Source organism: Bufo gargarizans, chromosome 2, assembly GCF_014858855.1.
Source record: "Bufo gargarizans isolate SCDJY-AF-19 chromosome 2, ASM1485885v1, whole genome shotgun sequence".
NCBI classification, from domain to species: domain Eukaryota; kingdom Metazoa; phylum Chordata; class Amphibia; order Anura; family Bufonidae; genus Bufo; species Bufo gargarizans.
The window spans coordinates 566,347,548-566,635,905 of record NC_058081.1 but is presented as its reverse complement, the minus strand read 5'-3'; the positions used below and the strand labels follow the sequence as shown (position 1 = coordinate 566,635,905).

Here is a 288,358-nt window from a genome sequence, read left to right as displayed (position 1 = left end):
TTGGGTCTCTGAAAAGTTTTTTTGTATAAAAATCTTCCTATTACACTCCCTACACTGTCTGTCCCTTCCTATGCTCAGCTCTCCCTAACACTGAGCAATTTAGCTCAGGTTGCGCTACAAACCTATATTGCTGCTGTCACACACAATAGTCCTTACAAGGACTTTAGGTCTCTGCAACATTTTTGTATAAAAAAAAAATATTCAATTACACTCCATACACTGTCTGTCCCTTCCTATGCTCAGCTCTTCCTGACTACGAATGAGCCGAACATGCGTCATCTGGTATTATATAGCACCCGATGACGCGTTCCGGCCAGCAAATCACTGTAATGCGAGTAGCCAACATGGCTACTAGCATTACAGTGATGGCAGTACTTACTTGCACGTTTATTGGTTGCTTAGCAGGCACGAAGCATGCGGGGAGGAGACTCGAGCATTGCGCTCGAGCACATGCGGTACTCGGCCGAGTACAACCATGTGCCGAGCATAGCGATTCTCAAGCCGAACTGGTATTCGGCCGAGTACAACCATGTGCCGAGCATAGCGATTCTCAAGCCGAACTGGTATTCGGCCGAGCATGCTCGCTCAACACTAGTTTTAACACAGTGATTTTTGACAAATTAATTTGTAACAAATCGAATTTCTTGACAAAAGTCAAATTTTTCTAAACTTCGCTCATCTCTAATTATAAACTAGTGTATAAGGACTTTGCTATTATTGTAGAACTGTAGAGGACCAGGTGCAATTTTGAGAAGTATCAGTGCTGAATTTGTCATTGGGCAGTCATGACTACATCATAATGTGATTATTTCAAGCTAACTACATTATCTCATTCCAAAGGTATACTACAATAGTCCTATGCCAATCCAGAGGGCTAAACTAACCTCAACTACATCTTTCTTGCATTCTCCATAGAAAGCTATATATGTATGTGGTTCTTCTCGGTAGCTACATGTGGATGTGGCCATCTCGGCAGAAGGAAGCAGTGGCTCCAGAAAGACGTGAAGCTCTGCCAGCCGTCACCCCATATTCTTCTGTCTGATTTTATACTGTTATCCTGCCAACCAGGGATGTAGATAAAGGCTTATGGGCCATGTTACAAGAGTTCAGCTTGGGCCCCTCTTCCCTCGGTGCTTTGTGGTCAGGGAAGCACATAGTCTGTGAGCAAAAATTGACCTAACCCCTTTCCTCCAGCGAGAAGTGTACCTTGACCAGCATGCACTTTCTGTAATATAGTGTCTTCTTATGTAGTACAAGGATATTTGGGCCCTGTCAGGCTCCAGGGCCCGGTAGTCACTGCTACCTCTGCACCCCCTATTGGTAAGCCCCGGTTGCCAGCTTGTTCTGCCAACCTACAGGAGATGTAATAAACCATAATGTCCGAGCTGCTGCCCAATTTCTTTCCCTCCCCAGCCGTTCATGAATATTACTACTCTATGTATTACCCTTGGCCCTGCTAGGAGTTCAGTTTGGAAATGAAGCTCTTTCCATCCCCTTTCGCAGCAGGAAGTCCCAGCACAATCGTAAATGCCAATCAGAAGCTAAATTATATCCTCACAATCAAATGAATGCTCATAACTGTTATCTTCCATTCCAATATTGAATTTTGCTCTTTGCAAGCCATATATGAATTTATGTAGCAGAGTTGACTTTGACAATTTTTTGCCACACGATAAACACATGCAGATGAAACGCCATTTACATTCCTAATGTCACACAGTAACACAAGGAACTACAGACGCACGACCTGCTTACATTAATATCTAGTTAATATGCTGAATGCAAATATAAACATCAGATGTGAAATCATTAAGGCTAACAGGACGCGCTGCTTGACTTGATTGTTTAGCTGCAGGTTCTCTATGGCATGATAATAGGAGAATGAAGCAACCACCACATAATCTAATGAACCACATAAAGCTGAATTCAGGTCTGCATGAAATTAATCAACACATAATGTACATAACGACACTGCTGTAGGGCGGGGAGGGGGGGACCTGCAATTATTTATCAATGCAAAATGGGTTGCAATTAAATTTTCAGAATTATCTAATGAATCTAAGGGTCCGGAATGAGGTGGATATTGTGTAATGTCTGTGTGGTGCCTGGCGTCAGAGGGAAAAGTCAGTGGCTGAACTACAGACAGAAGGGAGATATTACAATGAAATGTTATCTAATAAATATACAAGACTATACAAACGTTCATGTAAAAACTGGTTAATAAGACAGTCAAGTACGTGTTTTGGATAAGGAGGCCGATTGGTACAAACGAGGCGTGAAGGAGGCCATCTACGTAAAAATGGAGAAGCCAAGCTTGAATAGAGGTGGGGGGGGGTTAGACATCTATTGTCTGCCACATACAATGCTGTCTTGACACCTTTTTCCGTGAAGTCTTCATCACCTACTGACTCCAATTAGGATAATGGAATCAACACCTTTGACCCAATGCTGGGTATAAATACCAGATGTTGATTCAGTTACATTTTTGTACAGTCACTCAGAATTGAGAAAGCTCGTTGGAAGAACGAGTGAAATGTTTTCAAGAAATCTACAGTACGTCCAGTTGCCTTGATTTATTCTTTACAGATATACCATGACCTGGATGAATGTGAACCTTCACAGACAATAAAATAATTTGTTTTGCTACTCACCTGTACAAAAAACTAACTTACATAATGCTACCTCCTAGGTTCTAGAACATAGACAAAAATAACACTGCTATAATACTGCTCCTATGTGCAAGAATATAACTACTATAATACTGCTCCTATGTACAAGAATATAACTACTATAATACTGCTCCTATGTACAAGAATATAACTACTATAATACTGCTTCTATGTACAAGAATATAACTACTATAATACTGCCTCCTATATACAAGAATATAACTACTATAATACTGCTCCTATGTACAAGAATATAACTGCTATAATACTGCTCCTATGTGCAAGAATATAACTACTATAATACTGCTCCTAAGTACAAGAATATAACTACTATAATACTGCTCCTATGTGCAAGAATATAACTACTATAATACTGCTCCTATGTACAAGAATATAACTACTATAATACTGCTCCTATGTACAAGAATATAACTACTATAATACTGCTTCTATGTACAAGAATATAACTACTATAATACTGCCTCCTATATACAAGAATATAACTACTATAATACTGCTCCTATGTACAAGAATATAACTGCTATAATACTGCTCCTATGTGCAAGAATATAACTACTATAATACTGCTCCTAAGTACAAGAATATAACTACTATAATACTGCTTCTATATACAAGAATATAACTACTATAATACTGCCTCCTATATACAAGAATATAACTACTATAATACTGCTCCTATGTACAAGAATATAACTGCTATAATACTGCTCCTATGTGCAAGAATATAACTACTATAATACTGCTCCTATGTACAAGAATATAACTACTATAATACTGCCTCCTATGTACAAGAATATAACTACTATAATACTGCTCCTATGTATAAGAATATAACTACTATAATACTGCTCCTATGTACAAGAATATACCTACTATAACACTGCTCCTATGTACAAGAATATAACTACTATAATACTGCCTCCTATGTACAAGAATATAACTACTATAATACTGCTCCTATGTACAAGAATATAACTACTATAATACTTCTCCTATGTACAAGAATATAACTATTATAATGCTGCCTCCTATGTACAAGAATATAACTACTATAATACTGCTCCTATGTACAAGAATATAACTACTATAATACTGCTCCTATGTACAAGAATATACCTACTATAATACTGCTCCTATGTACAAGAATATAACTACTATAATACTGCCTCCTATGTACAAGAATATAACTACTATAATACTGCTCCTATGTACAAGAATATAACTACTATAATACTTCTCCTATGTACAAGAATATAACTATTATAATGCTGCCTCCTATGTACAAGAATATAACTACTATAATACTTCTCCTATGTACAAGAATATAACTACTATAATACTGCTCCTATGTACAAGAATATACCTACTATAATACTGCTCCTATGTACAAGAATATAGCTAGTATAATACTGCTCCTATGTACAAGAATATAACTACTATAATACTGCTCCTATGTACAAGAATATACCTACTATAACACTGCTCCTATGTACAAGAATATAACTACTATAATACTGCCTCCTATGTACAAGAATATAACTACTATAATACTGCTCCTATGTACAAGAATATAACTACTATAATACTTCTCCTATGTACAAGAATATAACTATTATAATGCTGCCTCCTATGTACAAGAATATAACTACTATAATACTGCTCCTATGAACAAGAATATAACTACTATAATACTGCTCCTATGTACAAGAATATAACTACTATAGGGGGGCGGAGCTTGACCTTGGAGCTGAATGGCTGCTTGTTCCTGAGCTCCTCTCCCTGGCAGCTATTATAGCCCCTTTTATTAGCTTTTTACTCGGTGCCAATGGGGAAACCAGGCAAGGACCGTCACCCTGAGACACCAGAGCCGACAGGGGCCCGTTCCAGGCAACCTGAGATGGATAAATTCCTTAAGAAACAGTCCAGGACTGCTGAAACATACAAGAAGGCGCGGCAGCTCTCTGAAGCAGATGAAGGCTCTGAGGCAGGAAGCACTTCTGATGTTTCTGATTGCAGACCACTGCGAAAGAGCTCCTCACTCTCCAAAGCAGCCCTCAGGGACATTCTGGAATCTGCTCTTGCACCTCTTAAAAAGGACTTGGAGGAGATAAAAGGAGAACTGCGGCAGATTGGGAATCGTGTGGAGTCCCTGGAGCTAGTACAGGAAGCCATCCTAGTGCATGAGGGTAAGACCAGCGCAGCCCTGCAAACCCACAGAGACTTGCTAAACGATGCGCTGATGCGCATAGAGGATCAGGAGAACCGGAGCCGGCGGCGAAATATTCGCATCCGCGGCCTGCCCGAAAATATTGCGATTGACGCGCTTCATTCAGTCGCATGCGAAATTTTCTCCTCCCTGCTGGGAGCTGAGAGAGCAGCTCCGATTGTGATCGAGCGCATCCACAGGGCCTTAAGGCCCAAGCCAAAACCTGGTGAGCCGTCACGGGATGTAGTATGCGGCATCCTAAGCTATGTGGACATTGCTGCACTGCTCAAGGCGGGAAGGGAGGTCGACCGCATCATGTACGCTGAGACCCCAGTCCTTTTCTTCCAGGACCTGGCCCCCTCCACCTTAGCCAAGAGGCGCGTCCTAGAGGCCCTTAAAGCCACAGCTACGCCATTCCGATGGCTCTATCCCTTCGGTCTGGCCATCTTGAAAAACGGGAGGCAGTATACGGTGCGGACCCCGGGTGACCTGAAAGCTATTTGGGGCCCTCTTGGGATTGAACCCATCACAGTTCCCTCATGGATGCCGGCTGATCAAGGGGACCCCCTGCCTACCCCTCCGGGTATAGATTCGTGGCAGCAAGTTTCACCTTTCAGAGCTGGGAAACAAGGAAAAGGCCGGTTGCAAGCACCTGTTACCTGACTTTGTTCCGGGAAGCGCTGAAGGCGCTTTTGTTCACTCTTCACTGAGTTCAATGTTCTGTGACTTTGCTGGGACCCAAGACGTAGGAACTCTGTCTGGCTCTGTCTGAGCTGAATTTTTATCGTTTGTCCATTGGTTTTGGACTTATTTTAGGTCTTGGCCCACTGCCCCGTTCTCATGGGTTTTGGGCCTGACCCTATACTTTACTACCTTGCCTGCATGAGATGCAGGTTACGAGCTGTGTATTAGAGCACTGATTGCACTGTTAGTTGTGCGGGGGTTATATGTCTGCACTGTTGTCAGTTATGTTACTGATTATGTCCTCTCCCTCACCCCCTTCCTTTCCACCCCCGGTGGCCCCACAGGAGCCCCCCTCTGATAGATCCCGGCTGTTTGCTCTATGAAAAAGGATCTCCATTGTGTCAGATGCTGGGTGGGGTCACGTGCTCCCTGTCCATGGGGAGACATTCTTTGTTATTTGGGTTGTGTTATTGTCTCATTTGTTATGTCTTTTCTTTTTCTTTTGACTTTCCTTTTCTCCTCTTTCCTCCCCTCCTTCTCCTTACTCCGTCCGTTGCTTTCCAGACTGGATGTCCTCTTGCTGTGGGCCGACAGGCCTCCTCTGTCTTTACTATGGCCTCTGTTGTAGTTGCCTCACTGAATGCCAAGGGTCTGAACGAGCCATGTAAGCGGTCTCAGGTGCTCTCTTTGTTACTGAAAGATGAGGCCTCCGTTGTATTCCTCCAAGAAACTCATTTTAAATCAGGGAAGATCCCGAAATTGTCCCAAAACGCATTCCCACAATGGTTTCATAGCTCTTTTGCCTCGGCTAGCAGGGGTGTCAGCGTGGCCATCCACAAGCGCCTACCCTTCAAACACTCCGCTGTCCTTGCGGACACTGATGGTCGCTTCTTATTTGTTAAGGGGCACATCGCTGACGCGCCTGTTACCCTGGCTAATTTATATGCCCCTAATAGGGGTCAGATCCCCTGGCTCGTCCGGACTCTTGAGCAATTACAGGCTTTTAGTGAGGGCATGCTTATATTAGGAGGTGACTTTAATGTTACTATGGAGCCGGGCCTTGACTTGTCCTCTCAGAGGTCTGAGTTGTCCCACAAACTCTTGCGACGTCTGAAGACTGCGCTGAAGAAGTTGCGGGTTATTGATGTGTGGCGCACTATGCATCCCTCTGGTAGGGATTATACATTTTATTCAAACGCTAAAAAATCCTTCCATAGGTTGGACTACTTGTTTTTATCCTCCCCCCATATTTCTCAGGTGGTAGACACGAGGATTGGGAACATCACGCTCTCTGATCACGCCCCAGTATTTCTCCGAGTCTCTATGACAGCTCTTCCTAAACGTGAGAGAATATGGCGTCTTAATGACACATTGATTTCCGACCCTACCAATGCAGCTAGAATCTCCCGGATTATGTCTGAATTCTTCTCTCTTAATGCAGTAGGCGACCCTCCTCCCTCCCCCTCCATCTTGTGGGAGTCTCATAAGGCGGTGGTTAGAGGAGAATTAATTTCCCTGGGCTAGAAGCTCCTCTACGCCTCTGGCTTTGCTGAGCACGGACGCGGAGAAGGCCTTCGACAGGGTCGGTTGGCATTATATGTCACGGGCCCTGTCGAGGTTTGGTTTCCCAGATTCGTTTATATCTGCGATCTTCACTCTGTACTCAGCCCCGTCTGCCAGACTCAAAATAAATGGTATGCTTTCTCCCTCCTTTTCCATATCCAATGGGACAAGACAGGGGTGCCCCCTCTCCCCATCTCTGTTTGTCATAGTGATGGAGACTCTGCTGTGTAAGATCCGGCAGAATCCTTCGGTTAGGGGCTTGACCATTGATTCTCGGACCCACTTGACAGCCGCATTTGCAGATGACCTACTTATCATGACCTCCAATCCCGAAACATCCTTCCCTAGGCTTTTGTCTCTTTTTGAGGAGTTTGGCTATGTGTCAAACTTTAAAATTAACTATGACAAATCAATGGCCCTTAACGTTACTTGTCCAGAGTCGGTTAAAGAGGCCTTTCAGAATAATACCCCCTTCCACTGGGCTACAACAGACATAGTATTTTTGGAAGTGCACGTCCCGGCTCAGGCTAAGGACTTATTTGCTCTGAATTATGCCCCCTTGTTATCCTCAGTTAGGAAGCAGCTGCACTCTATTAAACTGCCGTTTATTTCTTGGTGTGGCAAGCGGAACTATCTTAAGACCTTTATAGCTCCTAAATTTTTGTACCTTCTGCAGGTGTTGTCTATCTGGCTGCCGCACTCATTTTTTGTAGACATCCGCAGAGTTTTCTCCCTCTTTTTGTGGGGAAGCAAACCCTCCAGAATTGCTTATTCAGTGCTGACCAGAGAGAGGAGGTTTGGTGGCTTTGGTTTGCCCGACATGCCTTCCTACTATATGGACTTTCAACTATTTAGAGGTCTATCCCTCCTCAATAGAACTTATAGTGCTCCATATGTGTGTCTTGAGCGCTCTCTGCTTTCCACCAGAATGAAGCGGATTCTCTGGGGGCTGTCCCCTTGTTCTCCGGGTAGTTCCTCTTTGCCACTCCTATGGAAGGGTATGTTGGTTGAGTGGGCCAAGCAGTTTAAGGATAGAACACTTGAGTTCCCCATACCGGGTACTCCGCTTTCCTCTTTACAGTTTTATGTCCATCCGGAAGCAGAGAAGCCCTCAGGTATCTGGCTTCTTTTGGCCGAGACCCCTTTAAGTGAGATTAGGTCCCCGGATTGGTCTCTGGATTGGTCCACGGTCTTGAATGACCCTAAGTCAAAAAAGCTTCCTTCCTACAGAGTTTCGCCCTGCAGAGGGAGATTAAGATGATTAAGCTACCGCCCCCCACCACCTCTGGAACCCCCTCTTGGCTGTCTAGGAGACTATCAACGCCCGTAGGATCCCTAAACCACTGTCTACCATATATAAGGAGTTACTTTTGGCTTCCCCCCCCTGAGCTACATTTCCTTTCTTCATGGGAAAGGGAATTGTCCATCCACCTTACAGACCCGGAAAGGGCTTTTGTCCTTACACACTCTCACGGCTTTAGTCGCTGTATTAAGGTACAAGAAAACTCGTATAAGCTGCTTACGAGATGGTACAAGTCCCCGGAGTTTTTGCATAGGCTTAACGCAGATTTCCCAAGTGAGTGCTGGAGGTGTAGAAAAGACGTAGGCTCTCTGTTACACATTTGGTGGTACTGTGAAAAGATTAAAGCTTTCTGGTCCAGTATAGAAGCTCTGATAAATGAGGTGTGTGCTAAGCAGGTTAAGCTGGATCCTAAACTGATTCTGCTTTGGTGCCCTAATGACTCGCTGTCCCCCTGTAGATCTGATCTTCCTACTATGCTCATCACAGCGGCGAGACTGCTTATCCCGCTGCTTTGGAAGGATACTGAACCTCCCACTGTTTCGATGTGGAGGGATAAGGTGGATCAGATCTACAGGTTTGAAGAGCTGGCCCACTTGGAATCTTGCACGCGTTCCCGCTTTCTGAAAATCTGGTCACCCTGGAAGACATATAGGAAGTTCCCCTGATGGAGTTGGGGAAAACTCCCCTACCCCCCCCCCCCCTTTCTTTTCCATTCCTTTCCCTCTCTTTTCCTCTTATTTGTGTTATATTAGATTTTTATTGTCTGTCACATTTGATGTATCATTTTGTACAACATGTGTTGCACTGACATGCATTTGTGGCCACTTCCATGACCGATTTGTGACTATGCCTTACCAGTGATGCTACGATGGTTTGTGATCGATTGATATGCCTTATGTAACGGATCACCTGGCACCCCGACTGAGTACCTCCGTTGACGGATGCTCCTAGCGTTTTCCTGAGGTTTCCAAGCACTCTGGCAGACACCACAATCACCGAACCGAAGCAGCATATAAATCTTCTTCAAGCATATGAATGCTGTAGACAGTTGAATAGGAAACCATACGAATAGGTTTACACTCCTAGCAGTCAAACTGGGACAGCATGCAATAAATCCTCCCCCAAGAATGAGACGACACTTCACCTTGAGGGTAAAAACAGGAACACTTTATTGAGGGCTACCCGCCCGTATTTATGCAGGTCCCCATCTGGTGGACACGCCCCCAGGGGACCAGAATGGAGACTGCGACACACAGAACAAATACAACACATCCCCACAATGCATCATGGTTTCCTCCTCTCTGCCCCAGAGACAACCGAGGAATAATCCAATTATCTCTCAGGACACAGGGAAATCGCCAATACACATGTGGGGACAACAGGACAGAAATCACCATTTAAACACACAATGTCACACCCTCCCAGCAAACACAGACATTTAACATATTCCCAGATAGCTCAAGTCTGAGTGCATATCGTTAGGCGAATGACACTCAGACCACACGAATACAATTAAACTAGCCATCTGGGTACCCTCACATAACAAAATACAATTCCAAAGACAGATTTAAGCTGTGCGGCCGGCCTGTCTTCTTTAAAGTCAGTATGGGCCATAATCCTGAGGCAGGAGGCTGGCAACCAGCCCCCTCCAAAACACCGTGGCGAGGTTGGTTTCGTCACACATCTCCCCCTCCCAGGGAAGACTAACCAGATACCTGACCTCACGGTCAGTACCTGAGTTAGTCTGGCAGTCCAACCACAACCCCATACTGGACCTGTTGAATTTTGGGGCCTGGCTCTGTTCTGTATGTCCCCAGCTGTTGAGTGGGCATCTGCGACTCCTTGCTGCCTTGTGGTTCTCCAGCTTGGAGCTGTAGGTACTTGGTGGGCAGAGGCCGACTGCGCTCTGCCCAGATGCCAGCTCTTCCGCTGGGGTCGCTTGTGGGGAGTCCGGCTCTGAAGAAGAGGATAGGGGAGGGCAGAGGCCGACTGCGGTCTGCCCAGATGCCAGCTCATCCGCTGGGGTAGCCTGTGGGAAGTCCGGCTCTGGAGAAGAGGATAGGGGAGGGCAGAGGCCAGCGGCGCTCTGCCCTGATGCCAGCACTTCAGCTGGGGTGCATGGTGCCAACTCCTGTTGGGTAGTAAATAAACGGTTAGGGCAGAGGCCAGCGGCGCTTTGCTCTGATGCCAGCTCTTCTGCTGGAGAGGGGTCAGTGGGGTTTAAAGCCGTACCCACTACCCTCAGTATTGGGCTGGGAGAGAGCTGTGGAGGGGGGCTATCACTTACCCCCTCCTCTGGATACCCCATCTGCCTCTGGGGAGAGAAACCAACTATCTCCTCTCCCGGTAGAGTATACTGCCGCAGGGTAGTGAGACCGGCTGTCTCCACTACCAGTGATTCTGGTTGTTGCAGAGATGAGGGACCAACAATCTCCTCTCCCTGTACTCCCAGTGGCAGTTGGGGATCTGGGCCGCCTGCCCAGCCACCATGTTGGGACGGTGGAGTGACTACGGTCCCATCTCCACCTGCCGACTGGGGTTCCTCCCAGTACCAGTCTATGAAGTCCCCTACCTCCCCAGTTGGTGAGGAAGTAGGGGATACCTCAGCTGTGACTTGCCAGGGGTAGGGCTGCAGGTCTGGGCCTGGTATCCAACTGTCTTGTATCTTGTGCTGGGCTTGAATGGAGCGAAACAACTGTTGATAATCTTGCTCCAGCTCCCATTACCTTTGGACCAGAAAGTTCAGATCTGCCCCCACCCCACTAGTTGTAGGCCAATTGTGCAAGTCCCACCTGTATTCAGTAATGTCCCAAAATCTAGATTCTTCTGTGCTCCCAAAGTCAATGTCTTCAAAAGACTCCCACAATAACCCAGGGCAATTATATTCCTCACCTTCGGGCTTGGCGTACTCCTCTATCCATGGAGACTGTCGTACTGTGTCCCACCATAGTGCTTGGTAAGCGTCATCCAGCCAGGTTTCCTGCCATACCAGTGTCTCAAGCTCTGACACCCACTCCATCAATGGTTGCTCTCCCAGTAGAGGTAGTCGTAGCGCCAATCGCATTCGTAATCTCTGCTCCTCACTGGGAAGACTCTCACCCCTCCGACGCTGCACGTCCTCCAGGGCCTGGTGCCATACGCCTTTCCGCACGGCATCCCTGTAATCCGGGTGATCTTCCTCATTGAATGCTGTGCAGGAACCAACGGGATCCATATTGCTGTAGCCAGGGGCGCCGTACGGATACTAGCGTTGCCCTCAATATACTCCACGAACGGTGTCTCCGAGCTGCTTTTCCTCACACTAGGACTCCATCCCACTGCTGCCACCAATGTAACGGATCGCCTGGCACCCCGACTGAGTACCTCCGTTGCTAGATGCTCCTAGTGCTTTCCGAGGACTCCAAGCACTCCACTTGACACCGTACGCACTGCAGACCCCACGAACCGCCGTAGCTTGGTTGAGGTCTCACCGTCTACTACCCACCCTGGACCTACGACAAGGCTCCAGGCTCCAGTGGGTGAACCTCTCCTACCGCCAGAGAGCAGGAACAGCTCTCAAGAGCTAGTAGTTATGCCAGGGGAGTATTGCAAATCTTCAGAGTATAGCAATCCCCCAGTTTGATCAGTTATCCAAACACCAGTCTCAACATGATGAAGGATAAAACAGGAACACTTTATTGAGGGCTACCCGCCCGTATTTATGCAGGTCCCCATCTGGTGGACACGCCCCCAGGGGACCAGAATGGAGACTGCGACACACAGAACAAATACAACACATCCCCACAATGCATCATGGTTTCCTCCTCTCTGCCCCAGAGACAACCGAGGAATAATCCAATTATCTCTCAGGACACAGGGAAATCGCCAATACACATGTGGGGACAACAGGACAGAAATCACCATTTAAACACACAATGTCACACCCTCCCAGCAAACACAGACATTTAACATATTCCCAGATAGCTCAAGTCTGAGTGCATATCGTTAGGCGAATGACACTCAGACCACACGAATACAATTAAACTAGCCATCTGGGTACCCTCACATATCAAAATACAATTCCAAAGACAGATTTAAGCTGTGCGGCCGGCCTGTCTTCTTTAAAGTCAGTATGGGCCATAATCCTGAGGCAGGAGGCTGGCAACCAGCCCCCTCCAAAACACCGTGGCGAGGTTGGTTTCGTCACACCTTACTCTTTAAATAAAAATAAATTTGGTTAAGAATATAACTACTATAATACTACTCCTTTGTACAAAAATATAACTACTATAATACTGCTCTTATGTACAAGATTATAACTACTATTATACCGTATTGCCCCCCTATTTACAAGAATACAAATAAATAAATAGAGATGAGCGAATTTCTAAAAAATTTGATTTGGCCGGTTCGCCAAATAAAAAATAAAAATTTGGTTTGATCCGAATATATTTGTGGCTAATCGTATTAAAAAATGTCTATTTCCTGGCTGCAGAGAGCCTTTATAGTGGTGTAGAACACTGTGCCTTGCAGTAACTCACATAGGGAGTCTGCTGGGTTAGTGAAACAATACGGTGAGTCAGGTTAACACACAGATGACAGGCGTCACTCTTAGAATCACTGCACACTTCACTTATTTGGGCAGTCACGGGGCCAAAACTCACCAAATAACTCAAGTGTGAACTCAGCCTTACAGGTAAATGTTAGCATCAAGAAAAAGTGCACTCCTTTTACACTATGGGAAGCTGATTCCACATAGATATCTACAGAACCTGCTCTATTAAACGCTTATATAAGTAGAGCCCCCCTCCCGAAAGAGTGGAGAGGGTGTCAGCAGTAAGTTTGTGTTGACATTAGAGTTGAGCGAACACCTGGATGTTCGGGTTCGAGAAGTTCGGCCGAACATCCCGGAAATGTTCGGGTTCGGGATCCGAACCCGATCCGAACTTCGTCCCGAACCCGAACCCCATTGAAGTCAATGGGGACCCGAACTTTTCGGCACTAAAAAGGCTGTAAAACAGCCCAGGAAAGAGCTAGAGGGCTGCAAAAGGCAGCAACATGTAGGTAAATCCCCTGCAAACAAATGTGGATAGGGAAATGAATTAAAATAAAAATTAAATAAATAAAAATTAACCAAAATCAATTGGAGAGAGGTTCCATAGCAGAGAATCTGGCTTCCCGTCACCCACCACTGGAACAGTCCATTCTCAGATATTTAGGCCCCGGCACCCAGGCAGAGGAGAGAGGTCCCGTAACAGAGAATCTGTCTTCATGTCAGCAGAGAATCAGTCTGCATGTCATAGCAGAGAATGAGGCTTCACGTCAGCCACCACTGCAACAGTCCATTGGCATATATTTAGGCCCAGCACCCAGGCAGAGGAGGGAGGTCCCGTAACAGAGAATCTGTCTTCATGTCAGCAGAGAATTAGTCTGCATGTCATAGCAGAGAATGAGGCTTCACGTCAGCCACCACTGCAACAGTCCATTGGCATATATTTAGGCCCAGCACCCAGGCAGAGGAGGGAGGTCCCGTAACAGAGAATCTGTCTTCATGTCAGCAGAGAATTAGTCTGCATGTCATAGCAGAGAATGAGGCTTCACGTCAGCCACCACTGCAACAGTCCATTGGCATATATTTAGGCCCAGCACCCAGGCAGAGGAGGGAGGTCCCGTAACAGACAATCTGGCTTCATGTCAGCAGAGAATTAGTCTGCATGTCATAGCAGAGAATGAGGCTTCACGTCAGCCACCACTGCAACAGTCCATTGGCATATATTTAGGCCCAGCACCCAGGCAGAGGAGGGAGGTCCCGTAACAGAGAATCTGGCTTCATGTCAGCAGAGAATCAGTCTGCATGTCATAGCAGAGAATGAGGCTTCACGTCAGCCACCACTGCAACAGTCCATTGGCATATATTTAGGCCCAGCACACACACAGGCAGAGGAGAGAGGTCCCGTAACAGAGAATCTGTCTTCATGTCAGCAGAGAATTAGTCTGCATGTCATAGCAGAGAATGAGGCTTCACGTCAGCCACCACTGCAACAGTCCATTGGCATATATTTAGGCCCAGCACCCAGGCAGAGGAGGGAGGTCCCGTAACAGACAATCTGGCTTCATGTCAGCAGAGAATTAGTCTGCATGTCATAGCAGAGAATGAGGCTTCACGTCAGCCACCACTGCAACAGTCCATTGGCATATATTTAGGCCCAGCACCCAGGCAGAGGAGGGAGGTCCCGTAACAGAGAATCTGGCTTCATGTCAGCAGAGAATCAGTCTTCATATCATAGCAGAGAATCAGGCTTCACGTCACCCACCACTGTAAGAGTCAATTTTCATAAATTTAGGCCCAGAACCCAGGCAGAGGAGAAAGGTCCCGTAACAGACAATCTGGCTTCATGTCAGCAGAGAATCAGTCTTCATATCATAGCAGAGAATCAGGCTTCACGTCACCCACCACTGTAAGAGTCAATTTTCATAAATTTAGGCCCAGAACCCAGGCAGAGGAGAAAGGTCCCGTAACAGACAATCTGGCTTCATGTCAGCAGAGAATCAGTCTTCATATCATAGCAGAGAATCAGGCTTCACGTCACCCACCACTGTAAGAGTCAATTTTCATAAATTTAGGCCCAGAACCCAGGCAGAGGAGAAAGGTCCCGTAACAGACAATCTGGCTTCATGTCAGCAGAGAATCAGTCTTCATATCATAGCAGAGAATCAGGCTTCACGTCACCCACCACTGTAAGAGTCAATTTTCATAAATTTAGGCCCAGAACCCAGGCAGAGGAGAAAGGTCCCGTAACAGACAATCTGGCTTCATGTCAGCAGAGAATCAGTCTTCATATCATAGCAGAGAATCAGGCTTCACGTCACCCACCACTGCAACAGTCCATTGGCATATATTTAGGCCTAGCACACAGGCAGAGCAGAGAGGTCCCGTAACAGACAATCTGGCTTCATGACAGCAGAGAATCAGTCTGCATGTCATAGCAGAGAATCAGGCTTCACGTCAGCCACCACTGCAACAGTCCATTGTCATAAATTTAGGCCCAGCACCCAGGCAGAGGAGAGAGGTCCCGTAACAGAGGATCTGGCTTCATGTCAGCAGAGAATCAGTCTGCATGTCATAGCAGAGAATCAGGCTTCACGTCAGCCACCACTGCAACAGTCCATTGTCATAAATTTAGGCCCAGCACCCAGGCAGAGGAGAGAGGTCCCGTAACAGACAATCTGGCTTCATGTCAGCAGAGAATTAGTCTGCATGTCATAGCAGAGAATCAGGCTTCATGTCAGCCACCACTGCAACAGTCCATTGGCATATATTTAGGCCTAGCACACAGGCAGAGGAGAGGTTCATTCAACTTTGGGTAGCATCGCAATATAATGGTAAAATGAAAATAAAAATAGGATTGAATGAGGAAGTGCCCTGGAGTCCAATAATATATGGTTATGGGGAGGTAGTTAATGTCTAATCTGGACAAGGGACGGACAGGTCCTGTGGGATCCATGCCTGGTTCATTTTTATGAACGTCAGCTTGTCCACATTGGCTGTAGACAGGCGGCTGCGTTTGTCTGTAATGACGCCCCCTGCCGTGCTGAATACACGTTCAGACAAAACGCTGGCTGCCGGGCAGGCCAGCACCTCCAAGGCATAAAAGGCTAGCTCTGGCCACGTGGACAATTTAGAGACCCAGAAGTTGAATGGGGCCGAACCATCAGTCAGTACGTGGAGGGGTGTGCACACGTACTGTTCCACCATGTTAGTGAAATGTTGCCTCCTGCTAACACGTTGCGTATCAGGTGGTGGTGCAGTTAGCTGTGGCGTGTTGACAAAAGTTTTCCACATCTCTGCCATGCTAACCCTGCCCTCAGAGGAGCTGGCCGTGACACAGCTGCCTTGGCGACCTCTTGCTCCTCCTCTGCCTTGGCCTTGGGCTTCCACTTGTTCCCCTGTGACATTTGGGAATGCTCTCAGTAGCGCGTCTACCAACGTGCGCTTGTACTCGCGCATCTTCCTATCACGCTCCAGTGCAGGAAGTAAGGTGGGCACATTGTCTTTGTAGCGTGGATCCAGCAGGGTGGCAACCCAGTAGTCCGCACAGGTTAAAATGTGGGCAACTCTGCTGTCGTTGCGCAGGCACTGCAGCATGTAGTCGCTCATGTGTGCCAGGCTGCCCAGGGGTAAGGACAAGCTGTCCTCTGTGGGAGGCGTATCGTCATCGTCCTGCCTTTCCCCCCAGCCACGCACCAGTGATGGACCCGAGCTGCGTTGGGTGCCACCCCGCTGTGACCATGCTTCATCCTCATCCTCCTCCACCTCCTCCTCATCCTCGTCCTCCTCGTCCTCCAGTAGTGGGCCCTGGCTGGCCACATTTGTACCTGGCCTCTGCTGTTGCAAAAAACCTCCCTCTGAGTCACTTCGAAGAGACTGGCCTGAAAGTGCTAAAAATGACCCCTCTTCCTCATCCTCCTCCTCCTCCTCCTGGGCCACCTCCTGTTCCATCATCGCCCTAAGTGTTTTCTCAAGGAGACATAGAAGTGGTATTGTAACGCTGATAACGGTGTCATCGCCACTGGCCATGTTGGTGGAGTACTCGAAACAGCGCAACAGGGCACACAGGTCTCGCATGGAGGCCCAGTCATTGGTGGTGAAGTGGTGCTGTTCTGTAGTGCGACTGACCCGTGCGTGCTGCAGCTGAAACTCCACTATGGCCTGCTGCTGCTCGCACAGTCTGTCCAGCATGTGCAAGGTGGAGTTCCACCTGGTGGGCACGTCGCATATGAGGCGGTGAGCGGGAAGGCCGAAGTTACGCTGTAGCGCAGACAGGCGAGCAGCGGCAGGATGTGAACGCCGGAAGCGCGAACAGACGGCCCGCACTTTATGCAGCAGCTCTGACATGTCGGGGTAGTTGTGAATGAACTTCTGCACCACCAAATTCAGCACATGCGCCAAGCAAGGGATGTGCGTCAAATTGGCTAGTCCCAGAGCTGCAACGAGATTTCGCCCATTATCACACACCACCAGGCCGGGCTTGAGGCTCACCGGCAGCAACCACTCGTCGGTCTGTTGTTCAATACCCCGCCACAACTCCTGTGCGGTGTGGGGCCTGTCCCCCAAACATATGAGTTTCAGAATGGCCTGCTGACGTTTACCCCGGGCTGTGCTGAAGTTGGTGGTGAAGGTGTGTGGCTGACTGGATGAGCAGGTGGAAGAAGAGGAGGAGGAAGCCGAGAAGGAGGAGGTGGCAACAGGAGGCAAAGAATGTTGCCCTGCGATCCTTGGCGGCGGCAGGACGTGCGCCAAACAGCTCTCCGCCTGGGGCCCAGCTGCCACTACATTTACCCAGTGTGCAGTTAGGGAGATATAGCGTCCCTGGCCGTGCTTACTGGTCCACGTATCTGTGGTTAGGTGGACCTTGCTACAGATGGCGTTGCGCAGTGCACACTTGATTTTATCGGATACTTGGTTGTGCAGGGAAGGCACGGCTCTCTTGGAGAAGTAGTGCCGGCTGGGAACAACATACTGTGGGACAGCAAGCGACATGAGCTGTTTGAAGCTGTCTGTGTCCACCAGCCTAAATGACAGCATTTCATAGGCCAGTAGTTTAGAAATGCTGGCATTCAGGGCCAGGGATCGAGGGTGGCTAGGTGGGAATTTACGCTTTCTATCAAATGTTTGTGAGATGGAGAGCTGAACGCTGGCGTGTGACATGGTTGAGACGCTTGGTGACGGAGGTGGTGGTGGTGGTGTTGGTGGTACATCCCCTGTTTGCTGGGCGGCAGGTGCCAACGTTCCTCCAGAGGCGGAGGAAGAGGCCGAGGCGGCAGCAGCAGAAGAGGTAGCAGGGGGAGCCTGAGTGACTTCCTTGGTTTTAAGGTGTTTACTCCACTGCAGTTCATGCTTTGCATGCAGGTGCCTGGTCATGCAGGTTGTGCTCAGGTTCAGAACGTTAATGCCTCGCTTCAGGCTCTGATGGCACAGCGTGCAAACCACTCGGGTCTTGTCGTCAGCACATTGTTTGAAGAAGTGCCATGCCAGGGAACTCCTTGAAGCTGCCTTTGGGGTGCTCGGTCCCAGATGGCGGCGGTCAGTAGCAGGCGGAGTCTCTTGGCGGCGGGTGTTCTGCTTTTGCCCACTGCTCCCTCTTTTGCTACGCTGTTGGCTCGGTCTCACCACTGCCTCTTCCTCCGAACTGTGAAAGTCAGTGGCACGACCTTCATTCCATGTGGGGTCTAGGACCTCATCGTCCCCTGCATCGTCTTCCACCCAGTCTTGATCCCTGACCTCCTGTTCAGTCTGCACACTGCAGAAAGACGCAGCAGTTGGCACCTGTGTTTCGTCATCATCAGAGACATGCTGAGGTGGTATTCCCATGTCCTCATCATCAGGAAACATAAGTGGTTGTGCGTCAGTGCATTCTATGTCTTTCACCGCTGGGGAAGGGCTAGGTGGATGCCCTTGGGAAACCCTGCCAGCGGAGTCTTCAAACAGCATAAGAGACTGCTGCATAACTTGAGGCTGAGACAGTTTCCCTGGTATGCATGGGGGTGATGTGACAGACTGATGGGGTTGGTTTTCAGGCGCCATCTGTGCGCTTTCTGCAGAAGACTGGGTGGGAGATAATGTGAACGTGCTGGATCCACTGTCGGCCACCCAATTGACTAATGCCTGTACCTGCTCAGGCCTTACCATCCTTAGAACGGCATTGGGCCCCACCAAATATCGCTGTAAATTCTGGCGGCTACTGGGACCTGAGGTAGTTGGTACACTAGGACGTGTGGATGTGGCAGAACGGCCACGTCCTCTCCCAGCACCAGAGGGTCCACTAACACCACCACGACCATGTCCACGTCCGCGTCCCTTACTAGATGTTTTTCTCATTGTTATGGTTCACCACAACAACAAATATATTATTTGGCCCAATGTATTGTATTCAAATTCAGCGGGATATAAATTTGAGGCCTAGTATTTAGGCGCTGGGTGACCGGTATGGATTTAGTGACAGAATTAGACTTGGAAATGCACAGAAGCGTGTGTGTGAAGTTATTCTGAATGACCCAATGTGCACCTTGAATATTATATACCCTTTTTGGGATAGATTTCAAATAGCTCTGATATAGCAGGAACCACTAAATTATGAAATTGCTAAATTGGGAATTGTACTTCAACCCAGAACAAAAAATGTGCTTTGACGGGCACTAAATAACTTTCCCAGCTACAACAGGACAACGGTAACGAGAGATTTAGAGGGATTTAAATTTGAGGCCTAGTATTTAGGCGCTGGGTGACAGGTATGGGTTTAGTGACAGAATTAGACTTGGAAATACACAGTAGCGGGTGTGTGTGAAGTTATTCTGAATGACCCTATGTGCACCTTCAATATTATATACCCTTTTATGGATAGATTTCAAATAGCTCTGATATAGCAGAAACCACTAAATTATGAAATTGCTAAATTGGGAATTGTACTTCAACCCAGAACAAAAAATGTGCTTTGACGGACACTAAATATCTTGCCCAGCAACAACAGTACAGCGGTGGGTAACGAGAGATTTAGAGGGATTTAAATTTGAGGCCTAGTATTTAGGCGCTGGGTCACCGGTATGGATTTAGTGACAGAATTAGACTTGGAAATGCACAGAAGCGTGTGTGTGAAGTTATTCTGAATGACCCTATGTGCACCTTCAATATTATATACCCTTTTAGGGATAGATTTCAAATAGCTCTGATATAGCAGAAACCACTAAATTATGAAATTGCTAAATTGGGAATTGTACTTCAACCCAGAACAAAAAATGTGCTTTGACGGACACTAAATATCTTGCCCAGCAACAACAGTACAGCGGTGGGTAACGAGAGATTTAGAGGGATTTAAATTTGAGGCCTAGTATTTAGGCGCTGGGTCACCGGTATGGATTTAGTGACAGAATTAGACTTGGAAATGCACAGAAGCGGGTGTGTGTAAAGTTATTCTGAATGACCCTATGTGCACCTTCAATATTATATACCCTTTTAGGGATAGATTTCAAATAGCTCTGATATAGCAGAAACCACTAAATTATGAAATTGCTAAATTGGGAATTGTACTTCAACCCAGAACAAAAAATGTGCTTTGACGGACACTAAATATCTTGCCCAGCAACAACAGTACAGCGGTGGGTAACGAGAGATTTAGAGGGAATTAAATTTGAGGCCTAGTATTTAGGCGCTGGGTCACCGGTATGGATTTAGTGACAGAATTAGACTTGGAAATACACAGTAGCGGGTGTGTGTGAAGTTATTCTGAATGACCCTATGTGCACCTTCAATATTATATACCCTTTTAGGGATAGATTTCAAATAGCTCTGATATAGCAGAAACCACTAAATTATGAAATTGCTAAATTGGGAATTGTACTTCAACCCAGAACAAAAAATGTGCTTTGACGGACACTAAATATCTTGCCCAGCAACAACAGTACAGCGGTGGGTAACGAGAGATTTAGAGGGAATTAAATTTGAGGCCTAGTATTTAGGCGCTGGGTCACCGGTATGGATTTAGTGACAGAATTAGACTTGGAAATACACAGTAGCGGGTGTGTGTGAAGTTATTCTGAATGACCCTATGTGCACCTTCAATATTATATACCCTTTTAGGGATAGATTTCAAATAGCTCTGATATAGCAGAAACCACTAAATTATGAAATTGCTAAATTGGGAATTGTACTTCAACCCAGAACAAAAAATGTGCTTTGACGGACACTAAATATCTTGCCCAGCAACAACAGTACAGCGGTGGGTAACGAGAGATTTAGAGGGAATTAAATTTGAGGCCTAGTATTTAGGCGCTGGGTCACCGGTATGGATTTAGTGACAGAATTAGACTTGGAAATACACAGTAGCGGGTGTGTGTGAAGTTATTCTGAATGACCCTATGTGCACCTTCAATATTATATACCCTTTTAGGGATAGATTTCAAATAGCTCTGATATAGCAGAAACCACTAAATTATGAAATTGCTAAATTGGGAATTGTACTTCAACCCAGAACAAAAAATGTGCTTTGACGGACACTAAATATCTTGCCCAGCAACAACAGTACAGCGGTGGGTAACGAGAGATTTAGAGGGATTTAAATTTGAGGCCTAGTATTTAGGCGCTGGGTCACCGGTATGGATTTAGTGACAGAATTAGACTTGGAAATACACAGTAGCGGGTGTGTGTGAAGTTATTCTGAATGACCCTATGTGCACCTTCAATATTATATACCCTTTTAGGGATAGATTTCAAATAGCTCTGATATAGCAGAAACCACTAAATTATGAAATTGCTAAATTGGGAATTGTACTTCAACCCAGAACAAAAAATGTGCTTTGACGGACACTAAATATCTTGCCCAGCAACAACAGTACAGCGGTGGGTAACGAGAGATTTAGAGGGATTTAAATTTGAGGCCTAGTATTTAGGCGCTGGGTGACAGGTATGGGTTTAGTGACAGAATTAGACTTGGAAATACACAGTAGCGGGTGTGTGTGAAGTTATTCTGAATGACCCAATGTGCACCTTCAATATTATATACCCTTTTTGGGATAGATTTCAAATAGCTCTGATATAGCAGGAACCACTAAATTATGAAATTGCTAAATTGGGAATTGTATTTCAACCCAGAACAAGAAATGTGCTTGAACGGACACTAAATAACTCGCCCAGCTACAGCACTAGGGACAGATTTAGCTGGATATAAATTTGAGGCCTAGTATTTAGGCGCTGGGTGACCGGTATGGATTTAGTGACAGAATTAGACTGGGATATGGCCAAAAAATAAACAGACTATTGCTGGTTAAATGCACTTGGTGTGACAGCTTCACCCTGATGTAGGCTTTAGCCAAAAAACAACCACACCATTGAGGGTTAAATGCACTTGGTGACAGGCGCAGCTTGCCCCTGATTTTGTATATGGCCAAAAAATGAACAGACTATTGCTGGTTAAATGCACTTGGTGTGACAGCTTCACCCTGATGTAGGCTTTAGCCAAAAAACAACCACACCATTGAGGGTTAAATGCACTTGGTGACAGGCGCAGCTTGCCCCTGATTTTGTATATGGCCAAAAAATGAACAGACTATTGCTGGTTAAATGCACTTGGTGTGACAGCTTCACCCTGATGTAGGCTTTAGCCAAAAAACAACCACACCATTGAGGGTTAAATGCACTTGGTGACAGGCGCAGCTTGCCCCTGATTTTGTATATGGCCAAAAAATGAACAGACTATTGCTGGTTAAATGCACTTGGTGTGACAGCTTCACCCTGATGTAGGCTTTAGCCAAAAAACAACCACACCATTGAGGGTTAAATGCACTTGGTCGCAGCTTGTGCTGGCGCACCACAAGACACAAAATGGCCGCCGATCACCCCAGAAAAATGAGACTGACAAACGGTCTGTGCAGCCTAAAAACAGTGAGCAATTGAGGATCAGCAGCTCAATGATCCACAGCTGCAGATCGATCAGTTAATCAAGTCCTTTGGAGGAGTTAATCTGCCTAATCTCGCCCTACTGTTGCAGCCGCAACCTCTCCCTACGCTAATCAGAGCAGAGTGACGGGCGGCGCTATGTGACTCCAGCTTAAATAGAGGCTGGGTCACATGGTGCTCTGGCCAATCACAGCCATGCCAATAGTAGGCATGGCTGTGATGGCCTCTTGGGGCAAGTAGTATGACGCTTGTTGATTGGCTGCTTTGCAGCCTTTCAAAAAGCGCCAAGAAAGCGTCACAAAAGCGCGAAGAAAGCGACGAACACCGAACCCGAACCCGGACTTTTACGAAAATGTCCGGGTTCGGGTCCGTGTCACGGACACCCCAAAATTCGGTACGAACCCGAACTATACAGTTCGAGTTCGCTCATCCCTAGTTGACATCACTGATTATTTTTCTCTGATCCGTAAGAACAATAAACCCCAAAAAACGGATTCTGTCTGTGGAGCATCTGCCTTCACTGAGTCAGAATTTGGTCAGTAATCCATCAGTATTGCTAAAGCCCCAAAAAGCAGGAGTGGATCCGAAACAGAGATGACACGTGAGTGGAATATTTCCATGTCTTCTGTGTTTTGTACCCACTCCTGCTTTAGGCTACAAAATCATAAGCCAATTCTGATGGAACCATACAGGCCTTACAGCTGCTACATAGACAGGATCCGTTGTGCATCTCATTTTTCCTTCCTTCTAAAAGATCATAAGAAGGGTGAAATAAATCATGATGTCAGCCAGGCCGAAAGGCAAAATAGTGACCCAATCACGAAGTGGGGAGGCTGGGAACAGTATGAGAAGTCCGCAGAGTGGCCCTATGACATAATGGTGAGGTGGAAGCAGCATGAGGAGACCACAGAGTGGCACAATGACAGTGTGGGGGGGGGGCAGCAGCATTATAAAACCACAGAGTGGCAAGATGACATAGTGTGGAGGTGGCAGTAGCATCAGGAGGCCACAGAGTGGCAAACTGACATAGTGTTGAGGTGGCAGCAGCATGAGGAGACCACAGAGTGGCATGGTGACATAGTTTGGAGGTGGCAGCAGCATGAAGAGACCACAGAGTGGCAAGGTGACATAGTGTGAAGGTGGCAGCAGAATGAGGAGACCACAGAGTGGCAAGGTGACATAGTGTGGAGGTAGCAGCAGCATGAGGAGACCACAGAGTGGCAAGGTGACATAGTGTGGAGGTGGCAGCAGCATCAGGAGACCAAAGATGGACCCGGTGACAGAGTGAAGAGTGAGGGGGTGAGTGGCAATACCTGTACCAGCTGAAGATGGTGGGTGAAAGAAGGAGCACTTGACATTAGATGTGTGGCATCAGGCGGGTGGCAACATCAGAATAGTAGCTGTGGCAGGTATCCAGAAGAAACCGGTCTCTTTTGTCAAAGTGTTGGTGTGGCACCATGGATGATCTAGTCTGATGCATCAGGCATTGGTGGGTGGAAACCCTGGCTGATCTACGCCTGATTCATCTTGACAAAGGTCAGTCTCACCACATTTTGGTTGGACAGGCGAGTTCTTCTTGGGGCAACTATGGCCCCCGCCACACTAAACATCCGCTCTGATGCCACACTATTGGCCTGGCAGGAGAGCTTTTCCAGGGAAAACTCTGCCAGCTGCAGCCACAAATCCAGTTTGGCTGCCCAGTAGTTTAGCGGATCTTTAATGACTGCTGGCAGAGTGTACTCCAAGTATTCCACCACCTGCTGGTTAAGGTTCTGCTCTTTGTCTAGCTGCTGGTGAGTAGTTTGTTCACTTTGTGGGTTAAGAAAGCTGCTCATTAGTGATAAGCGGCAGGAACAATATTTGAATTTGTGATATTTTGCGAATATTTTGTAGAATATTTGTCATATATTCGTGAATTTGTGATCACCTGATGTGTACTGTGTTAAAATATATATATATATATATCTATATATATATATATATATATATATATATATATATATAGCACTATATTCTAAAGATTTGCGAATTCTCAAAGTGCCGATATTCACGATAAAAATTAGCTTTTCGAATATTCGCTACTGCTCATCAGTGACTCTAGACTCAGGCTGCTGCTGATTGAGCTGGTACTGCTCCTGCCACCCCACCCCTCCCCTCCCCAGCAGCCATGGCAGTGGAACATGAGGGCAGAGGCCCCCCCCCCACCCTCGGTCAGACCTGCGAGAGGATGGACGAAGGGGCAGATAGGCAGTGGCCAATTGACTACATAGGATGTCTCTATAAAAGTTCAGTTTTTCCTCCCTCTCAGCGGGTGTAGAAAAGGCCCCCATTTTGGACCAGTAGCGAAGGTCCAACATGGTGGAGACACCAGAAGTCATTCCTCTGCTGAATGGTGACAATTCGGCTGTCACTACGCAAGCAAGTGAGCCTGCATCGGGCTATTTATGCAAGTGACTCGGAGGGACTTCATGCCTCCATCTCCACTGCATACTGCCATGGTGTGTTTGGGTCCTCTGCCTCGTCTTTCTCATCGCCCTGTAGCTCTCTGGCTGCTCCTGCTCCTCCTCTCCTGTCACCTACAGTATGTGTAAAACCCACCCATTTCGCTACACATTGCTTGTGTTCCAATGTCTTCTTCCTCCTCCAGTTTAGCCATCACAGGGCACATGTGGCCATGAGATATAGGCACCACGTCTCCAGTCCCCTGACCAGCCAGATTGACATGCATCTGTTCCAGGACATGAAGCAGTGGAATGACGTTGTTCATCCTATAGTCCTGGCGACTGACAAATAACGTGGCCTCCTCAAAAGGCCTAAGCAAACGGCAGGTGTCAAGCATCGAAGTTACACAGGGGAGTACTCCTGTCCACTTAGATTATCAAAAATCGTTTATGGCCTTTCTCTGTTCGTATAGTCAGTCCAACATTTGGAGGATGGAATTCCAACGGGTGGAAACGTCGCATATCAGCCTATGTTGGGGGATGCCGTTCTTCCGATGCAGCTCAAGGAGGGTGTGCTTTGTGGTGTACGAGTGGCTGAAGTGCATGCAAAGTTTCCTGGCCATTTTTAGGATGTCTTGCAGATGGGTGGAAGACTTCAGGAACCACTTGACAACCAGATTGAACACGTGTGCCATCCAGGGCACAAGGCTCAGCCCTCCTTGATGCAGTGCTGACACAATGTTCTTCCCTTGTCGGTCACCATGGTTCCGATTTTGAGTTGTCGTGGAGTAGTTCCTCCCCTGTGTGACTCCGTTCGCCCAGTCAAACAAGGTGCAGAACAGCGTGACACCGCCGTGCCCTGCACATGTGGTATACTGGAGGGGAACTGTGAATTGTCCCTGCAGTGGAGGCTGAGAACACAGTGATGAGGAGGCAGAGGCAGACATAGTTGCAGGACCAACGGCGTGAGAATGTGTAAGTGGAAGTGGCATCACCTAGCCAAGTTTCTGGTGTGGCTGTGCAGGAACCACATTCACCCAGTGGGCCATAAAGGACATGTATTGTCCCTGACCGTAGTTACAGCTCCACACGTCGGTGCTGCCGTGCACTTTGGCAGACACCGAAAGGCTCAAGGACTGGCCCTCCTTCTGTTCTACATGCGTGTGCAGGGCTGGTATTACTTTTTTGGCAAAGAAATGACTGCTTGGGACTCTCCACCTCGGCTCAGCACAAGCCATCAGTTCTCAGAAAGGTGCACTTGGAAAGGGAGGGACTGCAGCCCCAGCAACTTGGCAAGGAGCACATTCAGCTTCTGCACCATTGGATGAGTGCACGCATGCTGTTGTATCTTGGCAATCGTTTCGGTGATCGATTGCTGACGGAATGAGTAAGGAGGAGGAGGAGCAGGTGCATCAGTACCAGCAGATAATGGGAAGGACAAGCTGCTCCCTTCAGCTGAGGTGGTGGAGCCTTGACTAAATGAAATCAGCTGAGTGCCACTGGGTGATGCATCGCTTTCTGCGGTAGGCTGGACCACCACATCGGATCCACAGTTCTCCCAGGCCACTTTTTTGGTGACGCTGCATATGTTGACGCAGGGCCGTGGTGCCAACATTGACACCCTGGCCACACTTCACTTTCTGCCCACAGATTCTACATATGGCGGCTTAACAAAACCTGCCACACCGCCGAGTAGGTGATTTTACCTCCAACACTACGCACTGACTGACTGCTACCTCCGCTGCTTCCGTAAACTTGTGCACCGCTTCTTCCCAAGGGTCCTGCGAATCGGGTAGTCTAAACCCGGTCATGTTTGGCTCCCAACCTCCCACTGCGGCCACCCTGATGACTCCTGGCCACGCTAGCGACTTGATGGCTCTGCTTTACCTGCATCTGTTCCAGGACATGAAGCAGTGGAATGACGTTGTTCATCCCGTAGTCCTGGCGACTGACAAATATTGTGCAATCCTTAAAGGGCCTTAGCAAACGGCAAGTGTCACGCATGAGCTGCTACTGGCTGACATTGAAGTTACACAGGGGAGTACTCAGTGTTCTATCAGCCTATATTGGGGGATGCCGTTTTGCCACTGCTTCTTAAGGAGGGTGTGCTTTGCGGTGTACGAGTTGCTGAAGTGCATGCAAAGTTTCCTGGCCATTTTTAGGATGTCTTGCAGATGGGTGTAAGACTTCTGGAACCACTTGACAACCAGATTGAACACGTGTGCCATCCAGGGTTCATGGCTTAGCCCTCCTTGACGCAGCGCCGACACCATGTTCTTCCCGTTGTCGGTCACCATGGTTCTGATATTCAGTTGTCGTGGAGAAAGCCAAGATTCGATTTCTTGATGAAGGACACGGAGCAGTTCCTTCCCTGTGTGACTCTGTTTGCCCAGGAAAACAAGGTGCAGAACAGCTTGACACCGCCATGCCCTGGACATGTGGTATGCTGGAGGTGCACTGTGAATTTTCCCTGCAGTGGAGGCTGAGGACACGGTGGATGATGAGGAGGCAGAGGCGGACATTGTCGCAGGACCAACGTCGTGAGAATGTGGAGGTGGAAGCTGCATTAGCTTGCCAAGTTGCTGGTGTGGCTGTGCAGGAACCACATTCACCCAGTTGGCCATAAAGGACATGTATTGTCCCTGACTGTAGTTACAACTTCGCACGTCGGCGCTGCCTAGTAGGTGATTTTACCCCCAACACTATGCACTGACTGCTACTGCCGCAGCCTCCATGGACCCCTGCACCGCTACTTCCCATTCAGGTAGGCTTCTGCTAAGCGGGTGGTCTACCCGGGCACGTTTGGCTCCTGACCTCCCACTGCTGCCACCCTGCTGACTCCTGGCCATGCTAGCAACTTGCTGGCTCCGCTGCTGCCTCATGGGCAAGCTGCCACCCTCTTCTCCCGATGATGATAAAGCCCCTTCGTCACCCAGCTCCCAAGTGTGATCAGCTACATCATCATCATCGAGTAAGTAATGTCTGCACGTCACTGATCAACCGTCTCTGTGTCAGGAGCCTGACCGCTCGCAACACCAGCTCCCACACCACTTTCCTTCCTCATCACTGCTTGCCCGCCTAGTGGAGGAAGCGGCGGATGTCTCCTCCAGATCTTGGCTTGCCAGTAGCTGCTTACTGTCTTCTAGTAGCTCATCCTCATTGTAAACTGGATCTAAGCCCACAGCATAGAATACTACTCTGGCTCAGGGAACAGAAAAGGACAGGTGCAGGTTGAGGACAGGTGAGGGCTCAGGGCCTGCTCCTGGGCCATGCCAACTAAGGGTTGTGTCTGACGAACCCACTGACTCTTGGCTGGGGGTGTCTGATGTCACTTGCGACGAAGTTGAAGATCGAGTCAACCATTCAATAACCGTTGGGTTGCTGGTCAAGACACGACCGCTAGCTGACACCAGGAGCTTAGGCCTCTCGAAGTGACCCCTGCTGCCACGGCCCCTTACTCTGCTGCGACCTCTGCTTGCGCCAGAAACATTTAGGCCTCTGCCACTCCCCTGTGCAGGGCCTGGCACTTCTCTGTCTGACCTACTGTTAGATCGAATAAATAAATAAGGAAATTAAAACACCCCAAAAAAGTCTGTAATTTTCTCACTTCACCACACAACGGATAATAAGCCCTTTTTTCCACTAATACACACAAAAAAAGGACTTTAGAACATATAACTGCACCGCTGAATGGCAAATATATTTTTCTTTTGCCACTAATATATGACAAAAGTGCTGTAATTTTAGCACTTCACCACACTATGGCTCATAAGTAGTGTTGGGCGAGCATGCTCCGCCGAACACGAGTTCTGCTCGAGCATCGCGATGCTCGGCCGAATACCGCGTATGCTCGATTTTATTTTTTTGTTAGGTGGGTTGGTGTTAGAGACCCAAAAGTCCTTTTAAGGACTATTTTTGTGTCTGGCAGCAATATAAATTTTTAGCGCAACCTGTGCTAAATAGCTTGCAATTGTTTGGCTACTGCAGACAGCGACATTATGTGCGCTACATCTCCTGTTTAACGTGTGCGCATACTAAAAATATCTGTGACATCCAGTGTACTTTTTACGTAAGATGGTGTCCGCTGCGGACAGTGACATTACCTGCGATACATCTCCTGTATAATGTTTCCACATCCCAAATATCAGAGACATTGTAATTTTTTCTTAGCCGCTGGTGACAGCAGCACTATTACCTGGGGTACCTCTCATGTATAACGTTTCCGCATCCCAAATATCTGTGACATTGATTGTTATTTTTTCTTAGCCGCTGGTGACAGCTGCGTCATCACCTCTGAATTATCTTCTTGCACTTGCAGCACCAGTCAGCCATCAGTCAGTAGCTGGAAGCAGTGCAGCACCAGGGCCGGCGCCACCCATAAGCAGAGTAGGCCACCGCGTAGAGCGCACTCTGCCTGGGGGCGCCGGCGCTCTGGAGTCCGAATCCCGAGTTCTATTAGCCGCCGCCGCCGCCATGCCACGCCCCCTACTTGTGAGATCCATCTAATTTCCTACTAGCCGCCGCCCGCGCCACGCCCCCTACCTGTGATCCATGTCTGACATCATCTGACTGCTGCGCCTGCTCTGCAATAATGACCTGCGCCGCCCGGCTTCTTGACTCCTCCTCCTGTTCGGCTGTTCCTTTGCCGCCGCCGGCATACATCGAGCGACACAAGTATGTACGGGGGTGGGGGTGTTTTTTTTTTTTGGCGGCAATTTCAAATTACATAATGGAGTCTGACTCTGTGCACTGTCTGTGGGGGCAGTTCAGTATTGGGGGCAATGTGGGGGCAATATTACTGTATGTGGGGGCACTGGGGGACAGTATTACTGTATGTGGGGGCAGTATTACTGTATGTGGGGGCAGTATTACTGTATGTGGGGACAGTATTACTGTGTGTGGGGGACAGTATTACTGTGTGTGGGGGACAGTATTACTGTGTGTGGGGGACAGTATTACTGTGTGTGGGGGACAGTATTACTGTATGTGGGGGACAGTATTACTGTATGTGGGGGACAGTATTACTGTATGTGGGGGCAGTATTACTGTATGTGGGGGCAGTTGCAGTATTACTGTATGTGGGGGCAATATTACTGTATGTGGGGACAGTATTACTGTATGTGGGGGCAGTTGCAGTATTACTGTATGTGGGGGCAATATTACTGTATGTGGGGGCACTGGGGGGGCAAATTACATAATGGAGGGCACTGTATGTGGGGGCAATATTACTGTATGTGGGGGCAAATTACATAATGGAGGGCACTGTATGTGGGGGCAGTATTACTTAGTGGGGGCAAATTACATAATGGCACTGTATGTGGTGGCGATAGGTGGCCGAAAAAGAGGGCGGGGTCAATGGGCAGAGTCAAGGGGCGGCAAAATTACCTCTTGCCTAGGGTGGCAAAAATCCTTGCACCAGCCCTGTGCAGCACTGCAGTGAGGAAGCAGCAACAGGCCGTGCTGAAACTAATTTGCTTAGGTGACAAACAGCACAATGCCGCAGAGCTGTGGCAGGTGTGGGGATTCGCTTTGGTAGGCAGGGTAAGCGGACGCAGTACAGAGGCAAAAAACAAGGTTTAAATCAAAGTCCAGTGTTTATTCACACATAGCCAGAAAACAAGCCAAAAGAAAGTGTTCAGTCTTGGTGCCTGTTCACACCACACAAAGTTCACAGTGCAAAAAGACGTCACCTGGTCAGCAGATGATTTTCACCCAGAGTCCGCAGCAGTCTTTAGTGGCCTGTTTCCCCAGCCTATGGCTCACACAAACAGATCCCTCAGTGTCTCAAACCACAGACTCCTCAGCTCCTCTGTCATGGAGGATAATCCACCACCTGAACATGCTGGCTGGGTTTTTTATATTCCAGCCAAAACCCGGCCTGGAACCGTGGGGAACAGCCACCCACCCTGCTCTTTGGCTGCTCCCAATAAGAACCGGCCCGGATTGGCTTTACAGCCATTCTAACAGTTGAAGTGTCAGATTGCACTACAGACCTGACACTTCAGGAAAAAACCCGGTTCTTACCTCACCGAGGCCAGGAACCTCGGTGACACGTATCTTCCGTCAAAGACGGCTCCTTGTTCCTTCTTACACAGGGTATAAGGAACCAGACTAAGCTGTGGCTCTCACCACTCAACCTATAACCAGGCATTGTGTCTGATAATGGCCGTAACCTGGTAGCGGATTTGGAGCTTGGCAAGCTCACACACATACCATGTCTAGCTCATGTGTTCAACTTAGTGGTTTAGCGGTTTCTCAAAACCTACATCAATTTGCCTGAGCTATTGGTGAAGGTGCGCCGCATGTGTGCCTATTTCCGAAAGTCATCCACAGCTGCCGCTGGTCTCGCAGCGCTGCAGCAGCACTTGCAATTGCCAGCTCACCAACTGTTGTGCGACATAAGCACGCGCTGGAACTCCACCTTCCACATGTTGGCCAGGCTTTGTGAGCAGCAGAGGGAAGTTGTGGAATACAAGCTGCAACATGGTCATCGCCTTTCCAGTCAGCTTCCGCTCTTCACAAGCAATGAGTGGGCATTGATGTCTGACCTCTGTGAGGTTTTAAGAAACTTTGAGGAATCAACACAGATGGTGAGCGGCGATGCCGCTATTATCAGTGTAATCATCCCACTTCTGTGTCTACTGAAACGCTTGCTGCTCACAATGAAGGAGGACTCTTTGCATGTGGAAGAGGTGGAAATGGGGGAAGACAGTACAGGAGCAGGAGATGGTTGCCTCCGCTACAGAGGGTTGAACCCTTAGCAGGTTTATTCAATTTGTTCAGTGTGAATGGGCAGAAGAGGAGGAAGAGATTGAGAGTCATCCTCCTGATGAGGACAGTGAAGTCTTGTCTGTTGGGACTTTGGCGCACATGACTGACTTTATGTTATGCTGCCTTTTTTGTGACCCTCGCGTTGTACGCATTTTGGCCAACACCGATTACTTGTTGTTCACGCTTCTCGACCCCCACTACAAAGAGAACTTCTCATCTCTCATTCCTGTGGTGAAGAGGACAAGCAAAATGGTTCAATACCAGAAGGTCCTTGTGGAAAAATTGCTCCAAAAATTTCCATCTGAGAACGCTGGAGGCAGAGTCCGTAGTTCCTTGGGCAACCGAGGAGGGGAGATGAGGGGAACATACAGCAGTCCATACAGAGGCAGGGCAACACTCTCCAAGGCCTAGGACAGTTTCATGACACCCCGTCAGCACCCTCACCCTGATGCGAGGCCTACTGTAACAAGGAGGAAAAATATTGGAAGATCGTGAAGGAGTATGTAGCAATCGTGTTTGCGTCCTCAATGATTCCTCTGTGCCTTACAACTAGTGGGTGTCCAAGCTGGACACGTGGCATGACCTGTCGCTCTACACCTTGGATTTGCTGGCATGCCCTGCCACCAGCGTTTTGTCAAAGCAGGTATTTAGTGCTGCTGAATAGAGATGGACTTGCGGTTTGCCTGGCGGTCATTTCGCGTTCGCAATTCGCCAAACATGCGAACATATGGTGATGTCCGCCGGCGCCATATTCTTTTGCATTGCACCGAACTTTGACCCATGACACATCCATCAGGTGGGACAGGACAGCCAATTGAGACGTTTCAGCACATGGACACACCCACACCCTATCAAAGAACCCGATCTGGCAGCCATTTTACATTCTGTGTTTTGCCAGTGTATGGGGAGGTAGCTTAGTGGAGCAGGTACAGGCTGTTAGGGACATCAAACGCTAGATAATAGGGCCACAAAAGTCCTTTTAAGGACTGATATAGGTGTGCTATCGATAGGTGTGATATACTGAGGGGTGTGATACACTTATAATATACTTTCTAACATAGAAAGTATATTATAGTGCATTTGTATTGTGCAGCAGTTGTGTGCGGTTTTGCTGCAATACCGCATATATATAGAGGGAAAAACGCTATTGGAACAATTAATTGCAATGGGTATGATATACCTATTGCCCCCTCAAAAAATGTTTGAGGGGTGTGATATACCTATAATATACGTTCTAACATAGAAAGTATATAGTGCATTTGTATTGTGCAGCAGTTATGTGCGGTTCTGCTGCGATACCGCAGCTAGATAGAGGGACAAGAGCTATTGGAACAATTAATGTAACAGGTGTGATAAACCTGTTTCCCCCAAAAAAACTATTTGAGGGGTGTGATATAACTTCTTACACAAAATACTGATTATGGGCTGCAATACCTGTTTCCCCAAACAAACAGTATGGTGTGATATACCTGCTTCCACAAAAAAATAAGTAAGGGATTCGATATACCTACTTAAACAAAATACTTATTAAGCGGTTCAATATAACTGTTTCCACCAAATACTGATTGAGGCCTACGATATATCTGCTTCCACATTATACTGATTAGTGGTTTGATATACCTGTTTCCACAAAATTTTGATTGAGGGCTGCGATATACCTGGTTCCACAAAATACTGAATAAGAAGTTTAATGTACCTGCTTCCACAAAAAACTGATTAAGGGGTTTGATATACCTGTTTTCACCAAATATTAATTAAGGCCCACGATATACATGCTTTCACAAAATACTGCTTAAGGTGTTTGATATACCTGCTTCCACAAAATTCTGATTGAGGGCTGCGATAAACCTGCTTCCAAAAAATACTGATTAAGGTGTTTAATATAACTGCTTCCACAAAATTCTGATTGAGGGCTGTAATATACTTGCTTTCACAAAATACTGAATAAGAAGTTTGATGTACCTGCTTCCACAACATACTGATTGAGGGCTGTGATTTACCTTTCTACACAAAATACTGATTAAGGGGTTTGATATATCTGCTTCCACAAAATACTAATTAAGGGGTTTAATATTCCTGTTTCCACCAAATACTGATTGAGGCCTACGATATACCTGCTTCCGCAAAATACCGATTTAAGAGGTTCAATATACTTGTTTCCACCAAATATTGATTGAGGCCTGCAAAATACCTGCTTCCACAAAATACTGATTAAGGAGTTTGATATACCTTCTTCCACAAAATACTGATTGAGGAGTTTGATATACCTGCTTCCACAAAATATTGATTGAGGGCTGTGATATACCTGCTTCCACAAAATACTGAGTGAGGGATATGATATAGTTGCTTCTACAAAATACTGATTAAGGGTTTTAATATACCTACTATCACAAAATTCTGATTGAGGGCTACGATATACCTGTTTCCACAAAATACTGATTAAGGGGTTCAATATAAATGTTTCCGAAAAAATATTGATTAAGGCCTGCGATATACCTGCTTCCACAAAATACTGATTAAAGGGATTCTGTCACCTCCCCTAAGCCAAAAAATGATTTTAAAGCAGCCATGAAGCACAGCTTACCTGGATTAGGCTGTGCTCTTTTATCTTGAAATCCGTCCAGCAGTTACTGCAAAAAACTACTTTGATTGATATGTAAATGTGTCCTGAAGGTGCCCAGAGGGGCGTTTTTTTCTTCTTAGAGAGCCCAGTACCGCCCCTCTTTCAGTGCCCAGCCCGCCTTCCTTGTACTGTGTAATTTTTGTTTCCACCAAAAATTGATTGAGGCCTGCAAAATGCCTGCTTCCACAAAATACTGATTAAGGGGTTTGATATACCTACTTCCACAAAATACTGATTGAGGAGTTTGATATACCTGCTTCCACAAAATATTGATTGAGGGCTGCGATATACCTGCTTCCACAAAATACTGAGTGAGGGATATGATATAGCTGCTTCTACAAAATACTGATTAAGTGTTTTGATATACCTACTATCACAAAATTCTGATTGAGGACTACGATATACCTGTTTCCACAAAATACTGATTAAGGGGTTCAATATAAATGTTTCTGAAAAAATATTGATTGAGGCCTGCGATATACCTGCTTCCACAAAATACTGATTAAGGGGTTTGATATACCTGCTTCCACAAAATACTGATTGAGGGCTGCGATATACCTGCTTCCACAAAATACTGATTAGGGAGTTTGATATACCTGCTTCCACAAAATACAGATTGAGGGCTACGATATACCTGCTTCCACTAAATACTGATTAAGGAGTTTGATATACCTGCTTCCACAAAATATTGAGGGCTATGATATACCTCCTTCCACAAAATACTGTTTAAGGGGTTCGATATACCTGTTTCCACTAAATATTGATTGAGGCATACAATATACCTACTTTGACAAAATACTGATTAAGGGGTTTGATATAACTGCTTCCAAAAAGTACTGAATGAGGACTGCAATATACCTGTTTCCACAAAATATTGATTGAGGGCTACGATATACCCACTTCCACAAAATAATGATTAATGGGTTTGATATACATGCTTCCACAAAATATTAATTAAGGCCTGCGATATACCAGCTTCCAAAAAAATACTGATTAAGGGGTTTGATTTAACCGGTTTCAAAATAATATTGATTAAAGAGCTACTATATAATGCTTCTACAAAATACTGATTAAGGGGTTCAATATACCTGTTTCCACCAAAAAATGATTGAGGCCTGCGATATACCTGCTTTCACAAAATATTATTATGGGGTTTGATATACCTGCTTCAAAAAAATACTGATTGAGGGCTGCAAAATATATATGCTTTCCCAAAATACTGATTAAAGGGTACGATATGCCTCTGTCCACCAAATATTAATTGAGGCCTGCAATATACCTGCTTTGAAAAAATACTGTTTAACGGGTTTGATATACCTGCTTCCACAAAAAATTGATTGAGGTCTGCTTTATACCTGCTTCCACAAAATACTGATTAAGGGCTACAATATTCCTGCTTTAACAAAACACTGACTAAGCGGTTTGATATATCTGTTTCCACCCAACATTGATTGAAGCCTACGATATACCTGCTTACACAAAATATTGATTGAGGGGTTTGATATACCTGCTGGCACAAGATACTGATTGAAGGGCTGCAATATACCTGTTTCTACCAAATACTGATTAAGGGGTTTGATATATCTGTTTCCACCAAATATTGATTTAGGCCTGCGATATACCTGCTTCCAAAACATACTGATTAAGGAGTATGATATACCTGCTTCCACAAAATATTGAGGGCTATGATATACCTCCTTCCACAAAATACTGTTTAAGGGGTTTGATATACCTGTTTCCACCAAATATTGATTGAGGTATACGATATACCTACTTTGACAAAATACTGATTAAGGGGTTTGATATAACTGCTTCCAAAAAGTACTGAATGAGGACTGCAATATACCTGTTTCCACAAAATATTGATTGAGGGCTACGATATACCCGCTTCCACAAAATACTGATTAACGGGTTTGATATACATGCTTCCACAAAATATTAATTAAGGCCTGCGATATACCAGCTCCCCAAAAAATACTGATTAAGGGGTTTGATTTAACCGGTTTCAAAATAATATTGAATAAAGGGCTACTATATAATGCTTCCACAAAATACTGATTAAGGGGTTCGAAATTCCTTTTTCCACCAAATATTGATTGAGGCCTGCGATATACCTGCTTCCACAAAATATTATTATGGGGTTTGATATACCTGCTTCAAAAAAAATACTGATTGAGGGCTGAAAAATATATATGCTTTCACAAAATTCTGATTAAAGGGTACGACATGCCTCTGTCCACCAAATATTAATTGAGGCCTGCAATATACCTGCTTTCAAAACATACTGATTAAGTAGTTTGATATACCTGCTTCCACAAAATATTGAGGGCTATGATATACCTCCTTCCACAAAATACTGTTTAAGGGGTTTGATATACCTGTTTCCACCAAATACTGATTGAGGTATACGATATACCTACTTTCACAAAATACTGATTAAGGGGTTTGATATAACTGCTTCCAAAAAGTACTGAATGAGGACTGCAATATACCTGTTTCCTTAAAATGTTGATTGAGGGCTACGATATACCCGCTTCTCACAAAATACTGATTAACGGGTTTGATATACATGCTTCCACAAAATATTAATAAAGGCCTGCGATATACCAGCTCCCAGATGACCTGGCCTACACAGTCACCGGACCTGAACCCAATCGAGGTTTGGGGTGAGCTGGACCGCAGAGTGAAGGCAAAAGGGCCAACAAGTACTAAGCATCTCTTGGAACTCCTTCAAGACTGTTGGAAGACCATTTCAGGTGACTACCTCTTGAAGCTCATCAAGAGAATGCCAAGAGTGTGCAAAGCAGTAATCAAAGCAAAAGGTGGCTACTTTGAAGAACCTAGAATATGACATATTTTCTGTTGTTTCACACTTTTTTGTTATGTATATAATTCCACATGTGTTAATTCATAGTTTTGATGCCTTCAGTGTGAATCTACAATTTTCATAGTCATGAAAATAAAGAAAACTCTTTGAATGAGAAGCTGTGTCCAAACTTTTGGTCTGTACTGTATCTGTTTCCACCCAACATTTATTGAAGCCTACGATATACCTGCTTACACAAAATACTGATTGAGGGGTTTGACATACCTGCTGCCACAAGATACTGAGTGAAGGGCTGCGATATACCTGTTTCTACCAAATACTGATTAAGGGGTTCGATATACCTGTTTCCACCAAATATTGATTTAGGCCTGCGATATACCTGCTTCCAAAACATACTGATTAAGGGGTTTGATATACCTGCTTCTGAAAAATTCTGATTGAGGGCTGCGGAATACCTGCTTCCACAAAATATTGATTAAAGGGTTTGATATACCTTCTTCCACAAAATAGTGATTAGGGGATGTGATATACCTGCTTCCACAAACTACTGATTAAATGGTTTGATATAGCTGCTTCCACAAAATACCGATTGAGGGTTGCAATATACCTACTTTCACAAAATACTAATTAAGTGGTTTGATATACCTGCTCACAGAAAATATTGATTGAGGGCTGCGATATACCTTGCTTCCACAAAATATTGATTAGGGGTTAGATATTCCTGGTTTAACAAGATACTGACTAAGGAGTTTGATATACCTGTTTCCACCCAACATGGATTAAAGCCTACGATATACCTACTTCCACAAAATACAGATTAAGGGGTTTGATATACCTGCTTCCACAAAATACTGATTGAGGGTTGCGATATACCTGCTTTCACAAAATACTGATTAAGTGGTTTGATATACCTGCTTCCACAAAATACTGATTAAGGGATATGATATATCTGCTTCCACAAAATACTGATTGAGGGTTGCAATATACCTGCTTTCACAAAATACTGATTACGTGGTTGGATATACCTGCTTCCACAAAATACTGATTAAGGGGTTTGATATATCTGCTTTCACAAAATACTGAATGAGTGCTGCGAAATACCTGCTTCCCTAAAATATTGATCAAAGGGTTTGATATACCTGTTTTTACCAAATATTGTTTAAGGCCTACAATCTACCTGCTTCCGCAAAATATTGATTAAGGGGTTTTATATACCTGCTACCACAAAATTCTGTTTGAGGGCTGCGATATACCTTCATCCACAAAATACTGAATAAGGGGTTTGATATACCTGCTTCCACAAAATACTGATTAAAGGATACAATATATATGCTTCCATAAAATACTGATTAAGGTGTTTGATATGCCTACTTCCACAAAATACTGATTGAGGGCTACAATATACTTGCTTTCACAAAACACTGATTAAGGGGTTTGATATACCTGCTTCCACAAAATACTTATTAAAGGCTACAATATACCTGCTTCCACAAAATATTGATTAAGGGTTTTGATATACTTGTTTACACCAAATATTGATTGAGGGCTGTGATATACCTACTTCAAGCAAATACTGATTAAGGGGTTCGATAAAACTGTTTATAACAAATTCTGTGTGAGGCCCACGATATACCTGCTTCCACAAAATACTGATTAAGAGCTACGATATACCTGCTTCCACAAAATACAGATTAAGGAGTTTCATTTATCTGTTTCCACCAAATATTGATTGAGGCCTACGATATGCCTGCTTCCACAAAAAACTGATTAAGGGGTTCGATATACTTGTTTCCACAAAATCGTAATTAAGGGGGTCGATATATGTTTCCACCAAATTTTTATTGAGGCCTGCGATATACCTGCTTCCACAAAATACTGTTTGAGGGCTCCGATATACCTGCTTCCAGAAAATATTGATTAAGGGGTTTGATATACCTGCTTCCACAAAATACTGATTGAGGGCTCCGATATACCTGCTTCCACAAAATATTGATTAAGGGCTTTAATATACAGTGGGATGCAAAAGTTTGGGCAACCTTGTTAATCGTCAGGATTTTTCTGTATAAATCGTTGGTTGTTACGATTAGGGATGAGCGAACTCGAACTGTATAGTTCGGGTTCGTACCGAATTTTGGGGTGTCCGTGACACGGACCCGAACCCGGACATTTTCGTAAAAGTCCGGGTTCGGGTTCGGTGTTCGTCGCTTTCTTCGCGCTTTTGTGACGCTTTCTTGGCGCTTTTTGAAAGGCTGCAAAGCAGCCAATCAACAAGCGTCATACTACTTGCCCCAAGAGGCCATCACAGCCATGCCTACTATTGGCATGGCTGTGATTGGCCAGAGCACCATGTGACCCAGCCTCTATTTAAGCTGGAGTCACATAGCGCCGCCCGTCACTCTGCTCTGATTAGCGTAGGGAGAGGTTGCGGCTGCGACAGTAGGGCGAGATTAGGCAGATTAACTCCTCCAAAGGACTTGATTAACTGATCGATCTGCAGCTGTGGATCATTGAGCTGCTGATCCTCAATTGCTCACTGTTTTTAGGCTGCACAGACCGTTTGTCAGTCTCATTTTTCTGGGGTGATCGGCGGCCATTTTGTGTCTTGTGGTGCGCCAGCACAAGCTGCGACCAAGTGCATTTAACCCTCAATGGTGTGGTTGTTTTTTGGCTAAAGCCTACATCAGGGTGAAGCTGTCACACCAAGTGCATTTAACCAGCAATAGTCTGTTCATTTTTTGGCCATATACAAAATCAGGGGCAAGCTGCGCCTGTCACCAAGTGCATTTAACCCTCAATGGTGTGGTTGTTTTTTGGCTAAAGCCTACATCAGGGTGAAGCTGTCACACCAAGTGCATTTAACCAGCAATAGTCTGTTCATTTTTTGGCCATATACAAAATCAGGGGCAAGCTGCGCCTGTCACCAAGTGCATTTAACCCTCAATGGTGTGGTTGTTTTTTGGCTAAAGCCTACATCAGGGTGAAGCTGTCACACCAAGTGCATTTAACCAGCAATAGTCTGTTCATTTTTTGGCCATATACAAAATCAGGGGCAAGCTGCGCCTGTCACCAAGTGCATTTAACCCTCAATGGTGTGGTTGTTTTTTGGCTAAAGCCTACATCAGGGTGAAGCTGTCACACCAAGTGCATTTAACCAGCAATAGTCTGTTTATTTTTTGGCCATATCCCAGTCTAATTCTGTCACTAAATCCATACCGGTCACCCAGCGCCTAAATACTAGGCCTCAAATTTATATCCAGCTAAATCTGTCCCTAGTGCTGTAGCTGGGCGAGTTATTTAGTGTCCGTTCAAGCACATTTCTTGTTCTGGGTTGAAATACAATTCCCAATTTAGCAATTTCATAATTTAGTGGTTCCTGCTATATCAGAGCTATTTGAAATCTATCCCTAAAAGGGTATATAATATTGAAGGTGCACATTGGGTCATTCAGAATAACTTCACACACACCCGCTACTGTGTATTTCCAAGTCTAATTCTGTCACTAAACCCATACCTGTCACCCAGCGCCTAAATACTAGGCCTCAAATTTAAATCCCTCTAAATCTCTCGTTACCCGCTGTACTGTTGTTGCTGGGCAAGATATTTAGTGTCCGTCAAAGCACATTTTTTGTTCTGGGTTGAAGTACAATTCCCAATTTAGCAATTTCATAATTTAGTGGTTCCTGCTATATCAGAGCTATTTGGAATCTATCCCTAAAAGGGTATATAATATTGAAGGTGCACATTGGGTCATTCAGAATAACTTCACACACACCCGCTACTGTGTATTTCCAAGTCTAATTCTGTCACTAAACCCATACCTGTCACCCAGCGCCTAAATACTAGGCCTCAAATTTAAATCCCTCTAAATCTCTCGTTACCCGCTGTACTGTTGTTGCTGGGCAAGATATTTAGTGTCCGTCAAAGCACATTTTTTGTTCTGGGTTGAAGTACAATTCCCAATTTAGCAATTTCATAATTTAGTGGTTTCTGCTATATCAGAGCTATTTGAAATCTATCCCTAAAAGGGTATATAATATTGAAGGTGCACATAGGGTCATTCAGAATAACTTCACACACACGCTTCTGTGCATTTCCAAGTCTAATTCTGTCACTAAATCCATACCGGTGACCCAGCGCCTAAATACTAGGCCTCAAATTTAAATCCCTCTAAATCTCTCGTTACCCACCGCTGTACTGTTGTTGCTGGGCAAGATATTTAGTGTCCGTCAAAGCACATTTTTTGTTCTGGGTTGAAGTACAATTCCCAATTTAGCAATTTCATAATTTAGTGGTTTCTGCTATATCAGAGCTATTTGAAATCTATCCCTAAAAGGGTATATAATATTGAAGGTGCACATAGGGTCATTCAGAATAACTTCACACACACGCTTCTGTGCATTTCCAAGTCTAATTCTGTCACTAAATCCATACCGGTGACCCAGCGCCTAAATACTAGGCCTCAAATTTAAATCCCTCTAAATCTCTCGTTACCCACCGCTGTACTGTTGTTGCTGGGCAAGATATTTAGTGTCCGTCAAAGCACATTTTTTGTTCTGGGTTGAAGTACAATTCCCAATTTAGCAATTTCATAATTTAGTGGTTTCTGCTATATCAGAGCTATTTGAAATCTATCCCTAAAAGGGTATATAATATTGAAGGTGCACATAGGGTCATTCAGAATAACTTCACACACACGCTTCTGTGCATTTCCAAGTCTAATTCTGTCACTAAATCCATACCGGTGACCCAGCGCCTAAATACTAGGCCTCAAATTTAAATCCCTCTAAATCTCTCGTTACCCACCGCTGTACTGTTGTTGCTGGGCAAGATATTTAGTGTCCGTCAAAGCACATTTTTTGTTCTGGGTTGAAGTACAATTCCCAATTTAGCAATTTCATAATTTAGTGGTTTCTGCTATATCAGAGCTATTTGAAATCTATCCCTAAAAGGGTATATAATATTGAAGGTGCACATAGGGTCATTCAGAATAACTTCACACACACGCTTCTGTGCATTTCCAAGTCTAATTCTGTCACTAAATCCATACCGGTGACCCAGCGCCTAAATACTAGGCCTCAAATTTAAATCCCTCTAAATCTCTCGTTACCCACCGCTGTACTGTTGTTGCTGGGAAAGTTATTTAGTGCCCGTCAAAGCACATTTTTTGTTCTGGGTTGAAGTACAATTCCCAATTTAGCAATTTCATAATTTAGTGGTTCCTGCTATATCAGAGCTATTTGAAATCTATCCCAAAAAGGGTATATAATATTCAAGGTGCACATTGGGTCATTCAGAATAACTTCACACACACGCTTCTGTGCATTTCCAAGTCTAATTCTGTCACTAAATCCATACCGGTCACCCAGCGCCTAAATACTAGGCCTCAAATTTATATCCCGCTGAATTTGAATACAATACATTGGGCCAAATAATATATTTGTTGTTGTGGTGAACCATAACAATGAGAAAAACATCTAGTAAGGGACGCGGACGTGGACATGGTCGTGGTGGTGTTAGTGGACCCTCTGGTGCTGGGAGAGGACGTGGCCGTTCTGCCACATCCACACGTCCTAGTGTACCAACTACCTCAGGTCCCAGTAGCCGCCAGAATTTACAGCGATATATGGTGGGGCCCAATGCCGTTCTAAGGATGGTAAGGCCTGAGCAGGTACAGGCATTAGTCAATTGGGTGGCCGACAGTGGATCCAGCACGTTCACATTATCTCCCACCCAGTCTTCTGCAGAAAGCGCACAGATGGCGCCTGAAAACCAACCCCATCAGTCTGTCACATCACCCCCATGCATACCAGGGAAACTGTCTCAGCCTCAAGTTATGCAGCAGTCTCTTATGCTGTTTGAAGACTCCGCTGGCAGGGTTTCCCAAGGGCATCCACCTAGCCCTTCCCCAGCGGTGAAAGACATAGAATGCACTGACGCACAACCACTTATGTTTCCTGATGATGAGGACATGGGAATACCACCTCAGCATGTCTCTGATGATGACGAAACACAGGTGCCAACTGCTGCGTCTTTCTGCAGTGTGCAGACTGAACAGGAGGTCAGGGATCAAGACTGGGTGGAAGACGATGCAGGGGACGATGAGGTCCTAGACCCCACATGGAATGAAGGTCGTGCCACTGACTTTCACAGTTCGGAGGAAGAGGCAGTGGTGAGACCGAGCCAACAGCGTAGCAAAAGAGGGAGCAGTGGGCAAAAGCAGAACACCCGCCGCCAAGAGACTCCGCCTGCTACTGACCGCCGCCATCTGGGACCGAGCACCCCAAAGGCAGCTTCAAGGAGTTCCCTGGCATGGCACTTCTTCAAACAATGTGCTGACGACAAGACCCGAGTGGTTTGCACGCTGTGCCATCAGAGCCTGAAGCGAGGCATTAACGTTCTGAACCTGAGCACAACCTGCATGACCAGGCACCTGCATGCAAAGCATGAACTGCAGTGGAGTAAACACCTTAAAACCAAGGAAGTCACTCAGGCTCCCCCTGCTACCTCTTCTGCTGCTGCCGCCTCGGCCTATTCTGCTGCTGCCGCCTCGGCCTCTTCCTCCGCCTCTGGAGGAACGTTGGCACCTGCCGCCCAGCAAACAGGGGATGTACCACCAACACCACCACCACCACCTCCGTCACCAAGCGTCTCAACCATGTCACACGCCAGCGTTCAGCTCTCCATCTCACAAACATTTGATAGAAAGCGTAAATTCCCACCTAGCCACCCTCGATCCCTGGCCCTGAATGCCAGCATTTCTAAACTACTGGCCTATGAAATGCTGTCATTTAGGCTGGTGGACACAGACAGCTTCAAACAGCTCATGTCGCTTGCTGTCCCACAGTATGTTGTTCCCAGCCGGCACTACTTCTCCAAGAGAGCCGTGCCTTCCCTGCACAACCAAGTATCCGATAAAATCAAGTGTGCACTGCGCAACGCCATCTGTAGCAAGGTCCACCTAACCACAGATACGTGGACCAGTAAGCACGGCCAGGGACGCTATATCTCCCTAACTGCACACTGGGTAAATGTAGTGGCAGCTGGGCCCCAGGCGGAGAGCTGTTTGGCGCACGTCCTGCCGCCGCCAAGGATCGCAGGGCAACATTCTTTGCCTCCTGTTGCCACCTCCTCCTTCTCGGCTTCCTCCTCCTCTTCTTCCACCTGCTCATCCAGTCAGCCACACACCTTCACCACCAACTTCAGCACAGCCCGGGGTAAACGTCAGCAGGCCATTCTGAAACTCATATGTTTGGGGGACAGGCCCCACACCGCACAGGAGTTGTGGCGGGGTATTGAACAACAGACCGACGAGTGGTTGCTGCCGGTGAGCCTCAAGCCCGGCCTGGTGGTGTGTGATAATGGGCGAAATCTCGTTGCAGCTCTGGGACTAGCCAATTTGACGCACATCCCTTGCTTGGCGCATGTGCTGAATTTGGTGGTGCAGAAGTTCATTCACAACTACCCCGACATGTCAGAGCTGCTGCATAAAGTGCGGGCCGTCTGTTCGCGCTTCCGGCGTTCACATCCTGCCGCTGCTCGCCTGTCTGCGCTACAGCGTAACTTCGGCCTTCCCGCTCACCGCCTCATATGCGACGTGCCCACCAGGTGGAACTCCACCTTGCACATGCTGGACAGACTGTGCGAGCAGCAGCAGGCCATAGTGGAGTTTCAGCTGCAGCACGCACGGGTCAGTCGCACTACAGAACAGCACCACTTCACCACCAATGACTGGGCCTCCATGCGAGACCTGTGTGCCCTGTTGCGCTGTTTCGAGTACTCCACCAACATGGCCAGTGGCGATGACACCGTTATCAGCGTTACAATACCACTTCTATGTCTCCTTGAGAAAACACTTAGGGCGATGATGGAACAGGAGGTGGCCCAGGAGGAGGAGGAGGAGGATGAGGAAGAGGGGTCATTTTTAGCACTTTCAGGCCAGTCTCTTCGAAGTGACTCAGAGGGAGGTTTTTTGCAACAGCAGAGGCCAGGTACAAATGTGGCCAGCCAGGGCCCACTACTGGAGGACGAGGAGGACGAGGATGAGGAGGAGGTGGAGGAGGATGAGGATGAAGCATGGTCACAGCGGGGTGGCACCCAACGCAGCTCGGGTCCATCACTGGTGCGTGGCTGGGGGGAAAGGCAGGACGATGACGATACGCCTCCCACAGAGGACAGCTTGTCCTTACCCCTGGGCAGCCTGGCACACATGAGCGACTACATGCTGCAGTGCCTGCGCAACGACAGCAGAGTTGCCCACATTTTAACCTGTGCGGACTACTGGGTTGCCACCCTGCTGGATCCACGCTACAAAGACAATGTGCCCACCTTACTTCCTGCACTGGAGCGTGATAGGAAGATGCGCGAGTACAAGCGCACGTTGGTAGACGCGCTACTGAGAGCATTCCCAAATGTCACAGGGGAACAAGTGGAAGCCCAAGGCCAAGGCAGAGGAGGAGCAAGAGGTCGCCAAGGCAGCTGTGTCACGGCCAGCTCCTCTGAGGGCAGGGTTAGCATGGCAGAGATGTGGAAAACTTTTGTCAACACGCCACAGCTAACTGCACCACCACCTGATACGCAACGTGTTAGCAGGAGGCAACATTTCACTAACATGGTGGAACAGTACGTGTGCACACCCCTCCACGTACTGACTGATGGTTCGGCCCCATTCAACTTCTGGGTCTCTAAATTGTCCACGTGGCCAGAGCTAGCCTTTTATGCCTTGGAGGTGCTGGCCTGCCCGGCAGCCAGCGTTTTGTCTGAACGTGTATTCAGCACGGCAGGGGGCGTCATTACAGACAAACGCAGCCGCCTGTCTACAGCCAATGTGGACAAGCTGACGTTCATAAAAATGAACCAGGCATGGATCCCACAGGACCTGTCCGTCCCTTGTCCAGATTAGACATTAACTACCTCCCCATAACCATATATTATTGGACTCCAGGGCACTTCCTCATTCAATCCTATTTTTATTTTCATTTTACCATTATATTGCGATGCTACCCAAAGTTGAATGAACCTCTCCTCTGCCTGTGTGCTAGGCCTAAATATATGCCAATGGACTGTTGCAGTGGTGGCTGACATGAAGCCTGATTCTCTGCTATGACATGCAGACTAATTCTCTGCTGACATGAAGCCAGATTGTCTGTTACGGGACCTCTCTCCTCTGCCTGGGTGCTGGGCCTAAATTTATGACAATGGACTGTTGCAGTGGTGGCTGACGTGAAGCCTGATTCTCTGCTATGACATGCAGACTGATTCTCTGCTGACATGAAGCCAGATCCTCTGTTACGGGACCTCTCTCCTCTGCCTGGGTGCTGGGCCTAAATTTATGACAATGGACTGTTGCAGTGGTGGCTGACGTGAAGCCTGATTCTCTGCTATGACATGCAGACTGATTCTCTGCTGACATGAAGCCAGATCCTCTGTTACGGGACCTCTCTCCTCTGCCTGGGTGCTGGGCCTGAATATATGCCAATGGACTGTTGCAGTGGTGGGTGACGTGAAGCCTCATTCTCTGCTATGACATGCAGACTGATTCTCTGCTGACATGAAGCCAGATCCTCTGTTACGGGACCTCTCTCCTCTGCCTGGGTGCTGGGCCTAAATTTATGACAATGGACTGTTGCAGTGGTGGCTGACGTGAAGCCTGATTCTCTGCTATGACATGCAGACTGATTCTCTGCTGACATGAAGCCAGATCCTCTGTTACGGGACCTCTCTCCTCTGCCTGGGTGCTGGGCCTGAATATATGCCAATGGACTGTTGCAGTGGTGGGTGACGTGAAGCCTCATTCTCTGCTATGACATGCAGACTAATTCTCTGCTGACATGAAGCCAGATTGTCTGTTACGGGACCTCTCTCCTCTGCCTGTGTGTGTGCTGGGCCTAAATATATGCCAATGGACTGTTGCAGTGGTGGCTGACGTGAAGCCTCATTCTCTGCTATGACATGCAGACTGATTCTCTGCTGACATGAAGCCAGATCCTCTGTTACGGGACCTCTCTCCTCTGCCTGGGTGCTGGGCCTAAATTTATGACAATGGACTGTTGCAGTGGTGGCTGACGTGAAGCCTGATTCTCTGCTATGACATGCAGACTGATTCTCTGCTGTCATGAAGCCAGATTGTCTGTTACGGGACCTTTCTCCTCTACCTGGGTTCTGGGCCTAAATTTATGAAAATTGACTCTTACAGTGGTGGGTGACGTGAAGCCTGATTCTCTGCTATGATATGAAGACTGATTCTCTGCTGACATGAAGCCAGATTGTCTGTTACGGGACCTTTCTCCTCTGCCTGGGTTCTGGGCCTAAATTTATGAAAATTGACTCTTACAGTGGTGGGTGACGTGAAGCCTGATTCTCTGCTATGATATGAAGACTGATTCTCTGCTGACATGAAGCCAGATTGTCTGTTACGGGACCTTTCTCCTCTGCCTGGGTTCTGGGCCTAAATTTATGAAAATTGACTCTTACAGTGGTGGGTGACGTGAAGCCTGATTCTCTGCTATGATATGAAGACTGATTCTCTGCTGACATGAAGCCAGATTGTCTGTTACTGGACCTTTCTCCTCTGCCTGGGTTCTGGGCCTAAATTTATGAAAATTGACTCTTACAGTGGTGGGTGACGTGAAGCCTGATTCTCTGCTATGATATGAAGACTGATTCTCTGCTGACATGAAGCCAGATTGTCTGTTACGGGACCTTTCTCCTCTGCCTGGGTTCTGGGCCTAAATTTATGAAAATTGACTCTTACAGTGGTGGGTGACGTGAAGCCTGATTCTCTGCTATGATATGAAGACTGATTCTCTGCTGACATGAAGCCAGATTCTCTGTTACGGGACCTCTCTCCTCTGCCTGGGTGCTGGGCCTAAATTTATGACAATGGACTGTTGCAGTGGTGGCTGACGTGAAGCCTGATTCTCTGCTATGACATGCAGACTGATTCTCTGCTGACATGAAGCCAGATTCTCTGTTACGGGACCTCTCTCCTCTGCCTGTGTGTGTGCTGGGCCTAAATATATGCCAATGGACTGTTGCAGTGGTGGCTGACGTGAAGCCTGATTCTCTGCTATGACATGCAGACTAATTCTCTGCTGACATGAAGACAGATTCTCTGTTACGGGACCTCTCTCCTCTGCCTGGGTGCCGGGGCCTAAATATCTGAGAATGGACTGTTCCAGTGGTGGGTGACGGGAAGCCAGATTCTCTGCTATGGAACCTCTCTCCAATTGATTTTGGTTAATTTTTATTTATTTAATTTTTATTTTAATTCATTTCCCTATCCACATTTGTTTGCAGGGGATTTACCTACATGTTGCTGCCTTTTGCAGCCCTCTAGCTCTTTCCTGGGCTGTTTTACAGCCTTTTTAGTGCCGAAAAGTTCGGGTCCCCATTGACTTCAATGGGGTTCGGGTTCGGGACGAAGTTCGGATCGGGTTCGGATCCCGAACCCGAACATTTCCGGGATGTTCGGCCGAACTTCTCGAACCCGAACATCCAGGTGTTCGCTCAACTCTAGTTACGATAAAAAATGTCAGTAAAATATATCATATAGGAGACACACACAGTGATATTTGAGAAGTGAAATTAAGTTTATTGGATTTATAGAAAGTGTGCTATAATTGTTTAAACAAAATTAGGCAGGTGCATACATTTGGGCACTGTTGTTGTTGTCATTTTATTGATTCCAAAACCTTTAGAACTAATTATTGGAACTCAAATTGGCTTAGTAAGCTCAGTGACCCCTGACCTACATACACAGGTGAATCCAATTATGAGAAAGAGTATTTAAGGGGGTCAATTGTAAGTTTCCCTCCTCTTTTAATTTTATCTGAAGAGTAGCAACATGGGGGTCTCAAAACAACTCTTAAATGACCTGAAGACAAATATTGTTCACCATCATGGTTTAGAGGAAGGATACAGAAAGCTGTCTCAGAGATTTCCGCTGTCTGTTTCCACAGTTAGGAACATATTGAGGAAATGGAAGACCACAGGCTCAGTTCAAGTTAAGGCTCGAAGTGGCAGACCAAGAAAAATCTCGGATAGACAGAAGCGACGAATGGTGAGAGCAGTCAGAGTCAACCCACAGACCAGCACCAAAGACCTACAACATCATCTTGCTGCAGATGGAGTCACTGTGCATCGTTCAACCATTTGGCGCACTTTACACAAGGACATGCTGTATGAAAGAGAGTGATTGTCACGGCCATGGCTATGACCGTGACTCCTTAACCGCATGCGGTTGCCTGCGGTTTAGTTTGAGTGTTCAACCACAGATGAGGGCCGCTGGTGTGTGGCCTCACTTGTGGTTGCCGCGGGAAACTAGTTGTGTTGTGTATGTGTCAGCAGAGCAGCCTGAGCGGTGCTAGGCAGCTTGCTGCAGTGGCATGCGGTTACACCTGACAACCTCTAAGTTAGGTGTGTGTGTGTATGGTGTGCACTGTGTTTTATGTTATTGTGTGCACTTCCCCTTTAAGTGGTGTTTTCCCTTCCCTGGTGGTGGAAGGGTTAACTCCCTTTCTGTGTGTGTGAGACACTGGGTGTGTCTGTGTGGGTGTGGCCACTTAGGCCTATAAAGCCTCTGTGTTTGGCATGGCTCAGGGGGTTGCTTCAGCCATGCTTAGCTGGAGCAGCCTCCTGTGAACTCCATCTGCCAGTGGGGGCCACCCTTGTGGTCATAAAACAAATTGTCATTCTTAAGTTTATGTCAAGTTTATGTGTGATGTCTATTTGATGTTTTCCTTGTTTTTCTGTGCAGCTATGGATCTGGGTCTCTGTGTGTGGATGCGTTGGGATCTTCAGCTTGCCTCCACAAGGATCCAGTCAGCTAGGCTGTGGCAGGTAGGTGGAACTGGTTCAGTTCACCTGCCATATCCATAGATCTGTTTGTGTTTCCCCTTTTCCCTGCAGCTTGGCCAGTGAGACCCCTGTTCCTCCGTGTCCAGAAGGAACAGGCTTTCTTACCCTGACTCCTAGTCCAGGGACCGGTCGGAGGGTGAGTTAGGGATCCGAGGTTCCTGAGCATGGGTCCTCCTACCTTAAAGGTCGGCCCATGCAGCTAGGAGTTAGGGTCAGGTTAGGGACGCTTTAGGAGGTGACCTGCTCCCTAATCCTGTCGTCCTGGCCGAGCAGCCTAACATCTTCTGGCATCGCACGGCTGAGGGTTATCCCCATCTTCAGCCGTGACAGTGATGCAGAAGAAGCCTTTTCTCCGCCCACAGCACAAAAGTTCCGCTTGAGGTGGGCTAAATTTGGACAAGCCAGCTTAATTTTGGAATAAGGTGCTGTTGACTGATGGAACTAAAATTTAGTTATTTGGCCATAACAAGGGGCGTTATGCATGGAGGAAAAATAACACAGCATTCCAAGAAAAAACCCTTCTACCTACAATAAAATGTGGTGGTTCCATCATGCTGTGGGGCTGTGTGGCCAGTGGAGGGACTGGTAATCTTGTCAAAGTTGAGGGACGCATGGATTCCACTCAGTATCAGCAGATTCTGGAGACCAATGTCCAGGAATCAGTGACAAAGCTGAAGCTGCGCCGGGGCTGGATCTTTCAACAAGACAACGACCCTAAACACTGCTCAAAATCCACTAAGGCATTTATGCAGAGGAACAAGTACAACGTTCTGGAATGGCCATCTCAGTCCCCAGACCTGAATATAATTGAAAATCTGTGGTGTGACTTAACCACTTCCCATCTGGGCCATTTGCCCCCTTTCTGACCAGGCCTAATTTTGCAAAACCGACATATCTCACTTTATGTGGTAATAACTTTGGAACGCCTTTATTTATCCAAGTCATTCAGAGATTGTTTTCTCGTGACACATTGTACTTCATGATAGTCATAAATTTGAGTCAAAATATTTCACCTTTATTTATGAAAAAATCCCAAATTTACCCAAAAATTTGAAAAATTCGCAATTTTCTAAATTTCTATTTCTCTGCTTTTAAAACAGAAAGTGATACCTCATAAAATATTTAATACTTAACATTCCCAATATGTCTACTTTATGTTGGCATCATTTTGGAATTGTCATTTTATTTTTTTAGGACGTTAGAAGGCTTAGAAGTTTAGAAGAAATTCTTCAAATTTTTAAGAAAATTGCCAAAACCCACTTTATAAGGACCAGTTCAGGTCTGAAGTCACTTTGTGGGGCCTACATAGTGGATACCCCTATAAATGACCCCATTGTAGAAACTACACCCCTCAAGGTATTCAAAACCGATTTTACAAACTTTGTTAACCCTTTAGGCGTTCCACAAGAATTAAAGGAAAATGGAGATCAAATTTTTAAATTTCACTTTTTTGGCAGATTTTCCATTTTAATCCAATTTTTTCTTTAACACATCGATGGTTAACAGCCAAACAAAACTCAATATTTATTACCCAGATTCTGCGGTTTACAGAAACACCCCACATGTGGTTAAAAACTGCTGTATGGGCACACGGCAGGGCGCAGAAGAAAAGGAACTCCACATGGTTTTTAGATGCCATGTCCCATTTGAAGCCCCCTGATGCACCCTTACAGTAGAAACTCCCAAGAAGTGACCCCATTTTGGAAACTAGGGGATAAGGTGCCAGTTTTATTAGTACTATTTTTGGGTACATATGATTTTTTGATCATTCATTATAACACTTTATGGGGCAAGGTGACCAAAAAATTGGTTGTTTTAGCACAGTTTCTATTTATTTATTTTTACAGCGTTCACCTGAGGGGTTCAGTCAAGTGACATTTTTATAGAGCAGATTGTTACGGACGTGGCGATACCTAATATGTATACTTTTTCTCATTTATTAAAGTTTTACACAATAATAGTATTTTTGAAACAAAAAAATTATGTTTTAATGTGTCCATGTTCTGAGAGCTATAGTTTTTTTATTTTTTGAGACATTTTCTTATGTAGGGGCTCATTTTTTGCGGGATGAGGTGACGGTTTTATTGGTACCATTTTGTGGGACATACGCATTTTTGATCACTTGGTGTTGCATCTTTTGTGATGCAAGGTGACAAAAATTGCTTGTTTTGACAGTTTTTTTTTAATTTTTTTACGGTGTTCATCTGAGGGGTTAGCTCATGTGATATTTTTATAGAGCTGGTTTTTACGGACGCGGCAATACCTAATATGTATACTTTTTTTATTTGTTTCACTTTAACACAATAATAGCATTTTTGAAACCAAAAAATGATGTTTTAGTGTCTCCATGTTCTAAGAGCTATAGTTTTTTTATTTTTTGAGAGATTTTCTTATGTAGGGGCTCATTTTTTGCGGGATGAGGTGACGGTTTTATTGGTACCATTTTGTGGGACATACGCATTTTTGATCACTTGGTGTTGCACCTTTTGTGATGCAAGGTGACAAAAATTGCTTGTTTTGACACAGTTTTTTTTTTTTTTTTTTTACGGTGTTCACCCGAGGGGTTAGGTTAGGTTATGTGATATTTTTATAGAGCTGGTTTTTACGGACGCGGCAATACCAAATATGTCTATTTTATTTAATTTTTTCTATTTTTAAATTTTTTTTTTTATTCCTTACTTGGGGACCTTTTTTTTTTTACATGTGAAACTTTATTTTATTTTATTTTTTCAACCCTTTATTTTTTTTTACACTTTTCGTCCCCCATAAGGTCATACAAGACCTCTGGGGGACATTTGCTTCACTTTTTCATTTTTTTTTCACTGTTGATTTCTCCTGTAACTGGGGCAGACATAGAGGTCCACCCATAGGACGTTTATATCCTATGGGCGGACGTAAAGTGGTTAAAGAGAGATGTTCCTGCTCAGAAGCCATCAAACCTGCATGAACTAAAGATGTTTTGTAAAGAGGAATGGTCCAAAATACCTTCAACCAGAATCCAGACTCTCATTGGAACCTACAGGAAGCGTTTAGAGGCTGTAATTTCTGCAAAAGGAGGATCTACTAAATATTGATTTCATTTCTTTTTTTGTGGTGCCCAAATTTATGCACCTGCCTACTTTTGTTTAAACAATTATAGCACACTTTCTGTAAACTCAAACTTAATTTCACTTCTCAAATATCACTGTGTGTGTCTCCTATATGATATATTTAACTGACATTTTTTATCGTTACAACCAACAATTTATACAGGAAAATCATGACGATTAACAAGGTTGCCCAAACTTTCGCATCCCACTGTACCTGCTTCCACAAAATAGTGATTGAGGGCTGCGATATACCTGCTTTCACAAAAAACTGATTAAGTGTTTTGATATACCTGTTTCCACCAAAAATTGATTGAAGCTTACGATATACCTGCTTCCACAAAAAAACTGATTAAGGGGTCTGATATACCTGCTTCCAAAAAATACTGATTGAGGGCTGCGATATACCTGCTCCTACAAAATACTGATTGAGGGCTGCGATATACCTGCTCCTACAAAATACTGATTATGGGGTTCGATATACAGTACAGACCAAAAGTTTGGACACACCTTCTCATTCAAAGAGTTTTCTTTATTTTCATAAATATGAAAATTGTAGATTTACACTGAAGGCATCAAAACTATGAATTAACACATGTGGAATTATATACATAACAAAAAAGTGTGAAACAACTGAAAATATGTCATATTCTTGGTTCTTTAAAGTAGCCACATTTTGCTTTGATTACTGCTTTGCACACTCTTGGCATTCTCTTGTTGAGCTTCAAGAGGCAGTCACCTGAAATGGTTTTCACTTCACAGGTGTGCCTTGTCAGGTTTAATAAGTGGGATTTCTTGCCTTATAAATGGGGTTGGGACCATCAGTTGCGTTGTGGAGAAGTCAGGTGGATACACAGCTGATAGTCCTACTGAATAGACTGTTAGAATTTGTATTATGGCAAGAAAAAAAGCAGCAAAGAAGTAAAGAAAAACGAGCGGCCATCATTACTTTAAGAAATGAAGTTCAGTCAGTCCGAAAAATTGGGAAAACTTTGAAAGTGTCCCCAAGTGCAGTCACAAAAACCATCAAGCGCTACAAATAAACTGGCTCACATGCGGACCACCACAGGAAAGGAAGACCAAGAGTCACCTCTGCTGCGGAGGATAAGTTCATCCCAGTCACCAGCCTCAGAAATCGCAGGTTAACAGCAGCTCAGATTAGAGACCAGGTCAATGCCACACAGAGTTCTAGCAGCAGACACATCTCTAGAACAACTGTTAAGAGGAGACTGTGTGAATCAGGCCTTCATGGTAGAATATCTGCTAGGAAACCACTGCTAAGGACAGGCAACCAGCAGAAGAGACTTGTTTGGGCTAAAGAACACAAGGAATGGACATTAGACCAGTGGAAATCTGTGCTTTAGTCTAATGAGTCCAAATTTGAGATCTTTGGTTCCAACCACTGTGTCTTTGTGCGACGCAGAAAAGGTGAACGGATGGACTCTACATGCCTGGTTCCTACCGTGAAGCATGGAGGAGGAGGTGTGATGGTGTGGGGGTGCTTTGCTGGTGACACTGTTGGGGATTCATTCCAAATTGAAGGCATACGGAACCAGCATGGCTACCACAGCATCTTGCAGCGGCATGCTATTCCATCCGGTTTGCGTTTAGTTGGACCATTATTTATTTTTCAACAGGACAATGACCCCAAACACACCTCCAGGCTGTGTAAGGGCTATTTGACCATGAAGGAGAGTGATGGGGTGCTGCGCCAGATGACCTGGCCTCCACAGTCACCGGACCTGAACCAAATCGAGATGGTTTGGGGTGAGCTGGACCGCAGAGTGAAGGCAAAAGGGCCAACAAGTGCTAAGCATCTCTGGGAACTCCTTCAAGACTGTTGGAAGACCATTTCAGGTGACTACCTCTTGAAGCTCATCAAGAGAATGCCAAGAGTGTGCAAAGCAGTAATCAAAGCAAAAGGTGGCTACTTTGAAGAACCTAGAATATGACATATTTTCAGTTGTTTCACACTTTTTTTTGTTATGTATATAATTCCATAGTCATGAAAATAAAGAAAACTCTTTGAATGAGAAGGTGTGTCCAAACTTTTGGTCTGTACTGTACCTGTTTCCACCAAATATTGATTGAGGCCTGCAATATTTTTCCTTTCACAAAATAATTATTAAATGTTTTTTTATATACCTGCTTCAATTAAATAGTGATTGAGGTCTGCGATATACCTGCTTCCACAAAATTCTGATTAGGGGTTTGATATACCTGCTTTCACAAAATTCTGATTGAGGGCTGCGATATACCTGCTTCCACAAAATACTGATTAAAGGGTTCGATACACCTGTTTTCACCAAATATTGTTTAAGGCCTACAATATACCTGTTTCCACAAAATATTGATTAAGGGGTTTGATATACCTTCTTTCAAAAATGCTGCTTGAAGGCTGCGATATACCTGCTTCCACAAAATATTGATTAAGGGGTTTGATATACCCGCTTCCACAAAATACTGATTAAAGGCTGCGATATACCTGCTTCCACAAAATTCTGATTAAGGGGTACAATATACCTGTTTCCACCAAATATTTATTGAGGCCTGCGATATACCTGTTTCCACAAAATACTGATTAAGGGTTTTAATATCCCTGCTTCCCTAAAATATTGATTGAGGGCTGCAATATACCTGCTTCCACCCTGTATCTGCACCCTCCTCACTCTCTGCTGTGTGCACCCCCAAATACACCACCACCATAGCCTCTCCACTCAGAGGAATTATTTTCCCATTCATCCCCAGACCTTACTGATGCGCAGCCAATCTTGACATCGAATGAGAAAGATGAGGAAGCAACGGCCGTCATCCATCAGTCTGACGACTGGGGATCAGCTCAAGGAGGGAAGTCCCTGCTGTTGCTGACAACTCTGAGATCTCAAATGTTAGTAGTGGTGAAGGTGATGATGAAAACGTGTCAATGGACGTCACGTGGGTGCCCAAAAGAGAGGAAGAGGAGGGGAGTTCAGAGGGAGAGACGGAGCATCAGAGAGGGAGGAGAAGGAGGAGAAGCATGCACAGCTCGCAGGGCACAGAAGGCAAAAAGCAGACTGCAAATTTATCTGGAGCAAGCCATCCACCATGCACGGTCACTTCAGGTACTCCCAGATTCCGGCACATGGCACCGCAGTGTGGGCTTTTTTTTAACATGTTAGCTGACAATAGTGTTGCCATCTGCAGCCTGTGCTGGCAAAGCATAAGTCGCAGTAAGCCAAGCACTCACCTAGGAACGATCGCCTTAAGAAGGCACCTGGCCTTTCTTCACCGAGCCCAGTGGGAGCAACGCCGTCAGAACCCACAAAGCCACACTCCTGGCGCTTCACGTCCTGCCTCTTCTCACTGGTTGAACCTTCTGACAGCCATCAAGCATTTAACCCATGGCTCCCTTGTGGATTTAGTATTACCGCCAATGATTGCATGCAGGCCTGCCTCTTCTTCTCCTCCTCCTACTTCTCCTCCTCCTACTCCATCCTCCATCTCCTCCTCACCTGACTCCTCCTTTTCCACTGCTACCGCCTCTTCCGCTGTGCCCCCCAAGCTCCCCAGAACCTATTTGATGTCCCAGGTGAGACTTTGCCATGTTGTGCTGCGGCTGTTGTGCCTGGAAGCCAAGAGCCACACCGGTCCTGCACTGCTTTCAGCTCTGCGGTTACAGGCTGATCAGTGGCTAACCCCGCTCAATTTGACAGTTGGTAAAGTGGTGTGTGACAGACAACGGTGCCAATCTGCTGAGCACGCTAAAACAGGGCAAAATGAAACACACGCCGTGCATGGCACACGTCCTGAACTTAGTCGTGCACTGATTTGTTGCCAAATACTCCAGGACATCTTGCAGCAGGCCAGGAAAATCTCTGGCCATTTTAAAAGATCTTACACGGCCATGTCTCTCCTTGCTGATGTTCAGCGGCAACACCACTTGCCTGTCAGACATCTGATTTGTGACAGCCCGACGCTCTGGAAATCCACCTTGTATATGCTTGATAGGCTGCTCCAGTAGAAACCAGAGATACAAAAAAACAACAAAAAAAATGAGGTTAGGAAGACCTTAGGACAAGGAATATCCCACTCGCAAGACGCCAACGGTAATGGGACTATAGATGAAGTGTTATTTCTATGTGAACCAAGAAAAATTGAAAAAATGAATGAAAAAAATGATTGAAAAGATGATCTAGTTATATGAACAACAGCAATAGAGGAGGCTGCTCGGAAAATAGTGTTAGCACCAGGCTAAACACTTAAATAGCCAAAGAGAAGATATGTGTAGGATTTAGTCTATAATATTATTGACCTTCATAACTACCAGATACACACAAAAAGCGCCTAATCCCCACAAACATAAAACTGACCAAATATATATACACGATTCAATGTGGTGATTTAACAAAAGGGATGATCAACCGAATGGAAAGAACACAGATTCAAAGATCGGTAACTTTACAGTTACCGATCTTTGAATCTGTGTTCTTTCCTTGGCGACCTTGGTTGGGGGGTTACTGTCCCAGGTGCATATATACCTGACCGACAGCCCCCCAGTGAAGTAAGTAACTACCATTTGGTTACTTTACATTATCAAATCGCTGATCATTCGGTTAATCATCCCTTTTGTTAAATCACCACATTGAATTGTGTATATATATTTGGTCAGTTTTATGTTTGTGGGGATTAGGCGCTTTGTATGTGTATCTGGTAGTTATGAAGGTCAATAATAATATAGACTAAATCCTACACTTATCTTCTCTTTGGCCAGTAGAAGCCAGCCATTAGCGACTACCTGTATGAACTCTGCAGCAGAACAGGTTCTGGGGAGCTTGGTTTCTTTTCACCGCGGCAGTGGCTGCTGATGTGCGGCGCATGCAGACTTCTGCGGCCATTTGATGAGATCACCAAACTGGTCAGTTGCAGCCAGAGTGCCATCAGTTGCATCATACCTTACGCCTTCTTTCTGGAGTGTGCATTGTGTCGTATCATTGATCAAGCTGTCGAGGAGCAGGAAGATGCTGAATGAATTCCCAGGGGGGGTCTACTCCATCTGAGACAAGTCAGCAGGAGTCTGATAAGGAGTCAGAGGAGGATGGTGGCTGGGGGGAGGAGGAGCAAGAAGAGCAGGCTTTGAGGGGGACTTAAAACTTTTCAGAGATCCATGGAGTTGTCCGTAGCTGGGGGGAGGAGAGCGAGGACGACATTCTCCTGGGCGATGAGCAGGAGCCAGGGCGCTCCACTTCTTCCAATTTAGTGCAAATGTGGGCCTTCATGCTCCACTGTTTGAAGAGAGACCCCCGTATAAAAAGCATAAAGACCAAGGACCAGTACTGGATGGCAACGTACTTAGACAAACACAAAATGGCGGACATGTTACCAGCATCACAGAGAGCTGTCAGAATGCAGCATTTCCAGGCCTTGCTGCGAGAGATGCTGCATTCTGCTGTTGCAGGAGCTGGCAGAGGAATTTCCACCCACAGCGACTACCGCGCCGGCAGGAAGAGGGCGATTTGAAGATGTGTTGGTCACTTCGGATATGAGATCATTCTTGCAACTAACCCATCGACAGCTGCCCTCCGGACAGGTGTCCGACTACATTTGACGCTCTGAGAAGCGCGGAACCCCTTGAATACTGGGTGTGCAGGCTTGACCTGTGGCCAGAGCTGGCACAATTTGGCATGGAACTCTTGGCTTGCCCCTCGTCGAGTGTCCTGTCCAAAAGGACGTTCAGCGCAGCAGGGGGGATCGTGACTGATAAACACACTCACCTAGCTCACGACAGTGTGGACTACCTCACATTTCTAAAAATTAATAGCATGGATCTCTGAGGAATTCAATACATGTGACAACCACGTGCAATTGAATTTCCTCATGCCAGCCCACACATATCCGCCACCACTAAGAACAAAGAATGGTCCTTGTCCATATACAGCTTCATAAAAGGCCTTTTCTGTCAGGTGAATGCCTAATTTTTGGGGCCTGTACTGGTCTACTGTAAAATTTTTAGCCAGTGACAGCCTAATGTACCTCCAGCCACATAATCACAAGTTGTTTTCTGTCAGGTGAATGCCTAATTTTTGGGGCCTGTACTCCCGTGGCCTAAAATACATTTTATCTAGGCTCCAGCAGGGCACATTTTTGAGAGTTTCCCTTTAAGACGCATAAAAATGGCCCCTGATTAAAATACATATTTTTTTGTGGGAATTTTTTCCAATGATCCCCCTCTGGTATATCACTGTCCATGTTGTGGGACTGTTTGTGCACTTCTAGTAAGTATTAGGTGGCTGCAAATATGACTTGAAGGTTTTTCAGGTTCGCCTGCCATTAAAGTCAATAGGGCCCTGCCACAAACGCGCGGTTCGCGAACAATTGATCGCGAACGCACGTTTGCAAACTGTCCCGGCCGATGTTCCTCTATCACTTCTATTGGGGGCATAATAACTGATAAGCGCATCCGCCTGTCAACTGAAAATGCTGACCGGTTGACTCTTATAAAAATGAACAAGGCCTGGATTGCCCTTGACTTCTCTACTCCACCAGAGGAAAGCGGCTGAACATAAAGGCACTTTAAATGTGGCTTTTATGGTGTACTGAATACACTGTATTCCCATGCACGCCTTCCACCACAAAAAAGCGTTTATGGTTTAATCTTCCTTTTCTCGTCCTCCTCCTCCATCATATCAACATGCTTATTAGGCTGCCCTCGCCCTTAATGTTTTAGATGGTCAGATCAGCAGTAGGCCCTTGCCCCTAATGTTTTAGATGGTCAGCTCGGCAGCAGGCCCTCACCCATAATGTTTAAGATGGTCAGCTCGGCAGCAGGCCCTCGCCCATAATGTTTTAGATGGTCAGCTCGGCAGTAGGCCCTCGCCCATAATGTTTTAGATGGTCAGCTCGGCAGTAGGCCCTCGCCCTTAATGTTTTAGATGGTCAGCTCAGCAGCAGGCCCTCGCCCATAATGTTTTAGATGGTCAGCTCGGCAGCAGGCCCTCGCCCATAATGTTTTAGATGGTCAGCTCGGCAGTAGGCCCTCGCCCTTAATGTTTTAGATGGTCAGCTCAGCAGCAGGCCCTCGCCCATAATGTTTTAGATGGTCAGCTCGGCAGCAGGCCCTCGCCCATAATGTTTTAGATGGTCAGCTCGGCAGTAGGCCCTCGACCCTAATGTTTTAGAGTCAGCTCAGCAGCAGACCCTCACCCCTAATGTTTTAGATGGTCAGCTCGGCAGCAGGCCCTCGCCCATAATGTTTTAGATGGTCAGCTCGGCAGCAGGCCCTCGCCCATAATGTTTTAGAAGGTCAGCTCGGCAGCAGGCCCTCGCCCATAATGTTTTAGATGGTCAGCTCAGCAGCAGACCCTCACCCCTAACGTTTTAGATGGTCAGCTCAGCAGCAGGCACTCGCCCATAATGTTTTAGATGGTCACCAGCAGACCCTTGCGCATAATGTTTTTTAGGGTCACCAGCAGGCCATCAATCATAATTTTTCAAGCGTGTGTATGATGCCCTCCTTTATGTGTAATAAAGGGTGTATTGGAGTGTAATCCGTGTACCGGGGTGGGCTCCCCAGGATACAGCGAAGTCACAGATGAGAAAAGCAACACCGACACCAGCTTTCTTTTGCAAGAACAGCAACTTTACTTTAACAGTAGTAATAACACAACAATATAAAGACACTTAGAATATTAGAATATCCCATATTCCAGACTCCCTCCTCCAGTCAGTGTCCCTCTCCGCTGGACAAGCCTAGACCGGTGGCGCACACAACAGAGCCTACAAGTCGTGCTGTGCCACAAAAAGGGGACAAACCTAGCTGGTGGCGGACAAAGCAGAGCCTGCAAGTCATTACCACACCGCAGAACAGTTCGGTGCAGTCTAGCAAAAATAGAACCCTATCTATCTAACTACTTGCAGGCCTATAATCACCAGTGTGCCTCCTTCACAGTAATAATGTCCCTTAATAGTAGTAATGCCCATTGTACCCCCTTCACAGTAATAATGCCCATTATGCCCCATTAATAGTAATAATGTGCATTGTGCCCCCATAATAGTAGTAGTAATGCCCACTGTGCCCCTTCACAGTAATAATGCCCTCTGTGCCCCCTCCATTGTAAAAATCCACATTGTGCCCCCTTAATGGTAGTAATGCCGTCTGTCCTAGTAATGCCCATTGTGCCCACTTCACAGTAATAATGCCCTCTGTGCCCCCTTCAGAGTAGGAAATTACTGTGCACTGTGCCCCCTCCATAGAAATGCCCATTGTGCCCCCTCCAGAGTAGAATTGCCCATTGTGCCCCCTCCAGAGTAGAAATGCCATTGTGCCCCCTCTGTGTTAAAAAAACAACAACAAAAAAACACAGTAACTACTCACCTTGTCCCGTTTCTGAAGCTCGGTCCTCTCTCCCCTGCAGACACAGATCGCTCGGCAGCACTGTGTGAGCAATGCTTATGCAAATTCCAGGCTGCAGGCTCCACCCACACAGGCCAGCAGTGCGATCTGTGCCTGCACGCTGAATGTTGGAACACAGAGAAGGCTTCCTGCTTCACCATTCTGTGCACCGCCGGCCTGAAGGAGAGAAGGAGCGCGGGGAGCTGAGCAGTGAGTGACAGGACATCAGCTCCCGGCGCTTCAGCAATGAGCACTTCCATCTGTATTGATGGAAGCGCTGATTGCTTTTGGACTCTGTCACCCCCTGAGAGCCGGCACCCGGGGGGAACGCCCACCACGCCCCCTCCCTTAGCATGCCACTGGTGCAGACTTAAATTTGAGAATAGCTTGTTTGTATGAGATGAAGTCTTCTTTAGAATTGGTTTTCTACCAGCATCGCTCGGCAGCTCTGGAAGCTTGTCACAGTTTTTTGTGTGGTGAGTCTGCAGAGTTTTTGATTGATTTGCCAGGGCAACTGAGTCAAGGGCTGAAGTAATTGTGGTGTTGTAGAAAGCAGTGGTTGTGTCAGGGAAGATATGGCTTATAGAGGTGATAGAGACTGAGAGTGTGTGAATAAAGAGGTGTTTGAGGTTTCTACTGGGGAAGGGGGGTTGAGAACATAAGAAGATTGTGGTCTGAGAAGAGAAGAGGAGAGGAGAGGAGAGATTGAAAAATTACACTATATAGGGAGCAGAGGTGGGTGAAGACAAGGTCTAGTGTGTGTCCGTCTCTGTGGGTGGCTATAGAGGACCATTGTGTGAGTCCAAAGGAGGAAGTAAGAGATAGGAGTATGGAAGCAGTTGAGTTGTGTGTCAATAAGGATCTTGAAATGCCCCATAATAATCGTAGGGGTGTCTGCGAGCCAAGTATTGAAATGGTTGAAAAAGGCAGTAGTAGTAGGGCCTGGGGGATGGTAAATGACAGCTATTAGGAGGTTGGAGGGAGAGAAGATGCGGATGGGGTGTGCTTCAAAAGAGGGGAGGTTGTTAAAGGGTGGCGATGGATTGAAAGAGCAGTTACCTTAGAAGAGGAGACCCACACCACCACCATGTTTGTCCGGACGGGGAGTTTGATCAAACGGAAATTTCCCATAGGATAATGTGCAGGGGAGACTTGGTGTTGGTGTCAGCCATGTTCCTGTGAGTTCAAGGAATGTAAGTTTCTGGGAAAAAGAGGTTGTGGATGTAAGAACAAGATTTACAAATGGAACGAGAATTCCATAAGGCTCCTGATAGAGAGAGTGGGGGACTAGGGGTCAAGTAAATGGGTATAAGGTTAGAGGAGTGGGGTGGATAGAATGGTGGGGATTAGACGAGGGGGTCCAGGATTAGGAGGTATGTCTCCAGCAGAAAGGAGAAGTAGAGAGAGGGATAGCAATTGAGAGTAGGATAAAGCAAGAGGGGGCTGACTGTGTCTAGATGAGGAGGTTTGAGGATTTAGGAGCAGTGAAGGCCAGTTCGCAGTGTTTGCCAGCGAACACATGCGATCTGCCATCTTAACTGACAAGTCTGGCAGGCCGTTCTCAGGAACTGCCTGCTCCCGAAGACCGCATTTCATTTCAGACCGGCTCGCGCACAGGCACAGGTAAGGACTTACCTGTGCCTCGCCAGACGTGTCAGTTAAGATGGCAGATTGCATGTGTTCGCTGGCCATCTCTATTTAGGAGGAGCTCAGCAGAAATGGCCAGGTGAGAAGATAGAGGGGAAGGTGAGATGAATAGCTTTGTGGCTGGTTTAGGAATACTGGGGTAATAAGAATGTGAACAAATATAGAAAATTCTGAAGGGTTTACAAACTTTAAAGGAACACTGTACCAGAAAAGAATTACTACAATGATACTCCTGAATTCAAAAATATTAATATAATACTGCTCCAGATTATCCGTAGTTATTTTCCACTTATAAACAGCTGAAATAAAGGGAAAGAAACAAAACAAGCAACAACATGGCCTGGCGACGACTACAGCATGAGAGCTGCCAGCATCGTACATTCAGGGCTGCCAGGGACACTTATTATTGGAGATGATGATGATGAATATTTTCCTCTACGCAGGATTTCACTTATTAGTGCTGAAGTCAGCCATGTAAGAGGCTACAGAGAGCTTCCTTCTGTCACCCGGCCACCCTCCTGATTACTAGTATGCACAGAGTCCTCAATTCTCCAATATTATAATATAACAATCATTTGTTTACAGGACAAATTTGTTGACAGTTTTTCTTCTTACTTGTCTATAAGGGGAGCAAACCACTGCACCCCTCCCTGAATTCTAACACAGGAATATCATATTAAAACTCAATGCTCGATGCACTTTCACCAGCCACAAGAGGGAGCCTGCTGCACACCCAGTAGAAAGTAAGCTTCTGCCCCCCTTCCCCTAGTGGTGGCTGTATATATCTGTATACAGTAATCTCCTGAGCTCCACCTAGTGGTGGCTGTATATATCTTTATGTAGTAATCTCCTGAGCTCCCTCTAGTGGTGGCTGTATATATCTGTATGCAGTAATCTCCTGAGCTCCCTCTAGTGGTGGCTGTATATATATGTATGTAGTATTCTCCTGAACGCCCTCTAATGGTAGCTGTATATATCTGTATGTAGTAATCTCCTGAGCTCCCTCTAGTGGTGGCTGTATATATCTGTATGTAGTAATCTCCTGAGCTCCCTCTAGTGGTGGCTGTATATATCTGTATGTAGTAATCTCCTGAGCTTCCTCTAGTGGTGGCTGTATATATCTGTATGTAGTAATCTCCTGAGCTCCCTCTAGTGGTGGCTGTATATATATGTATGTAGTAATCTCCTGAGCTCTCTCTAGTGGTGGCTGTATATATCTGTATGTAGTAATCTCCTGAGCTCCCTCTAGTGGTTGCTGTATATATCAGTATGTAGTAATCTCCTGAGCTCCCTCTAGTGGTTGCTGTATATATCTGTATGTAGTAATCTCCTGAGCTCCCTCTAGTGGTGGCTGTATATATCTGTATGTAGTAATCTCCTGAGCTCCCTCTAGTGGTAGCTATATATATCTGTATGTAGTAATCTCCTGAGCTCCCTCTAGTGGTTGCTGTTTATACCTGTATACAGTAATCTCCTGAGCTCCCTCTAGTGGTGGCTGTATATATCTGTATGTTGTAATCTCCTGAGCTCCATCTAGTGGTGGCTGTATATATCTGTATGTAGTAATCTCCTGAGCTCCCTCTAGTGGTGGCTGTATATATCTGTATGTAGTATTCTCCTGAGCTCCCTCTAGTGGTGGCTGTATATATCTGTATGTAGTAATCCCCTGAGCTTCCTCTAGTGGTGGCTGTATATATCTGTATGTAGTAATCTCCTGAGCTCCCTCTAGTGGTTGCTGTATATATCTGTATGCAGTAATCTCCTGAGCTCCCTCTAGTGGTTGCTGTATATATCTGTATGTAGTAATCCCCTGAGCTTCCTCTAGTGGTGGCTGTATATATCTGTATGTAGTAATCTCCTGAGCTCCCTCTAGTGGTGGCTGTATATATCTGTATGTAGTAATCTCCTGAGCTCCCTCTAGTGGTTGCTGTATATATCTGTATGTAGTAATCTCCTGAGCTCCCTCTAGTGGTGGCTGTATATATCTGTATGTAGTAACCTCCTGAGCTCCCTCTAGTGGTGGCTGTGTATATCTGTATGTAGTAATCTCCTGAGCTCCCTCTAGTGGTGGCTGTATATATCTGTATGTAGTAATCTCCTGAGCTCCCTCTAGTGGTGGCTGTATATATCTGTATGTAGTAATCTCCTGAGCTCCCTCTAGTGGTTGCTGTATATATCTGTATGCAGTCAGCTTTTGAGCTCCCTCTTGTGGTAGTTGCAGACAAACAGATTTTGTTACGTAGCTCTTTGTCGGTGCAGGAGAGGTGGAGTTTCTTATCATAAAACTAGATCTCCTGGAGTGGAACATTTGAGTGACACATCCTATCTACTCGCTTCTTTGACTTTACCAAGTCTTCTCAGTGAGCATATGTTTTTCTGTACTGTTAATGTATATGCATGTTTTTTATGTACTCGTGATGTAACATGTCTTGTTGTGGAAACTTTGAAATAACCAAATTATAAAAAAAAAAAAAGAGAAAACCAGATCTTCTGCCGCTCCAAAGATATTTAGTGTAATTAATCGGCATATGTTGTATGTGCGGAGATACATGGTGTGCAGGAGAGAATATTCACGATATACTTTGTATAGTATAATGTTCAGTGCAGGACGCAGCGTATATCAGTAGATTACCTTGTTTCATTATTTACAGCCTCTCATCCTCTGCAGACTCTCCCCGGCAGGATGATTGTCAGATCACTTTCATAGAAAATAATTCCGGCTGAGCGGTTTGTCAGTGACTCTAGTAATTATCCATCCTAATGTTACCGCCGGTGAATGCTAAGGATTGCGCATGAAGATGTATAAGAAGAATAAGAAGACCCCAGGAGCCACTGTGCTGTCAGGAGGATGAGTAACGAAATGAGTAATCTGCGCTAAACACGATGGAAGATAAGGAAAAGAAGCCGGCATCCTTAAAGAGCCCAGGACTTACAATGTGACGGAGCAATAATAGTGTTCCCCAAAGTATCAGTATTTCAGTGTTAAAGAGACTTTTTTGTGATTTAGATAACTTGGTGGTTTAACAGCCCAAATTTTTTTTTTATAATTTTTGTGGCATTTTTGTGTGATACATGGGGGCTTTTTTTTTTTTTTTTTTTACAAAATACTTATTTTCAAGCCATAGACCTTTATTCTTTAGAAATACAAACTTATTCCAAAATGAACCAATGACATGGCCCCTATTTTGCAACTTGTAGTATGTATAGTTTTACATGAATGGGGCGACTATGGTGATGAATTCGGTTAGCATGTTTTTTTTTCTCATATAAGTTTTTTATTTATTTTAAATTTCCTTATTATACATTTTCAACTGTATTTGGAGCACCCAAAAAGGCACCAGTTATGGATCTGCTAAAACAAAATTAAATTAATACATGGGGGGTAAGTATCCTAGGGGGAAATGTAAATTAATTTGTAATATTATCACTTTTCAGTGGGAGGAGGAAATCCCCTGCTGACAAATCAATCCCCCTTTAATAGGGAAAATAAGTTAAAATTACTATTTTATTAAATATTTACTTTAAATGAAAAGAAAAGTGAATTTAAACCACGAGTGTGAAGGTGTCACCATATGGTCACTGATATTCTATTGCTATACTGACATCCGTCCATTATATTTTCCTGTATCTTGGACTGGCATCAAGGATTTCCTATAGATTTCTGGATCTGCTAAGACCCAGAGCTCTGCTCAGTCCAGGAAATCCGCCGGCGATCCTATGATCACTAGGTCTGGGAGAGGAAGCAGCATAGACTCTTCCTATATTCACTGAAAGGCACTCTCTGAACGCAATGTACTGAGGAAAGAAGAGGGCAATAGAGTTTAGAGGTGTCATGGCTGCCCCCTAAATGACAGGTCCTAGGTGAGATGCGGAGTGGACAGTAGGTGGTCTGTGGAGTTTAATCACAAAAAATCTTTACTTCCAGGAAATTCTCAGACACAATGGTCACAGTTTCCTCCACCAATAGAGGATTTTGTCCAGTCTATCAGTAGAGGGTACAGTTCTCTCTACCAGTTGAAGGCACAGTTCACTCCACCAGTAGAGGGCACAGTTCACTCCACCAGTAGAGGGCACAGTTCACTTCACCAGTAGAGGGCACAGTTCACTCTAACAGTAGAGGGCACAGTTCACTCCACCAGTAGAGGGCACAGTTCACTCCACCAGTAGAGGGCACAGTTCACTCCACCAGTAAACGGCACAGTTCACGACACCAGTAGAGGGTACAGTTCACTCCACCAGCAGAGGGCACAGTTCACGCCACCAGTAGAGTATACAGTTCACGACACCAGAAGAGGGTACAGTCCACTCCACCAGTAGAGGGAACAGTTAACTCCACCAACAGAGGGCACAGTTCACTCCACCAATAGAGGGTACAGTCCACTCCACCAATAGAGGGTACAGTCCACTCCACCAGAAGAGGCTACAGTCCACTTCACCAGAAGAGGGTGCAACTCTCCATCGGTAGAGGATACTGTCCACTCCACCAGTATAGGGCACGTTTTACTCCACTAGTAGAGGGAACAGTTAACTCCACCAAAAGAGGGCACAGTCCACTCCAACAGAAGTGGCTACAGTCCACTCCACCAGAAGAGAGTACAGCTCATTCCACCAGTAGAGGGTGCAACTCTCCATCGGTAGAGGATAATGTCCACTCCACCAGTAGAGGCTACAGTCCACTTCACCAGAAGAGGGTGCAACTCTCCATCGGTAGAGGATACTGTCCACTCCACCAGTATAGGGCACGTTTCACTCCACTAGTAGAGGGAACAGTTAACTCCACCAACAGAAGGCACAGTCCACTCCAACAGAAGAGAGTACAGCTCATTCCACCAGTAGAGGGTGCAACTCTCCATCAGTAGAGGATACTGTCCACTCCACCAGTAGAGGGCACATTTCACTCCACCAGTAGAAGGTGCAGTTCACCCCACCAGTAGAGGGCACAGTTCATTCCACCAGTAGATGGTACAGTCCACTACACCTGCAGAGGGTACAGTTGATTCCACCAGTTGGGGGTACAATTCTCTCCCAGGTAGAGGCCTCCTTTTAGGGCCACCTGTGGCGATTCAGAATTTTTTTGAGACTGCTAGTGACTCCTAAGACGCTTTTTAATGTAATCTTTTAAGGAGGAGTGGCTTATGTCAGGAGAGTGACTTCTTTAAGGGGTGTGGCATATTTATGGGGTGTGGCTTATTTGCCACCAACCAAGCTATTTACTAATGTTTAAATGTAGAATGTTAGAACTTTAGATCAGAACTTCAACCTGATGATATCCTCGTAGTAAGCCCGATAGACAGTTACAAGGTCATCCAGATATTTTCTGGAGTTTACCCAGAGGGGCTGTATGTGTATTTGTTCAGACATCCGCAGAATCTGTCCAAGACTTTACCCAAGTACCTTAGAACATTCGGGTTTTGTCCGAGTGAGCGCATGTAAATGTTCTGCAAAATCACAGTGTTGATGATGTGTTTGTCATGTGACCAGCCAGAAACGGGAAGGATCTACAAGAAAAGAGTGGCAAACTGGAAAGATGAAGAGAGCGGCAAAGTTCTTTTTGTAAGGACCAACACCTAAACAGATGCAAGAATGTCAAGATATTCTGTCATTTACAACCACATAACCAGTTTGTTATGTGATCATGGTGTTAAAAAATAAATAAAGTTCAGGTGAACAGCAATCTAAAAGCACTGAAAAAGCAGTAATAATAATAATAATCCTATATAATAAAAGTGGTGTCAGTGCGCTGTGTCCGTGTCACCAGTGCACACTGGGCATGCACGGCTGTGCGACCAATCGGGACACAACGCTCCACACGCTGCCACACCGCTGTGAGCCCAGCTCCGCCGTCCTCCTCCTCCCCCTCTGCAGCCGCCTCACACCCCGGGATCCGGGCCATGTAACCGCCGCCTGCCGCAGTGTCTTGGATATCCAGGTGCCAATAATTGCCCCATCCAATTGTATCTGCACCCATGATGATACCTGTACCAATGGCCAAAGCTGTCTATTCCATTGTCCCCCATGGTCACGTCCAACAGTGAGAAGAATAGGGGTGCCCTGGATGAGGAGCCTCATAGAGCGGAGTTGGCACCGGGCAGAGGAGACGTCAGTGTGGTCCAGCGGGCATCTCGCTATTGTCAGCCCCGAAGCCTGTGTGCAGAGCGGACTGGCAGTGATGAGCGCAGCATTTCCCCTTCCTTCCTCCCGGCGCCTCCTCCCTCCCGCAGCCGCTCCTGTAGTGTGTGTCGCCTCACTGATGCTCTCTCTTCGCTCCCACTGTCACCCAGCACGGGGACAAAGCATGGAGCTGCCTGTCTGCCCCACTCCTCCTCCACCCCCTGTGCGTGTGGTGGGGCACCTGCAGGGTCCTGACCATGGGGGGACAATGGCACTGTGTCACTGCAGAAGGAGGGCACCTGAAGGGTGGATTAGACAGCTTTGGCCATTGGTACAGGTATCATCATGGGCGCAGATACAATTGGATGGGGCAATTGTTGGCACCTGGATACCCAATACGCTGCGGCAGGTGGCGGTTACAGGGCACAGGGCCCGGATTCTGGGGTGTAGGGCGGCTGCAGAGGAAGACGGAGGGGGAGGAGGAGGAGGCACGGCAGAGCTGGGCACAGCAGCGGGCCAACGCGCAGGTGTGGGCAGTGTGTGTACGCGGCGTACACCTTATATACAAACTATATATACCACACAATGACTGTATACCAGAGATGACACACACAATACATCACACTATATACATAGCATACTGCCATGATACCACCCACGTGTGTCAGTATTTGGCTCCATTGTAATACAGTGATGCGGTCAGTGCGGGGGCACTGTCCTCCCTGCAGGTACTGGCATACTGTGATGATGTGGTGTAGCTGGCACTGTGTGCACGCTTTTTCGCCAGTCAATCTGGCTTCTTCTGGGGATGCACATCCCCAGAAAAAGTCAGATTGACTGGCGAAACAGCGTTGGGTCAGGAGGTGGCTGAGAGATCGACACACCACTCAGGGTATGCTTATCTTTTTCTCTTAATCACCAAGTCTGTTTATCCTCACATTTGTCTCCTTTTGCCATTGCTTGGGGCTTATTGTCTTGAGGTGTCTTGGTGACCATCATCTGATTATCTTAATATATTTTTCCCTGACTCCTAGTGTGCTGACCTCCCAGCCCCTCCTTGGGTCCTATTCCTCTCCCTTGTGTTCCACCTTTGTGCTGCCTTTTTTTATCTTCATGTATGTATTTTACATACGTCAATAAAGTTTATTTATATTTACTATGCAAAGATTTTTGTGCAATTTCTTTGGTGATATGTAAGTGCTTAGCGGAGCAGGCTCGGGGTGTGAGACAGGTCCTGGTTCTTGCACTGAAGACAGCTAAAATGTAGCCTGTCTCACACCCCAAGCCTGCTCCGCTAAGCACTTACATAGGTACTGTGTAATAGCCACTGTGTGCCATGACTAGTGTACAGCCTCAGTTCACTCCTGCCACACAGCCTCCGATCATGCCTACCACACATCCTCGGTTCATGCCTAGCATACAACCTCAGTTCATTCCTGCCACACAGCCTCGGTTCACCCCTGCCAGACAGCCTCGGTTCACACTTGCCACACAGCCTCAGTTCTTGCCTGCCACACAGCCTCAGTTCTCGCCTGCCACACAGCCTCGGTTCATGCCTACCACGCAGCCCCAGTTGACCCCTGCCATGCAGCCTCAGTTCACGCTTGCCACACAGCCTCAGTTCATGCCTGCCACGCAGCCTCAGCTCTTGCCTAACACACAGTCTCAGTTGATGCCTGCCACACAGCCTCGGTTCATGCCTACCACGCAGCCTCGGTTCATGCCTGCCACTCAACCTCGGTTCATTCCTGCCACACAGCCTCGGTTCATGCCTGCCAAGCAGCCTCGGTTCATGCCTGCCACGCAGCCTCGGTTCATGCCTGCCACGCAGCCTCGGTTCATGTCTGCCACGCAGCCTCGGTTCATGTCTGCCACGCAGCCTCGGTTCATGCCTGCCACGCAGCCTCGGTTCATGCCTACCACGCAGCCTCGGTTCATGCCTGCCACGCAGCCTCGGTTCATGTCTGCCACTCAGCCTCGGTTCATGCCTGCCACGCAGCCTCGGTTCATGCCTGCCACGCAGCCTCGGTTCATGCCTGCCACGCAGCCTCGGTTCATGTCTGCCACGCAGCCTCCGTTCTTGCCTGCCACACAGCCTCGGTTCAATCCTGCCACACAGCCTCGGTTCATGCCTGCCACACAGCCTCGGTTCATGCCTACCACACAGCCTCGGTTCATGTCTGCCACACAGCCTCGGTTCATGTCTGCTACACAGCCTCGGTTCATGCCTGCCACGCAGCCTCGGTTCATGCCTACCACGCAGCCTCGGTTCATGCCTGCCACTCAACCTCGGTTCATTCCTGCCACACAGCCTCGGTTCATGCCTGCCAAGCAGCCTCGGTTCATGCCTGCCACACAGCCTCGGTTCATGCCTACCACACAGCCTCGGTTCATGTCTGCCACGCAGCCTCGGTTCATGCCTGCCACGCAGCCTCGGTTCATGCCTACCACGCAGCCTCGGTTCATGCCTGCCACGCAGCCTCGGTTCATGTCTGCCACTCAGCCTCGGTTCATGCCTGCCACGCAGCCTCGGTTCATGCCTGCCACGCAGCCTCGGTTCATGCCTGCCACGCAGCCTCGGTTCATGTCTGCCACGCAGCCTCCGTTCTTGCCTGCCACACAGCCTTGGTTCACTCCTGCCACACAGCCTCGGTTCATGCCTGCCACTCAGCCTCGGTTCATGCCTACCACACAGCCTCGGTTCATGTCTGCCACACAGCCTCGGTTCATGACTGCTACACAGCCTCGGTTCATGCCTGCCACGCAGCCTCGGTTCATGCCTGCCACGCAGCCTCGGTTCATGCCTGCCACTCAACCTCGGTTCATTCCTGCCACACAGCCTCGGTTCATGCCTGCCAAGCAGCCTCGGTTCATGCCTGCCACGCAGCCTCGGTTCATGCCTGCCACGCAGCCTCGGTTCATGCCTGCCACGCAGCCTCGGTTCATGCCTGCCACGCAGCCTCGGTTCATGTCTGCCACTCAGCCTCGGTTCATGCCTGCCACACAGCCTCGATTCATGCCTGCCACACAGCCTCGGTTCATGCCTGCCACACAGCCTCGATTCATGCCTGCCACACAGCCTCGGTTCATGCCTGCCACACAGCCTCGGTTCATGCCTGCCACACAGCCTCGGTTCATGCCTGCCACACAACCTCGGTTCATTCCTGCCACACAGCCTCGGTTCATGTCTGCGACACAGGATCGGTTCAGCACTGCCACACAGCCTTGGTTCATGTGTGCCACGCAGCCTTTGTTCACCCCTGCCACACAGCCTCGGTTCACGCTTGCCAAACATCCTCAGTTCTTGCCTACCACACAGTCTTGGTTCACGCCTGCCACACAGCCTTGGTTCATGCCTTCCGCCCAGCCTCAGTTCATGCCTACCACACAGCCTCCGTTCACCACTGCCACACAGCCTTGGTTCTCAGCTTCCATGGTTCAGCCTTCTTTCATGCCTGTCACACAGCCTCAGTTCTTGCCTACCACACAGTCTCAGTTCATGCCTGCCACACAGCATCAGTTCACCCCTGCCACACAGCCTCGGTTCATGCCTGCCACACAGCCTGGGTTCATGTCTGCCACACAGCCTCAGTTCATTCCTGCCACACAGCCTCAGTTTATTCCTGACACACAGCCTCAGTTCATGCCTACCACACAACCGCAGTTCTTCCCTGCCACACAGTCTCAGTTCATGTCTGCTACATAGCCTCGGTTCATGCCTACCACGCAGCCTCGGTTCATGCCTACCACGCAGCCTCGGTTCATGTCTACCACACAGCATCAGTTCACCACTGCCACACAGCCTCGGTTCATGTGTACCACGCAGCCTTTGTTCACCCCTGCCACACAGCCTCGGTTCACGCTTACCAAACAGCCTCAGTTCTTGCCTACCACACAGCCTTGGTTCATGCCTTCCGCCCAGCCTCAGTTCATGCCTACCACGCAGCATCAGTTTACCACTGCCACACAGCCTTGGTTCTCAGCTTCCATGGTTCAGCCTTCTTTCACGCCTGTCACACAGCCTCGGTTCACACCTTCCACCTGGTCTGAGTTCCCCTCCAGCTGGAGTCCGGACACATACTATCCACATGACCAGGGCCCTTTAACAAACCTATGAAAAATCATCCTGCCTGTGTACTTACTTCACAATTGAACTTGCGCTACTTTTAAAGAGAACGTTTCTATTTGCCTCATGCACCCAACCCTAGTTCTGGTTTGAGTCCGATCCACATTACTTTGTGGTTCTGACACAGACCGATTCATATCTTTTGGACCATAAAAATGTGGACAACACAAGAATATTTTTGCCTAGTTTGTGGACCAGAATTGTCATTCCTACTATTGGGACTGGAAATTGTGGCATGCAGACATCTGGAATCTGTATATTACGGATCTTCTGTTTGCAGACCACAAAACACATATGGTTGCGTGCATGAGGCCTAGGAGAGCAGTTTATGTTGTTTTACTAGCAGTTATTGTATTGTCTAACTTGCCGTCACGGTATTTGCAAGCTGTATTTTTTTTTATTGATGTTCACTATTTTGTGTTATCTTATAGTTGGGTCATTATTTTTTTTGTATATTTACAGCTGAACTATACTGGTCTTGTTACTAATTAGTACTGGTTGTCAACGCTACATGTTTATATTACTGAAGGAGATATAGAAGCTTGTTTCTCAATTCTGGTTTGGATCAAAGGGTCCTTTTACACGGACCAATGATCAGGCAGATTAATGGGAATGAGCATTTGTGTAAACGTGCGTTCCCGATAATCTGCCTGTGTAAAGGTTGCCAAGCATGGACAGGGGAAGACTGGGAACTTAAAGTGGCCCTGGAAAAAATACTAAAAGGGTCCCTGTTTTGTAGTCAGGTCCAAATTGATAAAAGGCAGAGCCAGCAATAACATATTGTGGCACATTATACCAACAGAGCCAAATACCACAGTCCATCACAAAATACCGCCAGCAGCACAAAATACATCCTCAAAAACTTCCACTGGAGAATTGAGAGGAAGGCTAGGGTGGCCTCTGGGCCATCGGCCCACTGGGAATTTTCCCTATAAGGTCTATGGCCAATCTACCTCTGGCAATAGATCACCTGATGAACAAGTGTAACACCCCGAAGTGGTGTTACCACTTCTGCACCTTGTTACTGTCTTTATTGGTCTAACCTCATGTCATCTTATGCATTTATTCCAGGTCCTCCACATTGTGCATTTCTAATGTTTATGTAACTGTTCATGCAAAGTGCCTGGTTCACCAGCAGGTGGCAGCAAACCTGGCAGAGCTATACTTAGATAGAATGGAACCTGGAGAGGGGTGGGCGAATGCTACTTCCTGCAGGAAGGCTAGGGCAGAAGTTCTAGTCAGTCTAGGTAACCCCCAGCTAGGGGAAGGATGTGCAGGGGCATGTCTATGATGGACATGACCACGCCAGCCAGAGCACCTTAAGCTCTGCTGGCCATGGAGGCCAAAGCTTGAAGCCTCAGGAGCCAGGAGGAAAGTTCCCTGGTATAACCTAGAGTCAGACTACAAAGCGAAGTACAGCACACAGAAGAAGCTGAGTTATACAGCCAACCTGTCAGTACAGCAGAGTCAGAGAGAAACAGATGTAGCAGAGTGGAGTTTGCCTGCCAGTTTAATGCTAAAGCCTGCTGGAACCAAGACAAAGCCTGTAAACCGTTTTGGAGAAAGTTTATGCAAAGTAAAGCTGCCATTGAACTTCATCTCAAGGTCTGGACTCAAGTTCTTCCTTAATCCCTCATCTAATCCCTTTATTTATTGCTTCAGAGCCAAAACCTGGGGTCCAGCAGTATCCAGGTAGGAGCACCGTGACACACATAAAGAGACATTTTAGGCCGCACAATACCACTCGGCATTCCTACACATGGGTCGCGATATGGAGGGCCCTAGGGGGAGGTACCATTGCACAAGCAACTGTGTGTCACCAAATATCATTGTTCCTATGCAGCAGATTGATCAGTTGTCGCCATAAGAAATGATGATTGCTGTATTGATCCCATCTCCTCGTACAGCGCAAATAAATGCAGCCCTTATCTCTGCTGACAATCAGCCAATTCTCAGGAATGGTAAAAGGGGTTTCCAGGCTCTTAATATTGTTGACCGATCATCAAGATATGGCTTTAATATCCGATAAGTAAGGGTCCAATAGCCTCCCACCCCCACTCCGATGCTAGAAGTAGCTCTTGAATGGAGCAGGAAGCACAGATCTATTCAAAGTATAGTGGCCATGCCAGTAAATGTAGCTGCAGTAACCCAGCACGGTCTCTAAGCTGTGAACAGAGCCGTGCAGTCTGATATTAAAATGTTATCTCTTTAAAGATGGCGTCTGCTCCACTTCATTTCACATAGCAGACACCCAGGGCTAATGTCTGCGATTGGCAATAACGCCAATCGTAGACGTGTAACCTGTCAGATTCCATTGTCAATTGTGAACCCTACATCTGAAGCGGCCTTCCACGGGAGCACTGTATTATCGGGCCCCATCGGCTTCCCCATGCTGAGATCATGAAAGCTGTACCTTGGTGGTGATAGGCCCCATATTCTTGCACACTCTCAAGCCTATCACATGTCTATCCAAATGGATTTCTGCATTTGCCAGCACTGCATTGGAATATATTGTATTTCCCATTTATTAAATCACATTAGTGAGCAATATAATGATTGCATGTTCAGGGGGATTAAAAAAAAAGTTTTTAAAATGCAAAAAAAATCACCTCCTTTCTCCACAATAAAAATAAATAAACATTAAAAAAAATAAAGATCATTAGCATCACCCCGTCACAAAATGTTCAAACTATGAAACTATAAATGGTTTTATCTTGTATGGCGAACGTCATAATGGCTTATTTGGCATTTTTTGTTACTTCACCTACCCCAAAAAATCGAAAAAGTCATACACACCCCAAAATAATATCAGTAAAAATTACAGATCTCCTTGCAAAAAATGAGCCCCCACTCGGCTCTGTTGACGTAAAAAATACCATAGGAGTTTTTACCCCTTAGGTTCCCTTCACACGGGCGTCGCGGGTGAGGGCCAGATGCATTCAGGGTGCATTGCGTAAACCCGCGTGAGTAGGCACGCAATTACAGTTAGTTTTGACTGCGATTGCGTTCCGTTGTTCAGTTTTTTCCACACAAGTGCAATGCGTTTTGCACGCGCATGAGAAAAAACTGAATGTGGTACCCAGACCCAAACCCGGACTTCTTCACTGAAGTTCAGGTTCAGTGTTCTGTAGATTTTATTATTTTCCATTATGGTTATAATGGAAAATAATAGCATTCTTTAATACAGAATGCTAAGTATAATGTCAATTAAGGGTTAAAAAATAATAAAAACATAACTCACCTAATCCACTCTTCTTTGTTCTTCTTGAAGGACCTGCAAAATGTGGTGAGCGCGGCGATGACGTCAGTGAAGGTCCTTTAGCAGGTCCTTCAAGAAGAACAAAGAAGAGGATCCTGGCTGCGCGATCAAGTGGATGAGGTGAGTTATGTTTTTATTATTTTTTAACCCTTAATTGACATTATACTTAGCATTCTGTATAAAATAATGCTATAATTTTCCATTATAACCATGTTATAATGGAAAATAATCAAATAAATGGGGTCCCGGGTCGCTCTTCCCTTGTCTCCTTAGCAACCATGCGTGAAAATCGCATCGCATCCGCACTAGCTTGCAGATGCGATGCGATTTTCACACAGCCCCATTCATTTCTATGGGGCCTGCGTTGCGTGAAAAGCACAGAATATAGAACATGCTGCGATTTTCACGCAACACACAAGTGATGTGTGAAAATCACCGCTCATGTACACAGCCCCATTGAAGTGAATGGGTCAGGATTCAGTGCGGGTGCAATGCGTTCACCTCAATCATTGCACCCGCGCGGAATACTCGCCCGTGTGAAAGGGGCCTTAGTGACCCGCCTGTTTTGGGCCTTACTGACCAAGAGTTTTCTTTCCTTTTTTCATTGTCGCGTTTCAAGAGCTATAACTTTTTAGTTTTGTGTCTATATAGCTTTATGAGGGCTTGTTGTTTGTGGGGAAAGTTGTAGTTTTTAATGGTGCAGATTTGGGGTACACATAACGTTCTGATTAACTTTTATTAACTCTTTCTGGAAGGGAGATGGGTAAAAACAGCAATACTGCCCCTGAGTTTTTATGTTACAAATTTTACGGCGTTCATTTTTCGGTGTAAATAATATGATATCTTTATTCTTTGGGTCAGTATAGAACGTTACCAAATACATATCGTTTTTTTTCAGTATTGTTACTTTTGTTAAATGAAACCACTTTTTTTTTAAAGGAATAAAATCTTTTTGCATTGCCACTTCCCAAGGCCCATAACTTTTTTATTTTTCTCTCCATGGAGTTGTGTGAGGGCTTGATTTTTGTGGGACAACTTGTTGTTTTCATTGGCATCATTTTGGAGTAAATAACACTTTTTGATCACTTGTTATAAAAAATTTTCAGTGGTAACTAAGTATAAATTAGCAATTCTGTCTTTTTTATATATTTTTTTTTACGGTGTTCACCGTAGGGGGACATTTACATGATATTTATGTAGTGCAGGTTGTTATGGATGTGGCAATATCAAACATATGAGGTAAAAAGAAAAAGAGTATTTTCAATGGAAAAAAAGTGTATTTTTTAATTTAATAAATTCGTAGTTTTTTTTTTACTTTTTATTTTACCACCTAATAGTCCCACAAAGGGACCATAGCAGACAACATTTCGATAGATTTTAAACTACAATGCATTATCCCTATAGTCCAATGCATTTTATATCAGTGCTTTACTGACATTGACCAGCAGGCTGCACCAGAGAGGCACAGCCTGCTGGAAACTACTCAAGCTGGCTTGGGGCCTATATCAGACCTCAGCCAGTCTTTAGGCTACTTTCACACTAGCGTTTTTTTTGCAGATCCTTAATGGATCTGCAAAAACATTTCCTTTGTGATAATACAACTGCATGCACCCGTCATGAACAGATCCAGTTGTATTGTGTCTTATATAGTCAAGACTAGTGTTGAGCGTGAATATTCGAATAGCGAATTTTAATCTCGAATATCGACACTTTGAGAATTTGAGAATATTTAGAATATAGTGCTATATATTCGTAATGACGAATATTCATCATTTTTTTCCATCTGAACACCATTCCTCCCTGCTTCTTGCTTGTGGGCCAATGAGTTATTGGCCAACAAGCAACTTAAGCAGGGAGGAATAATGAATTCAAATGGAAAAAAAATGGCAAATATTCTAAAAAACAAATATATAGCACTATATTAAATATAGTGCTATATATTTGTTTTTTAGAATATTCGTCATTTTTTTCCATCTAAAGTCATGATTTCTCCCTGGAGTAGAAAATCTCGCTCTGCACATCAATCCAGGGTTTTCTGAAGTTCCTTTACATTCTAGGCACCATACAATGGACAGTCCTATACCAAAGAGACATTGTATTGTCCTACGCTCACTAGGTGTGGCATACCGCCAGTGACAGTGGCCAGAGTCCGATTGGGTTCTATAGGTTTTCACCTTTCTGGTTAAAGTGGGTTTCACCAGACTTAACACGTACTAGAACATAACCCGAGACATGTGAAAATGACGTCCCCAACACATATTGTCAAAGTTCCCCAAAACATCAGCCCGGAATATATACCCGCTCAGTCTCTCACGCTGCCGGGCCAAGACCCAAAATGTGGCTGCCACCTTCTTTCTCCTACGTGATCTTCATAGTCTTTCCTGTATCGATATGTCAAAGTACATGTAATATTAACTCTTAGAATACTTGAGTTTTTTGTTTTTGCATTTTCATTTTTCTTCCCTATATTTCTTGAGACATAACTTTTTTATTTTTCTGTTCACATGTCTGTATGAGGGCTTATTTTTTGCGGGAGAGTACTTAATAATGCCATCATTTAATGTGGCGTACAATGTAGTGGGAAGCAGGAAAAAATTCCAAATGGGTTTTGCTCTCCCTTTGCAGCAAAACTGACCCATGCCCTTCATTCTCTGAGTTTGTACGATTACAACAATACCACATATGTATAGGATTTTTATTTCTAAATAGTGTAAAAATAAATAAATAAATATTTTTTACACCACCATATTCTGACCCCCATAACTTTTTTATAGTTATATCTACTGAGGTATGTGGGGGTCCTTTTTTGTGGGACAATCTTTAGTTTTATTTCGAGTTTGTGTGTCACGGACGTACTAAGACAACACGTGGTTTGATCTGACAGGCTTTCCTTGTGGATCAATAGGTGTCTGTGTTGTTTTAGGTAATGGCCGCACCCCTTGCCTCAAGGTGTTGCTATGTGGTCATTTATTTATAGTTGCTTCTCCCACTATGCTGTGCAGTTTATAGCTTCTGTGCCTTTGGATTGTTTGTGGTTGGATCTCGGCTGAGTTCCTCGTGCTTCCATAGCCTCTTTCAAGATAAGTCTTTCCTTTCCCTTTTATATTTTGTTCGGGTTCTGTGTGTTGCATTTCCCTATTGTTTGTATTAGGCCTGAGGTAGATTTATGTTCGTCCTTCCTTTTGGAAAAACAGGTAGTCTCGTCCCTGCCATTAGTACCAGGGTCCTATAGGGCTACATAGGACTCTAGGTATTCCTGCGTATGAACTCACCTACCTTTGGGGTCTGTTCATACTGGTAGTTAGTCAGGATTTTGGTTAGGGTTTTATCTAGGAGGTGTCCATCTTCCTTCCCTAGTTCTCAGATAATTTTGACCCCACGGGGTGAGATCTTGCGTGGAGCCCCAGATCAAGGGAGATTATCAGTGGTCTTGTTTGTCTTCCATTTTCTAATAATTGCTCCCACAGTTGATTTCTTCACACCAAGCTGCTTGCCTATTGCAGATTCAGTCTTCCCAGCCTTTTGCAGATCTACAATTTTGTTTCTGGTGTCCTTCGACAGATCTTTGGTCTTGGCCATAGTGGAGTTTGGAGTGTGACTGATTGAGGTTGTGGACAGTAGTGTTGAGCGCGAATATTCGAATAGCGAATATTAATCATGAATATCGCAACTTTGCAAATTCGCAAATATTACGAATATAGTGCTGTATATTCGCTCTATCGAATATTCATCATTTTTTAACATCTGAAAACATGATTCCTCCCTGCTTCTTTGTTGTGGGTCAATGAGTTATTGGCCCACAAGCAACTTAAGCAGGGAAGAATCATGTTTTCATATGGAAAATCGAATGACCAATATTCAAAAAAACTAATATATAGCAATATAGGGAATATATTCGTTATTTAGAATATTCATCTTTTTTTCCCAATCTGTATGGTCGTTAGCATACTCCTCCCCGACAAGGGAACGCCTGTGGGTTAGAATACACCATCGGATTTGAGTTTTCACGATCTAAGGGAAAACTCTGATCCGATGGTATTTTCTAATCCACAGTCGTTCCCATGGTGACGGGGATGCTTGTCGGGGAGGAGTATGCGAACAACTGTACAGATTGGAAAAAAAATGTGAATATTCTAAATAGCCAACCAATAGGAAAGTTGCCTTATACAGTAAAAAAAAAAAATCGCAATACGCGAATAATTCAATTGCACATTATTCGCGATAAATAGAATAATGACGAATATTCGATTTTGGTATCACTGTAATCGAAAATGAAGAGAATAAGTCAGATTTATATAATAGGAAATGCCATAATAACAAAACCAATAAAACTATGGCAGAAATGTATCTTTTATTTGTAATTTAACCCCATTTGGAGTGTTTTTTTTCCACCTTCCCATAATATACAATAGTAAATGGAGGGATTAGAAAGTACATCTTGTCCCACAAAAAAACAAGCCCTCATAAGGCTATGTGAACGGACAAGTAAAAAAAGGTTATCGGTCTGGAAAGGCAGGGAGTGAAAAAAAATAAAAAAATGGTCGGGTTCTCAAAGGGTTAAAGAAATCTTTTTAAGGGTTAAGCTTCCTTATGTTCTTCATGCTTCCTAATGTAGACACAAGATCCCCCAACACACACAGACAATGCAAAAGTAATACATACAAATATTTAATATTGATACAAAGGTAGCAGAGCTGACTTTGTCATTTGGTGATATCTGAAAGCTGTGGGTTTCCGTAGGACTGTGCAATTTAACCAACCAGATGACGATAACTCAGGGAGTCCTCATCGCCCATAGCCAATTTAGTTTAATGACAACCTCAGCTATGCTATACCATGTCATCCTTTAAAGTCTTTCTTTCTAGTTCCCCACTGCCAGCACAACTCTTCCAGGACACATTCCTTAGTTTTTTTTATGGATCCAAGCTTAGCTGCTCCGCTGCCTTCGGAGCCTCCCAGGCAGGAAGGGGTTACAGGGGACGGGCATAGTGAATGGATCACACAGTGCAGATGAGCTGAGTGTGTTCTCTGTCTATGTCTCACGACAACGCTCAGACTTGGCTCCTTCTCGCTGCAAAAAGGGAATCTCCTTCTACTTCACCCTCTTGGACCCCAGTGCTGGCCACAAGGTAGGGACCATGAATGACCATATGGAAAGTGAACGGGCATTTGTTGACTTGCACTTGACAAATGTAGCAGTGCTGAGTTTGTTGCACATGATAGAGCTGTGTTGTTTTTTTTTTCTAGGACTTTAAAACTATTACAATATCTTGATATGAGATAGATAAGAGATAGATAACAGATAGATAAGAGATAGATAGATATATAGATATGAGATACATAGATGAGAGATAGATAGATAGATAGATAGATAATAGATAGATAATAGATAGATAGATAGATAGATAGATAATAGATAGATAGATAGATAGATATGAGATACATAGATGAGAGATATATAGATAGATAGATAGATAGATAGATATGAGATACATAGATGATAGATAGATAGATAGATAGATAGATAGATAGATAGATAGATAGATAGATAGATAGATAGATGATAGATAGATAATAGTTAGATAGATAGATAGATAGATAGATAGATAGATAGATAGATAGATATGAGATACATAGATGAGAGATAGATAGATAGATAATAGATAGATAGATAATAGATAGATAGATAGATAATAGATAGATAGGAGATAGATAATAGATAGATAGATAGATAATAGATAGATAATAGATAGATAGATAGATAGATAGATAGAGAGATAGATAATTAAGAGTATTCATTGTGAATGTATTGGTAGCTACAGATGTAGCAGAGCTAATCTTACTGACTGAAGAGCACTGCTACATCTGTAGATTATGCATCGAAACTACGTACTGCAAAATAATGAATCTATTGTTAGGTGACACACACAGCTCTGCTACGTCTGTATGAAAGAAGGATATTGCTAGTGAGCAAAGTTGAGTTTGTCAGATAAAGTCGTCGGCTGAGATTAGCACTTTGCTCTGTTCATTGTCGCACAAGATGCTTGATGTACGGCTTTACATAGGACTGCAGGCCAGTCCAGTGCATTACCTGATGGTCATAAAACCGTCCTCTCCGATGTTTTAACACTAACTGTTCCCGGGAAAGCTGGGTGACAACCAATATGGTCTCATTACAGCGGGTTTACCCCCCAGCTTTCCCAGGGTTCTGAGTAACAGAGGAAGACAGACTGTATCGATGAACCATAGATGGCATAGAGCTGGGTGGGAAGCTACGGGGGGCATGAGGATAGTCACTCAACTTTCCCAGGAACTGATAACATCATTGAATTGTAGAATACTCCACATAAAGAAGATAAGATTTCTGGTAATTCCATCAGATGGGTTTCATGTCCTAGATTTTTTTTTGTCCGACGCCCCACCGGGATGACTAGAAATACTACCTCTAAACCACAGCAAACTCTGTAGCGAGCCGGACAACTGTCCTGCAGAATCTCTAGTATTCATCTGTGGTTTTCTGCATCAATAAAACCTCTGCAACCCTCGTGCCCCCCATAGTGCCCCATACCCCTTCAACGCACACCTCAAACTCCTTTCCCAGCCTTGACATAGACTTCAATGATGCCTTTATGCTCAAAATAGGTAACTCGGCTCTGCTACATCAACCTAAGTGAGAGAGGGACTTATGGCATGCAGTGCTGGGGATGCACTGGAGATTATAATGCGACAGTCGTGGATGTAGAAGGAGGGTGTCAGGTTTATCCAGAAACCGGTAATATCTTGAGACCTGTGAAATATGCCGCTTGGATCGGAGCAGCCTCATTGTTCCAACCAAACAATAACGAGTTTATAAGAGGTTACAATGTGTCGCTGCCAAGGAAACAAAAACAATCACTTGCTGCAAGGAATCAATACATTGTAACACAGAAGAGTAGAGGGGGGGGGGGGGGGCTATAGATGTGGACTAGCACCGAACCAAGGAGTCCACCAAGTAAGAAGAGTAGAGGGGGGGGGGCTATAGATGTGAACTAGCACTGAACCAATGAGTCCACCAAGTAAGAAGAGTAGAGGGGGGGCTATGGATGTGAACTAGCACCGAACCAAGGAGTCCAACAAGTAAGAAGAGTAGAGGGGGGGGGGCTATAGATGTGAACTAGCACCGAACCAATGAGTCCACCAAGTAAGAAGAGTAGAGGGGGGGAGGGCTATAGATGTGAACTAGCACTGAACCAATGAGTCCACCAAGTAAGAAGAGTAGAGGGGGGGGGGCTATAGATGTGAACTAGCACCGAACCAATGAGTCCACCAAGTAAGAAGAGTAAGGGGGGGCTATAGATGTGAACTAGCACCGAACCAAGGAGTCCACCAAGTAAGAAGAGTAGAGGGGGGGGGCTATAGATGTGAACTAGCACCGAACCAATGAGTCCACCAAGTAAGAAGAGTAGGGGGGGGGGGGCTATAGATGTGAACTAGCACCGAACCAAGGAGTCCACCAAGTAAGAAGAGTAGAGGGGGGGGGGCTATAGATGTGAACTAGCACCGAACCAATGAGTCCACCAAGTAAGAAAAGTAGAGGGGGGGGGGCTATAGATGTAAACTAGCACCGAACCAAGGAGTCCACCAAGTAAGAAGAGTAGAGGGGGGGGGCTATAGATGTGAACTAGCACCGAACCAATGAGTCCACCAAGTAAGAAGAGTAGAGGGGGGGGGGGGCTATAGATGTGAACTAGCACCGAACCAATGAGTCCACCAAGTAAGAAAAGTAGAGGGGGGGGGGGCTATAGATGTAAACTAGCACCGAACCAAGGAGTCCACCAAGTAAGAAGAGTAGAGGGGGGGGGCTATAGATGTGAACTAGCACCGAACCAATGAGTCCACCAAGTAAGAAGAGTAGAGGGGGGGGGGGGCTATAGATGTGAACTAGCACCGAACCAATGAGTCCACCAAGTAAGAAGAGTAGAGGGGGGGGGCTATAGATGTGAACTAGCACCGAACCAAGGAGTCCACCAAGTAAGAAGAGTAGAGGGGGGGCTATAGATGTGAACTAGCACCGAACCAAGGAGTCGACCAAGTAAGAAGAGTAGAGGGGGGGGGGCTATAGATGTGAACTAGCACCGAACCAAGGAGTCCACCAAGTAAGAAGAGTAGAGGGGGGGCTATGGATGTGAACTAGCACCGAACCAAGGAGTCCACCAAGTAAGAAGAGTAGAGGGGGGGCTACAAATGTGAACTAGCACCGAAACAAAGAGTCCTCTAAGTAAGAAGAGTAGAGGGGGGGGGGGCAATATATGTGAACTAGCACCGAACCAAGGAGTCCACCAAGTAAGAAGAGTAGAGGGGGGGGGGGGGGCTGTAGATGTGAACTAGCACAAAATCAAGGACTCCACCAAGTAAGAAGAGTAGAGGGGGGGGGGCTATGGATGTGAACTAGCACCAAGCCAAGGATTCCACCAAGTAAGAAAAGTAGAGGGGGGGCTATATATGTGAACTAGCACCGAACCAAGGAGTCCACCAAGTAAGAAGAGTAGGGGGGGAGCTGTAGATGTGAACTAGCACCAAACCAAGGAGTCCTCTAAGTAAGAAGAGTAGAGGGGGGGCTTTAGGTGTGAAGTAGCACCGAGCCACAGAGAACCCTTAGTAAGAAGAGTAGAGGGAGGCTGTGGGTGTGAACTAGCACCGAACCAAGGAGAACCCTAATAAGAAGAGTAGAGGGGGGGCTGTGGATGTGAACTAGCACCGAACCAAGGAGTCCCCTAAGTAAGAAGAGTAGAGGGGGGGCTGTGGATGTGAACTAGCACCGAACCAAGGAGTCCCCTAAGTAAGAAGAGTAGAGGGGGGGCTGTAGATGTTAACTAGCACCGAACCAAGGAGTCCCCTAAGTAAGAAGAGTAGAGGGGGGGCTATAGATGTGAACTATTACCGAACCAAGGAGTCCCCTAAGTAAGAAGAGTAGAGGGGGGGGCTATAGATGTGAACTATTACCGAACCAAGGAGTCCCCTAAGAAGAGTAGAAGGGGGACTGTATATGTTAACTAGCGCCAAACCAAGGAGTCCCCTAAGTAAGAAGAGTAGAGGAGGGGCTATAGATGTGAACTAGCACCAAACCAAGGAGTCCCCTAAGTAACCTAAGTAAGAAGAGTAGAAGGGGGGCTGTATATGTTAACTAGCGCCAAACCAAGGAGTCCCGTAAGTAAGAAGAGTTGGGGAGGGGCTATAGATGTGAACTAGCACCAAACCAAAGAGAACCCTAAGTACTTTAGGAAGAGTAGAAGGGGGGCTGTAGATGTGAACTGGCCTCTATTAGGGAGGGTCATAGGGGCCCTGAAGATACAGAGAACAGCGTTACTAGATGTACATGAAGGAGCACTGTCACCTTGTAGATAAAGTGAGGCTGCCGACCCCAGGGACTGGGACTACTCCAGCTGAGGGCTGCTGTCAATGTGGATATAATTCAGGCTAATTTTCTGGCATAAATTATTGTCAATGTGTCTGGTCACATTGTCCCCGCGCTACGCTCCACTTACAGTGACAAGAACAGAGAGGAAAGGATAAAAGTGGAAAACTTTCACAAAACTGAGTTTGCTTACAATTTGCCAAATTTTGTACTTAAAAAAAAACTGCAGTACAGACCATGTAAATGATTCAGTTTGCATGATGCATCCTGCTATGTTCCTGAGTTGATGCCTGTGTAATGCTTCACAGCTGCACTCACTATTCTGCTGGTGGAGTCACTGTGTACATTACATTACTTATCCTGTACTGATCCTGAGTTACATCCTATATTATACTCCAGAGCTGCACTCACTTTTCTGCTGGTGCAGTCACTGTGTACACACATTACTTATCCTGTACTGATCCTGAGTTACATCCTGTATTATACTCCAGAGCTGCACTCGGTATTCTGCTGGTGCAGTCCCTGTGTACATACATTACTTATCCTGTACTGATCCTGAGTTACATGCTGTATTATACTCCAGAGCTGCACTCACTATTCTGCTGGTGCAGTCACTGTGTACATACATTACTTATCCTGTACTGATCCTGAGTTACATGCTGTATTATACTCCAGAGCTGCACTCACTATTCTGCTGGTGCAGTCACTGTGTACATACAATACTTATCCTGTACTGATCCTGAGTTACATGCTGTATTATACTCCAGAGCTGCACTCACTATTCTGCTGGTGCAGTCACTGTGTACATACATTACTTATCCTGTACTGATCCTGAGTTACATCCTGTATTATACTCCAGAGCTGCACTCACTATTCTGCTGGTGCAGTCACTGTGTATATACATTACTTATCCTGTAATGATCCTGAGTTACATCCTGTATTATACTCCAGAGCTGCACTCACTATTCTGCTGGTGCAGTCACTGTGTACATACATTACTTATCCTGTACTGATCCTGAGTTACATCCTGTATTATACTCCAGAGCTGCACTCACTATTCTGCTGGTGCAGTCACTGTGTACATTACATTACTTATCCTGTACTGATCCTGAGTTACATCCTGTATTATACTCCAGAGCTGCACTCACTATTCTGCTGGTGCAGTCACTGTGCACATACATTACATTACTTATCCTGTACTGATCCTGAGTTACATCCTGTATTATACTCCAGAGCTGCACTCGCTATTCTGCTGGTGGAGTCACTGTGTACATACATTACTTATCCTGTACTGATCCTGAGTTACATCCTGTATTATACTCCAGAGCTGCACTCACTATTCTGCTGGTGCAGTCACTGTGTACATACATTACTTATCCTGTACTGATCCTGAGTTACATCCTGTATTATACTCCAGAGCTGCACTCACTATTCTGCTGGTGCAGTCACTGTGTACATACATTACTTATCCTGTACTGATCCTGAGTTACATCCTGTATTATACCCCAGAGCTGCACTCACTATTCTGCTGGTACAGTCACTGTGTATATACATTACTTATCCTGTACTGATCCTGAGTTACATCCTGTATTATACCCCAGAGCTACACTCACTATTCTGCTGGTGCAGTCACTGTGTACATACATTACTTATCCTGTACTGACCCTGAATTACATCCTGTATTATACTCCAGAGCTGCACTCACTATTCTGCTGGTGCAGTCACTGTGTACATACATTACTTATCCTGTACTGATCCTGAGTTACATCCTGTATTATACTCCAGAGCTGCACTCACTATTCTGCTGGTGCAGTCACTGTGCACATACATTACTTATCCTGTACTGATCCTGAGTTACATCCTGTATTATACTCCAGAGCTGCACTCACTATTCTGCTGGTGCAGTCACTGTGTACATACATTACTTATCCTGTACTGACCCTGAGTTACATCCTGTATTATACTCCAGAGCTGCACTCACTATTCTGCTGGTGGAGTCACTGTGTACATACATTACATTACTTATCCTGTACTGACCCTGAGTTACATCCTGTATTATACTCCAGAGCTGCACTCACTATTCTGCTGGTGGAGTCACTGTGTACATACATTACATTACTTATCCTGTACTGACCCTGAGTTACATCCTGTATTATACTCCAGAGCTGCACTCACTATTCTGCTGGTGGAGTCACTGTGCACATACATTACTTATCCTGTACTGATCCTGAGTTACATCCTGTATTATACTCTACCTGTCGGAGTGCATCACCCTGCAGAGCCGGCATCTTCTACAGTCAGGTGATCCCGCTTTGTCTACGGGGCAGATACATTTCTGCGCTTCCCTGATTATTGGGTCTTTGAGGAACGTGAGATCTCATGGATACAGTTGAGCTCTGCTTCATCTGTAAATGCACCTCCTGCTTCTTCAGGGGTTTGGTAACTTTCCATCTGGGTTTTGTGTAGGCTGAATTCTGTACATGTTACGTGGTTATGTTCTTATCAGTTCGATTGTTTCTTACCGATCCATGTAATCCTGTGACGGGCGCGTCGTCAGGCCGCGTATCATTAACCAGCCCGACTCAGAAAGGGGCGACGTTCCCTGCTCCAGGTTTAGTTATATTAAAGGCAATCCCGAAATATAACCTTATGACTGTAATTAGTGTCGAGCGAATCGAAGTCTCCAAAGTGGACTTTGATCCCAATTTTAGAAAAAATTTGATTCGCCACAAAGTCGAATTTCCTTGTGATTCATGGTAACTAATACATTTTTGTGAAAATGGTGGCTCAAAATTTAAAAAAATTATACTCGCCTCATTCACTTGCTTGTGGAGGGGTTGCCCTCTCTCGTCTTAAATGAAGAAAACCTACCAAAGGACCTGCGGCGAGCGTGAGGACCTCACCACGTGATCTGGCTGGCCGCACGCGGTGACGTCTTCAGTGACGGGTTGAGTATACGTTTGTGGCAGCCTGTATTCTGCTTATGGGACAGCGGACCCAGGGTGTAGTAAACTATTCACTGCCTGCAGCGGCCACTAGTGGAGATAGGGGGTACTGCATGCTGGCATGAAGGTAGTTCCTTGCAGCGACCTCCCATGCACATTATAAGGCCGCAGACCTAATATTTCTCACATTTGTTTACACTAGGGGGCTGTTGTGAAACCTACAACTCCTAGCATCCCCCTTGTTCTCAGAAGTGAATGGAGCATGCTGGAGGTTGTAGTTTCACAACAGCTGGAGAGCTGGAGGTCGCTGACCGCTGGTCTAGACTGAATACCATTGTATCAAACCCTCAGCTGTGGGAAGTATTAGGTCTATGCATGTTTCAGCTTTTAGTTGCAAGCAAGAATGTCTCCATCCACTGACAGCAAGCAGATATATTGGAAATAATGAAACTGAAGCATAAAATTATTATTACAGCATTGCAGAACTTTTCCTTCTATGAGGATTATAGGGTTTCTCTGAGATTTTGATGTTGACGGCCTCTCCTCAAGACAGGTAATTAATATCAGATCGGCGGCGGGGGGTGTTGATTCGCCGAGAATCCGAATTTCCTCGCATTTCGTTGTAAAAAATCGATTTTCCCTGAAATGGTGGTAAAAAAAAATCATACTCACCTCATCCATTTGAGCGCGAAGAGGCCGCTGCCGCCATCTTGTTTGAAGATCTTCCTCGAAATCTCGTACGCGGTGACGTATGATGCGCTGGATCTTCAAGCAAGATGGCCGCAGCGGCCGCTTCACGCTCAGATGGATGAGGTGAGTTCAATTGAGTTTTTTTCTTAAATTGCGCCACTAAAATGGTTTAATAAGGATCACGGATGCCGCGATCAGCGATGACCGCGGCATCTGAGGGGTACAATGATGGGGAGGCGGCACGAATCGCCATTCCCTGTCATTGCACCCGCTATTTACAAAGTAATTCAGCACGAAGCGTGTTTTTTTGTAAAGTTCGGCGAAGCGGCCGAATCGAATTTTAGAGAACGTCGCTCATCTCTAGAGATGATCATTTGGTAACTTACGGCGATGTCGGAATCAGTTCCCTACAGAGCTGACGGCACAGTGTCACAGGGATTGTCTCCATGCAGCAGAGCCGAATGGGTAAAGCTGATGATATACATAGAAGAAAAGGGGCCACGCTGCAAAGATGGGCCCGTCTCCACGACCCGTGGACTAGACCCTCACCCCCTGGTTTGCTAACAATTTGGCTTCTTCGGAGAGGGGAGTTGTCCACCGCCTATCAGAAAAGTCGAAGGGACCGACCCGGACTGGTCCTTGTCTCAACGGCCCCCATAGCAGTTACATAGCCTTCATCTATGAGCACGTCTACAGCCACGGTGATCATGGATGATCTATATGTCGGTAGAGATGTAGCAGAGCTGCATTTTGACATTGATCTGTTCCTAGATGATGAAGGTGAGTAGGTTCACGCACAGTCCACTGTGATATCGTAATGGTAATGTTACCCTGACCAGATGACAAACTCCACACTTCTGCGCTGAACCCTGCTATCTCTGTGCCTCCCCTGTACATGGGAGAGCGGTGACAATATATCTGCTGGTATTTCTCATATTTTCTCATGAGTAACAATCCACATGATGGAGTCATTATCTCTGCGGTCCATTATAGATAATTACGTGGAGTAAAGTGCTGCCATTTACACAGGAAAAGGCAGAGCCCCCCCCCCCCCCATGTCACTGCAAACCACGCAGATCCTCCAATAACTACAACACACATCATCCTCACCTCACCAAAATATTCCTATAAAACTCCTATAGCTTCACTGTGACGGGAGAACAACCAGGAGAACTCCAATATATGGCATCTGCGGGTAGATAGATACCACAATGGAAAAGATGGCAGCACAAAGCAGAAAAGGAAAAATCAGAGGTGCAAGCCTAAAGGGGCCACAGCCCGAAAATACAATAATAAAGGCAGGCAGCACTCTCAAATAGAAAAATCTAAAAAGTGTTTATTCGCCCATGTAGGAAGCGCGATGTTTCGGCTCTATACTGGAGCCAGCAACAAGTGGTGGTGAGTATGCCATATGTATACACAAAGTGCAAGGGCATCAACTAAACAATAAATACACATTAAAGTTCTTACCTAGTGCAGGAGATGACATACGGTACATAAATGTGAGGGTAAATTGTGATTACCATACATCAGGGGCGGCCAACCTTACATGCAAAAAACGTATGACTATCAGGAGCCACAAGCTATACATTTACACAGTCACCGTAGTTTTCACCCTACAAGATGCACCTAAGAAAAATAAGATACAAAAATATTTTAAATCTGATCTGAGGTCTGCAAAAAATATTTTTTTTCTTATTGTTTATTAGCAGAGAAAAAAATAAAAATATATTTTTCATCAGACCTCAGATCAGACTCCTAAATCAAATCCCCAAATAAGATCCCCAAATCAGATCCTCATCTGACCTACAATAAGATCTCCAAACCTCATCAGACTTCCAAATCAGACCCCCAGAATAAGACCCCCAATGCTTGGATCAGACAACACAAATCAGACTCCCAGTGTCCGACCCTCAGTGCTCAGATCCCCCCCTTCTCAGATCTGACCCCCCCATGCTCACACCTGACCAACCCATGCTCAAACAAGACCCCCATGCTCACACCTGACCAACCCATGCTCCAATCTGAACCCTCATGCTCAGATCTTCCCCCTCATGCTCAGACCCCCATTGCTCAGATCTGGACCCCCCCCCCAATGCTCAGATCAGACCCACATTCTCAGTTCTATAATTTAAAAAAATCTTTTCCCTCCCCTGATCAGGCACTGGGCTCCTGCTCGGTCGGGCACCTGCTACTCTGCAGGTCCGACACGCTCTCCACTGTGACCTGATGAGCGCAACGTCAGGTCATGGTGCGTGTCTCCACGTACTACGTTATTACCCTGTGTGCATCAGGACGTAGTGGAGAGTGAGCTGGAGCTGCAAAGTAATAACAGTTCCCGATCAGGAAAAGAGATCTGAGCCTCGGGAGGAGAGTGCTTCCTGGCTTCACAGCTAGAATCTCACCTGAAGAAGCAAAGAGCCACAGGATGGCCACCCCTGCCATACATGATTACAAATAAGTATATAAAATATCCATAGTGCTATAATTCATAAAACAGTTCATCATCAGCAATAATTGGAATGATAATTACCATCTGCGCGTCACATGTGGGCATAGTGAGTATACTTCTTGTTGTCTAAGTATACTCCCTATGCACACAGGTGACGCGCAGATGGTATTTATCATTCCAATTATTGCTGATGATGAACTTTTTTATGAATTATAGCACTATGTCGACAGGACTTTGCTTTCCGTCTTGCATAACGGGACCCAGAAGGATCCCATTTTTGATTCCCATAGACTTAGGGGCAGAGAGCAAACGTAAAGGCTTCCGTTTTTCATTACGTCATAATACAAGTCTATGGGCAGAAGAACGGATCCGTCCTTCCTTCTTATGGATTCCGTTATTTTCCGTTATAACCATGTTATAACAGAAAGCCATAACGGAATCCCTAACGCTAGTGTGAACCCACCCTGACGTCTGCGTGCATTTCGTTTTTTACGGAACATCTGGCCCCTAATGGAACGGTACTATCCTTGTCCGTTATGCGGACAATAAGGGTTCATGCACACGAACGTATTATCTTTCCGTATCCGTTCCATTTTTTGTGTGGACCGTATACAGAACTATTCATTTCAATGGGTCAGAAAAAAAAAAAAAACGGAAGGTGCTCTGTGTGCATTCCATTTCTGCATGTCCATATTTCCGCTCTGCGAAAAAATAAAACATGTCCTATTATTGTCCACATTACGGACAAGGATAAAACTGTTCTATTAGGGGCCAGCTGTTCCGTTCCGCAAAATACAGAATGCACATGGATGTCACTCGTATTTTTTGTGGATCCATTTTTTGCGGACCACAAAATACATACGGTCGTGTGCTTGAGGCCTGACTCTGCTATTTCAGCGATACCGTATTTGAGGGCATTGGGGAGCACAGCGGGCACAGTATTGGGGGCAGCAGCAGGATAATAATGTTGGGGCACTGGGAGGAGGATGAAAAAGTGAGGAAGGTGAGATATCTGTGCGACAAACTGCAGAAATGAGATGGAGAAGACCACATAGAACGTCTACATCACAGGATGTAACAGATTTGTGCTGCTGTATTCTCCTGTACTTGTAGCACTGTATGTAATGTCCCTCCACGTACAGCATCTCACCCCTCACATTTTAGCAAATATTTTATTATATCTTTTCCTGGGACAACACTGAAGATCTGACACTTTGATACAATGTACAGTAGTCCGTGTATGGCTTGTATAATGGTGTATATTTGGTGTACCCTCAAAATAACTCATCACACAGCCATTAATGTCTAAACCACTGGCAACAAAAGTGAGTACACCCCTAGGTGAGAATCGCCATATTGTGCCCAATTAGCTATGTTCCATCCCCGGTATCATGTGACTTGTTAGTGTTACAAGGTCTCAGGTGTGAATGGAGAGCAGGTGTGGTAAATTTGGTGTTATCGCTCTCCCACTCTCTCATACTGGTCACTGGAAGTCCAACATGGCTCCTCATGGCAAAGAACTCTCCGAGGATCTGAAAAAAAAGAATAGTTGCTCTACATAAAGATGGCCGAGGCTATAAGAACATTGCCAACACCCTGAAATAGAGCTGCAGTGCGGTGGCCAAGACCATATAGCGGTTTGACAAGACAGGATCTGCAGTGACCAGGATGCCGGTTTAATAGTCTATAGTTTGTTTGTGACGACAATTGCAGCGTGCACAGTGTACTGTCACAGGGTCTTCAAAGATGTTATAACTTACGCCCCAGTTTAGGAATGCCAGAGTGGTGTAATGTCTCTGTATGGTAGTGGTGGTGTCAATGGTGTCTCCTACCTGGGTACGGCTGGACTCCTGGATCCTGGCTCACTTGCAATAAATTGAGGGTAGTGATAGTGGGAGTAATAGAGGAATTTGCAGAAGAAATTGAGATTCATACTTTTGTTGAAGTTCAAACTTGTCTTTACTGATTGTAACTTTCATCCAAGCAAGATACAGCTTTAGTCTTAGGTCCCAGCAGGTATCGGCAATGGTTGGCAGGAATTTATCTTCTGCACTATCATGTACCTGGAGCTTGCGGGAAAAGACGTCTGCTTTGTAGCTCTATACTGTGGCAGGAATTTGGCTTCTGCGCTCTCTATCTTCTGCCGCCTGGTGACTGACTAGCTGAGGAGGACTATGGCTTCTCCTGGGTCTCTGGACTTTACTCACAGTTAACTTCTCAGGGTATGGTTTCTTCCTGGAACTGGAGTTTGTCTGTAACTTTCTGCTTTGTGTCATCCAGCTGAGCGGCAGAGCTCAGACTGGGAATTTGATCAAATCTCAGCACGAGACTTGGTCCTTGCTGTCTTCCCTATGCAGGGAGGGCTAGAACTGAATCTAAAAGTTTTTTTCCTCCCTTGCCGCAGGATGTGGGAACCTCCACTTCTCTTCAGCAGGGGGGCAGAACAGAACAGGATCATTCCACTCTGAACGGCCATAACATTAAAACTATCCCTACCAATGATGCTGCCACCTGCTGGTCAACCTGGAACATTACAAGGAAAAAGTTACCTTTAACATGGTTTTATGCACATTTGTGAATGACATAAGCAAAATCATATGTGATGACAATGTAAAGGCTCTTAACAGATATTAGCGGGGTAGAGGAGTGTAGTAAAACAACTCTGGGGTGTTACATTCCCCCTTACTTTGAATCAAGCAGTCCTCGGCTTATGCTTGGGATAAGAGGAATGAGCTCTGGGGTACCCAAATTAATACAAAGGGTGCCTAAAATACACATATGACATAAATAGACTAAGATATAACGGCTACCCTGAGGTTCCTGCCTGCATGAGTAGAGTGTCCTAACTAACAGTTTACCTCTCGGTATAACCAGTGAACCAAAGGTCTGCACTAAGCAATCACTACTGACTGACTTTGAAGTGTCCTGAGCTCTGTAAACACCAAAGGAAGCATGGGGGTGACTTTACTCTGTAGTCCCACCATTGTGTAATGAAATACTGGCAAATGGAAGGGTGGCTTTATACTGTATCCCCTTCCCTGCACCAAAGTCAAAATATAGGGATTACAGCACGATCACTATGGTGACTATGGGTATCTAAAATGGCTCTAAGGTTGAGGTACCATACATTAGGCAAAGGCACAGAAGGGGAGGTATTAGCGCCTTCATGCACTTCTGGCAGTCACAGGAGGAGTAACAATATATCAGCAAAACTTTGTGGCACTCTGCCGTCTGTTTGCTGCTGGAAGTCGGGTTCCCACCCCGTATTATAATAAATATAGAAACTCCAGAAACTGAGTTGCAAGAAAAGTATTTTTTTTTTTGGTATTGCAGCTGTGTACAATGTGACGTTTCGGCCACACATTGGCCTTCATCAGACTACAGCAAAAGAAAAAAACTAAATAAATAATGTAATCAAATATTACATACAAAATATACATTTAAATATACCATGTCAAATGAAAAGAATGAAAAATGGAAAGAATAGAAAAAAAGAGAGAAAAAAACGAAAAACAAACCCCAGAAAAGCATGATACATGATAAATGGGATCCAGAGGGTTCTGTAATCATATCCACATGTCAATCAATATTCAGACATAAGTCATAGATCCAGGCGTATCGGTCGGGTCCCATAGTGGAGTCATGTTAAGGGACATACTGTCCAGATGAAGGGAGGTCCATAACGTACATAAATAATCCATGAATACCAGCAGCAACATTACACGAGCATTGTCATATCCAAACATTATCATTATACTGTCATTTAGTCACCGGCTGAGCTAAAGGTCAACATATCCATATTAATGGAACATAGATGTATGGAACAGGCAGGACAGGATCCATGAGTAGGCAAAAGGCATGAGTAGATTAGTATGCAGCCTAGCTGCTATTAGTATATAGCATAGGTATACCCTCTGATATATAGATCTAGGTGGCTGGTGGTCTCCACAAGGTCTTCCCTATACACTATGCTATAATCTAATAGCAGCTAGGCTGCATACAAATCTACTCATCCCTCAACGTCACATTGAACACAGCCCTAATACCAATTTAAAAAATCATTTTCTAGTCACAGGAGGAGGGCATAGTAATCCCATGAAACTTCTGGAAGACACTCCAGGGTGGGAGTTTAGTAGTCCCATTACCAATCCTGGCACATATAACAAACAGGAAAGAAGGAGTACCTTATTCCCCTAGCCGTTCCCCTTGTTGGACCTGCCTGGGACTTACCACTTGGTCCTACCTGGATACCCGGGATAGATGACTCCAGATGTAGGCCATTAGTATTACCGTAAGCGTCCGCAGAGGCAGTCCGTGTAAAGAGAAACAGAGCTGTAAATCAGGGCACACAGAAGTAAGGTGCTACCGAACTAGCTAAAGGCAAAAGTTAGTGCAGTTTCACAATAAATGCATAAAGGTCACATTGCGGCATCTGGAAAAGAGTCCATAAAATGGGCACGAGTACTTGAACGTTGCTCAACCTGTAAACATTTAAGCAAAATTAGTGCAAGATTAGAACAGTATAAGTCACAAAGATACACGTTTGAGTCCTTTCTTTGGGTTCAAGCTTGTAACGTTGCATAACATGTAACAAGTAGGGGGGAAAAAACTAAAATCTAAAATCATTTGTAATCTAACATGAGGTATGGCTTGGCTGATAGATGGAGTCCATGAAGTCCAGGCACAAAAAGGTTAGATGCAAAAGGCCAAAATGTAAACAATAAACAGTAGGCAATGGTTCTTACCAGTGAAAATGTGTCCATGGCTTGGCTCCTATTGTCTCTGTAGCTAAACACTGGTTTCAAAGAATTCCTGATAACAGGCAGGTGGTTTACCTTTATTGGTCCGTTGGGATCTCCGCAAGGGCAGTTCTGAGTCTCCAGGGGTAGGAGCAGAGTCTTGGACTTGTGCAGGAGGATCAGCTGTCTCATTTGGAGTAATCTCAGCAACTGGCATCAGGACTCAAATTTTAGTTGGAGTAACCACTGAAGGGGGTCAAGCATGGAAGGCAACTCTGTTGGAGTCTTACTTTCTGAAGACAATGGCAGCTCAGGTAATGTATCCTCTTCTCTTGGCTGCTCTTGAAAAGGTTCCTGTAGGCATTTCTTGAGCTGGTTACGATGAACTCGCTGAGTACCTTTATCCTCTCTAGACCTCTAATGAGGGAATGGCCACTATTGTATATGGCTCACGCTCCCAGCGACTATCCAGTTTGCTTACAGGGTGATTGTTTTTTAGCCAGACCTGGTCTCCAGGCTGTAAGGGCTCAGCATGTGCATGCGTATCAAAGTCCTGTTTTTGTTGAGCCTTCTCTATTTTAGAGTCCACTATTTCTTTGGCGTCCTCCAGGTGCTTCTGATGCTTTTTGGCCCACTCAGATTGGGGAAGGAGTGGTTCAGAGTCCGGTACAGGGACATCAAGGGCAAGATCTGCAGGTAGACGGCCATGTCTTCTGAACATGAGGTAGTATGGAGTGTACCCAGTGGAGCAATAAGTTGTATTGTTGTACAGGTACACTAGAAGGAGTAACGGCCATTCGGCCTTTTTTTCAGGAGGAACAGCCTTGAGCATGTTGATCAGTGTCTGGTTAATTTTTTCGCACAGTCCGTTTCCCTGAGGGTGGTATGCGGGGGTCCTCAGTTTCTTGCAGTTATGCAAGGCACAAAGTTCATAGAATAACTGAGACTCAAATGCAGATCCCTGGTAAGTGAGTATCTTGTCAGGACACCCATACGGCAGAATGAAGTTCTTCCACATGGAAGCAGCTGTAGTTTTTGCAGTTAAATCCTTTTCAGGTACAGCCACAACAAACTTAGTATAGTGGTCCATGATTGTCATAGCATAGACATACCCGGATCTGCTGGGTTCCAGTTTCACGTGGTCAATGGCCGCGATTTCAACAGGACCTCTACTCACTATTGGATGAAGGGGGGCTCGCCGATCATGTCTTTCATGTCACAGGGCCCATCAAAGATGTTATAACTCACGCCCCAGTTTAGGAATGCCAGAGTGGTGTAATGTCTCTGTATTGTAGTGGTAATAGTATCAACTGTGTCTCCTACCTGGGTACAGCTGGACTCGCTCCTGGCTCACTTGCAATAAATTGAGGGTAGTGATAGTGGGAGTAATAGAGGAATTTGCAGAAGAAATTGAGATCCAGACTTTTGGTGAAGTTCAAACTTGTCTTTACTGATTGTAACTTTCATCCAAGCGAGATACAGCTTTAGTCTTAGGTCCCAGCAGGTATCAGCAATGGTTGGCAGGAATTTATCTTCTGCACTATCATGTACCTGGAGCTTGCAGGAAAAGACGTCTGCTTTGTAGCTCTATACTGTGGCAGGCATTTAGCTTCTGCACTCTCTATCTTCTGCTGTCTGGGGGACTGACTAGCTGAGGAGGAATGGCTTCTCCTAGGGTCTCTGGACTTTACTCACAGTTAACTTCTCAGGGTATGGTTTCTTCCTGGAACTGGAGTTTGTCTGTAACTTTCTGATTTGTGTCATCCAGCTGAGCTGCAGAGTTCATACTGGGAATTTGATCAAATCTCAGCACGAGACTTGGTCCTTGCTGTCTTCCATATGCAGGGAGGGCTAGAACTGGATCTAACTGTTTTTTTCCTCCATTGCCGCAGGATATAGGAACCTCCACTTCTCTTCAGCAGGGGGGCAGAACAGAACAGGATCGTTCCACTCTGAACGGCCATAACATTAAAACTATCCCTACCAATGATGCTGCCATCTGCTGGTCAACCTGGAACATTACAAGGAAAAAGTTACCCTTAACATGGTTTTATGCACATTTATGAATAACATTGGCAAAATCATATGTGATGACAATGTAAAGGCTCTTAACAGATAGTAGCGGGGTAGAGGAGTGTAGTAACACAACTCTGGGGTGTTACATTCCACTCAGAACAGGTCTCGCCATGGTCGACCAGAGAAGCTGAGTGCTCATCCTCAGCGTCATATCCAGAGGTTTTATGAGTGCTACCAGCATTGCTGCAGAGGTTACAGGGGTGGTATCAGTGCTCAGACCAAACGCTGCACACTGCATCAGAAGGAAGCTTCTTCTAAAAATGATGCACAAGAAAGCACGCAAACAGTTTGCTGAAGACAAACAGACTAAGGTCATGGATTACTGGAACCATGTCCTGTGGTCTGATGAGACCAAGATAAACTTATTTGGTTCAGATGGTGTCAATTGTGTGTGGCGGGAACCAGGTGAGGAGCACAAAGGGTCCTGCCTACAGTCAAGCATGGTGGTGGGAGTGTCATGGTTTGGGGCTGCATGGCATTATTCCAATATGATAGCGACCCCAAAAACACCTCCAAGACGACCACTGCCTTGCTAAAGAAACTGTGGGTAAAGGTGCTGGACTGGCCAAGCATGTCTCCAGACCTAAACCCTATTGAGCATCTGTGGGGCATCCTCAAACGGAAGGTAGAGGAGCATAAGGTCTCTAACATCCACCATCAAGGGAGTGGAAGAGGATTCCAGTGGGAACCTGTGAAGCTCTAGTGAACTTCATGCCCAAGAGAGTTAAGGCAGTGCTGAAAAATATTGGTAGCCACACAAAAATATTGTGAAGAGATGAGATTGTAGGATCATCAAGATTCTCAAGCAGGAAAAGTGTAAGGCCTGATGCACACGACCGTTGTTTTGGTCCGCATCCGAGCCGCAGTTTTTTATTTCAGGTACCTTCTTACAGGTTTCAGATGGAATTTTCTCACCCATTACATAAACCCGTCATATCAGATTAGCCGTATATTCAGTATTACTATAATAGCTCTATTCATGCAGAAGTTTCTGACTTTAGTGTTTATTTCACTTGGAATGTTTTTTTTTTCAGTCTTCACATTCCTTGTGTTCTAGAAATAACAAACTTTCTGGAAGTGAAGCGGTGTATTACTTTCACTGCACATAATATCTGTACCAGGCTGAATGGTCTCCATATACCAAGGAGCCTTCAAAGAGGCCAGTGTTCTATTAAGGAGGCATCTGGTTCAAATAAAAAAGACCCTGAGGGTAACGTGTCTACATGGATTCAAGAAGCAGGGCGGTGATCAGGGGGCAGCACTGCAGCACAGAGCACCCCCGCCTTCAACTACTACTCCCTACTGTAGGAAGGTACAAGGGGTCATCATTGATGGTAGGTATGCGTCACCGAGGTTCCTGGCCTCGGTGAAGTAAGAGCCAGTATTTTCATGTGTCAGCGGCAGCTAATGCTGATTGACACTTTGTTATTTAGTATGGCTGTAAATAGCTGATCCGGGACTGCTCTTACTGGGAGAAGTCAAAGTGCTGGGTGGGTGACTACTCCCCACATTCCAGGCCGGGTCTTATAAAAAAAACAGCCAGCACTGTCAGGTGGTGTGAATTACCTCCCTCTGACAGTGGAGCTCTGGAGATCTCGGTGCTGAGGTCTGAAGATCGTGTGTCAGGCGAGCAGGCTGCCTTAAAGCCTGCAAGTGGACTTTCTGAGGCTGAGCATCAAGCTGGGTGTGAACTGACACCCAGGATACCAGGTGAACTTTATTCAGTTTTTCTATGTGTGAACAAGCACTAAGCCAGAAAAGTGACTGCTGTGTTATAAGTGTGAATAAACACTGAAGAGTGATTTACAACCTGGTCCTTTGCCTCTATACTGCGTCCGCTAACCTGCCTACCAGAGCGAATCCCCTCACTACATACACAGCATCTGTAGACACAGAAGCTACTTGTCCTGTGTGACTGTGTGGTGGTCAGAAGAAGTTGCAGTTGGGTAACACTTTCCTGTGGTGGTTACTCCCCATCGCTTTACCAAGGAGGAAAACAGCTGCTATCCTCAAATCAGAAGCCTTGGGGCACGGCCACCCAGTCAGGTTTCTGCAAGTAGTTTTGGAGGCCAAAATCAGGAGTAAATTCAAAGAGGAGAAGTCGTGTTCGTCCTTTCTACTTTCTCTTCTTTTATGATCCACTCCAGATTTTGGCTTTAAAAACTGCATGCAGAAACGTGTGGCCGTGCCCTTAGGCACCTTAGCTGAGGTGACCACTTACACAGGATATCTCAGCAGTCACTCTATGGCTGGGAGCTCACTGGACCACTGTAGCAGGGGTGTTATTAGGGTCTCAAAAGATTCACGAAACTAGCCAAATCCAATGATGTCTCCTGTGATGTTCGCATTCTCTTTCCTCATCTTCTCCATCTGTAGTAGTGCCCTCCAATATGTGCCCAATAATGCCCCCACAGAACTACAGATGTAGCAGAGTTAACAGTCACACTTGGTGAGTTATCACATCTACGGTATTTATATAACGCATTATGAGAGTGACTCTTAACTCTGCTACATCTGTACCAGTAGTAATAAACCCCATACTGCCCCCAGTAGAGATAATGCTTTCAATAGAGCTCTCAGTAGAAATAAGGCACTCTAACGTTGCCCCAGTATATTTCCCCCTATAGTGCCCCCAGTAGGTATAACATCCCCTATAGTGCCCCCAGTAGGTATAACATCCCCTATAGTGCCCCCAGTAGGTATAACATCCCCTATAGTGCCCCCAGTAGGTATAACTTCCCCTGTAGTTCCCTCAGTAGTTATAATGACCCTTGGTAGAACCCCCAATAGGTATAATGCCCCCAGTAAATATAATGTCCCCATTAAGTATAATGCCCCTTTAGCTCACTCAGTTAGTATAATGCCCCCTATGGTCCCCCATTAGATATAACGGTGCCTTCAATAGGTATAATGCCCGCTTTAATGTACCGAGTAGCTATAATGCCCCCTGAAGTGTCCCCAGTATTATACTGCCCCCATTACTTATAGTACCCCCTGTAGTGTCCCCAGTACTTATAGTACCCCCTGTAGTTATATTGCCCCACCCCTCCACATACTGTAGTGCCGCTGCATTACTTGCATGCAAAATGAGTTTGAAAAAAAAAATACCCATCTAACTCCCCCGCCATCCCAGATGCAGGTCCCGGGCCTCTTTCAGCCGGCAGCCTGAGTTGCTGGTTTCTCCTCCCTGCATGTGCACATTTATGGCCGCCACCGGAGTTAGCAGTGTACAGAGGCGGTCCTACCCATCACCACCGAAGGGGACTCCTGCTGCTTGTGCCCGGGCATCCATAACTATCACAATCGTTCCCACAGTCCAGGCCCAAACCTATGGAAAGAAAGCTGTCATTGATATTTGAGTGCCTTATGGTACAGTTATTTGAGCAATATATGGTTGTATTATATGGATACTATATGGTTGTATTACTTAGGCTGTATTATTTGGACACTATATCGCTGTATTATTTGGACACTATATGGCTGTGTTATTTGGGCTCCATATTGACAGTGCTATTTGGACACTATGTGGGTGTATTATTTCCACACTATATGGCTGTATTTATAATAATTGGACATTATATGGTTATGTTGTTTGGGCACTATATCGCTGTATTATTTGGACACTATATGGTTGTTTTATTTGGGCACTATGAGGGTCATTTATTCAGACCGGTGTTTTGGGCGCTGGTCTTAATAACCCCTATATCAGGCAGTGGATCTGCCGAAGTGATGAAGAGGAGTCGGCCCCTACATAACTTCGGCGTACGCTTCCTTGCTGTCTTACATTTAGACCATTTTCAGCGCCTAAATTAGGCATAAAAAAGAAAATAATGAATGAGTCGGGACTGCCGACCGCCCCTTCCCTGCCCACGCCACTGCCCCTGTTTTAGATCCGGCGTGAGCGGGGAAAAGTCGCAGAAATTGCGCCATAATCTGCGCCTGAAATATGCCTAATATAGGCGTATTTCAGGATAAAAAATGACCCTATATTGCGGAACCCCCATTGATTTCATGATCCAATGCCTGATCCTCCGACATCTCCGCTCCTCAGGGCCGTCACTGCCTAGAAGCATGCTTTTACTTGTAGAGGACACGCTCATACTTGTGGGTTTAATAGTCTGAGTGAGGCCTAGTGACTCCCTTCCTGTAGGAAGCAAACATAATTAACCCCCGTAATCGCTGTTCCATGACACAGGAATGATAAAGACGTCTAAATGCTGCTCCTTAATTACAGTCATTAGTTCAGGAAGTCAATTAGAAAAATGTAAACTTAGATGATAAGCGAGAGCGGTCAATGCTGGATGAAATATTTGGCGCATCTTACTGCACTTTGTGCTAAAACAATATAAATTTGTCGCATAATACGCTCGCCGCTTTTTCAGCCCATTCATTTTCATGAGAGATGTGCAATGCTTTGCTTCTCCTGCGGGGGCGCTGCAGTTAAAGTGAACACTTGATGCCAGAGAAGGCACAATGATCGCCCTGTTTGTGTCACCTGAAATTCAAGTCAAATAACTATCAAATAGAGGACAACCCAATGACATACTGTATGTGATTTATTCTTTAGTTAAAGCTAACCATAAAATAAGAGTAGAAGGATTTTTGAATCCATTGAACCTTTTAATTTAGGGCCAAATAATCAATGTCGGCAGATGTCTAATTTCAGTCATTTGTTTTAGCAGAGTTTGCAGTGGATTCGGCCAATGGCTGGGCTAGGTTCAGCAGAGGTTTAGGGTGGATTAAGCAGAGGTTTAGGGTTGATTCTGCAGAGGATTGGGTGGGATTCTGCAAAGGCTTAGGATAGATCATGCCGAAGTTTGGGTGGATTTAGCAGAGGTTTGAGATGGATTTAGCAGAGATTTTAAGTTGCATCTTCAGGGGTTTGGGGTAGATTCAGTACAGGTTTGGGGTAGATTATGCAGAAGTGTGGGTTGATTTAGCAGACCTTTGGGCTGGATTCTGAAGAGGTTTTGGATTCAGCTGAAGCTTGGGATGGATATAGCACAGGTTTGGGTGGATTCAGCAGAGGTTTGGGTGGATTCAGCAGAGGTTAAGAGTGGATTCTGCAGAGGATTGGGCGGGATTCTGCAGAGGCTTAGGGTAGATCATGCAAAAGTTTGGGTGGATTTAGAAGAGGTTTGGGTGGATTCAGCAGAAGTTTGGGTGGATTTAGCAGAGGTTTGAGATGGATTTAGCAGAGATTTTAAGTCGATTCTTCAGGGGTTTGGGGTGGATTCAGTACAGGTTTGGGGTAGATTAAACCAAGGTTTGGGATGGATTTAGAAGAGGTGTCGGCTGATTTAGCAGAAGTTTGGGCTGGATTATGAAGAGATTTTGGATGGATTCAGATAAAGTTTGGGATGGATATAGCAGAGGTTTGGGTGGATTTAGCAGAGATTTGAGATGGATTTAGCAGAGATTTTAAGTTGATTCTTCAGGGGTTTGTGGTAGATTAAACCGAGGTTTGGGTTAGATTATGCAGAAGTGTGGGCTGGATTCTGAAGAGGTTTTGGATGGATTCAGCTGAAGCTTGGGATGGATATAGCAGAGGTTTGGGTGGATTCAGCAGTGGTTTGGGTGGATTCAGCAAGGTTTGGGTGGATTTAGCAGAGGTTTGGGTGGATTTAGTAGAGGTTTGAGTGGATTCAGCAGAGGTTTGGGTGGATTCAGCAGAGGTTTGGGTGGATTTAGAAGAGGTTTGGGTGGATTTAGCAGAGGTTTGGGTGGATTTAGCAGAGATTTTAAATTGATTCTTTAGAGGTTTGGGGTGGATTCAGTACAGGTTTGGGGTAGATTAAACCGAGGTTTGGGCTGGATTATGAAGAGATTTTGGATGGATTCAGCTGAAGCTTGGGATGGATATAGCACAGATTTGGGTGGATTCAGCAGAGGTTTGGGTGGATTCAGCAGAGTTTAAGGGTGGATTCTGCAGAGGATTGGGCGGGATTCTGCAGAGGCTTAGGGTAGATCATGCAGAAGTTTGGGTGGATTTAGCAGAGGTTTGAGATGGATTTAGCAGAGATTTTAAATTGATTCTTCAGGGGTTTGCGGTGGATTCAGTACAGGTTTGGGATGGATTCAGAAGAGGTGTCGGTTGATTTAGCAGAAGTTTGGGCTGGATTATGAAGAGATTTTGGATGGATTCAGATAAAGTTTGGGATGGATATAGCAGAGGTTTGGGTGGATTTAGCAGAGATTTGAGATGGATTTTGCAGAGATTTTAAGTTGATTCTTCAGGGGTTTGTGGTAGATTAAACCGAGGTTTGGGTTAGATTATGCAGAAGTGTGGGCTGGATTCTGAAGAGGTTTTGGATGGATTCAGCTGAAGCTTGGGATGGATATAGCAGAGGTTTGGGTGGATTCAGCAGTGGTTTGGGTGGATTCAGCAAGGTTTGGGTGGATTTAGCAGAGGTTTGGGTGGATTTAGTAGAGGTTTGGATGGATATAGCAGAGGTTTGGGTAGATTCAGCAGAGGTTTGGGTGGATTCAGCAGAGGTTTGGGGGGATTTAGAAGAGGTTTGGGTGGATTTACCGAGGTTTGGGTGGATTTAGCAGAGGTTTGGGTGGATTTAGCAGAGATTTTAAATTGATTCTTTAGAGGTTTGGGGTGGATTCAGTACAGGTTTGGGGTAGATTAAACCGAGGTTTGGGCTGGATTATGAAGAGATTTTGGATGGATTCAGCTGAAGTTGGGATGGTTATAGCAGAGGTTTGGGTGGATTTAGCAGAGATTTGAAGTTTATTTTTCTGGGGTTTGGGGTGGATTCGGTACAGTTTTGGGGTGGATTGAGGTACAATAGTTCAAGGCCTCAGGAGAAAATGAAAACTGACAAAACACATAAGGCTATTTTCACACTTGCAGCAGAGGATTCCGTCAGGCAGTTCCGTCGCCGGAACTGCCTGCCGCGTCCAGCAATCCGGACGCAAACAGATGGCATTTGTCAGATGGCTCCGGGTGCGGATTGGTCTGACAAATGCATTTAAATACCGGATCAGTCTCTCCGGTGTCACCCGGAAAAACGGATTGGTTATTCAATTTTTTTCACAGATTTGAAGGTCTGCCCATGCGCGGACCAGAAGATCGGATCTATCAATGCGGCAATTTTAATGTCGGATCTGGCACTAATACATTTCAATGGAAATTAATGCTGGATCCGGCATTCCGGCAAGTTTTCAGGATAATTGGCCGGAGAGAAAAATACAGCATGCTGATGCATCCTGAATGGATTGCTCTATATTCAGAATGCATTAGAATAATACTCAGATCATTTTTTTTCCGGTATTGAGCCTCGAGGACGGAACTCAATAACGGAAAAGAAAAACGCTAGTGTGAAAGTACCCTAAGACATACAGTATGCGATAATACATCACCAGTTTGTATCTCTTTCTATTACGGCACAGTGATGATCAGTGACTTCAGCTGCATTGTCTGAAAAGCACCTCCTGCCTCACCCGGGACTTGGGCTTCCTGGACTGTGTTGCAGCTCTTTGTGTTCAGATTGGCTTTTGTGTATAAGCACAAGCTCACCACGAGCTGATTAGCGGGTCATTGTATGAAGATTTGAAATTCCGTCCAGGTAAAATGATCATACACTACAAGAAACTAAGTCACATAATAGTAACATTACATACACAGAAAGACACAGAAAGTTCAGACACAGAAAGTTTCCATCATGAGTCCAAAAAACTTCAGGATTGCTTTAGGAAGAGAGGCTACCAACAGAATGTTCTAAGGGGTGCTTTTCAGAAGGCAGAATCATGTGTAAGTAATTCCCTCCTAGTACCTAAGGGGTCTAACACAAAAGGGGAGGAAATCATTAGAATTATCTCCACCTCTGATGTAAACAATCAGGAGGTTAGGGCCATTATTGATAAATACTGGCCTATTCTTCTAATGGACTCAGGTGTGGCTGATATACTTCCTCCTCGTCCGAGTATCACCTTTAGACGGGGTAGATGTCTCAAGACCGGTTAGTGCATAGCCATTATTCACGACCAGCTCCTGAGGGGACATGGCTAGACAGAAAACCGATTGGCACATTTCGCTATGGGTCATGATATCAGAGACTTCATCGATTGTAGAAGTAAGGGGGTAATATATCTCTGTCAGTGCACGCGCCCTAAGGATTATGTGGGAAAGACCTTTAGGGAATTCCATCGACTTATTCTTGAACACGTCAACGACATTAAGAAGGATACCCCTATAGCGAATCATATGTGGGAATATCATGATGGCGATCTGAGGTCTCTGAAATTCTCAGCCCTGGAGTTAGTGAGACCCTCACCCAGAAAGGGTGACTGGGACCGGAGAATCTTACAAAAAGAGACTGAATGGATCTATAGATTCCGCTCCCAGTCACCAAGGGGACTGAACGAGAAACTGACATTTTCATGTTTCATTTGACTATTAAGTTGTATACCTTATCCATCTCTATTAGGGTTAGCCTTGTCGGTAATCAACGCTTCATCCTCCATAACTGATCATCGACACAAGAAGTGTCATGTTACTTTTTAAAAGACTGCTCTATACCTGAGCGTCTATCTATATATCTTCGGTATCTATGTGCTCGTAAGAAAAGCTGGTGGTCCTTGACACACTCACTAAGTTCTCCCATGCTGCCCTTTTACTGCACCATTTTTTACCCCCCTCCCCTCTCAGGGAAGCACCAGTATAGGGGGTATATATACGGTATATATGGGTCGATAGCCATCTTGTATCTACCTGGCTACACACATCGCGTCTGAGCTGGTTAGTGCATCTCTGTATTTATTTTCACTGGAACGCCACGGCCATGTCTATGCAGCAGTTTAGCATATCACGTGACATGTACGTCCTACGTGCGTTTCGCCTGCTTCACGGGTGAAACGCACGGCCATGTTGCCAGGATCGCGTTGTACGTGCGTTCCACCGGATTCATAGGTGAGACGCACGGCCATCTTTGTTGCATCACATGAACAGATCTTGTGATCGAGGGAGTCGCGAATGGAGTATGGCGCGGCACAAAGGTAACTTGGCGTCGCTATGAAAGCAGTGTATGATGGACACCACTGTGTGTAGTGCTTTCCTCTGATATGGATACATCATAGGTTGTACCTGGCAAGTGGCACATATGGACACGTGACAAATATGGGCGGACTAGCGTTTGGTTAATATCACATGACCACATGAGCGGATCAGGATTGGCCATGATAGAAGGGGTCCGCCTCTATCTAGGCTTTTAAAAGTAAGTGTGTGTGTCTGGACTAATTGGAGCTGTATCTTTCTGCCCCCTGGAGCCCCTCCAACTGTGCACCATCGGTCTGTGAGTCAATGGAGTCAACTGAACTTACCAGATAGGTACAATATCATTGGTCATTATCGAGCCATCATGTCGATGTTATATGCTATTGTATATCATTCATAGCTAGATCGTCTATATACATTGTGCAGTTCAGCAAACTCCCACAGGCCTGTGCCAGTTTGGGGCGCTCCAGCTTTTCATATTTTCTTTTTCTTTTTTCTATGTATTTGTCAATATACTTGAATGGATATCTAACTATCAGTGTTGTATATTAGTGTCCCCTGACGAACCTTATTTTTTATAAGGGGAAACGCTTCGGGACTACATATCACGTAATTGTGAATCAAGTATTATGTATCCATTTTTTAGGACATCCAATCACGTATCGTTTAATTAGATTGAATTTAAGGCCTTGCTAAGGACAGGCTAGCCAAGGCACGCGGACAAAATGTGCCTACCATTCAGGTGTATCTCTGGGCTGAGGACAGTTTTTTAGGGTAAATTAGGGACAGACACTAGGTGTTTGGACGTGCTATGTGATTCCTTTGTGATTTGTTTTGTTATTAACCCCTTCACGTCTGCAATCTGTATATATACGTGATAGCTGCACATATCCCGTGCAGCTACCACGTATATAAACGTTCTGGCAGCTCTTTAATCCAAGCGCTGCAAAGCGCTTGGATTAAAGCTTCTGCCCCTGCCTTGTATGCTGTCACGGACAGCATACAGTGCAGTAATGCCGGCAAGGGACCAATCAGAGTGGCCCCTTGCCGGCAATCGATCCGATTGGTTAGTCTGTGCAGACTAACCAATCGGATCGCGGCAGTGTTAAAATGCCGGTTTCAGGCTCTGATCTGCGCTCTGCAGATCAGAGCCTGAAAGCAGATAGTGTAACTCATGCCCCCCGATCTGTGGCCCTCCAAGCCCTTAGTGCCGATCTGTGCCCCCCCATCTGTGCTCCGCTGATCTGTGCCCCTCTCCTGCGCTGATGGCATGCGGTCCGCCCCCTCCCCGCCCCCTGCATTAATTTTCAAGCCGCCCCTCCTGCCCCAGCCTCTCTCGATATTGTAGGCAGCCTCCCGACCCCCTCCCCTTTCCAGTGCTGCCCCCCCCCGTTCCCCCTGCTGTGTGCGATGGCGGCGGCTCAATTACTGAGCCGCCGCCATCAGCAGAGAGTGTCAGCTCTATGCTGACACTCTCCTGTAACCCCTATAGATGCCGCGGTTGCGGCATCCATGGGGTTAACAGAGGGAGGGAGCTCCCTCTCTCCACCATCGGGGCTGCAGCGCTGTGATTGCAGCACCCGATGGTTGCCATGGCAACCGGACGCTTTGCAAAAGCGTCCGGTTGCCATGGCAAAGGCGTCCAGTGCTGCCATCCTACAGGCAATCTGGAAGTACTATACTTTGGAATGCAAGAGCATTGCAAAGTATAGTACAACTATCAGCCCCACTGGATCTTCAAGATCCAAGAGGGAAATGATAAAAAAAAGTGAAAATAATAAAAGTAAAATAAATAAATAAATAAAATGTAAATTAGAAAAAAGAAATTGCCTTTTCCTATAAAAAATGAAAAAATAAAATAAAATACACATATTAGGTGTCGCCGCGTCTGTAACGACCATCTCTATAAATATATCACATGATAGACCCCGTCCGATAAACACCATAAAAATAAAATTAAAAAAACAGTGCCAAAAAAGCTATTTTTGGCACCTTACATCACAAAAAGTGCAACAGCAAGCGATCAAAAAGGCTTATGACCCCCAAAATAGTACCAATCAAACTGTCACCTCGTCCCGCAAAAAATGATACCCTATTTAAGACAATCGCCTAAAAGAAAAAAAAGCTATGGCTCTCAGACTATAGAGACACTAAAACATCATTTTTTGGGTTTCAAAAATGCTATTATTGTGCAAAACTTAAATAAATAAGAAAAAGTATACATATTAGGTATTGCCACGTCCGTAACGATCTTCTCTATAAAACTATCACATGACCTAACTCTTCAGATGAATGCTGTAAAAATAAATAAATGAAAACTGTTCCAAAACAGCAAATTTTTGGGTCACCTTGCCCCATAAAGTGTAATAATGAATGATCAAAAAATCCTATGTACCCAAAAATGGTACCAATAAAAATCTCAACGCTTTCTGCAAAAAACGAGCCCCTGCACAAGACGATCGGCACAAAAATAAAAAACATATGGCATTCAGAAAACCAATCCAGCACAATTAACCTTCCAAAAACCGTATGGCATTCCTTTCCTTCTGCGCCCTGCCGTGCGCCTGTACAGCAGTTTACGACCACATGTGGGGTGTTTATGTAAACCGCGGAATCAGGGTAATAAATTATGAGTTTTGTTTGGCTGTTAACTCTCAATGTGTTAAAGAAAAAAAAATTATAAAATGGAAAATCTGCCAAAAATGTGAAATTTTGAAATTTCATCTCCCCTTTTCCTTTAATTCTTGTGGAACGCCTAAAGGGTTAACAAAGTTTTTAAAATCAGTTTTGAGTAACTTGAGGGGTGTAGTTTCTACAATGGGGTCATTTATGGGGGTTTCCACTATGTAAGCCCCACAAAGTGACTTCAGACCTGAACTGGTCCTTAAAAAGTGGGTTTTGGAAATTTTCTTAAAAATTGTAAGAATTGCTTCTTAACTTCTAAGCCTTCTAACGTCCTAAAAAAATAAAATGACATTTCCAAAATGATGCCAACATAAAGTAGACATATGGGGAATGTTAAGTAATAAATATTTTATTAGGTATGACTTTCTGTTTTAGAAGCAGAGAAATTGAAATTTGGAAAATTGTGAATTTTTCCAAATTTTTGGTAAATTTGGGATTTTTTCATAAATAAAGGTGAAATATATTGACTCAAATATATGACTGTCATGAAGTACAATGTGTCACGAGAAAACAATCTCAGAATGGCGTGGATAAGTAAAAGTGTTCCAAAGCTATTACCACATAAAGTGACGCATGTCCGATTTGAAAATTTTGACCTGGACATTGGGGCATCAATGACCCTTGGTCATGAAAGGGTTAAAGCATTTGTAATAAAAAGTTAAGTTTTTGGTAGTTGCTTTCAGTGATGGTGATTTTCTTTTGCAACTCTCCTTGAGGTATATTTTTCAGTGATAACATTACATACACCGCCTTAGTAACACAGTAACCTAGTTTATTAGGGTTAAAAAAAAAAGGACATCCATCCAGTTCAGCAGATAAATCTGGGGTTCTACTTTAAAGTTACCACATGTACAAAAGGGTGAGATTATAGGCACCCACTAAACAGCACCCAGTTTTTCAGTAAAATCATTGTCAGGAAGGGTTAATGATAAACAGTGATACGTTACTCTCTTGCTTTGAGCAATGCCTGGAAGTTATTGAGGAGATTTAATTTATTTAGTCTGAGGGATCTCGTAGCAGCACTCCATGTGGTCTGGCATGGTACTGCAACTATAAAGTGGGCCATAATTACTAGACGACTTTGTCAGTTATTTAAAGTTGTTACATGACACTTTCAGGATGTTACCTGGAAAGGTTTCATTTCATTCAGCACTTTGTGTTTATCCTCCCTCGGCATACAAGGAAGTCAGCGATATCCGACGTGTCTGTACACTTCCTGTTCTGCGCTCACTATGACCGGGTGGCATTGTACAAAACATGATGCAATGTAAACTCTGAAAATACAGTAAATATGTATTAAGGATCAGCCAAACGATTTATAAAAAAAGCAGATGTGTCATGAATTTGGACAAAAAGCCATTGGCCAAACGAATCTGAAGCTTTTCTGATTCCATTCAGACAACTTGCGTAAAATGGGCTGCCGTGCAATTTTACTGTCCATGTCGTGGGCAAAACCACGAGGGAGGAAGAAGAGGATGGTCATATGACACTGGGAGGAAGTTGGGGGTTAGCGAATGCCCTGATTGGCGCAGAGGCTGACGGCTATCCTGGATCAGGGGGCAGTAGGCAGGAAGAAGCCTGTGCAAAGCGAGCAGAACGTCCTTCTGCATTGTGACCTGGAAGGAAGATTGGCTGTGGCTCTGCCCGGTAAAAGAGTCTCAAGACATAAACCACCGATATACTGTGATAGGGACGGTATAGGAAGGTTTTAGGGAGAGAAGAGGAGATACATTTGGGAATTTGTGGTATATTAAGGGGTGGAATCAGGGGGAGAGAGTAAGAACTGGTCACTATCAGGTCTATTTGCTGGCAGAGTACTGGTAGCTCAGCTTCTGGCAACCAGGTCTACATTACAGATTCCTGAAAAAACAGCCATTTTTTTAAAGTTTCATTCTATACTATTCCATCCAAATTACATTCTTGCAAGCTCTAAGGAATTGCATCATTTCCCCCCCCCCCAGAAACTGTTTTGGTTTACCGATGGTAATTGGGCATCACAGTTATAGCCGTGTTACTGAACATGTTGTACATTGCTGCAAGATAATGGGTGGATAGGATACAGCAGCAAAGAGATTTCACATCAGTAATGCAAATTACCATATAGGCAGACCACGCAGCTGCTATGGGGCCCGTGAGGAAGGGGGGCCCGCAGTGGAGGAGAGTCACCACCCCCTAATTGCTCCCGTCAATCTTCCTAACTGCCTCCCACCTGCTAGCCCCGCCCCTGCCTCCTAGCCCCACCTCCCATCTGATAGCTCCACCTCCCATCTCCACAGGCGCAAAAAAACATGCTGAATCTGACCACTGACCATGTGTCCCCAGAAGATTCTTGTCTTCTGAGCTCTTAAGGCCTGATTCCTCTGCGGGGAGGGGGGGGGGGGGTTCACTCAGCTTTCCCAGAGACTCCTGTCTCTGCACATGTGTCCTGCAGGATAGCGAGTAATGTCAGTGTCTCCCAGCTGTCCTGCATGACACAGAGGATGGGGGGAAGGGGGGCTCTCACTTCCTCCAACTTTTCTCATGTCTCTGCGCATGTGCCATGCTGGACAGCAGGAAAGTTGGGTAGTATTACATCATGTAACACCCCAGATTATTGTCAAAATGTGCTGAACACCGCCGGAACCTACCAGATCCCATTCACTAAAATGGTCTGTTGGGTTCCGGCGTAAGTACGGCCATTTTGTAGAAGAAAATATTGCTGCATGAGGTGGGGCTAGGGAGAAGTTAGGGAGGGTAGTGAGAGGAGCCAGGGCGCATAGTGGGAGGGACTAGAAACGGGTATGGGGGCCCAATTTAATTTCTTGCTATGGGGCCCAATGATTTCTATGTACGCCCCTGCAAATTATAACTGTGTTACTGAAGGCAACTTCATCACAGCCTGTAATTCAAAAGATGGTGATGATCACAACACCCAATCATGGGGGTCAGAGCTGGAAAGAACTGGCTCCTTGGACACGCTGACCAGAATGGCCAGCTGTTTGCTTACGTAAGAAGGCAGTCTGATGATTACTGGATAGCCATGCTTTTACACCCTCCCTATCAAAGCAAAATGGGGGAATGTTTGCCTCTTGCCAAAAGGGAGGCAAAATTACTTTATTACCATGGCAGCTTGCCACAATTTTGTCATCTCGGAGAGGGTTTTCAGTATTGTGGGGGAGGGGGGGGGGCGCATAGTGACACCCAAACAGACCAAGTTGTCTTCTGCCAGTGTAGAAAACGAGACATGGATCTGGGAGAATTCTCACACTAGCCTTGCTTAATGTACCCAATCATGCCACTGCCACTGTCTGCCTGCCTACCATCATGTTCTGTACCTTATTGCTGCTACCCCTATCGTGCCACTTCTGCTATCTCCCTATCTTCATGTTCTGTGCTGTATTGCTGCTGCTGCAACCATCATGCCATTTCCACTGTTTGCCTGCCTACCATCACGCTTTGCATAGTATGGCTGCCGCTGCCACCTCAGCTACTTCTCTCTGCTGCTAATGCCAAGTGCTAATAGCCTACTGCCACTTCCATGACCCCTACTGCTATTATCGCTAAATAGTTGCCACTACTACCACTACCCCTAAATAGCCGCACACGTCTTCACACTGTACTGCTCCCAATTAAAAGGAAGAATTTTTCTAGGCTCCTTCAGAACAAGCTGCTGTTTCTTCTGACATTAATATGTGTGCGTGAATAAACAGGGGTAGGGATCTGTCCCCATTGAGGCATAATTTTTAGAGACTTGTTCCCAACAAGCCACAGTTTTCCCCATAACACCTAGAAGACTGGAAAGTGTTATAGGCCAATTTTCAGGGCAATTAGAGGAGCTTTGATTTGCAAAAAATGTATTCAGATCTGAACCAAACTATATATATAACTGGTATATGCTGTATATTAGCAGCCTCCTCTCCATTCACTGCAGCCATGGGACAGGGAGTAATGGAGATAGATGTGGTTCCTAGAAATGGTGCTTGCATCGTTAAAGGTGAATACGTTTCTGAATGAAAGCGCAAACTCCAGCTCAAACAAGTGAAATACTGGGAGAGGGATAATCAGCAGTTCAAATACGGGCAATGCAATTGCACAGATAAGGCAGCCTGTGGTACTGAATGGGTTAAGATGGAAGAAGGAAATGGCAACAAGACTCTTGATGGGTATTAAAAGTTTTGGCAGCGATCACTAACCACAACAAGACAAAAGGAAGAGTGTGCGGCAAAGATAAAAGCCAGAAAAAAACAAGATGCAGTTGGAATAATTAATTTGTGCTCGAATCCTAATTAGTCATTAGGACGTTCAGCACGCTGGTAATTAGCGCTCGTTTTCAGAAAACGTCGTCTGCTGTTATTAAAGGAGTCAGATTGTAAAGGACAAGAAGTCCCTCAAAACGTTGGAGAAGTGTGAAGAGCGATCAACAGAATGGGTCCAATGGGAGATCTCAACAGAGGTAGCAGTAATGTGGTGCCCCCCTCCCCCGGTGATGTCACAGGCCACATGAGGGTCTGGAGGTGTCAGTAATGTGGTGCCCCCCTCCCCCGGTGATGTCACAGGCCACATGAAGGTCTGGAGGTGTCAGTAATGTGGTGCCCCCTCCCCCGGTGATATCACAGGCTACAGGGAAGTCTGGAGGTGGCAGTAATGTGGTGCCCCCTCCCCCGGTGATATCACAGGCTACAGGGAAGTCTGGAGGTGGCAGTAATGTGGTGCCCCCTCCCCCAGTGATATCACAGGCTACAGGGAAGTCTGGAGGTGGCAGTAATGTGGTGCCCCCTCCCCCGGTGATATCACAGGCCACAGGGAAGTCTGGAGGTGGCAGTAATGTGGTGCCCCCTCCCCCAGTGATATCACAGGCCACAGGGAAGTCTGGAGGTGGCAGTAATGTGGTGCCCCCTCCCCCGGTGATATCATAGGCCACAGGGAAGTCTGGAGGTGTCAGTAATATGGTGCCCCCCTCCCCCAGTGATATCACAGGCTACAGGGAAGTCTGGAGGTGTCAGTAATGTGGTGCCCCCTCCCCCGGTGATATCACAGGCCACAGGGAAGTCTGGAGGTGGCAGTAATGTGGTGCCCCCTCCCCCAGTGATATCACAGGCCACAGGGAAGTCTGGAGGTGGCAGTAATGTGGTGCCCCCTCCCCCGGTGATATCACAGGCTACAGGGAAGTCTGGAGGTGGCAGTAATGTGGTGCCCCCTCCCCCGGTGATATCACAGGCCACAGGGAAGTCTGGAGGTGGCAGTAATGTGGTGCCCCCTCCCCCGGTGATATCAAAGGCCACATGGATGTCTGGAGGTGGCAGTAATATGGTGCCCACATCACAAGTAAAATTCCTTCCTGCTGTTTAGCTCCAATGTTTTCTTAACAGTGTGTGCCACAAAACATGCCCCAAACAGTCACCCTCCATAATGGCTGCCAATTATGTCTCCAAAAAGTGCCTGCCACCCCAAAAGTGTGTGTCACAGATAATAACCCACAAATGACTGCCACAAATCATCCCCGCCAGAGTCCACAACATACCTGCCCCAGATTTCGCCAGTGTACCTGCCACAGATATGCATTGAATACCTCCCACAGATGTCCACAGTATAGCTGCCACAGATGTCCCCGGTGTACCTGCCACATATATCCCCATTATAACTTCCACAGATGTCCTAACTTTACCTGCCACACCTGTCCCCTGCATACCAGACACAGATGTCACCAATGTACCTGCAACAGATGGCTCCAGTATACCTGCAACACGTGTTCCTAGCGTAACTGCCACAGATATCCTCACTTTACCTGTCACAGGAGTCCCCCTAGTACTTCCCACAGACAGTGGCAGATTATAATAGGGGCGTTTTGGTCGGCAGCCCTAGGCCCAGGGTGAGTAAAGGGCCCCTCACTATCCCAAACGCCCCATGCACCACAACAAGCCAACAAAAAACAGTCATACATCTACCATATGTAAGCAGAACGCAACGCCAGTGCTGCGATAATAACAGCCGGGCCCCATTAGTGGAAGGAGCGAGGGAGAGCGAGGATCGGGCACATCACTGCACACCTCCTCCAATCACTTTGAAGCTTATAATTCCCGCCAGACGCCATCCCCGGCCTTCTCTCCCCATCACCAGCTTTATCAGCTTGTGGCACGCTAGGTCTGTGTGAAGAGTCCCAGACAGAGCAGTAGTGAGGCAAACAGCCTTCTTCCATATTGCCAGAGAAATCAAAAGCTCCAGAGAGTAGACAATAGAGGCCCAGCTTGTATGTATCTGAGGAGCCATTCTGGAGCTTTGGCTCTATTCTGACTGAAATGGCTGCTGTCCCTGCCCACAGATGCCCCACAACAATGCCACACATAACCCCCATCATCTGTTACAGATTAAATATCCTCCCAGAATGCCAGCTACAAATGTTTTCCTAAAGGGTCTGTCATACCCGCCCTCTTAGTGCTTGCCACAGATGCTCCTCAGTCTTGACCCTTGTACTTGCCACATATGCTCCTCAGTAATGCTCCCTAATGCTTGTGCAACGTACGTTTGCCAGCGTCTGGGGAATCCCTTGCCCCTTAAGAGGTTTTTAGAGCAAGTTGTCGTGACGCCAGTTGCATTGAAGCAACGAGGACATGAAGTCCCCTTTAAGTATAGTGAGTTAAGAGCACTGCTATGTGGCTTCTGAAAATAGCTGGTCGCTGGCTCGGCAGTGAATGAAGAAGAGGTGCTCTCCATTCCGGTGGGGCCCCTTTCTTGAGATAGGAGAGGTTCCTTTAGGTGGGACCTACACCTATAGGACATTCGTGGCAGAACCTAGCGATGTCCATAAGTGCACTGGAGGAATACAAAGATAATTGGTTGACATAGTGTATGTCAGTTTCTCGTCATTTTTAAGATCTCCGATTGCTGTCAGTGAATGGAAATACTTAATGCATATAGAGCCCTGAGATTACTTGTCACACTCCCACCCTTAGAACTAGGTCGTAATGCCACTCTAGGGTATTACATTTGCCATAGATGCTCCTCTGTAATACCCCTTTTGCTTGCTATAGATGTAACTCAGTAATGCTCCCTAGTGCCTGGCCCGTTCCGCATTTTGCTGCCCGGACACGGAATTGCGGACACTACTCCTCAGTAATGCCTTCTAGTGCTTGCCATAGACACACCTCTCAATGCCCTTAGTGCTTGCCACAGATTACACCTCCTGCCCAGACTGCCCTTTTAGAGCACCTGTTACACATCACCCCTGCCAAAGTGTCTGACACAGCCCCCTTCCCCAAGTGCCTTCCCCACCTAATGCCCACTCCACCTAATTGACTGTAACAGTAACTGTGATGTCTGGAGGGATTGTACGTTTTGGAAAGCCACCAGTGGGGGAAAATATACAGTAGACAGAGCTGGAAGCAGAAGGTTCCATCCACTGCGGCCATGCAGAGGTACTGCAGAAATCAAGTTAATGGGAACTGAGCTGCGGTACGCCGGTGCCAGAAACTGCACAGTGGATTCTGCTTCAGTACACTCTATGGTTTCTGGTGCCGCATGGTCAGTGGCGGGGTCGGCCCCCGATCAATCTGATATTGATGGGGACAAGTCATCAGTATCTCAGTCTGTTAGGGTGTGATGTCCAGGACTGGACAGAGTCTGGTGCAGGCAGCAGAGAGGAGCCGGCCAGGATTTATCTGGTACCTTCCTCATATTAGTCATGCAGTCGTCTGATATACAATACGCAGGATATTTGTTCTTCCCTCGGGGATGGAGACTGTCGCCCTCCATCATATCTAATAAACCAGATCTCCACTTGTGTAATCTACAGCCTCTTACTTCATGGCGAGACCTCCTGAAAGTCATATATCCTTCAGTGCTCATTACTGCAGGACATTTCTTCTCTCACTTCATAGAAATCCTGGAGGCGTCTTTCGTCGTTGGTTTCTTAAAAATCCTCTTTGGTCTTTGATCACATAGATCTTGGTTGTTTCACGTTCACCATTAGAGCAGAGGTCACTTAGCTTTCCCAGACTCCTGAAAGGGCAGTCTAGGCTGAAGGCCTCCCGCTGATTGTCACGACTCGGGAAGCTCTATGCTGCCTCTTCTGGGGAAACGTAGAATTACTTGGCGCCAACTCTGGTTAATAAAATAGACGCCTGTGTCTTAGAGGGGAGATCTGAACTGCAAAGCCTTTTCTATGACTTAAGTGTCCTCTAGCATAACATATAGAATAGGGGCACCCTCAGCACTGGATAACAGAGTCCTTTTAAGTCGGATGGCGTCCATATAAATCATATTTAGCTAATAAATGGCTCCATATTAGCGGGAAATCTTTCTTGCCAACCTTCTGTGTTCTGAGCTCTAGCCTCTTGGACTTAGATCCACTTTTTTAGTTTTACCCCTTATAGGCTCTAAGTGTCCTGCCCCCCCTTATACTTCTCGTTTGCTCCAGTGCTGGTCCTTTTCTAATGCAGAGAACACAGTAAGGGTTCATTCACACGTCCGTAGTGTATTGCAGATCCACAATAGACCCGGCCGGCACCCCCATAGAAATGCCAATTCTTATCCGCAATTGCGGACAAGAATAGGACATTTTCTATTTTTTGCAGAGCCGCGGCACGGAAGTTCGGGGCAGTGGCATGGAAATGCGTATGCGGACAGCACACTGTGTGCTGTCTGCATCTTTTCTGTCCCCATAGAGAATGAATAGGTCCTCACCCGTTCCGCAAAATTGCGGAACGGATGTGGACCCAATTGTAAATGGAGCTTAAATGAATTCCTTTTTAGTCTTGTCCCTTATTTGCTCTTTGTGTCCAACTCCATGATCCTTCTATTGTTTTGTTTTTTTGCATTTTATACTAGGGCTGGCCGCTTTCCGGCATCAGCCCGAGGTCTCATGCACACAAACGTATTTTCTTTCCGTGTCCGTTCCGTGGTTTTTGCATACTGTATGCAGAACCATTCATTTCAATGGGTCCGCAAAAAGGTTTAGTGTCTGCTCAGTGTCAGATGGATGCAAGAAAGGTACTAGCCCTGGTACAAAAGAGAGGTATGAAGATGAGGGAATAGGGCAATTAGAACAAATAAGGGGCAAGACTAGAAATAAGGACTTAGTTTAGTGTCTGCTCAGGGTCAGAAGGATGCCAGAAAGGTACTGGATATGGGTCATGGAACACGAAGAGCCGATAAGATTAGCATCAGCTGGCCCCTAACAGAAGAGTCCTATCCTTGTCCGTAATGCGGACAATAATAGGACATGTTCTATTTTTTTGCGGAACGGAAATACAGACATACAGAAACGGAATGCACACTGAGTACCTTGCAGGTTTTTTTTTGAGGACCCATTGAAATGAATGGTTCCGCATACAGTCCGATAGGCGCAGGTCCCACCTCTGGGATCGGCTCCTGAATTGAGAGCATGTGCGGCCTTCTCATTCACTGCTATGGGGCTTCTGAAAATAGCTGATCGCTGGCTCGGCAGTGAATGAAGATGAGGTGCTCTCCGTTCCGGCGAGGCCCCTTTCTTGAGATAGTAGAGGTTCCTTTAGGTGGGATCTACACCTATGGGACATTCGTGGCAGAACCTAGCGATGTCCATAAGTGCACTGGAGCAATACAAATATAATTGGTTGACATAGTGTATCTCAGTTCCTCGCCATTTTTAAGATCTCCGATTGCTGTCACTGAATGGAAATACCTAATGAGCCCTGAGATTACTTGTCACGCTCCCACCCTTAGAACTAACCAGTCCGATGTCTGCTGTGATGAAGGATCTGTCTTAAGACCATCTGGAGACTATGCAGTGATGGAAGGGGTTAATGCCTGCAGCGTAAACACACTTGAGTTTCTATTAGAGACATCACCGGCGATTTGTTTGCACTTAGCGGGTGTCCCGGGCGTCTTGTTGGCCCCGACACCTCGCCTGTTCTTGGCACCGCACACGGACGCTGCACATCTGCACCTGTTCAGAAGCTAAATCAACTGCTTAGAAAATTGCTGCGTTCAATTCCTTCATATTCCAGGATGAGGTAAATGACTGGCACACCGGCTCTGCCACGTCCCGAGGCTCCATGAATATTAACCGATCGTGAAGGGAAAAGCATCTCAATCACTTAACGGGCCTCACAAAACAGGCGGAAAATAGAAAAAAATGTCCCCTGGGACATTTATATAAAATAAGAGAGAAGCTAAAACAAGGAGCAAATCATCTGAATGGTTTATGTAAATGGCTGACCCCGCTCAGACCCCCGGGTGACTCTATTTCCTTCCTTAACGTCTGTCAGTGTTCACACTAGCCACAGATCCAAATAGCAAACTGATGTGTAGAAATGTCTTTTCAGCAGTCCTCTCATTATCATAAGAGGGAAAGGTATTTAATGACAGGTAATAGGTATATATGCAGTGACCGGGCCGCAGGGGTGCGCGTGAGTTTGTGTGGCCGGATGGGTGCAGTAGTCATACTCACTGTTTCCTGAAGCCCCCTGGGCCAGCATGCAGTGACAGGAAGGGCGCATTGGTTCTTCCCTTCAGGGCACTCTCTGGTTCTGGGGTTCCTCTGTCTGATGGTGGTTGAGGTGCCCTTGATATTGCTGTTTAACGGTTCAAGGCAGGGTCCCGGTTGTCAGGACGGCAGCACCTTGCGGTGTAAATGTAGTGTGGTATAATGATGAGACCGGTGTTGGAATAACAGATCCACAGTACTTTACTGAAGCCGGTCAGCAGGTGATCCACACAAGCTCCATTCACATCAAATGCAGCCTTCACAGTCCATTCAAGTAGTTCCCAGAGGTTGTATATGGAGGCTAGCTTCTTTCTCTCTGTCAGCCTGTTCAATCTCTTCTTTTCCCACCCTAAAGGGATGCACTTTCTCCATCATCAGTCTCTGAACAGGGGGCCCTCCTGTCCTTTGGTTATGGTGGGCAGCTCGTAGGTTACATTGTTCCCACCACATGCAGAGGAGGCTGTAGCCAGATTAGCGGTGATTACATTCTTTACCAAAGTCCGCAATCCCTTTCTGTCGGCTAAACCTTCTATAATTCTCTTCCCTTCTGAGGGGTGGAACATAAGTTGCTCGTGGGCTGTCGGGGGGAATGGAGTCTCCCTACAGGAGCTTCTCATTGCTGCTCTGAGGTGCTCACTTCTCAGCAGTCAGCCTGAATAACACTTGTAAGGGTAAGATTTCTGGATAACCCTTTAGAAAGTAATTATACTTAGAAAATATCTTACATAATGAGTTAACACATAATCTCTGCAGGGTTACAGGAACTTTTACCTCATTAATTCTTAGAATGGAGAGGTTAAAACAGAGAGAGTGGCCTCTGGGGTTGCATGAAGACTTCTCGAAATCTGTGGTTCTACTGAAGATCTATTGAATATCCAGTGTTGGACTGGGATGCCTAGGGCCCACCAGCAAAATATATTCTGGGGGCCCACTGTACAGCGACATGCAAATATTACCTGCTTACATGAAGGCAGACAGCAGCAAGGCATTACAAGATGATTGATTATGGGGGTCTCTGCAACAACTTCAAAAAGTGGGTCCCAGGGAAAAGCGGATACCGGCTGGTCTGCCTCGATTCCTAGAGGCCATCTTAACATTCCGATGCGTCTATAATAATAAACTGGATAGTCTTCCCAGTTTTTTATATTGATATAGGTTATTTGAGATGCTGTGCTGGTGGACTGGGGGCCCACCTTTCTCAGGGGCCCACTGGGGGATTGCCCTGTTCCCCTGTGGGCCAGTCCGAGCCTGTGAATATCACACCTGCAGGTAGGGTGGCCACTGGCCAGACATCCAATTTTAGGCCGGGCAGTCTGATTTCTTGGCTTCCTGTTGTCCGTCCAGTACAGGGCCTGGACAGATGCAGGGATGTCCTCCTTTTCAGTAGCTCCACCCTCAGGAAGCAGCATTGCGCTGTCTGAGCGTGAACTGCAGCAACAGGTTGACTGACTGAGGCTTCTCTCACCCATGGTCAGTCCCTAGAGCTAGTGGACATGGCTTTCTGTGACTGACTTAGGAGGAGAGAAACACTTCTGTTGCCCCCAGCTCTCCTGATGGTCTTCCAGTTCTTTTTATTTTATTTTGCCGGCAACAGGGTGTGGCTTAGTGGAACAGGGGACGTGGTGTAGAATGTCCAGCTTTATGGGGGGAAGCAAGTCGCCAACCTACCTGCAAGACACATCCCAATTAAGAACAGTCAGTGCATGTATAGGTATTTTGGGTCATCAGTTAGCTCTTAATGGATTTTCATAGTAGTCTTTTGAACTAGATCTCATGGGGAACATGTTGAATGGACCTCACTATTGATGCCTTCTGTTGTATCTTAATGGCACGACTGATACAATAACCAAAAAATAATTAGTCTCTAAGTTTCTAACCATTTTCTAACCAAAACCCCATCATCATCCTCCGAACCAAAAACAGAAGATTCCAGCATTTCCCATGTCTGTCTATGGTCGCCCACTACATGTTCTCATAGATCATACAGTCTACTGGTAGCATAATCAGAAAGATATAGACTCATCTGGAGTAATCTAGATCTCATTTTGATAAAAGCATACTCATCTTCTCAGTGCAGTCGAAATGTTCTTCTCGATGGTCACAGCACAACAGTCGAGACTATACATCAAAGCGTTATGGATTTGGCAGAGTATACAAGAGAGGTTACATTTCTCTCTTTTTTACTTTTCTCTACAGAAAACAAACACTAGAGATCATTAAATAACTACACTAATTAGTAATTCAGTACTTATTAGCTGTATAGTCTACATAAGTGTTTCTCCACTCCAGTCCTCAGGGACCACATCCACTCCAGGATTGCCTTAGCATTGAGCAGGTGATATCGTTATTGTCAATGCATCGGGACTTATCACAGGCGTTCATTCTATAGGATATTCTCAAATTCTGCCCGACAGGTGGGTACTAAGGACTGTAATTGAGGAACACTGGTCTACAGTACATGTGCACTGCATAGGCTAGTTACTTTCTAACAGGCATCCATATGGCACAGACAGAGGGTGCACCGTCACAGATCCTCTACTGCCAAATTTCAGACGACGGATTCTACATTCGAAAAGCAGAGAAAGGATTTGTAATCGGCCTGCACTCAAAAACATTTAGTGCATGAGGCTGAAATATTTTTGGCTGGAGTTAACCCTAACCCTGTCTGGCTTTGAGAGTCATATAGTCCTCGAATGGATTCATTCTTCATATTCTGGAACAGTAAATCCCAGCGCAACGATGAGATCCAATAAAATGTCCACCTTATTGTCCAAAGTTGAAAAGATTCCAGCATGAATCATGGCGTGACCAAAAGCAATGCTTTTTGGATTATTCAATCCTTCATCAAGGCAAGGCTTACTGCTAAAAACTAGAACAGAGCATTTAACTCCTTAGTGACCACCAATACGCCTTTTTTACAGGGGCCCAATTTGAGCACTGCACAGATCTTCCATGCAGAGGAGAGCTGGGGCTTGGATCTCGCATGAGAGCAGCTCTCCTGCTCTAGGCCATTTAAACTCTTAAATGCTGCAGGCGATAGCACCCGTGGCATGCAAGCGGTTACAGAAGGAGCATACTCCCTTTGCCTCCCATTTGCACCCCAAGAATCAGATTTCAGTTAATGTCTTTGCATGCAGGCCGGGTCCTAATGAAGGCCTCAGGCTTGCCTCCAGGGTGTCCCAGCAGGCCACAACTTTCCGACCCAGCCTGCCGGTGGATGTCAGTATAGCACTACATGAACAGTGTAATGTAGCCTAGAAGCAATCAAAAGATTACCTATTACAGTCCTCATGTGGGACCATTAAATGGTTAAAAAACATTTTCTAAAAAGAAGTTTAATTAAATAAAAAAATACACCTTCTTTCCTTTGAAAAAACGCTTTTCAAGGGAACACAATTTGCAAAAATGAAATCTCCTTCACATATTTTGTATTATCACATCTGTAATACCAACACTATACAGTTATCGTGCAATTTATCCTGTAAGGTAAATGCCATAAACAAAAATGCCACAATTGCTACTTTTTTCCTATTTACCATCAAAACAAATTGGATAAAAAGTGATCGAAAAGTGTTATGTTCTCCAAAATGATAGCAACGAAAAGAACATTGTCTGTAATAAAAATCGAGCCCTCACACAGCTCTGTAGAAAGAAAAAAGAAACAAGTTCTGGGTCTTGGGATGCGACGATGCAAAAACATTTTCTTCTTTTTCGAAAAAAGGGGTTTTATTGTACAAAAGTAATATAACATAAAAAAACTGGTATGGCTGTAATTGTACTGACCAAGAGAATACATTTATTGTGTTATTTATGCCACAAACGCCGCAAAATGTATAATGTAAAACTGGAGTGTAAAACTGGAGTGCTTACCTGAATAAGAAGACACGAATAAGGGGACTTATTATAATAAGTGAAAAGGGAGTATAATAAAAAAAATAACAGATCTTTTATGAATAATCTCCTAGAACTTTTCCTTCTAGGTTTCCACATGTGTTAATTGTATTTTCCAAGGTCATAGGTTCTTGCATTCTACAAGTTTCCATGGCATTGACCAAAGTGTGAACGTTTTGTCCCTTCAAAACACCCACCTGCAGCACTAAATGTCAAACTTCATAGAAGGTGTGAGATAGAAGACACATCAATGGACAATATGGTCTCCTGACTCTGCAAAATAGAAGCTCGATTAGTTTCTGCCTCCCCAGAGAATTATCTCCTGCAGATTGCAGGTTCACTGCCGGCAGCTTTCATATCAGGAAATTGGGAGAAGTGAATGAGAGGCATGAACTCCTGCTATTAGAGATTAGACCTTTAAACATAGACTGGAGAATGACAGACAAAAGAGACAACTATATATTAGAAAAAGTGTTTCCTGCAAACACAGCACAGGGCAGGTGAAGGTCACCGAGAGGGACTCAATCTGTCATGTGCAAAAAAAAATTGCTGATAAACACTTAAAATTATCAAAATTACAATAATCTAAAGGGAAACACCAGGAATAGACTGAAGGTCCAGCTGTTCACCGGCAAGGAGTTGATACCCCACCCTCAAGGATATGCTTATGTTATCTCCATGGGTGAAAGCGTCTCATATCAGCCTATATTGGGGTATGCCGTTCTGCCGCTATAGCTCAAGGAGGGTGTGCTTGGTGGTGTACGAGTGGCTGAAGTGCATACAAAGTTTCCTGGTTTCCTTTTAGGATGTGTTGCAGATGGGTGGAAGACTTCAGGAAACGCTTGACAACCAGATTGAGCACATGCGCCATGCAGGGCGCATGACTCAGCCCTCCTTGATGCAACGCCTACACCATGTTCTTGTCAGTCACCATGGTTCCGATTTCGAGTTGTCGCGGAGAAAGCCAGGATTCAATTTCTTGATAAAGGACACAGACCAGTTCCTCCCCTGTGTGACTCTGTTCGCCCAGGCAAACTAGATGCAGAACAGCGTGACACCGCCATGCCCTGCTCATGTGGTTTGCTGGCGGGGCACTGTGAATTGTCCCTGCAGTGGAGGCTGAGGACAAGGTGGAGGATGAAGAGGCAGAGGCGGACATTGTCGCAGGACCAATGGCGTGAGAACGTGGAGTCACCGGGCCAAGTTGCTGGTTTGTCTGGGCAGAAACCACATTTACCCAGGGGGCCGTAAAGGACATATATTGTCCTTGACCGTAGTTACCACTCTACACGTCGTCGCTGCCATGCACTTTGGCAGACACCGACAGGCTCAAGGCCTGGCCTACCTTCTTTCCTACATATGTGTGCAGGGCTGGTACTGCCTTTTTTGCAAAAAAATGACGGCTTGGGACTCTCCACCTCGGCTCGGCACAAGCCATCATTTCTCTGAAAGGTGCAGAGTCCACCACTTGGAAAGGGAGGGACTGCAGTACACGCAACTTGGCCAGGAGCACGTTCAGCTTCTGCGCCATTGGATGAGTGCACGCATACTGTTGTCTCTTGGCAATCGCTTTGGTGATAAATTGCTGACAGAATGACTGACTAGGAGTAGGAGGAGAAGAGCATCAGGACCAGCAGATAATGGGAAGGACAAACAGCTTCCTTCGGCTGAAGTGGTGGAGCCTTGACTGCCTGAAATCAGGTGCGTGCCACTGGGTGATGCAACGGTTGCTGCGGCAGGATGGATCACTACATTGGAGCCACGGTTCTCCCAGGCCACTTTATGATAACGCTGCATATGTTGACACAGGGCCGTAAGTGCCAACATTGGCACCCTGGCCACCCTTCAACCTTCTGCCCACAGATTAGACAAATGGCCATGTTCACCTCCCCCGGCACCACTACTTTCCGGGCAGGTAGGCTCCTGCGAAGCGGGTGGTCTACCCTGGGTAAGTTTGGCTCCTGACCTCCCAATGCTGCCATCCTGCTGACTCCCGGCCACGTTACCAACTTGCTGGCTGCACCGCTGCCTCACGTGCAAGCTGCCACCCTCTTCTTCCGATGACGATGAAGCCCCTTAGCTCACCCGGCTCCCAATTGCATTCAGCTACATCATCATTGAGTAGTGTCTGCACGTCACTGATGTCCTCCTCAACGGTCTCTGGGTCAAGAGCCTGACCGCTCAGCAACACCAGTTCCCACTCCACTCTCTTCATCAGCTACTTGCCTGCCTTTCGGAGGAAGCGGCGGATGTCTCCTCCAGATCTTAGCTGGGCAGTAGCTGCTGACTGTCCTCTAGTAGCTCGCCCTCCCTGTATAGTGGAGCTGAGCCCACAGCATATAATACTTTTCTGGCTGACGGAACAGAAAAGGACAGAGGCAGGTTGATGACAGGTGAGGGTGCAGAGTCTGCTCCTGGGCCATGCCAACTACCGTGTTTCCCTGAAAATAAGACCTACCCCAAAAATAAGACCTAGCCCTATATTGCAGGGTTTTAGGAGTAGGGCTTAAATATAAGCCCTACTCCAAAAATAAGCCCTAGATGAATTTTATATTTATGGATTCAGCAGCTCAGTAGTGCTCACTAATGGCTCCTGAGCTTCCCGGGCGTGCAGGCAGGACCTCGGCTACTCTCCCAGCTGATCGGAGGCGGGCGGGAGTTACGGTACAGCAGCCAGGCTGCCAATACTTAGCCTTCAGTGAAGCCACTAGCCCGCACATACATCGCTGCTGGCGGCTTCACTAAATGCAAAATTATGCCGGCAGCCGCGCTTCCATCTACGGTACCGAACTGGGTACATCGCTGGGCAAGGATGGATGGCTTCTCTACCCTGTACTGCCGCCAGCCCGCACGTTCTAACTTACCCCTACCGTAGCTGAATGAGGCAGCAGGAGAATGTCCTTCTCCTCTCTGCTGCCTGGAGCTGGAGGTGCTCATTGGTGGTGAGCGCGTCCTGCTCCCTCCCCCGCCTCCACCAATCAGCACCTCTGTCATCTCTTGCGCCGGATCTCCCTGGTAATGTACCGTACACATTGCTGCCTAGGGGCTCAGGGGCAGTGTACGTACGGTACCAGAAAGAAATGTGGCATTGCCTGCATTGCCTGCCAGAGTACTGTACCGGTATCATACCGTGGTACTGTGCCGCCCACTGTGATTATACTGTATTTGAATAAATAAACCCTACCCTGATAATAAGCCCTAACCCTATTTTCGGAGAAAAAATTTATATAAGACCCTGTCTTATTTTCGGAGAAGCTCGGTAAGGGTTGTGTCTGACGAACCCACCGACTCTTGGCTGGAAGTGTCTGATGTCATTTGTGACTTAGTTCGAGTCAACTATTCAAGAACTGTTGGGCTGCTGGTCAATAGTGTTTGGCGCGAATATTCGAATTGCAAATTTTAAATGCGAATATCGCCTACTTCGAGAATTTGCAAAGATTTAGAATATAGTGCTATATATTCGTATTCGCGAATATTCTAGATTTTATTTCATCAGTAACCTACCTTCTGGCTTGTGGGCCAATGAGAAGGCTGCAATGTCTTTGTCTGAGCTTAGCAACATCCCTAGCAACCAATAGGAAAGTTGCCTCCCCCTCACTATATAAGAACCTCCCCAGCAGCCAGTGTATGCAGTTTTATGAAGTTCTGAGAGAGAGAGCAGTGTCATTTCTGTGTCATTACATTAGATAGTTAGCTTATGTATATATACTGTATATATATATATATATATATATATATATATACAGGGAGTGCAGAATTATTAGGCAAGTTGTATTTTTGAGGATTAATTTTATTATTGAACAACAACCATGTTCTCAATGAACCCAAAAAACTCATTAATATCAAAGCTGAATATTTTTGGAAGTAGTTTTTAGTTTGTTTTTAGTTTTAGCTATTTTAGGGGGATATCTGTGTGTGCAGGTGACTATTACTGTGCATAATTATTAGGCAACTTAACAAAAAACAAATATATACCCATTTCAATTATTTATTTTTACCAGTGAAACCAATATAACATCTCAACATTCACAAATATACATTTCTGACATTCAAAAACAAAACAAAAACAAATCAGTGACCAATATAGCCACCTTTCTTTGCAAGGACACTCAAAAGCCTGCCATCCATGGATTCTGTCAGTGTTTTGATCTGTTCACCATCAACATTGCGTGCAGCAGCAACCACAGCCTCCCAGACACTGTTCAGAGAGGTGTACTGTTTTCCCTCCTTGTAAATCTCACATTTGATGATGGACCACAGGTTCTCAATGGGGTTCAGATCAGGTGAACAAGGAGGCCATGTCATTAGATTTTCTTCTTTTATACCCTTTCTTGCCAGCCACGCTGTGGAGTACTTGGACGCGTGTGATGGAGCATTGTCCTGCATGAAAATCATGTTTTTCTTAAGGATGCAGACTTCTTCCTGTACCACTGCTTGAAGAAGGTGTCTTCCAGAAACTGGCAGTAGGACTGGGAGTTGAGCTTGACTCCATCCTCAACCCGAAAAGGCCCCACAAGCTCATCTTTGATGATACCAGCCCAAACCAGTACTCCACCTTGCTGGCGTCTGAGTCGGACTGGAGCTCTCTGCCCTTTACCAATCCAGCCACGGGCCCATCCATCTGGCCCATCAAGACTCACTCTCATTTCATCAGTCCATAAAACCTTAGAAAAATCAGTCTTGAGATATTTCTTGGCCCAGTCTTGACGTTTCAGCTTGTGTGTCTTGTTCAGTGGTGGTCGTCTTTCAGCCTTTCTTACCTTGGCCATGTCTCTGAGTATTGCACACCTTGTGCTTTTGGGCACTCCAGTGATGTTGCAAATATGGCCAAACTGGTGGCAAGTGGCATCTTGGCAGCTGCACGCTTGACTTTTCTCAGTTCATGGGCAGTTATTTTGCGCCTTGGTTTTTCCACACGCTTCTTGCGACCCTGTTGACTATTTTGAATGAAACGCTTGATTGTTCGATTATCACGCTTCAGAAGCTTTGCAATTTTAAGAGTGCTGCATCCCTCTGCAAGATATCTCACTAGTTTTGACTTTTCTGAGCCTGTCAAGTCCTTCTTTTGACCCATTTTGCCAAAGGAAAGGAAGTTGCCTAATAATTATGCACACCTGATATAGGGTGTTGATGTCATTAGACCACACCCTTTCTCATTACAGAGATGCACATCACCTAATATGCTTAATTGGTAGTAGGCTTTCGAGCCTATACAGCTTGGAGTAAGACAACATGCAGAAAGAGGATGATGTGGTCAAAATACTCATTTGCCTAATAATTCTGCACTCCCTGTATATATACAGATAGTCAGTGTAGGTTAGATAGGGATATAGTGTAGCTGTCCATACATACATGACACATACATAGTGCTGTGATGTCACAAGTTCACAACAATACTTAGTGCACCAATCAGTAATATGTAGTCAGACCTGCTAAAATGTGAAGTTGCACGTATTGCGCAAAATATGCGCATTAATTGCCGATTTGCGCAATCGCAAATAAAAATGTAAAAGACATACAAAAAACGCATATGCAGTGTGGATGCGTTTTCACTGCGTTTTTGATGTGTTTTCTATTGGAATCATCCAAATGGCGCATAGGAGGTATGATTATCATGTTTAAACGTTGGGTAAGAACGGCACGAGAAGCGAGCAGAGGGTCCAGCGTGTGACGGAGTGTGGTAAAGTATATCTGCCACTATTATTATTACCTGTCCATCCTGCTGGGGAAGCGGGACACATCCACGGGGGTTGGGACATTATAGAGTGCTGAAATAGCATTGCCGGCAAGAGGCTGAAAGAGTCTGTCCTTTGATCCGGTTCTATCGGAGCCTACCACTGGGTCACAGATTAGGATCAACATCCACGCATTACCATTATCCCTTGCAATCATTTGTTAGTAGAGGTTATACTGGGACTACTTTCATCTAATGTCCAGATTCACCTGAGATACTGTTTTATTGCATTTATGATTTTACTGCTTATATGTTTATTTATTGGTCCACTATATTAAATATTTGACCTATTTGCGATAGCGCTGTCTATCATTTCCCGAATTTGGAGTGCCCCTCATTACTTTGCCATTTCTATTTTTCTCAGACGGTCTGGGTGGACCGGGAGGTGAGCACCCTGATCCATTCGCTCTGTAGGAGCAACGGCTATTTCTATCCTGTTAAGAGTGGAAGATAGTTGAGTTTAGGGGAGAGTTAGGGGAGAGTTTTACGCCTAGATATGTTTCACGCCTAGAGCTGTTGTGTGGACCAGTTGAATGGAGATTGGGATTGGAGAGATCTAAGAGCTGAAAAGGAGAACCCCCCCATGAAGGAGTTGGGATTTAGCTGGATTGACTTTAAAATTGGAGAGGGAGCCAAATAAGTCTAGTATGGATAAAATAGCTGGAAGGGATTTTTGGGGGTTTGTCGTGGCTCTAGTCATATCTGCGGAGACAGGGGAGTTAAGTAAGGCTCTGTTACAGACCAAGAGAAAATGAGGTAAGAGTGTTTCTGAAAAGGATCTGTAATAAGACAGTGGAAGGCCGTCGGGTCCCGGGCATTTCCCTGTGGGGGAGGAATTGAGCACCTCCATTAGGTCTGACAGGGTGAAAGGAGCAGCAAGTTTATCTTGTTGGGAGGTGTGAGAGCTGGGAGGTTTAGTGTTTTGAGGAAGGAAGAGATATTGTGCTCTTTATCATATCGAGGGTCTGGAAGAGGGGGAGAGGGGAGGTTATAGAGGGATTCATAGTAGAGCCTGAATTGTTCTGCGATGTCTTCTGATCTAAAAAGTGTCTTACCTGAAGGGCTAGTGATGTTTTGGACATAATTAGCGAGCTTTCTACGTTTGATTCTCTGCATTTGAAATTTTGTGGCTTTGTCTTCATCTGAGAAAATCTTTTGTTGGGATGATAAGTAGAACCTAGCAGAACGTTCATTAAGCAAGTTCTTCAGTTCAGTTTTAAGAGATGTCAATTTGGACAAATGGAGCTGGAGGAGAGAGAATTTATGTGTTTTATGAGTTAATCTGTGAGAGGAGGGAGTTTAGCTTCTTTTCAGATTCTTTTTTTTTAGAAAGGAGCATAGGCTAATGATTTGACCTCTGATAAAGACTTCATGTGCATCCCAAAGCACATTGGGGAGATGGAGGGGGTTTGGTTAATGGTGAAATATTCTTTCAAGAGAGATGATATTCGCTTTTTATGGAGATCGTTACCCAGAATGGACTCGTTGAACCTCCAGCAGGGTGACCTACCCGGTCCCGTGGGATGACGGAGGGTGCAGAAGATGGGTGCATGATCGGAAAGAGTCATAACCCCAATTCGAGCTGAGGAACAGAGTTGTAGATGCTCCTTCGACACCAGTATGTAGTCAATTTGCTGTAAGAGCTATTGGCTGGAGAATAAAAAGAGTAGTCAATGACATTTGGATTCAAACATCTCCATACATCAATAAGTCCTAGGTTAAACAGTCTAGCCAGAGTAGCATGAATTGCCTTAGACGATAGGGCAGATTTCTTTGAGGAGGTGTTGAGAGCTAAATTTAGATCACCTTCCAGGATAAGGATGCCTTCCCTATGAGTTTCCACTAAGGATAAAAGTTCAGCAATCCAACGGGGTTGATCAGTATTGGGTCCTAAAGTGCCTGGCCTACATGACCTTTTAGGATAATGTAGCGGTCCTCTGGATCTTGGATATGATTTAGATAAGTATAGGGGGTGCCTCTGCGAATCCCAATACTGACCCCTCTTGAGGCGGCGCCATTTGCACCACAGTGGTACCATGTTGGAACTTTAGAATGACTCACCGGTCTCTCCAGACTTGCAGAGGAGAGAGCCGAGGAGAGTTCAGCTGATTGTTGAGCCGCTGAACTGCTTCTCCGCCTCCACCAATCAGCTCAGCCAGCCACTGCCCACCGGCTGCTGCGCTTAGGAAGAAGGAGCAGTCTTATCACAGTCAGATTGGCCTGAAGCACGGGAGCTCGCGGTGCAGCAGAGAGCCGCGGCCATCTTGGGATCTTTGGTCTGTCTTGCTGCATGCTGTTTTCTTCAGGAATTTAGTCATGTCTGACACAGCTGGAGACACTTTTGTTTGAGGGGTAGGATCCCCATGCTTAGGTCCACCATATTTGACCATTTTGTAAAAGGTTTGCTGAAGAATGCCGTTCCCACAGCAGGTTGAAAGAAGGTGCTTCATCCAGACGCAGCCATTCAGCACAGGCGCTAGCTCTACCCCCCAGTAGTGTTGTGTCTTATCAGCATATTTTGGGTCTCTTCTGCTTTTATTAATTATATTTCCTCTCTCCATGTCCAATGAGTGGGTGGTGCAATGTCAGAGCTGTGGACATCTTTCTAGATGTTCCCTCCTCACACAATGCAACTGCAATATCGGCAATGACTTTATATGCAAATTACAGCAGCAGAGCTTCAGCTGCGAGTTATCATCCAGGCAAATTAGTCTGGAATGTTCTTTTTATTGAATCAAATAAATGAGCATCATTTTAGAAAGTCTTTGGCTTTTGTTATTTAAAAAAAATGTATGTTCTGTTACTGCTCACACTATGGGGGATCATTTATTAACCTGAAATATGTCTATTAGGGGCAATCTGAGACTTCTTGCACCATATCTAAAAAAGTAGGCGTGGCGTAGGCGGGGATGGTCCGGCCCATCTCTTTCCTCATTTTCTCCTCCTGTTTTAGGCGTAGAAAATGGTTTAAATGTAAGAGGAAGAGAGAGGGGTGATGATACTCATATTAGAATAATAGTAAAAGTGCAAGTGCAAAATGCAATAGTATTCAATTGTACAACAAAAGATCCATTACCCATACTGTGCATATACTTTCACACATGGGCATGTGGCGTAATACACTAGCGCTGAGCTGGAACATGTCAGACGATGAGTGATTTGAAAGATCTTCTCACCAGTAGTATCCGGAAAGTCTGTAGCCCTCACCATATTGCTGCAGGCCATACACTTTCCACATGGTACAAATCCCCACTTCGGTTTCCCCAATCCTGGAAAGATCGGAAGGGGGAACCTGTTTAACATAGAAGCTCTGCATGATGCTTTGATTGTTAAAGAACCTACGATACCTTCACTGTACCTTCTACCGAAGATACACAAGACTGCAAAAGTACCCAAAGATGATCAAATCGATTACGGTTGGACAATTCTTGCGGGCAAGTATATGTGGGCCTCACCACAAGAGAATTGAAAATCCGAGTAAGAGAGCATGTTCGCGAGTCCAAACTAAGACCGATTGCTAGGCATTTTAAATCCTATCACTGCTGTGATCCGACGGGTCTGCAGGTACGGGCCATTGATTGCATACCTGGAAATTGGCTCAATTGGAATGTAGGTGGATTTGGAGATTGAATACTCTGCGCCCTAATGGCTTAAATGATTCTTCTGGGTTTTCATCCTTTCTGTAAGGATTTCCTGGTTCTGCATACTCCATGGTTTTAATTGTATTTTATGATTCTATTTAAGTACACATCACCTAGGGTGGTATGGATACCGCATTGTTTTGCTTGGCCATTTTCATCCTGTCCCTGCATAATAGTATATTTTTAGTCTACAATCATGTTACATATTTCTTACGTTTTTTTATTATTAATCTAGCATGAATACGATTAGATTATATATATGAACTGTCACAGCATCCATTGTGGTATCGATACATCCATAATAAGGTGCAATACGGTGATTTTACTAGTTATATTTTAAATGATGTCATTGTTTGTGATTCTACTATTTATAATTTTGCCATTGTTTGTGATTTATTCACCTTTGTTTTCTACACTAATCTAATTCGCATATTTTGCACTTTTCACATCAGTGCTTAGTCCATCACTTTGTTTGGGTATTTTATTTTGTCTGACAGTACCTTTTTTCATGCCCTATTTCATTATTGTTTTTATTCTATTTCATTTCATTAGTATTTCATTAGGTAGATGTGTTTGACATCGTCCGTATAATCTTAGTTCCCATAATTCACACATATTCATCAATCATGCACTATAAAACCGTGGGTTCACTTATTATCACTTGGTTACTCACCTCACCAGCGTTTGTGTAGGTTTTGAATATACGTTTAGTCACCACTATTTATTTGTAGACACATACGATGCCTTTATATATGATCATAATAATGTATGTTGATATCAGATGCTGTATTCATTTCCACTAGGTAGCGTGCAGGTTTCCAGGGTGATGTGTTGGGCCCGCGCATGCGCAATCTTGTGCTTGATACCACCGGCATTCGTGGCCCTCTACAGTCACTTCTGTCCTGCCCTGTCCTTTATTACTCAGCAGATGCTTGCTCCTAGTCTCTGGACTCTCCCCGTGCTGTTTCCACGTTCTTCGTACAGTACATCCGGTACGCATCGTTCCTTTCCAAAGCGCCATCTATCTCACTGCCGTCACTTCTCCTGCTGCCTCCAACATTTGCAGTTCTTTAAATAAGTTGATAAATAGGAGACACTGAAACATTGTTCGTCGGCCAGATAAATACCAACGCTTCCAGGGCTGCCACTTGGACAATTACAGAGATGGAACAGCAGCCTGGATTTGATGTTTCTTACGTGTTTAGTCAGTGTACAAATGTGAAACGCGTTTCACGCCTGATGACTGCCAGCGAGCTGCTGATGGATCTGTTATTGTCTTGGCTTCAAGCAGTTTTTGGATTTACAATCGAGGCACAGAAATTAATCTGCCATTGCAGAAATTGGCGAAGCTCTGCTTATTTTACAGCAGGTTCAGTATAAACTGTACAAATCCCCTCGTCGAGAGCTAGGCCGAGATTTCTAGGGGAAGTTCTACATAATATGGAAGTCAATAAATATAAAAAGGGAGTAAGATATGCAGTTGGTGTTTGTGGGTGTCAGGAAGGGGTAGGTCAGGACTAGGGTAAAGCATAGGTTCAGTTTTTAAAGGGTATTACAACACCAAGTGGAAAAGGGATAATGGTGGAGTCCAACCTTGTGGACTGTTCGATTGGTGGGACCTCCACCAGTCATGAGGCTGGCAGTCCAATTCCCCCTGTGTCCATGTGGTCGAGGGCGAGCACTCCCACTGCTTTCGATCTGGTCATCTTTGGCAGCCCTATAGACTTTGAGTAGAGCTTGGTGCACATGTTTGATATGGGACCTCTGTTCTTGTGGTTGGTGGGGATCCTATTAGTTGGACCCCACTGTTGTCCTCTATCCACTGTTATTAAGCTGTCCTCTATCCGATTGAATATTATGGGGCTACTGAGTAGCAAGGCTAGTCATTAATATTCTGCAACCTCAAAATTGCAGTGTTAATGCAATATACTAGAGGTAAACTTCACTTGTAATACCATGCATGACCACACAGTGTGCTGCATGAAGAGACATGTTCATATCATATCCTTCATATCCTGGACTCCATGAGCAACGCTGAGCACATTGGGGTAGATGGATGAGTAGTGTTGTAGGATATATGCATTTAAATGAGTGCAGATGGCACCATATTTATCAAAAAAGCATCCATTGACACACCGGTTGGCATGAGAAATTTGGCGCCATGCCCTAAGAGTGGTTACTCACATTTCACAATAAATCTTGTGTCTTAGTGAGTATTCGAAATCAGCTCTTCTCACCTCCAGTTGTCCAATACCTCCAACCGGTTATGTAGTGGCAAAGGGGTCTTCATTACAGCCAATGCATCAGCCACAGGTGTTCTGGAAGATTTTTTTGGGGGGTGCTCATTTAAAAAAATCATTATCGAACACCCTGTTATAGAACATCCCTTCAGGACAGAGCATAATTATGATTTAAAGATCTTGGGCCCCAGTGAGATCTATATCAGGGGCCCCCATCTTCCCATTTATAATACTAGTGTCTTCTTATGTACAAGGAGCACCCATGGTTCCCTTCCAGTAACAAACCTTCAGATCTCCAGCCCATGAGTCATATAGAGCATTGTCTGTCCATGTAGTGCTCATCACTTCAGTGCTACTGTAGTACATGATGTATCTTCTCCTGGTGACCTGTCCATCTTCTTTGTTCTTAGTCATTAGGGATCTTCTGTTCCACCATTTTTAGTTAGATTATGAAGTGCATTCTTCGCTGGAGCCGAAGTCGTGACCAGCAGGAGATTGCCCTGAGATGCCTGATTCGAAGGAGCTTTAGAAGGTTGAGTGCTTGAATGAATGAGTCCATTAGCAGAGGGTCAGCAGGTGCTCCTGGAAGAGTACTGTGGGATTTGTAAGGCACGTGCTGGCTATACCACTTTATTTTATATACTATTCATTCATTTTTATAATATTATTGTTAAGGTTCTTTTTACTTCCATTACTTTTTTAGTTTTTTCTTTTAGTGTTTATTTTGTAAGGATTTACTGTACATTTATTTTTATATGGTAACGATTGATGTTTTTATATTACTATTTTGTATGCATTTTATCCACATTTTATCCACATTGTTCAAATTTTTATAATTTTGTATTATTCAATAGTTTTATTTTTAATAATTTCCAAATGATTTTGTATTATATAGTAACATAGCAATGGCTGATAAATGCCCTCCGTCCGTCCAGTTCAGCCTCTTATCCTGCAAGGCTATCCAGAGGAAGGGGAAAAAAAATCCTCACTTTAGGGGAAACAAATTCCTTCCCGACTCCAATCAGAATGATTCCCCGGATCAGCGACCCCTCTCTAGTAGCTATAGCCTGTAATATTATTACACTCCAGAAATACATCCAGGCCCCTCCTGAATTCCTTTATTGTACTCCCCATCACCACCTCCTCAGGCAGAGAGCTCCATAGTCTCACTGCTCTTACCGTAAAGAATCCTCTTCTATGTTTGTGTACAAACCTTCTTTCCTCCAGACGCAGAGGATGTCCCCTCGTCACAGTCACAGTCCTGGGAATGAATAGATGATGGGAGTGATCTCTGTACTGACCCCTGATATATTTATACATAGTAATTAGATCTCCCCTCAGTCGTCTTTTTTCTAAAATGAATAACCCTAATGTTGATAATCTTTCAGGGTACTGTAGTTGCCCCATTCCAGTTATTACTTTAGTTGCCCTCCTCTGGACCCTCTTCAGCTCTGCTATGTCCATATTGCAGTTCCCACAACTTTTTAGTGTCACAGCCCTGGACTCTCCTTTTTTCCCCACCAGAGGAAACACGGCAGCTGCTGGGACCAATTTAGAGCAGTCCCTTGTCAGTGATCATGCTGGTTAGTTAGGCTCCATGCACACGGCCGTTGCCCAGCCGCATTGTGGCCTGCAAACAGCGGGTCACTTAAATGGGTCCGCAATCCGGAGCTGCGGCGTGGAACAGAGGTGCGGAACCTCATGGTGCTTCCGTGGTGTTTCTGTCCGTGGCTACGCACCGCAAAAAAATAAAACATGTTCTATTTTTTTGTGGTGCGGACGAGTCACGGACCCATTCAAGTTGTGGTGCATGAGTGTGCATGAGGCCTTAGTCTGTATAGTCTGAGATTGGTGCTTGCACCGATCCCTGCCATTTAACCCGTCAGATGCCACGGGGAGTAGCTACTGTGGAATCCATGGGGTTAATAGAGGGAGCTCTCTCTCTGCCCAATGGGACGCTGTGGCCTATTATAGAAATGCCTATTCTTGTCCGCAAAATGGACAAGAATAGGACAGGACTCATAATTTTTGCGGGGCGACGGAACAGAGCAACGATTTTTTTTTACCTTGATGGTCCTGATGGTTTCCAACTTTACTAGCATGACAAGCAGATCCCACCTGAGATGTTTTCTACAGTGGAAGGGGCGCCATAATGGTCTGGGGTGCTTTTTCCTTCAGTGGAACAATGGAGCTTCAGGAAGTGCAGGGGCGTCAAACGGCCGCTGGCTATGTCCAGATGTTGCAGAGAGCATTCCTCATGACTGAGGGCCCTCGTCTGTGTGGTAACGACTGGGTTTTTCAAAAGGACAATGCTACAGTACACAATGCCCGCAGGACAAGGGACTTCTTCCAGGAGAATAACATCACTCTTTTGGCCCATCCTGCGTGTTACCCTGATCTAAATCCAATTGAGAACCTTTGGGGATGGATAGCAAGGAAAGTTTACAAAAATGGACAACAGTTCCAGACAGTAGATGGCCTTCGTGTGGCCGTCTTCACCACTTGAGAAATGTTCCCACTCACCTCATGGAAACGCTTGCCTCAGGCATGCCGAAACGAATTTTGGAAGTGATAAACAATAACGGCGGAGCTACTCATTACTGAGCTCATGTTTGGAAATTGGATTTCTGTTTTGGGGGGGTTTAATTTTTTTTGGGAGGTGTGGTCCTAAACTTTTGAACAGCTGAAAAACAGCCTGTTTCAGTTTATTCGTTGTTTTCATTAAATTGAATGCTCAAAAAATGTTTTGTCTCACTCCCATTTCTTCTTGTTGCATGTTGAAGCTCTACTTGGAACCTTGTTAAGATCCAGCCATGCTAAATAGGATTTTTTGCCATTTTTCAAGTGGTCTTAAACTTTTGATCAGGACTGTATCAACCATCAGCGGTGTGGCTTCTTTATATATGTTCCAAATCTGTTGCATAGGAGACTGGTGGCCAATGGACTTCATTAACTGAGTTTTCCGAGTGTTTAATAGTGAAGACCTATCCTCAGGACAGGTCATCATTATCTGATGGGTGGAGGTTAGACACCCGACACTCCTGCCAATCAGTTGTTTGTAGATGCTGTGGCGCTCTGTGAACACTGCGGTCTCCTCACAACTTACCAAACACAGTGCCAACCAATGTATAGTGGCTGTGCTTGGTTTTGCAGCCCAGTCCCATTCACTTGAATGGGACTGGGCTGCACCTACGCCATGTGTCTGGTGAACGTGATGTCACCGGCCTAGGAAGAGACCACCATGCAAACTGGAGTGCTACAGCCTCTTTAAACAACTGAACAGCTATATCCTGAGGATAGTTCATTGGCATTACACACTCGGACGACCCATTCCACTAGAGTCTATCAGGTTTTGGCCACATGTTTGCCACATTGACAGAAAAAATTGCGCTGCATGCAAGATTGCAAGACTTAGGTATTTTCTTTTTTTCTTTTTCTTGACCACTTTCTTGATATGGGTCATTATTTAGTGTAGTCCAGGCAGCATGCTGAAGATAGGCCTGCCTTGGAGCTGTGGCCCACATCTCACCTCATTAGTAGGACAGAATGTGGCAGCTACTGATGGCAACCACAGACGGACAGTTTCTGAGAAGGTATTTTGTTTTGCACTGTGTTATTGCAGACTCTGCATACTTGCTTTTGCCCAATCGACTTGGGTCAACTTGGACCCACCTACAACATGGGGTCCACTTTTATTTATTTTTTTATTTTTTTCTAGGGCCATTTTAAGTTCCCAGTTTGCCCCTGCCAAAACTTTAACAAATGATAGCCTATCTTCAGGATAGGCCATTGCTATATCACTGCCGGGGTCCATTGGCCTGCACCCCTGCCGATCAGGAGTTTCAGAGTAGCTCTTCGGTGTAGGGGATGGAGCTGGTTACTGGAGCGCTGCTCGCAATGATGTGAAGAGTAACCAACTCTGTCCACTACACAATAGATGGAGCTGTGTAGATCTGGTACTGACTTCCGACATAGGAGATACTCTACAACAGGGGATGCGTGGGGGACGGGGGTATGGGGTGACAGATACAGTAGGCCTGAGGAAAGGCTGCCCCCTGTAAAATCCTGGACAAACCTTTTAAAGGGGTTTGTCCAGGATAGGTCCTCAGTATGTGATCAGTGGTAGCTCCGACTCCTGGCTTTCCTGCCAACCAGCTGTTTGAGGAGGCAGCAGCTGTGCTTAGTATTGCAGATTAGGCTCATTCACTAAATGCCTCGCACATGGCTTTGTATACTTACCTGGGCACATCTTATTGACTTCATCTACAGAGCAATGAGTAGGAAGAATAAAGCAAATATACAAGAGTCTGAGAAGGGTTTAGAGACCTTCATAAAGCCTGATAGCTGGTGATACGGAGGATGCGAGGAGGATTATTTGTGTATTCCTCCTTATAACATAATCTCTCCGTATGACAGTGCCCAGCTATTGTATAGTCCTATGAGTAATCAGCACGATGATAATGATTCATATAATCACCGAGTGGAGGAAGAACGATTATCAAAGGGAGTCTATGGAGCCAGCATTACTATAGCAACTCCCGAGAAGCTGAAGTGCATTTACTCTCAGCTTCTCTGCCATGGGTAAATCAATGAAGCGTGCCGTTTTTTGTGCTGCATGCTTTTGGGAACCGTAGGGTTAATGTGGCACACATTGCTTTATTTTCTTGTAAGACTTGGGCTAATTGACCATCCAATACTCTGAGCTCTTCAACTTTAAGGTCTCAATTATATCCACTAATTGCCTTCTTTATATTGACTGAAGACTTATGGGAACATTCTGACAGCTCTACGTTCTCAGCAGTGAAATGGTTAAGCATGTTACGACTTATTGTCCAATGCTTTGCCCTTTGTCCTCTTGGTAAAGAGGTTCTATGTAAGCTTGGGTGGTCCATTAACTTAAACCTGTTCAGCTTCCGCTCAGCTAGGTGTCTTCAGTCCTATAGATAACTCTTTCATGCCTGTGGTCATCCTGTGAATGACGTGATAAATATTAACCCATTAAAGAGCTGTTCTCCTTATGATGTCTGAAGTTAACTTATGGGTGAAGAATGACAAGAAAAAAATAAAGTTTTTGCTCCAGATCAGGTTAAAGTGGCTGTCCATTCAGAAGCTCATAAATGATGAGTAAGTCAGTACATACAGGGGATGAGAAGCTACATGATTTTCCTCAACTCTTACTCATTTAAGCTCTTCTCCATTAGGGCAGAGCTGTGATCTGTACCTAATCTTAGCTACAGTGTCTAAAGGGAGTCTAAGACACACCCCATCTCATGATTGGTTCAGGAGTAATTCCAAAATTGTTGTATTTTTGTTAATTCTGTCCATGAAATAACAAACTAGCTCCCACTCCAGTGATATTATATCATGAAAGTCGGACATTTTAGTAGAAGCAGCGATGGTGATTTCCTCATCTCAAGCTATTTATTGAAACAAAAGCCCACACCAGTGCTGGGTATACCCCCACAAAAATGTCAGTGTCTCAATAAGTTGTCCTGTGGCCTTGAGCATCAATTCCAGCTTGACAACAACGTCTCCTGCTGTTCACAAGGCAACTTATTGTCTGCTGAAGCATGGCATCTCAATCTTCTTGAAGGGCGGCCCTCAGGTTATTGAGGTTCTGGGGTACAGAGTTACGAGCTTCTACACGGTGACTCAGCTAATCTCATAGGTTTTCAAAGGGATTCAGTTTTGGAGAAAGTGCAGGCCACTCCATTTAAGGTGTTTCCTAATGATGTAACCTCAATGAGCTGGTGCATTGTCCTCCATGAAGATGACATTAGGCTGGTGGTGTTCATGCACAATGGCTGCATTAATGAAGTTATTCAAGTAGAATGCGCTTGTTACTGTACCTTTCACAATGTGTAGGGCAGTTCTGTATTGAGAACACACACCTGTCCACACTGTAACACCACCACTAGCAAAAGCTCGTCTGGTAACAACAGTGGCTGATGCATTGCACTCTCATTGATGTCTCCAACATCGTTGGGGGCCATCATTTCTGCTCAGCATGAATGGACTTTCAAAAGAGAACAGTACTGAGGCCCACTGGTCCAGTGTTGATGCTCACTGGTCCATGCAAGACCATGGCGCCTATGCCTGGTGCTGTGGTCAAGTACCCTTGCAGGTCATCTAGCACGCAGACCACACTGATGTAAATGGTTTCGAATGATCTGACGGGATACTCGGGTGCCTCTCTCCTCCATGTGCCTGGAGTTGTGTGGCATTCACCATCCAGTTCTGCAGGGCATTGTTCACAAAGAAGCGGTCATCAGTGTGGGATGTGACCAAAGGACGTCCACTTCTATGTCTTTCTGTGACTCTTCCAGTCTTTCTGTAACTCTGATACAACCTGCTGATGACAATCTGTGGCGCTCTAAGCTCAGTGGCTACTGAGAACATCCTGCTTGAAGACTCACAATGGCGAGGTACTGTTGATCAATTGTTAGGTGCCGTCTTAGTCTCATGACGTCAAAATGTGAGCAGCATGATGAGGAGGACTGTTTAAATACCAATTCTAATTGAACCAAGACATTTATTGGCCAATTCATGGATCAAACACCTGCTGTTCATTTTGCCTTTAAGCTCCTTGCTAGAGAACAGCAAGTTGTGCAAAAAGTCTGAAACACTGAACAGTTGGACATGTGCATTCAGAAGCATAGAGAAGGTCACATTAAGTTCACCTGTAAAGGTCAGAGGACATTTAGGTTCATCTTGAAATTTCACCCACAAGCCAAATATATACACTCTAAACTGGTGCCGTTGAAAACTACAGCTAACCCTGCTGAAAATATGCCTCTGCACAATGGTTTGGGTTTTGGCATAGTGAGACATAAAAACAAAAAAAAAGTATTATGCTTTTTCTTTATTGTGCAACAGTAGTAAAAGCTGAAATCACAAACACTGCTATGTATAGATTTGGTTTATCTGTAATTGTACAATACCCCACATAGTGACGGTTGTAACACAGACACCACCCCAAAAAAGGCAAAATTGTTGTTTCTTTCTAAACTCATTCCACAAAAAATAAGCCCTCGTATGACTATAGTACATCAAAGGAAAAATATAGAAAGCTATGGCTCTTGGAATGCTGAGATGATAAAACTGGGAAGATCGTTGTATCCTTAAGGAGTTGAGGTTCCTTCTGTAGTGTCTGACATTATCATTACGTATTCTCTCTTTTCGTGATGACCGCTTACATTTGCGGTGTACCAAACCACTTCTTTATGCTTCACCAATTCATCAGAAAGTCAGAATATATCAGCAGCGATGTTAGAAGATAGAGGATTAATAGTCTGCAGAAAGTGAAGACTGAAAGGTCAGTTCATTATCGAGGCGTCCAGATTGGAAAACTGAATAAATGATCTGAGATGTGGAATACGCAGTGCAATCTATAATTTTGCGTGGGCTCAAGAACTTTGTGTTTCTGGTTTATTACTTGTCTTTCTGAGATAGGTATGTTACTGTAGATGTGGACAACTATGATTAGTAAAAGGAAAAGAAAGCTAAGCCTCTGGTGCCATCAGATGTAAGATAGTTTTCCTATAAGTCAGTGCTCCATTTTTTTTAAACAGACCTTCAGGCATAACTTGGAGATTAGCTAAGCCAGCTTCTCATCTGCAGACAGATTGCCATCGATGAAGAGCGGTGAGAACTGTCTTAGCTAGGTATAGCCTGTATGACTCTACGCCTACTAGGCGCTCTCCATAAGGAGAAATAGTACCCTTAGAACCTGACCAAGGCCAATCACCCAGTTTAGTCAGTTCTATGAGCCCATAAGTCACTGCTCTTCACTGATTAGGAGCAATCACGCCAACACAGCGGTCTGCAGATGAGGTGTTGGCTTAGTTATCATCCAGGTTATGCTTCAAGGTCTGTTTGTAAGGTTGAGCATTGACTTAAGGATATCTACCTTACATCTGGTGGTGGAATGGGTTCAGCTTTCTTTTCTTTTTGGAAAGAAGGCAAATCTGTACAATTTTCCCCAAAGGAGCATTGCTTGGTCTAGAAGACTCATTATGCCTACTAGGCACTCTCCATAAAGAGAAAAGTACCCTCTAAACTATGATCCTGAATTATGATTAGTAAAGTGACTGGGCAGTAGAACAGTTAGACATGGGTCCACAGTTGCTGAGGGAAACAAGGTTCCCTGTTTTACCCTATGTAGACTCTGGTCCAATAGTGGACTATTGAATGAACTTATATCCGGAATGGATGAAATTTTCTCCACTGTCAATTAACTAGTTGATTATTTCTCATAAGACAATGCACAAGCAAAAATGCAAAGGGGTGCTTGAAACATCGAAACATAAACTGCAGAACCTTTTTGTGTATATGGCCTAGGGCAGACTTGCAATTAAACCTACAGGCAACTTTTCCAGTAGGCTGATGACCAGGGTGTCACCTAAGCTCTCTTCACTTCCGTTGGTCAAGTACATAATGATGCGCTCAGCAGTAATCAGCACTGGGAACATCATGTACTTATGTACCCGACCTGTGGCTGCAGATGTTCTCCTGATTTCAATTATGACTGTCCTCCATGATACAGGTGAAACCCGCAGCAGATCATGGGAGCCCATGACTGCCTGCCCTGCTGCTCATCCTCATAAGCCACAGGCCACTATATGAGGCAGTGTACAAATTGTGCAGTGATACAGGCGTCTCAGGCTACTGGCTGGAAAAGACCTTTGGCGTGCACCAGAGAAGGAACGGCACTCAGGTATTTTATTTTTTTCATCTTTTCTTTGCCAACTGAGGAGTATACGCACTATGGGTTTCTTTTCTAGGGGAAGTCAGGGCAGCATGCTGAAGATAGGACTGGCTTGGTGTTGTGGACTGCATCTTACCTCCCAAGCCCTGTGTTTTATATTTTTATTAGATAAAATTGGAGGAGGGGTGATGGCCACCACAGTGGGACAACTTTTATGGCAGTATATTTTTCTGCACTGTGGTATTTGGTTATCTTGGGGCAATATTTTGTGCAGCACTATGATATTGCTGAGCCTGACGACTTGTGTTAGCCCATCTACTTGTGTTGGCCCTGCTTACTGTACTTGTGTTGTGTCTACATTTGTCAATATGGACCTGGCTACAACATGGGGCCACTTATATATAAAAAAAAATTTTCCAGGACCACTTTAAGTTCCTAACCACCCCTGATGTACTCCATCCTAAACCAAACAATTTTGAACCAGGCCAAACCCACAAGTCGATCCTATGTCCCCAGTTATAGGGCCCACAGCTAGAGAATTGCTTAAACTAGTAAGGCTCCCAGCTGAGATCTATTTCTCACTGCTGGACTCCAGAAGAAGCTCAAGATATCCGTACACCTTCAATAGTTGTCTTATATCCCCCAGTCACCTCTGCCCCTGCAGTCCAGACTTCTCTCTCTTTTCCAGACTCCTCTGTCCCCTCCAGACCCTACTGTTCAACTCTAGACACTTCAGTTCCCTCTAGACTTCTCTGTCCCCTTCATACTCCTCTGTCCTTTTACAGGTACCTCTGTTCTTCAGACACCTCTATGCCTTCCAGACTCCATTGTTCTCCTTCAGACTCCTTTGTCCCCTACAGACACCTCCTCAACTGACTTCTTGTCCTCTTAAGACTTCTTTGCCCCCCAAACTCCTGTCACATCCAGACACTACTGCTTCCATACCTCTCTGTCCCCTCTGGGCTCCTTTGTCCCCACCTGACTCCTATGTCCTGCTTCAGACTCCTCTGTCCCCCCTAGACACCTATGCCCCTCCACACAAGTTTCTACTATCCCCTCCAGACTACTCTTTCTTCTCTAGACACCACTGCCCCTCTGTCCTCTAAAAACATGTCTGCCCCCTTCAGACTCTTTAACCACCCCCCAGACTCTTCTGTTCCCTCCATAACCTCTGTGGGTGGCTTATCTCCCTTGTGAACAAAGGATCAGGAGTAGAAATTCAACATGGCCAATCCTTATTTTCTCCGTAGTTATCTGTTGTGGGAGAAGTGGCGCATACTAATACAGTAATCACAGGAGAACAACCTGTTATAAAACGTAGCCTTTAATCTAATATACAAATAAAATAACAAACTCCCACAAACAAATATAGAAAAGGAACAAAAAAGAAAGAAGAGAAATTGTCACCATGATGACATAAGGGATAATGCTGTAACGCTCAATGGCATGAGTCAATAATGAACAGGGTGGACAGTCGTGGATAATGGTCTGGCCCTGAGTCTAGCCCTAGACTCAGTACCCCTGCCTATATACGGGACTATCACACACAGGACCAGTGAGGCTCCATCACCTTATGCACACGGGCTACGGCTTAAGCGGCAGTGGGTACACTGTTAATCCCACGGACAGTCCGGAGCCGGCCTGACAGCGTCCAGACACGCAAGTAGCATCTGATTACTTGTTCACTATCTGGCGTGTCATTACACCTGTATTGTTGTCCCTGGAGGTTGCCACTCCTACTATCCGCACTGGGATCGCATACCTATATTTGGTTTGTGTATCCCTGTGGGAGTGTAAACCCTATAGGGCCACTTTTTCACATATTTCCAGAATATTCTGGGCATGATATGCTATGGGATGGTCCTTATTCTGCGGGCTTTGCATCTATACTCGTTAAAGCTTGAATGATTGAATTTACTAGGTTATCAAAACCAGTTGAACTATGTCATCACAATTGAGGGCTCGGCCTATTGCGTTGCCACTTCTCAATGATTACTGATGCCTAAAAATAGCACTATACTAGAATATGTCCCCTGATGATCCCGGCAATCAATTAGGGTGAAACGCGTTGGACCTTTGGCACCTGACTATACGCCACCAATCTAAGAGGCAGTTCTCTGGTGCCAACTTTGTATATATAAAATACACCCGTATGCACAAATGTGTACGGCAGTTTTCTTGTGTGTGAACATTACACATTAATTTTTTCTTTGATGATATATACGAAAATTTATGATCACACCTGTGGTTATCTCAGTATCTTCCATGACGTAATTCTTTGAGCATTTATCCGCCCGTAGACGCAGCATCCACGAGCAAGGACGGTCCAATGCTCTGTAGACTGTAACACGTAATACCTTTTTCTTTTGTTCTGTAACCTAGTGTAGGCCCCCATCAGGGACTCACCAACACTTTAGGGTCAATCCAGGACCCAATAGGAGGTTCCAGAACACGGGATCGTCCTTGTCAGGACGGTAGTCCCGTATATAGGCAGGGGTACTGAGTCTAGGGCTAGACTCAGGGACAGACTATTATCCACGACTGTCCACCCTGTTCATTATTGACTCATGCCATTGAGCGTTACAGCATTATCCCTTATGTCGTCATGGTGACAATTTTTCTTCTTTCTTTTTTGTTCCTTTTCTATATTTGTTTGTGGGAGTTTGTTATTTTATTTGTATATTAGATTAAAGGCTATGTTTTATAACAGGTTGTTCTCCTGTGATTACATTAATGTATACTGATACCACCTGTGGTTATCACTCCCTCTGATGGGATATTGTCTTAGCTGTGGACCCCCCCCCCCCCCCCCCGCATACTAATACAGATAAGATTGTAATATGATATCTGCACAGTCTGATCTGAATTCAACAAGTCACCGTAGAATGGAAATGACAGCTTCTCCTTTCTAGCTTTAGCATCAGCAAATATTATTCAGAAAGAAAATCCCTGACGAATATAACTTGTCAAATGCAATACTTGTCCCGGGAGATGAATTATCTTCTACAGGTTCTTCTCCAGTTCCCTAGAATATTTTTCCCATAAAGCTTTTATCCTTGACTATATCTGCCAAATTCTTAATGTTGTAATCCATGTAATATGTGATTACTTAATGGATTCCAGAAAACAAATTATTGCAATGATTTGCATTAATCCATAATTACCAGTAGTGATAAAATTACATCTATAGTTATGTTTAGGGCTAACACTGGCATCAGCCATCTAATATCACTGCGGACCCCTGTCTCACATTATTGACCCATGGGCTAACCCTTGTTTATAGTCCTCATCAGAACTAGTCCCATCCCTCCCCTTCTTGGCATTTCCTCGACGTTGAGTAATTCCCCTGCTCCTTGTTTTTTTTTTCATCTCAGCTTCCTCCTCATCCTTTGGTCCGGCCCTACCTAAACCCATTGCTGGGAGCTTCCTGTCCATTCATAGACTGTAATTAATATAAAACCTCCTCTTCCTCTGCAGCAGGAAATAGGTTCTGGACAGAAAGTGGTTCCGCACAAGCTGGGCCGAGTGTGATAAGACATAATTAACCCCTACTGACATTTTGGCCTGGATAAAAAAATAAAAAAATACACTCAAAGTCAAAAATAATAAACGCACCTCAATTTCATAAAAATTTGTTCCGGGCAAATGCATCAGAATTAAGCAAAAGATTTGATTTCGGTACGAACTGATTCTACCCAAATCAAAAGTACTTTAATAGGAACTCTCTATTCCGGGCACATCAGCAGCACGTCCCTCTAGTCCCAGCTTGAGGGGTGTATGAGCAGAAGCTGAAGATGAGCGTCCAGCCTGCCACAACTAGTTGAGGAAGCGGTCCTGTTAGGCACAGGAAAGGAAGGAAGCGGTGAGGAGTGCGTGGCCTGCCATAACTAGTAGGGAAAGCGGTCCTGCTAGGCACAGGAAGTGTATGAGGAGAAGTCAGCCAGTGTCTTTGATCAGGAGCTTGGGGAATGGTGTGAAATGTGGAGCTGCTTGTCTGAGATGGCTGCTGATAGAATCCCTGTGCACATCGCCCTAGGTCAACTTTACGACTTTTACGACTCTTCTTTGTGTTCTCAGTGCAGGGAATCCTTGCATGTAAAGTTGATCTAGTGAAAGATACAGCTCTTGTTCTCTGTCAGCAGCCATCTCAGACTGTACAATTCGTCTAGGTAGTTGATGACTGCAAGTATACATGTAATTTCATGGAGAATTCGAGTGGGTTCCAACCTGGTGCAGCTTCTCTGCCATATTCGGAGGTTCGGGTGTAAAAGGATTAATCTATAACACCAACATTTGTCTCTCCCTCACTCATTTATTCTGTTACTCTCCTCAGAAAATGTTATCTGAACAAATTTCCAGAAATTCTGATAAATCCTAATTTGTTGAAAAATTCGGGTAGAGTTTCAAGACTTCAAAATCGGTTTGCTCATCTCTAATGTAAATGATTAAATCTGTGGTCTGATTAGATACTGGATTTTGCCACAAGAGTGAGTGAAAGTGTTTCCCATGCCACCTTATAAAAAAGGCTCTCAGAGGCTACTTTTGGGTAACGTACCTCTTGGTGAAAGATCATTGACTGGTAGGGACATGTCCCTAGGAAGAGTTTGTAGAGTTTGTCCAGGTACACAATAGGCATGAAATTTATCTATGAGCTTCAACAGGAGGCTATTACTTTTTTGGATGTGAGGATTTATAAGTGTGGCGATAGGTTAAGATCAACCATTTTCCGGAACGATACAGACACCAACTCTATCCTTCATTGGAATAGTCACCATCCTACACCACAGAAAAGGGGCATACCTAAAGGGCAATACCTCCAGGTTTGGAGGAATTGCTCTGAGGACGAGATGTTTTATGGGAAAGAGAAAAACTGATGAAAAGGTTTTGTGACAGAGGCTAACCCAAACCTGTCCTGAAGGATGCCTTTAAACATGTGCAGGGTCAAACTTGTGACAACTTACTGGTCCCACGATGGAGGGACGGTATTGGTCAATCTCCAATTAGGCTTATTTCCATGTTTGATTCAGCCAATTCACAGGTAAGGGATATTCTTATGAGATATTGGCCAATCTTGTCTATGGACTCAGATCTTTCTGAAGTCATAACAGACGACCCTAGTATAACATATCGTAAAGGCAGAAGCCTCAGACATAGGTTGGTCCTCAGTCATTATACACCACCTAGGACAGCGGGAACATGGCTAGACCGGAGGCTAATTGGTATGTTCAGATGTGAATTTATTTCGACGTCTAAAACCATCTTGGGCTCAGTAACTGGGCAGGTTATAACGATAAGGGACTTCATTAACTGTAGAAGCAAAGGTGCAGTATACATTTGCCAATGTCCCTGCCCGATGGATTATATCGGGAAAACAATTAGAGAGTTATGCAGAAGGATTTGCGAACATGTCAATAATGTCCTGAAGAAAAACGTCACCCCGGTGGCATCCCATGTATTGGAAGCACACGATGGGGATCCCAGATGCCTCAGGTTTTCAGTTCTTGAGTTAGTACCCCCATCTCCGAGGGAATCGAAAAATAAATAGTACCCCCATCTCCGTCTGGGATCGAAAAATATTGCAAAAGGAATGCGAATGGATATATTGCTTTCGATCCCAGTCCCCTCTCGGCTTACGTTTGGGTGCTTTTTTATAAGACTGGGATTCTATGTTTGATTACCTCTAGGGTCTTGTGTCTGATATGCCTCTCCTTAGTGAACTATATCCCTAAGATCGTGTCCTGGATGTGAGAAGCATCCGAAAACTTGTTTATCATATATTGAGAAAGGTAATCTTTCCTCTCTTTTTTTCTTTATTTTTTGGCTGAATTGCCATAAATGTATAATTCTTACCCGTTCTCGACCAATAGCTCCCTTTAATACGCCCCATATGATTATCTATGGAATGCTAGAGGTTTATTTATCTAAAATAGGGGGCAACCCTTGATACTGGAGGGCCTTGGGGTATACACCACTTTGGGGCTAACATATTGTTATTCCCTATAGTGTTGATGTATAGTGTTGTCATCTCTGAATAATTGTCCCATAACAAGGAGATTTCAGAGGTGTGCTAGTAATTATAACCCCCCTTTCCCTCTTGCTATGAAAATCGGATGTCTGGTATACTTAAAATCATTAGATGGCTTACGAGATGGCTGCATTAGCTTCTCATATATGCATTATCGCTGTTTGCGTTCTACAGACAGGAAGTGGATGCGGGTCATCTGGTGGGTCAAATGATCCTGACGTACTGCTGACACGCAGAGGATGTATGCCTTGCGCTCATAGACAGGAAGTTCCGGCGCGTGATATGAGGTATGCATCACGTGACCCCCTGAAGAGCGTATCATATCTTGATGCTCAGATGGGGGGTGGAGCTTTCTTTAGGGCGGGAACTGGGCATCCTGTCTAAATTGTAAGCAGGCATCAGACTAGTTAGTCCATTGTGACAGCGGCAGAGTGGACACACTGGACGCGACATCTTCCATTGTAAGTGATTTACTCATTGCCTCCATGTGACGTAATTCTTACGTGTCCAGTGAACCGTTATATTTTTTACGTGGTTAATCTCTAGGACCTCAGGTTCTCTACCAACATCATCACAGCTCTATAGGAAATTATATGGTGGAAGTTGATTGCAGTTTGTGTGAAACCGCCATCTAGCGGGTACGTGACGCTGTGTGACCTACAGGCAGGGGTTATTATTATCTTGTTGTATGTGTACCCCTAGGTCACTGATTGGTTGCTGTTTACAGGCCATCAAATTACAAGGAAGTGCGTGTCCCTGGTGTATCTTTTAGAGGACGCGCTTATTGACGCCTGATTACCACTACTGCAGTTAACATCTTGGTTGAGTGTGAGATTTAGGACATGATGTCCTCCACTGATTGCGGATCCTTCACTGGCACTGCCACAATTTATATTCAATCATTTTGTGGATATTGAGTGTAACACTGGGGAACCAGTATCCATTGGTTCATCACAGCGCCTTTCATCTGACATTATATGGAAGGCTATTTGTTTTGAGTAATCTCTGGTAGACGTGTATAAGATTCATGATTGCCACCGCTGCAGTTAACATTTATTCTTATTTGTTATATGATAGTGACTCATTAGAACTACCTCCTGAGGAACCCGTAATATAGGGTGAAACACGTAGAGGTATCACCTATATGTTACAGTTGTATTCAGCGGGGACACCCACAACACATTAAGGTCATTATTGGGTTTATTAGTGCTATATGTTTAATATAGGGACAACCAGGGTACATTTAGTCTAGGCATGAGGACAGAGAATCCCTACCATTCAGGGTTGTCCCTGGGTAGAGGGTTAGATAGGGTCAGTGAAGGGTTGGTTAGGTCCACCCTCCCTCTCCTCCTCTTCCCCTCCTCCTCCCGCCTATACCTGGTAGATCCCACATCACTGTTTGTATGTCTGGTCTTTAAGATTATCACGTTATTGGCCAATTTATATATCAATTATCGGGATATTATCCCATTTCAAATAATATTGATTAAATTTAATGATTTTAAGAGTATGCTTATTTTGCTGGACCAGTTGTTTTGCTTCGAGTAACTCTATTACATCAACTGTATCATATTGCTGGATTTTTTGTTCATGTCCCTAGGATGCCCTCAAAGATATTTTGCCCAGATGACAGACTTTGAGAGGGCGAGCATCATTGGACTGAAAGAAGGAGGATGCTTTTTTTGACAAATTGTCCACCATCTAGGCTGCATAGGACAGTCACCCCTAGTATTAGTGATAACAGTAAAAATGCTCAGCGATATGTAAAGGACTACTTGCAGCCAAATGTGTTGACTCTCAAGGCAGGGCATCCAGCTGCCATTTTTCAGCAGGATAATGCTCACACAAGCTAGGGCTGTATCTCATCTTGTTTTAAGGTTAGAGGCTGTATTATCTTGTATCCAGGCTAGAGGACATATCTCATCTTATATCCAGGCTAGAGGCCATATCTCATCTTGTATCTAGGCTAGAGGCCATATCTCATCTTGTATCCAGGCTAGAGGCCATATCTCATCTTGTATCCAGGATAGAGGCCATATCCCATCTTGTATCCAGGCTAGAGGCCGTATTATCTTGTATCCAGGATAGAGGCAGTATATCATCTTGTATCCAGGCTAGAGGACATATCTGATCTTGTATCCAGGCTAGAGGCCATATCTCATTTTGTTTCCAGGCTAGAGGCCATATCTCATCTTGTATCCAGGCTAGAAACCATATCTCATCTTTCCAGGCTAGAGGCTGTATTATCTTGTATCCAGGATAGAGGCAGTATCTCACCTTCTATTCAGGCTAGAGTCTGTAGGGCTACTTTCACACTCGCTTTTGGTGTGGATCTCTGCACAGACGAATCCATTGAGATAATACAACCGTCTGCATCCGTTCAGAACGGATCAGTTTGTATTATCTTTAACATAGCCAAGACGGATCCGTCTTGAACACCATTGAAAGTCAATGGAGGATGGATCAGTTTTCTATTGTGCCAGATTGGCTCCGTTTCGTCAGACAGACACCAAAACGCTGCAAGCAGAGTTTTGGTGTCCGCCTCCAAAGCGGAATGGTGACAGAACGGAGGCAAACTGATGCATTCTGAGCAGATACTTTTCTATTCAGAATGCATTAGGGAAAAACTGATCCGTTTTGGAGCGCTTGTGAGAGCCCTGAATGGATCTCACAAACGGAAAGCCAAATCGTCAGTGTGAAAGTAGCCTAACTCATCCTGTATCCGGGCTAGAGGCTGTATCTCATCTTGTATCCAGGCTAGCGGCTGTATCTTATCTTTAATCCATACTAGAGGCTGTATTTCATCTATCCAAGCTAGAGGCTGTATCTTGTCTTTTATCCAGACTAAAGACCAGATCTTATTTTATATCTAGGCTAGAGGCTGTATCTCATTTTGTATTCATGCTAGAAGCTGTATCTCATATTCCATCCCGGCTATAGGCTGTATCTCATCTTGTATCCCAGATAGAGGTCATATCTGATCTTTTATCCAGGCTAGAGGCTGTATCTCATCTTGTATCCAGGCAGAGGCTGCATCTCATCTTGTATCCAGGATAGAGGCCATATCTCATCTTTTATCCAGGCTAGAGGCCGTATCTGAACTTTTATCCAGGCTAGAGGCTGTATCTCATCTTGTATCCAGGCTAGAGGCTGCATCTCATCTTGTATCCAGGATAGAGGCCATATCTCATCTTTTATCCAGGCTAGAGGCCGTATCTGATCTTTTATCCAGGCTAGAGGCCATATCTCATCTTGTATCCAGGCTAGAGGTGGCCCAACAGGGCACTAGATCCTCCATTCAACTGTACAGTTTTACTCAATAAGCCTCTCCTTCTGGTCTAACATTGTGATCACTTACATATGTCATCATTACAGTTACACATAAAAAAGGCTCATTCCAAAAACTCCTTCTTGGTACAGGATTTTTTTGCCAATAAACAAGCAAAAAAAAAAAGGTCAAAGTTTTTTTTAGGACACTGTATGTATTCCAAAATAGTGCCTTTAAACCATTAAACAATGCAAACCCCCCCCCCCCTCCCTCCCGTAAAAAAAAAAAAAAAAAAAAACACCATAGGCCTATATTGTCAGGGAAAAAAAAGTTATGACATGAAAAAACAAACAAAATTGACCAGTTTTGAGGGTTAAAATATGCTGTGTCCTTCAGGGCTGGATTGTCCATACTATGTGCACACTCGCAACAAGCAAATTGCTGGAGATCTGGCTGCTAGAGACCCCCTACACTTAGCTGTTAATGTGTCAAGACCCTGTTGTGCCTGGGGCCAGAAGTTCGCAGCGGGTGGCTACTCACTTGAGATGGCTCCATGAACTAGTGGTGGGAATGGATTCCGGTCCAAGTTTTCCTGCTTAGATTTGCGATCTTTTTTGTCCTATTTAGGAGTCTGTAGCTTTTCCTCTCAGCGGTTCTCTGTCAGCCGCTCCCAGCTACTATATATTCTCCCTTTCTGCTTCCGTTGTTGCCAGATATAGAGCTTCCTTTCAGATCTTCTATTCTGACCTCTGGTGGAGTTGGAGTTGCTGTGGAGGTGTTGGAACTGGAGCTGTCGGATCTCCGGTTCTCTCCTGTTTGTCTCCATTTGCGGATTGTTTGTGGGGTTTGTGTTGTTTGTCCTTTCCCTGTTGTTCCCCGAGGTGTCAATGGTGAGGACTACTGCTCCCACCGCCCTATACACTACCTAGGGCTTATTTAAGGGAAAACCAGGTACGAGGCATGTGATCGGCGTACGGGTGAGCAGCCCTTCTAGAGACGTCAGGGGAGCCAGGTGCCAGTGCCAGGTTAGCTAGGGGGTCACCACTCATCCCTCTCCCTAGTGAAAGGGTACTCTCCTTCCCTCTCCTCTGCACCGCACGTCTGTTATCTGCCATATCAGACGTGATATAATGCAAGTTAAAGGCATTGTAGAGGGTGGTCACAAATTCAGGGGTGGAGTGCCACTACGTAGACGTTCTCTTATTTGGATGGACTCAGTTTGACCATGTGTTATGATGTGAGAGGGCACCATGTCATCCTACCTCTCCGGTGCGGATGCTGAGAGCTTACTTGGGTGAAAGCAATTCATTTACAGATCTTCCAGTTGTTGAAAAGACAACATAAGCTCTGGCCACACACAACTCGGACAGCCCCGGAATTGTGACCATTTTAAATGGCTTTGACTCCTTCAAACAGGATCTGGGAGTCATGGTGCTGCTCCTTGTTCTCTCCCCGTCGAAAATCACAACCATACATTATTGCTGAATAGTGTTGGGGCGCGAATATTCGTATCGCGGATATTAATAGCGAATATCGCAACTTCGAGAATTCGCGAAGATGTAGAATATAGTGCTATATATTCGTAAAATTGAATATTCTAGATTTTTTTTTTCCATCAGTAACCTCCCTTCTTGCTTGTGGGCCAATGAGAAGGCTCCAATGTCTTTGTCTGAGCTTAGCAACATCCCTAGCAACCAATAGGAAAGCTGCCCCTCCCCCTTACTATATGAGAACCTCCCCAGCAGCCATTTTCTGAGAGAGAGAGCAGTGTCATTGCTGTGCTCTGTGCTTTACTGTGAAATTACATTAGTTAATTAGTTAATATATATATATATATATATATATATATATATATATATATATAATACAGAGAGCCAGTGAAGGTTAGATAGTGATATAGTTGATAGGTTCCAGTGCAGGGTGTTAGGTAGTGTGATAGGGATTATTGTTTCTCTGCTGCCCATACATACATGCTACAGACATAGTGCTGTGATGTCACAAGTTGCACATATTGCGAAAAAATATGCGCATTGTGAAAGGGAATATTAATTATTGATATTTCAGGTAATCTTAATCATTCATATTCATAAATAGGTGATGATGAGTCGTCTATTGATGACTCTGCGTATTTATACCTTACAAGAAACTACCTCTGTTGCCATTACCATTTACTGAACTTCGTGCGGCGGATTACTACTACGGCGGCGACTATAAAAGACTATACGCCGTGTCATGAAACAAATACAAGTCTACAGTCTAATTAGTGCTATAATTATATATATATTTATATCAAAGGACATATAACTATATATACTTATAGTCGCACACAGTAATATATAACAACACTACAATACACCTAAACCAAGCTACACACAGTACAATACACAATTTTATCTCACAAATCTAAACCGTGATTGGGGCAAGATATGGCCACATTTGGATTTATACAAGTATTTATATATATATATATATACAGACAATTGAGCATTAGCGATGGCCTTGCGGTTCGCCCGATTCGCCGAACATGTGAACATATGGAGAAATTTGCTCCCGCCATATTCTTTTACATTGTGAAGAACTTTGACCCATGACACATCCATCAGGTGGTACAGGATAGCCAACTGAGACGTTTCAGCACATGGACATACCCCCTACCTTATAAAGAGACCCGATCTGGCCGCCATTTTACATTCTGTGTTTTGCCAGTGTAGGGAGAGGTTGCTGTGTGGAGCAGAGACAGGCTGTTAGGGACACCAAACGCTAGCTAATAGGGCCACAAAAGTCCTTTTAAGGACTAGTATAGCTGTGCTATCGATAGGTGTGATACACAGAGGGTGCGATATACTTATAATATACTTTTATAATGAGTCAAAAACACATAGATCTATATAGTGATCACCTGGAAGTCCGGGCCCTAGGGGCTAGGGGCTTACTAGGGCCATATAGGGTAAGGTTCCGGATGGAGTCGCTCTTATCAGGGCGGGTGGTCTGTGGTTAGGCTATCAGGGCCAGAATAGCACCCCCTGTAGGGCAATATCAGGGACAGTTCTTTGCCCACCCTGTCCTTCAATACCACATCATCATCTAGCCCAGGGATGGATGGTTTTTGCTTTCCCTCCGGGATTCATGGATGTGCACTGGAACCCCCCGGATTGTGGTAGGACATATGGTTTCTGATTTGGTGTCGCCGAGCACCTGATTTAGTGCCGCCGAGCACTTGTTATTGCCGACCACATCTATGCTTTTTGCTTAACTTTAATAATTAAATTTATTTTAATTTTGAGGGATATCTTTTCCATTCACACGTCCGCAAAATGGGTCCGCATCAGTTCCACAATTTTGTGGAACGAGTGCAGACCCATTCATTTTCAATGGGGCCGGAATGTGCTGTCCGCACTTCCGCATCTGAGCTTCCGTTTCCGCAAAAAAATAGAACATGTCCTATTCTTGTCCACAATTGCAGACAGGATTAGGCATTTTCTATTATAGTGCCGGCGATGTGAGGTCCGCAAATTGCAGAATGCACATTGCCGGTGTCTGTGTTTTACGGATCTGCAAAACACTTACGGACGTGTGAATGGACCCTCATAGTAACATTATTAAAGGTTACGTTTTATCTTGATGTATATTCTAATGGATTGCCTTCCGTGTACAATGTTATAATATACTTTCTATGTTAGACAGTATATTATAGTGCATTTGTATAGTGTAGCAGTCGTGTGCGGTTCTGCTGCGATACTGCAGGTATATAGAGGGACAAGCGTTACTGGAACAAATAATTTCTACTGGTGTGATATACCAGTCGCCCCCCCAAAAAAAACTGATTGAAGCGGGGTTTTATATACCAATATACTTTCTTTATAGTGCATTTGGGTACTGTATAGTGCATTTGAGCATGCGCGTACGCGAAAATTATATTGCCGATATTTCGCATAGAAAAAATAATGAATGGAGATCGCAAATTCGAATAATACATCCGGTTCTGGTGTCACTGTCCATGTTGTGGGACTATTTGTGCACTTCTAGTAATTATTTCTTGGCTGCAAATATGAGCTGAAGGTTTTTCAGGTTCGCCTGCCATTAAAATGAATGCCAATTTGCGCAAACAGGAATATAATCGCGAATTCTCGAATGACGTATATTCTGCAAAATATTAGCGAAATATTGCAAATTCAAATATTGCCCCTGCTGCTTATCACTATTGATGAACACTTAAGGCCAATGAAATCTCTCCGAGCTGCGCTGTACAGTGCTCGGCTGCCTGCGCCTGCACAGAATCAGATGGGAAGTGGGCAACGTCAAAAGGAAATTATCTACAATGAAACTTTAGAGCTGTGAAGTTCTGGAAAACAATCCGTAAACACTCAAAACAGAACCTCCAATCCAAACAATCCCACAGCTCGTAGGGCTTTATTGCACTCTGTGATGAAACAAGGAGGCAGTAAACACTTAGCAGCACAAATATAGGATTTAAAGGATTTTAAAGAAGCACTGCCACTACATTTTTTTTTCTATGACTTGTTGAATAGGTACATAATGTACTTTGTAGTGAAGGTTCTTACCAGTGACTGTATTTGTGAGCTATCCACTCCCTTCTGATCCTCAGCTGTGTCATGTGACTAACCCTCTGCCTCTCCAACTGACACAGGGCAGGACGTTATTTACTTCTCTACTCAGTCTTATGAGATTGACATTGAGGCTCCCAAAGGAATACATAGAGAAACTGACTTCCTGTCCAGACATAAGATGCTGTGTTATTTGGAAAGTCAGAGTGCTGGTCACATGACACAGCTGAGGATCAGAAGGGAGGTAATAACTCACAAATAAAGTCACTGGAAAGAAAATTACCTTCACTACAGTTTACATCATGTACCTTTCTAGTAGGTCAGAGAATAAAAAAAATGTGGGAGTGCTTCTTTAACATTAAAAGTAGAGCAACTTTGCACTTTTTTTTTCAAGATTTTGAGTTTTTGTAATTGTCCCCGTTCACAATCAAAGCTGCTTTTAAAGTCTTAAAAAGTGGACGTTTAGCTCCACCCTGAGGTCGGACATGTGACCCAACATCAGCTCTGTGCGTCTGTCATCTGAACTCCCACAATGCACTGTACTACTTGTGCAGTGGATGGGTTTGGGGTGGCCCCAATGCTATGCTGGGTCCCCTGGACACCGTTGAGGTGTCACCACTAGTGATGAGCGGCAGGAGTAATATTTGAATTCACGATATTTCGTGAATATTTGGGTGAATATTCTTCATATATTCGCGAATTCAAGAATTCGCAATTATTTTCTTGATCGCGGAAATCGGCAATGTAATATGTGCGTATTGCGCGCGCAATACAGGCGTGGGTCACTGTTGCTACATTTTTCAAGCTGCTAGAAATTTCCTGAGACTTAAGAAAATGGTTGGCACGGCAGAACATTACAATAGCTTTATATGCAGATAAAGTGCTCCAATATATTCTCGATTGCGCAAATCGTCAATTAATAATGCGCATATTTTTGCGCAATACGTGCAACTTTACATTTTAGCAGGTCTGACTACATATTACTGATTGGTGTACTAAGCATTGTCGTGAACTTGTGAATAGTGTTGATCGAGCACCAAAGTGCTCGGGTGCTCGAGTAGAACACATCAGGATGCTCGGGTGCTCTACCGGCGAGCACCCGAGCACAATCAAAGTCAATGGGAGAACCCGAGCATTAAACCAGGCACCCCCTGCTCTGAAGAGGGGAGGGTGTCTGGTTCATGAGAAAAGGTCAGAAATTGATGGAAACACCACCAAAATGGTTCGGGAACAACATGGGGAGGATGTCTGGATGCATCTTGGACTCCCAGGTCGCTGCTGGGAACCATTTTTTCCGAGTAGTAACACTTTTACAGACTGACAATAATACGCACAAAACCAAAAAATAAAATCAATTTTAGAGGAAAAGTTGTCCGGAAACATTCTTTCCTATATATTTACTTGTATATAAAGTGCAAATGCTGCCAAAATTACAAGAAGGAGGAACTCCGATACAACCTGTATATCACATAAAGGAGAGCCTCATTCACATTGTGGTGCAATTGTTCAGGTAGTGGAACTCCTACACTCCTATGTACTAAGTGAAAGGGCTGCCAAAAATTACAAGGATCCGGCACTCCAATACACCCTTTGTTACTCATAAAGGAGGGCATCATACACAGCCTTGAAAAATGATGATTGATGGACTGCTGGTGACCCTCAAAAACATTTGGAGCAAAGGCCTGCTGGTGACCCTCTAAAACATTTGGAGCAAAGGCCTGCTGGTGACCCTCTAAAACATTAGGGGTGAGGGCCTGCTATTGAGCTAACCATCTAAAAAAAATTGTGGGCAAGGTCCTGCTGCTGAGCTGACCCTCTAAAACATTAGGAGTGAGGGCAGCCTAATAAGCATGTTGATTTGAAGGAGGAGGATGACGAGAAAAGGGAGATTGAACCATATACCCTTTTTAGTGGTGGAAGGGGTGCATGGGAATACAGGGTATTCAATACACCATAAAAGCCACATTTAGAGTGCCTTTATGTTCTGCTGCTTTCCTCTGGTGGAGTAGAGAAGTCAGGGGCAATCCAGGCCTTGTTCATTTTGATAAGAGTCAATCGGTCAGCATTTTTAGTTGACAGGCGGATGCGCTTATCAGTTATTATGCCCCCAGCAGCACTAAATACATGCTCTAACAAAATGCTGGTGGCAGGGCAGGCCAGCACCTCCAAAGCGTAGAGCACCAGTTCGTGCCACATGTCCAGCTTGGACACCCAATAGTTGTAAGGCACACAGGGATCACTGAGGACGCTGACACGGTCTGCTATCTCCTTGTGACACTAGTCCGCGCATCAGGGTGAGGGTGCTGGCGGGGTGTCATGAAACTGTCCCAGGCTTTGGAGAGTGTTGCCCTGCCTCTGTTGGAACTGCTGTGTGTTCCCCTCATCTACCCTCCTCGGTTGGCCAAGGAATTACGTACTTTGCATCCAGCGTTGTCAGCTGAAAATGTTTGGAGCATTTTGCTTGTCCTCTCCACCACAGGAATGAGAGATGAGAAGTTCTCTTTGTAGCGGAGGTCGAGAAGGGTTAATCAGTGTTAACCAAAATGCGTAGAAAGCGAGGATCACGGGAAAGGCAGCCTAACATAAAGTCAGCCATGTGTGCCAGAGTCCCAAGAGACAAGACTTTGCTGTCCTCATCAGGAGAATGACTCTCAATCTCCTCATCCTCTTCCTCCTCTTCTACCCACCCACGCTGAACAGAAGGAATACACCTGCTATGGGTACTACCCTCTGTAGCGGAGGCAACCGTCTCCGGCTCTTCCTCCTCCTCATCATCATCCAATTTGCGCTGAGAAGAAGAACTGAGGCTGGTCTGGGTATCACCCTGTGTACTTTCTTCCCCCATTTTCACCTCTTCCACATGCAAAGCGTCGGCCTTAATTGTGAGCAGCGAGCGTTTCAGTAGACACAGAAGTGGGATGGTGACTCTGATAATAGCGATATCTCCACTCATCATCTGTGTTGATTCCTCAAAGTTGCGTAAAACCTCACAGAGGTCAGACATCCATGCCCACTCGTCGCTTTTGAAGAGTGGAAGCTGACTGGAAAGGCAACGACCATGTTGCAGCTGGTATTCCACTACTGCTCTCTGCTGCTTACAAAGCCTGGCCAACCTGTGGAACGTGGAGTTCCAGCACGTGCTCACGTCGCACAACAGTCGGTGAGCTGGCAATTGCAAGCGCTGCTGCAGCGTTGCAGACCGGCGGAAGCTGTAGATGACTTGTGGAAATGGGCACACCCGCAGCTTACCTTCACCAGTAGCTCAGGCAAATTGGGGTAGGTTTTGAGAAACCGCTGAACCACTAGGTTGAACACGTGGGCTAGGCATAGTATGTGTGTGAGCTTGCCGAGCTCCAAAGCCGCACCAAGTTACGGCCATTATCAGACACAACCATGCCTGGATGTAGGTTGAGTGGCGAGAGCCACAGCTCAGTCTGGCCCTTTATATACTGCCACTGTTCTGCGTCGGTGTGCTGTTTGTCATCTAAGCAGATCAGTTTAAGCACGGCCTGTTGTCGCTTCCCCACTGCAGTGCTACACTGCTTCCAGCTACTGACTGGTGTCTGACTGGTGCTCCAAGATGATAATTCAGAGGTGGAAGTGAAGGAGGAGGTGGAGGAGGGGAAGGGGGGTTGCAGTCACTAATGTAGGTGGCGGTGGAAACCATGATGGAAGTAGGACCCGCAATCCTTGGCGTCGGTAGCACCTGTGCCATCCCAGTGTACGACTCGCTCCCGGCCTCCACAATGTTCACCCAGTGTGCCATCAGGGAAATGTAGCGTCCCTGGCCGAATGCACTTGTCCATGTGTCAGTTGTTAAGTGGACCTTCCCAATAACTGCGTTAGTTATGGCACAGGTGATGTTACTGGACACATGCTGGTGTAAGGCTGGGACTGCACACCGTGAAAAATATTGGCAGCTGGGGACAGAGTACCGCGGGACAGCCGCCGCAATCAGGCTGCGGAAAGCCTCAGTGTCCACAAGCCTAAATGGCAACATTTCCAGAGCCAACAATTTGGAAAGGTGCGCATTTAGTGCTATGGTCTGTGGGTGGGTGGCTGGGTATTTGCGCTTTTGTTTAAAGGCCTAGGGTATAGACATGCGCTGGGACACAGAAGTGGATGTGCTAGCTGTTGGTGCTTGCGAAGGTCCAGGTGCAGGGTGGAAGGCATCCGGGCCTGCGTCTTGGACAGGGGATTGGCCAGCACATAACACAGGGGAAGAGGAGGCAGTGGTGTGACCCGCAGACACTGGTTGTGGAGCCAGGCATTCGGCCCACCTATTAGGGTGCTTTGATGCCATGTGGCGGATCATGCTGGTGGTGGTGAGGTTGCTAGTGTTCACGCCCCTGCTCATTTTGGTACGGCACAGGTTGCAAATTACAATTCTTTTATCGTCCGCACTTTCCTCAAAAAAGCGCAGACTTCGGAACACCTATCTATTGGCAAGGGAGATTTCTGCAAGGGGGTGCTCCAGGGATGTTGCAGGCCTGTTTGGTGTGGCCTACCTTCTCCCTTTTGCCACCCCACTGCCTCTTCCAGCCTGTTGTGGTGCTGCAGATCCCTCCCCCTCTGTACTGCTGTCCTTGCTCGGCTTTCCACCTTTCCAGGTTGGGTCAGTGATTTCATCGTCCGCCGCCTCCTGTTCCACTTCCTCACTCTGATCATCCTCCTGATTTGTTGACCTAACAACAACCTTATTTATTGACAACTGTGTCTAATCCTCATCATTAACCTTTTGGGACACTAATTACGGTTGACATTTTGGCAACTGTGTCTCATCATCATCCACCTTGTGAAACACTAATTGCCATTCCCAACCATCATCTTCTTCTGACTGTGGATGCTCCAGAGTTTAGGAATCAAGGCACAAGATCTCCTCATGTCCCTCTACAAGCGGGCTTGGTGAGAAGCCCAAATTAAGGAATGGCGATGAAAAGAGCTCCTCGGAATATCAGAGTGTGGCATCACTTGTTTGCCAAGACTCTCCATGGTGGGAGGAAGGAGGATCAGGGTGAGAATTCTGTTGACCAGACTCTTGGCTACTGAGACTGGACTTTGTGGAAGACAGGGTGGTGCTTAACCGACTGGAAGCATTATCTGCTGCAATCCAACTGGACACCTGGTCGCACTGGTCTGACTTCGAGAGTGGTGTCCTGACCCGCCCTGCAAATTAGGATATGAAGCTAGGTATCGTGGATGAATGTGTTTCTTGTACCCTGGCAGCAGGCACTGTTTCACCGCACCCAGGGCCACGGCCTCTGCGTGCACCATCAACAGCACAGCCACTTCCCCGTCCCTTACTGCTCGCCTTGCGCATATTAAATGGTGTATATATACTTGGAAGTATGTCACACGTACAGTAGCGCAGGTTTTGTAAGTGTATGCGCAAATTAAGTACACAGAATGTCACTAGGATGCGCACACGTTAAACAGGAGGTATAGTGCAAGTAATGTCGCTGTCACCACCGCCTAATAAAAAATTACACTGAATGTTACTGATATTTAGGATGGGCAAACGTTATACAGAAGGTATAGTTTAAGTAATGTCGATGTCACCAGGGGCTAAAAAAAAATTACACTGAATTAATGTCCCTGATATTTAGGATTGGCAAATGTTATACAGGAGATGTAGTGCAGGTAATTTCACTGCCACCAGCAGCAAAAAAATTTGACTGAATTAATGTCACTGATATTTCGGATACGCAAACGTTATACAGGAGATATAGACCAGGTAATGTAACTGTCCGCAGCGGACACAGTCTACAGAAATTGTACATTGGATGTCACTGATATTTTTAGGCTGCTCACACGTTACACAGGAGATGTAGCGCAGATAATGTCGCTGTCACCAGCGGCGAAAAAATATTACACTGAATGTCACTGATATATCAGATGCACTAACGTTATACTGGAGATGTAGCGTAGATAATGTCACTGTCTACAGCGGCCAAACAATTGCAAGCTATTTAGCGCAGGTTGCTCTAAAAATATATATTGCTGTCAGATACAACTATAGTCCTTTTATAGGAGTTTTGGGTCCCTAACAAGTATAAAAACTAAAATATTGCTATTTCACTCCCTACACTATCTCTCCCTTCTGCTCTCCAGCTCTCCCTGACTAAGACTGAGATGAACACATGTAATGCCAGTAGTCAACATGGCTACAGCATTTACAGTGAATGGCAGTGCTTACCTGCACGTTAATTCGCTGCGTAGCAGCCAACAAACGTGCAGGGAGGAGACTCAAGTATAGCACTCACTCACACGCGGTATTCGCAAATTCTCTAAGTGCCGATATTCGCAATTAAAATTCGGCATTCGAATATTCGCGCCCAACACTAGTCACCACGTGTTGCTGCTCTCCAGAAGGGATGGTAAGGCATGATGCACCCCAATGGAAAATAAGTCCAGAGAGTCAGGGTCTTCAGTAAACCAGTGTGCTTCTTTACTGGAGGAATTCAGGTGCAAAACAATTTAGGAAAGACATATGGCTGCGTTCTCCAGTCTCCTCTCTGGCAGAAGAAGGGTTTGATGCTGAGGAAACACCTGAGATAGCTGGCCCTCTGTCTCTCAGAAGGTTGATGCCCTTGTCAAATGCTGGAAGTCCATGGTCTGTAGCTCTGTAGTCCAGGTGGCTTCTTGGTCGCATGGGCTCAGCGTCCTTTCTCAGCATCTTCTATTAGTCACTCATGCAGACTGGCAGAGTCTCCTCTTCCAAGCACTGGTCTCTAACTGCATAACACTAGGGGCTCTGAATGCTCTCCTTATATAAATTTTTTAGCTGAACTAGAAACTTGTAATGGGAGGGGTGGAGCGGAGAAACTCGGCACAAACAGATACATTGTTACAACTCCCGTCTGGCATAGACTTACATTAGAGCTCCAATGATACTCTTTGGCAATGACACAGTAGTTTGTCCAGACAAAAACAAGTTTCCAGACATAAAAACTAAAACCAGACAGTCTGTCTGGGTTTGGTGGTAAACAAGGCTGTTTTTTTCCATCCAAAACACGCTGTTCTTTAAACCCCATGGCAGCTGTGAAAAATTACCAGCATTTCATTCAAAGTCCCAGAAGGCTTTCAGTATTCATTAAAGGAGTTATTCAATGCTATAAAAATGTCCCACATATGCCGGGGCCCTCACAATGAATATATTTGCTCCGCTCCTGGTCCCGCACCACCGCTGCAGCTTCTCCATGTGCTTGGATGAAAACATCTGGTGTTGGGCGGGAGCAGCCAATGGCAGGCAGTGACGGGGATGAGCCTCCCTAGCATCATGGGTGACGTTAGGCAGGCTCGTCCCTGTCCCCGCCTGCCATTGGCTGCTCCCCCCGACAGGATCTGAAACGAAAATATCATGTAATTGAAGGAAAGATGAAAAAGGTTTTTCCAGTTTTTTTTTTTTAACGGATGACCTATCCTTTAGATTGGTCATCAGTATCTGATCGGTGGGGGTTCGACACCAGTCGCCCAGGAGAAGCTCAGCCCCATAGAAGTAAAGGCGGCTGAGATGCAATACCAAGCACAGCCGATACACAATGTACGGCACTGTGCTTGATATTTCAGCTCAGCCCCATTAACTGCTATGGGGCTGAGCTGTTCCTAAGCCACGTGATCAATGAATGTCGTGTCGACATTGGCCTAGAAAAGCAGAGAGAAGGCTGCGGTGCTCACAGGAGTATTAGTTGCGTCTCAATCTGAGATTTCTCCCCGCTCATGCCAGGTCTAAAAAAGTGGGAGGGGACGGGCAGGCAGGCCCATCTCATTTACTATTTTCTGTGCATGTTTTAGGCGTAGAAAAAGGTCTAAATGTAGGACAACAAGGAAGCCGTCTTACTGTACATTTAGAAGTGGCGCTGGACGAGCCAAAATAATGAAGAGGACGGCGTCTCTTCATAACTTAGACGATCCACTGCCAGCGATGGGGCTTTATTAAGGCCATCATCTAAAACTCTGGTCTTAACAAATGTGCCCCATTGTATCTTGCACCTGCAGTAGATATTTCGATTGACAAAAAAGAAGGATCCATTTTCCTCTCGATCTCTTTCAATTGATTTTGATCTTCTTCGTCTCACTGTCTTCCCTTTCATCTAAAATACGGAACCTCCAGTGCATCTTATAAATAACGGCATTTGCAAAGCAGTCAGCACCAGTAATAATAGGAGGACTATTAGATCGGTGGGTCCTACAGCTGGGACCTCCTCTGTTAATGTGAATGAATGCCCCATACCCTTTGGGTCCCCTACAATGAATAGACTGGCAGGTCACTGGACTGACTCCAGAACTCCCATATAGAAAACTGCCACATTTGCCTCTTCGTTAATTTGAGGGGAAAGAGGGGGGTTCTCCGTTCTCATGATATGATAGTTATGCCTTTTCCTGGGGGTATAGCTTCTCACAGCCGGAATATGTCCTACAGCGGACATACTGTTTGCAAACCACAATGCAGCTTCAGTCTTGGCAGAAACCTCCTCACAGATGACAGCCGAGTCCCGTCCCAAAAAAAATTACAGCATTTTTGGAAGACGCTGGCAGGAAATAAATGCTAAAAACAATTGAGGACACACGATGACAGGCTTTTAAAATAAGAATTGACAATTTCCCTGGAGAGCTCTTAGAAATTAGAAATATAAAGAGGTCTGAAAGTGGATGAATAGAGATCTGCAGAATATTCTAGATTCTCTTATTTGAACAGGGGTACGGGAGGGAGTTAGGACTGTAATATTGATTACCGAAGAGAAGAGTATATTAAGTCAGATTGGTGGGAGCCCAACCCTTGGCCCGCTGACCAATCAGCTGCTGAAGCAGTCACCAGAACAGTACAGCTCCAGTGGCCATGAATGGTACTGCAGCACTGTTCCTGTGCAACCAAGCACTCTGCCAAACCAGCTTAGAAAAATGCTTCTTTTCTTCTGGGGGCCCTTACTGAGAAATCCTACTTTAAATCCACATGCAAATGAAGCCTTCATGGTACTACTCAGTATATAGAGCTGTGCTGTTTTCGTTACTGTTCTAGAGAACAGAATTGGGGGTGGTCCCAGGAGTCAGACCCCCACCAATCCTAATAGGAGCAGCATTGCAGTACTATTTGTGGCCATTGCTCAGTGTATGGAGCTGTGCAGTTTTGGTGGCTGTTCTTGAGCCCAAAATTGGTGGTGGTTCTGGGAATCAGACCCCCCACCAGTCCTAATGAGAGCAACATTGCACCTACTTCATGGTCACTACTCAATGTATTGAGCTATTCTGTTTTGGTGACTGTTCTAGAGCACTTGATGGTGGTCTTGGGAGTCAAACCCACACTAATCTTATATTAATGACCTATCTAAGAATAGGTCATGAATATTACAGTCCATCAAACCCATATACTGTTACTTTAGTCCTTATTTGGCACAATTATATTACAACTGAACATTGAATGGACCTGATACAGTATAAAGCTGTACCTTTGACTTGAAGGAAAAGGTGGTTGGTGTGTAAGGAAAGGTGTGGTTTAATTAAAAGGGAGTGGTTTAGCAGTAGGAGGAGGTTTCTAGTGCATTCCAGTTTGACACAAATACCAAACCTCCAAACCTAGCCTAAATTCATGAGTGGGGTGAAGGAGAGGGACCTTAAAGAAATGCCTCTTAGAAAATCTATGTATTAAGTTGAAGGAAAGTCAAGAATTTCAAAGGTTGGCCGATCTGTGCTCATTATTCTACCAGACTGAACATGATATTGCTCCAGTTGCAAATATTAAAGTGTCTTAATAGAAAGGGGATGGCAGCGTAGCATCACCTAATCTAAAATTAGGTCTTCTCTTGGTGTTGGTTCTTTCGACCTCTACATTCACCAGTAGGTCCATTTCCAATTCCTTGCAGAAGAGACAGATGGTCTGAACCTCCCACTGGTTTCCACTTAGTATCAATAGGTCTGTGGATGAATGAATTTTGGTTTACCCCACCCATGAGGAAGACAGATGGCCCACTTGGATGAATTATGTAATCAACAAGGAACGTTGTTGGGGTCATTGGCAGGGCTTGCAACATTAGATAACTGAGTTTTCAGATTTCACAATTTTCTTGATAAAAATAACATCTTCTGGCACTGTAACCTTCCTATTTCTATGAAACCATCAGAGTGAAGATGAAGTCACATTCTTGGACCTTGTTCTACATTAGATTGACATGTAGAAGCTCAAGTAAGAGATTATATTCTAAAAATATGACATTGGTATGAGACAGATCACTAACAGTGTCCATGTATCTGTGGTTGTATGAGATTTACCCAGAACCAGATGTTCAGGAAGAAAAGAAAAATGTGAACAGAAGATATCAATAACACATATCATAGCCACGGGGTGGAGCGAGAAACATATTTCACCAGAAGAGGTGGAAAGTTCTGGAGATATCTCCTGTTTTTGAACTTTTCAGATGAATAGGAAGGAAATGTGCTTTTTATGACATCTTCATTAGTAACTTGGTCTATAAAAACAGATCTTGAGGACAAGACAAGATAACCACATGCTTATTCTATGAGTGCAGCGTGCCGGATCGGCAGGGGAAACACGTGAGGTGACGGTGGGCCGATGGGGGTAGTAGTACAATTGTACTCACGGTTAGCAGAGCCTCCCTGGGCCAGCAGTGCAGTGATGGGGAAGACAGCAATAAATCCTCCGGGGCACTCTCTATTGCAGGGAACACCAGCCACATGGAAGTTGATTTGCCTTTGATGGTGTAGGTGTTTAAGGTGCTTGTGCGGCTGGGCCCCTGGTTTGAGACGCCAGCACCGTAAGGTTGAAATGATGAGTGTAGTAGTAGTAGAATGATGAGGAGTTGGTTGTTATCAAACAAGTTGAACTTTACTAAATCAGTTGGTCAATGGAAAGCTTTTTGTATAACATAAGCAATGGTTCATAGATAAGTTCAATTGTAATTCTACTATCAGGTAGTGGCAGTTGTCAATGGAGGGATTCTTCTAATGCTGATACTCTACAGTCAAACTGAATATTTTCTTTAAGTTCCAACTCTATCACTCTGGTACTAAATATGCTATTTACTTTATACTTTGAGCTATCCAATAAGGGCGTTCCCTTTGCGGCAGGCAAACTCTCTGCTTAATTATTTGCAGGATGCTCTCCTAAAGGTTTAGGTTTTCCACTATGTCCCAGAGGCTTGTGTAGTGGATAAGGATAATTATGGCCTTTAATCATCCTGTTCGTGTCCCGGGAGCTAAATTCAGCTCTCATCTTCACTAGGCTCACTGCATATTCTGACATAGACTCGCTGTCTGGTGCTTGGTTGCTGTTTGTCTTCTCCAGGCTTGATCAGGGCCCAGAGGAAAGACAAACAGCTACATGTTGGTTTGGGCCTGTTTCTCTCCTCCATGAACTTGCTTCCTTGCTTGTTCCTCCTCTCACTCTTTCACATACACTGACTACACCTTCCTGTTTCAACACCCGCCCCCCAACTATATATACTATGTGGTGCCAACACCACCTAGGGGCGCATGGGTGAAATGACATTGACAGCCTGATAATAGGAAATACCATAAATTCAGTACATTAGATGAATACAGAGATTTAAAGTGTCCCTTACACACAAATGTGGGACTCTGCATGAGGAACACACAAAAATATGTTCACTAGGAGTGGTTAAAGGGTATGCACAGTTCTGTAACCCATTTCTTGCTCAAATAAATCCAACATAGACAATTAGCTTTGATTTTAGATATTCTACCATTTTGTCTATACAGCTCCCTCTGCCCCCTCTTTATGATTACCTACAGACAGTAGAAGAAAGTGACACATGGCTGCAGAATGAGACTACACGTACACTTTCACTGACCTTTATAACCATGGTGACAGTTGAATCTACAGAGAGGTTGTAGACATACAGAGGTTGTAGTATACAGTAGAATTGCCAAGTTTCGGCTTTATTTTCACTGCACAGGAGCAAAGGTTGAAAAAGTGTTCATACCCTCTAACCTATTTCAGTTGATTGATAGTGTCCATAACTAGTAGATGCCTCCTTGTCATAAGATGCCTCCATCAGCAGTAGAATATTGCACAGTGGTACACTCGAATGATCCCAACCACTAAGCATTGCCAATTTGGATGGTATGTGTCTGTAATCATGCATATGGCCATAACTCAGGAATTCTACGGCAAGCCTCACAGAGAGGGATCAGGAACCACTGGATTGGGACTACATATATAGATCCTGTTACCCAAATGACCATGGAACAACAAGCCCAGCGGACCTTGTTATCTATCCATTTATTTTGAAAGACCCAAATGTTTCCTAGACAAATGTAGGTACCTGGTGAGGTGAATCTGCTAAGCCTAAGGTCCGGATGAGCAGGTCTGGAGCTGTGCGGACATGTGGCTCTGGTGCCATGGGACATGAGCGCAGAAGTAGCAGAGGTGAGGATGCAGCAGATCTAGAGACATAGTTGATCTGGAGAAGCTGCTGATCTGAGTTGAAAAACATTTGGATATGTGCAGCGGCTGCCCGGAAGGAATAAGTAGAGGATGGGAAAAGTAGTGGTTCTGGCAAGAATGAGTGTTCTCACACATCACAGTGGCAATCCTTACACTGGTAATAAAATATGGACGGCAAAGCCATCTTAAAGTGTGGCAGCAATATTCCATTTCACAGCAGCAAAGTCTTTATTAGTCTTAAATGAGCACAGTACCTTGCTGACTGACTCCAGTGCACGGTCTGGAAGATTCTGGACCTTCTATTCTTCCTTCCCTTTCTCTCTGGAGCACTCTCTTTGTATAGCTGTAACTGTCTCAGAGATGATTGTTCTCTGAGACTTAAAGGGGTGGTCTCATCATGGACATGTTAGGATATGCCCCCATTGTCTTATAGGTGCGGGTCCCACTACTGGGACCCACACCTATATTGAGAATGGAGCCCCACAAGGTGGTGGCTGGAGGACTCCGGTCCAGCCACCAAGCCAGCTCCCCATAGAAGTGAATGGGACCGTACTGTGCATGTGCAGCCCCCGCTTCCATTCATTTTTATGGGGCCGACGAAAATTTTCGCTATTTTCGCCGACCCCATAGAAAATAAATGGAGGGCGGCCAGCGCATGCGCAGTGCGCCCTCCTTAACTTGCGGGGCTCCATTCTCGATATAGGGGACCCACACCTATAAGAGAATGGGGGCATATCCTAGCGATATGCCCCCATAGTCTATGATGAGACAACCCCTTTGAGCATAGTCCTGAGGAGCAAGCAAACACGTGTCCTCTCTGTAGCACAGCTTGACTAGACGCTCTCTACTGACAAGGGGCAGACCCTGGCCCATTCCCTAGTATCCTAAAGGTGCTGAATCAAGTGTGTTAACCCTGACCTAGCCATACTGTACTATTAAGTAGCCAGACATAACAAATCATAACATTTCAATTAATCAAATAGCAATATAATGATTAACCCTTTTGCATTTACCCTGTTTTGGGGTGCTGCACATACAGCGATGAAGCACAGTTGAAACAGACCTGAAGTAGATGTAGTAGTGGTGTGCAATGATGGGCATGCAGAAATGAAGCAGAGATGAAACATACTTGGAGCAGCTGAGCGGTAGTGGTTCCGTACAAATGTGAGCTCTACCAAGTCCAATGTAAATGAGTAGACATTGAAGCAAGTCTGCAGGGAACATAAGCCACTGTCAAAAGCAAGATTAAAAAATCCGCCTAAGAAACCTTGCACTACATGTCGGGTTGCTATGGAAACCTGAAATGCGAAGGTAACAGAGGCTCCTGAGCGAGGAGGGGAGCAGGACAGAGAGCAGAGCTGAATCCAGAACAGGCAAGTAACAGTATGTATTGTAATTATTGATGGAAAACCCACTTATCAACCTTATTCTGTTCCAGGGACTGTAGTGCGTAAATCCCATAGACTCACTAATGAAAACGGCTTTCATTGTAATTCAAAATTGAATTTTCAATATGTTGCCACTTATGTCAAAAAGTTCCAGTTAAGTCTTATGTCATGACAGAACATTCTGGTGATAGCCCTGATTCAGACGTCAATATCCCACCTGAATGCCTCCATTACATCTTTGATGTTCTCTTTGATCAAGAGCACTGGCTTAGCAAACATGTAGTCTCTTCATCTTGATTTTTCAGTCAATATATCCAACAAAGAGACCAACGCATCCTACTACCTGGATCTATATGTCTGGAATGCTGTCCGGGATTTCAATAATTTACTTCTCGTCGAATGTGAAAATGGAGAATTGTTATTAAATCCCTCTCTACATATCTCAGCCTTGGTTTCTAGCCTGGAGCTACTCGTAGAGATTATGAACCTAGGGTGTGGACTATCTTCCACCAAGGGCGTCATGGTATTAGACTGGGAAACAAAGTAAAAAGCAAAAATCACTGTGGTAGAGCTGCACAATAGAGCTGGGCTGGAGCCACACGAAGACTCTATAGTTCGATACTATCGCAGGCTGGTTGTGAATAGCCCACCAATGACATCGTACCAGATCAATGAGATCTGACTATGGGTGAGAATACACTCCTCACTTTGGTATGAACAATATACTACCTGAAAATAGAAGTGTGTGGTGATAGTTGACTACATTTATCATGGCCAGGTCTTCAACAGGTGTGGGCCCACTTTCACTACTGAATTTTCCTAGGGCTAAACTGAAGAAGGGAGTCTAAGAGATTTTGCAAGCTATACCTTAATATGCCACTCTTAGGGTTATAGACTTTGTGCAGGCTGAATTCTTGGAGTATTCTTTAATAGTAACATCTGAAGGCTTGCAAAAGATAGTTCTGAAGTGAGGTACTGTACCAGAATGGAGAAATAAAATCTTGGAGGTACAAACCTAAGGTCAAAGCTGGCAGAGTTCATGCAATACAATAAGGATCAAAGCACATTGCGTCTGAGTATTTCATTGGCAGTAAATATAAGCTCCGACATATGCCATTTTATAGTAGGACACATCCTCCATTGTGAAAGAAAAAAGGGTGACCACATGGTGGACCATTCTGTTGCTCTTTCTATACAGTTTAAATATAGGTATGCCAATGCATTTCACCACAACAGAGGGCAAATGGACGCTCTTGACTGGAACCTTATGGATATGTTTAATGTATGCACCGGGGGATTTTCTGGAGACACCAGCACCACCTGTATGGTCCTATCATAACATCTACTTCTTCGGGTAGAACATTCTGCCACTACTCTAACCATAAAGAATCCTTTCCTTTGTTGATAATTTAGTCATTCACAATTCATGAATCTTCCTACCTTTGGTTCTTTGTACAGTCCTTGTAATTAGGGATGAGCGAACTCGAACTGTATAGTTCGGGTTCGTACCGAATTTTGGGGTGTCCGTGACACGGACCCGAACCCGGACATTTTCGTAAAAGTCCGGGTTCGGGTTCGGTGTTCGTCGCTTTCTTCGCGCTTTTGTGACGCTTTCTTGGCGCTTTTTGAAAGGCTGCAAAGCAGCCAATCAACAAGCGTCATACTACTTGCCCCAAGAGGCCATCACAGCCATGCCTACTATTGGCATGGCTGTGATTGGCCAGAGCACCATGTGACCCAGCCTCTATTTAAGCTGGAGTCACATAGCGCCGCCCGTCACTCTGCTCTGATTAGCGTAGGGAGAGGTTGCGGCTGCGACAGTAGGGCGAGATTAGGCAGATTAACTCCTCCAAAGGACTTGATTAACTGATCGATCTGCAGCTGTGGATCATTGAGCTGCTGATCCTCAATTGCTCACTGTTTTTAGGCTGCACAGACCGTTTGTCAGTCACATTTTTCTGGGGTGATCGGCGGCCATTTTGTGTCTTGTGGTGCGCCAGCACAAGCTGCGACCAAGTGCATTTAACCCTCAATGGTGTGGTTGTTTTTTGGCTAAAGCCTACATCAGGGTGAAGCTGTCACACCAAGTGCATTTAACCAGCAATAGTCTGTTCATTTTTTGGCCATATACAAAATCAGGAGCAAGCTGCGCCTGTCACCAAGTGCATTTAACCCTCAATGGTGTGGTTGTTTTTTGGCTAAAGCCTACATCAGGGTGAAGCTGTCACACCAAGTGCATTTAACCAGCAATAGTCTGTTCATTTTTTGGCCATATACAAAATCAGGGGCAAGCTGCGCCTGTCACCAAGTGCATTTAACCCTCAATGGTGTGGTTGTTTTTTGGCTAAAGCCTACATCAGGGTGAAGCTGTCACACCAAGTGCATTTAACCAGCAATAGTCTGTTCATTTTTTGGCCATATACTAAATCAGGGGCAAGCTGCGCCTGTCACCAAGTGCATTTAACCCTCAATGGTGTGGTTGTTTTTTGGCTAAAGCCTACATCAGGGTGAAGCTGTCACACCAAGTGCATTTAACCAGCAATAGTCTGTTTATTTTTTGGCCATATCCCAGTCTAATTCTGTCACTAAATCCATACCGGTCACCCAGCGCCTAAATACTAGGCCTCAAATTTATATCCCGCTAAATCTGTCCTTAGTGCTGTAGCTGGGCGAGTTATTTAGTGTCCGTTCAAGCACATTTCTTGTTCTGGGTTGAAATACAATTCCCAATTTAGCAATTTCATAATTTAGTGGTTTCTGCTATATCAGAGCTATTTGAAATCTATCCCTAAAAGGGTATATAATATTCAAGGTGCACATTGGGTCATTCAGAATAACTTCACACACACCCGCTACTGTGTATTTCCAAGTCTAATTCTGGCACTAAACCCATACCTGTCACCCAGCGCCTAAATACTAGGCCTCAAATTTATATCCCGCTAAATCTGTCCTTAGTGCTGTAGCTGGGCGAGTTATTTAGTGTCCGTTCAAGCACATTTCTTGTTCTGGGTTGAAATACAATTCCCAATTTAGCAATTTCATAATTTAGTGGTTTCTGCTATATCAGAGCTATTTGAAATCTATCCCTAAAAGGGTATATAATATTCAAGGTGCACATTGGGTCATTCAGAATAACTTCACACACACCCGCTACTGTGCATTTCCAAATCTAATTCTGTCACTAAACCCATACCTGTCACCCAGCGCCTAAATACTAGGCCTCAAATTTATATCCCGCTAAATCTCTCGTTACCGCTGTCCTGTTGTGGCTGGGAAAGTTATTTAGTGTCCGTCAAAGCACATTTTTTGTTCTGGGTTGAAATACAATTCCCAATTTAGCAATTTCATAATTTAGTCGTTTCTGCTATATCAGAGCTATTTGAAATCTATCCCTAAAAGGGTAGATCATATTGAAGGTGCACATAGGGTCATTCAGAATAACTTCACACACACGCTTCTGTGCATTTCCAAGTCTAATTCTGTCACTAAATCCATACCGGTCACCCAGCGCCTAAATACTAGGCCTCAAATTTATATCCCGCTGAATTTGAATACAATACATTGGGCCAAATAATATATTTGTTGTTGTGGTGAACCATAACAATGAGAAAACATCTAGTAAGGGACGCGGACGTGGACATGGTCGTGGTGGTGTTAGTGGACCCTCTGGTGCTGGGAGAGGACGTGGCCGTTCTGCCACATCCACACGTCCTAGTGTACCAACTACCTCAGGTCCCAGTAGCCGCCAGAATTTACAGCGATATATGGTGGGGCCCAATGCCGTTCTAAGGATGGTAAGGCCTGAGCAGGTACAGGCATTAGTCAATTGGGTGGCCGACAGTGGATCCAGCACGTTCACATTATCTCCCACCCAGTCTTCTGCAGAAAGCGCACAGATGGCGCCTGAAAACCAACCCCATCAGTCTGTCACATCACCCCCATGCATACCAGGGAAACTGTCTCAGCCTCAAGTTATGCAGCAGTCTCTTATGCTGTTTGAAGACTCCGCTGGCAGGGTTTCCCAAGGGCATCCACCTAGCCCTTCCCCAGCGGTGAAAGACATAGAATGCACTGACGCACAACCACTTATGTTTCCTGATGATGAGGACATGGGAATACCACCTCAGCATGTCTCTGATGATGACGAAACACAGGTGCCAACTGCTGCGTCTTTCTGCAGTGTGCAGACTGAACAGGAGGTCAGGGATCAAGACTGGGTGGAAGACGATGCAGGGGACGATGAGGTCCTAGACCCCACATGGAATGAAGGTCGTGCCACTGACTTTCACAGTTCGGAGGAAGAGGCAGTGGTGAGACCGAGCCAACAGCGTTGCAAAAGAGGGAGCAGTGGGCAAAAGCAGAACACCCGCCGCCAAGAGACTCCGCCTGCTACTGACCGCCGCCATCTGGGACCGAGCACCCCAAAGGCAGCTTCAAGGAGTTCCCTGGCATGGCACTTCTTCAAACAATGTGCTGACGACAAGACCCGAGTGGTTTGCACGCTGTGCCATCAGAGCCTGAAGCGAGGCATTAACGTTCTGAACCTGAGCACAACCTGCATGACCAGGCACCTGCATGCAAAGCATGAACTGCAGTGGAGTAAACACCTTAAAACCAAGGAAGTCACTCAGGCTCCCCCTGCTACCTCTTCTGCTGCTGCCGCCTCGGCCTATTCTGCTGCTGCCGCCTCGGCCTCTTCCTCCGCCTCTGGAGGAACGTTGGCACCTGCCGCCCAGCAAACAGGGGATGTACCACCAACACCACCACCACCACCTCCGTCACCAAGCGTCTCAACCATGTCACACGCCAGCGTTCAGCTCTCCATCTCACAAACATTTGATAGAAAGCGTAAATTCCCACCTAGCCACCCTCGATCCCTGGCCCTGAATGCCAGCATTTCTAAACTACTGGCCTATGAAATGCTGTCATTTAGGCTGGTGGACACAGACAGCTTCAAACAGCTCATGTCGCTTGCTGTCCCACAGTATGTTGTTCCCAGCCGGCACTACTTCTCCAAGAGAGCCGTGCCTTCCCTGCACAACCAAGTATCCGATAAAATCAAGTGTGCACTGCGCAACGCCATCTGTGGCAAGGTCCACCTAACCACAGATACGTGGACCAGTAAGCACGGCCAGGGACGCTATATCTCCCTAACTGCACACTGGGTAAATGTAGTGGCAGCTGGGCCCCAGGCGGAGAGCTGTTTGGCGCACGTCCTTCCGCCGCCAAGGATCGCAGGGCAACATTCTTTGCCTCCTGTTGCCACCTCCTCCTTCTCGGCTTCCTCCTCCTCTTCTTCCACCTGCTCATCCAGTCAGCCACACACCTTCACCACCAACTTCAGCACAGCCCGGGGTAAACGTCAGCAGGCCATTCTGAAACTCATATGTTTGGGGGACAGGCCCCACACCGCACAGGAGTTGTGGCGGGGTATAGAACAACAGACCGACGAGTGGTTGCTGCCGGTGAGCCTCAAGCCCGGCCTGGTGGTGTGTGATAATGGGCGAAATCTCGTTGCAGCTCTGGGACTAGCCAATTTGACGCACATCCCTTGCTTGGCGCATGTGCTGAATTTGGTGGTGCAGAAGTTCATTCACAACTACCCCGACATGTCAGAGCTGCTGCATAAAGTGCGGGCCGTCTGTTCGCGCTTCCGGCGTTCACATCCTGCTGCTGCTCGCCTGTCTGCGCTACAGCGTAACTTCGGCCTTCCCGCTCACCGCCTCATATGCGACGTGCCCACCAGGTGGAACTCCACCTTGCACATGCTGGACAGACTGTGCGAGCAGCAGCAGGCCATAGTGGAGTTTCAGCTGCAGCACGCACGGGTCAGTCGCACTACAGAACAGCACCACTTCACCACCAATGACTGGGCCTCCATGCGAGACCTGTGTGCCCTGTTGCGCTGTTTCGAGTACTCCACCAACATGGCCAGTGGCGATGACACCGTTATCAGCGTTACAATACCACTTCTATGTCTCCTTGAGAAAACACTTAGGGCGATGATGGAAGAGGAGGTGGCCCAGGAGGAGGAGGAGGAGGAGGAGGAAGAGGGGTCATTTTTAGCACTTTCAGGCCAGTCTCTTCGAAGTGACTCAGAGGGAGGTTTTTGGCAACAGCAGAGGCCAGGTACAAATGTGGCCAGCCAGGGCCCACTACTGGAGGACGAGGAGGACGAGGATGAGGAGGAGGTGGAGGAGGATGAGGATGAAGCATGGTCACAGCGGGGTGGCACCCAACGCAGCTCGGGTCCATCACTGGTGCGTGGCTGGGGGGAAAGGCAGGACGATGACGATACGCCTCCCACAGAGGACAGCTTGTCCTTATCCCTGGGCAGCCTGGCACACATGAGCGACTACATGCTGCAGTGCCTGCGCAACGACAGCAGAGTTGCCCACATTTTAACCTGTGCGGACTACTGGGTTGCCACCCTGCTGGATCCACGCTACAAAGACAATGTGCCCACCTTACTTCCTGCACTGGAGCGTGATAGGAAGATGCGCGAGTACAAGCGCACGTTGGTAGACGCGCTACTGAGAGCATTCCCAAATGTCACAGGGGAACAAGTGGAAGCCCAAGGCCAAGGCAGAGGAGGAGCAAGAGGTCGCCAAGGCAGCTGTGTCACGGCCAGCTCCTCTGAGGGCAGGGTTAGCATGGCAGAGATGTGGAAAACTTTTGTCAACACGCCACAGCTAACTGCACCACCACCTGATACGCAACGTGTTAGCAGGAGGCAACATTTCACTAACATGGTGGAACAGTACGTGTGCACACCCCTCCACGTACTGACTGATGGTTCGGCCCCATTCAACTTCTGGGTCTCTAAATTGTCCACGTGGCCAGAGCTAGCCTTTTATGCCTTGGAGGTGCTGGCCTGCCCGGCAGCCAGCGTTTTGTCTGAACGTGTATTCAGCACGGCAGGGGGCGTCATTACAGACAAACGCAGCCGCCTGTCTACAGCCAATGTGGACAAGCTGACGTTCATAAAAATGAACCAGGCATGGATCCCACAGGACCTGTCCGTCCCTTGTCCAGATTAGACATTAACTACCTCCCCATAATCATATATTATTGGACTCCAGGGCACTTCCTCATTCAATCCTATTTTTATTTTCATTTTACCATTATATTGCGAGGCTACCCAAAGTTGAATGAACCTCTCTGCTCTGCCTGTGTGCTAGGCCTAAATATATGCCAATGGACTGTTGCAGTGGTGGCTGACATGAAGCCTGATTCTCTGCTATGACATGCAGACTAATTCTCTGCTGACATGAAGCCAGATTGTCTGTTACGGGACCTCTCTGCTCTGCCTGTGTGCTAGGCCTAAATATATGCCAATGGACTGTTGCAGTGGTGGGTGACGTGAAGCCTCATTCTCTGCTATGACATGCAGACTGATTCTCTGCTGACATGAAGCCAGATTTTCTGTTACGGGACCTCTCTCCTCTGCCTGTGTGCTAGGCCTAAATATATGCCAATGGACTGTTGCAGTGGTGGGTGACGTGAAGCCTCATTCTCTGCTATGACATGCAGACTGATTCTCTGCTGTCATGAAGCCAGATTGTCTGTTACGGGACCTCTCTGCTCTGCCTGTGTGCTAGGCCTAAATATATGCCAATGGACTGTTGCAGTGGTGGGTGACGTGAAGCCTCATTCTCTGCTATGACATGCAGACTGATTCTCTGCTGACATGAAGCCAGATTGTCTGTTACGGGACCTCTCTGCTCTGCCTGTGTGCTAGGCCTAAATATATGCCAATGGACTGTTGCAGTGGTGGGTGACGTGAAGCCTCATTCTCTGCTATGACATGCAGACTGATTCTCTGCTGTCATGAAGCCAGATTGTCTGTTACGGGACCTCTCTGCTCTGCCTGTGTGCTAGGCCTAAATATATGCCAATGGACTGTTGCAGTGGTGGGTGACGTGAAGCCTCATTCTCTGCTATGACATGCAGACTAATTCTCTGCTGACATGAAGACAGATTCTCTGTTACGGGACCTCTCTCCTCTGCCTGTGTGTGTGCTGGGCCTAAATATATGCCAATGGACTGTTGCAGTGGTGGCTGACGTGAAGCCTCATTCTCTGCTATGACATGCAGACTGATTCTCTGCTGACATGAAGCCAGATTCTCTGTTACGGGACCTCTCTCCTCTGCCTGTGTGTGTGCTGGGCCTAAATATATGCCAATGGACTGTTGCAGTGGTGGCTGACGTGAAGCCTCATTCTCTGCTATGACATGCAGACTAATTCTCTGCTGACATGAAGACAGATTCTCTGTTACGGGACCTCCCTCCTCTGCCTGGGTGCTGGGCCTAAATATATGCCAATGGACTGTTGCAGTGGTGGCTGACGTGAAGCCTCATTCTCTGCTATGACATGCAGACTGATTCTCTGCTGACATGAAGACAGATTCTCTGTTACGGGACCTCTCTCCTCTGCCTGTGTGTGTGCTGGGCCTAAATATATGCCAATGGACTCTTACAGTGGTGGCTGACGTGAAGCCTGATTCTCTGCTATGATATGAAGACTGATTCTCTGCTGACATGAAGCCAGATTGTCTGTTACGGGACCTCCCTCCTCTGCCTGGGTGCTGGGCCTAAATATATGCCAATGGACTGTTGCAGTGGTGGGTGACGTGAAGCCTCATTCTCTGCTATGACATGCAGACTGATTCTCTGCTGACATGAAGCCAGATTGTCTGTTACGGGACCTCTCTCCTCTGCCTGGGTGCTGGGTAGTGTTGAGCGCGAATATTCGAAAAGCAAATTTTTTTCGCGAATATCGCAACTTCGCGATTTCGCGAATATTTCGAATATAGTGCTATATATTCGTAAAAACGAATATTCGTTTTTTGTTTTTTTCCCCCCCCCCCACAAAATTACAGTACACATATAATTGATTGTTTCCCAAAGGTCCAACAGCTCAGATCTTACTCACATTGCCTAGAAAGTGATTGAGGCGCGAATCTTCGTAAGGCGATTTTATTAGCGCACATGCGAATATCGGCACGTCCCAGAACAGAGGCAAAGGGCTTTGCATTCATACATTAGTGAATTGAGTTGCGAATCTTCGTAAGGCGATTTTATTAGCGCACATGCGAATATCTACACTTGTCCCAGAACAGAGGCAAAGGGCTTTGCATTCATACATTAGTGATTGAATTGAGCTGCGAATCTTCGTAAGGCGATTTTATTAACGCAAATGCAAATATCTACACTTGTCCCCAGAACAGAGAGGCAAAGGCCTGTGCATGTGCATTCATATAGTATAGCACCATATTCGCGAATACGTAGAACTTCGTAAAATTCGATTTACGAATATTCGTATTTTTTATTTTACTTTCCACCTTACAGATTACATTGATCTGTACTCTGTCAACTACTGTCATCACCCCCCACTGTATCTCGATTGATTCCCAAAAGTCTCACATTCCCTAGAAAGTGATTGAGGTGCGAATCTTCGTAAGGCGATTTTATTAGCGCACATGCGAATATCTACACTTGTCCCAGAACAGAGGCAAAGGGCATTGCATTCATACATTAGTGATTGAATTGAGTTGCGAATCTTCGTAAGGCGATTTTATTAGCGCACATGCGAATATCTACACTTGTCCCAGAACAGAGGCAAAGGGCTTTGCATTCATACATTAGTGATTGAATTGAGCTGCGAATCTTCGTAAGGCGATTTTATTAACGCAAATGCAAATATCTACACTTGTCCCCAGAACAGAGAGGCAAAGGCCTGTGCATGTGCATTCATATAGTATAGCACCATATTCGCGAATACGTAGAACTTCGTAAAATTCGATTTACGAATATTCGTATTTTTTATTTTACTTTCCACCTTACAGATTACATTGATCTGTACTCTGTCAACTACTGTCATCACCCCCCACTGTATCTCGATTGATTCCCAAAAGTCTCACATTCCCTAGAAAGTGATTGAGGTGCGAATCTTCGTAAGGCGATTTTATTAGCGCACATGCGAATATCTACACTTGTCCCAGAACAGAGGCAAAGGGCATTGCATTCATACATTAGTGATTGAATTGAGTTGCGAATCTTCGTAAGGCGATTTCATTAGCGCACATGTGAATTTTGCATAGCATATGTATTATGCGATGCGAAAATTCGAATTATCGCATATGCGAAATAATAACGAATTTGAATAATCGCGAATATTTTACGAATATTCTTTCGAATATTCACAAAATTTCGCGAATTCGAATATGGGACATGCCGCTCAACACTAGTGCTGGGCCTAAATTTATGACAATGGACTGTTGCAGTGGTGGGTGACGTGAAGCCTGATTCTCTGCTATGACATGCAGACTGATTCTCTGCTGACATGAAGCCAGATTGTCTGTTACGGGACCTCTCTCCTCTGCCTGGGTGCTGGGCCTAAATATATGCCAATGGACTGTTGCAGTGGTGGCTGACGTGAAGCCTCATTCTCTGCTATGACATGCAGACTAATTCTCTGCTGACATGAAGACAGATTCTCTGTTACGGGACCTCTCTCCTCTGCCTGGGTGCCGGGGCCTAAATATCTGAGAATGGACTGTTCCAGTGGTGGGTGACGGGAAGCCAGATTCTCTGCTATGGAACCTCTCTCCAATTGATTTTGGTTAATTTTTATTTATTTAATTTTTATTTTAATTCATTTCCCTATCCACATTTGTTTGCAGGGGATTTACCTACATGTTGCTGCCTTTTGCAGCCCTCTAGCTCTTTCCTGGGCTGTTTTACAGCCTTTTTAGTGCCGAAAAGTTCGGGTCCCCATTGACTTCAATGGGGTTCGGGTTCGGGACGAAGTTCGGATCGGGTTCGGATCCCGAACCCGAACATTTCCGGGATGTTCGGCCGAACTTCTCGAACCCGAACATCCAGGTGTTCGCTCAACTCTACTTGTAATCCTTCACCTGCCTTTGATGGGACTTCTGGTGAGTGAAGGTTGTGACCTCTGTGTTAGGAGAAGATGAAAGGCTTATAATTTTTTATTGTTATTCCTGTAAATCTTGGTCCAGTTTAAATATAGCAATGATGTAACATTTCGCAGAGAACACACTAATTTCCCAAGTGGGCCACACTAAATGCTAATTTTATGCTAATCATCTATTGGCAGGACACTATTATTTGATTAATTGCAAGATCGCACTGACTGTAGAAAATAAACTTATCATATCTGTTACATCAGGGTGGACAGGAATCGGATAAGGTCTTAGGCCGGGTTTACATCTACGTTGTGACCTCCAGCAGTCTGTTCTGGTCACTGTATCTGGCATAAATGTCGGCTTTTGGTAAAAAAAATACTACATGCAGCATTTTTGTCGGCATATGTTCCAGAAAGCAGCCAGATCCGATTATAGTGGATGGAGATCTGGCAGTGCTTGGTGGTATCCGGCTATGCCGTATACAGTGAACTCCAGCAGTCTGCTCCTCCGCTGAAACAGACCACCAGAGTTCACAATGGAGATGTGAACACGGACTTATCTCTTACAGGGGTTGTTCTCCCTTCAGCAAATGGCATTTCTCATGTAGACAAAGTAAATAGAAGACAATTACTAATGTATTGTGATTGTCCATGTTGCCTCCTTTGCTGACTTGATTAGTTTTTCCATCGCATTATACACTGCTTGTTTCCAGGAGTTACAAAAACCACTACAGTGCAGATACAAGATTCCTGGGGTGGGCGCCGCTGCACATACTGTACGTGCCTATGCTCACTCCAGCGAGGCCAATGCCTCTTATTATAGATTGCAAGCAAACAGTATGCTACTATTGTGCCAGCATTATCACCCACCAAGCTTTGCTATGTTCATAAATCACTACATAGCCATGACAAGGGGGTATAATCTACGTCGAGAGGAAGAAGATCTCACCATCATTGTACAGTAGATGGGATTCTTTACCGTGAGATCAAAGAGACTAAGGAGCTCTGTGCCCCAAGATGATGAGGTGGTTGATTCATTGTTGTTATAGAGGCGGCACTTGCTCCCGGGCGCAGACGCTGTTCTGATCAACTGCTCCCCACTTCCCAGTCCCTGCTTGGACCCGCCAAGATAGGCCCGGCCGCTGGAGTAGCTCAATTTCTTTCTTGTAGGTTGCAGCCTACTTAATGCCAGAATTCCTCTCCTTTATGCAGGCAAGGCCAGCTTCTGCTCTGTCCATAGAGCTTGCACGTGCTCCCTCTGCCTCTTAAAGGGTCATCGCACGCACCCTAATCTTCCACATCTAATGTCTGGTCATCTTGGGATACTTAAGGCGCCTTCCTCTGTGGAAAGATACAGAGGATGGCAGTGTTTAGTAGCCCTGCTGAGATGTTGTGTCAGTGTTCTTCCTCAGGCTATTGCTCCCTGGGTGCAGTGGAAATGTAGTTTGATGAATCAGGCCAGAAGTAAAAGTATAAAAGTCTCTCTGGTTATTGTTCTAGGCGATGGGTGTCTGACCTGTTTCCCTCACCTGCAGCAGTGTCTATAAAGCTATAATTTAGCTGATCAGTCTTGACAAACTGATGATTTCTGGAAACAGTGTTCTGGATTCTGAACACTTTTCTGGAGTGTTGGTCTCACAGGAAAATTATATATGGTTCCTAGGAGTAGGAGCTCTGACGTGTCCTTCCTCTCCTTTCTCACTGTCTCTGTTACTCCCCTCCTGGCAGAATATCAGACCAGCCAACTCCTATCAAGAGGGAAGGAACAGGGTGGTTAGCCCTGTTCCTGCCAACCATTACCAACCACACCCTTCCTTGCTGGAGCACCAGGCCAACACATTAAAATACATAACAATACATAATAAACGGTTGCAGATACATTTGCAGATTGCAGGGTCTGGGCTACTGCAAAGGTGCAATAGATTCTAGTTTGCTAGTTCCTGCGAAGGTTCGCTGTTTATGTTTGTTTGCCTGTGTACCAAAGTTTCCCAGATTTGACCCTTCGTTGAGTGACCTCTGCCTGTTCACCGTTCTGACGCTGAGCTGCCTGTCCTAACCGCAGACGGTGTACCACATTGCATGTACTCTGCCTGCCCTGACCTCGGCTGTCTCTGACTACAGTTTTGCCTGACTCCATGGTGATCTGCACCAGTGTCTTTTGACCACCATGAGTCAGCCGTCACTTAAACAGAGACTACTCCAAGAGGAGGTGGTCTTAAGGTTTCCCTGCAGTGTATTGCAGATCACTGTATAGGGGGTTAAGGAGTGAATCTTAGGAGGTCACTTAGATGATGAATCTACAGAAGATTTACATGGATATTAGATTTTTGAAAATGGGATGTTTATTCCAGGTATTTGCTCTGCCCAATTTGGAGTTTGGAAGAAAGTTTTAAAATAATATGGTATAATTGGTATCATGGGGGCTTTAGCCTCCTCTGGCTCAATACAGTAGGATTTTAGGTTGGACTTGATGGACCAGTGCCACCTTCCAACCTTCCCAACTATGTAACTATGAGAGTTTTCAAGGGTCCAAGACCGGCATGGAAGCTGTAATCGAGGTCATATTGGTAGTCACCTAGAAACTGATCTAATCAAGAGGTAGATATTAGTAGCAGGATTGTTGCTATGCTATTCAATTAATTCGAGAAGTAATTGAAATAGTCAGAGGAAAAACTGAAGGCAGATCATTAAGAGACCTATAACAAGACACCAGCCGCTACACCTGTGTACCTTACCAGGAACATTTTTGGCCAGTGAGTGATATATGTGGTTTTCCCACTCAAGGATGGTGGAGAGAATCAGGGTGGTGCATCAATTTACGAGTGACACCTCTACTTGCTATCTAACTAGCAGCTAGTGCATCTGGTCCTATCTAAACCAGGGGTGGAGGAGTTCACCATGTACATTCTGCATGCTCTGTGTGTGCCACTAGAAAGTTCTCGTAGTCACCATTGTTTATCTACTATAGGAATTTGTTGTACAGCAGGAGAACTTTGTAGCTGTCACTCCTAGTCTAACCTCTGACTCAGCTCAGTGCCATGGTGCATGGTCATTATCCTCTTACTTACAAGCACATGCCAACCAATGCCTTGTACAGCATTTCACATTAATTATAGGGTGATTTCATTCACACATATTTTCAGTGCCCGTCAACATCTTGTCTGAGGGTATTATTCCTCTTCCACTTGTGATGTTACCACTCACACTATACATCTTACACATAGCATGGCATCAATATACAGGGTATTTAACCACATTGGTGCATGTTGTACATTGCTTATTTATATAATGGCATCTCACAGCGACTTCTGCCACACATGGTGTAATATGGGTGGCATCGCAAGCAAAACAGGGTCAACAGTAGCCCATAGCAACAGAACAATAACTGTGCATAGCAACAAAAAGATACATTTTTAAATCCTTGCACAAGTGGCTTTATGGTATAGTGGTGACCCATTGCATGTTTGTTTTTGTTTTTTTGGACCCAGTGGTTCCTTGTAAGGCTCTTGATGACTTGATCTCATGGTATGTACTTGCATTTGCATCCTGTTGTATCCAACCTCACTCAGAGATCATGTAGACATACTATAGATAAAGGGGAGGACTTTATGGTGCTGGAGGTTTCCCACTCCTGGTCCAAGGGCACCATTGTTTTTCCATCAAACTCAAGACATTAACTGAAATTATAGACAAAACATTAAGAGAAAATTGAAAATGAAATTGCTGTTTCCGAAGAAACCGATTTTTTTCTATTTCAAGACCAAGAAAACTCATTTGCAGCACTTTTTTTTTTTTTCCTCCTGGTCTTCTCGTTTCACTTAGCAATCTGCTTTTTGATGTGCACAAAATTGTTCTAAAGGAGGCCTTTCGAAAGTATGTTCAATCCATAAACATGTAGTACATTACATTCTATTGCAACCAGTGAGAAAGTACAAGCTTCAAGGCTGGGTCGACTGGACCTGGAAGAGCGGCCAAGACATGACTTGTGTTTGGTTGCTAGGTGCCGGGATGCTGTGCAAAAAAAAAAAGGAAGATGTAGTTAACATTTATAGAAGTGGGTTCAAAAGAGGAAGTGAGCGAGCAATTAAGAGAAGTGCAGCACTGCGTATTAATAACTAGAGGACGATTGCGGAGAATGGAAGGGACGAGTGGTCTACTGGTCAATCGCGTTAGCAGCTCTAGAACATCTAAAATAAACTCTTGCATCAGACTGAGAGGCAATCGGCAAAACATCTAACTTTACATAGAAACAAACATGTAATGACTGCTTAAGAGCGTAATAAAGTATGTGGGCAGCGCAATAAAGACTTGATGCTTAGTAAAAAGAGCATTATGGCCACTATTAAAGTTGCATCAAGTCAACTGAGAAAAAATGTGCAACCAAATGACTGCAATAAAAGGGATACTATGGCACAAAGGACTATATATAATAGAAACTTTGTAGTGGCAGGGGGTGTATGAAGCATCTGTGTAGTTGGCATCACCAAGTACCAGTGAACCTTTCTGTCCAAATAGACTCACAAAGTTGAGTTTAGATGCCGAGGACCTTGGCTGGGCAGTTCTTAACAGGTTAATATGATCAGAGATGAACAGCTACAGTCAAAGCACCAACCAGCTGACACAGACCTGTCCCCTTAAGATGTAGCAGAGTATAATGTGGATAGCAGTAGTGGTAAGACAAGGAGAGAATACATATGTAACAACCTCTACTCCTTCTGGTAGAACAATCTAAAGTTTCACAGCTTTAACTGCAAAGAATCCTTCTCTATGGTGATATTGAAATCATCCACAAATCACTTTCTACCCTCCGTTTCTTTGCACAGTTCTTAATGTTCTTGTTTTTTTGTTGTTTTTTTTTTAGGTTTGCATTTAAAGCAAACATATAGGTTTCCAGAATGGCTGATACGTAAAAGGGTGGTCCAGAGTGTCCTCAGGATAGGTCATCAATATCAGATCAATTGGGGATCTGACGGCCGGAAATCCCTCTGACTTGAATCTATGCAGAAAGAAAGAAATCATAAAACAAGGCGTTCCATGGTGAAGTACGCCTGCACTAGAGATCTACAACAGCAGATAGGTAATGAGGCTCTCCAGATAGAGTTGTGCAAATGAAGGCACAACTCTGAAGAGCACATGGACTTCCTGTCACAACCAGACAGCTAAGAAGCTCTGACAGAGGCCTTTCAGAACCTCCTCCTTGAGTTCTCTTTGTTGTGCTGTTCAGTTCCTCATCTCGTTAGCCTCTCTCAGCTGTCATGGAGTTGGACTGATTGCTTCCCTTTAAATCCCTCCCCATGGTGCATTACTGGGCGGCTTATACTTCTTCCTGGAGTGTGTGTGCATGCTGATCTTGTTTTCCAGTCTGCTACAAAGTTAAGTGCTGAACATTTATCTGTTATTTTCTGTTTGCTGTATCCCAGGTGACCCTGACTCCCTCCGTGTCTGGTGTAGGGAGCCGGTGGTCGTGTCCCCTCACTATTGTAGGGTGTTCAGGGGTTATTTAGTCGAGGTACGTGGATATGCAACCTTCCACCTTTCGGATCTTTGCATAGGCTGAGCAGCCAGGGAAAGTCTCAGGTCTTGTGCAGGGGTCTCCCTTTTGGTTCCTTAGCTTTGGATCCAGTGAGTCATATATGCATGTTGCTTTGTCTTGTTTCCTGTACACCGTCCGTGACATTATAAGCCGCCAAAACCGTCTCAAGCATGGATCCGGTTTCACTTTTGGCTGAACGCTTCCAGGGTCTTTCATTGGAGGTAGCTGATCTCCGTAAGACTTTTTCTCAGCTTCAAGTGACCGGTTCAGCTTGCGTTCATGGAGTTTGTTCTGAGCCTAAGATCTCGCTCCTGGATACGTTCTCCGGGGGAAGTGAGAATTTTGTGCGTTTTAGAGAGGCTTGCAAACTCCATTTTTGCCTTCTTCCCCATTACTCTGGTGATGAGGAACGGAGGGTGGGAATCATTATATCGCTGCTCAGGGGTAATGCTCAGTCCTGGGCCTTTTCGCTGCCGTAGGGGGCACGGCCCCTCCGTTCAGTGGATGAATTATTTTTAGCCCTGGGTCAGATATATGATGATCCGGATCGTATTGCTCTGGCTGAGTCTAGACTACGTCTATTATGCCAGGGTAAACAATCCGCAGAAATTTACTGCTCAGAATTTCGGAGATGGGCAGTTAATACTGGTTGGAATGATGCTGCACTCCGAAGTCAATTTTGCCATGGTCTTTTAGAGGGATTGAAAGATGCATTTGCCTTTCATGAGAGGCCTATTTCTTTGGACTCTGCTATGTCTCAGGCCGTTCGTATTGACAGGCGTCTTAGAGAGAGAGGAGAGAAATCCCCTTCCTGTCATACTCAGTCCCAGGACAGTGCAGCGGTCTCATTCTCTGCGCAGGGGTCTCAGTCGCTGTCAGCCCCTTCTGAGCAGGAGCCCATGCAGCTGGGGTTGATTGCTTCTGACAATAGAAGATTCAGCCCGCATGGGAGGGTTTGTTTTTGTTGTGGAGGTATAAATCATTTGGCAAATATTTGTCCCTCTAGGAGATTCAGGCAGTTTTCTGGGAGTAATAAAGAAACAAACAGGAAAAAATCTTTTAAAAATGTTCCGTCTGTTACTATTGGCAGGGTTGAGGCGGAAATTGAAGGTTTTCTGTTTGCTTGTAGTTCCCGTTTTGTCCTGCCGGCTAGGGTGGCGCTAGAGAGCAAGAACATTTTTTGTGAGATTTTTGTGGATAGTGGAGCAGCGGTCAATCTCATTGATAATCAATTTGCGATAACTCATGGTTTCCAGGTGCGCACTTTGGGAAAGGATATTCCTGTTTTTGCTATTGATTCCACTCCACATTCTCAGAAATCATTAAAGGGCATAGTTCACAATATCCGTTTAATTGTGAGTGATGCTCATGTTGAGGATGTGTCATGTTTCGTCCTTAGCGGTTTGCCTACTCCTCTAGTGTTGGGGCTACCCTGGCTCACTAAACATAACCCCACCATTGATTGGCAAGCGAGGCAAATAAATGTTTGGAGTGACTTTTGCAGAGAGAATTGCCTCACGACATCTGTTTCTGAGGTTGCTACTAAGACTCTACCATCTTTTCTCTCTGAATTTTCGGATGTCTTCTCTGAGAGTGGAGTTCAGGATTTGCCCCCGCACAGGGAGTACGATTGCCCTATTAATCTCATCCCAGGCGCCAAGCTGCCTAAATCTCGTTTATACAATCTTTCCCAACCTGAGAGGATCGCTATGCGTGCTTATATCTCTGAGAGTCTGAGAAAAGGACACATACGACCCTCGAAGTCACCTGTTGCCGCTGGTTTTTTCTTTGTTAAGAAAAAAGATGGTTCTTTAAGACCTTGTCTGGATTTCAGGGAGCTGAACAGTATCACTATTCGTGACCCTTATCCGCTTCCTCTGATCCCGGACCTGTTTAACCAGGTTGTTGGGGCTAAAGTCTTTTCCAAATTAGATCTAAGAGGGGCATACAACCTGGTCAGGGTCAGAGAAGGAGACGAATGGAAGACGGCCTTCAATACCCCTGAGGGCCATTTTGAGAATTTGGTTATGCCTTTTGGTTTGATGAATGCCCCAGCCGTTTTTCAGCATTTCGTGAACAGCACTTTTTATTATTTGATGGGAAAATTTGTATTAGTGTATTTGGGTGACATTTTGATTTTTTCTCCTGATTTCAAAACTCATAAGGAACATTTACGTCAGGTCTTGCTCATCCTGCGGGAGAATAAATTATATGCGAAACTGGAAAAATGTGTGTTTGCGGTTCCAGAAATTCAATTTCTGGGGTTTCTTCTCTCCGCTTCTGGTTTTCGCATGGACCCCGAGAAGGTCCGCGCTGTGCTTGAGTGGGAGCTTCCTGAGAATCAGAAGGCACTGATGCGGTTTTTGGGCTTTGCCAATTATTACAGGAAGTTTATTTTGAATTATTCCTCTATTGTTAAACCACTCACTGATATGACCAGAAAGGGGGTAGATTTTTCTTCTTGGTCAGTAGAGGCGCGTAAGGCTTTTTCTAATATCAAGGAGAGTTTTGCTTCCGCTCCCATCTTGGTGCAACTTGATATTTCTTTACCCTTCATAGTTGAGGTTGATGCTTCTGAGGTGGGTGTGGGGGCGGTCTTGTCTCAGGGTTCCTCTCCTGCCAAATGGCAACCGTGTGCCTTTTTCTCGAAAAAACTCTCCTCCGCAGAGAGAAATTACGATGTGGGAGATAGGGAATTGTTGGCCATCAAGTTGGCTTTTGAGGAATGACGCCATTGGCTAGAGGGAGCCAGACACCCTATTACCGTATTTACTGACCATAAAAATCTGGCCTACTTGGAGTCAGCCAAGCGTCTGAACCCGAGACAGGCCAGATGGTCTTTGTTCTTTTCTAGGTTTAATTTTGTGGTCACGTTCCGCCCTGGAGTTAAGAATGTGAAGGCAGATGCCCTGTCACGTTGTTTTCCGGGAAGCGGGAATTTTGAAGACCCGGGTCCCATTTTGGCTGAAGGTGTGGTGGTCTCTGCTCTTTTTTCTGAATTGGAGGCAGAGGTGCAGGCAGCCCAGTCAGAGGCTCCTGATCTTTGTCCTCCTGGGAGGTTGTTTGTGCCTCTCGCTTTAAGACACAAGATTTTTAAGGAACACCACGATACGGTCCTTGCTGGGCACCCGGGGGCAAGAGCCACACTGGATCTCATCGCTCGGAGATTCTGGTGGCCTGCGCTTTGTAAGTCGGTTGAGGGTTTTGTGGCAGCCCGCGAGACTTGCGCTCGTGCTAAAGTCCCTCATTCACGGCCATCAGGTCCTCTCCTTCCCTTACCCATTCCTTCCCGTCCTTGGACACATCTGTCCATGGACTTTATAACGGACCTGCCTCGTTCCTCGGGGAAGACTGTGATTCTGGTGGTGGTGGACCGTTTTAGCAAAATGGTGCATTTCATCCCTTTTCCTGGTTTGCCCAATGCTAAGACGCTGGCGCAGGCATTTATTGATCACATTGTCAAATTGCACGGTATTCCTTCAGACATAGTCTCTGATAGGGGCACGCAGTTTGTTTCCAGATTCTGGAAGGCTTTCTGTTCTCGCTTGGGGGTTCGGTTGTCATTCTCTTCTGCTTTCCAGCCGCAGTCGAATGGCCAGACAGAGCGCGTCAATCAGAATCTGGAGACATATCTGCGCTGTTTTGTGGTTGAGAATCAAGAGGATTGGTGTTCTTTTTTGTCCCTTGCTGAGTTTGCTTTAAATAACCGTCGTCAGGAGTCCTCTGATAAGTCACCATTTTTTGGTGCATATGGGTTTCATCCGCAGTTTGGGACTTTCTCGGGAGAGGGGTCTTCTGGTTTACCTGATGAGGACAGATTCTCCTCGTCTTTGTCATCTATTTGGCAAAAGATTCAGGATAATCTAAAGAGCATGAGTGAGAGATATAAGCGTGTGGCAGATAAGAGACGTGTGCTTGGTCCGGACCTGAATGTTGGTGATCTGGTGTGGTTGTCTACCAAGAATATCAAATTGAAGGTTCCCTCCTGGAAGTTGGGTCCTAGGTTTATTGGGCCTTACAAAATCCTGTCTGTCATCAATCCTGTTGCCTACCGTCTTGATCTTCCTCAGACTTGGAAGATCCATAATGTTTTTCATAAGTCCTTATTGAAACCTTATGTTCAACCCATTGTACCCTCGCCTTTGCCTCCTCCTCCGATTATGGTTGATGGGAATCTTGAATTTCAGGTCTCTAGGTTTGTGGATTCTCGTCTTGTCCGCGGTTCTCTTCAGTACCTTGTTCATTGGGAGGGTTATGGTCCTGAGGAGAGGATGTGGGTCCCAGTGACGGACATTAAGGCCTCTCGTCTCATCAGGGCTTTCCATAGGTCCCATCCTGAGAAGGTGGGCTCTGAGTGTCCGGAGTCCACTCGTAGAGGGAGGGGTACTGTCACAACCAGACAACTGAGAAGCTCTGACAGAGGCCTTTCAGAACCTCCTCCTTGAGTTCTCTTTGTTGTGCTGTTCAGTTCCTCATCTCGTTAGCCTCTCTCAGCTGTCATGGAGTTGGACTGATTGCTTCCCTTTAAATTCCTCCCCATGGTGCATTACTGGGCGGCTTATACTTCTTCCTGGAGTGTGTGTGCATGCTGATCTTGTTTTCCAGTCTGCTACAAAGTTAAGTGCTGAACATTTATCTGTTATTTTCTGTTTGCTGGATCCCAGGTGACCCTGACTCCCTCCGTGTCTGGTGTAGGGAGCCGGTGGTCGTGTCCCCTCACTATTGTAGGGTGTTCAGGGGTTATTTAGTCGAGGTACGTGGATATGCAACCTTCCACCTTTCGGATCTTTGCATAGGCTGAGCAGCCAGGGAAAGTCTCAGGTCTTTTGCAGGGGTCTCCCTTTTGGTTCCTTAGCTTTGGATCCAGTGAGTCATATATGCATGTTGCTTTGTCTTGTTTCCTGTACACCGTCCGTGACACTTCCAAGGGTAGGAATGAAGGTAACCGCAGCACTGGCCAACCAGAGGTATCCCTGGAGCTAGCGGAAAAACCTCCAAAATAAGCAGCTGAGGAGCGCAGGATACCACAGGAACGCGTTTCAAAAATATACTGCCTTCTTCATTAGACACAATAAAAGCACAGCATGGAACACAATTTATACAGGTTCAGGCTACATAAGTAGGAAAATTAAAATAGTTAAATCATAATATCAAATATTGCTTATCATCTTCCTTGTTCTGTAACCTTCTGAATAATATAATATCTGGTATACGCTGTATATAGACAAAGGAATTCACTGGTTTCCCACCTAAGTGCTATCTTAAATGATCACAGATGTTATACTATGGAGACACGTAGGTTCTGCTTACGACCTGATTGGCCTTGTTGTAAAAAGTTAACACCCAGGGTTTTTCCTATAAATTAAAAAACTTTCACGAAGGAAGCCAGAAGAGGTATCCCACATGTCCTGTCTTTGTGTGATTCTTTTTCATGACCGGCCATATACTCTTACCCCTGGAGAGAACATTATAATTTGGAGCATCACAACATTTGGTTGGATTTCAATTTTAGAAATCATCAGAAAAATTGCCATAACAATACAAAACCCGGACCAGATAAAAACCAGGACTGGACAATAATAAAAATGTTTAAAACATTTTTTATTTTTTTTACACTCAATGAATAACATTAATAATAAACACAAATAGAATAAATGTTTAAAAAAAAAACAAGCAAATGACACAATTAAAAAGTAGAAGCTACAGTTTATATGATGGACCTGATGCATTTTATTTTACTACCTGACTCGTTCAGTGGTCTCATTGAGACACTCCGGCATTAGTGTCCATAGCCAGAAGGTCCAATAAGCCTCCCTATTGACGAGTCTGGAATAACGCAGCAATATTCATCTAGGCAGAACCAATCATAGTGTTTACAGACACTTTGCCAGTGTCTACAATAAAGAATCCACCTCATTGAGACCAATCATCTTGGAACAGGGTCCTGTAGCCACGAGGAACCGCTTCTCCAGACTCGTCAATAGGGAGGCTTATTGGACCTTCCAGCTATGGACGGTAATGCCGGAAGGTCTCATTGAGACCGCTGAAAAAGTCAGGCAGTAAAGTCAAATAAAATACATACGGTCCATCGCTTTTTATAAAAAAAATAAGTATCTGATCCATCATATATAGCTTCTACTCTTTAATTATATGCCTATTTAAAAAATAATAATTCTATTTGTGTTTATTAATAATGTTATTAATTGAGTGTGAAAATAGTTTTATACATTTTTATTATTGTCCAGTTTTTATCCGGTCTGGGTTTTATATGTTGCCTGAAACTACAGAAATTAAGAAGGCGTTTTGAAATGCTTTACATGAATAATGCAACTCTGTGAACTATCTGGTATCCTGTGCTCCTCTTGGATGTTTTTTTTGGGAAAATATACAGGGTGCAGTGGCGATGCTGAAGTTCTGCAGCTCAGATCCCATTCAAGTGAATATGAAGTGAGCTGCAGTGCACAGACACTGGAATATACCATATTTTTCATCCTATAAGACACACCTAGGTTTTAGAGGAAGAAAATAAGAAAAAAAAAAGTTTTTCTTCAGACCTCAGCTCTGAGCCTCAATCAGACCTACCAATGTTAATTAGACCTCAGAACAGGCCCTCAATGTTAATAAGATCCCCAATCAGAGCTCAGATCAGACCCCTAATCAGAGCTCAGATCAGACCCCTAATCAGAGCTCAGATCAGACCTCCAATCAGACCCCAAATGTTTATAAGACCCTAATCAGACCTCCGATCAGACCTTAGAAGATACCCCCAATGTTAATAAGACCTGCAATCAGACCTCAGATCAGACCCCCAATCTGACCACAGAACAGAACCCCAATGTTAATAAGAACCGCAATCAGACCTCAGATCAGACCCCAAATGTGTATAAGACCTCAGATCAGACCCCCATGTTAATTAGATTCCGATGTTAATCAGACCTCGGAAAAAAAAAGTAAATCAACTTACCATTCTGTTCCGGTCAACGCTGTTGCCACCCCTGAGATTCCGCACTCTTGGGTGCTCTGTGCTGTGATACGACATCACACAGCGAGAGAAATAATCTGACCCAAGAGAGAGTCAAAAAAAACACCCCATAAATGCACATCCAACCATTAAAGGATAAAAAAATATATATAAAGTTTATTAGACACAACAACACACACGCATTAAAAAATTGTATACAATATAGAACAAAGTGCGGTATGCAATAAATATATGTAACCGACACACACAGGTCCACTGAATTATCACATATAAATGTATGCGTTATCAACCAGCATATAAAGCAATACAATAAATCACATATAGCAAATGTAAGGTAAGGTAAGACCACTAGAATTGAAGGTGCAAACAGACCGACATGGGGTCAAATATCAAGAGCCAAACCTACATAGCCAGCTGGTGCAGTGGACCTGGAAACATTACAAGCGCCCAACGCGTGTCGCCGGAGCAATCCGGCTTCCCCAGGGGTGTTAATAAGATTAATAAGACCTGCAATCAGATATCAGAACAGAACCCCAATGTTAATAAGAACCGCAATCAGACCTCAGATCAGACCCCAAATGTGTATAAGACCTCAGATCAGACCCCCATGTTAATTAGATTCCGATGTTAATCAGACCTCGGAAAAAAAAAGTAAATCAACTTACCATTCTGTTCCGGTCAACGCTGCTGCCACCCCTGAGATTCCGCACTCTTGGGTGCTCTGTGCTGTGATACGACATCACACAGCGAGAGGTCACAGTGCAAGTCCTCACACTGTGCGACGATGAAGACCTGGAAGCGGTGAGTACAGAGGAGCTCTGCATTCACTGCTTCTCGGTCCTCCTATACTATTGGGCGCTTCCATAATGGAAGTGCTCATTAGTATTCGCCCCATAAGACACACTTGTGTGTCTTATAGGGCAAAAAATATGCTTCTGCGCCATACACTATACTGCCTCCGGAGCAATAGATCCATGAAACATCAGGTTATTGGGAGTTCCGTGTGTCAGACCCCATCGATCTGATATTGATGACATATCCTGAGCACACATCTTCAATATCTGTAGCCTCGACAATCCTTTTAATGACTATTGTATACTAATTATATGAGTTAATAACTTTGGCAGTGGCAGGACAAGTTTACTTGACTTGAGTGACATAATATGGACTGTAGAGATTAGAGAGGAGTGTTAAATTCTACTTTAGGTAGCAACAGTGATTGCTATTCAGCTCAGCCAATGAGAGTACAGGAATGCAGATCTTCCCATGTTCTTATTGGCTCAGAGAGTTTGAGGAGCCTGTGTTACCACCCCTGCATTACCAGTGTGAAAATGTCCATGGGCAGAGTCAGGGCTTTAGAGCAAAGCTTCTGTTCCCTGCTCTTCCCTGAGTATAAAGAGGACCTCTGATTAGTTTTTTTTTTTAATCAAAATTGCTTGCTGCCATGATTCCCACTCGTCCCGTCATCATTATGGAGTGTTTGTTTTATTTTTTTTATTACAATCCACCCGGGCCCCCCAATCCTGTAGTTATAACTAGGGATGAGCGAACTCGAACTGTATAGTTCGGGTTCGTACCGAATTTTGGGGTGTCCGTGACACGGACCCGAACCCGGACATTTTCGTAAAAGTCCGGGTTCGGTGTTCGTCGCTTTCTTGGCGCTTTTGTGACGCTTTCTTGGCGCTTTTTGAAAGGCTGCAAAGCAGCCAATCAACAAGCGTCATACTACTTGCCCCAAGAGGCCATCACAGCCATGCCTACTATTGGCATGGCTGTGATTGGCCAGAGCACCATGTGACCCAGCCTCTATTTAAGCTGGAGTCACATAGCGCCGCCCGTCACTCTGCTCTGATTAGCGTAGGGAGAGGTTGCGGCTGCGACAGTAGGGCGAGATTAGGCAGATTAACTCCTCCAAAGGACTTGATTATTGATCGATCTGCAGCTGTGGGTCATTGAGCTGCTGATACTCAATTGCTCACTGTTTTTAGGCTGCCCAGACCGTTTGTCAGTCACATTTTTCTGGGGTGATCGGCGGCCATTTTGTGTCTTGTGGTGCGCCAGCACAAGCTGCGACCAAGTGCATTTAACCCTCAATGGTGTGGTTGTTTTTTGGCTAAAGCCTACATCAGGGTGAAGCTGTCACACCAAGTGCATTTAACCAGCAATAGTCTGTTCATTTTTTGGCCATATACAAAATCAGGGGCAAGCTGCGCCTGTCACCAAGTGCATTTAACCCTCAGTAGTGTGGTTGGTCAAGCTGTGACACCAAGTGCATTTAACCAGCAATAGTCTGTTCATTTTTTGGCCATATGCTACATCAGGGGCAAGCTGCGCCCATCACCAAGTGCATTTAACCCTCAGTAGTGTGGTTGGTCAAGCTGTCACACCAAGTGCATTTAACCAGCAATAGTCTGTTCATTTTTTGGCCATATACTACATCAGGGGCAAGCTGCGCCCGTCACCAAGTGCATTTAACCAGCAATAGTGTGGTTATTTTTTGGCCATATCCCAGTCTAATTCTGTCACTAAATCCATACCGGTCACCCAGCGCCTAAATACTAGGCCTCAAATTTATATCCCGCTGAATTTGAATACAATACATTGGGCCAAATAATATTTTTGTTGTTGTGGTGAACCATAACAATGAGGAAAACATCTAGTAAGGGACGCGGACATGGTCGTGGTGGTGTTAGTGGACCCTCTGGTGCTGGGAGAGGACGTGGCCGTTCTGCCACATCCACACGTCCTAGTGTACCAACTACCTCAGGTCCCAGTAGCCGCCAGAATTTACAGCGATATACGGTGGGGCCCAATGCCGTTCTAAGGATGGTAAGGCCTGAGCAGGTACAGGCATTAGTCAATTGGGTGGCCGACAGTGGATCCAGCACGTTCACATTATCTCCCACCCAGTCTTCTGCAGAAAGCGCACAGATGGCGCCTGAAAACCAACCCCATCAGTCTGTCACATCACCCCCATGCATACCAGGGAAACTGTCTCAGCCTCAAGTTATGCAGCAGTCTCTTATGCTGTTTGAAGACTCTGCTGGCAGGGTTTCCCAAGGGCATCCACCTAGCCCTTCCCCAGCGGTGGAAGACATAGAATGCACTGACGCACAACCACTTATGTTTCCTGATGATGAGGACATGGGAATACCACCTCAGCATGTCTCTGATGATGACGAAACACAGGTGCCAACTGCTGCGTCTTTCTGCAGTGTGCAGAATGAACAGGAGGTCAGGGATCAAGACTGGGTGGAAGACGATGCAGGGGACGATGAGGTCCTAGACCCCACATGGAATGAAGGTCGTGCCACTGACTTTCACAGTTCGGAGGAAGAGGCAGTGGTGAGACCGAGCCAACAGCGTAGCAAAAGAGGGAGCAGTGGGCAAAAGCAGAACACCCGCCGCCAAGAGACTCCGCCTGCTACTGACCGCCGCCATCTGGGACCGAGCACCCCAAAGGCAGCTTCAAGGAGTTCCCTGGCATGGCACTTCTTCAAACAATGTGCTGACGACAAGACCCGAGTGGTTTGCACGCTGTGCCATCAGAGCCTGAAGCGAGGCATTAACGTTCTGAACCTGAGCACAACCTGCATGACCAGGCACCTGCATGCAAAGCATGAACTGCAGTGGAGTAAACACCTTAAAACCAAGGAAGTCACTCAGGCTCCCCCTGCTCCCTCTTCTGCTGCTGCCGCCTCGGACTCTTCTGCTGCTGCCGCCTCGGCCTCTTCCTCCGCCTCTGGAGGAACGTTGGCACCTGCCGCCCAGCAAACAGGGGATGTACCACCAACACCACCACCACCACCTCCGTCGCCAAGCGTCTCAACCATGTCACACGGCAGCGTTCAGCTCTCCATCTCACAAACATTTGAGAGAAAGCGTAAATTCCCACCTAGCCACCCTCGATCCCTGGCCCTGAATGCCAGCATTTCTAAACTACTGGCCTATGAAATGCTGTCATTTAGGCTGGTGGACACAGACAGCTTCAAACAGCTCATGTCGCTTGCTGTCCCACAGTATGTTGTTCCCAGCCGCCACTACTTCTCCAAGAGAGCCGTGCCTTCCCTGCACAACCAAGTATCCGATAAAATCAAGTGTGCACTGCGCAACGCCATCTGTAGCAAGGTCCACCTAACCACAGATACGTGGACCAGTAAGCACGGCCAGGGACGCTATATCTCCCTAACTGCACACTGGGTAAATGTAGTGGCAGCTGGGCCCCAGGCGGAGAGCTGTTTGGCGCACGTCCTTCCGCCGCCAAGGATCGCAGGGCAACATTCTTTGCCTCCTGTTGCCACCTCCTCCTTCTCGGCTTCCTCCTCCTCTTCTTCCACCTGCTCATCCAGTCAGCCACAGACCTTCACCAACAACTTCAGCACAGCCCGGGGTAAACGTCAGCAGGCCATTCTGAAACTCATATGTTTGGGGGACAGGCCCCACACTGCACAGGAGTTGTGGCGGGGTATAGAACAACAGACCGACGAGTGGTTGCTGCCGGTGAGCCTCAAGCCCGGCCTGGTGGTGTGTGATAATGGGCGAAATCTCGTTGCAGCTCTGGGACTAGCCAATTTGACGCACATCCCTTGCTTGGCGCATGTGCTGAATTTGGTGGTGCAGAAGTTCATACACAACTACCCCGACATGTCAGAGCTGCTGCATAAAGTGCGGGCCATCTGTTCGCGCTTCCGGCGTTCACATCCTGCTGCTGCTCGCCTGTCTGCGCTACAGCGTAACTTCGGCCTTCCCGCTCACCGCCTCATATGCGAAGTGCCCACCAGGTGGAACTCCACCTTGCACATGCTGGACAGACTGTGCGAGCAGCAGCAGGCCATAGTGGAGTTTCAGCTGCAGCACGCACGGGTCAGTCGCACTACAGAACAGCACCACTTCACCACCAATGACTGGGCCTCCATGCGAGACCTGTGTGCCCTGTTGCGCTGTTTCAAGTACTCCACCAACATGGCCAGTGGCGATGACGCCGTTATCAGCGTTACAATACCACTTCTATGTCTCCTTGAGAAAACACTTAGGGCGATGATGCAAGAGGAGGTGGCCCAGGAGGAGGAGGAGGAGGAGGAGGAAGAGGGGTCATTTTTAGCACTTTCAGGCCAGTCTCTTCGAAGTGACTCAGAGGGAGGTTTTTGGCAACAGCAGAGGCCAGGTACAAATGTGGCCAGCCAGGGCCCACTACTGGAGGACGAGGAGGACGACGACGAGGAGGAGGTGGAGGAGGATGAGGATGAAGCATGGTCACAGCGGGGTGGCACCCAACGCAGCTCGGGTCCATCACTGGTGCGTGGCTGGGGGGAAAGGCAGGACGATGACGATACGCCTCCCACAGAGGACAGCTTGTCCTTACCCCTGGGCAGCCTGGCACACATGAGCGACTACATGCTGCAGTGCCTGCGCAACGACAGCAGAGTTGCCCACATTTTAACCTGTGCGGACTACTGGGTTGCCACCCTGCTGGATCCACGTTACAAAGACAATGTGCCCACCTTACTTCCTGCACTGGAGCGTGATAGGAAGATGCGCGAGTACAAGCGCACGTTGGTAGACGCGCTACTGAGAGCATTCCCAAATGTCACAGGGGAACAAGTGGAAGCCCAAGGCCAAGGCAGAGGAGGAGCAAGAGGTCGCCAAGGCAGCTGTGTCAATGCCAGCTCCTCTGAGGGCAGGGTTAGCATGGCAGAGATGTGGAAAACTTTTGTCAACACGCCACAGCTAACTGCACCACCATCTGATACGCAACGTGTTAGCAGGAGGCAACATTTCACTAACATGGTGGAACAGTACATGTGCACACCCCTCCACGTACTGACTGATGGTTCGGCCCCATTCAACTTCTGGGTCTCTAAATTGTCCACGTGGCCAGAGCTAGCCTTTTATGCCTTGGAGTTGCTGGCCTGCCCGGCGGCCAGCGTTTTGTCTGAACGTGTATTCAGCACGGCAGGGGGCGTCATTACAGACAAACGCAGCCGCCTGTCTACAGCCAATGTGGACAAGCTGACGTTCATAAAAATGAACCAGGCATGGATCCCACAGGATCTGTCCGTCCCTTGTCCAGATTAGACATTAACTACCTCCCCTTAACCATATATTATTGGACTCCAGGGCACTTCCTCATTCAATCCTATTTTTATTTTCATTTTACCATTATATTGCGAGGCTACCCAAAGTTGAATGAACCTCTCCTCTGTCTGGGTGCCGGGGCCTAAATTTATGAAAATGGACTCTTACAGTGGTAGGTGACGTGAAGCCTGATTCTCTGCTATGACATGCAGACTAATTCTCTGCTGACATGAAGACAGATTCTCTGTTACGGGACCTCTCTCCTCTGCCTGTGTGCTGGGCCTAAATATATGCCAATGGACTGTTGCAGTGGTGGCTGACGTGAAGCCTGATTCTCTGCTATGACATGCAGACTAATTCTCTGCTGACATGAAGACAGATTCTCTGTTACGGGACCTCTCTCCTCTGCCTGGGTGCTGGGCCTAAATATATGCCAATGGACTGTTGCAGTGGTGGCTGACGTGAAGACTCATTCTCTGCTATGACATGCAGACTAATTCTCTGCTGACATGAAGACAGATTGTCTGTTACGGGACCTCTCTCCTCTGCCTGTGTGCTGGGCCTAAATATATGCCAATGGACTGTTGCAGTGGTGGCTGACGTGAAGCCTCATTCTCTGCTATGACATGCAGACTGATTCTCTGCTGACATGAAGCCAGATCCTCTGTTACGGGACCTCTCTCCTCTGCCTGGGTGCTGGGCCTAAATATATGCCAATGGACTGTTGCAGTGGTGGCTGACGTGAAGCCTCATTCTCTGCTATGACATGCAGACTGATTCTCTGCTGACATGAAGCCAGATCCTCTGTTACGGGACCTCTCTCCTCTGCCTGGGTGCTGGGCCTAAATTCATGACAATGGACTGTTGCAGTGGTGGCTGACGTGAAGCCTGATTCTCTGCTATGACATGAAGACTGATTCTCTGCTGACATGAAGCCAGATTGTCTGTTACGGGACCTCTCTCCTCTGCCTGGGTGCTGGGCCTAAATTCATGACAATGGACTGTTGCAGTGGTGGCTGACGTGAAGCCTGATTCTCTGCTATGACATGCAGACTGATTCTCTGCTGACATGAAGCCAGATTGTCTGTTACGGGACCTCTCTCCTCTGCCTGGGTGCTGGGCCTAAATATATGTCAATGGACTGTTGCAGTGGTGGCTGACGTGAAGCCTCATTCTCTGCTATGACATGCAGACTGATTCTCTGCTGACATGAAGCCAGATTCTCTGTTACGGGACCTCTCTCCTCTGCCTGTGTGCTGGGCCTAAATATATGCCAATGGACTGTTGCAGTGGTGGCTGACGTGAAGCCTGATTCTCTGCTATGACATGCAGACTAATTCTCTGCTGACATGAAGCCAGATCCTCTGTTACGGGACCTCTCTCCTCTGCCTGGGTGCTGGGCCTAAATATATGCCAATGGACTGTTGCAGTGGTGGCTGACGTGAAGCCTGATTCTCTGCTATGACATGCAGACTAATTCTCTGCTGACATGAAGCCAGATCCTCTGTTACGGGACCTCTCTCCTCTGCCTGGGTGCTGGGCCTAAATTTATGAAAATGGACTCTTACAGTGGTGGGTGACGTGAAGCCTGATTCTCTGCTATGACATGAAGACTGATTCTCTGCTGACATGAAGCCAGATTGTCTGTTACGGGACCTCCCTCCTCTGCCTGGGTGCTGGGCCTAAATATATGCCAATGGACTGTTGCAGTGGTGGCTGACGTGAAGCATGATTCTCTGCTATGACATGCAGACTAATTCTCTGCTGACATGAAGCCAGATTCTCTGTTACGGGACCTCTCTCCTCTGCCTGGGTTCCGGGGCCTAAATATCTGAGAATGGACTGTTCCAGTGGTGGGTGACGGGAAGCCAGATTCTCTGCTATGGGACCTCTCTCCAATTGATTTTGGTTAATTTTTATTTATTTAATTTTAATTTTAATTCATTTCCCTATCCACATTTGTTTGCAGGGGATTTACCTACATGTTGCTGCCTTTTGCAGCCCTCTAGCCCTTTCCTGGGCTGTTTTACAGCCTTTTTAGTGCCGAAAAGTTCGGGTCCCCATTGACTTCAATGGGGTTCGGGTTCGGGACGAAGTTCGGATCGGGTTCGGATCCCGAACCCGAACATTTTCGGGAAGTTCGGCCGAACTTCTCGAACCCGAACATCCAGGTGTTCGCTCAACTCTAGTTATAACCTCAGCTCCTTTCCTCGCTACTTTCAAGAGATTACTGTTGGACATTATAGGGAGAAGGTATAAGAGGAGAAGACTACAACTCCCAGTATGTCCAGCCTGTTATGTGATATCAGAGGACATTATAGGAGAAGGTATAAGAGGAGAAAAGTACAACCCCCAGAATCTCCAGACTGTTATTATGCAATTTCAGAGGACATTACAGGGAGGAGGTATAAGAGGAGAGGACTACAACTACCAGCACTTCCAGACTGATGTTATATACCGGTGGAAAATACAGGGAAAAGCAATACAAGTAAAGAACTACAACTCCCAGCATGTGTAGGCTGTTATGTGATATCACAGTCCACTACAGGGAAGAGGTATAAGAACTACAACTCCCAGAATTTCCCAGACTCACATTGAATCCATTGCTTCTCCACCTTCTTTTCCTCACCATAAATCTCCATCTCACAGGGTCCTTCACCACCACGTCTCAAGGGTGAGCTCGGTCCCCTCTTGCACTGATCACATGACAGTGACATCATCACAGGTCTTTCATCACCACTTATCTTTTCACTGCTGATCTCTGCCTCCTCCTGCACTGATCATATGACGGTGACCTCAGCACAGGTCCTGCATCTCTTGCAGTGTAGCAGAGACAGAGCAGGCCCTGGTCTGTAGTCAATACTGTTGTGTCTGGAGCTCTCTTGTTTTCTCTGTTGTCAGCCATAAGCAGAGCGCCACAGTCCCTCTACCTCTCGCCTGCCTGCCACTCCACCTCCTGGTGACTAGTATACTCTGTTAGTGGGAGAAAAGATGGGAAAAAACTCTCTCTGACACTGCAGGGTAGCACCCTAGGAACATGCCCTCAAGTGCCTAGTTAGAAATATAGGTCCTGGGTAGATTTGACTAGAATTGAAAGTGTTCAGGTTGCCCTGAAAAGTTGTGTAGACACTCCGGGGTCTCCTAGAACTTTCTTTCAAGCCCTCTAATGCCAAGACAGCATTAGTTATTTTAATGTGACTCTAACGTATGTCAGCTCATACAGATGACAATATTGTTTGTCTATGTGTGATCCGCATTTTTTGTAGATCACACACGGACCCATTCATTTGTATGGGGTCAAAAAAATGATGTAGACAGCACCCAGATGTCATTCATGTTTCATCTGCATCCGCGTGGTTGTTCTGCAAATTATATAACATGTTCTATTCTTGTCTGTTTTGTGGACAAGAATAGCCATTTCTATAATAGGAACCAAGGAAAGGGTGGTCATGTGCATGTAGCCTAAATGTGTGGTGGCTGGTTATAAGAAACAGCCTGTTTGAAACCACACTGCAATGTTGGATATGTTATACTTTGTAAAATAAAATAAAAAGTATTCAAAAAATTCCCTTATCAGAGGCAGATGGTGTTTAATCATACACAGTGTTATTGGAAAAAGCAATAGCTTGTTCTAAATATGCAGTCCAAAAAGTTATTTCTTAATGGTGGTAGATGCCCACCGATGTTTATACACACACACATGGTAATATTGGAAGAAGCAATGGCTTGTTCTGAACAAGCGGTCCAAATAGTCTTCCTGTGTCGGGAAGCAACACAGTATGGAATCTGATGGAGAAATACAAATGTGTAGGGGAAGTACTAGTGGTAGTAGCAGTACAGTATTATACCTGACAGACAAGACAGGAGATGGGTGGTTGTGTAGGGGTTGTAGTAGTGGCATTTGTACCCATAGCAGCAGCAATACTGTATGGGACAAGAAAAGAGCTATATACAGCAGTGTAGGGGGCAGTACTAGTGGCAGCAGTAGCAGCACTGTATGGGACAAGAAAATAGATATATACAGCAGTGTAGGGGCAGTACTAGTGGCAGCAGTAGAAGCACTGTATGGAACGTGACAAACAAGACAGGAGATGTGTGGTTGTGTAGGGGTTGTAGTAGTGGCATTTGTACCCATAGCAGCAGCAATACTGTATGGGGACCGAGGGACAAGAAAAGAGCTATATACAGCAGTGTAGGGGCAGTACTAGTGGCAGCAGTAGAAGCACTGTATGGAACGTGACAGACAAGACAAGAGATATGTGGTTGAGTAGAGGTAGTAGTAGTGGCAGTTGTACTGTAAGGGACCCGATGGACAAGACCAGAGATATACAACTGTGTAGGCATAATATTAGGGGTAATGGTAGCTGCAGCAGCAATATAGTAGGGAACATGATAAATAGGCAGACAGGGGCAGTGGTATTATTGTGAGCAATTGTAGATTTTTTCATTGGCACCAGCTGGAGGATTGATAAAATCCTCACTGATCTATGCCTGATTCATTTTCACAAATGTAATGTTTTCTCCACTTGTGGAGAACAATTTTGTCTGCTTCAGTGTGACAGCACCACCTGCCGCACTGAATACCTGCTCTGACATTACACTGGAGGCTGGAAAAGACAGTACACAGATAAAAAAAAACTGGAACAGAACTGTTCCAATCTGTGGGCTCAAAAGTCCTTAGGATCAGGATACTAGATAGAGAAAGGTCAGGTAGAATGTGAACCTGATTGATTCAGACAGTTCTTATCCATTTGCTGATGTGAGTCAGGTTGGCATGGCATTTGAGAAAAAGTGTTCCATCACGCTTAACAAACTGCAGCTTCTGTCCCTATTCGTACTGCTGGCAGAGGTGGTGGGTGGCCAAGGGGTGCAGAGTGGCCTTCTGGTCAGACATGCAGGTGACAGGCGTTTCCTCCATAAAGGCTGCTTCAAGAGGAGCACAGAGTGTATCCTGGTAATGAAACAATTTTGACTCCTTTTTGGTATCAGGAAAGCATTGCCCTATGTTGCTTTCATAGTGAGGGTCTGTAAGCACGGTTATCTAGGAGTCATCATGTTGCTTGATGCTAACAATAAGCCTGTCAGCATGTAAGCAACTAAGTATGCAGCTTGCCTATGCTCCCCAGTGTGCTTGAGGTCCCAGTTGTATTAGGTTTGGCCTGACACTGTTATGGTTAGTCACCTGCCAATGTCCTATCATCAGTATGTCTGTCCATAATGAGTGTCAGCCTCATCCCCTAGCTGTGTCTGGGAAAACTCCATCTCCCCCCTATACCACCAACTCCTCCTCCAGTGGTAACTTCTCATTCTCCTCCACTTCTTCCTCCATGAGACTTCATCTGTGCAGGTCCCCAACAGCCAGCAGGGCAACGATCAAGATGTGGAAACTGGCCTTCTTTCACATCCCTTGTAGCATCAGCTTGTAGCATCAGCATGAGCGTCTTGTCTAATAGAAAAGCCAGTTAGTTTTTTCTGTTAGATCAGGTGATACCGCCTCAGTACTGAAGGAAAACCATAGTTTCATCATTTGTGTTTCAATGCCCACAGCTTCTGTTTGGCCTGCAGAGCTTTCACACTGCGCTGGCTTTGTCTGTAGGCACTGTGGAAAGAAATACCCATATAGGAGATATCTACAGCAGAACCACCACCACCTGAGATTGCCGTAGGTCTGACGCATTTGGAGCTTGCACAAACAGCATCAGTGGCATCAGGAGTTCTCAAGTTAGCCACAATATAAACAGATCTGGCCCTGGTAGTTATGTTCTAACCTCACCACCTTCTCATAATGGTTCCTAGGTCTTATCCAACACACAATCATCACCATTGTCATGATCCCTCCTCCACTTTTCTCGGACTATGATTTGTCATGTTCTCCTTGCCCCCTCACAATTCAATCCTCAACAGCTACTACTGCCCCTACTATCACCATCATGTCTACAAGAGCCACTAATGCCACAACCAACACTGCTCTGCATTTCAGTGCTCCTTCAGGTCCTTCTTCTTCACCTGAAACTCCTCATTATGGCAGTACAAATATTGAGTGTTCTCACACAACTCATTAACAGAAACACTATCTGCAAGATTTCACTTGTACATGGGGTGTTGTCTCTCCTTAGGAAAAAAAGAAGGTGCCCCACTAGGAGGAAGCTGCAAATGTAGAGATGATACAAGTAAAAGGCTTCTCTGGGGTCGCAAGGAGGAGGAGCAGGAGGAATGTTGTGACCCCGAACTCCAAGGTACAAGTGTCAGACTCAGGGATGATATCTACATCATGCTGCTGTGACTGATAGGAGGAGTGAGGCATTTAGACCAAATCTCATCCTTTTCCTAGCATAAGTGAGAGACACTTTTGGCCTGCTACTACTACTGGCCATGCAGCTGGTCCCAACTATTCTGCTGCTTCTACTACTACTAGCCATCTTACATTACAAGAGGAATTTAGGGCTTGCTTCAGTGTCAGCAGGGGCTTAGGTTCCAGCGTATGAGTTTGTTCACCATCAGGACTTGCTCATACTGTCAGCAGTCAGGGAGAGGTTCAGGGATTGTTAGGAGGTTACCATTCCCTCCTCCCTAGCTTTGGGGCCTAGTCTGTTTACCTGTTGCTGTTTGTTTACTTGGTGTTCCTCTTGCCGTGACAATATGTTGACTGTGACGCTACAAAATTAAAGAAACTTATTGAATTGTGCAACTTGAAATTGCAGCTACTGTATAATGTTCAAAAAATCAGCAGGCAGTACATATATATTTTTTTAGATCTAAATTGGGCTGCTAACTAGATCCTGCCCAATACAAAAACAAACTACTGTAGCTTTAAATAGCAATGTAAGCAGAGAATTGTCTATGACTGATTACACTGAGTACACTAAATGACACGTGCAGGGGCATAGGTATAGTGAAAGCAGGGGAAGCGGATACTATGGGGCCCACACTCAGAAGGGGCCCATGGAAAGGAGGACTGAAAGATTTTATTGTAATATTACTGTCAGAGGCCCCTAATCAGTATTATATGATGACATCATGACCTACAATATATACATGTAGGAGATGGAGGTAGCAGCTGCCTGACCAGCCGCAGGAGTGAGGATTGCACAGGAGCATTCAAAATATGGCTGTGGGGCCCAGTCAGTTCCAGTTACAGCCACTGGACCCTTGTCATGTCCCTGAATTCGCTGTATTGAGTGTCCAAAGATAACTGCACTTGTTTCCTTTATGTGTGGCACATCTGCCACATCTACGTCCAAGATCAATATTAGTGCCGAGCGAATCGAAGTCCACTTTATGTGAATTTCAGGATAAATTAGACTCGCCTTGAAGTCGGATTTTCAAGTGCTTCGTAGTAGGTAATCAATTTTACCTGAAATAGTGTAAAAAACTTGCACAAAAAATTCATTCTTACCTCATCCATTTGCTCGCGACAAGCCGACCCCCGCCATCTTGCTTAAAGATCTCGCACAAAATCACGTGCCAGGTAACATATTACATCACCACACTGGCCGATGTGACGACGTCATCACAGGCCACGCCATTTTTTGTGCCAGATCTTCAATCAAGATGGCGTCGGCCAGCCCGTCGTGAGCAAATGAATGAGGTAAGTATGATTTAATTTTTATATATTTTATTTTACTCTCTGTTATTACTATCAGATGCCATGATCAGCTATGAATGCAGCATCTGAGGGGTACAATCACGGGGAGAGGCAAGATCTCCATCTCCAGTCATTACACCCACTACTTACAAAGATGTTCGCTTCATGACAAATTTTTTCATACATTTTGGCAAAGGAGCCGATACTCAATATGAACACATTTCCATGTTTGGGATCCCAGTGCCTTACTGATTGGCTGAGGCTGAGTGCGAGGTACTAGGAACGAGCCTGCTAGCCGGGGCCCTGGGGTCATGTAATACTGCCCCTTCATCTTCTCTTCCCCGCCGTGCTCAGTGCAGTACTGTTATATGTAATGTGGTGTTGCCATTTGGAGTAATTTGTCTGAATCAAACAGCAAAAACTTCAGCTCGGAATATTAATTTTTGGGAGATTCTAAACAAATTAGATTTTGAATTGATTCACTCATGTCTACCAGATGGTGTAAAGGATATGTCATCCGGCATCCGTCACTGTCATCCAGCATCAGCCACTGTTATCCAACATTAATCACTGCGATCCGGCATCAGTCACTGTCATCCGTCATCAGTCACTGGCATCTGGCATCAGCCATTGCCTTCAACCATCAGTCATTACCATCCGGCATCAGTCACTGCCATTCAGCAAAAGTCACTGCCATCCGGCATCAGTCACTGTCATCCATCATCAGTCACTGCCATCTGGCATCAGCCATTGCCTTCAACCATCAGTCATTACCATCCGGCATCAGTCACTGCCATCCAGCAAAAGTCACTGCCATCCGGCATCAGTCACTGTCATCCAGAATCAGCCACTGCCATCTGCTATCAGTCACTGCCATTCGCCATCAGTCACTGCCATTCGCCATCAGTCACTGTCATCCGGCATAAGTCACTGTCATCCGGCATCAGTCACTGTCATCCGGCATCAGTCACTGTCATCCGGCATCAGTCACTGTCATCCAGCATAAGTCACTGTCATCCGGCATCAGTCACTGTCATCCGGCATAAGTCACTGTCATCCGGCATAAGTCACTGTCATCCGGCATCAGTCACTGTCATCCGGCATCCGGCACTTTATCCACTGTCTAGATACTGGATTAGTAAATCTCTCGCTTCTACCTCGGCGGTGACACTTGAACGCCGTCTGTTGCCTCTTTTCATATATGAGGCTTTCAATGCGCTGACAAGTGAGATCTCTGGTATTATTTATTACAGTATGTTCTCACTGCCCAAGGAAATGTGCGAGCTGTGCTCAGAGCAGGCGACGGATCCGTGCTGCGGCCCAGCTCAAATTATCTGTATACAGGTTACAGGCAAAATTATAATATTGTATGACCTGTAAATGTAACCTGAAATACCGAACCGCAGTACAGGAAAATGTACCCATCGTACGCCGACGCCGCGTTATCCGGCACCAGACATACATGGAGATTACCCGGAGCCTGGAACATGTTCACCTACACAATCTGTGCCAAAACCTAAAAAAAGGTTTTCCAATATCCCTCCCATTGTTCTCAGCCGTACGTCTTTATTATAGTTTTCCCGCTCCTGCAGTATAATGGAACAGAAACACTGGAAATGAGATAGAAGGGCTTCCTGTGCCGGTACAGCTGACACTTCTCCGCAGTATAGGGGGTATATATCTGGGGGTGGCAGAGACTGCGCCTTGTAATGGAGAGACATAACTGCTCCTCCAGAAAACCACACCCTTAAACTAACATACATTTCATTGTCAATGCTGAATTTTATTGTGTGCTGTACCTTTAAGACCGTGCCAGTGGGCCCATGACTCAGCTAAGGTCAGGGGTCACACATGAAGATGCTAAATGTAGATATTTAAAGGGACCATGACATACCAGTGTGTGCGGCATCCTTCATTCCTTTAAGCAGGCACAGCGCCGCGCAGAGACCTGTGGCCGCCCCCAGTACTGCAGATGAGACCCGTTTTCTTTCATAGGACTGAGCTGCAGGAATGGGCGCAGCGACAACACGGGTGAGGCACAATGAGGGCGCACTGAGCGGCCAGGCCCCCCCCCCCCCCCCACCTGGATCATCTACAGGGGTCACAAAGTCTCACCGGTCACACATTGATGGACTTTTTTAAGTATAGCTGATATGATTCTCAATCACTCCCATCATCCTAGTGTGAACCTGGCCTCGCTGATCACCACTACCCCCAGCAGAATGGGCGGCCCTGAGGCCAGGATGATGACGCCCGGGGTTTACTGCAGTTTTTATTAGATCGGTTTCCCCTTTGTGTCATTTGGCAGCAATTCGGGAAATGAAAGATATTTTTAGTTTTCCGCTTCCTTTATAGAGAGGTTTACGCTTACTAAAATATAACACTTATTACAGCGACATTTATCTATCTATCTATCTATCTATCTATCTATCTATCATCTATCCATCTATCTGTCTATTTATATCTTTCCTATCTATCTATTTATCAATATCTCTTCTATCCATCTATCTTTCTATTATCTACCTATCCATCTATCTAATATCTATCTATCTATCTATCTATCTATCTATTATCTATCTCCTATCTATGTATCTATCTATCTATCTATTTCATATCTATCTATCTAATATCTATCTATCTAATATCTATCTATCTCCTATCTATCTATCTATCTATCTCTATCTATCTCATATCTATCTATCTATCTATCTATCTATCTATATCTATCCATCTATATTATTTTTCTTTTTTTTTTCATAATGACAGAGCAATCCAGAAAACAGTTCCCAGATGTGGAAGGAAGCTGCTCCTATAATTGGCGGCGCGGTCATCACATTCATGTTCTGCAATCCTCCGAGGAGTCTTCACATTTATCTTACACCAGAAATCACTGCCAAAAATTCTCCAAGAAATAAATCTCCGACTTTCATCTCGGCTCATTAGAGCGCAGAATAGAAGGAGTGACCATAAGACCCGAGGTACTTATAAATCCTGAGGAAGGGCGGGCGGATCCACAGGAAGCGGCCGCTGTACGTTATCCGTTATTCCATTCTTTCTTTTCTGGATCTCAGGGATGAACGGATTCACTTAGGCACACTTTGAATGAATCCTTTTCCGCATCATTCCTTCTCCTAGACAGGTCGGCGTAATCATTCCATAACTCATTCACTTCTGTAAATCTTGAATGATTGACGGACAGATTAGCGCATTCATTTGGTCCTATATTTGCATCTCGGATCCTCGATCAATTCATTTGTTCATTCATTTGATTCAAGACAAAAGAAAGAAGAAATGAATCAATCAACAACTTTATTACAATCATCAATCTCATCCCTGCATCCTCTGATCTCATCCCTGCATCCTCTGATCTGATCCCTGCATCTGCTGATCTCATCCCTGCATCCTCTGATCTCATCCCTGCATCCTCTGATCTCATCCCTGCATCTGCTGATCTCATCCCTGTATCTGCTGATCTCATCCCTGCATCCTCTGATCTGATCCCTGCATCTGCTGATCTCATCCCTGCATCCTCTGATCTCATCCCTGCATCCGCTGATCTCATCCCTGCATCCTCTGATCTCATCCCTGCATCCTCTGATCTCATCCCTGCATCCGCTGATCTCATCCCTGCATCCTCTGATCTAATCCCTGCATCCTCTGATCTCATCCCTGCATCCTCTGATCTCATCCCTGCATCCTCTGATCTCATCCCTGCATCCTCTGATCTCATCCCTGCATCCACTGATCTCATCCCTGCATCCTCTGATCTCATCCCTTCATCCTCTGATCTCATCCCTGCATCTGCTGATCTCATCCCTGCATCCTCTGATCTCATCCCTGCATCCTCTGATCTAATCCCTGCATCCTCTGATCTCATCCCTGCATCCTCTGATCTCATCCCTGCATCCGCTGATCTCATCCCTGCATCCGCTGATCTCATCCCTGCATCCTCTGATCTCATCCCTGCATCCTCTGATCTCATCCCTGCATCCTCTGATCTCATCCCTGCATCTGCTGATCTCATCCCTGCATCCTCTGATCTAATCCCTGCATCTGCTGATTTCATCCCTGCATCTGCTGATCTCATCCCTGCATCTGCTGATCTCATCCCTGCATCTGCTGATCTCATCCCTGCATCTGCTGATCTCATCCCTGCATCTGCTGATCTCATCCCTGCATCCTCTGATCTCATCCCTGCATCCGCTGATCTCATCCCTGCATCCTCTGATCTCATCCCTGCATCCTCTGATCTCATCCCTGCATCCTCTGATCTCATCCCTGCATCCTCTGATCTCATCCCTGCATCTGCTGATCTCATCCCTGCATCCTCTGATCTAATCCCTGCATCCTCTGATCTCATCCCTGCATCCTCTGATCTCATCCCTGCATCCGCTGATCTCATCCCTGCATCCTCTGATCTCATCCCTGCATCCTCTGATCTCATCCCTGCATCCACTGATCTCATCCCTGCATCCTCTGATCTCATCCCTGCATCCTCTGATCTCATCCCTGCATCCTCTGATCTCATCCTTGTGTCCGCTGATCTTATCCCTGCATCCTCTGATCTCATACCTGAATCCACTGATCACATCCCTGCATCCGCTAATCTCATCCCTGCATCCACTGATCTCATCCCTGCCTCCTCTGATCTCATCATTGCATCCTCTGATCTCATCCCAGCATCCACTGATCTCATACTTGTGTCTGCTGATCTCATCCTTGCGTCCGCTGATCTCATCCCTGCATCCGCTGATCTCATCCCTGCATCCACTGATCTGATCTCTGAATCCTCTGATCTCATCTCTGCATCTGCTGATTTCATCCCTGCATCCTCTATCTTATCAATGCATCTGCAGATCTCACCCCTGCATCCTCTGATCTCATCCCTGCATCCTCTGATCTCATCCCTGCATCCACTGATCTCATCCCTGCATCCACTGATCTCATCCCTGCATCCTCTGATCTCATCCCTGCATCTGCTGAGCTCATCCCTGCATCTGCTGAGCTCATCCTTGTGTCCGCTGATCTCATCCCTGCATCCTCTGATCTCATCCCTGCATCCTCTGATCTCATCCCTGCATCCTCTGATCTCATCCCTGCATCCTCTGATCTCATCCCTGCATCCTCTGATCTCATCCCTGCATCTGCTGATCTCATCCCTGCATCCTCTGATCTCATCCCTGCATCCTCTGATCTCATCCCTGCATCTGCTGATCTCATCCCTGCGTCCGCTGATCTTATCCCTGGATTCACTGATCTCATCCCTGCATCCATTGATCTCATCCCTGCATCCTCTGATCTCATCCCTGCATCCATTGATCTCATCCCTGTATCTGCTGATCTCATCCCTGCGTCCGCTGATCTTATCCCTGCATCCACTGATCTCATCCCTGCATCTGCTGATCTCATCCCTGCATCCGCTGATCTCATGGGGGAGGGGGGTCTCTTGAGCAGCGGGGCCAGCCCCTCAAGTCTGATTTAGAAAGATTTAGATTTTTTGAATTAATTTTCTCGCCTCTATTCGTAAGGTTTACTGCACCTGCAGCCTGTATAATACCATGGATAAACATGAGATGTGCCAAACAACAAACTCAGCGTTCTACACCTGAGGGACTATTTGCAGAAATACCACACAACAATCCCTCATGTCAATGCATGTAAAGCGCCCCCGATTCTCAGAATAGGCTACCAGTTGCTGACAAAAACTGAAACAGATAAACCACAAGAATGAGATAAAGATAAAGGAAATGGTAGATGTACATTGTTTTTTTATACATAGATAAGACAACATATGGATCACACAGTGGTCCAAATTATACAGTAGTAACTAGTGTGGTAAGTAATATAAGTTTAAACAATATAGGATGTGTAAGAGACTTAGAATTGGAAGGCATAAATAATAATAGAAAAGTCTTTCCATAAATTCCAAACTGTTCTCCTTCTCCCCTCTCACAGCATGTGTCTCATATATACAGGTCCTTCTAAAAAAATTAGCATATTGTGATAAAGTTCATTATTTTCTGTAATGTGCTGATAAACATTAGACTTTCATATATTTTAGATTCATTACACACCAACTGAAGGAGTTCAAGCCTTTTATTGTTTTAATATTGATGATTTTGGCCACAGCTCATGAAAACCCAAATTCCTATCTCAAAAACATTAGCATATCATGAAAAGGTTCTCTAAACGAGCTATTAACCTAATCATCTGAATCAACTAATTAACTCTAAACACCTGCAAAAGATTCCTGAGGCTTTTAAAAACTCCCAGCCTGGTTCATTACTCAAAACCGCAATCATGGGTAAGACTGCCGACCTGACTGCTGTCCAGAAGGCCATCATTGACACCCTCAAGCAAGAGGGTAAGACACAGAAAGAAATGTCTGAACGAATAGGCTGTTCCCAGAGCGCTGTATCAAGGCACCTCAGTGGGAAGTCTGTGGGAAGGAAAAAGTGTGTCAGAAAACGCTGCACAACGAGAAGAGGTGACCGGACCCTGAGGAAGATTGTGGAGAAGGACCGATTCCAGACCTTGGGGGACCTGCGGAAGCAGTGGACTGAGTCTGGAGTAGAAACATCCAGAGCCCCCGTGTACAGGCGTGTGCAGGAAATGGGCTACAGGTGCCGCATTCCCCAGAAACAGCGGCAGAAGTGCCTGACCTGGGCTACAGAGAAGCAGCACTGGACTGTTGCATGTCATTCGGAAATCAAGGTGTCAGAGTCTGGAGGAAGACTGGGGAGAGGGAAATGCCAAAATGCCTGAAGTCCAGTGTCAAGTCCCCACAGTCAGTGATGGTCTGGGGGCCATGTCAGCTGCTGGTGTTGGTCCACTGTGTTTTATCAAGGGCAGGGTCAATGCAGCCGCTATCAGGAGATTTTGGAGCACTTCATGCTTCCATCTGCTGAAAAGCTTTATGGAGATGAAGATTTCATTTCTCAGCACGACCTGGCACCTGCTCACAGTGCCAAAACCACTGGTAAATGGTTTACTGACCATGGTATTACTGGCTCAATTGGCCTGCCACCTCTCCTGACCTGAACCCCATAGAGAATCTGTGGGATATTGGGAAGAGAAAGTTGAGAGACGCAAGACCCAACACTCTGGATGAGCTTAAGGCCGCTATCGAAGCATCCTGGTCCTCCATAACCCCTCAGCAGTGCCACAGGCTGATTGCCTCCATGCCACGCCGCAGTGAAGCATCCTGGGCCTCCATAACACCTCAGCAGTGCCACAGGCTGATTGTCTCCATGCCACGCCGCATTGAAGCAGTCATTTCTGCAAAAGGATTCCCGACCAAGTATTGAGTGCAGAACTGAACATAATTATTTGAAGGTTGACTTTTTTTGCATTAAAAACCCTTTTCTTTTATTGGTCAGATGAAATATGCTAATTTTTTTAGATAGGAAATTTGGGTTTTCATGAGCTGTATGCCAAAATCATCAATATTAAAACAATAAAAGGCTTGAACTACTTCAGTTGGTGTGTAATGAATCTAAAATATATGAAAGTCTAATGTTTATCAGCACATTACAGAAAATAATGAACTTTATCACAATATGCTAATTTTTTTAGAAGGACCTGTACAAGCTGGAGCTAAGACACTGTAATATGAACCCTCTCCTCCTACCTTCTCCCTTCTCACAGCATGTGTCTCATATATACAGGCTGGAGCTAAGACACTGTAATATGAACCCTCTCCTACCTTCTCCCCTCTCACAGCATATGTCTCATATATACAGGCTGGAGCTAAGACACTGTAATATGAACCCTCTCCTCCTACCTTCTCCCCTCTCACAGCATGTGTCTCATATATACAGGCTGGAGCTAAGACACTGTAATATGAACCCTCTCCTCCTACCTTCTCCCCTCTCACAGCATGTGTCTCATATATACAAGCTGGAGCTAAGACACTGTAATATGAACCCTCTCCTCCTACCTCCACCCTCTCACAGCATGTGTCTCATATATACAGGCTGGAGCTAAGACACTGTAATATGAACCCTCTCCTACCTTCTCCCCTCTCACAGCATGTGTCTCATATATACAGGCTGGAGCTAAGACACTGTAATATGAACCCTCTCCTACCTTCTCCCCTCTCACAGCATATGTCTCATATATACAAGCTGGAGCTAAGACACTGTAATATGAACCCTCTCCTCCTACCTTCTCCTCTCTCACAGCATGTGTCTCATATATACAGGCTGGAGCTAAGACACTGTAATATGAACCCTCTCCTCCTACCTTCTCCCCTCTCACAGCATGTGTCTCATATATACAGGCTGGAGCTAAGACACTGTAATATGAACCCTCTCCTCTTACCTCCTCCCCTCTCACAGCATGTGTCTCATATATACAGAATGGAGCTAAAACACTGTAATATGAACCCTCTCCTCCTACCTTCTCCCCTCTCACAGCATGTGTCTCCTATATACAGGCTGGAGCTAAGACATTGTAATATGAACCCTCTCCTCCTACCTTCTCCCCTGAGTCCACTCTCACAGCATGTGTCTCATATATACAAGCTGGAGCTAAGACACTGTAATATGAACCCTCTCCTCCTACCTTCTCCCTTCTCACAGCATGTGTCTCATATATACAGGCTGGAGCTAAGACATTGTAATATGAACCCTCTCCTCCTACCTTCTCCCCTGAGTCCACTCTCACAGCATGTGTCTCATATATACAAGCTGGAGCTAAGACACTGTAATATGAACCCTCTCCTCCTACCTTCTCCCTTCTCACAGCATGTGTCTCATATATACAGGCTGGAGCTAAGACACTGTAATATGAACCCTCTCCCCCTACCTTCTCTCGTCTCACAGCATGTGTCTCATATATACAGGCTGGAGCTAAGACACTGTAATATGAACCCACTCCTCCTACCTTCTCCCCTCTCATAGCATTTGTCTCATATATACAGGATGGAGCTAAGACACTGTAATATGAACCCTCTCCTCCTACCTCCACCCTCTCACAGCAAGTGTCTCATATATACAGGCTGGAGCTAAGACACTGTAATATGAACCCTCTCCTCCTACCTTCTCCCCTCTCCCAGCATGTGTCTCATATATACAGGCTGGAGCTAAGACACTGTAATATGAACCCTCTCCTCCTACCTTCTCCCCTCTCACAGCATGTGTCTCATATATACAAGCTGGAGCTAAGACACTGTAATATGAACCCTCTCCTCCTACCTTCTCCCCTCTCACAGCATGTGTCTCATATATACAGGCTGGAGCTAAGACACTGTAATATGAACCCTCTCCTCCTACCTTCTCCCCTCTCACAGCATGTGTCTCATATATACAGGCTGGAGCTAAGACACTGTAATATGAACCCTCTCCTCTTACCTCCTCCCCTCTCACAGCATGCGTCTCATATATACAGGATGGAGCTAAGACACTGTAATATGAACCCTCTCCTCCTACCTTCTCCCCTCTCACAGCATGTGTCTCATATATACAGGCTGGAGCTAAGACACTGTAATATGAACCCTCTCCTCCTACCTCCACCCTTTTACAGCATGTGTCTCCTATATACAGGCTGGAGCTAAGACACTGTAATATGAACCCTCTCCTCCTACCTTCTCCCTTCTCACAGCATGTGTCTCATATATACAGGCTGGAGCTAAGACATTGTAATATGAACCCTCTCCTCCTACCTTCTCCCCTGAGTCCACTCTCACAGCATGTGTCTCATATATACAAGCTGGAGCTAAGACACTGTAATATGAACCCTCTCCTCCTACCTTCTCCCTTCTCACAGCATGTGTCTCATATATACAGGCTGGAGCTAAGACATTGTAATATGAACCCTCTCCTCCTACCTTCTCCCCTGAGTCCACTCTCACAGCATGTGTCTCATATATACAAGCTGGAGCTAAGACACTGTAATATGAACCCTCTCCTCCTACCTTCTCCCTTCTCACAGCATGTGTCTCATATATACAGGCTGGAGCTAAGACACTGTAATATGAACCCTCTCCCCCTACCTTCTCTCGTCTCACAGCATGTGTCTCATATATACAGGCTGGAGATAAGACACTGTAATATAAATCCTTTCCTTCTACCTTCTCCCCTCTCACAGCATGTGTCTCATATATACAGGCTGGAGCTAAGACACTGTAATATGAACCCTCTCCTCCTACCTTCTCCCCTCTCACAGCATGTGTCTCATATATACAGGCTGGAGCTAAGACACTGTAATATGAACCATCTCCTCCTACCTCCTCCCCTCTCACAGCATGTGTCTCATATATACAAGCTGGAGCTAAGACACTGTAATATGAACCCTCTCCCCCTACCTTCTCTCGTCTCACAGCATGTGTCTCATATATACAGTCTGGAGATAAGACACTGTAATATAAATCCTCTCCTCCTACCTTCTCCCCTCTCACAGCATGTGTCTCATATATACAGGCTGGAGCTAAGACACTGTAATATGAACCCTCTCCTCCTACCTCCTCCCCTCTCACAGCATGTGTCTCATATATACAAGCTGGAGCTAAGACACTGTAATATGAACCCTCTCCTCCTACCTTCTCCCCTCTCACAGCATGTGTCTCATATATACAGGCTGGAGCTAAGACACTGTAATGTGAACCCTCTCCTCCTACCTCCTCCCCTCTCACAGCGTGTGTCTCATATATACAGGCTGGAGCTAAGACACTGTAATATGTACCCTCTCCTCCTACATTCTCCCTTCTCACAGCATGTGTCTCATATATACAGGCTGGAGCTAAGACACTGTAATATGAACCCTCTACTCCTACCTTCTCCCCTCTCACAGCATGTGTCTCATATATACAAGCTGGAGCTAAGACACTGTAATATGAACCCTCTCCTCCTACCTTCTCCCCTCTCACAGCATGTGTCTCATATATACAGGCTGGAGCTAAGACACTGTAACATGAACTGAACTTGAAATTGAAAGTGTAGGAGCGTACAGGCCGGAAGGAACCAGAACTTGGAACAGGGCAGGAACACAGGCAGGAAATAAAGAAGGATACACGCAGCTAAGTCACAGAGGACAGTGGATATGGACCTCAGACCTACTTTTGTCTAGTGAGGGGTAATACACAGGTAAATAAACAAAGATAAGGGAAGGTAATACAGCTGCCACTAAACCACTTAGCAAGGTCCACAGAGAAGCCGCTCAGGAAATGGTCCAATAAAGAATCGTTTTATGGAGACGCAGCGCTGGATTTCACTTCCAAGGGTTCAAGGATTAGTTATACAGTTGCAAGAAAAAGTATGTGAACCCTTTGGAATGATATGGATTTCTGCACAAATTTGTCCTAAAATAATAACACCCAAAGTCTGCTTAAAATAATAACACCCAAAGAATTAAATGTTACCATGTTTTTATTGAACACCATGTAAACATTCACAGTGCAGGTGGAAAAAGTATGTGAACCCCTAGACTAATGACATCTCCAAGAGCTAATTGGAGTGAGGTGTCAGCCAACTGGAGTCCAATCAATGAGATGAGATTGGAGGTGTTGGTTACAGCTGCCCTATAAAAACACACACACCAGTTCTGGGTTTGCTTTTCACAAGAAGCATTGCCTGATGTGAATGATGCCTCGCACAAAAGAGCTCTGAGAAGACCTACGATTAAGAATTGTTGACTTGCATAAAGCTGGAAAGGGTTATAAAAGTATCTCCAAAAGCCTTGCTGTTCATCAGTCCACGGTAAGACAAATTGTCTATAAATGGAGAAAGTTCAGCACTGCTGCTACTCTCCCTAGGAGTGGCCGTCCTGTAAAGATGACTGCAAGAGCACAGCTCAGACTGCTCAATGAGGTGAAGAAGAATCCTAGAGTGTCAGCTAAAGACTTACAAAAGTCTCTGGCGTATGCTAACATCCCTGTTAGCGAATATACGATACGTAAAACACTAAACAAGAATGGATTTCATGGGAGGATACCACAGAGGAAGCCACTGCTGTCCCCAAAAAATGTTTACAGTTTGCACAAGAGCACCTGGATGTTCCACAGCAGTACTGGCAAAATCTGCCTTCTGGAGTGGCCCAGAGTCCTGACCTCAACCCGATTGAGATGCTGTGGCATGACCTCAAGAAATCAATTCACACCAGACATCCCAAGAATATTGCTGAACTGAAACAGTTCTGTAAAGAGGAATGGTCAAGAATTACTCCTGACCGTTGTGCACGTCTGAACTGCAACACCAGGAAACGTTTGGTTGAAGTTATTGCTGCCAAAGGAGGTTCAACCAGCTATTAAATCCAAGCGTTCACATACTTTTCCCACCTGCACTGTGAATGTTTACAAGGTGTGTTCAATAAAAACATGGTAACATTTAACTCTTTGTGTGTTATTAGTTTAAGCCGACTGTGATTGTCTATTGTTGTGACTTAGATGAAGATCAGATCACATTTTATGACTAATTTGTGCAGAAATCCTTATCATTCCAAAGGGTTCACATACTTTTTCTTGCAACTGTACAATGACGTATGTATCCTTTTTAAACTGTGCAGTTTTATTTTAGTTTTATCTATGAATAAGAATTTGTAGTAGCTTGAAACTCGTCGGAATTTTTCAGTCACTTCTGCATCCGTTTTTTGGAGGTTTTTGCAGCAAGAAGTGGTGCTGGACAGCATAAAATTTTTACCAAAGCAAAAGATGTACAATGAGAAACAAAGGTTACTGTCCCCTTATATTCCCTGCCGCCCCAGCACCAATTCTGCAGCGGTCCCATTCTTCATTTTTATTTTCTGTCACCAGTTGAAAGTGTCAAAGTGTTTGGTGGTATATTTCCTTTTTAACCCCTTCTCCATTCTTGAAGTATGTATGGTTGGTTAGTTTGAGCACCCAATAAGCAAATGTTGGAGTGGAGTGGTCACCAACCCCCCGAGCTCAAGGGAGAGTGAACACCTCTGGTCCAGTGACTGCCCCATGACCCCCACAAACGACAGATGTAGCCATTTGCAGACTGGCCATAGATCGATCTATGAGAGAACCAAAGCAATATATCTGAGGAACTTTATCTGAAAGACACTCTTTGTTTACTCTGAATGTGAACTCTACCCAAGCTTGAGCTGCGCGGTTTTCTTTCTTCTATACGTATTGGCTATTTGTGAAAGGTACAAATAAAAACCGCAGCGCAAAAGGAGAACACTGATTTGGGACTGCAACTTAGTATTAAGTGTTATTTGTGTTCTGTACTTTATTCTTATATATTTTTTAGACTGGCCATAGACACTGCAGTGGGACGATACCCAGTGGGACGTCCAATACCTCCTCTTGGCATCAGGCACTTATGCACCCAGCCAGCAGGTGCCTACCTGAATTCAACTGTGGCGCCATTCTCAGAACAATGATACAATTTCATGCTGTGGTGCAAGTGGCAGTATATTGTGCTGCACTGTGGTATTTGGTTCTGCTGGGGCGGTATATTGTGCTGCACTGTGGTATCTGGTTCTGCCGGGGCGGTATATTGTGCTGCACTGTGGTATCTGGTTCTGCTGGGGCGGTATATTGTGCTGCACTGTGGTATCTGGTTCTGCTGGGGCGGTATATTGTGCTGTTCTGTGGTATCTGGTTCTGCTGGGGCAGTATATTGTGCTGTACTGCAGTATCTGGTTCTGCGGGGGCGGTATATTGTGCTGCACTGTGGTATCTGGTTCTGCTGGGGCAGTATATTGTGCTGCACTGTGGTATCTGGTTATGCTGGGGCAGTATATTGTGCTGCACTGTGGTATCTGGTTCTGCTGGGGCAGTATATTGTGCTGCACTGTGGTATCTGGTTCTGCGGGGGCGGTATATTGTGCTGCACTGTGGTATTTGGTTCTGCTGGGGCAGTATATTGTGCTGCACTGTGGTATCTGGTTCTGCTGGGGCAGTATATTGTGCTGCACTGTGGTATCTGGTTCTGCTGGGGCGGTATATTGTGCAGTTCTGTGGTATCTGGTTCTGCTGGGACAGTATATTGTGCTGCACTGTGGTATCTGGTTCTGCTGGGACAGTATATTGTGCTGTACTGCGGTATCTGGTTCTGCGGGTGCAGTATATTGTACTGCACTTCGGTATCTGGTTCTGCTGGGGCGGTATATTGTGCTGCACTGTGGTATCTGGTTCTGCTGGGGCAGTATATTGTGCTGCAGTGTGGTATCTGGTTCTGCTGGGGCGGTATATTGTGCTGCACTTTGGTATCTGGTTATGCTGGGGCGGTATACTGTGCTGCACTGTGGTATCTGGTTCTGCTGGGGCGGTATATTGTGCTGCCCTACGGTATTGCTGGTCCCACCTACTTCTGTTGTCCCACTTTTTGTCACTTTGGAGTCTGGACCCACCTTCAACATGGGGCTACTTTTTTTTTCCTAGGGTCACTTTAAGTTCTCTCTCTTCCCCTGGATCACTTATCGGTGTCTCTGCTATTCTGCCGGACTTCTGTCCGCTGAATCCCATGCTATAAGAGGATTGAAGGCGTTGGATTGGATGTGACTGGAGTGTAAAACATGATAAGTGCATCAGGAAAGCAAAAATAAAGAGTTGGTATTTTTGCTGTTTACATGCTGGACTGGGAGTGACGAACAATGCTGAGCGCGCGCAGCGTACATCCAGACGTGTCCGACCTGCTGCGAGATCCAGAACATACTGAGATGTCTGATTCACCCAGGAACAATAATAAACTCAGATAAACTTCTACTGAGGTCAAAATAATCTGCGCCTAGAAATACGGAAGCTTCACAAGGAAGGTCTAAGGAACGAGGAAGAAGAAAGATATAAAAAGTAGCAATAATTAGTGATAATGATTATAGTATTGACATCAGTAGTAAGGACTGTAAAAGGATAATAGAGAGAGAGCACCTACTACACAAGTGTGTCTTTCCCAACAATATACAGTGTTGTCTAAGGCAACTTTTACACCAGCGGTTTTTGGTGATCCGGTGGGGTTTAGCAAAAACGCTACCGTCACTGATAATACAACCGTCTGCATCCATTATGGACCCGGTTGTATTATCATTAACATAGCCAAGACGGATCCGTCATGAACTCCATTGAAAGTCAATGGAGGACAGATCCGTGTCAGAGAAAACGGATCCTTCCCATTGACTTGCATTGTGGGTTATGACGGATCCATCTTGCTCCACATCCCATGACGGAAAGAAAACCGCAGCGTGCTGCTCTCCGGCATAAGAGCGCAACCGAATGGAAAATAATGCATTTTGGAGCTTTCCGTTCTGTTCAGTTTTGTCCCCAGTGACAATGAATGGCGACAAAAAGGAAGTGTTTTTTTTTTTTCTGGTATTGAGACCCTATGACGGATCTCAATACCGGAAAATATTAACGCTAGTGTGAAAGTAGCCTAAAGGGGTAGTCTTTCTCATTATGAAGAGCCCACGGTACGCCAAATACGTGTGCACGGTTTTGTAGGCTCTGTCTCTATTTCTCTCTAACACAAAAACTTGAGTTCGGACTGAACCAATTCGCTCATCCTTAGTAAAATTATTATTACAAATATTGATAATGTAATATATGTGATATACGTTTTAGGGCTCATTCAGTCATTCATATGCTGTCCGCGAAAATGCGGATCCGTTTTTTTGGCAGATTAGATGCTGTCCCATTCATTTCTATAGGACCATTTCTTCCATTGCACGGCTCAGCAAAAAAAATGAAACATGTCCTAATCTTGTCAGTGAAAATCAGGACATGGCCCCATTGAAGTCTATGGATCAGCAAAAAAACTTAATGCAATCAGTTTTTTTGCGGACATGCGGAACTGTCTGCAAACAAAACAGATCTGAATTTCTGCGGACAGCATATGGCCGTCTGAATGAGCCCTTAGAGTGAGAATGTCTTGATTCTCTAAGCCATGCAGTAGTAGTATATTGTATCAGTTGATGATGATTATTACTATTATTACTAGAGATGAGCGAATTTCTTGAAAATTCGCTTTGGGTGATTCGCCGAATTACACCCCAAAAAATTTCTTCGGGACAAATTACTTCACCAACTTTTCCTTTATAGAGAAATATTGATAAGCGGCGTATGATGTATCTGGCGGCTGCTTATCCCGCTCTTCCTAAGGCAATAATCATGTGTGTTCAACCAACAGATAATAATCTTGTAGCTATCAGTACAGGGATGGAGCAAGGACTCATCTCTTGTTGGTGAAGATGCCTGGAGGGACTCGAGAGGTGGAGGCCATTTATTGGTGGAGGCCCATGGCCACTTACCTCTTTAGTCCCCCCTATTCCCCTACATAAAGCAGTAGAGGGGGGCAAGGGCACATATACTGCGGTGGGGCCCTGGAGAGAGAGGGCCAAATGCCTTCTTTTTTTTAACCCTGTTTTGTTTGTAATTGGTGGAGAACCTATATTGACATGTCTTCTCCCCGTGCAGGAGCCACATAAATGGGATTGGGTTTACGGTAAAAGGTTAGGAATGTGCCGGTGTCAAAGACACGTCTTCTATGGAGGAACCATCCCTCACGTACGGCACCACCTGCTACAAGAGGTTAGGAATGTGCCGGCGTCTAAGGCACGTCTCCTGGTCTTCTATGGAGGAACCATCCCTTACGTACGGCACCTCCTGCTACAGGAGGTTAGGAATGTGCCGGTGTCTAAGGCATGTCTCCTGGTCTTCTATGGAGGAACCATCCCTCACGTACGGCACCTCCTGCTACAAGAGGTTAGGAATGTGCCGGTGTCTAAGGCACGTCTCCTGGTCTTCTATGGAGGAACCATCCCTCACGTACGGCACCTCCTGCTACAAGAGGTTAGGAATGTGCCGGTGTCTAAGGCACGTCTCCTGGTCTTCTATGGAGGAACCATCCCTCACGTACGGCACCTCCTGCTACAAGAGGTTAGGAATGTGCCGGTGTCTAAGGCATGTCTCCTGGTCTTCTATGGAGGAACCATCCCTCAAGACAGGACATGCAGTCAGTAGCTCCATTTCGGCCCTGGGAGGGGGGGGGGGGGGAGTTGGGTTCAGTCTTCTCTTCTACTCGGCTTGAATTCTTTTTTCCAGGATTTAAGGGATTAATGATACAACCCTTTTTTTTTATTTTCGTGGGAACGGCCATGGACAGAGGAAAACAAATCTCCTAAGGTTCAGTTCATGGTAATGAACGGATTACTCTACGGTTCACAGTGCGTTCATGAATCTACGTCCATTTACAGAGCCATAAATCATTCGTATACAGTAGGTTCTTGTTTTGTACTTTTATTCTCTTTCATTCATATCATTTATGCTACATAGAGGTTATTGGAAGGCCGTGACCACATTATACTCCCCAGATTATCAAGTTTAAAGGGGGTTTCCAGAAGTTCAGCATGGATGGCCTATTGTCAGGATAGGTCATCATTATCTGATCGGTGGGGGTCTGATTCAAGTGAGCATCGTGGCCTCCTCCTAGTCCAGTGATGTCATGTTCATCGGTCACATGACCTATGTGCAGCTCATTCCCTTTCAAGTAAATGGGCCTGAGCTGCAATACCAAGCACAGCCACTATACAATGTATGGCGCTGAGGGTTGGTCATCAGTATCAAGCTCCCAGAAAACCCCTTTAAGGGGGCAGGGGACATGGAGTGATAGTGTGCATGTGAAGATAGGCAAGCAATATCTGACAGAACTGAATAGAGTGCTCCAGTCACACACGGGACTCCGAGATCAGCAGATGAGTGGAAAGCAAATGGCTCCAGACGCAAGTCTTCGCAGATTGAGGCTTGGGATCCCCAGTCCATCTAATACATCAACATATGGAAAGTAGTTGTCCAAATGGGAATAACCCTTCTACGTGACATCTAGGGATGAGCGAATCAAAGTTAACGAAGTGGAATTGGATCCACTTTTTCAGGAAAAATTTGATTCGCACTGAATCCGAATTTCCTCACGCTTCGTGGTAACGAATCACATTTTTTCCTAAAATGGCTGCTGCATGTGTTAGGACATGGAGCAAGGAACTCTGGGAATGAGGGATCACCCATAATGCCATGCATGCAGCCAATCAGCAGCCAGCCAGCCCTGTGATGTCACAGCCCTATAAACAGCCTCAGCCATCTCGGTACTTAGTGCAGGGAGAGACGTCAGCAGGCGCTAGGGACAGTGCTAGGAAAGACTTAAAAACTTATATTTTGCTGTATAGAAGTTCAGGGAAAGAATAGGGAGGAATCATTCCACAGTATTGAAGAAGAACAGGGTCAGTAGGGGACGTTACAGCCTGGGTAATATTAACAATCCTATTACACCTTGCTGCACTGACTGCGGATCCAAATTGCCATTATACAGCTCTGTAATTCCAGCAAACCGTTCTTGTTATTGGGGCGCAAGTGCCGTGTGATACAGCCATTAACAGGGTTATTACAAGGAAAAATGTCTACGTCTTATTTGCCCTTGTGCGGTGCAGTTATATGTTCTAAAGCATTTTTTGGCTTGTATTAGTGGGAAAAAAGGGGCTTATTAGCCGTTGTGTGGTGAAGTTTTCCTTTTTATTTACTTATTTGATCTAACAATATGTCAGACAGAGAAGTGCCAGGCCCTGCACAGGGGAATGGCAGAGGCCTAAATATTTCTGGCACAGGTCGCAGCAGAGTAAGGGGTCGTGGCAGCAGGAGTCTCAGCGAGAGGCCTGAGCTCCCGGTGTCATCTAGCAGTCGTGTGTTGACCACTAACCCAGCAGTTCTTGAATGGTTGACTTCATCCCAAGTGATATCAGACACCCCCAGCCAAGAGTCGGTGGGTTCGTCAGACACAACCCATAGTTGTCATGGCCCTGGAGCAGGCCCTGTGCCCTCACCTGTCCTCAACCTGCACCTGTCCTTTTCTGTTACCTCAGCCAGACAAGTATTATATGCTGTGGGTTCAGCTCCACTATATAGTGAGGGCGAGCTACTAGAGGACAGTCAGCAGCTACTGGCCAGCCAAGATGTGGAGGAGACATCCGCCGCTTCCTAGGCTAGGCGGGCAAGTAGTGATAAGGAGAGTGGCTTGGGAGCTGGTGTTGCGAGCGGTCAGGCTCCTGACCCAGAGACCGTTGAGGAGGACATCAGTGTTGTGCAGACAGTACTCGATGATGATGTAGCTGATGACACTTGGGAGCCGGGTGAATTAGGGGCTTCATCATCATCGGGAGAAGAGGGTGGCAGCTTGACCCTGACGCAGTCAGCAGGGTGGCAGCAGTGGGAGGTCGGGAGCCAAACGTGCCACTCTGTGGTCTTCTGATGCTGCTGCAAGCTCCACACTATGTCACCTTGCCATTCTGTGGTCTCCTGATGCTGCTGCCACCTCCACACTATGTCACCTTGCCACTCTGTGGTCTCCTTATGCTGCTGCTACCTCCACACTATGTCACCTTGCCACTCTGTGGTATCCTGATGCTGCTGCCACCTTCACACTATGTCACCCTGCCACTCTGTGTTCTCTTGATGCTGCTGCCATCTCCACACTATGTCACCTTGTCATTCTGTGGTCTCCTGATGCTGCTACCTCAATACTATGTCACCTTGCCACTCTGTGGCCTCCTGATGCTGCTGCCACCTCCGCACTGTTATTGTGCCGCCCTGTGGCCTCCTCCTGATGCTGCTGCTGCCACCTCCACATTCTGTCATTGGGCCACTCAGTGGTCTCCTCATGCTGCTTCCTCCTCACAACTGTGTCATAGGGCCACTCTGTGGACTTCTCATGATGTTCCTACCCTCCCCACTTCAAGACTAGGCCACTATTTTGCCTTTCGGCCTGGCTCACATCATCATTTATTTGACCCTTCTTCTGATCTGTCAGAAGGAACGAAAAATAAGACACAAAACGGATTCTGTCTATGTAGCAGCTGTAAGGCCTGTGTAGTCCTATCAGAATTGGCTTATGATTTGGTATCCAAAAGCAGGAGTGGGTACAAAACACAGAAGACATGCAAATATTCCATTTACATTATATTTCTCTTTTGGATCCACTCCTGCAATACTGATTACTGCCCAAATGCTGACTGAGTGAAGGCAGATGCTGCACAGACAGGATCCGTTATTGTTCTGACGGATCAGATGAAGGGCAAAATAATCTGTGACGTCAACACAAACTTACTGCTGACCCCCTCTCCACTCTGTCGGGGGCTCTACTTGTACAAGTGTGTAATAGAACAGGTTCTGTAGACATCTATGTGGAATCTGAAGAGAAGTCGGCCGGCACACGCTACAATGCACGCCGCTCAGGGATAAGGTTAATTCCACGTATAGTTGAAGAAAAATCCCAGCAGACGTGACTTTTAATGCTCTTGAAAATTTATTTGCACATAGCAATATGTCCCATAGAAAAGGACGCGTTTCGGCTCAATTGCCTGTTGAAAAAGGCAATTGAGCCGAAACGCGTCCTTTTCTATGGGACATATTGCTATGTGCAAATAAATTTTCAAGAGCATTAAAAGTCACGTCTGCTGGGATTTTTCTTCATCTATGTGGAATCAGCTGATGATGGTGTAAAAGGAGTGCACTTCTTCTTGGCGCTAACATCAACCTATAAGGCTGAGTTCATACTTGAGTTATTTGGTCAGTTTTGGCTCCATAACTGCCCAAATAAGTGAAGGGCGCAGTGATTCTAAGAGCGACTCCTGTCATCTGCATGTCATACTGACTCACAGTATTATTTCACTACCACAGCAGACTCCCTATGCGTGTTACTACAATGTACAGTGTTCTACACCACTATACAGGCACAGTGTTCTACACCGCTATACAGGCACAGTGTTCTACACCACTATACAGGCATAGTGTTCTACACCACTATACAGGCACAGTGTTCTACACCACTATACAAGCACAGTGTTCTACACCGCTATACAGGCACAGTGTTCTACACCTCTATACAGGAACAGTGTTCTACACTACTATACAGGCACAGTGTTCTACACCACTATACAGGCACAGTGTTCTACACCACTATACAGGCACAGTGCTCTACACCACTATACAGGCACAGTGTTCTACACCACTATACAGGCACAGTGTTCTACACTGCTATACAGGCACAGTGTTCTACACTGCTATACAGGCACAGTGTTCTACACCGCTATACAGGCACAGTGTACTACACCGCTATACAGGCACAGTGTTCTACACCGCTATACAGGCACAGTGTTCTACACCACTATACAGGTACAGTGTTCTACACCACTATACAGGCACAGTGTTCTACACCACTATACAGGTACAGTGTTTTACACCGCTATACAGGCACAGTGTTCTACACCGCTATACAGGCACAGTGTTCTACACCGCTATACAGGCACAGTGTTCTACACCGCTATACAGGCACAGTGTTCTACACCGCTATACAGGCACAGTGTTCTACACCACTATACAGGCACAGTGTTCTACACTGCTATACAGGCACAGTGTTCTACACCGCTATACAGGCACAGTGTTCTACACCGCTATACAGGCACAGTGTTCTACACCGCTATACAGGCACAGTGTTCTACACCGCTATACAGGCACAGTGTTCTACACCACTATACAGGCACAGTGTTCTACACCACTATACAGGTACAGTGTTTTACACCGCTATACAGGCACAGTGTTCTACACCGCTATACAGGCACAGTGTTCTACACCGCTATACAGGCACAGTGTTCTACACCGCTATACAGGCACAGTGTTCTACACCGCTATACAGGCACAGTGTTCTACATCACTATACAGGCACAGTGTTCTACACCACTATACAGGCACAGTGTTTTACACCGCTATACAGGCACAGTGTTCTACACCGCTATACAGGCACAGTGTTCTACACCACTATACAGGCACAGTGTTCTACACCACTATACAGGCCCAGTGTTCTACACCGCTATACAGGCACAGTGTTCTACACCGCTATACAGGTACAGTGTTCTACACCACTATACAGGCACAGTGTTCTACACCACTATACAGGTACAGTGTTCTACACCACTATACAGGCACAGTGTTCTACACCGCTATACAGGCACAGTGTTTTACACCGCTATGCAGGCACAGTGCTCTACACCACTATACAGGCACAGTGCTCTACACCACTATACAGGCACAGTGTTCTACACCGCTATACAGGCACAGTGTTTTACACCGCTATACAGGCACAGTGTTCTACACCGCTATACAGGCACAGTGTTTTACACCGCTATGCAGGCTCTCTGCAGCCAGGAAATAGCCGTTTTTTAACGCGATTCACCACAAATAAGTCCGGATCGAACAACATTTTTGCAAAAAATTCTGCAAATGACACACTAAGCCTCTTCTCGTGGCCCAGAGACCTGGCAATCCATTCCTGATCTACAACCCCAATTCCAAATAAAGTTGGAGGCTTTGTGTAAAATGTCAATAAGAACATAATTTGATGATTTTAAATCTTGTAGCTTCAAATTTTATTCACAATATGTCATAGAACACATATCAGATGATGACAGTCAGACATTTTGCCATTTCATGAAAAATATTAACCCATTTAGAACTTGATGGCAGTAACGCATCTCAAAAAAGTTGGGCCAGAGCCATATCTACCATTTCAAAAGTCTGTAAACATCTGGGAAGTGAGGAGACAATTGCTGGAGTTCTGGGAGAGTAATGTTGATCCGTTCTTGTCTGATGTAGGATTCTCACTACTCAGCAGTCCTGGGTATTCTTTGCTGGATTTTTCATTTCATGATGCCAAATGTTTTGCATTTGTGAAGGGTCTGGATGCAGGCGATCAGTTCAGCACACGGACTCTTCTTCTGGGAAGTTATGCAGTCATGATAAATGTAGTATGAAATATATAAGGCCTTCCCTGAACAAGACATTGCCTTGATTGAGCATATGTTGTTCTAAACCCTCTATATACTGTTCTGATTTGATGGTGCCTTTCCAGATGTGTAAGCTGTCCATGCCATAGGCAGTAATGCAACCCCATTCCATCAGAGATGCAAGCTTTTGAGCTGTCCGGTGATAACAAGCTGGATGGTCCCTCTTCTCTTGAGTCTGTAGGACACGGAGTCCATGGTTTCCAAAAATGAATTTCAATTTTTTTTTTCCACATGACCACAGAACAGTTTTCCATTTTGCTTAGTCCATTTGAAATGAGCTTTGATCTGGAGAAGATGGTGGATTGTGGTGTCATATGGCTTCCTCTTTGCATGATACAGCTTTAACTGCAAGATTTGTGGACTGCGCAGTGAAATGTGTTTACAGACAATGATTTCTGGAAGTGTTCCGGAGCCCGCGCAGTGATTTCCATTACAGAGTCATGTTTTTAATGCAGTGCCTCCTGAGGGCCCGTAGATCACGAGCATCCAATAGTGGTCGCGGCCCTTGTCCCTTGTGCACATGGATTTATCCAGATCTGTGTCTGAATATTTTGATGATATTACAGTATGTCCTGTACAATAGATGGTGGGATAGTTAAGGCCTTCACAATTTTACATTGAGGAACATTTTTGTGAAATGGTTCCACAATTTTAAAACACAGTTTTTTGCAGATTGGTGAACTTCTGCCCATCTTTGCTTCTGAGAGACTCTGCCTCTCTAACACGCTCTTTGTATACCCAGTCATGTAACTTATTAGCACATTGCTCCTCCATCTGATTTTCATTAGTATCACTTACTTGTCCAGCCTTTTGTTGCCCCCGTCCCAACATTTTTGGAGAGGCTTTGCTACCATCAAGTTTTAAAGGATTTTTTTTTTTTCAGTTCAGTTTCCACATCTGACTCGTGTTCCATGATCTATTGCGAGTAAACTATGGGTCCATGAGATTTGTAAATCATTGCATCCTGTCCTCACTTACATTTATTTACAACTCTTTTTTTGGAATTGGGGTTGTAGTTTAAAAAGCCTTTTCTAAACGTTCCAAAACTCATTGGATGGCCGCCAGTGACAGAGAGGAGGTTCCGGCCAAAAACGTGCACAGCCGTGCGAGACGCCCCTGTTTTCTAATAGATAGTTAAAAAACAATTGTTTTTTAATTGCTTATTGTTAAAGGGGTTCTCCGGTAACTCCTTTCAATATTGGCAGACAGGGTGCTGGAGTAAAAAAAAAAAGACTCATCTGCACCGGCTTTTCTTTTTAACCCTTGCAGCCCGCCTGCCTATATGAAAAGGGGTTCCGGTCTTGGAAAACCCTTTAATGGCCATGCAGTTTTGTGGATGAAATCTGGGAAAACCACACGGCCCTTACCAATAAACAAATAATTGATCATCTATTATTAAGGAACAAAATCACATACGCTTACACAGACGTGTGGTTTGCATGCACCCTATGTGTTCTCTTGTCTACAGAACAATACAACAATTACAATAGGGTCGGTCTGCAGTACCAGGCACAGCCACATGTATGGAGGTGGCGCTGTGCCCGGATAAACATTGGATTGGAGTGATCCAGTTCTGAAGCGATCACACCTTGATGGCCTATCCTAATCATAGGCCATCCAGAAGACCTTTCTAAAGAGGAGTTGTCACCTCTCCTGACATGTCTCTTTTAGTAACTACTTAAATTCTGGATCATATTTCATGTAACTCCTATGCTGTGTTGTTCCTCTATTAGAAGTTTTTGGATGACTTGTCAGCAATAAAAGTCCAACTGGGTGTTACCAGTAGGAGGGTGTTCCTGCACAGTCTGACACTATCCAATCAGTGCTGCCAGACTGTGCAGGGGCACAGCCCTAACTGGTTACACCCTGCTGGATCTTCATTGCAAATGAAAGATGTAGCAGAGCTGAATTTTTACTTGATGATGACACAATGTGCGTCATCAGCTGTCCCTGTGAGACCCTATCAGAGGGTGCTATACAGGTTCTAAAAGACCTAACCATGGAGCGCGCGCCCTAAAACTATTGACCCTATCCGGAACCTGACCCTATATAAACAATGCCATAGATTGCGTGTTTTGTTTGCACCCATCAGGGGTTTGGAATAGCTCAGAGGGAAACACTACAGTGGGCCACCGGTTTTAGGTCGCCCACCTTGGCTTAGTGGGGAGTGGAGATGGCCATTACCCTTCCACCTCACTCACACTTTCTGCCGTCTGCCCAAATCAGGTTTTATCAATACACCTAACAATGATAAGGTCTAAGAGGGGCAGCTACCATCCCGTGTTTATGGGGTTATTACTTTGTTTTACCACCACAGTGACCTCGCTCCAGTTCTGCAGAGACTTCTGGAGGAGCCTGAGCAAAGGATGGGAGTGGTAGTGGCTCTCTGACGATATCATGTGTCACAGTGGTTCCCCTGAGGTCATTGCTCCCTAGGGCTGATGCAGTAAGAGAACGGTGCACCCTTTCTTCTTTCGTGGTAATCCCTGTCAATGGGGTTCCTGCCGGATGGTAGTTTTGGGTGCCCTTGATGTATGGACCTCTTTATACACTGTCTTGTTAACCACTTCAACCTCCCTAGCTGAAACCCCCTTAATGACCAGGCCACTTTTTACACTTCTGCACTACACTCCTTTCACCTTTTATTGCTCGGTCATACAACTTACCACCCAAATGAATTTTACCTCCTTTTCTTCTCACTAATAGAGCTTTCATTTGGTGGTATTTCATTGCTGCTGACATTTTTACTTTTTTTGTTATTAATCGAAATTTTACAACTTTCAGTTGTAAAATTTTGCAAAAAAAACGACATCCATATATAAATTTTTTGCTAAATTTATTGTTCTACATGTCTTTGATAAAAAAAAAAAAATGTTTGGGTAATAAAAAAAATGGTTTGGGTAAAAGTTATAGCGTTTACAAACTATGGTACAAAAATGTGAATTTCCGCTTTTTGAAGCAGCTCTGACTTTCTGAGCACCTGTCATGATTCCTGAGGTTCTACAATGCCCAGACAGTAGAAAAACCCACAAATGACCCCATTTCGGAAAGTAGACACCCTAAGGTATTCGCTGATGGGCATAGTGAGTTCATAGAACTTTTTATTTTTTGTCACAAGTTAGCGGAAAATGCAGATTTATTTTTTTCCTTACAAAGTCTCATATTCCACTAACTTGTGACAAAAAATAAAAACTTCCATGAACTCACTATGCCCATCATGAAATACCTTGGGGTGTCTTATTTCTAAAATTGGGGTCACTTGTGGGGTAGTTATACTGCCCTGGCATTTTAGGGGCACAAATGTGTGGGAAGTAGTTTGAAATCAAAATCTGTAAAAAATGACCGGTGAAATCCGAAAGGTGCTCTTTGGAATGTGGGCCCCTTTGCCCACCTAGGCGGCAAAAAAGTGTCACACATCTGGTATCGCCGTACTCAGAAGAAGTAGGGCAATGTGTTTTGGGGTGTCTTTTTACATATACCCATGCTGGGTGAGATAAATATTTCGGCAAAAGACAACTTTTCCCATTTTTTTTATACAAAGTTGGCATTTGACCAAGATATTTATCTCACCCAGCATGGGTATATGTAAAATGACACCCTAAAACACATTGCCCAACTTCTCCTCAGTACGGCAATACCAGATGTGTGACACTTTTTTGCAGCCTAGGTGGGAAAAGGGACCCAAATTCCAAAGAGCACCTTTCGGATTTCACCGGCCATTTTTTACAGATTTTGATTTCAAACTACTTTGCACACATTAGGGCCCCTAAATTACCAGGGCAGTATAACTTGTGACAAAAAATTAAAAATTCTAGGAACTCGCCATGCCCTTCACGGATTACCTTGGGGTGTCTTCTTTCCAAAATGGGGTCACTTGTGGGGTAGTTATACTGCCCTGGCATTCTAGGGGCCGTAATTTGTGGTAAGTAGTTTGAAATCAAAATGTGTAAAAAATGCCCGGTGAAATCCTAAAGGTGCTCTTTGGAATGTGGGCCCCTTTGCCCACCTAGGCGGCAAAAAAGTGTCACACATGTGGTATCGCCGTACTCAGGAGAAGTTGGGGAATGTGTTTTGGGGTGTCATTTTACATATACCCATGCTGGGTGAGAGAAATATCTTGGCAAAAGACAACTTTTCCCATTTTTTTTATACAAAGTTGGCATTTGACCAAGATATTTATCTCACTCAGCATGGGTATATGTAAAATGACACCCCAAAACACATTCCCAAACTTCTCCTGAGTACGACGATACCACATGTGTGACACTTTTTTGCAGCCTAGATGCGCAAAGCGGCCCAAATTCCTTTTAGGAGGGCATTTTTAGACATTTGGATCCCAGACTTCTTCTCACGCTTTCGGGCCCCTAAAATGCCAGGGCAGTATAAATACCCCACATGTCACCCCATTTTTGAAAGAAGACACCCCAAGGTATTCAATGAGGGGCATGGCGAGTTCATAGAATTATTTTTTTTGGGCACAAGTTAGCTGAAATTGATTTTTTTAGTTTTTTCTCACAAAGTCTCCCTTTCCGCTAACTTGGGACAAAAATTTAAATCTTTCATGGACTTTAGGGGCCCTAAAGCATGAGAAGAAGTCTGGAATATGAATGTCTAAATAAAATTTTACGCATTTGGATTCCGTGAGGGGTATGGTGAGTTCATGTGAGATTTTTTTTTTGACACAAGTTAGTGGAATATGAGACTTTGTAATAAAAATAAAATAAAAATAAAATAAAAATAAAATAAAAATAAAATAAAAATAAAATAAAAATAAAATATCTATTTCCGCTAACTTGTGCCAAAAAAAATGTCTAAATGGAGCCTTACAGGGGGTGATCAATGACAGGGGGGTGATCAGGGAGTCTGTATGGGGTGATCACCACCCTGTCATTGATCACCCCCCTGTAAGACTCCAATTAGACGTCCATATGTGTTTTGCGGATCCGCGGTGTCCGTGTTTTGCGGATCCACGGATCCGCAAAACACATACGGACGTCTGAATGGAGACTTACAGGGGGGTGATCAATAACAGGGGGGGGGGGTGATCAGGGAGTCTATATGGGTGATCACCCCCCTGTAAGGCTCCATTCAGACGTCCGTATGTGTTTTGCGGATCCGTTCCATGTATCCGTGGATCCGTAAAAAACATACGGACGTCTGAATGGAGCCTTACAGGGGGGTGATCAATGACAGGGGGGTGATCAGGGAGTCTATATGGGTGATCACCCCCCTGTCATTGATCACCCCCCTGTAAGGCTCCATTCAGACGTCCGTATGTGTTTTGCGGATCCGATTCATGTATCCCTGGATCCGTAAAAAACATACAGACGTCTGAATGGAGCCTTACAGGGGGGTGATCAATGACACGGGGCTGATCAGAATGTCTATATGGGGTGATCAGGGGTTAATAAGGGGTTAATAAGTGACGGGGGGGGTGTAGTGTAGTGGTGTTTGGTGCTACTTTACTGAGCTGCCTGTGTCCTCTAGTGGTCGAGCCAAGCAAAAGGGACCACCAGAGGACCAGGTAGCAGGTATAGTAGAAGCTGTTATCAAAACAGCGTCTAATATACCTGTTAGGCGATCGCCGCTGGCAGGCTGGAGATCCACTCTCTTACCTTCCGATCCTGTTCACAGGAAATCTCGGCTCACGCGAGATGACGCGTATATGCGTCGCTGAGCCTGGGAGAGCCGCCTCCAGACCGCGATCCTGCGTTAGGCGGTCCGGAGGCGGTTAAAGTCTCTCAGTGGAATCTCGGACTGGCGACAGTATGCTTGTAATAATGCCTGAAACTCACACTGTGACGTGGAGGGACTATGATTGGCCATATTGTGTCTAATTATGCAGGGTGTCTTAACTCATCATCCCTCCATGGCAGCAAAGTTTGAATAGCTGTAAACATGGGTTACCTTGCTGACTGACTCTTCGCTTAACTATACAGATTTCCCTAATCTTCTAGATCTTGCTCCTTTCTTTTTTAAGAACAAGCAGAGAATTGTGAGTCTCTGAAATGTGAGGTTTTGGACCCGAGGAACGGAGCACATGGTGTCTGCTCCCTCTCTTTTCAAGCTTTTCTTCAAACTCTCCTAGAGCAGTCTAGAGCTAGGGGTGGTGCCAGCCCACACCCTAAGCTCCTAAAAGGGCTGGGCTAGGATTGGTTTACCCTTACTGTGCCTTCACCATGCATAGCTAATCTGGGAACAATACATAGCACTGTAAATTATTACAAACTATTACAGTATATAACATTGCAAGCCATGTGTAGATACCCACTGGAGTTCTGCAGTTCCAGCAGACATCACGCTGACGCCCCAGCAAAACTCTGGATGCGGTGGGACTATCTGGTTCTTATGTATCTCGCAAGGTGTATTGGTACCACCAGATTTTATTAGAAGGTCTCCAGTGCAAGACATGATCCTCGAGGACAATTCATTGGCTTATTATTGTCTTCTCTTTACATTTTCAGGTTACATAAAAAATTACATTTTAAAATTATCACCCTGATCCCACCGCGTGAATATAAACCCTGAAGTATCAGTAGAGGTCACATTTTCTGATATCATCCTGAGGGAGAATGAAGATTATTTGCTCTTCCCGGGAATCGTGCCTACTGCCTATGTTATGGTAAATAGAGCAGCGAGCGGCTTCTCGTGGACATTAATATTTATATAGGGCAGCGTTCACATTTGCATTGCCATCATTTATACAATGTTCATTACCGTTCCACCAAACCCGCTGAGCTCTCGATGCGGCTCGTTCTCATTATTTCAGGCAACAGAACAAATAAACCATGGAAATCAGCAGATTTTTCCTTGGAGACTAAGTCACAGGATATACAGACGTAGCAGGGCTGTGCTTGGGGGATAATTTTTTAAAGCTTCACTGTTTGCATATTGAGTCGAAATCAAGTATAAATTCAGCTCTGCTACATCTGCATATTAATGGCCTATCCTCAGGATAGCTCATCAATGTCAACATCCCTGCTGATCAGCTGTATGAAGAGACCGTGGCTCTCCGTGAGTGCTTAGGAGTCTTCCTAGGTCATGTGACGTCACTTTCATCCGTCACGTGGCAAAAATCGTGGAAAATCCTCCTAACAACCCCCTTGAAATGGCTGTGGTTGTCAAGCTGCATAGCCCTAGCAACTTGACAGTCATGTTAAAGGGGTTCTTCATTGGGTACGATTTTTTTTTTTACAAAATAATCAGAATTGGTTAAAAAATAAAACAAGACACCAATGCCCCGTGCTCCCGTTTCTGCACTTCCCTGATATTTCAGCAGTTTCTACTTCTTCGTCCTTTTTGACAGACAGGAAATCATCACTATCCTCAACCCTGACCTGGTTCAGCCAGTGATGAGAGGGACCAGGAAGGAGTGACCAGCAGGCAAAGTGGGCAGTATCAGAATGGGAGCAGCGGGGGTGCGGTGGAAGCATTGAGACATTTTTTGGAAGATCTATTTTGTAATTTTTGTAATTTTTTACTTATTTTTATCCCTTAATATCTGGGCTCCTCATTAGTCTGCGTCCTCCACTTCACCATATGTATCCTCCATGGTGGGCTCTTTTAATCTAACATCGATGTTCTGGATGAGGTGTCATCTTGGCATTGTATAGCACAGGATGGCGGTATATTGTAGGCGCTGTATGGTACTGTTATTTCACATTGTTCTGGATTGTACGCTATGGAGGAATTATGGCAGTATTGCTGTCCGTGGGAACTTGAGGGCCCCTTAATTACAGTCTTTGCTGGGGTCCTTTCTCTGACTTCTAGTAGGTTCTAATGAATCCTTTTAGCGTCAGATAAGGGTTATAGTCAATCTCTGTATCATTCCCTCTAGACGACCCCCGTTTCCATATGGACTATTAAGGTATTTTGACATCATGCATCCTCTTCTCCGCTGCAAAGAGGAGCTGCCACTCAGACTGACTCAACACGACCATGTATTACATGGTCATCTGATTCCTTTTCGTAAGCGGTATGTAATATTGTAAGACGCAGAGACACTGCTGTAACGTCTAGCGCCAGACCCTTGGGAGGGAGATGCAGTCTGAACAGGAAGTGGGTGTGCAGAGCTGTTCCAGTCAGTGCACGCGAGAGCAGAACTGTTCCTGCGGGTGAGCTGTGTGCAGAAGAGCCGTGTGCAGGATGTGGAACTACAAACCAAGTCTAATGGTCACCCATCCACCTGCACCTTACAGTGTTACATCCACTGCAGGGAAAAGAAGCGGAAGTATGAGGCTTCCTCAGTGAGAGCAGCCGGGAGTTAGAAAAGTTAATCGCCAGTTGGGGCCTCATTCTTATGAGGTCTAGTCCAGTGGGCAAACTCTTCAACCCGTAATACATATTTATCCAGGCTAATAACAAACTAAATCTAAAATTCAATAAAAACGAGTATAATAAAATGAATACTTCCATGACATAAAATTCTGCTATATACAGTGTATACACAGTCCTTAAAGGGAGTCTCTCACCTAATATGAGCGTTTTAGACCGCTCATATCAGGTTATAGACTCTTTGACCCTCATTACAATGGTACCTTTCTTTTCTGTGTCCCTCATTGAGATCATGAAAAAAACACTTTTTAAACATATGCAAATGAGCTTCTGCAGGGGCCCAGAGGCAGCGTTACTGCCGCAAGTGCCCAGGCCGCTCAGCAATGTGCCCTGAAAGACACACCTCTTTCAGCCCTCTGCCCGCCCTTGTTTCCTATTATTACCTCCTCCCAGATCTCACCCGTGCACCGCTCCACAGTTGGCCCTCACTTGCGCACTGCTCTGGTCATTATGGGCAGAGGAACAGCTTTACATATTGCGCATGCGCCGGCCAACTAAAGACTGCTGTGCTGAGACTTGCCAGCCCGCTGTCCTCTGGTTCCGGTCGCAACTTCTGCCGGCTGGAGGCAGAGGAGGAAGTAATAATAGGAAACAAGGGCGGGCCAGAAGGCGTTTTTCTGGGCCCATCGCCAAGGGGCCTGGGCTCTTGCGGCAGTAACACCGCCCCTGGGCACTTGCAGAAGCTAATTTGCATATGTTTAAAAAGTGTATTTTTCTTGATCTCGAAGAGGGACACAGAAAAGAAAGGTAACATTGTAATGAGGGTCAAAGAGTCTATAACCTGATCTGAGCGGTCTAAAATGCTCAGATTAGGTGACAGACTCCCTTTAAACAGTGTCTGTCAGCATAATCAACCCTATTAATCCAGCCATATCGCCTGCTTGTTAATAGGAAGATCACGGCACTCGAAAAAGAATGTTGCATAAATATCTTACTTATTTTCTTGTATTTTTTGTATATATATATATATATCCATCCGAAGAAATTAATTCAAAGTTGTATACTGGCTAACGTTTCGGTCTTATTTAAGACCTTGCTCACGGCCTGAGTTCTGTGAGTAATGGAGGTATCGGATGGCGTCCTCCACTACTCACAGAACTCAGGCGGTGAACAAGGTCTTGAATAAGACTGAAACATTGGCCAGTATACAACTATGAATAATTTTTTTCAGATGGCTATATATATACTAAAAATATAAGAAAATAAATAAGATATTTATGCAACATTCTTTTTCGAGTGCCGTGGTCTTCCTATTAACATTGGTATCACATTTACCACTGAGCACCGTCCATACTAAATGAGGAGTGCCGTTCAACTCTTGTCTTCATATTGCCTGTTTGGTCATGCTGAAATGACAGAGATACAGGGAGTGCAGAATTATTAGGCAAGTTGTATTTTTGAGGATTAATTTTATTATTGATCAACAACCATGTTCTCAATGAACCCAAAAAACTCATTAATATCAAAGCTGAATATTTTTGGAAGTAGTTTTTAGTTTGTTTTTAGTTTTAGCTATTTTAGGGGGATATCTGTGTGTGCAGGTGACTATTACTGTGCATAATTATTAGGCAACTTAACAAAAAACAAATATATACCCATTTCAATTTTTTATTTTTACCAGTGAAACCAATATAACATCTCAACATTCACAAATATACATTTCTGACATTCAAAAACAAAACAAAAACAAATCAGTGACCAATATAGCCACCTTTCTTTGCAAGGACACTCAAAAGCCTGCCATCCATGGATTCTGTCAGTGTTTTGATCTGTTCACCATCAACATTGCGTGCAGCAGCAACCACAGCCTCCCAGACACTGTTCAGAGAGGTGTACTGTTTTCCCTCCTTGTAAATCTCACATTTGATGATGGACCACAGGTTCTCAATGGGGTTCAGATCAGGTGAACAAGGAGGCCATGTCATTAGATTTTCTTCTTTTATACCCTTTCTTGCCAGCCACGCTGTGGAGTACTTGGACGCGTGTGATGGAGCATTGTCCTGCATGAAAATCATGTTTTTCTTGAAGGATGCAGACTTCTTCCTGTACCACTGCTTGAAGAAGGTGTCTTCCAGAAACTGGCAGTAGGACTGGGAGTTGAGCTTGACTCCATCCTCAACCCGAAAAGGCCCCACAAGCTCATCTTTGATGATACCAGCCCAAACCAGTACTCCACCTCCACCTTGCTGGCGTCTGAGTCGGACTGGAGCTCTCTGCCCTTTACCAATCCAGCCACGGGCCCATCCATCTGGCCCATCAAGACTCACTCTCATTTCATCAGTCCATAAAACCTTAGAAAAATCAGTCTTGAGATATTTTTTGGCCCAGTCTTGACGTTTCAGCTTGTGTGTCTTGTTCAGTGGTGGTCGTCTTTCAGCCTTTCTTACCTTGGCCATGTCTCTGAGTATTGCACACCTTGTGCTTTTGGGCACTCCAGTGATGTTGCAGCTCTGAAATATGTCCAAACTGGTGGCAAGTGGCATCTTGGCAGCTGCACGCTTGACTTTTCTCAGTTCATGGGCAGTTATTTTGCGCCTTGGTTTTTCCACACGCTTCTTGCGACCCTGTTGACTATTTTGAATGAAACGCTTGATTGTTCGATGATCACACTTCAGAAGCTTTGCAATTGTAAGAGTGCTGCATCCCTCTGCAAGATATCTCACTATTTTTGACTTTTCTGAGCCTGTCAAGTCCTTCTTTTGACCCATTTTGCCAAAGGAAAGGAAGTTGCCTAATAATTATGCCCACCTGATATAGGGTGTTGATGTCATTAGACCACACCCCTTCTCATTACAGAGATGCACATCACCTAATATGCTTAATTGGTAGTAGGCTTTCGAGCCTATACAGCTTGGAGTAAGACAACATGCATAAAGAGGATGATGTGGTCAAAATACTCATTTGCCTAATAATTCTGCACTCCCTGTATATAAATTTTTATATGTATGTAAATTACCTAGTTGGAGCACCTATTGTCTAACCCTGTCTTCTTGGCACTGGCATGGGGAATCAGATGCTGCTTCCTGAGCTTGGGAAGCAGCAGAAGATCCATTGCACAAGTGCAGAGTGGGCTCAGTGACTAAGCGCCAGCACAGTGGATCTGATGAGAGCTGATTTCCTAGCTCATCAGATCCACTACACAGGCGCTGAGTGACTGAGGTTTGGAGAACACAGGGCAAGATGAGATGTCTAGCCCTAACACTTCTAGGGAAGGTGGAGTACAGACAGCATGGCAGAATTGCACTTGAGGTGCTCCTAGCGCTATGACCAGCTCCCTGGTGCTCCAACTAATAATAGGGTTGATCATACTAACAGATGCTCTATAAAATTAATGCCTACTTTAAACTTTTTTTTTTAGTTAGGACCACAATTCTGTTCTGATACATTTCTTTATAGCTCCCTGAGCTCCATTTTCTCCATCTAAATCTCTTGCACAGGCATAGAGATAAATTATGACATTTTTACTGCTTGCATCCACCACCCATGATGCAACCAGCGATCCTTGGTTGCATCATGGGTTTCATGGCCCCAGCCTTAGTCTTTGTCATCTTTTGACCAAATGTCATTTATAGGACATTATGTTAGCAAAATAATGGGTCTACGGTTCCATAAAGCCAACAGGGAAGCCCCATGAGCTTCTCTGTGTCTGGTGGATCCCCCAAACCAAGAATTACTTTAGAAAGTATTTTCTTCACACTTTCTAACTGATATAGAGTTTAGCTCAAATCTGTTGTCGGTGCTCTTGGGAAAAGCTTCAATTAGGGCTGTCTGGAAGACTGACATTACAGACTTCTTGAAGATAGCTTTAAATTTTTCCACAATTAGTAGATATAGGATTGGGGTGAAGCACGCATTAAAGCAAGCCAATATGGTGGCGAAGACCTTGAGGGCTTGTAGGGTTGACTCTTGGAATAACCCCTTCTCTATGCTCATTCCGTACCACACATGATAAGGTGCCCAAGAGATAAAGAAGGATATTATAGCAATGGCTATTATCTTGTAAGGTTTCTTGGATTTCGCAAAATTTTCTTTTTTTATCTTAAAGGCAATTTTAAGGTAGCAGATAGAGATGATAACTAACGGGATCAAGAAACCTCCCAGTAGACGAAAGTACAACATGAACCACTTAACCTTGGCTTCAAGTTCTATGTCCGGTTTACCAGTGAGGGTGTAATCGTTGTAACAAATAGAAATGTTCTTTTCCTGATGAACCCTTCGAAAGGCGAGATATGGGGAGCTGAAAAAAAGAGCTAAACCCCAAAGTAAAAGGCAGACGATTGAGGATTGTTGAGCGTGCATGTGTTTCCTGTAAAAATGGGGATGAAAAACCAACCAATATCGGTCAACGCTGATGACGGTGAGGAAGAACGCAGCTCCATACATACTAAAGGACAGAAGGAAATTTACTAATTTACACATGAATTCACCCAGGACCCAGAGAGGGTGGAACAAATACATAACGGCCAAAAAAGGTAGGACGAGAATGAAGATTAGATTGCAGAGAAGGAGATGGGAAAACCAGATGACGTTGAGGTTTCTTCTCATCTTGAAACACAAGATCCAAAGATAGAAAGTGTTGATGACCAATCCAAAGATAAATGTGACCAGTAGAAATGGTAGACAGACTATCTTTGTTGCTGCGACTGCTGTGATGGTCCCTGCATTGATTGGGTTGGTAGTGGAGAGATTTGCCTCCATTATCAACATAAACCTGAAATAAAAAAAAAACAAGGAGAAAAATTATAAAATTATACATTTATTTTTACCACTCACAAAAGTGAGTCCACCAGTCACATTTTTGTAAATATTTTATTATTTATTTTCATTGGACAATACTGAAGATCTGACACTTTGATACAATGTAAAGTAGTCAGTGTACGGCTTGTATAACAGTGTACATTTGGTGAGCCCTCAAAATAACTCAACACACTGTCATTAATGTCTAAACCACTGGCAACAAAAGTGAGTACACCCTAAGGGAAAATGGCCAAATTGTGCCCAAAGCGTCAATATTTTGTGTGAACACATTTTCCAGCACTGCCTTAACTCTCTTGGGCATGGAGTTCACTAGAGCTTCACAAGTTCCACTGGAGTCCTTTTCCATCCTCAATGATGACATCACCGATCTGGTGGATGTTAGAGATTTGGGCTCCTCCACCTTCAGTTTAAGGATGCCCCACAGATGCTCTATAGGGTGTAGGTCTGGAGATATGCTTGGCCAATTGTACACCGTTATACAAGCCGTACACTGACTACATTGTATCAAAGTGTCAGATCTTCAGTGTTGTCCCATGAAAAATATATAATAAAATATTTACAAAAATGTGAGTGGTGGACTCACTTTTGTGAGATACCGTACATGATTTGGGCCTTAAAGTGTTTTTTTCAGGGTTTAAAACGTATAACAAGCATGGAAATCCAAAGTACTCATGAAATAAAGATGTGTAACTCACAAATCAGGGTTTATTGTGTTAAAGCTACCCGTCCTACCCAGGTTTGTGGGTGGTTTGGCGGACCAGCAGTGAGCTAGAATACATGGAATGCCCTCTTCCAGAGTCACCTAATGCTATGTTTCAGACTGCACATAATTGAGGACATGCAACACTAGAGATGGCCCATGTAGGTCAGGGCACGTATATTGGTGGTTGTATCAGACATGGATAGGTCATGCGTCCGATATAGTGCATTAGATGTAGAGCAGAAAAGGATGCAAGATATCAGTGTATCCAAATTGCCAGATCGGTATAACATTTTCAAAGGTGAGTCTATTTATAAAAAGTTATTACATAGAACCTCTCGTAGAGGGTTGTGAGACTTGTAAAATGATTTTTGTCACAAGGGTCCCCTGATGCTCACAGAGCACCCACAACTGGAATGCCTAATGTTTTAGCTGTAATCTTTGAGGGGACTTCCCTGCAGCACCATCACAAGAAAAATTACACATTTTTCATAGAAGTAAATAATTTGAAAATTATTTTTCAAAAATAGGTAGAGTGTTGTTTTTAAATTCCACCTCCATGGATACTAATCTCGTCCCACAAGAGACATTCATACATTGGGGACTTCTAGATCTTTTTATCCTGGTTATCATAGACATTGCAGGCATCACAGACTGTTCTTACAGTCATCACATCTCTCTGCATTGTGTTATCTACCTACCTTCCTTGCAGAGTAATGATAAACATGGTTAGGTATGGTTGGCCACCGTTGACATTAAAAGTTATTGTGGTTAGATATCAGTGGATAGTCATCTGGAAACTTTTGTTATTTTTGTAAGTTCTTGCTGTCTCCAGTGCTATAACTGTGGTCAAAGCTTAGTCACAAAGACTGAAAACCAGCTTATTTTAAGAAGCCTCCTCGTAGAAGAAGCTTCTCCACAAATACTTCTCCCCTAAGGTTGTTATAGGCCATTGATATGTGATCGGTGCAGATCTGAGCACCAGGAGAAGGACGAGGGGATCCTGGATCTCCACAGCCCCTTCAATGTCTATCCAAGCACAATGTTCAGCCCTATTCAAATTCTGAATAATTTTACTGATAGATGGAGGTCTCAAAATAGGCCAACAATGCGTTTAACCAGGAAACTGCATCAGGAGTGAACTGACAGGTCTCTGGGTTCACGGGAAAGGATTAGTGATGTCACAATGAAGGTGTAGTGATGGTATTTTCCTTTCGATAAAGGTATTTCCCATTCGATAAACCCTTTCTAAAGGCTCCTCCCTGGGACCTCCATTCAAAAGCAGATCTAAGTGGCAGTGGTGTTCCAGCACATGACCGTACCACCGTGTCTACTGTAGTTCTGCACCATTTGCGGTGTATCGTGTAGTGAAGGGACTGTAGTGCTCCAGAAAGCCTGTTTTGATGCCCCCTGTTTCTGCTGATTGCTGGGGTTCTAAGGGGCCTGACTCACGCAAGTCACACATTGATGGCTAATGTCTACCCCTCTAAATAAGAAAGACAAATATTTTCCAGGTTACTTAGGACTTCATGAGAATCAACTACATACAATACTGAATGTTTTCTAGATTTCTTTTACTGGACGCTCATTGTATTATACATTGAATGATTGAAGGAGAGATGAATGGGTTATAAGGCACCTGTTGGGACTCAGGAGCTGTGTTTGGTGACCTTGTTGTCCCGTTAATTGGCTTCATATTCATCTATTAATATTGTGTTGCATTCTCCTTTTAATATAATGTGACATATTCTGCCCAGGGGTGCACTACCAATGAGGCCAGGTGAGGCAATCGCCTCAGGCAGCACCAGGTAGGGACAAGAGGGGGGCAGCGGAAGGGCCATGGGCAATGAGCGCTTTCATTGTGGCAAAGGAGTTAGGTTAAGAAATTGGCATTGGGGGGTGGGCGCCTTTTCAGTTTTCACCTCAGGCAGCAGAAAGGCTAGGTGCACCCCTGGTTCTGCTTATAATATAAAGATCCATGAAGTCACCTCAGACCCGGGTTATCGGGACCCACCAGAGGCGCTCAGAGATATATAACTTATCCTTGCACACATAGACCAGATACGTCACAAGAAACAGTAATGGCTTCAAAAATAACCCTCAAAGTCAGAGACCCTATATCATTATTATAAATTTTTTAAAAGATTTAATGGGTTAAAAAAAATCATTATTATGATCAGCCAATCACTGGTTGAGGTGGATTCAGATATACACATCCACTAAGAAAAAGATGGAATTCACTTCAAAGCTATCCTTAAAAAAAAGTTCCAAAAGTTCATAAATGTTCACATTCTCTTAGTCTGTACAATACATCTCCTGCAGAGAGGACACACGAATGGTCAGCCATCTTGGAGACCATGAAGAATTATCTTTGGTCAATTGGTCAGCCAATTAATATTCCTTACAATTGTCACCTCTGCTGCTAGAGCATAGATTTGGGAAGATCTGTTCATCTTAAAGGGAATCTGTCAGCAGTTTTACACTGTTCCAACTGCTCCAGCACACGTCAGTGAGTCCTTGTATTCCTGAGCTCTAGTATTCATCCCACATCTCCCTGCCACGGACCTCGGGAGACAGCTTTTTCCATGGATATCAGGACTCATCAGCATGTGTTTATGCTCCCCCTAAATAGGGCACCAAAAAACTGCTGACAGATTCCCTTTAAGTTAGCAGGAGAAAACAAAGACATGTACGACCCAAAAAAATTAAACCGCATCAGACAGCAGAAATTAGAAGGATTGATGTTAGTCGCATGCAAGCTAATTGACCAGCCTGTGTCTGTCATATGCAGATGTAGCAGAGCTGGGTCGCACGACTCATGCTCATATGACTGTGCTGTCTGTGGTTTTCTGCAGGTAAAGGTATGATATTAATCTCAACACGCTATACATATTTCCTGACAATCTCAGCCCTGCTCCAGTAAACTCCCACATGTGGCTGTCCAACTGGTATAAAATGACATCTCTCAGTATGTTCTTATGTCTTCAGACTGGGGGTAGTAGTGAAACAGACAAAAGAAAATAATAGAAAACAGCAAAAGCAAAGGTAATTTTTTTGTGTATATAAACATCTATCTATCTATCTCATATCTATCTATTATCTATCTATCATCTGTGTATCTATTTATCTATTATCTATCTATCTAGAGAAAAGGCGGTTGGAGAAAGGTTCTCATTAGTGTTGAGCAAAGTGAAGCATTCAAAACGGAATTTGGTTCGAAGTTTAGGAAAACTTTCCTCGCGCAACAAATCAGAGTTTTTCCTAAAATGGCGGCTGCACGTGTTACAAAGTGAAAGTAAGAAGCGCTCATGCACTAGGGACAGTGTTGCTTAAAGTGATTAATAGAAGAATATTGGAGAAGGTAGACTGCAGGGAGAGTGCAGGAAGACTGCAGGGAGAGTGAAGGAAGAGTGCAGGGAGAGTGAAGGGAGAATGCAGGAAGACTGCAGGAAGAGTGAAGGGAGAGTGCAGGGATAGCGCAGAGAGAGTGAAGGGAGAGTGCAGGGAAACTGCAGGGAGAGTGCAGGTAGACTGCAGGGAGAGTGCAGGGAGAGTGCAGGGAGACTTATTGTCACGGCCTATGGTATATTGTGTGACACTTTCCTTCATTTGGTTGTCTGTGGAAACGTGTGGTGTTGAGTGTGTGTGGTGGCAGTGTCTCAGCCCTATGGCTGATCCTCAGGACATGATTGCCACACATGCCGTTGCCCGCGGCAACAGGGTAAGTCTGTGCTTTATGTGTGTATTTCCCTTTATGTGGTCTCACTACACTTCCTGGTGTTGGAAGGGTTAATTCCCTTCTGTGTGTATGATCACTGGGTGAGTCTGTGTGGGTGTGACTACTTGGGCCTATAAAGCCTCAGTGTTTATCTCCAGTCTGAGGGGTACTTCAGCCATGACTAGCTGGAGTAGCCTCCTGTGTTATTTCACCTGCCAGTGGGGGCCACCCTTGTGGTCATAAGTTTCAGTTTATGTGTGATGTTTAAGTTGATGTTTTCCTTTATTATTCAGTGCAGCTATGGATCTGGGTTCCTGTGTGTGGATGTGTGTGTGCTGAGTTCTATTTGTATTGTTGTGGACTTCAGCTTGCCTGCACACGGATCCAGTCAGCAAGGCTGTGGCAGGGGGCTGGAACTAGTTCAGTTCACCTGCCATATCCATAGGCCTGTTTCTGTTCCCCTTTTTCCTGCAGCTTGGCCAGTGAGACTCCTGTTCCTCCGTGTCCAGAAGGAACAGGTCGTCTTACCCTTCACTCCTAGTTCAGGGACCGGCGGAGGGTGAGTAGGGATCCGAGGTTCCTGAGCATGGGCCCTCCTACCTTCAAGGTCGGCCCATGCAGCTAGGAGTTAGGGACGGATTAGGGATGCGTTAGGAGGTGACCTGCTCCCTAATTCTCTCGTCCTGGCCGAGCAGTGGTTTACATCTTCAGGCATCGCACGGCTGAGGGTTTTCCCCATCCTCAGCCGTGACACTTATTTTGTGTCAGTTTTATTTATTCCTACATTTCCTTATTCCTACATCAGCCGTAAAGTAAGATATGTAATTCAATACCAATAAGATGGAAGACTTTATTGTTCTGGTGCCAGCGTGCCAACCAATACCATTCAGTCTGCATCCCTTAGGGCAGCCAGGTCTTAATGATGACCATCCTCATCTTTTGCTGGCTTTACTTCTCCCAAATCATCCTTCTTGGTCTCCATGTCCTAGAAAAGGCAGCAAAATGAAGAGAGGAGAGGAGCTAGATGTTCCTGATGACATATTCTCATTGATATTAGATGACGTAGAAAAGGAGGGAAAGCAGATGGCAGAAGAAGGGCTCCCACCTGTAGGACAGGAGAGCGCTGGGGTTGAAGAAGTGGGTATGCCAGCATATTGTGCTCCCACCTAACCAGCCAAACCCCATACCAGAAACAGCCCCTGTTTAAAAGTGCCACACGGCCATTAACAATGACAAAGGACTATACAGTGCAGTCTTCATTACTAAATCAAAGGCAGCTGCGGGCTAATTGGCCGCGCGGTTCTTCCCCCCAGCATAGCCACCACCCGCTCGCAGCAGGGCCACTCATATTGCTGTACCCTAAGGCATAGAGGGCTGGGTACACCTGATTTATAGCGATTCATAACAAATTGATTCGTAACTAATCAAATTTCTTGATGAAACTTCGCTCATCTCTAGTTGCAATGCCTAGCTGAATTGGCACAACCGCTTGAAGTGAATAAAGGAATTTGGTTCTTTTTATTTATTTTTTTTCAGCTGTTTGAAGAGGAGGTGGCTCTCCATGTGAGCACCGCTTCCTCTTCATTACACTGCCCGTCAGTGTAATGACGAGTACTCGCTCCTTTCACTCCTTTAAGTACTTGCTCCTTTGATTACACTGTGCCACTGCTGCAAGGGAGATGATGCGCTGTGTAATGCTGAGGAAGCAGCACTCACATAGGGCGCCACCTCCTCTTCAAAAAGCTGATCAGTGGGGGGTTCCGGGGGACAGAGCCCCACCAATCAAATATTGCTGACTTATCCTGAGCGGGTGCCTACACAACCCCTTTAATAACTATTTTATGAGGTGTCTCTATCTGTCTTGAAAGCAGAGAAATTTAGAAAATTGAGATTTTTTTTTTGTAAATAAAGGTAAAAGATACTTACTCAAATTTACCACTAACATGAAGTATGATGTGTCATGAAAACATTATCTCAGAATTGGTTAGATAAATAAAAGCATTTTTATTGTTATTACCACATTAAATTACACATGTCAGATTTGCTAAATTTGGCTCAGTCCTTAAGATGAAAAATGGCTGTGTCCTTAAGGTGCTGATAATTTTAAACAAAGCATATCATATAAATAAGGGTTAAAGAATAATACAATAATGATTTATAGTGATATGCTATCAGTAAAGCATCCTGAGACCATTTATGTTGGGTGCGGGGAGGTCATTTCTCATCTAAGGGAGTGGGCTCACAATTTTGCCTAAGATCACTGCCATGAATAAAGAATGGGATCAGAACCTCCTCCTCTTCTCCCAAACCATTCAGGAGCAACTTCTCCCAACCATCCAGGATCATCTTTTCCCAACCATCCAGGAGCATCTTCTCCCACCATCCAGGAGCATATTCTCCCAACGACTCAGGACAATCTTCTCTCAACCACCCAGGAGCATCTTCTCCCAACTATCCAGGAACATCTTCTCTCAACCACCCAGGAGCATCTTCTCCCAACCATCCAGGAGCATCTTCTCCCAACCATCCAGGAGCATCTTCTCCCAACCATCCAGGAGCATCTTCTCCCAACCATCCAGGAGCATCTTCTCCCAACCATCCAGGAGCATCTTCTTCCAACTACCCAGGAACATTTTCTTGCAACCACCCAGGAGCATCTTCTCCCAACCACCCAGGAGCAACTTCTCCCAACCATACAGGAGCAATCTGGTATTGAACAATGCTTTTTCCAGAATGATGGAGCACCATGTCACAAGGCAAAAGTGATAACTAAGTGGCTTGGTGAACAAAACATTCCCAGTTTGGGTCCATGGCCAGGAAACTCCCCAGATCTCATCCTATTGAGAACTAGTCGCCAATCCTCAAAAAGCAAACGAACAAACAAAAACACAGAAATTGTGATAACCCTCAAGTACTGATTAGGCAAGAATGTGTTGTCTTCAGTCAGGATATGGACCAGAAGCTGATATCTAGCATTCCATGGAGGACTACAGAAGTCTTGAAAAAGAAGGGTCAACACTGGAAATATTGAGTCTTTGCAGAAACTTGATGGATATGTCAAGAAAAATAAAAAAACGCATAAAGTACTTAGAATTGTCCTTCAGTATACCATAGAAACATAACAAAAATACATGACAAGACAAAAATAACCAGCGAACTGTGAAATTTGTATCAGTCTCAAACTTATTGACCACAACTGTGCACTATATGAGAAATATTATTTCACTTTAGTCATATAATCCAGAAGTTTACCTTACAGGAGTCAGACGCAGTCGGGCTCCGCACAAGCCTCCCCATCCACCGTCTGTGTATCGTATTCACTGTCCTCTATTATAACCCGATGTTACGTGTCTTTTATACCTGAGGATTTTTAGTGACTAAACCCACAGCACATAAACTCAAGAAGTGATGAGTAATCCTGAAAGTAACAAGTGTGAATGCTGTAACCTGCGGGTGGGAACGGTCAGCACTAGTGTTGAGCACGAATATCCGAAAAGCAAATTTTTATCTCGAATATCGCCACTTTGAGAATTTGTGAATATTTAGAATATAGTGCTATATATTCGTTATATCGAATATTCATCTTTTTTTTTCATCTGAACACGATTCCTCCCTGCTTCTTGCTTGTGGGTCAATGAGTCATTGGCCCACAAGTAACTTAAGCAGTGAGGAATCATGACTTCAGATGGAAAAAAATTCTAAATATTCGATATAACGAATATATAGCATTATATTCTATAGTGCTATATATTCGTTTTGGACCCATGCCTGTATTGATCGCAATATGATCATTACCTTGCCGATTTTCAACAATTTTTCTACAAAATATTCCTGAAATATTACAAATTTGAATATGACCCCTGCCGCTCATCACTAGTCAGTACCAGATGAAGGATAGGAAATACAGTACTCAGCTCCTGAAGCAGCAATTGGCATGCCGTCTTTTCCTTCAGAGCTGCACCCTCATTGCTTTAAGTGAAGAGTTGCACGTACTGTAGTTATGAAGCCGGTCATGTAGGCACAGACATATCATGTGGGTGGCCTGTGCAGCTATAAAGGTGATCTCTGAGCAACAGGGCCCACTCTCACTTTGAAATTAAAATAACGGTGCTTCTGCAGTGAGCCCCTGAGTAGCCAATGCAAAGGATGGGAGTGGTAGTGACCCTGATGGGATGTTGTGTCACGGTGTACTCACTCGGACCGTTGCACCCTGGGGATCAATAAAATGGGAATGTAAATGGCAGAATAAGGGGAGAAGTAAAAAAATAAAAGTCTCGCTTTACATGTAAAATAAAACTTGTGGCACATCCAGCATTATTAAGTACAAAGTGATGTCTCACCAGATGAGGAGTTATGGTGGCTGGATATGTGGCAACTAAATGGCACTTGCAGGGACTTGTGGCTATATGTGTCCTCTGTTTTATACAGGTCTTGACTTAGTGATGGGTGTCTGAACCATAGTCGCTCACCTGCAGCAGGGTCTATAAAGTTGTGGTTTTGCTGGTCACTCTGCTGAAGCTTTTTGTAAAGCAGTGTTCTTGGCAATCTCCCTAGAGTAAGGATATCACAGGAGAACTAGTTAAGGTCCCCTGGCAGAAAGCAGGACCAGGCCACTCCTCCCAAGAGGGGAGAAACAGAGTGGTTAACCCTGTCCCTGTCAACTATTGAAAACCATTATTTTCTTTTCTGAAACATATGGCCAAAACATATGAAAATACACAACCAAATATAATAAACATTTGCAGATACCCCCAGCTCTGGGTACTGAACAAAACCCAAGTAGAGAGAATATGGTGCTTCAAGAAGTAAATATAAGTGTGGTTGCATAACACATACTGTAATATAGACTTCTCGGAGCTGCCGGTGCATGCTTATGCTTGTGGTTGAACCCTTTGACATCTCGAGTAACACAGCGCTCACTCTGTTTTTCGCTGTACAGTCCTTAGAGTGAATGTGGGCGACTGCATGACAAATCTTGAAAGGCACCAGCCCATGTACTGCACATGAAATGGGCATTTCCAGAATCGGCACTAATAACCTGTCCTCCTTTCCTCCTCCAGCAGTGAAGGGGAACATTAATGGAGCGACAGTCCAGCATGTGCAGTGCTGCTCCTTTCAACTCCCTGGGAATGATGGAGATTGATAACCATTGTACACTGCCTGAGTGATTGGAGCAGCAGCGCACATAATCGATCACCTCCCGACAAAGTTCCTTTTCACTGAAGGGGAATGGGGGATAGGAGACACCTGGTTTTGTGATTGTCTGGGGTTCCAGAAGTCAGGGCTCAGTCATTTCTCAGCTCTCCAGCAGAAACTGGGAATACCTCTTTAACACCCAAAAGCAACAACCAGCCTGAAGTTTTCCTTATAGAGCAGGAGGAGCTGAGCAGATTGATGTATACGTTTATTAAAGTTTCAGTAAAACTTGTATTTTATTCATTTATATTCCTGCTCATTCTGGGCTTTGGAGTCCAGGAGGTGGTCCTATCAGTGATTGACAGCCTCCCCTCTATGACTGTGTATGCAGAGAGAGCTGTCAGTTACTGATAGGACCGTCTCCTGGGTGTCAAAGCTTAAAATGAGCAGGGACTTAAATCAAAGAAATACAAGTTTTACTGTATAGATCAATAGACTTATAGATCAATCTGCTCAGCTCCTCCTGCTCTATAACCCGCTGCCTTCAGCTCAGACACCATGCTCTACCTGACAGGTTCCCTTTATAAGGAATTTGTCATCAGAAAATGGGCTATTGTTTAAATCATGTTTTTATATTTAACATACTTTTAAAGAATTTTTGATGATGTTATTGTGTCACCACCAGACATCTGAGAAGCTCTGACAAATGTCTTTCAGAGCCTCCTCCTTGAGCTTCCTTTTGTTTTGCTTTCATTTTCTCATCTTGTTAGCCTCTCTCAGCTGTCATGTAGTTGCACTGATTGCATCCCTTTAAATCCCTTCCCAGACTGCTTCACTTTGCATTTTATATTCCTTCCTGGAGTGTGTGCATGCTGATCCTACTTCTGAGTCTTCTACAGATAAGTTTTGTTCATTCATTTGTGTTTTTCTGTTTGCTGGATCCCAGGTGACCCTGCGTATCGAGTGCAGGGAGCAGGTGGCCGTGTCCCCTCACTATTATAGGGTGTTCAGGTGTTATACAGTCGAGGTACGAGGATATGCAATCATCTACCATTGGGATTTTCGCATAGGCTGAGCAGTCAGGGAGAGAGCCAGGTCTGATGCAGGGCTCTCCCTTTTGTTCCTTACAGTAGTTTTGGATCCAGTAAGTCGGATATTCATTTTGTGTCTTCTAGTTTCCTGTACACCTTCCGTGACATATTGCAACATTCTGCTACTAGAACTCGCGCATACTGCGAAGTGCAGAAGTATACTGTCATCATGTCATGTATGCATTCACTGTATTCCTGTAAGCAAAGGTAAGTATAGGTCATATCTTACAGCCACCACTAGATGGGGCTGGTTTTAAACTCTATATAAGGATAGGAGCACAGAGTCAGCCCAGATAGTTCAGAGTGTTAATTCAGTCTAAACCAGTTAAGTCAGAGATAGCGCAGTGTTAGAGGAAGCTCAAAGATGTAAAGCTGACACCTTAGCCACCCCTGGACCAGGTACCAGTCAGGGGGAGGCCTGAAGGAGAAAGGAACAACTATCAAAAGCTGACCAGATAATACAGAGGTTTAGTGAAAGTCCAGTAGAAGTAACTTGTCTAAAATGACTTATGGACTAAAACATCTAAAGAGACACTGGTTTGGCCTCTGGTTATCTGTGCAGCTGTAAAACCTGTACCATCTGAGGAGACCGCATTTCTGTGTAACATCAGCCGGTCCATAACATGTGCGACCTGTCCTGAACTGTTTGCATCTGAAGCTTCAGTAAAAAACTGTTTGCTGTTTACCTTGGACTCATTATTTCCCTACTACATTTGCACCTCAAGATGCTGGTGACATGACCACAGGGACCCTGCCTCGCTCCATAATACATCAACATCAAGGGCACCTCAACCGCCATCAGGAAGGAGAACCTCAGAACCAGAGTGTGCTCCAAAGGGAAGCATCCAGGCACGGGGTAAAGACTTTACTCCTCTGCTCTATTCTTTTCTACCTTGGGATGTGGATATTGTCACAGTGGGCCAAACTGTAATTTGATATGCTCAGGCAACAGAGGCAACTCCTGAACATGGATGTCGTAGAGTCCAAAAGTTCTTTTAGACACGTTACCTCTACCAGACTTTCACTACATCTCTCTGTTACATTTATCCTGCTTCTGGTAGTTGTTCCTTTCTCATTCAGTTCTCTTCCTGGCTGTTACCTGGGTCCAGGGATGGTTAAGGTGTCAGCTTCACATCTTTTTTGCTTGCTCTAAAGGCCAGTTCACATGGCTGATTTTCAAAATACACCTGTAAAAAATCTGCGCTGAATCTAAGTATATTTTAAAGGGTTTCTGTCACCTGAAAAATGGGTATTAAACTGGCTGACATTAGCGATGTGCTAATGTCAGCTGAACATAACTATATTAGTGCCATCTCACTGCCTGCCGCCGTTATTGAGAAAAACTAACTTTTGTAATATGCTAATTAGCCTCTGAGAGCAGGGGGGGCGTTGCACCTGCTCCTAGAGGCTCCGTTTGCCCACCCCTTTTCACGCCCTTCTTCTCTTCATTGACAGGGCCAGGGCAGCGCTGCTGTCCTCCCACTGGGCGTATCCGCAGTGTAAATCTTGCGCCGTTCAGTATTCGGCGCAGGCGCAATGAGAAAGTTAGCAGCCGCTGAGCGTCCTTCCCTCACTGCGCCTGCGCCGAATACTGAACAGCGCGAGATTTACACTGCAGACAGGGCCGAAGGTAGGAGACCAACGATGCCTGCCCCTGTCAATCTAGTGTAGCAGGGCATGGCTAAAAGTAGGAGAACGGAGCCTCTAGGCACATGTCGGGCTGTTTATGATATTAAATAACCCCTTTAATTTGAAAATCAGCGCTGATTCTGCTTCATACATACACGTATAAAAAAGAAGCAAGTGCTGCTTCCCACTGAAATGAATGGGAGGCTGTTTTGAGGCTTTTTGGAGCAGATATGGAGCTGATTTTAGGCAGAAATGCTACAAAATCAGTGCCAAAAAACTGAATGTGAACTGACCCTAACACTGCACTCTCTCTGATGTAACTGGTTTAGACTGAATTAACATTCTGAACTATCAGTGCTGACTCCTTATATAGAGGGTGACACCAGCCCCATCTAGTGGTGGCTGTGAGACATGGCTGATAGTTATCATGTGCTTACGGGAATACGCAGTGAATACATACATGACATGATGACAATATACGTCTGCACTTTGCAGTATATGCGACCAGAGATGAGCGAAGTATTCAAAAATTTGATTCGGCCGCTTCGCCGAATTTTACAAAACAAATTACCTTCTTCACGAAGCACATTTCCTTGTAAGTAGTAGGTGCAATGACAGAGAGCAGGGATTGTGCCGCCCCCCGACATTGTACCCGTCAGATGCCATGTTCATAGCTGATAGCGGTATCTGATAGTAATAATCAGGTGTAAAATAAAAAACTAGATAAATTAAATTAAAGTGTAAAAAAAATTTAAAAAATTTAAGAGTAAAAACAATAAAATAAATCATACTGATCCATTTGCTCGCTACGGACCGGCTGCCGCCTTCTTGATTGAGGATCTAGCGGGAAATCTCGTGCGGCCTGTGATGACATTACCACGTTGGCTGGTGTGGTTACGTCCTACGTCACCGCTCACGGGATTTCATGCAAGATCTTCAATAAAATGGTGGTGACCGGCCCATTGCGAGAAAATGGATTACATTTTTTCTGGGAAAATCTATTCGCTACCACGAAGCACAAGGAAATTCGTCTCGAAGTCCATTTCATTGAAGCCGATTCGCTCAACAATAAACGCAACTTCTACGAGCTGCATTAATTTTAATTTTCCATGTCTATATCTATATTTAAACAAAAACCATAAAATCCTGCACTGGCCACTAAGAATAAAAATAGGTGCAACTTCTTGGTCTGTATAGATCATTTTGCCGTAGTTATCTCCTTATCTTTACAGACAGGATTGGAATGACATATATCTCCTCTGTGTATTGATAAGACAGGATCCTCCATTCACAATAGGTGATTGTCAGAGCTTATCTATTCTTCCTCTGCACAGGTCACAGAGCCCAGCAGACTCTCCCATGGAGGTCACCGAGGTCCTCTCTATGGCCCATGGGGCCGTCATAAAGCTTTGTAAATGCTGTTAAGAACAGATCAGGGAAGATGGCTGCTCCCATGAGAGAATCCAAAAATCTGCAATCAGAAAGGAGATTAGAAAAAAGGATGGATGCCACTATCTGCTTTGGTGACAATGGTGGCACATTTCCTTTAAGTCTTATTAATTAGCAGTGGGAAAGCAAAGGGCCCAACATTGCTCATACTGAGGGGCCCCTGTCAGAATCAACAAACTCTTCCTCTATCTCCTCCCCTATTCTTTAAATTTAGCCTAAGCTGCTAATACAAACTCAGCTCTGCTACATCTGCATAAACCCGACAGCGATGAATATTGCCACCGGTATGTACTAGTCAGTGTCCAGTCCTGGGTAATCAGACCATGAAAATCAACGTACAGACGATATTTGGTGCTATTTACAATAAGCAGTCAATAGGGGGCAGCAGAGTACCTTGTGTTACACCTCAAGTGACTATAGATAAAATGTAAGGACCGGCAATATGAAAGCGTTTCATACAGATGGTCAGTAGGGGGCAGCAGTGTACAGTATTCTCCTTCTTATTTTAGCTCCGCCGGAGGGAGGGTTATCTACATCAGTGTTATAGACCTATAGGTCGTAGGAACATGACATGGCCGGTCACGTGTTTGACAGGGGAAGGGACTAAAAGGCTGTTTACAGTCACCATCGCCCGGGGTTGGAAAGTAGTCATCTATAAGAGCGGAGTCAGTACAGCAAAGCTATGCACATTGTGAGCAAACTGGATGCAGTTCGGGTTCACAGGTTCCTTTAGGTGACATATACAACTCTGAGCCGTACTGCAGCCGAGAACGCTCAATAACAATATCGAACGGTCGGGAAATAGCAAGAAAAATACAGTGTAACCGCAGTGTATCCTGAACTGATATTATACCCTGTATTATACTTCAGAGCTGCACTCACTATTCTGCTGGTGCAGTCACTGTGTACATACATTACTTATCCTGTACTGATCCTGAGTTACATCCTGTACTATACTCCAGAGCTGCACTCACTATTCTGCTGGTGCAGTCACTGTGTACATACAATACTTATCCTGTACTGATCCTGAGTTACATCCTGTATTATACTCCAGAGCTGCACTCACTATTCTGCTGGTGCAGTCACTGTGTACATACATTACTTATCCTGTACTGATCCTGAGTTACATCCTGTACTATACTCCAGAGCTGCACTCACTATTCTGCTGGTGCAGTCACTGTGTACATACATAACTTATCCTGTACTGATCCTGAGTTACATCCTGTATTACACTCCAGAGCTGCACTCACTATTCTGCTGGTGCAGTCACTGTGCACATACATTACTTATCCTGTACTGATCCTGAGTTACATCCTGTATTACACTCCAGAGCTGCACTCACTATTCTGCTGGTGCAGTCACTGTGCACATACATTACTTATCCTGTACTGATCCTGAGTTACATCCTGTATTATACTCCAGAACTGCACTCACTATTCTGCTGGTGGAGTCACTGTGTACATACATTGCTTATCCTGTACTGATCCTGAGTTACATCCTGTATTATACTTCAGAGCTGCACTTACTATTCTGCTGGGGCAGTCACTGTGTACATACATTACTTATCCTGTACTGATCCTGAGTTACATCCTGTAGTATACCCCAGAGCTGCACTCACTATTCTGCTGGGGCAGCCACTGTGTACATACATTACTTATCCAGTACTGATCCTGAGTTGCATCCTGTATTATACTCCAGAGCTGCACTCACTATTCTGCTGGTGCAGTCACTGTGTACATACATTACTTATCCTGTACTGATCCTGAGTTACATACTGTACTATACTCCAGAGCTGCACTCACTATTCTGCTGGTGCAGTCACTGTGTACATACATTACTTATCCTGTACTGATCCTGAGCTGCCTTCTGTATTATACTCCAGAGCTGCACTCACTATTCTGCTGGTGCAGTCACTGTGTACCTACATTACTTATCCTGAGTTACATCCTGTATTATACTCCAGAGCTGCACTCACTATTCAGCTGGTGCAGTCACTGTGTACATACATTACATTACTTATCCTGTACTGATCCTGAGTTACATCCTGTATTATACTTCAGAGCTGCACTTACTATTCTGCTGGGGCAGTCACTGTGTACATACATTACTTATCCTGTACTGATCCTGAGTTACATCCTGTACTATACTCCAGAGCTGCACTCACTGTTCTGCTGGTGCAGTCACTGTGTACATACATTACTTATCCTGTACTGATCCTGAGTTACATCCTGTATTATACCCCAGAGCTGCACTCACTATTCTGCTGGTGCAGTCACTGTGTACATACATTACTTATCCTGTACTGATCCTGAGTTACATCCTGTATTATACTTCAGAGCTGCACTTACTATTCTGCTGGGGCAGTCACTGTGTACATACATTACTTATCCTGTACTGATCCTGAGTTACATCCTGTAGTATACCCCAGAGCTGCACTCACTATTCTGCTGGGGCAGCCACTGTGTACATACATTACTTATCCAGTACTGATCCTGAGTTACATCCTGTATTATACTCCAGAGCTGCACTCACTATTCTGCTGGTGCAGTCACTGTGTACATACATTACTTATCCTGTACTGATCCTGAGTTACATCCTGTACTATACTCCAGAGCTGCACTCACTATTCTGCTGGTGCAATCACTGTGTACATACATAACTTATCCTGTACTGATCCTGAGTTACATCCTGTATTATACTCCAGAGCTGCACTCACTATTCTGCTGGTGCAGTCACTGTGCACATACATTACTTATCCTGTACTGATCCTGAGTTACATCCTGTATTATACTCCAGAGCTGCACTCACTATTCTGCTGGTGAAGTCACTGTGTACATACATTGCTTATCCTGTACTGATCCTGAGTTACATCCCGTATTATACTCCAGAGCTGCATTCACTATTCTGCTGGTGGAGTCACTGTGTACATACATTACATTACTTATCCTGTACTGATCCTGAGTTACATCCTGTATTATACTCCAGAGCTGCACTCACTATTCTGCTGGTGCAGTCACTGTGTACATACATTACTTATCCTGTACTGATCCTGAGTTACATCCTGTATTATACTCTAGAGCTGCACTCACTATTCTGCTGGTGTAGTCACTCTGTACATACATTACTTATCCTGTACTGATCCAGAGTTACATCCTGTATTATACCCCAGAGCTGCACTCACTATTCTGATGGTGCAGTCACTGTGCACATACATTACTTATCCTGTACTGATCCTGAGTTACATCCTGTATTATACTCCAGAGCTGCGCTCACTATTCTGATGGTGCAGTCACTGTGCACATACATTACTTATCCTGTACTGATCCTGAGTTACATCCTGTATTATACTCTAGAGCTGCACTCACTATTCTGCTGGTGCAGTCACTGTGCACATACATTACTTATCCTGTACTGATCCTGAGTTACATCCTGTATTATACTCCAGAGCTGTACTCACTATTCTGCTGGTGTAGTCACTCTGTACATACATTACTTATCCTGTACTGATCCTGAGTTACATCCTGTATTATACCCCAGAGCTGCACTCACTATTCTGCTGGTGCAGTCCCTGTGTACATATGGAGAACCCTGTAAATGAATTGACTTGTATATTATATATGTAGGTGTCATGCTGTTATAACTGAATCTCCTTTCTATTCTTTCAGGAGTAACTCGAGGGAACATCAAGATGAATTCCACCACAGACCCAGAAACTGCTGAACTGCGCCATGCTGTCCAGGTGGTGGTCACTGTGATCTTTAGCTTAATTTTTCTCCTAGGCATGATGGGCAATGGCACTGTCATCTGGATAACAGGGTGCCGCCTTCAAAGAACTATCAACACCGTCTGGTTTTTCAACCTAGCCCTGGCAGATTTCATCTCCACCTTCTTGGTTCTTGTCACCGTACTTTACCTTCTACTTGACCTCCATTGGCCATTTGGGCCCATATTATGTAAACTTGTCAACTGCATCTTTGGACTGAGCATCTACGCCAGCATCCTTTTACTGACTGCCATCAGCATTGACCGCTGCGTCCTTGTCCTCTTCCCAGTATGGTGCCAAAATTATCGTAATCCTAGGTTGGTAACTGCTGCTTGTTTAGTAATCTGGATTCTTTCCATTGCCTTGGTGCCAGGCTCTTACACTCTTTCAGAAATGTCCACAGAAAGCAACCGAAGTTCTTGCAAGAACCTAGATGTTTTTGAAGACTGGGAGAGAAGAGAAGCTGCAATATTCACTGTCTGCATATTCCTCTACCAGTTCTTAGTCCCACTGAGTATTATCCTTATTTCTTATGCAATTCTTCTCCTCACACTCCGTAAGAAAAAACTGAACAGAAGCAGTAAGCCACTTCTGGTCGTCACTGGTGTGGTCTTCTCCTTCTTTTTGTGTTGGCTTCCCTATCATGCCTTAGCCCTCTCTCGAGTGTTCCTTGGTGGGTTACCACTTTTGGTCAGTGTGGTGGCCGTACCACTCTCCAAATGTTTGGCCATGTTCAACAGTTGTATCAACCCGATACTTTACGTCTTTATTGGGCGAGAATTTAAGGATGCCGTGAAGAGGTCCTTGACTCAAGTATTTAAAACTGTTTTCGAGGAAGTCCCACATTAAAGACATTAGAAGTGGAGGATATTAAGAAAACTGGAGATGATGCTCAACTTTATGACTCGTAAGGTGGAAGTTCGGCTGCTTTTGAATACAAAAACCAATGAGCTTCGTGGTAAACATGAAACCACAAAGAGAAAGGACACTTGACCGGACAGTTCGGTACCAATTACAGCTAATGGAAAGTTATTCATGGAAGAGAAGCAAACAAAGTCACTGGCTCCGGGAGGAATCATATGATAATGGTCTATAATGGACACGTTCAGACAGCAGTGTCATATTGTGATGGATGAGAAAATGTAGCAAAACAGATAAATCCATTTATCTCACAAGATAGTAGATCACTTAATGAATGAGAATTTTTGTGGATTTTTCATGATTTAAAAAAAATGTATTTTGCTCTTTGTTCTGTTGTTTGCCAATGTAATGGTTTTGATTAAGTATTTGTAACTTAACAGACAAATGCATTGGACAGAGGGAGCTCTGAGCACCTCTGCCGTACCTCCAGTGAGAAGAGCGACTTGAATCAGGTTGAAATTTTATGTTTATACAACTAAAAGAAAGTTAACAATAATTTGTTGGCTTACATTAAAGGGGTATTCCGGGATCCAGAAGGTCTCGCAAAGCCACCATAATTGCACACAACACACCCAGAGTAGACAGTCTCGAAATCACATGGAATGGCCTCCAGGGAACCCAGTCATGCAATGCTTTTCTTCTGAAGATACAACTTCTGCCAATGTCAAGACTAGTGTTGAGTGAATCGAAGTTTCCGAAGTGAGTGGACTTCGATCTGAATTACAGGGAAAATTCGATTTGCCGCAAAGCCGAATTTCCTGGTGCTTCATTGTAACAAAATAATTTCCCCTGAAATGGGGTTAAAAAAAGATCATACGCACCTCATCTGTTTGAGTGAGAAGAGCCTGCCGCCATCTTGATTGAAGATCCTGCAAGAAATCTTGCACACGGTGACGTATCATCATTACTCCGGCCGACGTGATGACATCATCACGTGCCGCGCAAGATTTCGAGGTGGATCTTCAACCAAGATGGCGACTGCAGGCTTTTCGCTCTCAAACGGATGAGGTGAGTATGATTATATTTATTTACTAGCAGAAGGACCCGACTTCGCACAGGTATATTTCATCTATTTCATTTAGTGTTTCTGTGTGTTGTTAAGAGATATTGACATTATCCCCCCATATCGCCCCCTTAACAGTGATGTCTACAGCACCTTGCCCCCTTGACAGTGACCTCTACAGCACCTTCCCCCCTTAACAGTGACCTCTACAGCACCTTCCCCCCTTAACAGTGACGTCTACAGCACCTTGCCCCCTTAACAGTGACGTCTACAGCACCTTCCCCCCTTAACAGTGACCTCTACAGCACCTTCCCCCCTTAACAGTGACGTCTACAGCACCTTGCCCCCTTAACAGTGACGTCTACAGCACCTTCCCCCCTTAACAGTGACCTCTACAGCACCTTCCCCCCTTAACAGTGACGTCTACAGCACCTTCCCCCCTTAACAGTGACGTCTACAGCACCTTCCCCCCTTAACAGTGACGTCTACAGCACCTTGCCCCTTTATGTGAGTTACATCAGCCTCTACAACAACGTTGGCTAAGCGTTGCAATCAAAGTCATATTAACTGACATAAGCTGTCTTATACTAAGAATGTCCTTCATCGGGTTCATATAGCAACCAATCAGAGCTCATATTAATGACCTGTAGCAAAATAGAAGCTGAGCTGTGATTGGTTGCTATATGAGCCTGATGAATATCCAGGATAACTGCCACAACAGCCAACAGACAATGGCTCCTGGAGTTTTGGAGGTTAGTTGTAAATTTCCACTCAAAACATAGTCTATGACGTTCCCTGAGTCACAGGAGGCGGCTGTTCAAAATGTTGTGATTGTAAATGCGACGGTGCGGATTCCTTTAGCGGGCATACATACCCATACATACATACACTCAGCTTTATATATTAGATTTTTTATTATAGACCTCCATATTAATACAAAGTGTCCTCTACTATATGCACGATGGTTGCGTATAGACAAAGGGTCCAACTTCTATACATAGAATAAATCCTTAGAAAAAGGACCTCGGCTGAGTCCATACAAAACGTAACTTTTACTTATGATAGTTAAAATAGACGACCCCCATGGTGCTCGAATCAACGGTGAAAATATTAGAAGTAGAAAAGAAGAGAAAAATATAAAAGATGTTCATAGAACAATAGCCGGTAATATAAGGAATCGCCTTACCGATTCGTTGGAATGTAACACAGGTAAGTATCTACCTTACAACCGTCCTAAATATTCATGTGGCGGGGTCCGTATAGATGCTGTGATTCTGGGACAAAACACTACTTAGTCCTCACATAAATGCCCTAAACAATGGGTTGGGATAGGGGCTGTGTCCCTGCCTAGCATAAATACGGAGCAAACGCCCCAATAGGGACGACCCCGTCTGGAACCTTTTCTTTATAGGGTCCTAGTCCCTCAACATATCCCTCACTCTCATGGCCCAACATGACATGTTTCGTCCCTTCCAGGGAATCATCAGGGGATAAGTATACAGTTGGAGGGAGAACTGAAAAACTAATAAAAAAAATAGGACAAAAAACATAATAAACACTACTGTCCCAAACTTAACAAATTACTTCACATAACAGTTCAAACATAGAAAGACACTGACCGGTTTTTAAGATCAGAGACGATCAATTTAATAGACCCTTCCTGATGTAGCAAGCATACAAAGATGACAGTGGTCGATGCCTGCAGGGGGCTTGGGGAAGCGTCACCCAAAAGCCCGTGTCTCACCGAGGGGAGTATGAAGATATGCTCCCTCCATCCTTATTTAAAGGATTTTGGCGCACAAGTCGGGGGTTTGTATGCCTGCTACATCAGGAAGGGTCTATTAAATTGGACGTCTCTGATCTTCAAAACCGGTCAGTGTCTTTCTATGTTTGAACTGTTATGTGAAGTAATTTGTTAAGATTGGGACAGGAGTGTTTATTATGTTTTATGTTATATGTACTCAGCCGAGGTTCTTTTTCTAAGGATTTAACCTTAATATTAATGCCAGATGCTGCGATCAGCGATGGACACGGCACAATCATGGGTAGGCAGCACAATCGCCGTTTTCTGTCATTGCACCCACTTCTTACAAAGAAATGTGCTTTGTGATGAAGTAATTCCTCACAAAGCACATTTTTGGGTGGGAAAATAAGCAGCCGAATCAAATTTCCAAGAACTTTGCTCAACACAAGTCAAGACCTTTACCAGGTTTCCGGCCGGGGCTCTAAAGGGGACATCGCCAGCTGTGGGCAGAGCCGCAATTATTCCTCTCCCTGGCACTTGTGCAAATTCCTGAATTCACTTCATCTGTGCATGCGCCAGGGAGAGGAATAGTTCTGGACCCATCTACAACAGAGGTGATGTCCCATCCATAGCCCAGACCAGAACCTGGTAAAGGACGTGATGTCAACGGAGCTGGACTTTCAGAAGTGAAGCGCAACGTCTCTGGTTTCCCGAGAGGCCGATACTGTAAGTATATTACAATCTTTCCCCTACAGGTGTATTTTGAGTAATTACGGTGGCTGTACCCGGAATACCCCTTTAATACATATAGTAATATCAGACGAGAAATTTGTATTTAAAAACATCTCAATTGTATGCAGGGGTGCACCGCCAATGAGGAGAGGTGAGGCGATTGCCTCGGGCAGCACCTGGTAGGGACAAGTGGGGGGCAGCGGAAAGGCCTTGGGCAATCAGCACTTTCAGTGTGGAAACGTTCATCTCTGCATATTCAACTGTATCGCTATAGTAACCAGTATGTTTGTAGCACTATATGTAATGTTCTCCAGGTATGCCTTTAACAGTAAGGCTGGAGGGAAGGGGTTAGGTTAAGAATTTGGCATGGGGGGTGGGGGTGTCATTTCAGTTTTCTCCTCAGGCAGCAGAAAGGCTAGATGCACCCCTAGTTGTATGTAATAATATTCTGCAGTTTTTTTTTTAAATAAACCGGCTGCTGTTGATGGATCTTGTCAGTGTCAGACTGGGCTTCCTGAGGCCACCAGAGGAAAGTATTTTTGAGGCCCAACCACTAAATCATCAACAAAGTCCAATGGGTTTTGAATTACAAAAATAGAACCTTGTGCAGGTGATTGGCTTCAGAGGCAGCCAAATGTTTTTTTTTTCTCCTGGATTTTTGGGCCCCATTATGATATCAGAGATTGGGTGCCCACTGGAGGATCCCCTGGCACCCCTGGCGGGCCAGTCCGACACTAGATCTGGTTATTGTGTGTGATATCTCGATTTAGTCCTGAGTGCTAGAGGGTGTAATGTCCTAAATGAAGAAATGAAGGCATGCATATCTGGCGGGTTTCTGGCTGTATGTAGCAATGGTTTAGGTAATATATATATATACCTCCTAAATATCCTATTGCATCATAGCAGAGGGTTTGTTACAATTCTATTCACTGTAGACAATCTAAACTATCTGCTACCAGTTGTGAAAAGTAGTAAGTCAGTACAGTAATGTTTCTATTCACTGACAGCAATTGCAGACATTGAGATTGTTGAGCATTGGAAGTCCCTTGTGTAATGTGCACTCAGTCATATGACAAATACTCAGTCCAAACACTTAAACAACCTCACAACGCTTGCAACATCCTTTCCTCGTGCATCAGAAGGGAGTGTGTCCTCCCGAAACATAGCGTGGTGGAGGTAATAAGCCATGAGGGAAATCCGTTTACATACTGACTGAAGTAGTACATGTAAAAGGGACGGATGAAAATAAATATATTGATTTCAAAGGAGCGCGAAAAGTGTTGTGAATAGCTCGTTAACCCTTTTCAGACCTCCGACATACATGTACAGTGGAAGTCCAGTTATTAAAGATGGTGCCGGCTCGTGAGCACAGCAGGCATCATACCTGCCGGGTTTCTGCTGTTTTAAACAGCACCCGGCACTAATGTCTGTGATCGGCAGTAATGCTGATCGCAGACATTTAACCCCCCAGATATCATGGTCAAATGTGAGCCCGGAATCTGAGAGCACTCGAGCTGGGAGCTGCGCACTTTCTGGCCAGGGCCACCTTCTCCTGACTGAGATCAGGGAAGGCGTTCCATACTAGTAATAGGCTGCAGCCTGTACACAGCTTCCAGGCCAATTACTAGTATATTCCGATGCTGGCCTACAGGTGGCAGCACTGCATTGGACTATACTGAATCATTTATTCTGTAATGGATGGATACCCATATAATAGCAGCAAACAAATGATTGCTTGTTATAGTCACCTATTCTATCTGTAGAATAAAAAAAAGAAACATCTTGGCCTTCGCCACATCTGAAAATGTCTGCACTGTTAAAATATCAAAATATTAGTCCCGTATGGCAAATGGTGTGAAAAAAATGAAAAAAATCAAAATGGCCGATTCAACATTTTTCCATCAGTTCATTTCCCAAAAAGAATTAAATAAAAAGTGATAAAAAAGTAAAAAAACACACCAAAATGGTATCAATAAAAAGTTATGGGAGTCAGAATATAGCAACAAAAAGACAAAAAATATGTATTTGTTCAGTATTAAAACATAAAAAAAACTATATAAATGTTTTGTCTCAGTAATTATACTGACCCGGAGAATGAAGTTAACAACTCAGTTCTTTTGCATAGGGAAAAACCTGTAAAACTGTAGCAGAATTGCAGTTATTTTTCTAGCTTGCACTACATTGTATGCGATATTAAATGGTGTCATTAAAAAGTACAATTGTCTCACAAAAAAACAAGCCCATCCAATGTGAACGGAATTATTTTTTTTTAAGTTATGGCTCCGGCAAGGCAGGGAGTAAAAAACAGAAATGTAAAAACAGAAAAATTGCAGGGTCCTGAAAGGGTTAATCAGAAGAAACCATTTGGATTTAACCCACTTTTTTTTACTGATGTGAGCATTGGAAGTCATAATACATCAGAAAATCGCCAATTAATATTTGCATCGGTCTGACTCCATCCACTCAGACCAATAAACCCTAAAGGTCTTAAATAGTGTTGATCGCAAATATTCTAATCGCTAAATTTTATCCCGAATATCGCCACTTCGAGAATTTGCAAAGATGTAGAATATAGTGCTATATATTCGTAATCGTGAATATTCTAGATTTTTTTTTCATCAGTAACCTCCCTTCTTGCTTGTGGGCCAATGAGAAGGCTGCAATGTATTTGTCTGAGCTTAGCAACACCCCTAGCAACCAATAGGAAAGTTGCCCCTCCCCTTACTATATAAGAACCTCCCCAGCAGTCGTTTACTGCAGTTTTTTGCAGTTCTGAGAGAGAGAGAGAGAGAGAGAGAGAGCAGTGACATTGCTGTGCTCTGTGCTTTCCTGTGTCTTTACATTAGATAGTTAGTTAGCTCATATATATATAATACAGATAGTTAGTGGGGGATAGTTAGTGTAGGTTATATCCTGATACTGTAGCTGATAGGTTCTGCTGTCCATACATACATGCTACAGTGAAGTTGCATGTATTGCGCAAAAATATGCGCATCATTATTTGCCGATTTGCGTAAATATATTGGAGCCCTCTATCTGCATATAAAGCTATTGTAATGTTCTGCCGTGCCAACCATTTTCTCCAGTCTCAGGAAACTTATACCAGCTTGAAAAATGTAGCAAAAGTGAGCCACGCCTGTACTGCGCGAACAATACGCGCATATTACATTGCCGATTTTTGCAATCAAGAAAATAATGACTGGAGATCACGAATTTTAGAATTTGCTAATTTATTGCAAATATTAGGCCAAAAAGTTGCTAAATATTGCGGAAACGAATATTGCCTATGCTGCTCATCACTAGTCTCAAAGCGCGAATTAGAAGAAAATCATAGGAATATTGGATCAGTCCAAGGCAAGTGGTTGATGGGTTTTTACATAACTGCAGCACATAGGGAAACACTGAAAGCATAACTAAGGGCAGTGCCATCAAACCTCCACGTGCACCCTAGGAGTTCACAGGCAGAATCTTAATTTTTCTTAAGATTTCAAAACAAATCACTTGCGCTATTACTTCCTTCCCCATTTTGAAGAATGGGAACTGTGACATATCCAAAAATAACGAGCTGACCCCATGATGGTTCTAACTTCATCATGCACTTCAGTTCTCAATAACTACTACTATAAGGCTACTTTCACACTAGCGTTTCTATTTTCCGGTATTGAGATCCGTCATAGGGTCTCTTTACCGGGGAAAAAAAAAAGCTTTCAAAATGCATTCCATTCCGTTTGCTTGCGTTCCGATACCGTAGAGAAAACCGCAGAAAGCTGCGATTTGTTTTCCGTCATGGGATGCGGAGCAAGAAGATTTTCTCTGACACTATCTGCCACAATAGAAAACGGATCCGTCCCCCACTGACTTTCAATGGAGTTCATGAAGGATCCGTCTTGGCAATGTTAAAGATAATACAACCGGATCCGTTCATAACGGATGCAGATGGTTGTATTATCAGTAACGGAAGCGTTTTTGCAGAACCCTAGTGTGAAAGTAGCCTAAACTTCTTTCGGACATGAGATCCAGTAAATATATTGTCTCATTTGACACCCCCCACCACCACCACCACCATTGACTTATTGTCTTTCAGATAAAAAAAATACGTATTTTTGGGATAAATATTCTTTTACTTGGTCGTAATTGGCTGTGACCTTTGGACAATGATATGACCATACGTGAATGTGCGTTTTTACACTGTCTGTGATGTTTGTTTCTCAAAAATAAAAATATTTTTGTGATCAGTTATGCCTTATGGAAAGTAAAGTCTATATAAGCTTCTACCTTAAGGGGTTGTATCATCTAGGACATTGGGGGGGTATCGCCAGAGGTGGGACCCGCACCTATCTTTACAGGAGGGTGCATCACACATTCATTTACGTCATTTTTATGGGACTGCCGAAAATAGAAGAGCGGTGCGCTAAACTATTTCCGTAAGCCCCATAGAAGTGAATAGAACGGTGGCCGTGCTTGCGCAGTTCCTTTACCATTTATTTTAATGGAACTATTTTCAGCACTCCCAAAAAAAGGAACAGAAGGCGGCTGCGCATGCACAATGCGCCCTTCTGCACTTTGGGGGCTCCATTCTAAGGATAGGTGCATGTCGCTGAGGTGGGACCCAAACCTATCAGACATTGGGGCATATCCTAGCGCGGTTTCTTCAATCAAGATGGCTGTGACTGCCTCTCTGCAAGCAAATGGAGAAGGTGAGTATGGTATTTTTTGTTGTTGTTTTATGTAACCCTGATTAACCCTGAAAGGCCTTAATTTTAATATTGAATGCCGCGATCAGCAATGAACGAGGCATCACAGGTGTTCAATGACGGGTGGCGGTGCAATTGCCGTCATTGTGCCCACTACATACAATGGAATGCGATTTGTGATGAAGTAATTTTTAACTAATCAAATTTCTTTGTGAAATTCGGCAAAGCAGCCGAATCAAATTTTTTATAACTTCGCTCATGATTACTTTCAATCGTTTAAGGAACATTGAATTCTGTAGAATGTGAAAACATTTTATAGGAGAATGTAGGGGCAGCCTTTCCTGACCTTAAGCTCAAGAGACACTGGGTGATGTAACAATACAATGACCCAATACACAAAATTAGAATGCCCAAATCAGAGTCCAAACCTTAACTCCATGGACATGCTCTGACATGACCTGCAGTGTCCTGACCTTAACACTATGGACATGCTCTGACATGACCTGCAGTGTCCTGACCTTAACACTATGGACATGCTCTAACATGACCTGCAGTGTCCTGACCTTAACACTATGGACATGCTCTGACATGACCTGCAGTGTCCTGACCTTAACACTATGGACATGCTCTGACATGACCTGCACTGTTCTGACTAGAGATGAGCTAATCTTTAAAAAATTAGATTTTGATGGTTCGCCGAATTTCCCAAATAGATTCAACCCGAATTTATTTGTGACGAATCGCGTTAAAGAACAGCTATTTCCTGTCTGCAGAGAGCCTGTATAGTGGTCTAGAATGCGCTGCCTTGCAGAAACACACATAGGGAGTCTGTTGTGCTAGTGAAACAGTACTGTGAGTCAGTATGACATGCAGATGACAGTGGTCACTCTTAGAATCAATTCACACTTCACTCATTTGGTCAGTTACGGGGCCAAAACTGACCAAATAAGTGAAGTCTGAAAAGTGTGAACTCAGCCTTACAGGTTTATGTTAGCGTCAGGTATAAAGAACCGTGCAGTGGCCCAAGATCCTACTATAGCGTGAAATAGCGCACTCCTTTTACACCGTCTTCAACTGATTTCACATAGATTTCTACAGAACCTCTTCTGTTACACGCTGATACAAGTAGTGTCCTCATGACCGAGTGGAGAGGATGTCAGCAGTAAGTTTGTGTTGATGTCACTGTTTATTTTCCCTTCTTCTTATCCGTCATAAGAACAACCCCCAAAAGTCTTATGAGGAATCGCAAGAGTCAACACAGTGGACCAGTGACAGAGTGGTGAGGTGGCAACAGCATAAGGAGTCAAAACAGTGGCCCAGTGACACAGTCGTCAAGTGGCAACGACATGAGGAGTCAACATAGTGGCCCAGTTACAGAGTGGAGAGGTGGCAACCGTATGAGCAGTCAACACAGTGGCCTAATTACATTATGGGGAGGGTGGCAACAGCATGTGGAGTCAACACAGTGGCCCTGTGACAGAGTGGTGAGGGTTACAACAGCATGGGGAGTCAACACAATGGCCCAGTTACAGAATGGTGAGGGTGGCACCCGCATGAGCAGTCAACACAGTGGCCCAATTACATTATGGGGAGGGTGGCAACCGCATTAGAAATCAACACAGTGGCCCAATTACATTATGGGGAGAGTGGCAACCGCATGAGGAGTCAACACAGTGGCCCAGTCACAGAGTGGGCCATGCTGACGGTCTCTAGCTGCTTGCCGAAAAATTCCCACAGGGCTGAGTATGGCATTTTCCCCCTACCACTCCGTGCTGATTGCCTGCTACCACTGCCTCTATGAACTCATGCACTGCTACTTTTTTCCAGACAGGTAAGCTCCTGCGTAGCATACGGTCTACCCCAGGCACGTTTGACTACAGATCTTACAATGCTGCCAACCTGCTGGCTCAGCCGCTGTCTCACGCGTAAGCTGGCACCCTCTTCTCCTGATGATGTTAAAGCCCCCCTTCACTCGGCTCCCACGTGCGATCCGCAACATTATCATCCACTACTGTATGCACGATACTGATGTCACCGTCATCAGTCTCAGGGAGACACGCCTGACCGTTCGCAACACCAGCTCTCACATGACTCTCATCATCACTACTTGCCCGCCTACCGGAGGAAGCAACAGATGTCTCCTCCTCACCTGTCTGTCGGATATACTGTACTGTAACATTAACTGCAAGGGTAAAAGCGCAATACTATCAGGCCGCAATTTCATACCAACTCCGCAACTACTGATTGGCGCATCAAATTAAGTGTAAAATAATTTGAACACCCTAAAATGTGCAGTATCAAATGAGGGTTGTGTCAAAAACACAGAACAGGTGCAGATCTTTCCATTACACCTTATGTTTGAGTGGGCTTCACTACTAGTTTTGGCTCACAAAAAGTGATAGCAATTAGTGTTGATCGAGCACCAAAGTGCTCGTGTGCTCGGGTGCTCTGGCCGAGCACCGAGCACAATGGAAGTCAATGGGAGATGCCCAGGCACCCCCTGTTAGGAAGAGAAGAGGGTGTCTGGTTCACAAAAAAAGGTTAGAAATTGATGGAAACCCCATTAAAATGGTTTGGAAACAGCATTAAGAGGATAGCTAGATGCGTTTTGGACTCCTATTATCTATGACATACAACAGACAACCACACAAAGGATATATGCAAAAAGCCAGGTATGTGGAAGCCAACAATCTATCCATGAGACAGATAACAGTCAGCAATGGTAGTCTTGTGCACTATAGGACATTCCAAACCAGCTCTCATCTGACTGATGAGAGCTGTAAGGACAATCAGAAAACTTTTGTCTCCCTAATGATATTGATCTAGGTGTGCAGGTCCACCCTAGCCATCCAACAGACGTGAAGCAACTTTGAGGTTTACTGGCTCTCAGTCAGATGAGAGCATGAGCAGACCGCAAAAATGGATCTGTTTTGCCGGAACACTCAGGGCCAATGAGAAAAAATGTCAGATCCAGCATTCCGGCAAGTGTTCCGGAATTTTGGATGGAGATAAAACTGCAGCATGCTGCGGTATTATCTCCGTCCTGAAAAGGCAAAAAGACTGAACTGAAGACATCCTGATGCATCCTGAACGGATTGCTCTCCATTCAGAATGCATTAGGATAAAACTGATCAGCTCTTTTCCGGTATTGAACCCCTAGGACGGAACTCAATGCCGGAACAGAATAACGCTACTGTGAAAGTACCCATAGACAAGCTTCACAATGCAGACCGTTGACATGCAGAGGTCAAGCTTCCGGGAGGATACCTTGAGCTGTGAAAATGATTGCTCTTTTGTGCCAATGACCTAATTCTGGGGTTAACACCACATTGGTAGGTGTTTTTATATCCTTGCGATAAATGATGTTCCCGTTCACTGACTGTAAACAGAGATCTTGACAGACAAATGTATCAAACTCTGCCGCCATCTTTCTAGGCGCCATGTCTCCTGTCCCCTGACCAGCCAGATTTACCAGTATCTGTTCCAGGACATGAAACAGTGGAATGACATAGTTCATCCTGTAGTCCTGGTAGTATACAGTATACTGTCCTCTGTAGTATACAGTATACTGTCCTCTGTAGTATATATACCGTATACTGTCCTCTGTAGTATATATACAGTATACAGTCCTCTGTAGTATATATACAGTATACTGTCCTCTGTAGTATATATACAGTATACTGTCCTCTGTAGTATACAGTATACTGTCTTCTGTAGTATATATACAGTATACTGTCCTCTGTAGTATATACACAGTATACTGTCCTCTGTAGTATATATACAGTATACTGTCCTCTGTAGTATATACACAGTATACTGTCCTCTGTAGTATATATACAGTATACTGTCCTCTGTAGTATATACACAGTATACTGTCCTCTGTAGTATATATACAGTATACTGTCACCTGTAGTATATATACAGTATACTGTCCTCTGAAGTATATATACAGTATACTATCACCTGTAGTATATATACAGTATACTGTCCTCTGTAGTATATATGCAGTATACTGTCCTCTGTATTATATACACAGTATAATGTCCTCTGTAGTATATATACAGTATACTGTCACCTGTAGTATATATACAGTATACTGTCCTCTGTAGTATATATACAGTATACTGTCCTCTGTAGTATATACACAGTATACTGTCCGCTGTAGTATATATACAGTATACTGTCATCTGTAGTAAATATCCATTATACTGTCCTCTGAAGTATATATACAGTATACTATCACCTGTAGTATATATACAGTATACTGTCCTCTGTAGTATATATACAGTATACTGTCCTCTGTAGTATATACACAGTATACTGTCCTCTGTAGTATATACACAGTATACTGTCCTCTGTAGTATATATACAGTATACTGTCATCTGTAGTATATATACAGTATACTGTCCTCTGTAGTATATACACAGTATACTGTCACCTGTAGTATATATACAGTATACTGTCCTCTGTAGTATATATACAGTATACTGTCCTCTGTAGTATATACACAGTATACTGTCCTCTGTAGTATATACTGTATACTGTCCTCTGTAGTATATATACAGTATACTGTCCTCTGTAGTATATACACAGTATACTGTCCTCTGTAGTATATACACAGTATACTGTCCTCTGTAGTATATATATACAGTATACTGTCCTCTGTAGTATATACACAGTATACTGTCCTCTGTAGTATATATACAGTATACTGTCCTCTGTAGAATATACACAGTATACTGTCCTCTGTAGTATATATACAGTATACTGTCACCTGTAGTATATACACAGTATACTGTCCTCTGTAGTATATATAAGGTATACTGTCCTCTGTAGAATATGCACAGTATACTGTCCTCTGTAGTATATATACAGTATACTGTCACCTGTAGTATATACACAGTATACTGTCCTCTGTAGTATATATATACAGTATACTGTCCTCTGTAGTATATATACAGTATACTGTCCTCTGTAGAATATACACAGTATACTGTCCTCTGTAGTATATATATACAGTATACTGTCCTCTGTAGTATATACACAGTATACTGTCCTCTGTAGTATATACACAGTATACTGTCCTCTGTAGTATATATATACAGTATACTGTCCTCTGTAGTATATACACAGTATACTGTCCTCTGTAGTATATATACAGTATACTGTCCTCTGTAGAATATACACAGTATACTGTCCTCTGTAGTATATATACAGTATACTGTCACCTGTAGTATATACACAGTATACTGTCCTCTGTAGTATATATACAGTATACTGTCCTCTGTAGAATATGCACAGTATACTGTCCTCTGTAGTATATATACAGTATACTGTCACCTGTAGTATATACACAGTATACTGTCCTCTGTAGTATATATATACAGTATACTGTCCTCTGTAGTATATACACAGTATACTGTCCTCTGTAGTATATATACAGTATACTGTCCTCTGTAGAATATACACAGTATACTGTCCTCTGTAGTATATATACAGTATACTGTCCTCTGTAGAATATACACAGTATACTGTCCTCTGTAGTATATATACAGTTTACTGTCACCTGTAGTATATATCATATCATCAATATAATAGATACTAATTAGTTTGACATGACCGATCCGTCATGAAGCCATGCTGACATGGTGTTATACTCCAGAATAGAATGTGTTAGAAAACCCTCCGTTTACTGACGACTGGTGTTAAACTTACCAGCCTATAGTTTCCGGGCTCTGTCTTTGACACCTCCCTATGAATACAGTATAGAGGTAGTCATTTATCTATCCGGTGTAAAGCACTACTGGCTGAGTTGCCCATAGCAAACAATCAGATTCCTCCTTTCATTTTTGATAGCTTCTTGGGAAAATGAAAGGTGGAATCTAATTGTTTGCTATGGGCAACTAAACCAGTTCTACCTTACACCAGTTTCATAAATGACCCCATCTGTCTACGACATTACTTAATTCTCTCAGTATACGCCGGTGTACGTCATCTCGATCCAGTGATTTGTCTATTTTATTCTTCCTGGGTCAGACAGGGCACTTTTAATGGGGAGTTTACTTTGACATTCTGCATTTTATCCGACAGTTTATTTTCGTCAATGAATACAGTGTAGAAAAAAATATAATATAAATTTGCTTTCCCCTCATCACTCTTTAAAGGGCCAACACTTCCAGTTTTAGCATTTTTACCATTTATGTAATTGAAGAACATTTTAGGGTTAGTTTTACTTTCTTTGTCTTTTGCATATTCTGTTTTTTTCCTTACACAGACAATACTACATTTAAGGTCCTTGCCCTGAGCTGGCGACCAAAGTCCTTTAAATAATTTTTAAGGACCCTCCACCTACCTCTTAATTTGTCACTGGTGTCAATGTGCACCATGTCCGCTGGGGCTTCACCAGCCTCTCCCAGTAATCTATCCACCCAATCTGCGATATGTCAAACTCAAGCACCAGGATTGCAACACACTGACGATCCTGGTCGTTGTAACAGATAGCTCTATCTGTACCCCTAGTGAGTCTCTCACTACCAGCACCTGTCTGGCCTGCCCTGCTCTGCCGGTCCCCTGCTTACTGGAGCTGACATTTCCCTGACTGGTAGAGGAAGTGTTTTGCTGTAGCAGTGCCATCCCTGAACTGACCTGCACTTGTTGGGGTTTGTCAGATCAGGGCTAGCCTCCCTAGCACTCTTCCCTCTACCCTACCTTATAAGTCGTACTCAGCTAGCTAGCTAACTCCCTTTTCTGCTTCTCCATACTAGCACCCCCCACACCCACCCCTATCTGCCCCACTGAGTGTCTGCTCCATGAGCAGAAAATTCCTTTCCTTATTGTCAAGGCAATTTGCTCACTTAGATCCAGGATCTGGGCTTTCACTTGTGTGATTCACTTACATTTTACAGAGCAATATGCACACTTAAAACAGCTGCTCAAGAACTGCACACATTGAACAAGATGTGCACTAGACTGCATTGTTAATCGTGTTAATGGGGATTACACACACAAAAAGTTAGTTATACAATGTAGTGAAACAATTGAATAAATTCAGTTCCCCCTAAAGTTCCTGAATCTAAAATCAGTCAATCTCAAGTCACACGCTTAAGATAAAAAGACAAAACACGCTATAGATGAAAACACACTCACAAGCTCGCAAACTCATTTTTTCAGTTGGCTTATAAAGGAGTTTTTTTCCACTCAGCTGCAAACAGTCTGCAGATTTTTTCCTCTGCATTCAAATGATATGATTGGTGAAGGACAGGTGATTCCTTTTCTCCCTGTACTGTAGATGCTTACTCAATGCGCTTGATAAAGTACAAGAAGGGTCCAACTGTTTGTGTGTTATTAGTTTATTTACATTGTCTTTATCTATAACTGTGACTTCCGAGCACATTTTATTAGTAATCAATTTAGAAATCCGAGTAATTCCAAAGGATTCACTTACTTATTTTTTGCAATGGTGTAAATACCAGCAGAGTACCCTAGCACAGTCAGTGCCTCCCTTCATTCAGCTGTAGAATTCAATGTAAACCTGCCTGTACCCAGATGTTAGGAGAGAGTCATAGAAATGCATACATCCATGAGCTATCAGGGCATGCTAGACTTGAATATGTTCTCCAAATATTGGCGATCACTGAAATATGAGGACACAGCATTGGTTAGGATGATGACTGCAAATATTAGCATCTAAAGGATGACAACCCTCACTTATAATCATAGCCAGGAATAGATCTGGGAAGGTACTGGTTGTGGAAATCCAGCTAGTAGGAAGCTCTTATTGCAGTACTTTTTGGTAAAAATCTGAACTAAAGTTCTACTGAAGAAGACAGAAGATTGTCTCTCTAGTCTCTCAATGCCCCACAAATAGAGTTATTGCTCCTCATCAGTGCTAGTAGAGCTATAGTGGGCTGTAGTCACGTACAGATGACACTAGAGTAACTTTGGCTGACAGGACATGACCTTGTGGTTGGCTAATAGGACATGATAGCAGTTGGGTTAGCTACAAGCAGTTGGGTTAGTTGGGAGGATTCGTTGAGGTGAACGTTTCATTGACCACTAGCTCAATGATGGCCAGGATAGATTTCTTGAATATGTTTTTGAAACTCTCCACAATGAACAAGTAAAGAACTGGAGTAAAGCAACTGTTGATGCAGGTCAGACATATTGATAATAATTGCAGTGATCTCAATACACTCTGTTTAAATGTATCCTTCTCAGCGCTCATCCCGTACCAGATATGGTAAGGTGTCCAGGAGATGAAAAACGATAGAATAGCAATTAAGATAATTCTATAAGGTCTGTTGGACCTGGTGAGACGTTCTCTCTTCATCTTGATGAATATTTTTACATAACAAAATGTAATAATGGAGAAAGGAATCAAAAAGCCCATGGACAGACGAATGCTGAACAAGACCCACTTCACATTCCTCTCGTGCAATTTTCCTGAGAGAGTGTAATCATTGTAGCAGGTGGTAATGTTGTCCTCATATTTTACTTGACGGAAAACCAAGTATGGACTTGTAAGGCCGAAAGCCAAAAACCAAAATAAAAGGCATGTAATGGAAGCAAAACGGGGGTTTATGTACCTTTTGTATGCATGTGGGTGGAAGACCAAGCAGTAACGATCCACACTAATCAAGGTCAGTAGAAACACAGCCACGTACATGCCTAGTGACACAAATGAGTTAATGACCTTGCAAAGGAAGGAGCCAAACACCCATTGTGATTCCATAATAAAATAGACTGCTACAAAGGGGAATACAAAGGTAACCATGAGGTTGGCCAAAATTAGGTGGAAGAACAATGTGGTTGTGATTGTTTTGATCATCCTGAAACAAAGCACCCAGAGATACAAAGTGTTCACCACAAGTCCAAAAGCAAATGTCAAAAATAAGAATATGGCTGATGTTAGGTTGAGAGCTGAAGAGGACAATTGGTGAGTTGTTCCATTGATTTCACTGATATTAAAAATCGAGGTTGGTTGAGGTGACATCTCCTGTGAAGCATAAATAACAGTTAAATTATAATAATTATGAAAACGTTGTCAGCTCGTTGTAACCATGTACAGTACGTTTCTAAGAGTTTCTTTGACTAAATGGGCTAAAGCATTAGCAGAATTTATGACATTTTAGGATAATGTGAATCATTTTTAAAATACATTTTGCAGAAACAATGAGGTTTCATGCTTCTTGTTATCTAGCTCTCAATAACAGATGACAGACGCAGAGCCATTAGGGTCGGATATAGTCTAACATCCCAACAAAGTGACCTGTTAGTTATATAGTTTATAGGATTGAAAAAAGACACAGGTCAGTCTTGTCCAACCTATAATCCTACCGTGCTGATCCCAAAGAAGGTAAAAGTCTTTATGAGATGGTGACCAGAGGGATATTAGAGTACAAATTCCTTCTGGCCTCTATATCTGTTAATCAGAATAAATCAGTAGATCAACAAGCCATCTCCAGAAGTCTAGTTACCAAAACTTGAGATATTATTATTTTCAAGGACCCTCTTGAGAACTCTGAGCTTTAATCAAACCTCTTTTGGCAGAGAGTTACATAGTACCATTGCTCTTTCTGTAATGTCTATGTTAATGATGAAACCTTCATTCCCGTAGACATAGAGGATGTTCACTTGCCATGGTTACAGGCAAAGGTGTAGAAAAAATAATCAGAAAGATCTTGGTACTGTCCATTCATACATTTGTAAATTGTGGTAAGATGTTTCCTAAGCCCTCTTCTTCTTTAAAAAAAAAAAAAAGAATATCCATGTCTTGTACTGCAGTCCATCCATTCCATTAAATACCTTGGCCTCCCTCCTCTGCACCCGCTCTAGTTCGGCTATGTCCATCTTAACCACGGGTGATAAATTTGTACAGGTCTGAATAGAGATTTGTATGGCGGTAAAACTATGGGCTTCATTTATTAAAGGGGTTGTCCAGGTTCAGGGCTGAACACGGACATACCTTTATTTTCACCCAGGCAGCCCCCCTGATGTTGGCATCGGAGCATCTCATGATCCGATGCGCTCCCTTGCACTGCGCTAGATCGCGCAGGGCAAGGACTCTATTGTTTTCAATAACACACTGCCGGGCAGAAACTTCCGCCCGGCAGTGTGTTCGATGATGTCACCGGCTCTGATGGACGGGCTCTAGCGCTGCCCTATCCATTTTACTGGCTGGGGCAGCGCTAAATCATGCCCATCAGTGCCGGTGACGTCACCGGGCTTCCTGGCAGCCCCATGGAGAGCCCCGGTACGTCACCGGATAAAAAAAAAATGCCTTTGCCCTGTGCAATTTAGCGCAGGGCAAAGGAGAGCATCGGAGCATGAACTGCGCCAATGCTCCTGTCAGGGGGGCTGCCGGGGTGAAAATGGAGAACCCCTTTAAGACCGACATAACTTCGGCACATCCACCGGCCATCTAAATCTGTGCCAGCTTCCTTGCTGGAGAAGATTTAGAACATTTTCTACACCAAAAACAGGTGTAGAAAATGATAAATGAGATGGGGATGCCGGCCCGACCCCTTCCCCTCCCACTTCACACCCTCTTTTTTAGTCCTGGCAGGAGCGGGGAAAAGTCGTAGATTGCAGCGCAAATAACCTTTGTGCCGCAATCTGCAACAGATATAAGACAGAAAACTGCTGTATATTTGATAGTAAATGAGCCCCATGTTCTTGTCATGGGCATCCATGCTTCTTCTGATGCCTCACATTAGTAAAGTAAAATTTACTGTTTACCAGTATCCCTGAGCCTTTTAGGGACAATTGTACCCACGATATGACCTTCCATTTATCCAGATTGTACTTCATTAGCCTTTTCTCTGCTCACGCCTCCAGCTTCCCCAAATCCCTCCATAATAATCTTAAGACTGGACTCCCTACCCTAACATTATGTGGATACAGTAGAAGACCCAACTCTCTTCCATGGGTCTAAATCCATAATGGTACTCAACAAATGTAGGATTCAGCTTCACTCAGCAGCTCCCAATGACTTAGAGATCTGGATGAAGATAGTGGTGTACAGATATTTGAAGGTAGCAAGTTGACCACAGAGCTTGTGGTTTCCTGTACAATTCTATTTATATTCGAAGGGTTTGCGGAGCACACACTCATCCCCCAAGCTGAGGACCCGATTGTTAATCTCAACAATTATAAAAGTTAAAGGCATTGCCTCATTGAGACAGCTCATATCCATAGGTCACATTAACCCTTTCAGGCCCGAATGTTTTTTTGGTGTTTTTTTTTTTGCGTTTTCGTTTTGTTCTCCCTGCCTTCCCAGAGCCATAACTTTTTTCTATTTTTCTGTTCACATGATGAGGGCCTGATTTCTGTGGGACAAGTTGTACTTTCCAACGCCACCATTTAATATTGCATATGATGTAGTGGGAAGCGGGAAATAAATTCCAAATTAGGTGAAATTGCAAAATTCAAACACAGTTTTACGTTTATTTTTATTTATGACGTTTGATGTACGAATCCAGTGATACCTTGTATGTATAGTTTTTCTTGCGTTTTGATAAAAAAAATTAAAAAGTGGGAAGTTATGGAGTTATGTGTACGGAGCTGTATGGGCACGGCTAATCGGCCATTTGGACGTTTTTTTTCCGTTTTGCTGTTTGCCGTATTGAGAATATATTTTTATACTATGGGCGTTTTCACACATCGCGACACCCATGATGTGTATTTTTTAAATTTTTTTAGTTCTTTTATTTTTATTTTGGGAAAAGAGGGTTTGAATTTTTATGTTTTTTTTTGTTTGTTTTTTACTTTTTTTTTTTACTTTTTTGTAGTTCCCATAGGGAACTATAACATGCAATCATTAGATTGCTATTATCATAGACTCCATGACACTTGAATTGGAATCTATGATGATTTTAGTACTTTCGTATGGAGTCCTATTAGAGGCAAGGGCTCCATAGGAAATACTATGCAGCAGCTGCCGCATACACGCTCCGGCTCCTCCGATCGCCCCACGGGGGAGCCGGAGCATCACCGGAAGAGATCGCTTCTGGTGTTTCCCTTGGTCAGGATTGACCACTGCATATAAGGGGTTAAATGTCCACAATCGGCATTACTGCCGGTTGCGGACATGACCCACGGTTGTCTGCTATAAGAAGCAGGCAGCCATCCGTGGCTATGGCACCTGCAGCGGTCAGGAGTGGGCGCCAACTTTAAAGACCCTGCCCTGACATGAACGGCGCTGGGCATTAAGGTGTTAAAGCATATACAGTAGGTATCATAGAAAGGAGGGATTTCCTCCTTCCTCCTGAATTGGTTGAGTGGCTTCCACTTGGGTCCCCTTCTTTGAGCCATTAAAGAACAGTGGATCAGCTCCTACTGTGGTGCAGTCAAGTCACCCATCTATTACACAAATGGCTAGTCATCTGAATGGTCACCATGTCATACTGGCCTTTTTACAGCTACCACAGGAAAATCAGATGCTTGCCGATGGTGCCAGGACCCAGACTGATGGTGTTTTCCAATCTGAAACTAGTCGTTTTTTAAGAGATAACCCCTGACTTCCGGTTCCGGCGCCAGCATAGAAGGCAGCATGTGCTAGGAGCTCCGTCCCTTGTAGCACCACAAAGCACATTATCCCCTGCAAACTGACTGCTCCAGCACTACAAGCAGTCGGGAAAATCTACTTGAATAACCGATCACCAGTTTATGAACTGATTCGTAATACCCATGGGGAGCAGATCTAAAAGAAACCCTGCAAAGCCCTGCAAGGCACCAACAGAGACCAACATGGTGGCGCAAACAGAAATAGATGGAGGCTCGCAACCCCCAGTCATAATGGACTCTGAAAACCTTAGCACAGATGTGGAGAGAGACAGGCTGGACATAGACTATAAACATCTAGCTGTGGAAGTTGCTGCCTGCATTTTACCTGACCTGCAGGAAGCTTTCTCCTCCACAGTGTCACAGTGCTTTGCCGCCTTGAAATCTGAGGCCACACAACATACCACAAGCCGCGACAAGTTGGAGGCCAGAGTGGCAGCTGAAAACGAGTCGGTCCAGGCTACCTCACCAAAGCCCTGGCTGAAAATGCCAGATTCTGGAGTAAGATAGATGACCTCGAAAACCGCTCAAGGCGAAGTAATCTCCGCATAGTTGGCCTCCCAGAAAGTATCCCAGCCAGAGACCTCACCGCCATCTGTGAGTCTGAACTACCGGAGGCCTTGGGATTATCAACTCCCTGTAAGATCTAAAAGGCACATAGGGTGGACCAAGACATCCCACCTGAAACCAACAACAGACAAAATAGAACATCTGCGACTTCAGCCCAGGGTAAGAGACCACCAACTCCAATAAAGATTTTATAAAAAAAGAGATAACCCCTTTAAGTTTTGGCACCGTCAAGGAACCAGATAAGTCACTACTTGCTCCCTCACATTAGAAATTCATGAGAGAACTGATCTCTGGTAACTGTCTCCTTCCTGTAAACTTGTTGAGTTTACCGACACTAAGTCATAGTACATAATAATATAACTTAAATACAATGCCAGCAGTATAAAAGAAGAGTACAGAACATTATACAATAATGCCCTACTTGGAGATATTTGGACTTCTTCTTCTGTCTTCTATATCTTCAGCCAAGTGTTTTCTTCGCACAAGTGTTTTTGCAATTTGTTTCCTGTGTAATGTGTAAAACGAGTGAACTCAGGAAATGCTAAAAGTATAAAGCTCAAAAATAAAACGTATTTTAGAAACTAGATTTTTGTTTGTGGTCAACCTTAAAGGGGTTATCCCATCATAAAGATCACTGTTAAATCTGTTATTGATTTGACAGTGATCATTTTTGTAAATATATTTGATTAACCAATTCCAACCGTTTAGGAGAAAATTAATCCCCACTTACCTCATTGTTGTCATTCGGTCTCCCCCGTTACGGCCACCGCTCTTCTCCTGAATCCCGGTGGCCGCGCTTGCGTAGAAGACGCCTTCTTTCTCCCGGCCGGGCCGATCGCTGTCCTGAACGCGCACACCGCCGCGCATGAGCGATGGTGACGTCTTCCTGGCCAGAATAGTACAGAGCTGCGAATGTGCACGCCGGATCTGTACTATACTGGCCAGGAATAAGTCACCATGGTGCATGTGCGGCGGCGTGCGCATTCAGTCCAGAATCCAGGAAGTGAACGGCGCGCTGGCAGCAGGTAAGTATGAAAATGCAAAGTGGGATAACCCCTTTAAAAAAGAACAAACACTAGGAGCAAGAGATGGCCTATCTGAAGTTTTTTCACTGAACCCGGACATACCTATAGTTTCACCCAGGCAGACCCCCTGATATTAGCATCGGAGCATTTAATGCTCCGATGCGCTCTCTTGCCCTGCGCTGGATCGTGCAGGGCAAGGGCTCTTTTATTTACAATAACACACTGTCAGGCAGAGGCTTCCACCCAGCAGTGTGTTTGGTGACGTCACCGGCTTTGATGGGCGTGCTTTAGCGCTTCCCTAGCCTTTTTACAGGCTAGGGCAGCGCTAAAGCCCCATCCATCAGTCCCGGTGACATCATCGGGCTCACTGTTGGGCGGAAGCCTCCTTCTGGCAGCCCCATGGAAAGCCTTGTACGTCACCGGAACTCCAAAAAATGCCTTTGACATGCGCGATTTAGCACAGGGCAAAGGAGAGCATCAGAGCATAAACTGCTCAGATGCTCAAGTCAGGGGGGTTGCCTGGGTGAAAATGGGGATATGTCCGGGTTGAGCTCTGAACCCGGACAACCCCTTTAATGACATCACTTACTCTCCCCAGACGACGCTTTTGTTGGTACATTGACATGTACCACAAAATTACGATTGCAGAATTTGTCAAAAATGCTGCAACAACTCAACAGCAAATTCTGCATCATTACCTGATACCTCCTCCATATTAATAGGGGTGAGATTTGCAGTGAAAACCCTTAATGTCAGAGCTAAATGGTGGTAAGACATGAGCAGATTTCTGCCGCGGTATTCCATCGGTGTCCGCCCATAACCGAGTGCAGTCAAGAAAACAACATGTGAAAACTCTTCGGCCACGTGAACAATGCCACAGACTCCGATTGAACATGAGCCAGTTTCAGCACAAATAGAACATGTTTTTTTGGAACGGAATCTGCATTGGATCCATAGTAAAAATCTACTATTACGTGATGTGGTCAGCTCTGGAATATTAAACAGCTGGCATCCTGCTCCCACTGCTGGGAATGGAGCTACTTCTAATCCTGGCAGTTTAGACTTCTATCTGCCATGTCTGTGTGCCAGCAAAGTGATCACCTGGTAGCCTGTATGCTTCCCCAATGGCCCATGGTCACCATCATTCCTCTGCTGCTGCCACCTCGGCCTCTTCTGCTACTGCCGCCTCGGCCTCTTCCTCCGCCTCTGGAGGAACGTTGGCACCTGCCGCCCAGCAAACAGGGGATGTACCACCAACACCACCACCTCCGTCACCAAGTGTCTCAACCATGTCACACGCCAGCGTTCAGCTCTCCATCTCACAAACATTTGAGAGAAAGCGTTAAT

The 288,358-nt window shown here is 45.0% G+C and overlaps 3 protein-coding genes across 4 annotated transcripts; 1 reads left to right on the top strand and 2 right to left on the bottom strand.

Moving 5' to 3' along the window:
• Window positions 1-82,011: 82,011 nt before the first annotated feature.
• On the top strand, window positions 82,012-264,922 carry LOC122926717 (chemokine-like receptor 1). Its single transcript, XM_044278188.1, has 2 exons — window positions 82,012-82,117; window positions 263,663-264,922. The coding sequence occupies exon 2, from the start codon at window positions 263,686-263,688 to the stop codon at window positions 264,607-264,609; it is 924 nt and encodes a 307-aa protein (XP_044134123.1). The 5' UTR covers window positions 82,012-82,117; window positions 263,663-263,685; the 3' UTR covers window positions 264,610-264,922.
• Window positions 244,438-253,998, bottom strand: LOC122926716 (probable G-protein coupled receptor 33). Of its 2 annotated transcripts, none has more exons than XM_044278187.1 (2): window positions 253,950-253,998; window positions 244,438-246,227 (listed from the first exon to the last, which is right to left on the bottom strand). In XM_044278187.1, the coding sequence occupies exon 2, from the start codon at window positions 246,221-246,223 to the stop codon at window positions 245,192-245,194; it is 1,032 nt and encodes a 343-aa protein (XP_044134122.1). In that variant the 5' UTR covers window positions 246,224-246,227; window positions 253,950-253,998; the 3' UTR covers window positions 244,438-245,191. The 2 variants fall into 2 exon arrangements, with proteins under 2 accessions (XP_044134122.1, XP_044134121.1); XM_044278186.1 differs by having other exon boundaries at window positions 253,945-253,968.
• A 15,289-nt stretch (window positions 264,923-280,211) lies between the features above and the next one.
• On the bottom strand, window positions 280,212-286,486 carry LOC122926715 (probable G-protein coupled receptor 33). Its single transcript, XM_044278185.1, has 2 exons — window positions 286,408-286,486; window positions 280,212-281,850 (listed from the first exon to the last, which is right to left on the bottom strand). Exon 2 carries the CDS (start codon window positions 281,845-281,847, stop codon window positions 280,870-280,872), a length of 978 nt encoding a protein of 325 aa, XP_044134120.1. The 5' UTR covers window positions 281,848-281,850; window positions 286,408-286,486; the 3' UTR covers window positions 280,212-280,869.
• Window positions 286,487-288,358: the final 1,872 nt, after the last annotated feature.

What these genes read in the sequence shown, in the direction of transcription:
- LOC122926716 (XM_044278187.1), bottom strand. Translation starts at nt 246,223, where the DNA reads ATGTTGATAATGGAGGCAAATCTCTCCACTACCAACCCAATCAATGCA.
- LOC122926717 (XM_044278188.1), top strand. Translation starts at nt 263,686, where the DNA reads ATGAATTCCACCACAGACCCAGAAACTGCTGAACTGCGCCATGCTGTC.
- LOC122926715 (XM_044278185.1), bottom strand. Translation starts at nt 281,847, where the DNA reads ATGTCACCTCAACCAACCTCGATTTTTAATATCAGTGAAATCAATGGA.